Raw genomic sequence first — 201,901 nt, 5'->3', positions numbered from 1 at the left:
AGATACACAGAATAAACAGCCTGGGCGTTTCAATAAGAATTTATTGAACAGTTGTTATTCTAGTGTAGAATAGATGAGTTGTAACAACCATTAGACAGTAGCAGAGATATATGATTAGCAGTACTACGAAAGTAAAAGGATGGTACAGTTCTACCATTTTGCAGTAATCATGAATACATACAAGTATATAAAATACAAGATAAAAGTGCGTACTCCTAGTATACCTCCCTATCTAGATGTACCTAAATGTACCTAGCATCTGTGTAGGCGTTATGCCAAGAATTCCTCTAGTATCTAGTCAACCCCATTACCAGAAAATGAGAGAATATGAGACCCCGGCCTGGTCTTGAGTTGAACACCACGCGAAGGATGTTAGACCACTGCGAGCTGGAGTGTCTGCATGCAGGAACCTCCGCGCCTCTGATGTGTCAGCCGAGAAGTAACGGTCTCCTCTGTCTTTCTAAAGCAAGATGTGATGTATATATACCTACAGGTCTCCCCAGGGGTCCTACCTTGCTGTGTTACTGTGTTGGCCTAAAGGATGACATCAGGCCTGAACTTTATACAGAGATATTATACATCAGATGCTTGTCCTGCTGTCAGTCCTGCTGTGCTTCCACGAAGCCTCAAGCATAATGCATGAGTTTCCAACTAGGGAAAAACCTGCGTTCTTAATGCAGTGTCGTATCTAGGTAAAAGGTCAGTCCCTATGAACCGTTATGTATGTATTGTAGGTAAGGATATAGGTGAAAGGTTGCAGTGTTACCTGCACCTATATAGGGTACCTATATGGAATATAACAATGTTGCTGGTGGCACTCATTGCCAAATTGAAGTAGTAGCATGCACCTGTTTGAGTTTCAACAAATGTTTAACTTTTTACACTCAGACCAGGAAGGTAAAGGTCCTTCCTGCCAGCCAGCAGCAGCCAATATACTGGTTAGAAACTTACTGTGCAATCTGACTGGAACAGGTGATTTGACATTCTGCAAGTGAAGAAATTTACAGCCGGTCACTTCTCAGACTCCTTTCATTCTGTAAATTCATCAAAGTGGATCACCTTTTCACAAAGGCAGTTATCCACAGTTCCTTTACGCCTGCGTTTTTCCATCTGAAATCTCATCTTTACCTAGTTGGCAATCCGAGAAGGACATTTGGAAACACAAAGTACCTCTCGCTAATTAATATTCACAGATTTTCCCCTTGCTTTGATCTAGAGACTAACAAAAATAGACAGTTAAGGCCTGACTTGAACAGTAAGAAAGCAGCTGGTCAGCGCAAAGTAGAAGGTAGCTATCAAATTTTAAACAAGTATTGGCAAAAACAAAAGGTCCAGGTTTAATGTGCTTATTAATTGCATCATTAACATATTAGAGCGAGACCCATGGAACACAGCCAACAGCATCAGAAAGACAGGGTAATAGCTGTAAAGTAGTCCTTCATGAATTTCAGTGGCAGCACCCCAGTGGAAGTGAAAGGATACACCTAACTAGCCAGTAGTGTTAGGTCCGAGGTGATAACTCCACTGGGCTGAAGAAAGATTTAATTGTCGGTCTCAAACTAATGGCCTCAAGAGAGTAGTAAAAGAATGCTAAACATTGAAAGGGATGGACCAAAGCCCAATATAGAAAAAAAATCAGAACTTTTATTAGAGTTTACAAGCGGTTATTAGATTGAATTTCTCCCTTGAATATAGTTCCTATAGTAGGATATCTTAAAGGAGATTGTGATGTTAAACAGTAGAATGAGGGCACTCATCTTCTTCAATTCTGACTCTTTTGATTGCTGATTCAGAGAGATAAGTAGCTTTTTCCTTTTCTGTCTGTTTGTGTCTGCTTTTTCTCGGTTCTGTTCATTAATATGGCTCAGTTTTTTTATACATTGTTATAGTTTTGTTGTATCTGATATTATCGCATCATCTTTATTTTGTTATGTGATATCCCCTTTGTAGCCTTAGAACGGGGCTTCATTCATGGGAACTTGTGACTTTTGTGCTGTTAGATTAGGAGATTATTTCACCCGCAGGCACTTTGTGTACCCCGAATGACACATTATACACATCATAAAGTAGCTCAACAATGTGTAACATGCAGATCAAAGAATTGTTTTTTATGTGGATAGCTAAGTGGGTTACTGTTTTTGTCACAGGGACCCTTTTGTTAATTACAGTTCATAAAATACAATCCTTAAATAGCACAGTGAGCTTTGAACGAAGATCAAAATAGCAGCATAGAAACTGCATGGCACAAGTTTACAGCCTTATTGTTTTTCTCTAATCTTTCATTATTCCAAGGTTGATAAATAGGGTTCCTTTGGATAGTAATGAGGCAGGGTATTTAAATTAGGCTTCAAGAAAAGGCAAATTATGTGGCATAATGCAGCAAATTTCGTAATCGTATTACTTCATTATTTTGACATTTTTAAATTTAACACTGTCTGGGCATAGATTGCACCTCATTAGTACCAGTTTAATATCCAAATATAGCAATAAGTAACAGAAAGGTGATCCGTCACCTTTTGCAAAGGGCCTTACACTATGCAGAAACGTGTTGCTGTGTTTTTAGTAACTTTTTAATTATTTGAGCTAAATTCTGCATAATATGCGGCAGATGATTGATTATGTGGTAAATGCATCAAATCTATAATTATGCAAAAAATGCAGTGGCTGGACAATTGAATAATTCCTGTGGGCCTGGTCCCAAGTAACATTTCCTATACATTGGCTTACACACTTATACAAGCCCTAAGTCCCATGCTTCTCCTTAAGGAGTACCGCAGGATTCTATTCTTAGCCCATTATTGTTCAAAATCTACGTCAGACCTCTGGCTACTATTGCTGAAGATGCTGGGTTGTCTAGTTTTTCATACGCTGAGGACACACGGCTAATCTTCTCCCTCTCCACCAACGAGACATCTAAGGCATCTTCTCTTCAAGTAAGGCTGCAAAACATAACAGATTGGATGCCTGCCAACTTGCTAAAACTTAACGGCGGAAAAACAGAAGTACACATTTTTGGGAAAATAAAGATCCCTGGGGCCCTTAGCACTGGCCTCCTCAAATGAGTGCTCTTCCCCAACCGGTGCCACTGGTCCAAAATCTAGGCATAATCATTGATGACCAGCTTTCTATGATTCAGCAAGCAGTCAAGGTCGACCCAACATGCTTCACCATCCTAAAAAGGCTTAAAAAAAATCCTTTGGATGTTGCCTGGTTTCACACAAAGAACAGTGGTCCAGGCTCTTATTACCTCCAGGCTGGACTATGACAACATCCTGTACTTAGGAGCCAATAAGGAGGTGATTCGAAAACTGCAGGTAGTGCAGAACTCAGCAGCCAGACTACTCTGCAAGCTGCCTAGAAGGGCTTCCATCTCAGGCTCGCTCTATGACCTTCATTGGTTTAGGGTGGAGAACCGCATTAAATTTAAGGCACTGAGTTATATTCATAAAATCAAATCAGGCACAGCACCACAGTATCTGAGTGTTTTAGTCCAACCCTACTGTCCACCGTCTCCTTCGATCTTCAACTCAGGCCAAATTCTCAGTCCCTAGGACCAGACTGTCATGCATGGGAGGCCAGTCCTTCTCTTGCTTGGGCCCTTCTCTGTGGAATTCACTCCCCACGTCACTCCAGAATGAAACCATCTATACGAACTTTCGTAAAGGCCTAAAAACGTGGTTATTCAATCAATAGTTTCTTCTCAAATCTGCTCGTGTCTGCTGGTGCCGGGAAACCCCTGGGTAGCTGTGCGCCTTATAAAATTAAATTAATAATAAGCCATTGTGTCTGTATATGTGTATTATATAACACACTTGATATAACACACTCCAACACTCTACTCTAACCCACATACTTGGAATAAGTAGCTGTGTAAAAGAAATTAACTACCCATGAGAGCGGGTCTATGTAGAGATGAGGGGAACCATTGGAGGGTGGTACTGATTACATCCTTGGAGAAGGAGGTCTTTGGAGGTGGGGTACAACAAATATTCTCACACCATCTGGTACGCGCACAAAAGCCAGTTCTGTCAGGGGCGTAGCTATCATTCCTACAGCCGGTGTAGTGCCCCAGGTCCAAGGTAAAAGCACTTCAGCAGCTGATTGTGGGACAGCGGGGGTAAAGGCTTAGTCTATGAATGAATGGATTCAATTTTTATTGTAATCAGAGTTTCTATAAAAATGTATTTCAACATTTCTAGGAAATGGAAAATAAAGAGCACAAGTAGAACTGCCTACATAACTTGATTGAACATAACAGTGCAGTAAGTGAAGTTGTTGTGCTGCCAGGCGTGAAAGGGAAAGAGTAGATTAGCACCCTATTTTCAAGGAACTGGTGCATTGAAATTGGGATTGAAAAGTCTGACATGCAAGTTACAAAATAAATCCTGACATAATATCACTTCACAGCAGACTTCACTGTGCTACCAGAAGGAGGGAACGGCTGCTGCTGCTTAAGGCAAGGATTCTCAACCAGCACCTCGCGGAACCTGCTTCGCGGGTCCCGCTTCGCTGTCCTCTGCCCATCCAAAGCTTGGCCCCTGCAGGGTGAGTGCGCGAGCGACAGGGCTGCGAGCGTGGGACCGGGACTCACTCTCCCAGGAGTCCCGGCAACCCAGAGGCCAAGTCACCTGGCCCGCTCTCCCTGACCGCCCCGCCCTGCATTTCTCCAGAAAAGGACTCCGCCTCTGCTGCTGTTTGGGACGCCATTTACAGACTTCACTGTGCTACCAGAAGGAGGGAACGGCTGCTGCTGCTTAAGGCAAGGATTCTCAACCAGCACCTCGCGGAACCCGCTTCGCGGGTCCCGCTTCGCTGTCCTCTGCCCATCCAAAGCTTGGCCCCTGCAGGGTGAGTGCGCGAGCGACAGGGCTGCGAGCGTGGGACCGGGACTCACTCTCCCAGGAGTCCCGGCAACCCAGAGGCCAAGTCACCTGGCCCGCTCTCCCTGACCGCCCCGCCCTGCATTTCTCCAGAAAAGGACTCCGCCTCTGCTGCTTTTTGGGACGCCATTTACAGACTTCACTGTGCTACCAGAAGGAGGGAACGGCTGCTGCTGCTTAAGGCAAGGATTCTCAACCAGCACCTCGCGGAACCCGCTTCGCGGGTCCCGCTTCGCTGTCCTCTGCCCATCCAAAGCTTGGCCCCTGCAGGGTGAGTGCGCGAGCGACAGGGCTGCGAGCGTGGGACCGGGACTCACTCTCCCAGGAGTCCCGGCAACCCAGAGGCCAAGTCACCTGGCCCGCTCTCCCTGACCGCCCCGCCCTGCATTTCTCCAGAAAAGGACTCCGCCTCTGCTGCTGTTTGGGACGCCATTTACAGACTTCACTGTGCTACCAGAAGGAGGGAACGGCTGCTGCTGCTTAAGGCAAGGATTCTCAACCAGCACCTCGCGGAACCCGCTTCGCGGGTCCCGCTTCGCTGTCCTCTGCCCATCCAAAGCTTGGCCCCTGCAGGGTGAGTGCGCGAGCGACAGGGCTGCGAGCGTGGGACCGGGACTCACTCTCCCAGGAGTCCCGGCAACCCAGAGGCCAAGTCACCTGGCCCGCTCTCCCTGACCGCCCCGCCCTGCAATACCATCATCTACATTGACGCCTATAAAAAGCGACGTACACCGCTGCGCGGGAGCGCGCGGGAGTGCCCAGGGCTAAGCCCGGGCAAAGGGCGGGCCCTCTGTGGCCCTCAGAGGCCGGGCTGGGCCACAGACTCTGGTCGAGTACTACTATCCCATCTCTGCCTAGATTCCCTGGGTACACGGGCTATGTCCACTCGTAAAACTAGAAGTATGGCTGTGGCTGGTGCCGGTGCCAAAAAACTGACCGGGAGCTTGGACGACTTTATTACCCGCACTCATGCCTTAATCGATGAGGGAATCATACTCATGGACAGGAGAGTTTCACAAGACCTGGCCATGGCCAAGCGCTCATCACTGGGCCTGATAGCACAGGCTCAGACACCCAGCACTGACTCTCGGCCACAAATTCAGGCCCTGGTACATAGCCATGGGGAAAACGGGGACATGGATGCCACAAATACTGTCCTGGACCTGGAGGCTTCACCCAATCTAAACCTCCTAATAGAGAGTGGAACACAACCTCTAGCGTCAAATACTTGTGATACTACTGCCGCTATTAATGAGAGGGGCAGGATCGAAGGGGCTGTCCCTAAGCAAAATTATAAGGGCAACAAACAAACTACCTCCAAACGAAAGAAGGCCCAGACTCCCCCCAACCCCCCTAACGGTGATAAGCTCCCAGACGCTCCATCCTGCTCAACAGGAGGGTTACTTTCAAATAAGATCAGTCTACCCTTGAATCTTCTTGATGACACTTTAATTGATCAAAGTCTGGAGGAAATTTTAGAGCTTAGTGTTGATGTTGGAAATCCACCCACAGCGCCTCCACAGGAGGAGATTGGTGTAATCACTAGTAACTCCGCGATTTTTAACATGCTTAAAATAATGTTAGAACCCATAGAGGCTAGACTACGTTGCCTGGAAACTGTCCTAAAAAATATACACAAGGACATAAGCGCACCCAGTTTTACTTTAAATCACAAAACCGCCCAGGCCACTAATCAGACTAAATCATCTAAACCCCAGGCGACCGTTAATAAAACCTTGGAATCCAATAAAGTGGCGAAGAATCGTTGTAATTCTTCAAATCAGACTGTCCCTAATACTAAGCCTCCTGCAGCAGAGAGAACTAAGAAAACCGATCCCGCCCAAACACCCTCCAATAATAACCCAACTCCCCAGGTTGCACCCAGGGATGGCCTATCCCAGCCTGTTAACCCTGAAGCACCTGATAAAGTGAAATGTAGGGCTCGGAAAAATATTCACCTTCCTCCTGATGCTTCTCCCTATGTGGTGATTCTCACTGGGGTCACTGAAATCCCTGCAACAGAACAAGAGTCGTATCAGGCCTTAAAAAATAAAGTATGCCATTGGTTAGCCAACAACTATCCCCTTCCGCCAAACATTCCTTGTAACATCCTGATGATAGAGAGAGCTCCATGGGTAGGAGATAATAGGAAAAATCTCCCAGGGGATTGTGTAGTGGTTACCTTCGAGAACACCGAAGTCGTAGACTTTATTTGTAGTAGTAGGGCTCCGAGATATCAGGCGAGCACGGTGACTGCTAGACCACTTTCATATTTCTATCCCCCACAAAATCAAGTCGACAATCGATGGAGCTGGTTTAAGGGACCTAACAGCCGTAAACCCAGACAGAAATCCAACTTTCCCTGGGAGTCGCAAACCCCTGGTCGAGAGGAGGGTTGGGACGGGGGATGGAATTTGGTTAGGAACAGAGGAGGCAGACCACCGCATGGTGGACCTTTTTTTGGCCCGCATTTCATTCAACCCTATCATTACCCCCAACAGCTGAATGGTCCTGTTAATCCCCTGTATTTCCCTATGGCGAATCGCTTTGAATGTCTCTCAAACACAGACTGGGTTGACTGACATATACAGGGCTCCCCAAATGGAAGGGGACCTCAGACCATCTTAACTTCTCCCTGTGAGGTAGTGACAACAATAGATCCGCCCATAGGTAATCTTCCTTTTACCCCTGATAAGAGTCTGGCGGAGTTTGAGAGCCAGAGTATACCTATTCCCCCCATCGATCCTATGGCGCCTTGTAAAATTCTCACCTGGAATGTGGCAGGTTTAAGTTCAAAGGCTCTAGACCCTATATGGCAAGGGTTTGTAAAACAATACGACATTATGGGATTTCAAGAAACATGGGATACCACAACAAACTTTGCACTGGATGGCTTTTGCAGTTTTTTCATTCCCGCAGTTTCGGGTGCAAGAGGAAGAGCAAAAGGCGGTCTATTAACACTGTGTTCCTTGGATCTGGTAGGAGTATTTAGACAAATAGAAACCGCATCCGCAAACACACTAGTCGTGGAGTGGACCCTACCTGATTCCCAAACTTTTTTATTGGTTAACTTTTACAACTCAAAGGAGTCCCCCTGTGTGAATGAACATTTGACTTTGTTATTAAATTTCTTGTCAGCCTATAGATATGATTGCACCCCTGCCCCAGAGATGATAATCCTGGGTGATTTTAACATCCACCCCTGCGAGGGAGATTGTCTTAATGATAGATACGGGGGCCTACCAACAGAAGCCATTCCCCATTTCGAGCACACCATGGAGGGTGAGTGCCTCGAGTCTCTCTTAGCGAATCTTAACTTATTTGAACTTGATCAAAGTAAGAATGATCCCAGAGCTCCAACTTTTGTGGGCAAAGACGCCAACACCATCATAGATTTTATTTTTGTATCTTCTGGGGTTTTGGCAAAGGCACGCGAGTACATGGTGGTCACCGCTAGCTTCAGTGATCACAATCCTGTTCTCTTGTTGCTGGACCTAGATTGCTTTCGGACCCGTATATCGACAGACGTGGTAGCCCCAAAGGATTTGAAGACTAAAGACCAGGGAAGGCGACTAAAATGGGAGCAAGTAGTTCCCGAACAATTCTTTCAGTTACTTGCCCAAGAGTCCGAAGCCAACATGGCAGTGTGTCTGGATCCAACTGCCCGGGGATCTGAGGTCGTGGCTGCCTATGAGGAGATTTGTGCAAGGATCTCCAAGAATTTGGAGTTAAGGTCTGTTGGGCAAAGGAACAAGAAAACTTATAAATGGTTCAACAAAGAATGTTCGCAGAAACACACTGCCCTGCTGAAAGCCCTAAAACAAAAACCTAGGGACAGGCTTTTAGTGGCTAACCTAAGGAAGGACTATAAAATCGCAGTCCTCAATCGTAAATCTCAAATTAAGGAGGAAGCGTGGGAAAACCTATTATCTTTGGATGTTTTGCGAGATAGCAAAAAGTTCTGGGCCACTGTTAACCAGCCTTTTTTTTCCGAAGATGGAAAAACTGACTTGGATTGTGTGATAGAAGATGGCAGATGGTTAGGCCACTTCGAAAATATTTATGAATCCACAGCATCTGGTTCACCTGATAGTGCCCATGACTCTCCCAACTTGGTAATGGAATTCAGCACTTTGGAGGTCGAAAGGGCGATTAAAGACACAAGTAAACACAAAGCCCCGGGCCCTGACGGGGTCCCTGCAGATCTCTATATCCAATACCCTCAATTTTGGTCCAAGATATTAACGAACGTTTTTAACGCTATACCCACAGGTGGGATCACTGAAATAATATCGAGGGACAAAATATCGACTTGCCAAAATATCGTGGACAAAATATCGACAGTCAAAATATCGAGTTTGTATCTACAAACAGGTAAGTACAAAAATATCGAGTACAAAATATCGTTAACAATAATATAGATGTAAAAAACAGTGTTAAATTAAATTAATATTAAATTTTTATTACTAAAATATACTTAAAACTACTTAAATTAAATTATAATATTTAAATAATAAATGAAAATAATAAAAATAATTTTTTACAATCTTATTTGTTGACCCTGAACCCTAAAAATACCCCTTTACCCAAAAACCCAAAACTGACCCTGAACCCTAAAAATACCCCTTTACCCAAAAACCCAAAACTGACCCTGAACCCTAAAAATACCCCTTTACCCAAAAACTGAAAACTGACCCTGAACCCTAAAAATGCCCCTTTACCCAAAAACTGAAAACTGACCCTAAACCCTAAAAATACCCCTTTACCCAAGAACTGAAAACTGACACTGAACCCTAAAAATAGCCCTTTACCCATGAACTGAAAACTGACCCTGAACCCTAAAAATACCCCTTTACCCATGAACTGAAAACTGACCCTGAACCCTAAAAATGCCCCTTTACCCAAAAACTGAAAACTGACCCTGAACCCCAAAAATACCCCTTTACCCTAAAACTGAAAACTGACCCTGAACCCTAAAAATGCTCCTTTACCCAAAATTTATCAATATTATTTAATTACCAATTAATTATTAATTAACAATAACAATAAAGTAAATATATTAGAACATTAGCTGTAATTATTTTAATAATTAATATTATTTTTTCCAAATTAATTACTTAAAAATAACACAAAATTATATATATTAAAAATTTACTCTAATTAATGTAATTAACTAATTACAATTAATAATTAACAATTAATTACTAATACAAAATATGTTCAAAATTATATTAATTAATTAACTAATTAATATTAATTAATTATCAATTAATTATTAATTAAAAATATTAACAAACATATATTAATTAATTAATTATTATTAAATTACTTCCCACCCTATTCCCCTATAAACCCACAACCCGCTACAGAATTACATTACGCAATTATTATAAAAACAAAATTCATTTAATAAAATATTTTATAACATTAATACACACTATTCACACATATTATTACATAAAAATACACTATAAAATATTATATATTATTAAAAATTCGATATTTTTGCTATCTATATTTTATACAGTCGATATTACTTCACTTACCTGAAAAACGATATTTTTGTAGTCGATATTATGTCCAGTCGATATTTTGTCCAGTCTATATTTAAAACTCGATATTATGTCCAGTCGATATTTTGGAGTCGATATTTTGTCTGTACACCCCACAGGTGGCTTCCCTTCCTCTTGGTTCACCTCCATCATCGTGCCTATATTCAAGAAGGGGAATAGGGGGGATCCGGCCTGCTACAGGCCAATCTCCTTGCTGGACTCTGCCGTCAAGATCTTGGGCAGAGTCATCTTGCAAAGGCTCGGGGGTTGGCTTGAGGAGAGCGGGATCCTGTCGGACCTACAATATGGCTTCAGGGCACACAGAGGGACTATGGACCAGTGTCTTAACCTTCACCTTATTATTAGTAAGTACACTGTGGTGAAGGGGGGGCTTCTTTACTTAGGTTTTATGGATCTATCATCCGCCTTTGATTTGGTCAACCGCTCAAAACTGTGGATTATTTTGCGTAATATGGGTTTGGACATAACTCTGGTCAATTTTTTACACGATCTTCATTTAAATTTGTATGCTTTTGTTAGGGTGAACAGGGATGGGAGGTGCACAGCGAAGTTTAAGTCCGGGAGAGGTGTCAGACAAGGTTGTATCCTGGCACCTCTCCTTTTCACACTGTACATCAACTCCCTGGGGAAATCATTGAACTCAGTCACCCCGGATATTCCACGTATGGGGGGGGTACCTATCCCGGTCCTCCTCTACGCGGACGACGCTGTCCTCTTAGCTCGGACTGGCACAGGCCTCCAAAAACTACTAGATCATTTTGGCCTCTTTATGGAAGCACTGGACCTTAAGATCAACACTGCCAAATCCCATGTCATGGTCACTGGTTCGCGAAAGAAACACACGAAGATCAGGTCCTTTAGCTGTAACAGCTCACCAATCTCCAGGGTCCCTTTCTTTTGCTACTTGGGCGTCACTTTTGACGAGAAAGGCACGTGGGGCGCACAAATGAGGCTATAACAGAACGGAGTTACCAGATCCACCACAGCCCTTCTGCATTTCGCCAAAAGATTGGGCTCAAGACCTATGGAAGCCATGACGCGTATCTACAAAGCTAAATGTCTGGCAATTGCTTCCTATGGAGCCGCCATATGGGGCTATGTTGCAAGCCCAGGTATTCAAATCGCAGAAAACAACTTCATACGTGCCTTGCTATCTCTCCCAAAATCATCCCCTATACATACAATTCACAATGAAATAGGCCTGGGTCACGTCACCGACCTCCTAAAAATGTCCCCAGTGTTATGCTGGGTCAAAACCTGGACAAATGAGGAAATCGGTCTAAATCATTGTATTCTGAAAGACTGTATGTCTCTGGACAAAGCCGATAACATCCCGTGGCTGGCGTATGTTAGAGCGGCATGCGCGAGGCTAGGACGTCCAGAAATGTACTCTCTGCCACATAATTTAAAAAAAGAGGATATAAAATGGGTCAAACTGCATTTCCAAAATTTGTTGGAGGGTGAAAGGGAAATGGTTGAACTTGGCAAACCGATGGTACGTTCACTCTTCCAACTTTCTTCAACTACAGCCATGGAACCTTATCTGAAATATGTTACCAAGCCCTATCACCGCTTTTTACTTATAAGGTTCAGGTTCAACCTAATACACCTTGTGCTTGGCTCGCAGTCAAAGTGGGGCTCACCAGAAAACTTACCCCCCTGTTCCTGTGATTGCTTTTCTACACAGGACACCCTTCACTTAGTTATGCTCTGCGAACATTACCTGGTGGCTCGGAAAAAATTCCTGGTCCCTATCCTGAAAGATCTGAACTTTGTCCAGGTTCGGCCAGCTTTACTATACTTACAGATGCTGAGCTCGGTACAGGTCACATATGGGGTTGCCTGCTTTCTGGTAGCAGCTGCCAGACAAAATAAATTAAGATCTGCTGCTACTATGAATCACCTAAATTGATATTTGCTGAAATGGACACTTACCACACCTATCTTTCTTTTTTAAACTTGGTAAATTTTTAACAAAAAATCTTTACTGTGTTCTTATGAAGGAGTTGCAATCTTTTTTCATACATGTTTAATTGTATTTTAACTTGGTATCATGTACGATGTTCTGCTTTTATGGTTTTAAATAACCGAATAAAGTTTCTTTGACTGACTGACTGACTGACATAATATCTTGGTTCACTTCCTAACCAACCTCTTCACTTCTTGGTTCCCTATTCTAAATCTGTTCCCTCTTCTTCCCTACCTAGCCACTCTCCTCCCACATGCTTTCTCTCGGTTCCCCCTACCTCACCTTTTACATGTCTCCTCTACCTTTTTTCTCTTTCCAACCTTCTCTTTGTCACCCTCCCCATCTTTCTGTATCCATTTTTTTTCTCTTTTCTCTGCTCCATATTCTTATGTTGTCGTATTTTCTCTTGTCTTAACCTGTTCTTTCTCTCCGCTGACAGGCCTTCACTTGCTTTACTCTTCTCTCACTGTTCACGCTCACTGTTCCAGGTGGTCTCTCCCTCTCAGCATATAGTCTTCTTTTTCTCATCATCATTTTTCTCTCTTTTTTCACTCTTTCTATTAGTGCTACTGCCTGTGAACTCTAAGTCTATGGTTGGTAACAGAGTGAAGCATCTGGCACGATCATTTACTGTACTGGGTTAGAATTGTGAAATCTGCCTCTTATGTCAAATTCTGCTTGGAGTGTATATGTTTACTAGTTATTTCATTTTTAACCCTGTCCAGCTATTTGTGAATATTTGCTCAACACTCCATTGTGTAATACATACTAAAAAACATAAACCAGCTGTATAGAATATTTGAACTTTGCTAGATGAGTGTAAATTGTTATGTTTTTTGTAGACTATGATTGTTGACTATTATGGTTGGAACACGTTTGAGCTTGGTGATGATCAACTATATGGAACATCAGAACCGTATGGGGTCTGTGCTCATTGTTCTGTCTAATGTATTCTGTGCATGTTTTTGGTGCTTCCTAAAGGAATTTTTTTTTTCAGATCTTTTTTTATTTTTCAAGCGCAAACACAGAAAATAAGTCTGATTGTACACAACGTTAAGCTCACAACCCTACATAGGGCTGGCCGCGTAAGTTGATATTTCACTGGTGACAGAAAGATCCACCACAAGGAGCAAATTTGAACGCAGCGTTTCGCCTACAACCCCTGAGGGGCTGGCCGCGTAATATGGTGCATAGGGTTATACCATCTAGGCATGGAATTGAGCAAGACCTCTGAGGAACTATAACTGTATCAGACAGGCAAGAGGCCCAAAGACAGCAGGCAGACGTAGACAGGTACGAGAACCTTAAGAGTGGAAGGAATAAGAAAAGAGATAAGACAGAATAGCAAGGATAAGAGTAGTGTGTGCGGGCGGGGGGAGAGCGTATGTCGACACATAGGCAGGCAAAGTCTAGTTTCTGGGGAGTGGCATAATCAAGCAAGCAAGGAAGCTACGGGAGCAATCTACCAGGGTCCGGCGGAACAATAGCATCCTCAAAGAGGAGCAGCGCCCTAAGTTTGGTAGGCATGTGGCGCGCACGCTCGACTGCACAAAGATATTTAATCAGAGGTTGCCAGACAGCCTTGAAACGGGTATCCCGTGCTTGTAGCCGCACTGTGAAGAGTTCCATAGCTATGACATGCCATAAACGCACAAACCAAGCAGCGACTGGAGGGGCCTCAGTTTTTTTCCAGTATAACGCTATAAGCTGTTTAGCCGCCCCTAGCATTTGAAGCACCTGAATCCAGTCACTATGGGTGAGTGCCTTCAGGCTAGCAGGATTGATGCTCAATAGGATCGTGCTCATGGTCTCAGGCAGAGGGAACCCTAATACCCCTTTGATGTGGCTAAGGACCTCCTTCCAGAACTGGGTCAATGATGAACACGCCCACCAAATATGGATGAAATCCCCAGATGCAGTCAGACACCTCCAACACAATGGAGAAGACGCATGAAATATCTTATGCAAGCGCAGGGGCGTATAATACCATTGAGTCATAACTTTATACGCATTCTCCCACTGAGGGATACTGCGATAAATTTGGGGGATATCCTGCCACCATCGGCACCACTGCGAGGGCGTAATTTCCACGTTGGACGGCGACTGTCATTGCCGTTGGTACGTGTGGGAGGGTATTGCAGGTGGATGCTGCAGGATCTGATAGATCCGAGATATTAGCCCTTTGGATTCATCAAAAGAATGGACCAGCTGCTCAAAAGGGGTAAAGGCGCGAGTAGCCGCCAATTGCATCTCCCGCCCGGATACTCAATGCTGCAGCTGGGCGTATTGCAGTCCCGCCTCCAATGGGACGCAAAACTCCTCTCTACAATGGGCAAATGTCTTTAGTGTGCTCCCCTCATACAGATCACAGATCACCCTGCATCCTCCCTGCACTCATTTAGCAATGGCACGTGTGCGATGGGCCGGCGGGAACAGTGGATTCTCTTCCAGTGGATTATGTGGCAAAAGGAACGTCGTAAGACCTCTGCGCGCTGCCACATTATCCCATACATCCAGGACCTTTGTAGTGGGCACCGCTATATAAGCACTTCTGGAGAGCGCCGCCCGGTGGAGCCATATAAGATCCCAGATGGTTCGCCCAGTCACCACCCGGTCCATATGCAGCCATGCCTTCTCACTCAGTCGTCGTCCATTCCACCGCAAACCGAAGGTGAGAGGCCAAATAGTAATCTACAACGTTGGGACAGGCCAGCCCTCCCCTGTCTCGCAGTGACATAAGAAGCTTTTGGGAGAACCGTGGTCGACTCCCACCCCATATAAAGGCCGTGAGTTCACATTGGAGGCCTTGTATATGATACAGCGGAATAGGTGTGGGGAGGTATTGAAATAAATATAACATTTTAGGGAGGGTCGACATCTTGATGGCATTGTCTCTGCCCAACCAGGACACCGCCAAAGGTTTCCACCTCCGTAGCTCTTCTAAGACAGCCTTCCTGCACTCCTGATAGTTTACTTGAGTCCATGTATCGAGAGAGGGAGTCAACTGGAGACCGAGATAGCGAATGTGGTTGGAGGCCCACTGACATGGTGCAAGCTTCTCCAGGAGTGCTATCTCCTCCTTAAGAATGGTAAGATTGAGGGCCCAGGATTTGTCGTGATTGATTTTAAGGCCTGAGGCCCACTTGAAAAGCCACAACAGAGAGTGCAGTGCTGGGAGGGACACCTGGGGGCGCGTTAATGTAAGGATAAGATCATCCGCAAAGAGCGCCACCTTATTCTCACGACCTCTAAGGGGGATACCATGTATATCCATTGCCTGCTGGATCAGCTCCGCTAGAGGTTCCACCACAAAGGCAAACAACAAGGGTGAGAGGGGGCACCCCTGCCTAGTACCCCTATGGATGGAGAAGGGCGCAGTGAGCTGCCCATTTACTCTAATCCTGGCTTGCGGGCGAGATATGGTGCCATGATCCTAGGAACCATGTTCTGGCCTAGCCCTACCTTTTGCAGAACCACCCGGAGGAAGGCCCAGTCCACCCGGTCAAATGCCTTCTCCGCATCAAGCGATAGGTGATGCGCTTTCCCCACTAAGTGTGCAATTCTATGCATGTTATCTGCCCCCTGCCGATTGCGAATGAAACCAACTTGATCCGGCTCCACCAGACCCGGCATGTGGGGATTCAGGCATTTCGCAAGCAGTTTAGTATACATTTTAAGGTCAGTATTTAACAAGGCTATGGGTCGGTAGGATGCACAAAGCGCGGGGTCCTTTCCGGCTTAAGGAGGAGCGCTATCTCCGCCATACCCATGGCGGACGATGGGCCATCTGTGTCTGTGAAGAGTTGTACAGTCACAAAAGATGGGGCCGAAGTTGTTCTTGGAACATGCGATAAAAGGACAGGGGCAGGCCATCCGGACCAGGCGTCTTCCCAAGAGGGAGATCCCTTATGGCTGCTGTTAGCTCCTCCTCGGTGAGAGGACCCTCCAGGGTCTTTGCGTGATGGGGTGTATCGGCATCCAAGCACACCGATTCAGAACGTCCGTCACCAGATCCGGTGACGGTGCTTCCGCCGTGTAGAGTGCCACATAGTAAGCTCTGAACGGCTCGCATTTATCCCTCTCCGAGGTAACCCTCGTCCCATACGGCAGTTGGATAATAGCTGTATGGGCCTTGGCCGCCGGCGCCCTCCGACGTCTCACTAGCAGCCTGCCCACCTTACCCCCCCCTCAAAATACTGCTGCTTCTGTGCCAGCAAAGATTTTTCAGCCCTGTTAGTACGCAGGAGTCAAAGCTGTCCCCTGAGGTTAGCGAGTCACCGCCTAGAGGCCAGCGAGGAACGGTCCTAGTCCCATTTTTCGGCCTGGTTTATGTCCTTTGAGAGGCTATCTTCCAGAAGCCTAGCCTCACGCGCCTGCGCAATCGAGAGAGAGGTAATGTATCCGCGATTCGTGGCCTTGAAGGCGTCCCACACCACAGGGAAGGGCGTCTCCGGGAGAATTGTTACCAGGGAAGTAAGAGTCAATGGCAGCTGTATGCTTTCCACATCTGCTGAGTCCCGGAGAATACTCAGAGGCAGGCACCACTGCGTATCACAGGTGGGGCAAGCGGCCGGGTACTGCAGGAGCCACTCAACGTGGATGTGATCAGAGAGCGATATGTTAGACATGGAGGCTCCTAGCATGTCCCGCACTAGTGCATGAGACATAAATAAATAATCGATACAGGAGTACGAGCGGTGGACATGAGAATAGTACGAATAATCCCTCACCTCTGGGGAGTGATATCGCTACGTGTCCAACAGACCCAGGTCCGTTATCTGCGTGCGTAGTGCTGATGACATGTCCCCATCCCACTAAATGAGGCCTCGTACCAGGGAGGGATAGCCCTGCGGCACGTGATCCCGCAAGAGTGCCCGGAGGTATCCATCCTGCATCTGGTTGGGTGCATATACATTACACAGCGTAAAGAGGCGCCACCCAATCCCAACACTTACACTAATAAAGCGTCCGTCCTTGCTCCTAAAGGGTTTAGCTTCTCCCCGCCTGATGCCACTCCTGCACAAAATCGCCACTCCCGCCGTTTTGGTGTTCGCTGCAGCCGAAAATTGGATGGGGGTATTTAGGGTGCGCCATGAGCTGCAAATCAACTTGCAAAAGGTGAGTTTCTTGAAGAAATATGATGTCAGGACTATGCTGGAGAAGGTAGCACCACGTTTGCCTACGTTTATTGGGAGAGTTTAGGCCCTTGACATTAAGCTTTAAGACTTTCAAGGGGCTAGGTAGAGTCTTAGTCATGATTAAGTCCAAATTAGCCAATTCCGCTGCCCCCCACTCAGCCTCAAGAAGAACACCCAAGGGCAGAGAGGCCTATCCATCCCCGCCAACACAATGCACCGCAGCCGCAGGAACCCCCACCCGTCACACTCAAGGAATAAGAAGGAGTAAGTAAAGAAAGCTAGGAAGATGCGGAAATACGGAGAGAAAAGAGAAAAAAACAGAAGTGGCCAACAGGGCCATGTAATCCTATTCCAGGGTAGGGACATCCTACACCCAGGGTTCAGATAGTCCCCGAAATGTCACTCCCACAGGAACAGCCAGAGGAGGGCCGTACCCCTTAACCAACACATCCAGGACAGGAGCTCCGGCCCCCCCAACAGTGCAAACAGATGGCGTACACAATAACTGGGTTAATAATTCATCAGTCCCTCTCAACAGGGGGAAGAGACAGCCCCCATTACCTAAAGTAAACATAGTGTGGCTGCATAAGATTCAATCAAGGGGTCTTCTGTTGTTGTGTAGGCCCAGCTGTGTCTCCCTCTAGAGACCTGATATGTTCAATAATGTCCTGCTTGGCCTGCGACACTGCTTGTTCATCAATAGGCGGAGATCATCGGCAACGGCGCACAGTGGACCAAACCGGCTGAGAAGGAATCCTTGTTGTGGTTGGGGATCGAGTGGGGCTGGTCGGTGGCAAGGACGGGAGGCGAAGCAGCTGCGCCACCTCCCTGTAGGATCGTACCACCCTGCGCTTGGACTCCCAAAAAAGATGAGAGCAAATGGGTGCCCCCATTGATAAGGAATGTCCATACTTCGTAACTTGTCGGTGACTGGTTTAAAGGCTCACCTTCTTCACAGAGTATTGGGCACCAAATCCGGAAAGATCTGGATCCTATGGCCACCATATGTGAGGTCCTGCTTGGCATGTGCCGCCGTGAGGATGGCTTCCTTCTCCACAAAAAAGTGGACTCTGGTGAGGATGTCCGGTAGAACTCCCGGTCTCCCAGCAGGCCCTGACACCCGATGGGCCCGGTTCAGGGTTGGCGGTGAAGCGTCATCATCCCCCAGACCTCGTGGAGGAGCTGAGCCACATATGGCAGGATGTCCTTCCCCGCCTACTCCGAGAGGTACCCCCCGGATGCGGAGGTTATTCCGACGACTCCGATTTTCTAGGTCTTCCTGTTTGAGTTGCAGCTTAATATGCTGCTTTTCCAGGGTGGCCAAGCGCTGCCAGATCTGCTCCTGATCTTCCGTGTGGGCATCAACAGTCTTTTCAAAGCTATCTACGCGGTCACCCAGATCCGTCACTTCCTTTCTCAGCTCCTTGACGCAGGAGTGCACTTCTGTGCACTGAGAGTCAATTTCCATTTTTAACTCCGACATGAAAGATGTCATAAACGCTTGCATGAAATTTGTGAAAAAAATCCTAGGCAGTCTAACCAGTAGGCAAACAATTAATCTGACCCAATAGCAAAGGAACATTCAGGAAATAAATTTATAAAACAAGCATACTTTTAATTGACATAGTAAAAATCATATAGAGACCTGAACAAGTATCAGACTATATGATGAAATCATACAATAATCAAAACATATACAATTAATACATAAAATGTAAAAAAGATTTTAACAATTTAATAAAAAGACACTCTAAATCATAAGTGGTGCCTAGAGTGCAATGGCGAATAAGAACTCGACGCGCGAGAAATCCATTCTCTAATAAAACGTAAGTCACCAGAGCATAAAGTTGCACTGATAACATAGAGATTGTCGTTACCATAATACATATTGTATTATGGTAACGACAATCTCTATGTTATCAGTGCAACTTTCACTCTTTTGCTATATGTTGTTCTGCACATTAGAATTTTTGATAGTTGAGTACGACACAATCTAGTGAAAAGACATGTCCATCTTGTGACATGTAGGAAACAAATTAGTAAGTCTGAACCGAATAGCGTAAAGGATATTCTTGTTAGAGATGTACAATTTTATGCTCTGGTGACTTACGTTTTATTAGAGAATGGATTTCTGACTTGTATGTTTACAATATATAAGAATTGTACCTTATATATGCTTTTTATATGTACTTCCAGATAACCAACAGTGACTCCTGAGGAAGGCGTTTTCCGCCGAAATGCGCGTCGAGTTCTTATTCGCCATTGCACTCTAGGCACCACTTATGATTTAGGGTGTCTTTTTATTAAATTGTTAAAATCTTTTTTAAATTTTATGTATTAATTGTATATGTTTTGATTATTGTATGATTTCATCATATAGTCTGATACTTGTTCAGGTCTCTATATGATTTTTACTATGTCAATTAAAAGTATGCTTGTTTTATACATTTATTTCCTGAATGTTCCTTTGCTATTGGGTCAGATTAATTGTTTGCCTACTGATTAGACTGCCTAGGAATTTTTTCACAAATTTTATTTACCCTGCCCTAGGAGTCTGCTTGCATTACTACCCAGGGGGTCCTTGTTTTTCTCATTATATAAACGCTTCCGTGACCAGCGGCGAGTCCCCCCCCAGGCAAAGAGTCTAGCTCGATCGGAGCAGGTGCACTCGTCTTACCCCACATGGCAACCCTTAGTTGTCCTTAGGAATCGCCCCAGGGGCATCCTTGCTACCTTTAGAGCACGTCATCCTCAGGCGGGAAGATCCCCACAGCGTTTCAACTGTCCAAGGCAGCAAGGGGCCACAGCAGCGCTAACGAAGCCAGGCAGCGTATAAAAGGGCAGACGAGGCCAGGCTGCGGGTCCCCCTGGGGGGCACCATAGGGCCCCCCAGGGGGACCCGCAGCCTCTGCCACAGCCACCCCTCAGCAGCCCCCTTAGGCCCAGACAACCTATCTTACCCGGACCCACCGCCCTGGGCGAGCATGCTACCACTCGGATACTACTGGGGGGAGGCACAACTCGCGCAAAGTGGCCCAGTGGGCGATTAGCAGATCCCCAATCCAAGGACAACCGCCGTCCGTCCCCCAAGGATCTTAAGCAGCAGGAGTGCGCCATCACCAGATTTAGACACCCAGTGATCTCAGTGCACGTCCCAGAGAAGGGGGTATCCCCCGTCCAATCGTTCCCCTGGTCAGATAGGGCCAATCTGTCGTCAAAGTCAAGCCACTGCATTCCCCCTCCGTGCCCCACCAGCCACTCCTATCCACCAAGGGTAGACCCCCTCTTCCCTGCCCCAACCAGTCATGCATGTGCTGAAGACCTGGCCCCTCCACCCCCATTGCAGCCCAACACTGGTTTTCTAGGAATTTGTTGTTTTTTACTTAGCAATGTCCAAATGCTTCTTGCATCTGAACAACTATATTGATGTATTTTCAGTAACATCTATCCTTCTATTGTAAGTGTATCAGGACAGCGCCTGGGTAGCTTAGAGTACAATAATAGGGCAATACAAAAATAGATACTGAAGGGAGTTCTTTAAGCACCTCAGTGTTTGGGAGAGTCTCATGAAGGAGCATGTGAATTAACAGTTTATAGGATACAGAGACTCTGGCTGGCGTGACAAGAATAAAATACGATCTGGATACTGCAACACATAGTGGATTTCATGAGGTGGGACATAATGGAATGAGAGAATACTCATGAATGTGTCATTACTTTTCAAATAGCCACTGTTGTGTAAGGAGTTAACTGCCTTCCCCATCTGAGGACGTCCAAACTTCAGTGGTGTATGAGTGTGCATCAAATGTCATTGATGAAAGCCCTCTCTAATACATTGTTATCTAAAGACATAGCCTAGTACACAGATGTCTTAAACATCTTTCATATCAACAGTACTAGCAGTGTCTGTGCTAATTTCCTCAGGCTTAATCCACCCTACCTTCCCATTCAAAAATGACTGCATAGTAGGAGTAATTTTATACAATTTGGAAATAAGGTGTCTGAATGTTTAAATTGGACATATGAGGCACATCAGAAATTCACCCCTCACTTTCTAGCTGGTGGTGGGTAATGTCTCAACGACGTATACAGATTCCAGTCTGCAGCACACTTCTGTGCATCATTAAGAATCAGATGTTTACAACTCACAGAAAGGAAACAGCCCAATCAGTATACTATTTCCCATAAACAGGTAAAATAAGGAGAGCTGATAAATGGCTAGCCACAGTATTATATAGCAATGTCAACTCCTATCTAATAGCTTTGTCCCACAAGAATACCATAACTCTCAGCATAACACTGCAGACAATTATAGCTCATGCAGGTTGGATAATAACTCCCATTTCCTGCTTAATGCTCTTACCCTCACACAAAAAGTGTCTGCTATGTATCCCACCCATCACTCAGTACTTTACAAGCCCCTGAATCCAGGTTTTGTAAAGCGTGGCAGATCACCCATTAGGGTCTTAAGGCGCTGCACTGTAGGCATAGGAAGAGTAAGTGATTTCCCCAAATACAGGATATTGACCCCGCCGACGAGACTCAAAGCTGGGTCCCACCGGTTCCGAAGTCGGCAACTCAGGTCGTTACTTCACAACTAGTCATCACCAGCTGAACAGACATGGAATACCTAAAGCGGTTTGACACATAAAGAAGGCCACTCGGAGGTCTGCGCTCTAGTCCAGCACTGCAGGTCCCAATTAGCTAGATTCTATGCGTGCTGCTTTACATCCCACAATGGCACTCAAATATGAGATGCTAGTAACAAAGTACATCTGAGCAGATCTTCCCGACCCCTTCTCTCACCAAACATGCCTGCTCAGGACCATGGATTGTAAACAAAATATCAGACTGGACAACCCAGTGCAGTAACCATATAAATTAAATATAATCCTGTGAAATACCTCAACAAGACCTGCACAGTTGCTCGAAGCAAAGACCGTGAAGTGCATGATTATCGTAACCTACTACAAAATTATTCTGATTTGTACTTATATTGGTTGTCTATTTATGTACTTATATACTATTGCACGACCTCCTCTGATGTGTCTGTGAAACTTACCTTTTTTATTGTGCTAAACTATGACTCTTTGTCCTGAATTTTTACACTCACCATCCTTAATTTGCACCCATGGCAGTTAGTTACCCTAGTACAAAAGGGCCTAGTTATGTTGCCACAGTTAATACCAACACTGCCACAATGTAAACATGCCAATGTTATTATTTGTATTAACAAGGTACACCTTTTTTACTCACTTTCAAGATCCTACATATGCTCCATCTTCACAGTGAGACCAGCTTTTGCAGAGTCGACTTTGCAGTTCTTACTCCGCCTGCCACAGTATCTTTGGATGTGGACTCTTCATGCATAATAGAGACCCCCAAGACCCCATCTTTGCATGTTGGTGTCCATTAAGATTATTCCTTCCCTGCCTTTGGTAGTACTTGGCTATTCTTGATGCTCAGCTCCCGCGTTCCTTTTTCATTCTGCGGTTTCCTCAAGTTTTCTGTACTCTCGCCTGCGCCCCTATTGGTTCTTCTCTTCGATCAGTGGCGAATGCTGCAGCCTTCTCTATTACTGGTCTTTCTGGATGTTGTGGCTAGCAACATGCAACTTCGGCATGTGATATTACACTCCTGCTTGCGTGTTGTCTGGTGGAGCTGTGTAGCAAAAGAAGTGGTGCGGATTTGAGGGGAACAGAACCAAGGGTGTTGGAATGGAAGTACAACGTACCCAGGGGTATAGAGCTCATAGTCAGATGGCGAATTCACAAGAGCAACCTACATAATTGCACTGGCCAGTGCCACAATTGAAAAGCATAATCCAACCAAACTACAGAAACTGAGTACCGTATCATGGGCATTGTTTCTAGCCCTGCCCTTTAATGTGAAAACTACTGCATTCTCGGTGTTGTATTAGTCTTGGTTTCCATCCACTGATGTAACTAGATTCACACACTTGAAAGTCATTATTTGTGGATTGAAACCCCAGGACTGACAGTAGTATCCGTGATGGCATAGAGTGAAGTGGACACCCTAATCCCAAGAGAGGACCCCAAGGGTCATGTGGCGGGTATCAAAAGAAAAGAGGCAGAATTCACCCCAAGAGTATTGTTTGATGAGCAGGATCCTGACCTGCCCACCGCGGGCTCCGTGTTAAAGATTGGTCCAATATGTTTATGTTTATGTTTATGCGATTTTTATAGCGCGCAACTACCCGGGGGTGTCTCGGCGCTCAGAATACAGAACCCTCACTGTAGCAGAAAATTATACTGGAAAAAAACACGTTTTTAGTTTCTTTCTGAAGCTGATGAGAGTGGGGGCGGTTTTGATATGAAGGGGTAATGAGTTCCAAAGTTTGGCTGTGGAGATAGTGAAACATCTGTCACCCCAAGTGGCCCTTTATGTACGCGGGACTTTCAGCAGATGAGCTGAAAATGAGCGTAGTGTTCTTGAATGTTCAAGCGGGCAGAGTGCATTTTTAGGAAAATGTGGGCCTGAGTTGTTAATGGCTTTGTATGCAATGCACAGTGCCTTAAATTTTGTCCGGCTCCTGATTGGGAGCCTATTCAGCTGTCGAATGTAAGGGGAGATGGAAGTGAACTTAGGAATGCTCAGTAAGATTCTGGCTGAGGCATTCTGGACTAGCTGCAGTTTGTTGAGGACTTTTTCCTGGGCACTCAAAAGAAGGGCATTGCAATAATCTGTTTTTGAAAAAACCAAAGTGCTAATTAGGGTTTTACCGGCCGACGAGGGGAGGTATGGCATCAGTTTCTTTATTTTTCTCAGGATGTAGAAGGATGAGGAGACCACGGAGTTGACATGTTGATGGAAAGTCATTTTATTATCGAATATGACTCCAAGGTTACAAACCTTGGTGACAGGTTGAGGTGGGGCTCCCATCTCGGATGGCCACCATAGGGGGGACCAGATTGGTTCCAGTTTCCCGAATGTCATCACCTCTGTTTTGTCAGAGTTTAATTTAAGACAGTTTGATGACATCCAGGAACTGATTGCCCGCATTCCCTCTTGGAAATTTGCCGTAACTGATGTACCATTGTTGTATACAGATAACACCAGTTGAGTGTCATCAGGGTATGTTGTAAGGGCAATTCCGTAAGATTTTATTACCCTCGCTAAGTCCGACACATAAATGTTAAACAGTGTCGGACTTAGCGAGGAGCCCTGTGGAACTTCGCAGGGAAGGGTAAAGGTGTGAGAGGTGTACTGATCCATTTTTACTGTCTGTGGGCGGTCAGCCAGGAATGAGGCGAGAAGTTCTTTAGCCTTATTCTGGATTCCTATTGATGAGACACGGTCGATCAAGGTGACATGATCGACCGTGTCGAAAGCTGCAGAGAGATCTAGCAGTATTAATACTGCCGCTCCTCCCTTGTCCAATGTCATCCTTATTTCGTCTGCAGCTTTTAGTAACGCAGTCTCGGTCCTGTGACCCTGTCTGAACACAAATTGGGTGTCGTCCAGTAGGTTGTTATTGTCTATACATTTCGATAGCTGTATGTTCATTATTTTTTCGAAGATTTTTGCTGGAAACGGAAAACATGCAATGGGTCGATAGCTGGCGGGAGGAGGGGATCGAGAGTAGTTTTTTTTTTAAAAGGGGTTTGATGATAGCTTCCTTCCAAACTGGTGGATATATGCCCGTTGTGAACATAGCATTGCAGATGGTAGTGAGAGCGGGGGAAATAGCTTCTGGAATGAGATTAAGGATGGTGGGAGGAAAGGGGTCTAGAGGTGATCCTGATTTTGTGGCGGAGACAAGTCTTTGGATTTGTTCCTCCGAGGCAGTTTCGAAGGCTGAAAAACTGGGTGCATTACTAGGAGGTGGTGGGGAGGTATCTCTCCATCCAGACATGGGGTGAGAGTAGGAGAGGAGATCGATTTTACAAGACAGCCACCAAGAGAGTGCAAGTTTAATCATGGAAAGAGGCAGAAGTATCCTGGAAATATTATTCCTTTCTCTTCCATGCACAAGTGTGGCAGGTCTTTAGAATGAACTTAAGAGGGTGGAGTTAAGTTGATTTGTCATATCCTTACATTTATCCTTTCAACAAGTGTTGTTGATTCTCAGAAGGGAGTGAAAGTGGCTGATCATGGAAGTAGGTAGATCCATTCTGCCAACCTCCCTTTTCTCTTCTACAGAAATAATAATCACTGAGGAGTATCCTTTGGGTCTAAGGAGGATGACAGAGTAATGCATAACGAGAGAATACTTCAGGTTAGGGGCCCTGCCAACCTCAGGCTGGACTTAATAACATGAATGAGAATAAATCTACTGACACAATACTTTTTTACTTGTGAATGGCCACAAAACGTTGCTAGAAGTGGGATGTTCAGAAGCCATGTGATGGAAGCTGCATGGAAGACGTGGACTGGGAACAGCTGCACTCCGCATTTGTTCCAACAAGCCTGCAAGATATTTTGTCACAAGGACTCACACTGAATACTCCAAGGATTATAGGACTGGACAAGTGAATCCTCGTGAAATAGTTCTTAATTTCCCTAAACCTACATCAACCGTGTCCGGGTGACTATCTAACCACTGCAAATGAGAAGGCTCCTGTACATACCAGCTTACAGGTGGTCCTTTCTCAGCCTGTGCTAGTGGTAGAAATGCTCAGAGATCTTATAGCTGGTGTTACTAACGAAGAGTACAAATGTGAGAGTAGTAATTTTCAGTTTGGGGAAATCAAATTGTATAATGGATTTGGGAATGTATTTTCCCCCGAAGCAAGGTCGATGGGAAAAATACTTGTGATTTACAGACCAAGTAACTTCAGAGACTGAGAACCTAGTAATGAGGATACTATAAACATTTAAATAGGCGCTGCTCAAACAAGAACAAAATATGCCACAAAGTAAAAAAGTATGGAGATCATGAGGCTAGGTAAGGAATGGACCTCTCAATTCAAAGAAGACAGAAATCCTTGCGGTGTGAAATCGAAGCCTATGGACAAGATGCAACAACCCTAGTAGATAGCCGTTTTAATCAAACAGCAGTGAGCCGTGCCTTATATCTGTCGCTCAAGAAAGAAGAACAGGAGGTAGTGAGAATAATAACTGTTCATGGAAGCACTTGGCACTATTGAACTCAAACCCTTTTAGAACGATGCTACAACCTAGGCCAACAGTTTAGAGTAGGGGTTCTCTGTATGTTCCTGAAACAGCTGGTGTTGTCACCTGTCCTTTCTGATGGTGGAAAGAAAGCCCATTTATCTCAGTAGCAGTTACAGCAGCGAACACAAATCATCAATAAGAGAAAGGGACTGAGGAATTGAAAGAGTAAAAGAAGCTAACATTGCTGTAAAAACGGAGTGCGGATGAAGGTGACCTCTGGCGTTTAGATGCAAAGAGAGATAACTTAAGAAAATCTAAATCGTTTGATAGGTAACCACAATAAAATTTACTAAAACGTTTTGTTGGCTCAAGATATAGACTCATACAGCTACATTCCTCCAATGCCCTCCAACTATCAACTCTGGAACTAAGGCTGAGTTGCCATGGCATCTTGGCAAATTATTGTAGTTCATTGAAGAGCTTAACGAGGTACACTGGACCAGCCTGTGCCATGGAGGTTTAAAATTGCAGCTCATTACAACGTCCAACAGTTAACACGTAAAGAAAAACATCACACGAAAAAGTAAGCAAAGATAGAGCACATTTGTTAATTGTGAGTTCAGCTTCTCCTAGAAATAGAAATCCACGTGATATGAAAGAAGATGGTAACGAGGCATTAGCTATTTTCAATGCGGGGCCTACATTGGCTGTGCACAATGTAAATGTGAATAATACACAATAATTAAAGTAGCAAATTTACATGTTAATGTCAATATAATTGCAAAACATGTAACATGGAAAGAAATCTACACGAATTGCTGTAGAATGGCAAATGTTTGAGCCAAGATGCTACTGCGATGCTCTGTACCTTCTGTTCTTTCAATTCAGCTGTGAGGGGTTTGTTCTGCGAGATGATTTAGTGGAGTGTGGTTACTTATCAGGCCATGCTTGGTATTCTCCGAGTTTTTATAATGGTGGTTATAGAGAGTGAGCTTCAGTGCTAATGCTTCATGAGAACCAGTACAAGGTTATATTAGAGAAAGGTGTTCTCTATATTCTGATCCACTCGTAAGCCAGGCACTGCTCTTTTCTTCTTTTCTGGCCACTTCTCTTCCGCCTCTGGCGAATAAGTAGTATTTAGCGCGGGGACACACTGTTTTTTGTGCAGCCAGGCGCTTTAAAAATGGTTTTATTATTATTATTATTATTATTACTGCTTCTTGGAGGTCCATTTTGTGCGTATCTAGGCCAAAAGTGCGCTGCTGTCTACAAGGCTACTGGGCCGCTGATAACAAATACCTATATAACATCAAGGTTGCTTCTTCATGTTCCTCTGCTCATGGAGGTGTTGCACTAAGGGGATTCTGCATAAGACAGCATTGTTTAATTGATCATTTGGAACAGCCAGAGGAATAAGGGAGGGAGTCTTGTTCTGAGACGAGAGGGCATATCTGGACTCAGTTTCCAATTTTTTATTGTGTTTGCTACCGTTATCTTTTTCTGGGCAGGAGCATGAAAAATGCAAGCCCTGCATCTAAGGCAAAGCTATGGGACCTTATTAAAGGCACACACACGTGATAAACTCTGTGCTTTGATTGATTGTGACATGAATTTAGGTTGATGCTTCTGGGGTAAATAGTCGGCACCGGGGCAAAATGGGAGGGACTGCTCCCTTACTGGAACAGGTACTGTTTTATCATTTGAGAAATAAATTCTTCTGCATGCAATGTTAGTAGCTGCTACCAAGGTTATGTTCTTTTGAGAGCTGTAATGAAAGCAACACGCCATAACGCCAGATTACCTCAGTGAAAAGTGAACTAGACTGTTTAAATGGGAGATTAACTACCTGAAAATTGATCAGTATTAACTACTCAAATAAAGATGAAAGAGGAAATTAAAAATCCAAGGACTACATCTACCACAATGTTAGGAAAATATATTTAAGGCACATACACCAAGTTATGAGCTATGTGACCGAGTGTGGCTGCTTTCTCTGTTTTGACCAGCAGTGCCTTTTTAGGCCAAGCCTAGAGGCAGTGCGCATGCACTGCTCTGTGAGGCGTGCTGTAATCCATCTGTGGAGTTTGAACACATCCACAACATGCCCACCGCTTTTCATTGGTTGCTTGATCAGCCTTTATAAATTCCATAGTTTTCGTTCGTGAACAGAGTACATTTGTACTGCCTTGTGGCTGTTTTGTTCCCGCCCTGCGGACTGCCCCTGCTACATGGATCCTTTTGATATGGACCATATGTTTTGGCACACACAGTACTTTTTCTGTTGCCTCGGCTTGTTTTGTAACTTTACAGTTCGTGTTTCTTTTTGCTCCCGCACCCCTTCCATTGTCCGTGTTCACTTTGTCCCTGCCCCCCCCATGCAGTAGTTTGCGTGGTCTTTCTTCCCGCCCCCTTCCCTTGTCCATATTTCCTTTGTTCCCGCCCCCACCCCCTCCTGTTGTCCTTGTTGTCTTTCTTCCTGGCCCTCCTGTTGTCTGTGTTGTCTTTGTTCCCGCCCTGATGGAGCGAGGTTGGAAACAACATTTTTGTATACCCCTCGTAAAGTGACTTCTCGATAACAGTAACTTGAATTAATTGTGTGGTTTTGAAATTAACCAACATAGAATAGATATTTGCATGTGTTGCAAACCATAATCTACTAATTAAGTGAAGTTGTCTTGTTATTCTGTGCGCATTTGTCATAATCTAATCGAAATTTGCATGAATAAGCTTTTTGTCTGTCTAATTGTGGCATAAATGATGGAGAATGGTGAGTAAACCATGCTTATGTGTTGCTTAATTCGCTAGGTAATAACTAATTGGGTTACCTTAGAATGGGGGGGGGAGGTAAACAGAAGGGCTATATTTCGAAAATTAACGTTTATTTGTGTTTGTTTCTATAATAGTTCCGATTGTGGCCTATGCGGCCTACTTAAAATGGTGGCTGTCTGCGACTCCGAGTTTGCGATGATGTACGCATGCGTGACTGAACTCGAGAAGAGCGCAAGCAGCCTGTGCCTGTGCAGAATGGGTCAAGGACAGTCTGGCCTGGCTAGCCGAAAGGGTGCCAACAAATTTGAAGGTCAGCATCAAGAGCATGAGAAAATCATCTCAACTATCCACTTAAAGGACACAAGCGGAAGAAAACTGCTAAGGACAATAGCGTTTTTATAACGATGACTTTGCGGAAAGATGAACAATAAGGTGATGAGGTTATGCGCATCCACCCCTCGACTTGACCAAACCGGACAGTCTAAAGATGAACAATAAGGTGATGAGGTTATGCGCAGCCACCCCTCCACTTGACCAATCCATTGGACAGTCTAAGACCCCAAAAGTTACAAGTTTTAGATAGATAAGTTAGTGAAAAAAGGCATAAAAGAGGACGTTTGGAAGTATGAAAAAAGCTTGCGTTTTGATTTTATCCTTGCACCCGACATGCTGCCGCACTGCTAATCCTTTTCTATGGCGCAAGGACTTTGAAATTTTTCTGAGCTTTAACTTTTGAATGGGTGCGGAGTACTTATGGGAGGTGAACTTCGAGAGAGAATAGAGAGGTGGTCTTTGGGAACTATTCTGTTCTTATGCTGATGTCCGTGTCTGAAATCTTGGTAATATAAACTTATGCTTATTTTCTGAACTATAGTGCTAATAAATATAAATATTTGAATTTAACCTCTTTTCTTTTCTGGGCTATTGATGTTTAAATGACTATTAAATTAGAGTTAATAAAAGAGAGGTCATGCTAGGAGATTTAGTCTCTAAAATAAAAATTAAATAAATGGAGAATTAAGCTGGTCTTGTTGTCCTTTAGTTAACTTTTACTAGGAGATCCATTGACAAATAAATTAAATTAAATGTTTCTTGAAATTAAACCATGAGAATATCAATAAACTGCAGATGTATATAATGTACAAAGTTTAGTATTAATTTAGACACTCTGCTATAATCCAGCAGCTCTCCTTTAGTCTTCACCGAATCCTCAGAGCAGGGTAAATGTGTGCATGAATGACTTGCAGTGTTATGGGCCCCACTGATGAGTAATGTATGAAAAGCTCTCTGAGATAAGGTGTTGGTTTTACAGAGAATTTCTAGAGTTGCGCTGCATCAGCCCCCTTCCCTTATCCGTACTGTCTCTCTACCCTCCCCCTCCGCCAAACTTTCTGTTGCCTTTCTTCCCGCCCCCTCCGGTTGTCCGTGTTGCCTTTCTCCACGTCCCCTCCCATTGGCCATGCTGCCTTTCTTCCCACCCCCCTTCTCCTGCCATACATTCTATTGCCTTTCTTTCCGGCCTCCTCCCGTGCTCACCCGTGACCCGCACAGCAGTAACTGCTTGGGAAAGAGGTGTGGCTTCTGCACCGGACACGTGAGGGGTGGGTTGTGCTTTTACCAAGAGGTTGTTGCATAGGGCTACTAGTTTATATAGACCAGGGGTGCTTCATTTCGACAATTTGCTATTAAACCACATTACTTCGAAGTCAGTGCATCTCCCACAGTCTTACTCCCAGTTACAATCCACATGGGGTTATTTTCTCTAAAGGAGCTCAGTCCTGTAGGTGAACTTCACAATTATTGTGCCGCACATGCCTTCGGCTTCTGTGTAGGAAACAGATTCCACTCTACATAGGAAAAAGGGTGGGGTGGTTAACTCGGTTCTTGTGTCTGTAAGCGTCATACGCACTATCCTTTTTTTTTTTTTTTAATTTTTGAAAACCTTTATTAGTGCATCCAGTAAAGTACAAATACGGGCCCACAACCCTGAGGCCGGCCACGAAAACTGATTAAGCACAAGTGCATGCAGTACGGTGACGCGATAGCACAGCAATATCAAAAGCAAGTATTCAGCAGTTACACTGGAGATCACAAGCTATCGCGCCTAAGGAGCAATGAAGGTTAATTTTAAAATGTTTTCCTTTTTCCGAATTCTAGCAACCATTAAAGTCCAGACTGTTCCGTAAATGAAAATAAAAAATATATAAACTAAAGAGCAGGGTTCACGCAGGTATGACATATCAATAGCGACCGAGGCACACATCGCCCAGCATCTCAATCTCCAGGTCCCCCCAGGCGGCATGACGGTCCATTAAGTGTGCAGCAGGAATATCAGAACCAAGATCCTAACAAAGTCTACCGTCACCCGCCCACCAGCAACACCTACACAGACCCAAGATAGAAAGAAAGAGGAAATAAAATAAAGAAGAAAAAACAAGGCACCATAGAAACAGAAAAGAAATAAAATCCCATCCCCCAACCCCCACCCTACACGCATGCAAAGGCTACGGCCTACCCCCCCCTAGCAGTGTGTCTGTCGCCCAATAAACCCGAAATATAGAATAAGAAGTGAGAGAAGAAAAAGAGAGAAACCGTTTCACATAAGAGATAGGGAGCAAGAAAAGAGCAATCTAATCTAAAACTCCCATGAAACCCACCCCGGAGGAGGGCCATCCCCAAACACCAAACAACCATAAGAACCAACAGGAGTGTAAGCGGCCACCACCTCCCCGACTCCAAAATCGACCATATCCAACGTCCGACTACCCCGCCAGTCCATTACAGTCCCAAAAATGTAAATACCGGTAGAGAAGGCACGAGAAGGGTAGACTCAACCCTGGCCCCTGCGGTCCATTGAATCAGCAAATTGTAGTAACGGCGCAGTCCCATAGTGCAGGGAAAGCAACCGGCATGACCCCCTCGAGAGAGGGCGACGTCCATGAAATGCCATCCGAAGCAGGACAGTGAAATCCACCAGGGTACAGTCCGGGCAGGCATACAACAACGGTCCGCCAAGAGTTGACAAAGCACTAGCAGGTAAAACGCCCAAGGGAAACGAAGCCACCTCGTCAGGAGTTCCCGCTGGCGTTGATAGATCTGGCGCTGGATGGTGAACCCCGAGTGTCCGCAAAAGTACAGAATGCACGGCGTCCTCCATAGCTTCAGCAGGCAGTTCAGCGGCGATGCTAAGCTCCATCACCTATGATCCTTCATTGAGACCCCGGAGGGGCTGCAAATGGCCACCTACCATCAGACTCGGCGTTATGCTACGCTCACAGCCGCCCGCCCGGTCAGCAGAGGAGAGTAAGGGGACAACAGCGTCCAGGCCGCGCTCCAGGGTGCGGACGTTGTAGCACCAAGCAGCTCGTAGATCAGACAGAGCTTCCAGGACATCGCCGACACTCAGGGGCATTTCCAGGCAGGATGAAATGCCAGTCCCCTGCCCACGATAGTAACAGGCGTGTGGCAACCCTCGATACCAGCCTTCGGTAGCCTTTGTTTGGCGCCGTGTAGAGAGCAGCTTTCAGACAGGCAGGGCAGGGGCACAGGGGTCAGGGCAGCAAACTCCGTTGCAGCGCCTCGCACGGGGACACCACAGTGACGGTCCAGCCAGGCGCCATGCGTGATCGACAATCACTCAGACCAGATGGCTCCCTCCATTACATTGAGAAGCGAGAAGACGGACAGAAGCTTCCAAGGAGAGAGATACAATTGTTACACCGACGGGTGTTAAACAGGAGAACAGAGAGACCGCAAAAAGAAACTGTTGCGCCGTCACTGAAATCTCGGCAGTCTGCCGCGTCTCCTGGGCGGTTTCGGTTTCTCCCGTAATGGCCGGCGTTGTTGTTCCCCAGCCAGACTCAGCCGAGAACAAAGGACTGGACCCATGCAGCATTTAACGGCAGGACTGCAAGACCTTCTGTCACTCCCGGTGCAGGATGGACGGAGGGGAGCACATCCTCGGACTCAGCCTCGCCTCCCCTACCCGATATCGCACAGCAGACACAATTTAGGAGACAGGAGAAGAAGCGGTACGGGTGGGAAGCGGACGGGTCGGCGGAGGCGAAGGCTCAGGCGGCCATCGCTGTTGCTGGCTAGGCTCCTCCCCGCACTATCCTTTTTGTGTCTCTCACATATTTTAGTTTGTCTGCTTGTGAGCATGGCCTGCTCTGTTGTGACCTAATGAGGTGTACTCATTTGTAAGCTTTTCTCACACAGTACCCTATGCCACCTCACGGAGACAGTTGTTGTTCGCAGCATTTTGTTTTTTGTAGGCATGAAGCAAGCCAACTCTGAGACGAGAATCCAGTTCCCCAGTTCCAAAGTAGGGAGCTCTGGATGTTATGCCACATGTTTGTGTTTCCCTCTCTCAATACTCTGAGATCCCAGAACACACACCAAATATCAGACCCTGGATAAGCCACTCTCTGTTGTCATGGCACCCTGTGGGCTCAGAGTATGGTGAGTCATGGTGGAGCTAACATCATGCACAACTGTCCGCAGTTTATTTATTTGTTTGCGGTTTTTACACCAACAATGTTCGTACCAACAATGACGTTTTGCGCATCTTTGCACATGACTTCATGTTGTTGTTTTCTATTGAGCCATCATCCAGCAGTCCAAAAGGGAGTGTTTCCCCTTAATGGAGGGGCTGAATGAATCTGTTCATTTGGGGCAGGGGTGCAGCTATTGTGGATGTTTACACTTACTGTGAATACACTAGCATTGTTGAGGTCAGGCGGCAACCTCAGAAATCTCACACTGTGCCCAGATAGTTGAGCACATTTCACCCACTCTATAGTCTGAATTTCATTCTAGTTCTCTTATTTAATCCGGGGACTTTGTGTCATCAAGGAGGCAGTACTCCACTTCATAGCTTTTGTTTTACACCCTAATGTATTCTGGAATTTGTAGTCCAGCTGCAGTTCCCTTACTACTGTTGAACTTGGGCACCAGAAAAAACCTATTACTGGAGCATTGCATCACTAGTGACATGGAGACATAAGGCCCTCCATATTAACCCCTTTGTCAGGGGTAGTAAGCGCTGTATACATGTAAACATCTTCTAACAGACAAAATTTGGTTAAAGTTAATAAATGTCATAATAAACACATTGAAAAGATACTTCAAAGAACTGGTGCCTAAAATTTCACAGAGGTTTAGCGAAACCTTTTTTTTTCCTAGTTGCATTTTTTTAATGAACATTTTATTTTGAAAGCACAGAATCCTCAGTCTTGCTTTCAAGCTTCTGCATTTATTTGAATCTAATCAGAGAGCATCCTTGAAGCATTATTTTCGTAGCTTCATATTGTTCAACTTTGCAAACGTGTTTACACATTCTTATACTGGAACCACCGTCAGTAGTGCAGTCTGAACATACAACATTTCCTTAGATTACTCACCCTAATAATAAAGGCTGTGTATTAATGAACCCTAAATACAAGTTTGAACAGCATTAACATATGGACACAAATATTGCCTTAACTACAGACAATGCCCTTTCCTGGTCTAGAATGTGATACTGTACCACACTCCATCATGTATTCTTGAATCAGACTGCCTGACCCGGTGTGTAGTAATTATATAGCTCTTCAATCCCAGGTGAGACCTATTAGCTATGCCAATGCTTGTTTGTAATGCACTTATCTCGTCTTTGAAGCACAAGCTGTGCTAGGATGGCATCAGTCAGTGTTTTGTCTGTAGTTGCAAGGAAGCAGATGTTTAGTACTCTGGTGGTGCACAGGTGAGGCAGGAACAGGCTTTCATTGCCTCAGTGCCTCTCTCGTTTCCAAAGTATACAGATGTGTGTTCCCTGCACACTGTGCCACAGGAATCAAGCTATGCCTAGCTGATGATCTCCAAAAGAAGCAAAACCAGTCCTGGGTGCATGTGTTCTGGTTCAGGAAGGACCTGGCTTGCAGTTCAGGCTGGGATGTTTCCATTGGAGCAGGCAGGGTCAAAACTGAGGTGGCATAAATAACGGGGAAACATCCTTTTTCACGCAACCATTACAACACGTTATGGTTACATCATGGTTTAAACAATGCAAGTCATTTCGTCTACTTGCACTGGAGGGAGCTCTAGACTAAGGAATAGTGTGAATTACTATTCCAACACCTTCTCTACTGTACGTAGACTGGAGTTGAAAAAGTAATTCACACTGTTCCTAAGTCCAGCGCCCTCCAACGCAAGTCGATGTAACGACTTGCGTTGTCAAAACAGCGATGTAAAATACTGCGTTGTGTTGGTATGCGTGGTATCATCATACATTCTAAATAACGATGAACAGAGATGCGGCCTGAGTGAAAAGCAAGGTTCCCTTGCTGACTTCAGCCCTACTATGGAGGGGGGTACCACAGAAAGAAACAACACATTTGAGAGTAGGCTAAGCAATTCCACGAATTCCCTTGCCCCCTGGAGGTTTCAAAGGACTTTGCCCGGTGGAAATGCCCCATGGCTCACAACTCTAAAAAAAAAAAAAAAAAAGGGAAGCTGATATAAAGGATATTGAGAAAAACACTCAATGAGCCTAGTAAAGAAATCCATAGGCAAGCCATAGGCAAGCTATGAAAAAATACCAATACGCCACAAGACAGGCAAGATGTTCATATTTTAGCACTAAGAAAACGCCCCAAACTAGTCCAAGGAATTAATTAAGGTGGTGAATAGCCTTATGAAGCCACCCATGTGCTTTTTGGGTCCTCCACCATCTGAAGCACGCTGTAATATGTTTGCCTATTTCTTTCTCGACAAAGTAAATACAATCCTCGGCTCTCTTCTAAAAAATCTCCCACACATGGGTTCCCCGACATTGGTCAAATTGACTGCGTTTCTTGCCATAACTAAAGAAGATACTGAAGAAACCTTAAAGGCCATAAAATCAGGCTTGCCTCGTGATCCTGCACACCCAGACATATTGACAAAAGGGAGCGATCCAGTATACCATTTTTAATGGACATTTTCAATCATTCCTTTGATAGTTGAAAGGTTCCCCCTGCGTGGCAACACGCAATTGAGAAATCCTTACTGAAAAAGCCCACGGCAGACCCATTACATGCCAAAAATTATAGACAAATCTCCTTACTTTCGGTAGCGAGCAAAGCCTTAGACAAATATGTGAACAATTACCTCTATCTGGAGGCACAAGCCATTCTCCATCCTACCCAAACAGGCTTCAGACCGGGCAGCAGTACTGAAACAGCCCTGCTAGCAGCCACAGAAGAACTTAGGTGAATCCTGGATCACGGTGGCTCAGCATCTATGATAATGCTATACTTGAGAGTGGCCTTTGATACCTTCTCCCATCCTGTAATAATTCAGACGATAGATAAGGCTGGAATCACGAGGGCTGTACTAAAATGGCTAGTAGCCTTCCTGCAAAATTGGAGCACTCAGGTCTGCAAAGAAGCTCTGTTGCTGCCAATCATTCCTTAAAATGTGGTGTCAAACAAGGCTCTTCTATTAGCCCCACATTACTGAATATATATGTGCTTCCCAAAGCAGAGTTTGTGGGGGTCCATGGCCTTGCACTAGTATCCTATGCAGATGACATCCAGATCATCACATCTCATACAACAGAAATAGGGTAAACTTCCAACCACCTGAACCCCTCTCGAATACAGGTAACAGACTGCGCCAACACCCTCGCCCGCTCAAGAAACCCTCCAACAGACACACCAACAAGAAAGCCAGTTGGTTCACCATGGACCTACAGGCATCCAAGCAAACCTGCCGAAAACTAGAGAAGAAATGGCACCACGAACAGAAACCGGACAGCCACGCAGCCCACAAGAACGCCATCCGCAGACACCATCCACTCATCAGATCCGCCAAAAGGCCCTCCTTCAAAGACCCCATAGACAACAACGCACACGACAGCAAAGAACTCTTTAACATCATGAAGGAGCTCTCCAAACCCAGCTCCCACACAAACGACATCCCACCTTCGCAAGACCTGTGCGACGCCCTCGCCACCTTCTTCCACCGCAAGATCGCAGACATCCACGACAGCTTCAACACCCTGACCGCCCGACAGTCCCTGAGACCTCCAACCTCACGGACACCATGCTCACCAATCCCCTGCTCACCTGGACCCACATAAACGACTACAACACCATCAAAATCATGAACACCATTCACTCCGGCTCTCCGTCAGACCCATGCCCACACAAGATCTTCAACAGAGCCAGCTCCACCATCGCACCCCATCTCCGCAAGGTCATCAACATCTCCTTCAAGACCACAACCTTCCCAGAAAGCTGGAAGCACGCCAAGATCAACGCCTTACTCAAAAAACACAAGGCAGATCCCAAGGACCTCAAGAACTTCCGACCCATCTCCCTGCTCCCGTTCCCAGCGAAGGTCATTGAGAAGACCGTCAACAGACAACTGACCCGCTACCTTGAGGAGAACAGCATCCTGGATCCGTCCGGGTTCCGCAGCAACCACAGCACCAAAACTGCCTTATTGCTGCCACTGATGACATCAGGATCCTACTGGACAATGGCAAAACCGCGGCCCTCATCCTCCTGGACCCGTCAGCCGTCTTCGCCACCGCACCCTAAGCACACGCCTCCACAGTGCTGGGATCTGAGACAAAGCACTGGGCTGGACCACCTCCTTCCTCTCTGGCAGAACCCAGAGCGTCCGCCTCCCCCCTTTCCGTTCTGAAGCCACCAAGATCATCTGCGGCGTACCACTAGGATCATCCCTCAGCCTGACATTGTTCAACATCTACATGGCACCACTCACTCATGTCGCCCGACTGCACAACCTCAACATCATCTCATACGCCAACGACACCCAGCTGATCCTCTCCCTCACCAAGGACCCCCTCACCGCCAAAACCAACCTCCACGAAGGAATGAAAGCTGTTGCCGAGTGGATGAAGATCAGCTGCCTGAAGCTGTACTCAGACAAGACGGAAGTCCTCATCCTCAGCTCCACTCCCTCGCGTGGTATGCCTCCAGGTGGCCGACCGCACTGGGAGCAGCACCAACACCCACCGACCACGCACGCAACCTAGGGTTCATCCTCGACTCAACACTCTCAATGACCAAGCAAGTCAACGCTGTCTCATCCTCCTGCTACAACACCCTCCGCATGCTCCGCAAGATCTACAGGTGGATCCCCACTGAAACAAGAAGAACGGTCACCCAGGCCCTCGTAAGCAGCAGACTGGACTACTGTACTGCACTCTACGCAGGAGCCTCGGCCAAACTCCTGAAACGACTACAACGCATGCAGAATGCCACCGAACGCTTGATCCACGATATCCCTCGCTGCAGCCACCTCACACCCCTCCTAAAAGACCTGCATTGGCTTCCCGCCAACCAGACGATCACCTTCAAGCTCCCCACCCACGCACACAAAGCACTTCACAACACCGGACCGACATACCTCAACAGACGACTCACCTTCTACACCCCGAACCGCCAGCTCCGTTCTACCGACCTTGCCCTCGCCACCATCCCCCGCATCCAAAGAGCAACCACCGGTGGCAGATCGTTCTCCCACCTCGCCGCCAAAACCTGGAACACCCTCCCCATCCTCCTACGGCAGACCCAGGACCTACTCACCTTCAGGAAGCTACTTAAGATCTGGCTATTCGAGCAGTAGCAGCACCCCTCCCCCCCAGCGCCTTGAGACCCTCAAGGGTGAGTAGTACGCTATACAAATGTTATGATTGATTGATTGATGCCCGAAGTAACCTAAAATTGAAAAGCGAAAAGACGGAAGTATTAGTCGTCAGAAACAATCCTTCACGTGGCTGGATCTTCTGTGGCCTGACTACCTTGGGGAGAATCTCTCACCCGCTCCAGCAGTTAGAAGTCTGGGTTTCTGGGTTGACAAACTCTCCATAGAAACCCAAGCCAGAAAACTTGCTGAGAGATGCTTATACATTTTTAGGAAAATTGCTACGCTGGCTACCGTTCTCCTCGAGAGTGGTTGAGCATGGACTGGTTGATTCCTGCCTAGATTATGGAAATTCCCTTTAACTCAGAAATCCCAAGTATGTAATAAAAAGACTATAATTTGCCCAGAACGCAGCAGCCGGGATCTTTCTAAATATCCCTAAGCACCAGATGACAGATCAGGCTTTAGCAGCCTTGCACTGGCTGCCGGTGCAGAAAAGAATCCACCTCAAGGCAATGTGCTTTGTTGATCGTGCTATGCACAGAGAAGGTCCACAGCTCATACACCAAATACTCAACCCTTACATTCCCAGGAGGTCTTTGCGGTCCTGGAATCTAAGGTTGCTGACAGTCCCTATGGTAAACAAGGCTAGGAGCAGGGGTCACTCCTTTTCCTACCTAGCTCCCAAACTTTGGAACAACCTCCCTCCTGTCCTTAGAATGAACCAGTCTGAATCCAGCTTTAGAAAACACCTAAAAACTCATCTACTGTGTTCATGTATCACCTACCTTCAAGTGCATTTGAGCTATCTAGAAGATGTGTTATTTTTAGCACTGGGAGGCCTGTTGGTTAGCGGTGCACTATACAAATACGTTTAAACAACAAGAGAGTGAGAGGGTAAAGAACCACTCTTATAGCCCAGTAAAGTACATTTGAACAACAAAAGAGTGATCAGAAGTGTGCATTATCAATTTTCTTGCAGTAGTGATTCTTCAAAGGGTTAAGCACACTAAATTATACCAGAAGGGGAGGCGGAGAAGAGTTAGCAAGGGAGGATATACCAGGTTAGTAAAAAGAACCCTCACTCACCGACTTGGTCGGTGACATGCTTCATCATGGGGTTCCCACCGGGTAAACCGAATGTCTGCCCGGTGTGCTTCAACGCCTGATTTTACAGCGGAGCTGGTTTCTCGTGATTTTGAGAGGTGCAAAAAAGGGAAGTGAGTGTGTGAAATTAAAAGAAAACAGCCAGTGTCTCGTAAAAACTTTATTCGGAGACTAGACTGCTCTCATTAAAATGGTGTCGCGGAGGTCAAATGGTTGGAAGTCTGAACCATTAGTGTCCTTGAAAAATGGTCGACATGTTTCTGCTCAAAAAATGGCTTTGGTCAGCCGAGCTTTCATCAGGACCAGTGTGCACCCCTGGCGGTATACACTCACTAAGGTGTATCCTAACCTCGGGGTGTGTAAAATCAGTGTTCCAAAACTCACGGTTACAATGGACCGTCCTGGAATCTCCCAGCGTCCAACAACCCATGTCAAAGCGTAAATTCCCGTTTCCGTGGGCTCACGGCGGGGATATATTTCTTCACGCCAAGCGAAGAGTAGATACTTGGCGACTCCCCTCGTTTAAACCCGTCTCCGGCTGCATCCGTGTCCCGAATGTTTCACACAATCATTTCCTTTTTTTGCACCTCTCAAAATCACGAGAAACCAGCTCCGCTGTAACATCCCCCTCGCTAACTCTTCTCCGCCTCCCCTTCTGGTATAATTTAGTGTGCTTAACCCTTTGAAGAATCACTGCTGCAAGAAAATTGATAATGCACACTTCTGATAACTCTTTTGTTGTTTAAATGCACTATACAAATACACAGAATAGAAAAGAAATTACCAGTGGCTTGGATTAATTTAAGCATCATTTTTTTGTAGACCTCGAAATGTCACCTTTAGTGGGACAGCTATGTTAGGACGTGGGTCCCGTGCACACTGTGCCACTGGAAACAAGCTATACCAGGCTGATGAGCTCAGAGCAAAATTGGTCCAGGGTTACTTGTGTTCCATTTCAGGGAGGGCCTGGCAGTTAGGGCTGGGTTGTTCCGAGCAGGAACAAAACTGATTTGTATATGGCTGGGTCCAATCTGAATGGCATGATGTGCAGAATAACGATGGGCTGGGATGCGGCCTGAGTAATTACCAGTGGCTGAGATTAATTCAAGCATTTCAACCATCACTTTTTTGTTTACTTCAATCTCTCATATTTCAGGAACTGAGCAGGGACTTGGGTGAAGGAGCTCAGTCAAAGATGTAGATGTCACTACAGGCTGAAGCAGACAGGAACAATAATATCACCTGTAACACTTCTAATGGTCTAGCTTCTTTTTGTATTTTCCTTCATTTTGGTTGACTGAGTACACCGAGGCTTCCTCACCAGCTCTGTGACCACATTTCTGTGGGTGAGGGAGAGGACACGCTGCACATAAGAGTTGTGTTTTAGCCATATGGCAACTCCATAGAGGCATCTGATGCTGTTGACAAGCATCTCACGTACGGGGTCGTTGTTGCTCTCAGTGTCTGGCTCACCTCATCTTTGTTGAGTTTGTCATAAGACCAATGTAACACAAAACACAGACACCAGTACTGCAGGTGGAAGGGTCTATCTAAGATTTGTAACTTGCTTTTATTGGTCCTCTTTTAAAACCAAATACAAAACACTGAAAATATCATTAGAAGCTCCCTAAATTCATCAACATAATTGTTATATCAGGTTTGTGCAATTATTCTTCTACAGCATAATATAACATGTTGGTTATTAGTCTTCATGATGGTCCTTGCCTGTCTCTTTCTATTTATCTTTGCCATTTTCCTGATGTTCCTGATCCTCCACCACGCCTCCCCATTCTCCCTGTCCTCCTCTTCCTCAGAAAAGTACTCACCTGCTCAATCCACATTCTACTACAGGTAACCTCTTAATCTTTCTAGTTCTTTGCCACCAAAAACCTCCCCTTTATCCGGCTTTTCCTTGTCCTCTTTCAAATCTCCCTCTGCATACTGAAGTCAGCCATATACAACCTCCAAGACCTGGACACCTTGAGCAGCCATCAGGATGTACCTCTTGCAGCACTGAACACTGTGAACATGGCCCATTCATACACACATGTGAAGGGCGGGAGGGAAATCCAAGTGCGTTGCTAAATGCAGTGTTAGAAATCTATTCAACTTGTAGAGAAGCTAATAGGGAGAAATGTGAATACCTACCATACTATTAAGGAGGAGTGTAAACACCCACTCTGAAAAGGTACCGACCTTTCAGGGAAGATGCCTTAAGGTACAATTAGACTGAATGCAGTACTGGTCGGTCAGTCCATACCTCCAACCAGTCACTTACAGCCAGGTTCATGAAGCAAAATTGCGATCGCAATAGCTTTGAATTAGCAATTGCGATCGCAATTACCAGAAAAGCAATTCATCATGCCAAAAACACAGAATCTGCGAATTCGCAAAAATAAAATTGCAAAATCGCAAAATAAATTGCAGAATCTAGGAGGAACCCCCACAGCGAATCGGAAATAGCGAGAATCCAAGGATTCTGCGATTTAAATTGCGATTTCACAAAATATTCTCAAACGCCATTCATGAAAACTCGCAAATAGCGAAAAAGCTGAAAATCGCTATTTGCGAGGCGCAATTTAAGGAGAACCAAAAGCAGGTGGTAACCATGAAGAAAAAAAAAAAAAACAACTAACGAGCCACAGGTGCAGTGCTGAACAAACACACTTAAGGAAACACAGTAGTAGCATGAGGACTCGCACAATGCCAGGACTCTACATGGTGGTCAGGCGGCGTAGACTCCAGGCTGCAGCACGGAACAGACGCAGGATCCAGGAGCGAATTTTGCGGCTGCGGGTCACCCTGCTGGGCCAAACTGCGGAACAAATTTACTCCAAGTACCGCCTGAATGGGCCAATGATCATGAAGCTGATCTGGGACCTAGACCCCCTGATGCAGCACCCAACAAGGAGGACCAATGCCGTGCCCACCCATGTCCAGGTCCTGTGCAGCCTGCACCTACTGGCCTCCGGAAGCTTCCAGGGGATAGTCGCAGTTGCAGGGGGGATATCCCAGAGCACCATGTCCCGCTGCCTAAGGAGTTTCCTGGAGGCTATGCTGACCCGGCTACACCACTACATCTCATTCCCCACCACCCAACAGGACTTGAATGAGACCAAGCTACATTTCTACAACGTTGCGCATTTCCCACATGTAATCGGATGCATTGACTGTACCCACATCCACATCTGCCCACCAGCACAAACGGAATACATGTACCGCAACCGCAAGTCCTTCCACTCCCTCAATATCCAGATGGTGTGCAACGCTAAGACTTACATCACGGACATAGTGGCACAATACCCAGGGAGCACACATGACTCCTTCATATTCCGGCACAGCGGCATTCACACACGACTGGCCAGGGGAGACTTTGGCGAAGGACACCTACTAGGTAAGTACACATGCCCCCATATAGTACACTGTGATCATGTAGCTGCGCAGAACAGGCACTCACCCTCTGCTCCTTTCATTTAGGTGACAGCGCCTACGGTCTCCGTGACTACCTCCTCACCCCATACCTCAACCCTGCTACACCACAACAACGGCGATATAATGCTGCACACATACGCACAAGAAATTGCATTGAGAGGACATTTGGCCTTTTGAAGAGCAGATTCCGCATACTTTACAAGACTGGTGGGGCCATCAAATAAGAGCCTGAGGTCTGCTGCCGCATCGTGTCCGTGTGTGCAATACTCCACAACATTGCTACCAAGCTCAGGATACCTGTCGCGATCTCTGGCAGTGAGTCGGAAGGGGACAACCGCCCACCTGCACATATGCGTCATGCACGCGGGGAGAATCCTGCAGAAGGACACAGGCGCCGCAACCACATCACAATTAACTGTTTCTAGTGCACACATTCCCCTCACACAACACTGCACTCATGCATAACAAATGTAATAATGACATGAGTCGTATTTACGTTAAACCATAAATTCTTATTGTTCAATCACAATAATGTGGCTTTTTTGTCCATGAGTGCACATGGGAACAGTATTGCGTCATACGTCCCCATGCAGGGGTAGAGGGCTTGCTTGCAGATACTGCATGGCCCTGCAGGCAGAGTGAAAAGTGTCAGTGGCGCCTCCGTCCAGAGGCACCCATTCGCCTCTCGCTGTCCTCAATTGCAGTGTTGGCCCTTGATGCTGCAGTGGGCCTGCTGCTGCGGCGGCGTTCAGGCGCCGGCAGCAAGGACATGCTGCTGTGGCTTGACGTGCCCTCGCTGACATCATCGCCACCCCCTGGTTCACCATGGCCACTTGGCTGCATTCTGAGCACTGCTGCTGTCAGCTGATCCAGTGACCTGGCAACGTCCTGGCAACACTGGACCATTTGCACCTGCATTGCGAATGACCGGCGGGCAAGTTGAGATGTTGCATTGTCAATAATATGATTAGACCTGGTGTAGGCGGTCAGGCGGGTCAGTCAAGTCAGTCAAAACACGCTTTATTCGATTTTTGTTAAAATCATAAAAGGCAATACATACAGCACAGTATAAAAATCACATTTCAATTTACATACAGAATTTAATTCATAGTCAATTTATGTTAAAATGTAATTTACTTGAAACCCTCAAGGCCAACATTTAAAATAAGACATTCCCTGGGGCTTGTTTCTTTCTTAATCTAAATGCAGCCGTTAGGTAAGATGCCACGCAAAAGATGATATGCGCGTTGCCCAACATTTGAAGGAAAATTAATGCTGGCCTAACCTGAAGAAAGCCTGCATTCTTCAGAATAGGTATTAGATATTTTACCCTAGCGGCGGCATAAAACCCACAAAAAAACATAAAATGTAGGGTATCTTGGGTAGAAAAATTGTCGCATTTGCAAGGTAAAGCACCCTTGGGTTTTGCCCAAGTAGGAAAACAACCAAGTGTATAGGGGATCAGATTCATCCTAAATTTAATAAGCAAGGCTCTGTGAAGGGGATTAGTGACAATTTTTAAATAGGGTTCCAGAGAGGGAGTGGTACTTAGAATCAGGTAAGCTCTTACTGACGGTTTCATTACTTCCCTCTCTTCTCTCTCTAACCGTACCCTTTCAAGGAAATGTTGTTTAATCCACCCAATATCCTATTTTCTAATACTTGATGGGTCTGAATAGATCTCCGGTCTCTCAAGCGCTGCAAATGAGGTTTTAAGGTATCTCAACCAGGGTATTCTCAAGGCGCGGTCCCTTGATACCACGTCCAGCAGAATACCATGGTTCAGCGTCAGCTCAGAGTTCAGCCATGTTTTAATCCAAAAGAGTAGGGGTGCCAACTTCAATCTGTCAGTAATATATGGTAGGCCCAGTTCCTCATGAATGGATAACATGGGAGTAGAATTTGGGACAGATAGAAATTGACGAATGAGCCCGTTTTCGACTCTCTGGATGCGATCCTGGTTGACGTCACGTAACCCCACAGAGCAGACCCATACGTAGCAATGGGAACACACTTACTATTGTAAACTTTAACCAGGGCTTCCATTGGTTTGGCCCCCAGTCTTTTCGAAAAGCCCATCAGAGCAGCTGTTGAGCGAGCCAGAGAGACACTCTTTGCCTTTATCTGGGGGGCCCAAGAGCCCCTCTCATCGAAAAGGACCCCCAAGTAAGGGAAGACAGGAACCCTCGAAACCACATCCCCCCCACAAGTGAAAGTTAACCGTATGGTCTTGCTTCTCTGGCGACCTATGATCATAGTGTGCGATTTTGTTGCATTTACTTTCAGGTCAAGGCTCTCCATAAATGAACCAAAACGGTCCAATAGGATTTGTAAACTATTGCCAGTACGCGCAATTAGTACTGCGTCGTCCGCGTATAAGAGGGCTGGTACCTGGGCTCCTCCTACACGCGGAACATCTGCCGCCCCTAGTTCAAGGTGTTTCCCTAAACCATTGATATAAATGGTAAAGAGAAGGGGGGGCCAAGATGCACCCCTGTCGCACCCGTTTCTCTGACCTGAAGCTATCAGTGCATCTCCCCTCCCTAGTGACCCTTACTTTAGTAAACAGATCCTGGTGTAGGCTGGCCATAAAACCTACCAATGGAGCCTCTATCCCCATCTCTTCTAGCAGGGACCATAACTTGGACCTGTTAACCAGGTCGAAGGCCGAAGAGAGGTCCATAAAGGCCAGATAAACTGACCCCTCTCCGACCACCGTGTATTTAGAGACAAGAAGGAGGAGGTTGGACCATTGATCCAGGGTACCTCGCTTTTCCCGGAAGCCGTACTGTATATTATCGAGCCCCCCACAAGCCTCCAGATTAGTCCTTAATTTACCCAATAACACTCTGCCCAGGATTTTAATCGCAGAGTCAAGGAGGGAGATGGGTCTATAGCACCCTGGATCCTCCCGGTTGCCTTTCTTAAAAATAGGGACTATGATAGCAGTGGCCCATGAATTTGGGAAGATATTATCATTTGCGGCTCTAAATACTCTGGTTAGGACTTGAGACCAAGTTTTCGGGGAATATCTAAAAAAGTCAACTGGTACGCCATCCGGGTCAGTAACTGGCAGTGGCGCCGGCGGGTGATGTCCTGCTGGGAGACCAGGATCTGGTTGTTCTCTCGCACAGCTGCGGTCAGCTGTCCAACATGCTGCGCGGTATTGGTGAGCTGCAGATGTATGGCAGCCAGGTGACGCGCCTGCGTAAGATGTACCGCAAGCATGCGGCGTTTAATGGCCAGGCCAGGATCCCATGCATGGACAGCCCTGCCCGCGCGTGTGGTGGTGTCACGCAGCTGGTGCGTCAGTCCGCGGGACTGCGACCTGACTGCGGCTGTGCGCCTCGTCTGCCTCCTGGCTGCTGGTGGTGTGGCATGTACCACTGCTGTGGGTGTCGGTTGGGGTGGCTGCTGGGCACCTGTGGCTGCCAGAGTGGCCCTGAACACATGGGGGGGTTGTGGTGGTACTGCTGCAGGAGGCTGAGATGGTCCTGATTCAGGTTGGCCCTCACCCTCGGTGTCCTCCAGGTACTCATCTATATGTAGGGCCTCACTGTCGGTGCTGGGCTCCTCTGCTGCACCTGTGATGTAAATGGGTGCATGATTAATGATATGTAGCGTGCACATGAGATGTTGCTACATGCATGTAGGCCTGCTTTCCCTGACTGGCTTTTGGAATTACTTTGAATTGACAGGTCTGCCTGTGTTGGGCTAACTCGGATTGTTTATTACACTACAACTCCCACAATGCAATAGGGCATTTCAGGTGTGCATGGCCTGCATTACTGGGGTTGACAAATTGCTAGCTCAGGGGTACTGGGCATTGTTAGGGGACGGGCTCGCAGTCGCATGGCACTTACCTTGGGATTGTTGGGTGGGTCGGGACGAGTCCAGCTGGATGACCCCCACGCAGGCTTCAGGAGTCAGAGTGTCCTCCACGAGGTTCTCCAGTGGGGTGTTGGGTGTGGCAGTGGGGTCTCCTCCAACGGTGGCAAGTTGCTCACCCAGCCTCTCCGCAACTCTCTCTTTGGCACTCCCTCTGAGGTCGTACCACCTCTTTTTCAATTCTTCTATTGACCGCTGGGTCACCCCGACAGAATTCACCTTTGCGCGGATGCGCAGCCAGATGCGGCGCTTGTCAGCCTCTGGCACCCTCCTGGAGTCCTTGCCAAACAGGCGTGCACGGTCCTTACAGACCCCCTCAATTAGATACTCAAGTTCTTGTTCAGAGAACTTAATCTTCCATCTTCCTCCCTGGGGCACTGCTCCCTGCTGCTTCCTGTGACCCTGCTGCATCCTGTGACATTTTGGAGGTTGTGGATGTCGTGCTGTGGTGCTGCAAGTTCACTGTTGTGGGGCTCTTCCCAGTCCTGCTTCCAGTTTCAGGCTCTGTGGTCTGAATGAGGGAGGGAACAGCCTACTTCCTGGTTGTGATGTCATCATTGGGCTCGAAATGCGACTTCCCGTTTTTGCGATCTCGCAGTTAGCGAGATCGCAAATAGCGATTTCGGTAATAGCGAAATCGCAATTTCAATCAACAAATCGGCCAAATCTGCGATTATTATGCGATTGAAGCCAAATCGCAATCGGCAATTGCTATTGATTGGGAATCACATTTTTTCCGCGCATTTCTTCATGAATGCCATTCTGCGATTTCTAAATTGCGATTCGGTAAAAATCGCAATTTGGAATTCGCAGAATGTTGCTTTGATGAATCTGGCTGAAAGTTTCAGTGTTTTAGAGCCTTCCGAATTATTAATCAAAGGGAAAGCTGTCACAAAAAGACACTGGCAGGACCCACCCCATTTTAACTATAGGTGAAAGGCACACCTGCAGTCACTGTTGTTTCATAATGACATTGTTGGCAGTGCTTCTAAAAGCTTGTGCAAAGTATTTGTTTGAATGTCACCAGGGATGCAAGTGAACGAATGTAATTATGCTTATTTTTTTTAAGCTTCGTTGTATTGGCATTTATAGTGAATACACAGAAACAAGTCACAATATCATGGTCTGCTACTTCCCCCATAATATTACCTCTATGCGTTCCCGCTCCTAGGCAGAGGCCAATGTACCGTGTTTAACGGTGTTCTCATTCACTTGCAGTGGGACTGGGATCAGAAAAAATATATGTATTGCAAAATATCTATTGCAGGGGGGAGCATGTTAACGAGCTCAGGCCTCTTGTGGCTATGAACGCAGTACTTGAGTAGTCAAGAGGCCTCCGCCCAGGCACATATAACATATCACATATCAAAATTCTAGCTTGCCATGCGTTTGGCTGAATGGGGCATATCATATCCATTTATTCATGGGGACCATAATTACTAACAAAAGACACTACAACTATGACCCACACCCAGAAAGTAAAGGAAGAGGGAAAACAGCGAGAAAAGGAAATAGGGGGGAGGGAGAGGGGGTTGGGACATGCGTGGGAGGCAACAAATGTGGGGGTGCTCTACTATCGCCTGACTCTGAAGGCTCAAATGGGGTGAAGGGTCGGGTGGCTGCCCATGCCAGGGAAGACGATTGACCCAGTGTCGAAGTTGAATGCATTGGAATTTGGCCCCCTCTAATAGTTGAAAGTCCCTTTTACATTATTCAAAAGTTTTAAAAGCATTCCACAGAAAAAGGTCCTGAATCGTCCGGCATCCACCCTCAGTCCAGTCTGCGAAGTAGGGGGGAGTGAAGGGAAGGCGGGAAGTGAGAATTGCGAGCAATAGGGGTGTGGGGGGATGGGAAGGTTGTTAGACCTCTGCGTGTTGCTACCTTGTCCCAGATTTCAAGCACTGTCCTAGTAGGGACCGCCATATAGGCGATGCGGTGCCGGCATTCCGGGGGAGCCATGCAAGGTCCCAAATGGGACGACAGGTCACCGCCCTGTCTATATGAAACCAGACTTTTCCGCTCTCCCATGCCATCCACTCCAAGATAAAGCGGAAATGTGATGCCCAATAGTATTCTAACAGGTTGGAGCAAGCCAGTCCTCCCCTGTCTGGTGGCAGCGTAAGAACTTTGTTGGAGAAACGCAGCTTATTTGCACCCCATATAAAGGTAGTGAGTTCACGCTGGAGACCCTGGATCTGGTGCTCCGGTATAGGCGTGGGTAACGTTTGGAAGAGATAGAGTATCTTAGGGAGGATCAACATTTTGACAGTGGGGAGGCGACCCAGCCATGATAAGGGGAGGGATTTTTATGATCGCAGGTCAGCTATGACTGAAGCTTTAAACTCCTGCCAGTTGGCTTGGGACCATGTGGCGAGATTGGGAGTCAAATTGAGCCCCAGATACCGGATAGAGTGTTCAGCCTACTGATAAGGGAGAAGGGATGTGAGTATGGCGACCTCTTCCGGAGGAATCGTGAGGTTAAAGTCCCATGATTTCTCATGGTTGATTTTAAGCCCTGACACCCATTCAAAGGAGCAAATTAACTTGTGTAGGGCTGGTAGGAGGTTTGCGGTTTTGTTAGGGTAAGAAGAAGGTCATTAGGGAGTTATTGCTAGATTGCTAGATTGCAAGTAGTCCAGAACACAGCGGCCCGTCTTGTACTAAATCAGCCACCCCGTACACCATCGAAGCCTCTTTTGAACACCTTACATTGGCTACCCATTAAACAAAGGGTGAAGTACAAGATTGGATGTACTATATATAAGAGCCTCCAGAACAGAGGGCCTGAGTATCCAAACAGCAGATTCTCCCTCTATAAACCTGTACGGTCCCTGAGATCTAGTGACCAAGCCTTACTACAGGTCCCAAGAGCTAGAAAGACCAGGCAAGGTGGAAGGGCGCTTTCCATAGCCGGACCAAGGTTGTGGAATAGCTTCCCTCTCTCTCTGAGACTATGCCAGGACTATCTCCCGTTCAGAAAACTGTTAAAAACCTTCCTATTTTCCAACTAGTGATATCTGTGTACTTACTGCCACAAGCTGTAAAGGTGTTCAAGGCGCGGAGATACTCCTTTGGGAGGTGATCCTAGCGCGGTATAAACCCGTAAATAAATAAATAAATAAATTAGCGAACAAGGCTATTATGTGGTCCTGACCCCCAAGTGTGATCCCGTGTGAATGTCACGGGCCTTGCGAATCATGATGGCCAGAGGTTCCACTACGATGGCAAATAAAAGGGGGGACAGCGGGCAACCCTGCTGTGTGCTCCTGTGGATAGAAATGTGTTGTGTGAGCTGGCCATTGACCCGCACCGGAGCCAGCGGGGAGAGATAGGGGGTCATAATTCTGGCGCCCATCTGCGGGCCTAGTCCTATTTTCTGTAGGGCCGCCCCAAAGGAAGACCCAATCCACTTGATCAAACGATTTTACAGCGTCAAGAGATAACAAACAAGAGGGTATCTTCCAATGATGTGCCTTTCCAAATAAGTGGGCAATCCGCCGTACGTTGTCTGCCCCCTGACGTTGATGGATAAAGCAAACCTGATCAGGCTCTATGACCCTGAGAGGTGTATGGCAAGGCGCTTAGCTAATATTTTAGTGTAGAGTTTGAGGTCTGTGTTTACGAGTGCTATGCGGCGAAAGGAGGGGCAAAGCATATGGTCCTTGCCTGGTTTGGGGATTAAGGCAATTTTAGCAATGGCCATATCCGTGGAGGGCCCAACCGTGTCAGAGAAAGAGTTAAAGAGACAGCGCATATGAGGCTTAAGTTGTGGAAGGAAGTCGCAGTAGAATGAGACTGGTAACCCGTCAGGCCCGGGGGTTTTACCGAGAGGGAGGTCCTTCAGTGCGCCGGCCAACTCCACCTGGGTGATAGTTGCTAATCGGGGACCACTCACAAACCTCCAAGAGAGCAAGTACCCAAGAAAGATCCGGCGACTCCCTGGTATAGAGAGATGAGTAGTAAGACTGAAAAGCCTGTTGTTTGGCAAATTCAGTGGTGGCCCAGGTACCGTCTCCTAGTTTCAGTTTAGCGATGTGCGCCTTAGATGCCCGTGTTCGGAGGCGGCGCGCCAAAATCTTACACACCTTATCGCCCCCATCGTAGTATCGTTGTCGTAAAGCTAAGAGAGAGTGTTCCGCCTTGTTAGTCCTGTGCCCCCGGAGCTGACCTCGGAGCATAGCTAGGTACCTTTTGTGGAGCAACATGGGGCGTTTCTGGTCCAGTCCCTCAAGCTCCTTTATGTCCTGAGAGAGTTTGTCTTCAAGCTTCCCGAGCCCTAGCGATAGCGATTGAGGCGATATTACCACGGATCGTGGCCTTAAAAGCATCCCAGACTACAGGAAGCGGGGTTTCTGGGAGTAGTTATTCTAAAAATAGGAAGTGATAGCTTCCCGGAGTTCAGGAACATCTACCGGGTCCCTAAGGATATGGGGTAGAAAGCGCCACCGAGAGGAACGGTGTGGGCGAGATGAATGATCCTACATAAGGAGTTCCACATGAGAGTGGTTGGAGACAGAGATATCTGACATAGATGCCGAAAGGGTATCCTTAATAAGGGAGATTGATACGAAAAGATAATCTATGCGCAAGTAGGAGCGATGAACATGGGAGTAATATGAGTAATCTCGGATATCCAGGGAGTGATAACGCCACACATCTATTAGACCAAGAGCCTTGAGTTTCTGCTTAAAGGCTGAGGACATAGCCCCCGTCCCGTGAAACGTGCCCTCTCTGCGGTCAAGCCCCACCTCCCATACCAGATTGAAGTCGCCCATCAGAATGAGACTAAAATCATTGTGTTTTAAGTGTTCCCGCAATAAACCCCATAGATAAGAGTCCTGGGCCTGATTCGGTGCATAAATATTGCATAGGGTGAGGGTTCGCTGTCCACTCTTGACCACCATCTTAAGGAACCTACCATCCTTGCTACAAATTACCTTGGGGTCCCCCTGGTAGATGCCTGCTCGACATAAGATTGCCACTCCAGCTGTTTTTGTTATCGCCGATGCCCAGTGCTGGAGAGGATATCGTGGATGGGCCATTCAAGAGATGTCCTCCCTCAAAAGGCGAGTTTCTTGTAAAAATATGACGTTGGGGTTGTGCAAGAGTAGGTATCGGCAGATCTGCCAGCGCTTGTTAGGCGAGTTAAGGCCCTTCACATTGAGTGAAAGAAGTTTCAATCAAGAAATGGACGTCATTGAGGCAGTGTAACATGTGTGTGCACCTGCATGAGAAGTAGAGTAGAGGCTGGATGCAGTGCGACGTTCTCCCCCCCCCAGCACAGTTCCAAATAACACTAGTAAAGCCAAGGCAATGGTGATTGCTGTCAAGTTCAGCACATTTTCGGAAGTAGAAGGGTTGGTCTGCCCAGTTAGATTCCCCACCAGACTCAGGACCACCCCCCCACCGGGTATAGGAAATGACAGAGGGGAGGAAGAGAATTGGGAGAGAAAAGACGTAGTGATAAAGGAGAGAAGTAAGAAAAAAGAGCTATAGCATTCAAAAAAGAACAACGGCCAACATGGCCAACAAGTCTATTCCAGTTCAGGGAGTAGCCAGGCACATAGGCACAAGCCATCCCGGAGATCTCACTCTCCGAGGAATAGAAGTGGAGGCGGGTCGTAAAAGATCAGCGTCGCCTTCAAGGAACTCAGTCCGGTGCCGCCGTCGGTATGCAGTTTAGGCATGATGCGGTCATATCAACAAGATTATGTTGAGGGAGTGGGGTGTCCGCTCTCCCCCTGTAAGGGGTCAGTTCTAATTATGCTTTTTTTAAATGAAAAACACAAAGATACAGTACATACATACATACAAACAATCCACTACCAAGACACCACAGCCCAGTAATATATTCTGGACAATAAAATAGCCCTAAACTGTTCTAAATCCCTTATGAAATTGATTTAGGAAGACAATGTATGCAATATCCAAAGATGAACAGCTGCTTGAGAACGTATATTTCAAACCTCTCAGATAGAAGACACCAGTGCTGTTGTGGGGTGGGGTGGGGGCCGATGGGGCGGGGTGTTGCTCTAGTCTGATCCACCAGCTAATAATGAGGCCGATCTCGACCGGCCGATTGAAATGTGTGGACTTTGTCCTGGGTCAATTTGTCGAAAAGCAGCCACCTGCAGTGGGTGAAGGCCTCTTATTTCAGTTCTAGCTGGGTTCACCACAGCCAGGTCAAGTTTCCCAGGTCCATGCATGACTAGCTACTACAGTCCAGGTTTTTTGTTTGAATTCTATGACTTGTAGACTTGTTTATTTTTTTCAACGGCGGTTTATCGATTTTCATGCATACAGCACACATGGCATAGTTCACAACCTAGCCCTTTTGTAATTTCTGTATGTAACATATTCAAGAGCCACACTTTTCCAAACTCAACAAACCTTCAACCAAAATATAACGTCAAACATTAGTTCCTGGATCTATATGTACAAAGTATGGATAGGATATAGCCCTCATAGTTGGCAATATTTACCAAATGATACTGCAGTACTATCCTCTGTTGCCATGAAAAGTAAGAAACAAAACAACCCATTATCATACATGTTGGTGAGGTAATCAGAAGGAAGAGAATAGGGAATACATCCACAAGTATAGTATATTCTCTGAACATTCCTTCCAATTATGATATTCACTCCTGTGTAACAGGGGGGTTATCTGACTTTGCCTCTAATGTAACCATTAATGTATTTACCGGTTCACCTTCTTGGCTGTGAATACACTTCAGTGTATCTGCTTCAGCTGTAGTTCATTTTTTAACATCCATCAACCATAATCAGTTATTTGGCGCATCAGTTGCTTTGCAGACCATAGGTATCCTACTTTTTTGCCAATACTAATATTAAGCCAACAAATCTACATATGTATTTGGTTTGTTTTGATCTTGGAATTTGGTCCAATAAACAGGTCAGCAGTATCTGCTTCTCTGTTATGTTCAAGACTACTGCTATCATTTCTTCAAGTAGTTTACAATAATAGGACATAACTATACCAGGAGGTAAAAGTCTGCATCAGTCACTCCACACAACACCAAGGTTGCTCCTTCATGCATTTGACCAATACGTTTGGCGGAAAATATGTCAGTATCTGAACTGAGTTTATTTGAATGATGAGTTCTGAAAAATAGTCTTTGTATATTGTAAACATTATGCCCATTGGTCATCTGAAATTATATGACCAGTCTGAGTCTCTCCATTAAGTTTCAAGCTTTGATTTTCCTGCAGGTATTGACAAATGATAGTGGTTTGCAATGTGGTAATGGCCTTTTTACTTTGTCCCATGTGTAAGCAGGAGATGTAATGCATCCAACTTTGGAAGCTCAGTCTCATTCATACCCTTTTTGATTTTGCATGGCATTCACAAAGCTAATAGGTTTTGCTTATGCGAGATCTATTGGCTTTGTCAATGCTTTCTTATACATGGTATGTTATGCAAATTTGTAGAGCGCATCATCACCCAAGAGGAGCTTACACAGCATAAGATAGACCCAGAGTCGATGAAGGATATACTTTATCATGCAAAGGCAGAATTTGCACCAACTCAAATGCAATATTGATAAAAACCAGTGGCCGTATTACAGAAAGGGCCCCAGGAGTGCAACAGGTGTTTGCGCCCGCTGTGCACGCCCCTGGGTCACTTTGGTATTCGAGAAGGGGCCCCACAGATGCTTGTGCAGCTCCTTCTGTAATACTGAAAGTGCTGGCGCGCATGCAGCACCAGTGTTTTCTCAAGAGGGCGTTCCCTCATTTGCATGGGGGTGTGGCCCCATGCAAAAGAGGGAATCCCTTTGCCTCTTTGCCTGCGCCGCATTGTCGAAATGGGCGCAGAGGCAAAGAAGCTGTCCCGGTGCTACCTGACAGTGCCCCACCTAAATGGTAGGGCACCGCCAGTGTGCCCCCTGATAGCAGTCCTCTGGAGGGGAAACCCCCTCAGACATCCCCTTGTAGGTGGGTGCAGTCACTCACTGCACCCGCCTTCAAGAGGATCTCTAATCCTCATCAAAAGTGAATGCGGGTTCCTCACTGCACATTGAAGCAGAAAGAAGCTGCTTCAGAGCCAATCCGTTTTTCACCTGAATGTGCTGCTGCATTTAAGTAATAGGGCGCACTTTCCCGGTTTGCACCCAACGCATGTTTTAAGGTGCATAGGTCGCCAACAGGGAAAGTGCGCCATATACATAATAGGGTCCCAAGTCCGTTAATAAATTATGAACAGACTCCCTTGGTGAAATAGTGTGGGGGCCTTATTGAAGCTCTACCACTAGGATACTTCAATAGGCCGCTGCCAAATATATGCATTGGTCGTGCCCCCTCACAAATTAAATTGTTTTCCCCCTTCACCATCCCAACTTTTAATTACTTTACTCCCTTAGATCACGTTGAATGGCTGAACTATCAGCCGTTGAGGGAGGTTAGTGCTGAAAATGTAACCTCACCATAAACTTTTCTAGAAATAAATAGAGCTAGCTATCATGCACCAATAGCTACCCCACCACTATCTTTTAACATCAAAACCTCAAGCGAATTTTGCGACCCTGATCAGGATGGTTTGTCTGATTTGACACATCCCATAGCTCCTGACCCTGTGAATTCTCCTTATGAGGGTACATCAGAGCTTCTGCCAGCATGTCCTGATGTACAACCAGCCCGGAACCCTAATGTGTTAACAGACACGCTGACAGCAGAAACCGGTGTTGTAGCTATGCTTAGAGAGCGATCATACGACTTTTTTGGAACATAGCAGGACTGTCAAGTAAGCTGGAAATTAAATATTGGGTAGAGTTTGCTAGTAAGTATAGCATGTCTGCTTACAGGAAACTTGGATGCGCCACACAGCTCAGATCAATGGTTTTTATTCTATTCTTACACCAGAAAGAGCCTCTGCAGGAGGTCATGATAAGGGAGGACTTTTAACTCTGATTTCAACAACATTAAATGGCAGAGTTAGGAAAATGCAGTTGTAGTCTCCGCATTTTCAGATTATTAACATTTCGTTTAGGAAAACTTGATCCTTGTGGTGATTAATTTCTATCATAATAATTTTAAAAACACAAATATCTCTATTGCACAGGAACTGGAAACTGCCTTAACGAAGCATATAGAGAAGATAAAAACGGACTTTGTAGTACTTTGGGGGGTGATTTTAATGGTAAATTATGCTCCCTGTTCAAACGTATGGCATGTCATCGTCTAGCGAGGGATATGGTGGGCGAGTATCATTTAGAACATAACTGTGGGAACATTTTTAATTCTTTGTTGTCGAAATTCTCATTATTTTTAACTTTAGATCTTATGGAGTAGTCAAATTTTGATGCAGTAACATATGTGGGAAGAGGCCAAGGCACTATGATTTTATTATTTTGTCTGACTATTTTAATTCACAATCAGTGATTTTTAACATACCTAAAATACATTTTAGTGATCATTACCCACTAACATTAAAACTAGCGGTCCCATCTGATTATATAATCACACCAGCTAGAATATTACCCTTGTCTTACACTAAAAACAAGGGGTTAACCCGGAAATGGTCCACTGTCAATACAGATTTTGTTCTGGAGGAGATTATAGGGAGCAACCTTGGGCAAGTCTTGTTAGTCTGGAGGAAAATTTAAACGCCCCAGCTATGATTAAATCGTATAAGGCAATATCTGAAACAATTAAGGCACTTTTTACTAAGAACCAGCCTAAAAAACAGAATATGAAAAGGTGGTTCAACAGCGAATGTTCTCAGTTACATAACAAATTAATTAAGATTATAAAAATTAAACCGCTTAATAAGGTCGAAGTAAGACACACGCGCACAGACTACAAGCACGTGCTGGAGAAACGTATGGAGATCAGGAAATAAGCATGGAGTCAATTACACGTGGCATCGCAGAGCAAAGATCCCAGGCTCTTCTGTCAAACTGTTAATGAAGAGTACTTTAGCGGCACAAAAAATGGCAATATTGATGTAACAATCATGCCTGAAATGTGGGTAAAACACTTTTCCAGTCTCTATGGTAATAGTACTGAGAAATATTGGGTGACGATTTCCAATATGTGGCATCTTCTTTGGAACCCCGACTATAGACGAGGTAAATAGGGTGCTTTCTCAGACTGTAAAGAATAAAGCTCCCGGGCCGGATGGAATGCCCGCGGATCGATTTTTAGCAACATCTCCCTATGGCTACCGCTGCTAACAAACATATTAAGTTGCTATGCAGCCCAGGGACCTCCGGATTCTTGGAAATCGGTCATAATAGTCCTTATATATAACAAGCATTTACAATGCAATGGTTTTGCCTTTGTTAAAGTTAGAGCTATTGGCATTGCTCTTGACATTATTTTTATTTATGTGCTTTTTTAAAAACATAAATAAATGGCATTGTCATTTACATTGCCAATAGCGTAATCGTTAAATAAATGGCCTTGTCATTTACAATGCCAATAGCTTAATCGCTCGCAAATGCATGACCTATTGCATTTTACACCCACACAGAGCCACACACGCAAAGCCACCCACACACACATAGAGTCACCCACACAATCTGCACTCTGAATCTGCATTCTGCACTCTGCATCTGCACTCTGAATCTGCACTCTGAATCTGCACTCTGCACTCTGAATCTGCAATCTGCACTCTGAATCTGCATTCTGCACTCTGAATCTGCATTCTGCACTCTGAATCTGCACTCTGACTCTGAATCTGCACTCTGAATTATTTGGTAATATTTGGACCACTTTGTGTGTGTTGCCCCCAGCTGTCCTAGAAAGAAAATCCCAGAAAAGCAACATTTTTGGCTAAACAGTATGGAGGCTGGAAGTAGGGTAGGGTATCTTTGCTGAACAGATTGCATTAGCAGATTCAAGGTGTACCTTCAAAGAAGAGTGTTATGAAACAGAGTCTGATACGGTCTACTTCAAAGGCATGCACATCCAAATGTTGCATAGAGTAGATATGTTTTACAACGTGCCAGCGTTTTTGTTGCACTTTCAAGAAGGTTTATACACATGGAAGTATTTACATTGCAAACAAAAATGCCATAAATCCATAAACAAGTTAAGGGGCAATCAGTGACTAGAACTCTGTCTTTATGAATGTTGATGCCTTCCAACAAAACACAATTTCCAAACAAAAAAAGCTAAAAACGAGTAATTAAAATGTTGTTGTTTCAGCAAAGTAAATTAGTTAAACAACACTTATTGGCTCTCAATTTCAAGGCCCGAGTCACAATACATTTGTAGTCTAATAAATAGAACTACTCCGGTCCCCTTCACCAAAACCTAATGGAAATGTCACCATCCACGAAATGCCACGGCCTTGATGACAGCCCTTCCCCCCAATGGCAAAGAATGAACACTGTGTGGAAGGCAACGGCTGAACGGGGCTAAACCGTAGCCCGCTCTCTCGGTGCATCGTTTCTGTGGGTGTCTTTGAAGAATGGATGGCAGGTCGTCCAGACAGACAGCTAACGTAGTTAATAGTCAGACTTCCTAGAAGCGCACGTGTCTGCAAGAATCCTGAATCTCAAATGGTCTCTGTGTTTAAATGTGTACCACCCAACGTCTGGTGCTATTTTTATGGTTAGTTTAGTGCAGGGCTCGATACAGATATAAACAAGTACAGGTCTACAGTACATTAACCTCCCCCCGCTGCGAGTGAACCCTTAATTAAATAAACAACAAGCATATTAATTATGGCAATACAATTGAGGAGCCTAGTGGAGTGTAAGCATGTATAAATATGTATATGTAGAACGGCTGTGTATAATAAACTGCATAGGCATGCTTGTGCTTGGTGTTCCGAGTGTGTGTACACGGGCATCTAAGATGTCCGAGCCTGGGTCTTTGTTTGCTATTGATGAGCCGAATTTACTTGTGGCTTCCGTTTGCCTCGCTCAAGATCATTTTAAATACATTTGGCTGCATACATATTCCAGTGGCTCATATCAGCTACTTGCCATTATTCACCATTCATATGCTGTGCCACGTGTACGGAGGGAATCTGCACATATAGTCAATTTGAGACTACTAACAAGGGCAAAGCAAGTGACAATGAATATCTGACGGATGCCCCACCTATAGATCCGACCATTAGCCACTCCCCTACCTCAATTTGATAAGTACCTACACTTATTTTTTTCCGCCCCTTTTAAAGCCCTGGTTACCATTGAATTAACGTGACTGCAAGTACCACGATGCAAATGAAACCCCTGCTGTGATGAGCGGGCTCGCGCACGGACCTGGGAACCCTGGAGCTCTGTCCGCGCAGCCTCGGGGAGTCTCCGGTGCTTGTCTGCAGCTGGGAGTTTGACGTAATGTGATCGTGTGTATTTGAGCTGGCCCTGCCGTGTGCAGCTGGATATCACACGGTTCTTATTTTCTTTAGTTCTCAGTTCTTCCATTGTTGGCTCATTCTCACATGCAATGACGTAGCATGGGCGCCAACGCGCCATAGGGGCTAATGCAAGCAAGGCGATTTGGTTTGGTATTAAATACAGCCACTAATGTGGATGAAGCGGGCCCCTCACGACCCTGGGTCCCTCACTGCCCTGTGCCCCGGTGCCGCCCCACTTGCTGCACGAAGGACAGCTTCGCCCCTGTCTGTATAGGCTTTGCATCCTCCATGCTCCAGCCAGTGAACCCTGCTCTGTTTGATGCTGCTGCGTGTCTCTCTTGTGGCTAATGTTCACCTCAGGTCAGTCGGTAATTGGCTTCGGCCTTCGGGGAGTTCTCGCTCTCGTGTTTGTGCTCGTTTTCCTGCTCAGCTCGATTACGTGTGTGTTTTGTTACTGTGCTTATTCGCCCATTTACCCTGACACTGCACACCGTTCCATCTGTACAAACCAAAGTAAGCCTAGACAAGCCATAATGCACCTGGGAAATAATGCCTTTACTTTGTGTAAGAGGAGTGTGAAAAGACGTTGAAGAAAGATGGAGGCAAACAGCAGTGACAGGCGGAGAAGACATTCCCGAGTGCAGGGGGAAACAAGCAGGAAGGCGGGTGCCGGCTCAATACCGGAACAGATTCGGGGGCGTTCCCGGCTTTTGGCTGACGTCGCGTGACGTAGCCAAAAGCCAAAAATTCTCGGGAATGCCCCCGAATCTGGTCCGGCATTGACGGACAGGCCCGTCTTCCAATGGCTAGCCTCCATTTATGGAGCTAGCCAATGAAAGACGGAGGCCGTTCCTGTCTCCCGTATACATCTCAAGATGTTTTCGCCTGCGCGAAAAAGATGCGCAGAGCGCATCTTTTCGCCAGGCAAAACCTAAAAAGGAGGACCAGTCAGACCCTAAATGCTACTGACCAATCTCTTTAGTTGATGGCTCCTGTAAGATCATGGGACGAGTCATATTGGAGAGATTGGAGACCTGGATAACAGATTATGGGAAGTTCTCGGATGTCCAATATGGTTTTAGGAAAGGCCTGGGCACAGTAGAACAATGCCTTAATCTGCACCTGGTCATTGGCAAATATACTATGGCTAAGTCAGGGACCTTATACCTTGGGTTTATGGACCTGACTTCTGCCTTTAACTGGGTGTAGAGGGGGAGACTCTAGGAGAAAATGTGGCTTATCTATTGTCCATTATCTAACTGCAATGCATCAGGGAGTTACAGGGAGAGTGCGATATGGAGCAGTAGGCGAGCTCACTTCACCAATAATGATGGATTGTGGGGTTAGTCAGGGATGCATACTCGCTCCCTTCCTGTTCTGTTTATAAAGAAATGAATTAGAAACCCATATCAGAACTAGAATTGTAGATGCACCCATAATAAGCCTAACGTCCTTACCAGCCTTGTTATATGCTGATGACTGTCTTAATGTCGAGAACTGGGGTGGGACTACAAAGGCTTTTAACCAGTTTTAATGAATTTATGAGTGACCTTGGGCTAAAAACTAATGTTGCAAAATCACGTCATGATAGTATGCAAATCCTCATCAAAAACAAAAATGTTTTATATAAAGAATGAAATATGTCAGGTGCCAACCTTTTCCTATTTAGGCATCCTTTTTAAGTAAAAGAATTCTTGTCTCATTTAATTGATGCAAGGATTGGAGGCTTCAACAAAAATCTGGAGGCTATTTTTAGATTTACAAAAAAACTAGGCTCTCGCCCTATAAAAGCCATTATAGATATCTATAAAGCACGAACATGTGCCGTCACTTTGTATGGTGCTGGAGTTTGGGGCTGCACCAACGCCTTAGGCCTTCAGAGAGCAGAGAACATGATGTTAAAACGTGTGTTGACACTACCTAAAAGCACTCATGTGCGATAGCGAATTAGGTGTAATACCATTATCGTTTCATATACAACTAGCACCTCTGATGCTTTGGCATAACATTTGGGTAAAAGAGGAACCAGCCCTGAATCGTGATATAATCTTATATTATCTGAAACTGGACTGTGCGAAAAAAATTCCCTGGCTCTCCTATATGCAAGAGCAACTGGTGAAGTTGGGACTGCAGGATTATTTCAACACACCTGGAAACATGTCAGCAACCCCAAAAGCTAAGCTGAAAAGAGATTTTCTCTCCTATTTGAAGCAAATAAGACATAGGCAAGAGATGGTTAAAAATAGGGTTGTAAAGCACTCCTTGCTAGCTAGCTCTCCAAGAATTGAATCCTATCTCTCCTTTTATTTTAATCAAGCCAAAGTGTTTTACTTGATCAGGTTTAGGATGGGCATTGCTCATCTTTTGGTGTCGTATCCACGTGATGCATGTTGCGATGCTAAATTTGAATTGTGTCCATGTGATTCAATTTCCCCACAGAGCACTTTGCATTTGATGTTTTTTTGTAAACTTTATCTTAACCCAAGACGTATTTTTTTAAAACCATTGTTAAGATTTTTAAATATAAGAAAGTGTCAGCCTGCATTATGTCATTTACTCCTTTTAAATGATGAATTCACTTGTTTAATGATTTATCAGTATATCTCCTCTGCAGTTCGGCTCCGTAACATTGTTAGAAAAAGATTTTTTACGTATTAATTATGTCGGTTAAAGTGTGGTACGCTAATTCTTATGAAATAATGTTTTTTAATGTGTTCTTTAATGGCTGTTATTTAGCCGAATAAAGATCTTTGACTGACAAATACTGGAGCACTTGAAACTGTAGGTAAAAACAACAAGGCACAGCAAGATGAGGTTCAGCAAGGCCCTGTGACAAATAAGGCTATTCCAAAAAACTTCTTCCAAGAATCCGAAATGGATAATAAAAACAGAGACTGTTCCTGTAAATCCATGATGCCTGTTTGCCCTAGCAAGTGCGGATGAAGAGGGCCTTTCTTGGCAATGTAAGGCCCCTTCTTATTGACCTAGTCGGTGTGGCAGTGAAAAACAACACCAAAAGTTCTGTCACTTCCATATGGCCCCTATGTAGACCTCTGTGCCTTTTCAGCAAAGATCCAATGGGATGGAGAGGGCACGTAGGTATGCTAACCAGCAGTAGCTGAACACTACAGCCTAGCGGCAAGCGCTGTCTCTGAGATATTGTTCTCTCAGAGAAGACTATTATGAAGCAAGGCCGATTCCTTGGACAGTGAGATGTCATTCCATGGACAACATGGTTCCAGGTTTTACTACTGTTGGACAGGCCACATGAAGGGCTCGCTCCCTCCCCGCATGACAGAGCCCGGACATCAGCTCTCCAGGTGCTACCCACAGAAGCAACCCACACCCCGTCCCCTACGGGACTCCTACTCCCGGACATCTCTGTATCCCGGGCCCGGGCCACCGTCAGCACCATTGCCCAGCCCGGCCGCCATCTTGGACACTGCACCACGAGGCCGCACGGCCTCAGCTCGACCCCAACCCTGGGCCTGGCCAGGCCCCGACATCCCGGCACCACCATCCACCCAGGAGGTGAACGGACCACTTGGCAGGTCAATGGGAGAGAGGAGTTTCGATGGCTCTCCCCCGCCAGGTGCCGATCGCCCCCAGCCTCCCCGGGCGCTGGCTCCACCCCCCTGCTGGGTGTCTGGACTCCCTCATCCCGGACCTCCCGACCTCCAAGTGCGAGGGTCCGGACATCAAAGGCCGCCAGACCTATAACTGGGGCAGCTCCAGAGCAGGAAGGCAGTTGTATCCTGGAGTTGAGAGACACCGTGAAGAACTCATCCTTGACGGACTGCTGGCGCTGCCGCAGCCCTGCCTTGTGAACTGTCGTCCTGCCTGCTGGCGCTGCCGCAGCCTTCTGCAACCCTCATTCTCGTCGGGACCTGCTGGCGCTGCCGCGGACCGTTGTAACTACCACCTTCGTCGGGACCTGCTGGCGCTGTCGCGGACCGTTGCTACCTACGATCATCACGGGACCAGCTGGCGCTGCCGCGGCCCGTCCCCCTAGAACGCCGAGCTCGAGGATTGTGAGCTACCCATCATCTCATCGCAACTACCAGATTGGTAATAAGACTGTCCCGCTATCCCCATTCCCATCCAAGAGACTAGAATCGAGGGGACCCCTGAGTCCAGACCTCCTTGTACCATTCTACCGTACCTCAAGATTGCTTATAAAGAACGTTAAATCTTATCCTTGTGTGGTGTCTATCTGTGGGGGGGGAAGTTACTTGTCTGTACGATCGCTGGAGACGGCTCTCCCCGGAGACCTCTCCCCTTGTCCTCGGCCGACCCTCCAGGTCCCGTCTAACAACTACTAAATGTACTACGGCTGTTAATGCAAATTACAAGGAAAGAGCTCTCACTGGAACCTCTCGGCTGCACTTTCCAAGACAGTGTAAAAGTCAGGAATGTCATCTTGGGTGAACTAGGCTGCATAGGCTGTGTTTTATCACCTTCTTTGTGTAGGAAGTAATCTTCCCACTTTTCATTGTGCCTGGCCCCATCATTATCTTGGCATTCTTTGAAAGTTCACCTGCCTCCTCCAAGTCTGACATGGGTCAAGAATGCATCTTGTTCTACGATGTTCCTAGGTGTCCCTGGGGCAGGGTGTGGTATTAGGGCTGCTGTGGGAGCTGGTGGACGCTGAAGAAGAGGCACCTCCAGTTGCAGCTGAGGAGGATGTGGCAGTGGAGGTGTTGGTACACAGAGAAGTGGTGATGGCATCAGCTGGCCAGGTAGTGGGCCATTTGGCAGCTAGGGTTGAGGTTGCTGAGGAAATAGTCTCTGGTATGTGTCCATCATTTATTGAGGAGGGGGCATAAATACCACAGATACATGCATCATAAGTGGCTCCTTGTAGGTGTGCTGTAGCCAGCAAGATTGGTAATAACCTCATGGTTGGTCTTCACCTGCAAAAGACCACAGCTCGCATTAATACTCCTGCTTGTAGTAATTTTTGCTGGCCTTCTTCTCTTATTCACTTACAAAGTGCACTTCTAACAGCAGAGGACAATAGACTGGCAGAAGCTTGCTCTTATTCACTGACCTCAGCCTCCATCTTCAGTATATGCACTGAAACCTTTATCAATGAATCTGGAATTGTTAAAGACAGAAAAAGAAAGTCTTTTGTCAAAGGAGACTTCTGCAGGAGGTGGGGTTTCTGCTGTAGTCACTGCCAATGATGGTGGTTGAACTTGAGGATGCTGTCGATGGGGAGGTGATGGTCACCACAGGTACTGTTGACAATGTAACTACTGTCAACATGATCCTCTTTTTCGTTGATGACAGAACATTGCCAATTGTCCTTGCTGGTGACATGCCTATTGAGGAAATGGTTATTGATGAGAGGATCCTCTTAGTTGCCAATGGAGCCTTCGTTGTCGTCAATGTCTGGCAAGACATCAACAACCATGTTGTTTCCTGTAATTTTTGTATGCCTTTTCAGAGGAAGACTATGTTTTTTCCTTGGAGGGTGTGGCTGCAGGTGCTTCAGAGGTAAATTTCAATTTGGAAAACTCCATATGCTTACTTTTTTGCGCCACCTTCATGGAAGTGCTTTGAGAGCACTTTTCACTGAACCTTCATCAGGTGAGGGGGCTCTCCTTTACAAGGTGGATATCTATTCTTTTACAATACATAGAGAGCTAACCTCCTTTTTCTGTCCTTACGCATCTTAGAAGGAAACGTCTTGTAAATGTTGCAGCAAAAAACTCTTAGAGTGGGGTCCAGATAAATACACGGATCAGGAGGATCTTCAGTGTAGATCTTTGTCCGCAATCTGAGCTGGGCTTGAAGAGAGATCTTTTCTCTTTCTCAATCATAGTGTCACTTTATGACAGACAACAGCCACCTGGGCCAGTAATGAAGAGAAAAGTCTCAGAAATCCCCTTAGAAAATTCACACTTTGATTAAACTAAAGTTAAGGCTGGCTCAAATCCAGAGAGGACAAAAAAAAGATGACATGTAACCAGAATAAGGTAAAACACAGTTTAGAGCAGAGCACCTCATAAGGACTCCCTCTAACATGATGTGATGTAGCTCTGAGTTTTGTTGGCCTCTAGGGTAAGTACAGAGCTCAGCACTTCCACCTCCTTGGCTGAAGTTTAGGTTGTTTCAAATGAGGTGGGTGTGCTACTAAATAAACACTATTCTTGGACCTAAAGCGATTTTACTACTGTTTACTGTTATATAAAGTTACTGCGGATTCACAGGTTCAATGACAGAATCTATGAAAAAGTCGATGCAGGAGAATAGCAAGTTCTGCTAGTGGTGCTATAAAATACTACTAACTAAATGTAATGCCTTTCTTAAAACCCGGGGTCGTGACCCACTTCTTTCCACAAGGAATGCTTATGTCCCAAAAGAAAGCCGGCGTCACATAGACCAGTGATAGCACATCAGAAAATTAACTTTATTGCATTGTAGCATTTGATTTCATGACACTTGTTTATGTTTCCCATGACCACATAAATATACAATTTCTTATCACCTAAAAATAAAGAAATAAATGAGTTAGAATGTTAAGCAGGTAGAACGGTTGCATATCATACCAATAACAGTGCTTCATGTACTGAAAGGCAGAGCCCTACATGTAAACAAAGATTCACATCTCAACAAATGTCCTCAAATTGTGAAGCTTTTCATAATACTACGTTCAATCAAATGTTCGCACTAAGCTTCACGATGGCCAGTATATATATATTGTGTGTTAAGTAAAACAGCAGCAAATGCACGCTGGTCCTTTTTTCCTGTTAACAAGCAATAACCTTAAACATGGAATTATTAATATAAATGGTCATTACAATAAAGCAACACATGTTTTCTTCACAGACCTTTTGAAGAGTGTGTTTAGTACCCATGATGAGACAAATCGTTCAAATCACATTTACACTTCCTACTGTGGTTATTGCCCAAAGAGCACCCAATCAGAACGAAGGAAAATAAGTTGACACTTAATTCCATTCCAACCCCACTCCCTTTCCTCTTATGATGCAGTAGGTAAGACCATATTAATCAAGTTTTTGAACATAATGGATTTGTTTAGTTGTGTCGACATTCTAAGAAAAATAATTACACGTGGTAAAAATACTCAACACATTGGACTTTAGTCATTGAGATTTAAATATTCAGGAAAACACAGTGGCAGGAGCTACATGTCTCCATTATTGACCGCCTGAAAAAGGTATTTGTAGTCCAACTGATGATGGCATGATGTTGGAAGTCCTGTTATCGATGACAAATCAGCTACTTCTTAAAAGCAGAACTAAAAACGGTAAATTTGATGGTACCTGTAATATGTCGTAAAACACAAGTTAAAACCTAGGGAGAGAAGAGAATGCCATGCAGAGTGAAACAGACCACGGCATAGTAAAGGGAGGAACAAAAGTAACAGGCAGCATAGAGCAGTAGGTTTACAATACAAAGACCCAAAGTGGAATTGAGAAAATGGTGTAATTCTTTGGAAAACTAAAGTCAAGGCATGATCCTGCACTAATGTCATCACAGAATTCTAATCTATCGAAACCCACCACAGGAGTTGGCAAAAAGGTTAGCTGCATGTGGTTATTTAGACTTCTGCGAGAAAGAATGTTGTGGGGTAAACATCACATCCTCCAAGATGTTTTTCAAAAGTACAAAAGGCATTATGCATAGTAGATTGTTTCCAAATGTTATCTGTGGTGACAAAAGGAAGACAATATAGAACCTTGAGGGTTAGTGAAATCTGATCATGGTGCTACATCATTCACATCTGAAAAGCAACCGAATTTTGCACCCCTGCAGGGGTATCCTTTAGTAAGAGGAAGATGGAAGGTGCAATTCAGGACTTCCCCGATATGCAGGCAGTTTGGCCCAACAGAAATATGTCTGCTTTTCATTTCCAGTTTCTTCTCCACTAATCAGACTGACTTGAAATGGTTATTTAACTAGACTCAAAGCAGGTTGATAAGTTTAAATCTTTTGTTACCAAAGCCTACCTTTACAGATTCATCCAATCACCATAGAATACAACATTTTAAAATCTGTGATTATCCTAAGAGGGGGATTTGTATCACAGAAATAAACCATTCTGAAGTTTCTTAGTATTAGAAAAGGCTCGTAGGTTGTAACATTAAATACTATATGATGACTACCCACTCTGCATCAGAAATCACCATAGGTGAAAGTGAGTCAGGATATGAGAGGACCTGCCAGGAGAAGCAAGTAACTACAATGAGATGCAAGGAATACGCAAAAATGACACCGACGCCAATGGTGAAAGGTTGTCACATCACCCAATAGAAAGAAGGTCTGACAGAAAGATTGCATCACCTTAAGGGCAATGCCATCAATGTTTGCTCTGTGGCTATCTCACATAAGCTGGAACCGGGAAAAACCATCAGTGAGATATTTTCAATATTTTACCCAAAGCCCGTGACTAAAATTATTTCTTGGCAAATTATTTCCCCGCACTGGAGGGTGTGGAGCACCTCGTCATAAACACGGCATATATCATGAAGGATAGTACTAACCATATGCACACCATGCATCAGAATCCTTCCCAGAACACGGACAAAAATAGATTAAGGCAAATAGTACATAAAATGAAACCCCTTTCTCTTTAATGCTACAGAGAAAATGAGGATATATGCATATTGTTTACCTTTTCATTTCTGTGCTTTAGTATCAGGGGAAAAAAAATTCTTTACATTTTCTACTGTGTAAACTTTGTCCAGGGTCGGATGGCCTGTAGGACAATAAGACAGTGCTGAGCTGCTCTTACAGGTCAATGTGTAGGCAATTTTTTTGGGCTGTTTGTGGGCCTGTTTAATGTCCAGGTGGTCGGGTTTTTATTGTGTTTCCATAATAATAAAACATACATTGTCTGTAGAAAGCTCAAATTCATGCAGTCTCATACCTCGCAAAACACTTATCCAACGTCCCCAATTTGCAACCATGGGCTATTTATTTAGTTTTATATTTCATTAATGGAGGAACTTTTATTTTGGTGCCCTGGCCTATTTTCTGTCCGAGCCTGACCCTGGCTTTGTGCTATTGCACAATATGTTTCTGCTACAAGTATGCCTGAAGACTTTGTAAAGGACGTAGCAATATGGAGTTCTCAATGGACTTCCACCACGCCTGTTCCTACACCTGTACATGCCAATGAGGAGCAGCCAGCCGATCTTGTGCTTCTTGGCGTTCTATACAGACTTAAGATGTGACCCTTTATTACGTCTAAATGTCCCTTATAAAAATTGTTAATGTTCAAGTTGACTAGTTGAGCTATAATAAATGTTCGTCTCAAGGGAAATTTGGCCCAAGGAAGCAACTACAGCTTAGAAGTCCAAGAATGACAATACTGCAGAAAAATGCACGTGCTTTATGTTGAATTTAAATTAGGTAGTGTGCTCTCTGGGCTAGTGTGTCAGTAAATTGAGTTTATCTTCCAGACCCAATTCTTCACCTTTTGAGTAACTATCTATCTGCAAAATCTCCTGTCCACGTTATCATTTTGGCCACAGTATCGGATTTTGAGGTATAAGAAATCATACATCGAAGGACACCATTGTTGAAGAATTAATGTCGCAGTGGTTTCTGCATTTGCAGATCAATTACTCTGCTACTGAGTCAATTAAATGTGGCTGTTTGAATTCGTCTGGGAAAAAATAATATCAGTTTATCTTTTTTTAATCGTTTGGGTTTTCAGTTTGTAACACGTATAATGTCCATCTGTACAGACTGTATTTAGAACGACATATTACTGCAACATTTTCTGTTATATTGCGAAAAAATATTTGATATATATATATATATATATATATATATATATATATATATATCGTTATTTATACTTGGATCCGAGATTTTTTTTAAATTGAAATCGTTGTAGTAATTGAATATACTTTATAGGCCTAGCCTGACACTAACCTAGATCAAGGTGACTACATTTTCTGTGACCTCTGTCCTGGCGGTGTCAAGGGTCAGAGAATTTACAAGCTCCATGAAGCAGAGAACTCATGGCGCTATCAGAGCAAGTGAGTGAACATGCCCCGAGGACTGGCACTTACACCCAGACACGACTGCCGAGTCTCATACCCTCATGCCAAACATTAAAAAGTTTTAAGGGAGGGTTCATAAACTCAAACATGGTTAGACGTTAGTTCCCCATACTGGGCTGCACTGGGAACAGGAAATGCTGTGAAGTTTCTAGCATAGTGACCAGTATGGCACATTTTGTCCCCGAGAAAGATATGACCCTGTACTTTAGCCACATAAGATGACCAAATACTTCGCAGAAATACACAAACATTTCTTGAATTACAACATTGTTTTTTTAAAAGCACCATTCAAGAAAACATTTACAATACCTCACAACAACTCCATGCACTATTTTAGCACAGGCAAGTTGAGCATTGTATTTCAGGAAAACAGGCAATCATGCGAATGTCATTACGGATGGAATGTTATAAAGGTAACAAGAAATACAACTTCACAAATAAATCCTGAATGTGTAAACTTACGTATTGCTGTAGCCCTAAATTGTGTCAGCCTAAAATGCCCCAATAAAATTTCTTTTGGAAAACATTGAACGTTCTTAAAAATCAAACTTTTTAAATCGTTTATACAATTTCCGTAATTATGACTCATTACATCAAGACAGAGGATAACCATTTCAGGACACTGACACATCTTAACTCTCTTGGAAGAAGTTACAGTACTTTGAACTAGTGCACCGGACTAGCAGTAGGGTTAATTTACAACTGCTGGAAAAGCCAAGCAAGGAGCGCCACCACTAACAGTACTACAAACATTATATTCCAAATCACATTCTTTTGAATGTTATCAGGTTTCTTCCTCCCATGCCCAAAGTGTTTAAACCATTCCACTACTTCTTGGAGGCTATAGGGCTGCGCTTGATAACCTAGTTCATTTTTGGCTTTTTCCATGCTGAAGTAATGGGTGACCCCAGTTTTGTACACCTCAGTGCGTGTAAGAATTGGTTGAAAGTTGTAAAAACGACTCACAAGAGAGTGAACCATTTCTGTTAAGAAAGCAAAGAAATAGACAAGAGACAGAGGTAAGCGCGAAGTGGGAAAGGTATAACCCAGGCCTTCCACTAAAGGTCGGAAAAACTCAAAGTTGTTCACAGGCCTAGAATCGGAAATGAAATATGGTTGACCAGCAGCTACATAGTCCTTTTCTTCTTTCAAAGCTTCAGAGGCCAAAATATGAGCTGAAATTAGATTATCAACATGAACAAATTCTACCAGGCTGCTCGGATCTCCATACACGAATTTGAAGAGCCCCTTCTCAAGGTAACTGACTATTCTTGGGAGATGCCTCTGTTCCCCAGGCCCGTAGATTCCGGCTGGTCTAAGAGCACATGTGCGTAACACGCCATCCTGTCCTTCTAGCATCTTGTTGTTGGCTTCAAGAACTTTCATCTCTGCTAAAGCCTTGGTCCGGGAGTAGTGGTCTGGATGGAGGTGCAGAGGTAGATAAGGTAGAGATTCATCCCCATTTTCTATAACTTGACCCCCAAACACAACATTGTAGGTGCTGGTGTAAACAAGCCTTGGGACGCCTCGTCGGATGCATGCTTGGATGACATTTGCTGTACCTTTCACATTCACATCCTCTATTAAAGATCTGTTGAGCTGCTCTTTTCCTGACATCCCATAGGAGGCAGAATGGAACACGCAGCTTACACCAGCCAGCACTTTCTCCACTTCAGCTAGACAGCGAACATCTCCTTCAACAAAGGTCATCCCCGCCGGGAAGTCATGGACTGGTTTCCGTACATCAAAGAGAATCACGTTAATGCCTTTTTTGTTCAGAGCAACACCTAACCTGCAAAACAATAGCTAAATATCAGTAAAAGGCATGAGGGAATAATTCCCCCAGTTTCAAACACTGACATCCATTCTCTGTGTTTATACAGAAGGGAAGGTGCACCAAAATAAAGTCAATTTACTCCAAATGTATCCAGAAAGCATCTTTATAGTCGTAGAAAATAAGAATTGAACATCAGCCAACGCGTTTCGTTCCACAGATGGAACTTCATCAGGGCTGAAAACACATAAATAAAAACAAAACGTAAATCACACCAAACACAAAAAAAGACACAAATAAAACAAATCTTAACATAATACATACATATTCAATACCAAACTGAACGACCCAAGACTAGATACTTCGACAACGCATATATAGGACACCATAAGGTACAAAACAATACTATATACATTTAAAAAGAGGTCTCATTGGTATAACAATTAAAACACATTTTTTTTATAAAAACCGCACATTTTTGGTCCCTCAATTATGACCAACATTAGGTCTTTTAAAAGTGAACTATACATATATACATATTATAATTTGATTAGGAGGCCAGTGGATCCCAGAAAAGATAGGGAAGAAAACAAAGAAACAAAAGAAAAAGAAGGAGGAGAAGAGGCAGGAATGGAGGGAGACACGTCGTGGAGAACCAGGTGAAAATAACAAGAAATTCAAAATTCCAGAAGTCTTAATAGACGTGGGTGTAATATGTAAATTGCACTGTGATTGGATAACCATCCAAAACCCAAAGAAGGAGGGAGGAGCTACGACAGCAAGCAAGATGGCCGCATAGTCTCCCGGCTCCGCTGACCTCCGTCTTTCGCTCGAAGATCCTGTCATCTATCCTGATATCCCGCCCCATATCCGTGTTTATGAACTAATCTGCAGTCCGATGGAGCAATCCTGAGACTTTTCCGACATTGTGGAGTGGAGTAATGTCAAGGTTTGATTTGAGGCCTAACCCAGTCTGGAAGCCGGGGTCTCGAGTGCTGGCCCAGCCGGGTCCTAGTTGAACAACAACGGACCGGTGAGGGCGGCAGGGTCCGGTCCATGGAACTTTCGACATCTTTTGGATTGCTTTGCTGCCGATCTGCTGCCTGGTCCCGTATCGGAGGTGAGGAGACGAGTGACACCCGAGGTGGTGTGGCGGGAGTCCCTGACCCGGAGGCCTAGCGTTTGCATCGCCGGTGCCTTTGGGTTGGAGACTTGGCACGCACGAACGCATGTTGACGATCTGTCCCTCACGGTTCATTCCTGCTCCAACTAATCTTTCCCCGGGGAGGGCGACTCTCCGAGGGGATCACTATGCCTGATGTTATGCGGAACCCGGCGGAGCTGGCTAAGTGCGGCCCGTCATTGCGGTCAGTGCTGGCAGCCCTCGAGGCACTTCAGGTGATTATGGAGGCCCAGGTCTGGAATCTGATGTCGGCAGCGGATGGAATTAGAAGATTGGGACCGGACCCTGACTCGTTGCCCGGGACCCGGCGGCCAGCTCAACTCCCGACAGACACCCCAGTGGTGCATTCAGACCCGGTGCATGGAGCTGTGCCTGCCCCTAGAGAAGTGGAACTGATCGAACATGCTGAGATCGGCGTTTCAACTATATGGTCGGAATCTTTGGTTTCGCAGCCGGCGGAACATTTAACTGCTGTTCCCACCCTGGAAACTTTTGGTCGGAACTGTGAACTGTGTTGGATTGTGTCGCACCCCCCTCCCAGCTGGTCCATCAAGATGGCGGATGGGACAGTGTCTGGCCTTGGAGTCGGGGAGGGGCATCGTTGGAACCGGCCGTCTACTTTGGGATTTGCCATCCTTTCTCCATCTAACAGACTATATTTCGGCAACTTCTGTGTATATTTTGACAATTTGACGATGGGGCCCTACTTATCGGAGGACATCAGCAAATTTGATCGACGGGGCCAAGGCTGAGACTGTTGTTTTGGGTTTCACACTATGGTTTCATCGGTAACAGGATTGCTTTACTAGGTCAACGGAGACCGGGCGGGGTTTATAGTTTCCTCCGGTGTACTTTTCTATTGTGTTCTGCTCGATTGTGTCAGCTTTGTGGGGGATTCTTTGTTAAGGCGGTGGGGAGAGACCGGGAATGCGTACGATAAAGCCCTCCTCCATTTCTATTTTTAGTGTAGGGGTTTAGTTCTTCTTTATTTCTCTTTGTTCTTCCTATATTTTGGGTTTCAGTTATTTGGGGCGACAGGCACGCTGCTAGGGGGGTAGGCCGTAGTCATCTGCAGGGGTGCAAGGTGCGAACTGTGATTGTATGCTTGTTTATCCTGAATTGTATGCCTTAGCCTCACTGTCTTAAATGAGATCGATTTAATTGTGGAAATCCTACTATTTTGCCCGCCCTCTATGCGACTTTGTGATATTGTATGGCACCTGATCCTTCTATTTTTATATTGTAAAATGGAGCCTTTAGAATCCTGTTATTCGTATGGTATGCTTTATAGCCAGTTTTAATTGAAGTTGTGTTACATTCGCTTCCCGGGCTTCCGAGTCTTGTCCTAACTGACTTGCTGTGATGAAACTGATTAGCGGCCGGCCATGGTGGTTGTAGGCCCATATTTGTAACTGGTTGAAGTATCAATAAAGGTTTTCCAAAAAAAAAAAAAAAAAACAAACCCAAAGAAATCAACAGATTCAGGCCATAAATCTCACCGCAAGATCTGCCCGCTTATTCGAACAAGGGATGTCCTAAACGGTATAGGTAGAAAACATCCTGAGATCTGGTAAAAAAAAAATAGTAAGCGGTTAGCCTCATTTGTAAATGGGGATGGGTGGTGCCTATCCAGTAATTAAGAACCAAAAAAAACACCAAAAGACCACAAAATCAAAGGAATCTTTAAACGTCGTCTTACCTCAATATGATTTAATTTGTGATACATGTGTGTAATTAGAACATATGTCCCCTTCCTACTAGGATACTGTTCGCTTTACATGTTACCATTACTGTAGGATGTTTAGATGAATTTGTTGAACTTACATTTGCATAAAAACTGCTATTTAGGTAAGACGGTGTTTTCTACCTATACCGTTTACGACATCCCTTATTTGAATACGCGGGCAGACTTTGCCTCTACTTAAATGTTTGAGGTGAGATTTATGGCCTGGATCTTGATTTCTTTAGGTTTTGGATGGTTATCCAATCACAGTACAATTTACATTTTACACCCAAGTGTATTAAGATTTTTGGAATTTAGAATTTCTTGTTATTTCCGATTTTCACCTTGTCCCTCCTGGACGTGTCCCCCTCCATTCCTGCCTCTTCTCCTTTTTCTTTTGTTTCTTTGTTTTGGGGGATCCACTGGCCTCCTAATCAAATTTTAATATGTATATATATGTATAGTGCACTTTTAAAAGACATAATGTTGGTCATAATTGAGGGACCAAAAATGTGCGGTTTATATATAAAAAAATATATATATTGTGTGTTAAGTGTGATACCAATTAGACATCTTTTTAAATGTATAAAGTATTGTTTTGTACCTTATGGTGTCCCATACATGCCTTGTCAAAGTCTTTAGTCTTGGGTCGTTCAGTTTATGTTATTGAATATGTATGTATTATGTTAATATTTATGTTTTGTATCTTTTTTGTGTTCGGTGTGACTTACGTTTTATTTTTATATATTTTTTCAGCCCTGATGAAGTTCCATCAGTGGAATGAAACGCATTGGCTGATGTCCAATTCTTATTTTGTACGTCAAAGATACTTTCTTGATACATTTGGAATAAATTGACTTTATTTTGGTGCACCTTCTCTTCTGTATAAAGATTACGTAGAACTGGGGCAAGCTGTGGAAGTGGTTGCACAAGCCTTTTATTGCTTACATATACATGGGATTTCATGTGCTGAACCTTGGTCAGCTGCATTTTGGAGTGTTTTTTGTTATCCATTCTCTGTGTGCCTGCAACTTCCTCATCCAGTGAGTCGTGTGATCACTCGCTCACTGTAGCTCAGACACAATGCATACAAAACTATGCTTTCCTAGCTAAACTGTTGTAATTTGGGACTTTTCTTGTTAATTCAATTAAAACAAACTTCCTAGAATGGAGTTATCCAATACTATCAATGTCATTAGCTATCCACAATAAAAATAAAAACCTGAGGTGTAACTGATTCTTAATCAGCAGAAACCTTTTTCTGAAAGGGTGAGGTGAAATGTATCATTTTGTAGAACTGAGAAGAGAGATGGGGGATCGTCTCCACTTAATAGGTTTTTCTGAGTAACAAGTTCTGTTAATATATAGAACAGATCTAGAGGAATACATGGGCTGAACAACTAACCATTGTGGGGCAGCTAGGTTAACCTCATAGGAGCGTCGAACGTTCAGCGCCCAGTGCTGAACGTTCGAAGAACGAATGCTGGCCAGTCGGCCAACGGTCGTGCGAGCACTGGCAAGGTAGTGCGCGCGACGACCGTTGGCCGACGGCAGCACTTAAGGGGTTAACATCCAAGCATTGTGTTTATTTTTATTTCTTGTTTAAGAGCTTCTTCATAAGTAGTGAATCAAAGTGCATACTACATTTTTATATTCTACATAGAGTAGCTTCAAAGAGGCATTCAAGTCTATGCCTTGATAAATTACATAGTGTGAATTTCAATTCCCAATACATAAAATAAACAATTGACATACCCAATACTCCCCTATGTGATCCTAGTGTAGATGCTAACAACTGAATTGCCAAATGCGCTGGGCAGTGCACACTAGATCACTGGGAGAATCAAACAGCCCTTGTACTGGGGAATGACTGACCGTCATTGGGTTTCCAGTTTATTCATTACTTTATCACACTGAGCTATACCTCAGGGTCCAAAATGTACAGGGTAGCATGCCACTCGTCCACTGAAATGGCTTCAGTCGGCTCCTTAGCCGTACAAAACACTATATAATAGCAAGTGGAAATCAGACGTGTTAAACTGGTTGAGACTTTCATTCTAGGATACTGATCCAGGCTTCCAACTTGGCACCTACTTATGTACCTTAAATCAATGTCAGTGTGACCGCTGAGAAATACAATAAATACTCAGATTCACTGTCACACAACAGGCTGTCTTCTAATTTTGAAACCTTTTAATGAAAACATTTTAAAATAACTGGAAACAGAGCTATACTAACCGATGACCAAAGTACCCGCCTCCTCCGGTAACCAGGACAGTTTCTTGAATATCTGAGGCATGTGCCATGTCCTGTTTTTTGGAATGTTTAAATCAACTACACCTGGAGGGAGGAAACATAAGATAGTACACTGTGAAGTGGTTTGTATAGCTTCCCCAACAGATCCTCTGTAGGGAATAATGTTCTGGCATAAACCATGACCACAATTATTACACAATAGGAGCCATTGTTAGGAGTCAAATATTTACATCTGAAGCTTGAAGGACCAACCGTTCACTGGTCAAACAAGCATTTGCAATGCAATAGGTCTCGCATTAGGAAAGTTTGAGCTAATGGTATTGTAAATGACACTTTTTTTATGTATTGGTTTTGAAAATAGCGAAAATAATAGCTTTGTCATTTACAATGCCAATAGTTATAACTTTCGCAAATGTGACACCTATAGCATTTGTAATGCAATATGTGTTGTATTTGCGTAACTTAGATGTATTGATATTACAAATAATAATAGCTTTTAATTTTTTAAAAATAATTTATACTTAAATAAAAGTTATTGTAATTCATAATAGCAATAACTTAAACTTTTGTAAATAACTTTTGTGAAGATTATCTTCATTGTATTTTATTGTGACGAAAATCTAAGAACAGAAGTGAAATATTAACAGTTAAAAGTACCTAGAAGTGGTCAACTTCATATTGTTGCCCAAAGAAATAAAAACAAAACCACCAGTTCACTTGTAGATATGAAGCACAAAAAGTGATATTCGCCAAAAATACATTGTATAATCAGCTCAACATGTACTGGCTTCTGTAGGTCCAGGAAGGCCACTCACACATGAGCATGCTATTACAGATATAGGCGAGTTTCTCCAGTTTTTAGTGTACAATGCATAATGTGCACATCAGGCGAGCAGAATGCCATGGGTAGGGTGACCAGATGTCCCGGATTTGCCAGAACAATGCAGGGCTTTCACCATCTGTCCTAGCAAATGTTACAAAATTTAGCACATATGTTTTTTAAAGAGGATCCATACAACAAAGAGAGGTGCAAGCTTCTATGTACTACAGTGCATGATTTACCACCATCCTTTTCAGAAAACAATGTAATAAACTCAGATGATGCTTTGAGTGAAAGTAGCATTTAATGTATTCCCCTCAATGCCTGGTCGTTTGTACAGTGTCTTGAGTCATTCTGTCCCCCATAGTTGTTGTGAAACTGTAGTCCTACTTCTATGTTTGTGAAATGTTTTGTTTTTCAAATTCTGATCACCCTAGCCATGGGTCAGTAGAGTAGGGAACTGCTGGACATCTTCAACTAGGCTATCCCCAAAGGGTACCCACAAACCGTGCGACGAACACAGAATCTCTATTCAACACACATGTTGTTAAAAACAACAGCTATACAGCTCTGGCTTCACAAATCAAGCCTCGTGATGCCTTGTAGTTGTTCTCTCCAAAGAGCATTTTACGGAAGGTTCACACATCATTTGCTTTGCATAAATTATCCCGAAACCCGACTGAAGCTGACGTATAAGTAAGGAAAAAATAGCAATCACGCGTCCCGTTCAAAACAAGCGCTCCAGGCAACTAATAAATGTAAGACATCCAAACGTGATCAAGCCCTTAACAACATCAGCTTTTCATTAAGCATTAGCCCGCCTGAGCAAAGACGCCTAGCCCGCGGCACCCGGGAAGCACGGTTGATGGCAGCACGCATACATTTGCTGTCTGATTACAGGGCTGTATTTTCAACAGCTTGAGGTTGTGGAATCTGCCCGTTGTTTTCATTTTCAGAACTTTTACACATGCAGGTGAGCGCGTAAGAATATTGGCAGCTAAAATAAGAGGGTTAATGGGGGGCAGAATGTAAACAAATCCTTGTCAAACAGCGATTTACACGAATTCACTGGTGAAGCGACATATGCATTTGAAGTTTAATAAATGGAAAAACTCACACAAAAACAAGCTGGTAGTGCAGGGTGTGTGCGCGAGTGTCTATGTGTGTGTTTGCGAACTTCAGGAAATCTGAGGCAGGGGATGTGCACGGCGCCGGCCTGGTTGTGCGCGCCCACAGAAACCAATCGCCGCGCATGCCCGACCCCTGTCTCAGATTCCCAGGAGACGGGCAACAGCAGTTGTCGAGCTAGATGCATGCTTCGCATGCGTACTCTAGCTCGACCTAAAAAGAGAGAAAGGGAGGAAACTTAGAAAGAAGTATATACAACAAGCAACAGTCAAAAGAGGCCTGGGGGGAATATGACAGGGCTCCTTAAACCTAAAACAGAATATTATTTTGAATACAACAATGCCAATATATAATATAGAATATAAAACCCTCACCAGAAAACAAAAAGTATGAATAAGTTCGTAGACTGGACCCAGAGTACTGGCCTTGGACGTTGTAGTCTCAATCCTCTTTTATTTTTCCTTTTATTCCTTCGTATTTTTCAAAAAAACAATATCATAAGAATTCTACAATGACTAAGACAGGGAAAGAACGTTAAGAACAATATAAAGGTCCATGTGTCCACACAGAGAGAAATAAAAGGAATAACAGATAGGTCCAGATACCCAAAACATTATTGGACAGAAACTTTTCCAAAAAGGGGGGGATACACGAATAATCTGTATTGCTTAGCCTAATGTGCTCACACCCTGTTCATCTATGAGCACTACAAACAAAAAAGGTCATAGCTATCCAACAGGAAGCCCATATCCTCACCTTTTCAACTGTATAGAGGCGTGGCGTGGTTAAACAGGGAGAGTAAATCAACTTTGCTCAAACCATCGTACCGTTGAAAAACAATCAGTCCGCCATAATATGGCAGAAAATGTAGCTTGTCGGTATAAAGAAACAAGAAACAATTACATATAAATATATAAACAAATAATATAGACCAATCAATCCTATATCTACTATGAGACAAATAATATACAAGTAATACCTAAGAATCCGTAGTCCCGCAGAGCAGAGGATAGTACAACTTCTACCCGGCCCTTGGAGGTCAATTGCAATGGTTAGAGCGCAATATCATTTCTCTTAGACAGAAAATTGTGCTACAGCAGGCCGCACCACCTAAAAATAAAAGGTCAGATCTAGTAACCCAGATTGTATACGGTCACCATCTCATAAATCACAAAAGAATCATTATAGAGATATAGACCAACCCCTGTGGGTTTGTTAATCTAATGAAGAAAGTGACATGTTAACTCCTTCTTATTGGAGAAGGTAGACCAAACATTTAGAACAACAGAGATCCCTTTTGATGAAGGTTATCACGTGGTTAGCAGGCAAAAGTATGTAGTATATTTAATCCACATACTTCATAAAGGTCCGTACTTTCGGTCCTGACGTCAGAAACCATAGGAGATCATGTTAAATCTCAGAGACAAGCAATCTATAAAGACAATAACCCAATGGTATATCATGTGTATTCATTGAATAATCAGTGCTTGATATGCTACAAAAAAACTATGCTTCATATCCGTACCATAATAGCTATACTCCAAACTCCCTGTCCACTGAAAATCACCCTTTACCACTTGGTAGAATTAGAAGGACAGGAACGGCACAACTGCGATTGTCAAGTTTCAAGAGTACCCACAACACCATTAAGCATATAAGGGGATGCATCGTAGATCAGCTAATGTTGTAATAACAAAACATTCGTGTAAACGGTTATGTATTAAGGCCTGAACAATTCATAAATTCTGTTGGAGAATAATAATAGAGACACAGTATTGCCAAGTAGAAGGACATGTCCACGTTCCATCGGCCGGTGCATGTTAACAACATGCCTACCCCACAGAGTATACATATACCAGGAAACCCAGGCAAGAAAAGTACATGATTCTTAATAAGAAATGAACCCCTCAACTCTCTGTCGCTTATCCTTCATGATAGAAAAAACAATGTGCATACACAGAACCAGTGCCCCCCTTCCCGTAGTTTCTGAAGTACTTAAATTACCCTAACTGAAGCCTGCAGGTGAAAAATTACACGGCCTTTGCCCCCATTACTTAACAAACTGTCAGTTCACCTACTGGTTTGACGCGCAGAGTCACAGCGTTAATATTCGATGTTCGCAATCCTGAAGTTAACAAACAGAATTTCCCTGCTGTTTTTTAAGCTCTGCAAACGGAAATATGTCTCTCGTAATACTATCACAAACAAGCCCCCAAAGCAGAACGCTTACAAGAAGGAAGAAGATGCAAGGCGCCGTGGTAAGCGCCATCTTTGAATATCATATAATAACGTGAATACCCTACATTTATTGTTTAAACGGTCCCTGACCATATATATTTATTCATAATATGTTTAAAAATAATAAACCCAGTTTATAAATCTATAAGGCTGGATATTTAGTACTCAGCCCAAAAACACTCGCGTCATCTACATACGACGTAAAGTTGTTAAACGAATTCGAGTAAATAATCAGCCAGCAGCCCCATATTACCACGATGTCTATATACGACATCTATGACAGTTATATTGTGCCTCACATTAGTTTATCAGACAAAGAACAACACAGGCGGCATATTTATAAAGAAATTAGTCCAATGAAACGTTCCTGCACAGATAGAGAGCCATTTCCACTATGCCTGGTTTATAATGTAAAAAGGCCATAATCTATTTACCTGAAAATCCTTAATTGGATATATTGCGATCAGCAACACTTCTTGCCAACTGTAGCCTCTATCTGTACGATGTCTGCTGACCCCCATATAGGTACAAGGTGACACTTAGTCATCGACGATCTGGCAGCTAAGGGAATAACGGAAAAAACAAAGAGGGTCCATCCACTGCAATGCAACAATGACGAAAAGGACACGCAGACAAAATAAAAAAACAGGGACGGGAACAGGATACTGAATCCCGCCCCTCCAGGACTCCCTGACCTGCCTCATGGTTGCCAAGGCAATATTTCTAAAAATATTGTTGTGCTACCGTAAGGCAGGTCATGGAGTCCGAGAGGCGAGATCCAGAGCAGACAAATCTGCTAAACAGGAGCTTTTTCCAATGGCAGGCCTCCGTTTCCAGAGGCCTGCCAATGGAAAAAAGGGGCGTGGCTTCACGCCATACTGAAATCTCCTGCTCACAATATCTCTTTGCCTGCAGCAGGGCAAGGCCCTGCAATGCAGGCTTCGACCTAAACATGAAGTGGCCCATAGCAAGAATATCATACTTCAAATGAAAAGGGTTGGGGTCCTTCAAATGAAAAGTGATGGAGGGGTAGGACACACAGTCAGGACCCAAAGTTGAGACTAAATTGAATGAAGGAGAATGAATCTAAGCACCTTCTCTCCCAAAAAATCTCTAAAGAACTTAAAATTCATTAGAAAGAAGGGATACGGTTAATGCTTGAATGAAATTTCTTGTACCAAAGCCCATTCAGGGCACAATTATGTGAACAACAGCCAACGTTATGTATTCACAATAAATAAGCGACCAATTGAAATAGATAACAATGATTTCGTCCTGTACATAATTCAAGTAAATTTCATGAATGATTGTGTATCTAATGAACTACATCTTGTGACACACAGTCAGGACCCAAAGTTGAGACTAAATTGAATGAAGGAGAATGAATCTATGCACCTTCTCTCCCAAAAAATCTCTAAAGAACTTAAAATTCATTAGAAAGAAGGGATACGGTTAATGCTTGAATGAAATTTCTTGTACCAAAGCCCATTCAGGGCACAATTATGTGAACAACAGCCAACGTTATGTATTCACAATAAATAAGCGGCCAATTGAAATAGATAACAGTGATTCCGTCATGTACATAATTCAAGTAAATTTCATGAATGATTGTGTATCTAATGAACTACATCTTGTGACAATGAGGCTATTATAAGAATTAACAGTTGCACTTGCATAAATGTTGAACATCTTAAGATGGCCGCCATGAAAATTAACATTTTTGTTTTGCGGTCGAGCCCTTTGTTAAGTTCAATGCCTGATACAAACAATAAGTGTGGCAGGGTATGCTCACTTTGCCACTGGATTCAAGCAAGCCGGGGCTAAAGACGGCTGGAATGCCAGAAACCGGTCCTCGGAAGCTTGTTTCCGGTCCAGGGAAGACATGGCTTGGCAGTTCGGGCTGGACTGTTCCCATGAGGCACAGGGTCAGACTGAATTGCATATAGCCATGTCTGAACTGGGGTGGCAGAGTGGGCTAAAGAACGGTGATGGATTAAACCCAGATCTTTTGACTGGGTGTGAGTGTTTGATTGATTCAGATGCTCCGTCCATCACCACCCCCTTTTGTACAGATACAAACAATGAACTGCCCCATGCTCTTTTAATTTAAAATGGATGGAATAATATAGTCACTAAAGAAAGAATAATTACCAGCTCCTGACGTGCGCTTCACTTTTTGTGGTCGTGATTGAACCACCGACATGGAAACACTCACACATACACAATCCTGAAGTACTCCACAGGCCAGGTGAACTTTTGGTGACCTGAAAGGGGTAAGGCAAACAGACTGAGATCAGTCTTTAACAAAAAGAAGTGATCCAGTCCAGTGCCAGGCCTTGCAGGCCCGTGGCCTTATAAGTATCCACCAAAAGATTGTGGTTGATCATGTCAAAAGCCGTTGAGAAATCCAGAAGAAACAGAGCCTGTGTGGAACTTCAGAGAGAATGACTGATTCAGTAGAGAGAGCCGGAGGGAAGCCTGCCTAACAGGGGTCTAAAAAAATTGGACTCCTCCCAAAAAAGAACAAAGACATTGTGGCACATGTGCTTCGAGTACCTTTGCTATAGAAAGTTGAAGATCTAATTAAAAGATAAAACATCCACGTGGAATCTTCTACTTGGGAACACTAGTTAAACATAAGCTGTTACCAGTGTGGATGAAAGGACACCCTGATTAAAAATTACTCAAAGATCGATGAAACACCAGACTCATTATTCGAGATTTACGTAGCAAAAAAGCAATAATGATGACAAAGTAGCCAAATACAATTAATGATCATTTATTAAAGATACATGAATGTGTTGTGTTTGTCCATGAGAAATGGAGCACAGATATATAGATTTCTAAAATGGCTTACCCAAAATTGTAAAATTCAGTGAAAGATTACGTAAATAAATTAGCAATAACCATTTACATTAGAGGGGTCTTCATAGGAGTGAGTGTCTAGATGTTATCACTATTCAATATGAAGAGTAAACTCACTAGAAATCTTTAAGATGATCACAGATATACACCACTAATAATTGAATATAGAAACGAGATGCCAAGAAGTTGAAGGGATTGGAGTTAGCTTTATCACCTTCACCACTACACCAATGACAAGCAGGAAAAATCTTCTCTTGGTGTAAAGGAGACAATGAGAGGCACCATACAAATCCAAAAATAGTGGGACATGAGCATAACCACATGACACCAGGCAGCGACCAGTAGCAGGTTGGAGTAAAACCTTTCCTAAAGGTTATTGAAATTGTCAGCCTCTAGTTTACATAAAGTGATTGCTATGCAAGCTCCCTTCTCCTAATACTTGGATTTTGGGCTTGAGAAGCAGTGCCTAACTATCATGTTGCTGACTGCCAACTTCTGCAACTAATTCATTAATTCTCTAGGCCAGTGAATCTGTGAATCACTTGATAAGTTACCAACCTTTTTTCCAGATCAGTGCATGAAGGTAGAACATTAAAACCGTCACAAGCACTCAAGACCTTATTTCAATGTTAAAGTCCCAAGTTGTGACTGGATTCAGCCATTGACATCCATTTGCACATAATCAGGGAGCGTTTTATGGATCCTAAAATGAGTAACCCTTGCAAACATGTACATGCTTTTATACTGGAACCACTATCAGTAAGGCAAGCTGAGCTCACTGCTTACTATATTTGCGTGGAGCATGTGTCCAAACAGTAAAAGCTTTGTATTAATTAATTATATATACAATTTAAAACATATGCAAGTGGACACATCTTGGCTTAGTCACAGACAATCCTCCTTGAAAGGTCCATTCTGTGGTACTGTAAACTGGCATCCAAAAGCTCTGTGCTGAATGGGATTGGGTCTACTTACCAACTGGACAAAATACAAATGAAACCTTGTTGTCTTTGACCCCAAAGAATATGTCCTAGCTGTTGGGCAATCAAGAATTGTATGTCCCTGCTAAGTGCTATTAATCTTCCAACACTTCGCTACGACTACTGTGCCAGGTATTGTAAGACAATAACACATTGTCTCTTTCCATATATTAATGTACTGTATTTCTACAAATGAAAGTCAAATCTTCTGATTCCTTACCAATGAATGAGTAATTTGATGAGTGAATTGTTAACTTGATGTTAAGCCAGAATATGCACTTGAATTTCAATTTCAAAGATGATGTCATGGTAATAAACCAATTGCATCCAAGATTCCCCCTTGATTATGAAACACTTGGGGCTGATTAAGAGTTCGGCTGTCTGCCGAGGTAGAGGTGCGGTGCAGTCTATGACCGCCGTACCAGTATTCCGACCACCATTTTACAAGTACAGAGGTTGGGCGGTTTTCGGCCCGCCAAGCATATTACGTGTTTTCCTCACCACCAGGATTTCTTGGCGGTGTTCACACCATGAATGAAATTCTGTCAGTGAGGAAACAAATGAAGCACTACAGGGTCCCCTATTGCCTCTGGGCTCTTGGGAGCATGCAGGCAAGCACACGGTGTGCCCCACTGTTTTCATAAATCATCTTTTCTGCATGGCATTAACTTAACAGTCCATGCCGTGCAGGAAAGTGCTTCGGCGTTCCCACTGAGGTGCCTTTTTCAAAGGTGCTGCCGTGGGAACACTAAAGGACCACCCGCCAGACCAGGAGAAAACTCCCAATCTGGCAGGTGGGTGGCGATTGAGTTTTGCGGTACAGGGCGATGGCGTGCAGCCCCGCCAAACTCGTAATCATGTCCTTGGTATTTAACTGCAGTGGATTCTTTTAATTATTGCATTATTGTGATATTGCAATATTTAGACAAAGCTTATTTTAGGATTTTGGTATCTTGCTATTGATGACATTAGACAAGGGGAGTGCTAAATTATTTTTTTCTTCTGTGAAGCCCAAAAGTGGTAATTTGCCATACATATGAAGGAAGGGCTAAAACTTGTTCTCAAACCGAGCCCTACCTATTTTGGCAAACAGCTAACACCGTCAGACAAGTGTATTCTTCTATAGAGGGGAAGATGATGGTTATGTGCTGCAGTTAAATAAAAGTGAAACAATCAACCAAACTTTGTGCTGGTTTTCAAACGATTCCTTCGTGAATTGGTTGGCTTTGCTTACTTTAACAAAATGAATCTACATAAACGAAAACATGCTGCTATACAGTTTATTGCTGTTTTTCATAATTGTACAATATCTTGATGCAAGACCCCCTTCCCACAACATTCTGGCTTCTCTGATACGGTTTGCCCAGCTGCAACATCCTGTGTTACCGACTTCCCACAGCTGCCGGGGCATGGCCGTCGGTTCCAGGTCCGCATCCTTGGCTAACCCACAGAATCTCTCCCACTCTCCCACTGCGAACAAGATAAAGCATCTGCAATGTCATTATTGAGACCCAGGACGTGCACCGCGCGAAAGGCAATGTCATGGCGCAGGCAACCCAACATAAACACCCGCAACAGTTTCAACACCTGCTCATCTCTCGCCGACTGGCGATTCACCACCTGCACCACTGCCATGTTGTCCACATTGAACGTCACCCGCCTGTAGGCCAACACCTCCGCCACAGCTCAATCGCCACCACCAGCGGGAACAGTTCCAAGAACCCAATGCTCCTGCCACCCCCGCCCACTCCGGGGGCCACTTCTCCGTGCACCACTACCCCTGCCAGTACAGACCAAACCCGTCGCTCCCCGCCGCATCCGAAAAGATCTGCATTTCCCAGACCATGTCGTCCCCCCTCTGCATCGGAACGCCATTGAAATGCTCCAGAAAAAACTGCCACATCCGCAGATCCTCGCGAACACCCGCGGACAATCGCACATGGTGATGCGGCGGCCTCTTCCCCGCCAACGCTCTCCCCAACCTCCTGCAGAACGTTCGCCCCACTCGCACCACTCTGCAAGCAAAATTCAGGAGCCCCAGCAGCACCTGAATCTCCAAAACCGCCACCTTGTGCTTCGTCAACATGGTCGCCAGCAGACCCAACATCTGCTGCTTTTTGTCCACTGGTAATCGTGCCTCCATGGCCCCCGAATCCAGCTCAATGCCCAGGAAAGACAGCACTGTGCCTGGTCCCACTGTCTTCTCCGGTGCCAACTGGACACCCAAGTAGTCCATAAGCTCCTGAAACCTGTCCACTGCCACCTGTTAGTCAGTGGAGCCTGGTGCCCTGACCAGAAAAAAGTCATCCAAGTAGTGAGTAACCCCCTGGTGACCCGTCCGTTCCGTGAAAAACCACTGCAGGAACGTACTAAAACACTCAAAAAGTGTGCATGACATTGAGCAGCCCATCGGCAATGCCTTGTCCACATACCAGCGGCCGTGAAACAGGACTCCCAGCAGGCCCCAGTCGTCTGGGTGAACCGGAAGCAGCCGCAACGCCGATTTGATGTCACATTTTGCCATCTGTGCCGTGGCGCCCTACGCCACCACCGAAGCCATGGCCGCGTCGACGGACGGGTATGGCACTGCCGCCTCGTGTTCGTCAATGTAGTCGTTGACCGAACCCCCTGCCGGCCCCGACAAGTGCTGAATGAGGCGAAACTGCCCCGCCTCCTTTTTAGGCACCACCCCGATTGGAGACTCAATCAAATCCTCCAACGGACTGTTGTCAAAGGGCCCCGCCATACGGCCCGCGCTGACTTCTTTCTCCAACTTCTCTTGCACCACCTCCGGGTGCTCCCTGGCGGACCTCAAGTTGTCTGCCCATCGCCTCCTCCACGGTCCATCGTAACCTAACCGAAAACCGACCCGTAAACGCTCGGCGGCACCCCCGTCCGGGTAATCCTGCAGGGCTGCGCACAACCGGTCCACCTTAATTGGAGTACGAGCCCTTGGGCCCAGACCCCTTTGCTCCTCTAGCACTGCCAGGCTGCTGCCCGACCCCCAAACGTGCTCCCCCGGCGTGCCCCTGCATGGACCCCTGCTACTGTCCCGACGCTCCCCAGCACCGAAGCACGGGGTGTCCGAACTTCCCGCAGCCAGAGTACTTGTGTTTAAACCAACAGTGTTCCCTAGCGCACGCCCCTCTGTTGTAATCCCAGCACGGCCCCGCCGCTCCTGTCTGAGATTTTTTCCCCTGCCCCCACCCCTCCACGAGTGGGTCGGCCTTGAAAGAGCTGATAAATTATGGGCAGCCCGCTGGCCGTAACAATGGTTTTCCCCGATCCAGCCAAGCCCATTGTGTGCTGCCAAAAGGTTACAGTCCAGCTCGCCCCACTTTGCCTCCAGGTCCCATGCCATCCGAGACCAGAACTCCTCATCGTACTGGGCCCAAGCATATCCACCTCCCGTGATTTAGGCCTTCAGAATCACGTCCATGTACTTAAACAAAGACACCGACCGCTCCGAAAATTTCTCACAATATACACTGGCGAATATAAAAAATGCCGCCGTCCAGTTTTCTATTGTGAGGGTCACTTTGGGCCGCTTCAGGAGCTCGTACTCTTCCTCTTTAAACCCCTCCTTCGCCGTACTTTGCGATGCAACAGTTTAAGTAACTCCACGTACTCCCCCTTCCAAATCCGCTCCCTGGTCGCCAGCATCAGATGCACACCCAAAGGTTTCGTAACTCCCATGTAAGGGAGCCTCTTAATCTTCAACTGCTTACTCTCTGGCTTCGCTGCCCCGTCCGCAGCCACCACCCCGCTCGCCCATCCAGACCCACCTGCCGCCCGCCATCCCCTGCGCCAGTCCTGGTAGCTGCGCTACCAGCCACCGCGCTGCTCCCATTCCCCGGCACCAACTTCCCTCCATCCTCCGGTACACCCACAACCTCAGGGCCCACACCCTTGTCCACCACATATTTCTCCTTCCTCAAGCAACCCCCCTCGTCCCCCTCATCCCCCCCAACCCCCATAGACACCATGCGCGCCCCGCGGTTACCTGGTGTTAATGATGACGCCCGTCGCTCCTCCACTCTCCGATGCCGCATAGGCTGTCCGGGCCGTTCACGCGCATGGGCCCCGTGACACAGGGAAAACACCAACATCATTAGCGGACCCCCTTCCGCCTTCGCCATCTCTCAACTTCCCTTCATCCAAACTCTCATCATCCCTGATCACCTGCACCCTTCCTTGCACATAACCTCTCCCAGCCGGCGGAGCTGACTGCACCCTACTATGCCAGCTCCACCGCTCCCTTGCCCTGTCCACATCAATAACAACTTGCGCCGTGTTGCTCCTCTTCCTGCTTTGTCCCCCAAGCCGTGGTGGCCCTGTGGGTGGTGGGGTCAGCGAGCCCGTATTGGGCCTTCGTGTGCTCCCCGACGACACCGGGCCCGCCGTGCGAGGCCCGACCCTCTTTTCTCCTCGGCGCTGAGGGGCCGTCCCAAACCCTGCCAAGTCCGGAGCCCCTCACCGGTCCTCCTCCTGAAAAAGAAAAGGTAGGTCCAGTGTGCTGGGTCCCTCAAACTGCGCTGCGCCAGTCACCCCACTACCCCCACTCAGCCCCCTACTTCCCCAAACCCCCCGCTCCTGCCCCCCTCCTCCACCTCCAACTCCCCCCGCTCTCCCCTGACTCCAACAATAAAGGAGACATATACCCCTCCCCCACTTGTGTCTCCTCTACCTCCTCAACTCCATCCCCAGCCCCCCCTCCTCCTGCCCCTCCCCAACTCCCCCCCCATACCCATCATCCCTCCCATCCAACTATTCCCACCCCATGACGCTACCTTTGCCCCTTTCCCCGCCTCCCTTTGGGCCCCCGCCTCCTCCGGGCCCCTCCCGACACCTTAGCTCTCCCAGGAGGGGAGGGGCTCTCCCTCCTCCGCCTCCTGCTGCCTCCACTGCCGTCCCCCTGCTGCCTCTCCCACTCCCCCTGCTCGCCGCGGCTTTCAACCACTCCCCCCGCCCCCCCAGGGAACCAACGCCGCCTCCACCGGCCAGCCCCCACTGCCAGGGCGGCCGGCCTGCTCCGCTCCACTCGCCGGGCCGCACACTCGCGCTCACCGATCGGGCCTCCCAGCCTCTCAGAGGAGGCCCGAGCAGCGCGCTGTTCCTCGACGCTGCCCGCCCGGCTCCCCTGCTCAGCCCCGCCCTTCTGAGCCGGGCGGGCCTTCCTCATTTTCGAGCGCGGCTGGGAGCAGCGAGCAGTGCTCCCAGCCCGCTCCACCGCTGCCTGCCGCAAACCGCCCCGGGAGCCGTCCCGCCCAGAACCCCGGTAAGCCGACGGCGGGGGCCACCAGCAGAGCCCCCCGCCGCCCACTCACGCCGCCCTGACCTCCCGCCAACTCCACAACATCCACCACACGCAGGGCCGCGCCCCCCCTACCACGGGGCCCTGTGACCTTACCTGGCTGCGCGCCGCCTTGCGAGGCGACGAGCACGCCAACACGGCCGCCGTGACCCCGGCGATCGCGCGCCTCGCCGAGCGCGCCTGGGGGCCCACCAGGAGGTCCATCCGCCATGCTTCACTCAGCAGGCGGATGGCATCAAGGACTCTGACATCTTCACCCGCCATCGCGCCTAGTAAAACCAGCAACTACCTCCCAGCAAACCCAGACAATAAAACGGACACCTGTCCTGTGCTCCCAGCCACCAGGTCACCAAAACCTAAAATGGTGGCTGGGCTAGCGCGGAGGACCCAGATCAAGAGTTTGGGCTACGTTGTTCAAAATTGGGCTGCCTTTGGGCTATTCCCAAGGCAGCCCAAAGCAGCAAAATGGCTGCCTTTGCTTGCCCCCCCCTCCCAAATCTGCCCGGGGGGGGCAGAGCTCGCTTTGCTCGGCTGCCCCCCAAACACCCCTTGCCGTATCTGGATTGCTTCTGTTTGGAACTCGTACTTGACTATATGCCAAAGCGGAATACGGCCGTGAGGCAGCTGCGTATTACCGTTTTTGTGGGCATTCCCTGTTACACTGGATCCCTGATCTGAGCATTACATAGCGGAACGCAGTGGTGTCCAACCAAGCTTTACTGTGTCTGAGATATATCATCAGGAAAATATTATTTTTAATTTAGACTTTGGATTTATTAGTACATTAAAGTTGGGCAAAGATATGTCCTTGGAACTTCAAGATAATTAAGGGCAGCGTTGTGTGGGGTTTCTCTTTGGTATCTCTTGAACTTCCGTAATCATCCACGGGGACTTCATTTATCTGCGCTGCCACTGATTACAATGGTATGTATGAGAGATGCCTGCCAGATGACTGCTCGGATGTCATGCATTAACCAAAGGTGTACTAATGGTTGAGAGTTCTTTGTTTTAGGTACAGTACATGGCCTGTGTGATGTTTATTAAGGATCAGAGAGAGGCTGTATACTAAGCAAGGTATAGCAAGAATCTAGTGAGACTATATGAGAGTAGTAGGTTACTTACACTGTTTATAGCTTTGCTCTTTTGTTGTTACAGGTTCTTTAACCCCCGCTGTACCTTCCCTCGCCTGATCACTCAAACACTCTGTGATTATATGAGGGTGTTGGTGATATCAGGAGGTGGACCCTTTCTTGCTGCAACTGGATTCCGCAGAGCGTAACCAGACATTACCAGCAAAGTAAATGCAAGTAAATCAATTTATCCACAGTCTGAGATGGCCAGCAACATCCTAAAGCCACCAGTTGAAAAGAAAAGGATCACAGAATGAGGGAATAATGGATGCCGGGTTATAAAGAAAACACCAGCCACTGGGTTCGAAGTCTTTTCAACTGCCTACAGATGGCACAAATCATCAAACTAGACATTTATGGTGTTCAATAAATGATCAGTTATATGAAGTTTGTTTCAGTGACTTCACTGGCTTTGATAACAGACTTTAATAATAGGGCATAGGGATGCAAAGGGGGTTGAATCCTAAGTGGTGTGCTTCTTGTATAAGACTGCATTGTGAGGGTTTCACTACAATCTCTATCTTTGTTTTCGCTTATCATTTTGTAAGTATGCCAATATTATCCATGAACATTTCTCCTACTTTTTATTTGCATATCTCCCCTTAGGAAGATATTCTTTTTCTTCTGTCATGTCTCCACAGGGAGGTTGAGGGTCAGAGTGCATCCACAAGGCTTTAAAGTTAGTCGCAATCTACTAGTTAGGAATGAAGACTGGATCAGGCTTAAGACTCAAATACTCTGACAAATTAGAACTGTAGAATGCATCACTTCAGTATGATGTGTCCTTTATCAGGTACCACTTACACGCTACATCTGGCAATTAGCATTACAAATTCAGCCATACATGGCTTAGGGATGAATTGCTAAACTTTTAGCTTGTTAAATATCACTTAATGTTCAACAACTGCTCTATGTCCCTCACCATCAGCATGGCCTAATAGGACAGCAATTCTCCAGGGGAAAAATATTACACTATGTTCAGGTATCCTCAGACACACGCACTCTATAAACCGCTAACCAGCCCTTTAGGAAAGCCCTCAAATTCTGGATCTTTACTATGGAATAAGTCTGCACATTCTCCTCCAGACTTGTGTTTTGGTGTACCAGCACAAATGACCACAGAAAACCAGATTTAGAAGGTCTGAGAGCAAGTCACATTTTGATGTACAGAGATTCAAGACATGAGCCACCAGGAGGAGCAGACAGATCTGTGATTTTCATCCACTAACAGGTTAATGGCAGACAAATAGCAGGCTGAATCATGCAGTGGAAGACAGACCCACAGCAGTATCATTGCCCTACACAGTAGGGTGCAGTGCCTCAGTTCAAATCTAAATGGTCTACACATAGTGGCCAATTCGGATTGGTTGAAAGGTGGTCAGTGAGAATTGCTATAACAACCTGCTGTTTATTCCAACCAAACTGGATGTCCATTACACAACCACTCAATAATTATCTTTTCTAATATTTAGACCGTACTGATTGGGCACTTGGGTCCATATTGCTGAACTTGCTTTGCAAGTTTGCCAAGAACAGTGGGCCAGATGTACAGAGCATTTTTTTGGTCGTAAACGGCTCAATTTGCAGATTTTGCCCATTTGTGACCGGAAATATGCTCTTTCAAATGTACAAAATGTGATTCAATAACTTGTTAGCGAATCGCATTTTGCATTTATAATTCAGTATTTGGAAGGGAGTATTTAGAGCATCACTTACAAATACCGAATCAGTACGGTATGCATTACTCTTTAGCGACTGAATTCTGGTCGCAAAACAGTAATACTTTACCACCAGTAAAAAACTGGTGGTAACCCTTTCACAAAGAGGAAGGGACCCTATCCCCTTTGGGAATTTGAATAATATTTTTAAGAGCAGACAGTAGTCCCACGGACCACTGCCTACTCTTAAATAATGTAACTGCAAGGTTTATTTTTTTTCTTTTTAAACAAATCCTGTTTTCCTTTAAGGAAAGCGGGCCAAATAAAAAAATAAAAAAATTGCTTTAATAAAAAGCGATCATAGACATGGTGGTCTGCCGACCTCAGCAGGCCACTATCACTGTAATGGTTGTGATTTGTAATGGGTCACAAACTGAAATCTATCTACCTTAATATTTAGGAGGTAAGTGATTTGTGACCCACGATGAACCCCTTAATGACACTTAATGAGTTTCATACATTAGGAATACCCATTTCCTAATTGCGATTCAGAGATAATCTCAATTAGGAAATCGGTACACTTAATGTTTACACATTTAACCCAGGGTCCCTTTGAAGCTCTTGAAATTCTGTCGGTCTGGAACCTTGGGAAGCCAGCTGTCAGTGACCAGATACTGATCGCTTTTGTGTGTGTTAGTGAAGGGAATCAGTCAAGCGATGAAAAGCAAGGACAATAAAAGCTTGAAGATGTCATTGAGGTGCCTACACAATTTTAGGCACTCAACAGAGTCAGACTTGCATTGCTCATAACACAATTTGAATGTTATTATACAATAAGCTTTTTCTGAAAGGATGGTAAGGCTATGGAGCAGTGAATTACATATCTGAATGGTGCCCCCCATGTCAAGTGAGATACCAGAAGATAATAATGCCCTAGTAAGAAACTGATCTGTGATTAAATTAATAGCAGGTTGGCAATCAGTCAAATTTCAAGGCTGTTGGTATGGGGCAGAATTAGTAACATGTCATTATTGAATCTGAACGAGCATTACATTCTAGCTGTGCCTCCAACAGTGGAGGTAAAACTCCCTGCCACATAAGTGACACCCCTGGTATCAGTTACTGAAATGATGATAAATTGGCATGAAAAGCAGAATCTTTCTCAATTACACTAATACATGCGAGTGCTTAGTGAAAATGGCAAGCTCGAGTTTGGTGGCCGAATGTATTTGCTAAAAATGAAAATCTAGCATTTTTGGTGTTTTTTTTTCTCCTGCCAATTACATTGTTTTTTCTGTGGTAATTAAGCATGTTTATCCAAACTGAACATTTTCTGATTCATGGTGGAATGTTGCATTTCTTTTTTTTTTTATAAACTTTATTTTTGTAGGCGAGGAGAATAAAGCGGCACAAATTATACAATGTACAGACCAGTTGACACGTACAAATCAGACAGGCCAGATCCAAAAAAAGGAGGTACCCAGCTAGGAGTGGCCCACATCCCGGAGGCAGGGCGGCATTTCGTTAAACCTGTGAGACTATGACAGGAATATGTTCTTGTGCTCCCAGAATCCCGTGAACAATCTCAATATCGTCGCCAATTTACTTTTTATGAAGCTGCACCAACACAAACAACAGCATAACAATAACAAGAAACCCCCCCCATGAATGGCATTTGTGGCATTGATGCAATCTCATAAGGAGATGTAGGCAAGGGTCCACTTCAAAGCGATCCTCATAGTAGAATGTGGTCAATGGTAATCACAATGACAGAGAAGTGTACGCAACAAGGAATGTCGGCATGGCCCATGGAACAGCTACACTACCTCATGACAGTCCACCCCGGACCCCTCCCCACCCTCATCAGATTCCGAGGAAGCGGGGGAAAACAGCTCCGCACTAGTAGCGTCAGAGTCATCCTGCTCCATCCCCTCGATACACATGGTCCTCCAAGCGAGTAAGTCATCCTGGAGTTTGCCATCCCTGCGTGTGCTCTGCATATGTGTCTCCTCCGCTAAGGCCCATTCCCTAGCGTCCCGCAACCAACTAGTGATTTCAGGCGCCCCCCGTCCCATCCAGGTAATGGCCACCGCCTCCTCGCCAGAACCAATAGGAGTTGGAGCAATTTGTAGGACAGTCCCCTCTTCCTGGGCTTGGGTACCAGGGCAAGTAGACAGTGAAGCGGTTCCAGTTTGATGGTAAGGTGTGTAATCCGGGCAATATGTGCCACCACCGCCACCCAAAAGTCATGCACCAAGGGGCATTCCCAGGCTAGGTGAAGGAATCCCGCCCGTGCTGCACTACACCTCGGGCAATTATGGCTTCTATCCGAGGAGATGCGGTGGAGGGAGGCAGGTGTCATATATGTGCGATGGAGAAAATTAAAATGTATCAATTTGAAACGCGCATTGCAGGACACTTTACGAGTCAACAGCCCTATTCGCTTCCTCTGGGCCGGGTCTAATGCTATCCCCAGGTCCGCCTCCCAAGCCCTCCAAGCAGGCATCAATGGGGGAGTCGAGTCCCTGCGCATCGCTGAGTAAAGAAGGGAGATTAGTCTCCTACCCCTGCCACAGGACAAGATGATGTCCAGGGTGTTAGTGAGTTCGGGCGCCTCTGGGAATTGGGGCCATGTCGTCCTGGCCACATCCCGGAGACATCCATAATGCAGGTACTGGCCCTCACGCAGTCCAAAGGAGTCCGCTGCTCTTTCAAAGGACACAAACGAGTCGTCCGGATAAAGATCCGCAAGAGTTTCGCAACCGCCCAGGCGCCACTCCCGGAAAGACATACTCGTCTCCATCGTGAGTATAGGGGCCAGGATCCAAAGGGGGAGCTCCCTATGGAATGGCGCACGCCGCAACACTCGCTCAACGAACTGCTGCCAGATATGAGCCGTATGCCTGACGACATAGGACAGTGCTTCATCGGCGCCCCGGCCCTGCATCAGAGCTTCCTGTAGCACCCTTTCCGAGGCCACTCCCGCCAATAATGCCAACTCCCAGTTCTCGGTGTCAGCAAACCATCTGGCCGCTGGGAGAAGTTGTGCAGCATAATAGTATAAATCAAACCTTGGGGCCTCAAGGCCTCCCGCATCCCAACACTGCGTCACCGTGCGCAACGCAACTCTGCTGCGACCACCCGCCCAGAGAAGAGACGTAAGGAGCGAATTCAGTGTACGGAACACCCGGGAGGGCAACGGGCACAGGGTATTCTGCAATACGTAGAGGACTCTAGGGAGCATCACCATCTTGGCAACAGCTAGACGGCCCATAAGGGAGAGAGGAAGCGTATTCCAGAATACAACGGACTTGCGGAGGGCAACAAGAATCTTGTCAATGTTATGAGTTAAGAGAGCCTCATCAGAAGCGGCCACCTGAATACCCAGGTACCGGAACGCCAGAGATTCACACCGGAGGCCCGCACAGTAAGAATCCGCCGTCGGGGCGAGATCCTCAGAAGTCAGTGGGAACACCAGGGACTTATTAACATTCATGCGCAGGCCTGAGGCCGCACCAAAGCGGTCCAAGAGGCGCAACAGAGCGGGGAGGGCTTCCACCGGGGAGGTCAGGTAAAAAAGCGCATCGTCGGCGTAAAGGGAGATGACATTAGTGGTGTCCCCCACCACAATACCCCATTCATGCAACTCCTTGCGGGCGGATATGGCCAGGGGCTCAATCGCGAGAGCAAATAGAAGGGGGGACAATGGGCAACCTTGTCGGGTGCCCCTCCCCAACGTCCACTCATCAGAGCGGGCTGAACCCAGTCGCACTCTGGCTCGAGGCGTTCTATAGAGGACCCGTATCCATTCCCGAAAGCTGGGACCAAATCCCATTTTGACGAGTACATGCATCAGGTAACCCCAATGCACTGTATCAAAGGCTTTAGCCAGGTCAACGGAGACCAGCACATGGGGAGTGTCCCGCCCCCGGACCTCGTGCAAAATGTGGTTCAAGCGGCGCAGGTTCATCGCCGTATTACGACCAGGGACAAAGCCACATTGGTCCGGGTGGACGAGCTGAGCTACGTGTGGGGCAAGGCGATTGGCCAACAGCTTGGTCAGATTTTTCGCGTCCGAGTTAATCAAAGTGATAGGACGATACGAAGCCGGGTCCGTGCTGTCACCACCCGGTTTCAGGATCATACAAACTTCACCCTGATTCAAGGTGGGCGGGAGGTCACCCGTGCGTAAGGCTTCATTGTAAACCTGTAAAAGGAGGGGGGCCAGGATGTGCCCGAATGTATGATAAAACTCTGCAGGGAATCCATCCCCGCCAGGGGTTTTGGCTCGTGGGAGGGCGGCTATCGCCGCAGAAATCTCACCTAACGCCAGTTTGACATCGAGGTCTTTCGCCGCTGCCTCAGGGAGGGTCGGCAAGTCGAGGTTTTCGAGGTATAGGTGGTAAGCCTCCTCAGATAGAGACCGATCAGCCTCATACACAGTCCGCAGGTGATCCCGTAGAACTGTGAGTACAGCAGCCTCCGAGTAGACCATCTCGCCATCGGGCGCCCGCAGGGCCACTATTCGCTCAGCTGTAAATTCCCGGCGAAGTATCCAGGCCAACAAACGGCCAGATTTATCCCCCTCTCGATGCAGTCTCTGTCTATATTGGCCCAGCGTAAATCTATCGAGCCGCGTGAGTATATCATGGATCGACCCAAGGGCTAGGCCCTCCACGCGTTGATCCGATGAGTCCGGATCAGGGCGGGCCTGGACGCGCAGGAGCTCAGCCTCCGCAGTTTGCAAGTCTGAAAGCAGTTGTTTCCTGACCCCGTACGTCAGGCCCATGCACGCACCGCGGACAACCGCTTTCAACGCCTCCCATTTAGTGGAATAAGACAGGTCACTTCCCGCCCAGTTAAGGTCCAGATAATCGGACAGGGACGTTGCCACATGGTCCCGGGCTACCTGGTCTTGGAGCAGATCAGTCGGGAGTCTTTACGAGCGGGGACGTTCCGCCCGGTCAGGCCAATGCGCCACACACGTGACCGGAGCATGGTCCGATAGGTATCGGGCCTGGTGTGTGACCGTCAACGTGAGGGAGGAGGGGAGATTGGCCGCCAACACCCTATCTAGCCTACTGTGAGTGCCATGGGTCGGGGAATAACAGGTGTAAAGCTTCTGTGTGGGGTGACACGCGCGCCAGACATCAATCGCCCCAATATTATGCATCACGTCTCGCAAACACGCCGTCATACGGGGCTTAGTTCCCGCCCGAGGCGGATTACGATCCAGTTCATGGTGTAGGACACAGTTAAAGTCCCCGCACCAAAGGAGGGGCGCGTCAAGGCTAGGGGCCACCAGATCCTGCATCCGGGAGAAAAATGCCGGGTCATCCACGTTCGGCGCGTACGTATTAAAGACCAGGAGGACCTTATCGTCCAGTCTGAGCTTCGCCAATATGTACCTGCCTTCCACATCCGCATCAATATATTGGACAGTGCATGGGACCCCAGGGGCCACCCAGATTAGGACCCCCCTAGCGTATGTAGAGTAGGAGGAGTGAAAAAGCTGGCCTCTCCATTTCTTGGCCAGTCGCTGCGCACCATCATCATCTAAGTGGGTTTCCTGTAAACAAGCAACTGAAATCCCATGTCGTTTCAGGAAGGTGAGGACCCTGTGTCTCTTAGTGCACGTACCTAGGCCACGCACATTCCACGTCAAGAATTTAAACCCCATGACCACCATTCGTGCCCAGCCGGGCAGTAGCATACACACAGCCTAAGCTGCCGCCAGGAGACCCTTGCCACAGGGAACTTCAAAAATGCATCACATAAAGCAGACGCCCCGGAAAGTAGGGGCAACATGCGCCAAATGCCAGTGCCATCATTGTCATATCCAAAATCCCACCCTCCAACAATCCCAACATACGAAATTCTGACTGGAACCCCCTTAGTCCCCCCACCCACGAGCAAAAGGATAGCAACAACCAAAAACGCCACCCCGCCCTTCCCCCGCCAGTGCCAGGACGTGCACAGCCACCCCATTCAACACTCTCCACTCACACTCACACACAACAGAACAACCCAACCCACCCTCCCTCCCAGCTCCCCAAAAGACCCAATGAATCCGATCAGTGGACCCGGACAGCTCTCCCCCCCTAAGTCAGCAACGCGGGAGGAGCAGCCCGTACACACAGCTGCCAGCACTCGGTGCACACCCAATCCAGACTCCAAGTGCGTGGTATTGAGCAGTAAACAATTACTCGCAACATTCATGCTGCACGAGCAGAGGACTGAAGAGCTGGCGGGCCATAGGGACCCACACAATAACAGTAACAGCACAGCAGAGTCAGTGCAGACAGGGCAAGGATCATTCCAAGTCTAGGGTCTACAAGGCAGTCTCCGGGACCACTGGGGCCGCAGAGTCCACGTTCACCGGCGTCTCCTGCAATGTGTCCGGCACCAATATGTCACCAAGTGCAGCCTCACTGTGCAAACGTTCCCCAGATCCCCCAGGCGAGTTTTCCATCAAGATGGCCCCGTCCGGACCCACCGTAGGCCTAGTCTCAGGAGGACCACGGGATCCAGAGCGCCGATTCCTCCTGCCACGCCGTCGTCTCTGCGGCCTGGTCCCCCACACATCTCGCGATCCCCCTCTCTCACCCGGGGGTAGATCATCTCCTCTGATCTCGAGCCACTCCCATACCTCAGATGGCGTCTCAATGAAGTGTGCCCGGCCCTGGGAGAGCACCTTGAGCTTAGCGGGGTATAAAAGCATATACTGCAGCTGCATGTCGCGCAACTTCTGTTTGACCCCCAAGTAGGACTTCCTTTGCTCCTGTACCTGCTGGGTGTAGTCGGGGTAAATTGAGATTCGACTGTTTTCAATCATGTGGGGCCCCAATTCTCTCGCCGCCTTGAGGATGCAGTCTCGGTCTTTACAGTTGAGGATTTTTGCAATGAGGGCTCTAGGGGCTTCTCCAGGACGCGGAGGGGGCACCAGGGCCCTGTGGGCCCGCTCCACAATAAAGACATTGGATAATCCACTCGGACAGAGACTCTCACGTATCCAGTTCTCCAGGAATCGTTCAGGGTTTCCTGCCTCCAGCCGCTCCGGCACCCCCAGGACTCGTATGTTACTTCGGCGCGCCCTACCTTCTGCATCCTCGGCCCGTCTCTCCAATGCTCGGGTAGTAGAGGCAAGTTGAGAGAGTGACTTCTGTAGTGACGCTACCTCCCCCTGCAGTTGAGTGATGTTGCCCTCTGCGTCCGAGACTTTATCCGCCACCTTGCGAAGGTCAGTCCTCAACAGGTTCACATCCACGGACACCGTCTCAATCTGGCGTTCCAGGGCAGTGTGTGAGCCCTGGATAGCCTGAAGAAGTTCCGCTCTAGACGGCTCCGGCGGCTCCCCGTCCCCATCACCCGCGCCCGTTTGGCGCGTAATCCTCTGCGGCGGCAGACGAGGGGTAGTGTACTGCGTGATGGTGTTGGGTTGGGTAGCCTTAGGGCCACGGCCAGTCCGGCCCGTCATAGCCGCTGCGCCAAGGATCGGCGCTCCCAATGGGGCCCCCACTGAAGCCACCCAAGCAGGGCGGAGTATGTGCCACCAGAGCGCTGAAGGAACCGGGCAAGCGGTATATGGGTCCACAGGATCAGGACCACAGTGGGCAGTGCAGGTCACAGAGTGGGCGCCACCAGAGCGCAGCGGCTCGGGCCCACTTCCTCCACAGAGCAGGGCAGAGCGGGGCACAAATGCACTCCTCTATCTGTTGCCACCGAGCCCAAGGGCCCGCCCAAGACCAGCCCCAAAATGGCGGAGCGCCGGGGGAGGGACGGTGTTCTTCCACGGACCCAGCAATACCCCTCCGTGAACTCCCCCGACGTCCCACAAGTGCCGGATATATCAATCTGCTGCGGGGCACAGGATACTGCTCAGCGGGAGGGGGCACAGGAGTGGCAGAGTCACTGTAGGGAAATCCCAGCAAACACAGAGCAGGTCAGGGCCCCCACACGCACCCTCGCACCACAAGGGGGGGGCCAGGGCAGATGGGATCCACAGCCCCCACTTCCAGTCGAAGGCGCTCCGCCGTCGGGCCGTGTAGCGCTATGAATCAGAGAGGGGGGGCGCCCTACACACTCCAGCCCAGCGAGGCCGCGCAAGATGGACGGCCCCTTCGTCTTTTCCCCCTCCTCACCGCACCTCAGCAGAGCCTCAGTGCTCCGGCGCCGCAGTCTTCCGATCCCGGAACGGGGATCCTGAGCAGGGGGCCGGCGGGCATCCGATGGGGCATCAAGGCTGGGGTCACCACTTGCGTCCTCCGCCGCCCGGTCCGGTGAGTAGGCCAAAGCCGCGGCGCCGCGTGAGAGAGCACGCCGGCGCCGTCGACAGGAGCAGCCAGGCCACAGGTCTCGGCGGATTGCCGACCACGGGTCCGTTTCCCCAGGCACAGGAGCTCGGCGGGACTTCCACCGCCTCTCCGACACGCTTTCTCGGGGTCGAGAGGGTCCGGGCAGGAGAATTGAAAGTATTACTGCGGTCTTCGGGACGGAGCTGGTGGAGCTCACGTCCTGTCGGCCATGCTGCTTGGCCACGCCCCCGGAATGTTGCATTTCTGAAGTATATTTAAAGCGGATATTTGAGGGATACTTCATGCAGAGCTCAAGAGAATTTATGCAGATTTTGGGACTTTTCTACCAGAAGCCACTTACTTCTGAAACAGTTATTGGCTCACTTAAGTAGAGGCGTTTTATTACCTAAATTGATGCTAAATCGGATATTAACACGAGTGCTCTCTTAGGCCTTAGCATAGAATATTGATAGACTCTGTCCGCTCTCTGGCCCTGTAAGCTAGGTTATAGTGAGCAGTAGATTTGGCATGAACATTGATTCACCAAAATGGCAAGGACAGCGGAAGTAACATCACATAACTTTGACCTTATTTACATCAAAGGAAGTGAAATCATATGACCTTTGACCCTGATGATTCTTTCCAGGAAGTTATGTTGCTTGACCTTAACCTGGATGATATTCATTTAATTGATAAAACTCAAGTTACATCATTGATATAAAAATACAACACAAACGCCTCTCATGGATACACCTCTCTTAGGGTGCTGCCATCATCTTTGAAAGTGATGGGGTGTAATACAATACTTGCCCTAAATTGTACTGAGCAAAGCAAATAAACCAGAGCTCTTTCTGAATGGGCCACCAGGGTAAGGGATACTCTCCACATTAAACTTTTGAAAATAACTGGGTTAAATAGCAATTGGCAACGAAAGGGCGCTCGTTAAATATATGATTCTTCATGATGTATCAAGCAAATGAAACCTGCCGTTCCACAGGAGTAGACCACCTTTTTTTTCCTTCTTCAAAATGTGCTATGGGAGCCCCCATATGCCAAAAATAACCTCCATGGTGCCAAGGTCAGCATTTTGCTGTGGCTGCCCACTTATGCCAACAATTACATATAATATACCACTCCTAAAATATTGCTATTCACGTTATGCATGCACCATGGGTGACCCTTATGTCAAACTTTACCCTTTGTATGATAGAGCTAGCATTTTGTCATGGTTGTCCCCCTCATATATGCCACAACTGTCATCCTTTATAACAAGAATCGCATCCAACGTCCTAGAATTTAGTCATGGGTCTCCCAGACCAATAATTACTGCCAGTGTGCCTGTGCCGGCCTTTTGCCATGGATGTCCTATTCCCGGTCGAGGTCTGTAAATAATTGCCTTCAGCATGCCAACACCAGTATTTTGCCATATCACTACATTCTCATTCATGCCTGTTTACATTAACTAACTCGCACTCATTCTCACCTGCTCCCCCTCTTAATCATTCCCACCACCTTGCACTCATCAATTCTCACTCTCTTGAGCAATCTTGCACTCACTCACACATTGTACCTCATTCTTTTTTTTTTTTACTTTTTTTTTTAAAAACCTTTATTGTGCAGATAGGAGCATACAAATACGGGCCTACAACCAGTCAGGCCGGCCACGACACATTAAGAGAAGCACATAAATCAATAAGGAGGATTCCCGGTAGCACCCAGCATTGTGCAAGCAAGTAGTTCAGTCTGAGAAAAGCTGAGCACGACCGCTGAAAACAGGATTAAAGAAGGTTAATTTTATAATAGGGAGTACAGCAGGAGCAGTCGCAGTTTCAATCATCTGAGTTCCCATAGCGGGCTACGAATCAGGCATCAAGACATAAAGGCATCGATAAAGACGGTTATCAGCAACAGTTCACATCAATCAGGATATAGACGCCATATTTCAAATCAGTGCCCACCGTGGCCCGTCGCTTGTCCACCGACCACCTAGTCATCGTATTGATACATAACGGAGGAACCAGAGCAGCAACAGTGGTTACAATCATCCTCTATACTAACCTAAATAATAAGAAAAAAGGGGAGGTGGGGGGAATATATTATAAAGAAGAAAAGAAAGAACGCCGCGCTGCTGCACGTGCCCCACAGCGATAAAGGCACGCAAAGTGACTGAGGATCACACTATCAGGGTTAGGGCGTGCAAGTCATAATATATGTGCAATCAATACCGTAGAAAGAAGAACAACTCGCCCGCCATCCCCACCTGCAAACACACCATGGAAGACACGCACAGACACGGCGCCCCGGTAAAGGGATACAAAAGAGCCATAGTACTAAGGGGAAAAGGAACAGATAAAAGGCCCCAACCCACCCACCCCGCCCTGCACCCCTGCAGAAGGCTACGGCCTAACCCCCAGCAGCGTGCCTGTCGCCCTAAATAGGAAACCCGAAATATAGAAAAAGTCAGAGAGAGGGAAAGGAACAAAAGAGGCAAAAAGGAAAAAGAACCAGGGGGGGGGAGGAGACCATCAATCAAGTCGTTCGGCCCCTGCCCCCGCCTTCCCACACATTTATGCAACATCAAAACGAGATCGACACAGTCTCAGGTATCATAAACCCTCAAAGGAATCATCCGTATTATCGTGATTGGGGGCATTCCTCATCTCCATCCGTTAACCAGTAGTCCTCCGGGTCCAGTCCGGCTCACCCCTGTCCTTTCCTAGTCATCGCCACCATACGTGATAGAATAGTGGGCAGCAAACATTTCAAGGTGGAGAGGCCACTCGATCGGAATAAAACGGGACAAGGGTGTAAACCAGAGGACCCTGGCAACCAGCAGCAAAGCAAGAACTTTTCGCGGCAATCCAGAATTTCCATTAGTGACAACTGTAGCAGCAAACAGTGTGGGTGCAGTCTCGCCGCACAGGAAAGTAAAGGCTCCCCCGCAAGGTAACGACGGGACCTCACTGAAGCAGATCGAATCGGCAATCCACATCGCTCCCCGAACATTCGAGCAGGAACTGGCCCCAGCGTGGAGCCCACACCCGCGCCCGCCGCATTCAGAGCTACCTGGAGATTCGGGGCCGCAGGCGTACAGTCTTGTCGATGCACGGCAGCAGCACTCCCCGCAGCAACTGAGGGGGACAATGCAGCGCACACTCGAAGTCGAGCCGCGTTCATGAGGGACGGCCCGACAGAAATGGCGGCAGAACCGTCTATCTTGCACAGGGGCGACGGGGGCCATGGCCGCATGTAAAGACTGTAGGGTGTCAAGGACATCGCCAAGCGTGAGCTCACGCTCACAGGACCAGGCCCCCGTGCACTTCAGCGACACAAGTTCGCCGCCCTGAGTAAATCCGTGACCCAGGGCGTCGGCCGCCATCTTGCGGGTCCAGCCGCGTCTCCACACGCCTCAACTTCTGGAGCGGGCTCCCAAGCAAGGCCACCGCTGGAGTACACTCGAGCCCCAGAACTGGCAACCTGGGTGCAGAAAGGTGAGCCACCAAAAGGGGGGTCCGCCAGCGCCACCGCCCCGTGGGCGCCACACGCCGACTCCTGGCGCAGGGCTTCAAGATGGCCGGACCGGGCAACAAAGGGGGTATCTTCCTGCGCGGTCTTCCCCAACCACGGCGTGCCGCGCCCTACCACGGGCCCCCCGGCCGCTGGACCGGCCCCGGTCAGTCTTCACCGGCACATCCGCACAACGACCTCTCCCAGCCGACCCCTCACCTCCACCAGGGGCCGCCGCCAACACCGTCACTCCGGCCAGCCCACGCAGGCAAGTCCCGGTCTCCACGCCGCGAAGGCCCCGGATCAAGCAGGAGCACAGCTTCGGATCCGGAGCTCGCAGGAGCCCCCGGGTCAGAAGGTGAGTACGAGCGTTGCTTCACCTTTCCATTTCTTCCTGAGTGTGTCCATTGTACCTCATTCTTAAACTGATTTTTCACACCTCACACTGACTTACTCTCACTCTTACTTTCACTTCATAATTCTCACTCACCGACTTACTTACTGACATTTAATCACATTCATTGCCACTCCTATCAGGACTGTCACTTTCACACACATGCTCACACAATCAAATGAACACACTCTCACCCGCGAGCATGCACACTACATTCAACTATACTTTAAACTTACCTGATGCTCCAGTTTTTATTTTCACTATTAATGAATAATATACAATTATTCACTGTTATGCTAATTAAAAACAAGCTGAAAGTAGGAAGACAAAGCCGCCCCTGTCTTTTTTTGTGCTGCAAAGGCAGTGGCTAGGGACGGGTCTCCGGGAATAGGCCTGGGGACGCAATTGCAGCTCCTAGATGACGTACATGAGATTTGCTGTTCAATCCTGTAGGATTTGTCCAACTCAGCTGTTTGTGGTCCGCGATTGAAAATTTTGTTAACTTTCGATTTTTGCTCTATTTCCTTCCAAGGTGACTCAGTCAAATTACAGGTCTTAGAATCTACTTGGAAAGGGCACGAAGGACAAAAGAAGCAAATAAATCTCTCATATATATTTTCTAAAAAGAAAAAAAGAAAGGTGGACAATTTGGACTTTTAGAAATTATCTATAAATATTGTGCTACGAAATACATAAACTGGCCCAGTTTATTCTTCAAATGTTTCTCAAGAATGAGAACTACCCGGGGGCGTGGCTTGTAGCCGAAGGGAATGGTCGCATCTCGAAGCGGCTCCTCGGCCCTCGCTGTCACTTCAGCCCCTATCCTGTGCTAGTGCCTTCATTCTGCCCCAGATTGGAGGACATAGGATCGCTAACCGTTTAGGCTCCCCTGCTTGGCCCCTGCTGCCCTCCGGGCCCTCTGAGCACAGTTGCTCAATCCTAACGATCGGCTCTCCCTCGGCCCACGATGGTGGCCGCAAACACCGGACATTCTGCTGTGGGCGCCGGAGCCGTTCCAGACGCCTAGTGGCCTTCGGTCCCTCTGTGCGGTCCGGTCGAGTCTTGTGGGGGCGATCCCCTGTCGATACCACCTGGTCACACCTTGCTGGCCCCCTAAGTAAACGAACAGTGTAGCCGACAACAGGCCCTCCCTGCCGCCCGCGACTACAATCGAGTGAGTCCCCGGCTTTGGGCCTGCGGCCGGGGACCGTCCTACAGCTGCCGGCGGCACAAGATCATCCCCTGCTCTACAACGCATCATAGGGACGCAGTGTCCCACCTGACGTCCCACCTCTTCCTACCTGATCGCGTGGCTGGAGCTGCTGGGAGGGTTTTCACGCCTCTCGTGGGCCACGCTTGGTGAGTGACCCCGCATCGCTTTGGGCCCTGTTCTGAGGCGCGGTGAGCAGTGCTCGCCCTTCCTCCTCAGTGGCGGGGTGATTGAGTTCTGTGCCAGCCCTGACTTCTGGAGACTGCTGGAGCTCGGGGGGCTTCCACTGCGAGGTGTTCGGCCCTCCCTGGGTCGTTGGTGCTGCCCAGAGGGTACATTCTGGTGCAGGCTGCGCACCACTTTGAGCCATACACTGGATTCGATAGTGGCTACATTCTACCTCCAAGCCGGCTTCAGACTTGCCTCTGCAACATCTGCTGTGGTACCCGAGCGTTCCGCGGGAGGGGATGGCTCTGGAGAGCCCTTCCACCACTCCGCATTCAGCCTGACCAGAGAGGCTGGACCCCCCCCACCCCACCCCCACCATAGGGCTGGGAGTCAAAAGATAAAGCCTGCATAACTGTGAGTAGAGCGCCTGCTCCCCCCTTCATTTCCGCAAACTATCGCTTGTACTCGCCTCCCCAGGCCCTGCAGACTCAAGTTTCCCGAGGCGTATATTCCAGGAGGTGCGAGGGCTACACTCCACTCTGCAACTGATGAGGGACCCCCCCCCCACAACTTGTGCACCCCTCGACTCTGCGACATACTGTACAGTCTAAACTTCAGGATGGCCTCCAGCAAGGGAAATAGACCCCCAACCAGAGACAGATCAACAAACTATTATGGGGCTCTAAAGGAGAGCCTAAGGACACTGCCCCTGATACTGTATCTAAAACGGCGACTCCTGCTCCACCGACGATGCCCCCCACCCTAGACGACGTTATGGAGGCGATCGCTGGGGTCTGGTCCTCATTGGAGACCCGTATAGACTCAGTGAACATAGAAGTGGCACTGCTGCGCGCGAATCTTCGTAAAATGGACACTACAGTAAAAGATATAGAAATCAAAACCTCAGCGCTTGTTGAAGATACCTCCACTCTACAGCAACAAGTGACTCAACTCCAAAAGCAACAGCAGCAAATGGAGGTGCTCCTTGACGATTATGAAGGGCGCGCAAGACGCAATAACCTCAACATCCTAGGTGTCCCGGAGCACCTTGAGGAGCCGGCGGCTGATCTCTTTGTGGAGAAATTGGTCTTGCAGCATCTCCAACCAAAACAACTGTCCAATTACTTCTCCATAAAAAGGGCACACAGGGTTCCCGGGGACAGACCGATGCCGGGCGCTCCCGTTGCCCGTGTGTTTAATTTCCGTGACCGAGAGGTCATCCTTCAGACGGCGCGAGTGGGGCCACCACTGCGAATTGACAACGCACACAGATCATGATTTTCCCAGATTTCATGGTGAAGGTGCAGGCTCGTCGACGCAGTTTCCTAGAGGTGAAGAGGGCGCTCCGTGCTCAGTCCATCAAATACTCTATGCTGTTTCCCGCGAAACTACGCATTGAATCGGAGGGCAAAACTTGGTTCTTCGAATCCCCTGCTGAGGTGTGAGATTGGCTTGAGGGGTGGCGTCAGTCTGTAGCCTCTCAAAATCGTCGCAGGAAATCAGCAGATCGCTCTGGCCCAGAAGTGCTACCTGAAAGCCAGGACCTGTTCACGGACACTACTCAGGGTGATCAGTGAAGCTTTCGTTCCTCTGGCCTTATTCCATAGGTCATCCCACGAGCAGTCTCATATGCTTAAGACCTGTCAATGCAATTGGAGCATTCTTGCCCTAGACCGTCTAAGTTTGGGATGCCTGTTATTCATTCCTACTCATCATGCAATTTCTCTGCTGGTTTTTGTGTTAAGATCCGCTCCTTCATTGCTCTAATATGACACTGTATTGCTATTGCGACTGTCCACGTTGGCTGGAGCTGCACTGGACTACTTCATCTTGACTCCATAGGCGTGACCTCCTCGATGACTCGTACCTCCAGCTGTTACTCCAGGTCGCCGCCCGGAACACAACCCTTGACTGTCGTGACCTTTCTCTCCTGATTGGACTCAGTTTACGGACTGCTGCTCATCCTGATCTCTGTATATCCTTTTTCCTGGTCCTGATAATATTGAGTGTTCTGCTCCTTTTGATGCTTTTCTATGTAATATGATTGATGTTACTGTTGTAAATTGTTATAGGATACACTAGGCTAATTAACCTAATATTTCTGCAACGGGGGCGACTCTTGGCTCTCCGTGCGGTCTGTTGATGCTTGGGAGGGTGACGAACACTCTGCCTAATTGGAGAGAGTAGTATTACAGAGCTCGATTACCCTTGTTGTAATTGGCCCGGCCGCATTAGCGATTAGCTGAACCTACACGTTGTCCTCCTTAACTTGGCTATATATGAAAACGCCATTTTGAATGTTGCAGCGGCCATCTTAGATCATGAGCGGCCTCGTGGCTGGCGGCCCTTTAGTCCGTTGTCCGTTCCGCTGACCACTTCTATCTGCCCAGCAACAGGCTATTTTTAGTACTGGTCAAGCCGCACATGCGCAGTTCCCACTGACCCGTAAACCTTCTGGAATGTGCACCAAACTGACCAGCAGAGTTGTGCCCCTCCAATGAGCTGGCAGTATTCCGAAACATGACCATATATGTCCTTAAAATGTGTCTTAACTCGTGCCGCCTATCTTTTATTGCCCCAAAACTGTATATAAACGGGGTCACACCGGTGTTCGGTGTGATACCTCTTGCATTACCGAAGGGTGCTGTTTGAGTGTACCACCACCCCATGGGGTCTTAATAAATTTGTTCTTTGCCTTTTACAGTTTCCGTGCCAACAGTTCTTGAGTGTAAGTGGGTTATCTCTAGAGTGTGTAGGCCTTGGGAACCCCGAATTACTTCAATTGGCGACCACGAAGGGATTCATCGGCGACTCGGATGCCCGAAGGAAAGGTCGTGACGAAGGCTTGGAAACTCGCCATGGACGCGCGCTGCCACGAGTGACCCGAGTCTTGGCTGCCACGGTGTTTTTTCCTTTCCTTCCGATCTGACCTTCCAGGTGGCGCCGGTCTCCGACTGAGTTTCCGAAGTGTCTGCATCGCTGAGAAAGTGCCGTTTGGCTGATTTGGCTTACAAGACCTTGGCAGTTGGAATCTGGACATTTGGGAATTTGGGTAAGCTTTGTGATCGGTAAGGTAGTCTTCGGACGCTTACTGAGGTCCTATGATTTGTGTTCGGTAAGGTAGTTTTCGGATGCTTACTGAAATTCTGTGATTTGTGATCGGTAAGGCAGTCCTTGGACGCTTGCCGAAGTCCTACGATCTACGTCTTTGATTTGAGTTAGCTAACATTGTGAATTTGTGATCTTTGAACTTATATGTGTAGTGCACTTCACATAGGCAGGCATGTAGAGATGTTTCTCTAACTTTGTTTTTTTCCCCTGAGCTGCACACTTGTGTGAAGAACTGTAAGTGCCATTTTGTGTGATGTCACGTTTTCGTGATACTTTTTGAACATGCCTGTTTTCAGCACACTCCGAGGAATGTGTTGTCTTGGAGAAGGTACCTCAATTAGATTAGCAGAAGCACAGCCGGCTCCCCCAGAGGGAACACCAAATAGGGACATGTATATAAAATTTGGCCTTCCCCCTATTATGTACAGTAAATTATGGCATAAGTACACCAAGGCCGATCCTGAGTTGCAATGGCCTCTACACGGGTCGTTTGATTTAAGTAAAATACAATTTGTAGAGCAATGTTTGTTTCAACGTAGGTCTAGACAAAATATGTTTGATTGTGTACGAATGTGGGAGAAAGCGGCGCGTGAGCGAATGAAGCGTGAAGTTGCCTTGGCGGACAAAGAGCAGCGTAAGGCTGCTCGGGATAAGGCTTTACAGCTTGAGGAAAAGGAGGCTCAGGAGAAGAAAGAAAGGGAGGAACGGGAACGTAAATTGCAAACGACTGGTCAATTTCCTATTCGCCGACCACTTTATCCTGTCCTTAATAATGAAATTGATGATTTTTCTTTGTTAGAACGGTCACCGCCTCCGTATGTTTCGCCGACGGCTCCGGATGAGGATTCAGGGGACGACGGACGGGATAAGTCGGACAAGAAGGGTATATCCGCTCTCAGGTTCACTGCGGAGAGGTCCGCTCACCTACGCAGTTGGGCTCGTAAAGTGAATAAGCGTAGTATTACTCAGGAGCAATTGTTAACAGAAAAGAAAGGGTGGTCGGATCTTGAATTGATGTACTTTTTGTCTAGTCTGGCGGATGAAGTTGTAGGCGCATATCGTGACCTTTCTGATACGTTTGAGCCCAAAGCATTGTCAGTGTATCGTGAAAATTTGACTAAAGGTGATTTTGATCTTTCAGATGTTGATGACCTGTTTGCGCAATTGATCAAGCTGCGGGATGAGACAATCCAATTGAGGGAGGAACGGAAAAAGAGCCAAAAGGAGGCCGAATTGGAGACAAATGGGCAGGCCAAAGAGTGTTCTCTCCGTGGGTCAGATAAGAGTTTTGCATTGCATGTTATGCCTATGCGTGAAGCCGCACCTTTGTATGTTCCACCAAAAGGGGAAGGTACGGATGATGATAAATTGTCGAAGGATGCAAAAGGGTATTTTGTGTATAATTGGGTATATACGCCGTGGAATAGAGCAGATGTTATGGCATTGAAAAATTCTCTACCTGATCTTCGGAAGAACCCGGCGGCATTTTATGAGGGGGTGGAGGGGGCTATATCATCTTGTGTGATGACTCTTGTGGATATAGATTTGTTTTTTGGGCTAATATTACCACCTGATATGTGGAGGCAGATTCGTAAAAATAATGACAAAACGATATTGGGGGGAACATGGAAGGAAATAAATGCTGCAGATTTAGATAGAGAACCAGCCTGTAAGCCTTGCCAGTTAATTCTAGATCTGCCGGCAGCTATCTTGAATAAATTAAAAACGCTTGTTCCCTCCAAAAAGATTGATTGGACTATGCTAACATCGTGCAAGCAGAAACCCGATGAAACGGTTTCAGATTTCTTTACACGCTTCGAGGAAGCATTTCATGATTACAGTGGTCAATCTTTGACAGACGATACGGGCCGGCATTTGTTTGTAGATAAGTATGTAGCTAATCTCCTACCAGAGATTGCAAAACGATTGAAGTCGAGTGAAAGTTCCTGGGCCACGGCGACCCCTGCGTCCTTGTTAACTATGGCTCAGTATTATGAGCGACAGGAAGTGGAAGCTAAAGAAAGTGTAGAGAAAAAGGCGAAGAAATTGAAAACGAAGGTGATGTTGGCGCAAGTTCGGGGAACACAGGGTAGAGGGAATGATAGAGGTAGACGAGGTGGAGGAAACGCATCGTATGGTCGTACGGATATTGCGGAGGATCAGTGTGCTTATTGTAAGGAGTTTGGGCATTGGGCCGAAGATTGTCCGGTACTTCGTGAACAGCGTAGTCAGCGTGGTCGAGGAAGTGGAAGGTCGAGAGGAGGTTATACTGGAGCGAGGGGTGGCGGAGGTGATCGTAGACAGGTTGAGGAGAGGGGCCGTGGCCAGGATGAACGAAATACGTTTGATAGACGGAACCAATATCAGATTTCGGAAGGAGAGAATGTGGAACATCAGGATTATGTGCATGCATAGGATTGCGTAAGATGGGGTAAGGAATCAGTTGAAGTGCCGGTAGATCAGCAAGGTCCATATGTAACAGCGGGCATTCTGGGTTCTACTGATCAGTTTCTAGTCGACACAGGAGCTACTCGTAGCGCTTTGTCGAAAAACTTGGTTCCGAGGGCTCCCCTGTCCGGCAAAATGATTACGTGTGTAGGGTTTGATGGCACACCCTCCCCCAGCCCATTGTCCAAGCCCCTTGCACTATGCATAGACAAATACTTTAGTTTTGGCCAATTTTTGTTATCACCCCATACCCCAGATAATATCCTGGGCATTGATTTGCTTAAATATTTTCGAGCGACAATACGTTGCGCTCCAGAGGGAGTGCGGGTTATCCTGAATGACAATTACCCTGACCCTGACAGATTTTATGCTATTTTAGACAGTCCAGCTTTGGCCTCTCTACCGCATACGTTGTGGGCGACCTCAGATACGGATGTGGGAGAGATGCGTATTCCACCAATACACATTACTGTTAAGGAGGGGGCCCCTCTACCACGAGTGCCACAGTATAAGATTTCGAGAGAAGGTGAAATTGCATTAATACATATTGTTCAGGATTTGATTTCTGCAGGGGTTGTGGAGGAGGTCCCTTATAATGTTTGTAACAGTCCTATTCTTCCGATTCTTAAGAGAGACACTGATGGCAAAGTCTATCGATTTATTATCGATTTGCGAGAGATCAACAAAATTGTCATTCCCCAATACCCGGTGGTGTCTGATATTACGACCTTGCTTACCTTGGTTCCACCGACAGCCACCACCTTTAGTGTTATTGACTTAAAGAATGCGTTCTTTTCCATTCCTGTTCATCCTGATAGCAGATATCTGTTTGGTTTTACGCTCAATAATAAATCGTATAGATTTTGTCGTGTTCCCCAAGGATATACTGAAAGTCCTAGCATCTACAGCCAGGCTTTGAAAAGGCAGCTAGATTCGTTTAAATTGCAGTCTGGCGTTGCGCTCATCCAGTACGTGGATGACCTTCTGCTTGCCGCTGACTCTTATGCACAATGTGAACAGAGCACACTTGCGTTGCTTTCCTTTTTGGCACAAAACAATCACAAGGTTTCTAAGAAAAAGCTTCAATACTGTAGACCCCAGGTGACCTACCTCGGTCATCTGTTGTCTAAGGAGGGGCGTGCATTAACATCTGATCGAATTCAAGCAATTTTAGACACACCAGTCCCCCGCACGCAGAGAGATGTACGTGCCTTTATAGGGTTGACGTCCTTTTGTAGGCAATGGATCATGGGTTTTTCGCATATCATAAAACCTTTGCTAGCATTACTGTCCAAAGCCACACCAATGCCTCTTGAGTGGACAGATGAATGTCAGAAGGCTTTTGAACAGTTGAGGCAGGCCCTTTGTTCCGCACCCGTGTTAGGTACACCAGACTATACGAAACTTTTCACATTGTACGTGCATGAGAATGATGGGTGCGCGTTGTCAGTGTTAGTGCAATTACACGGGGATAAGCAGAGACCATGTGCATACTTCTCTGCCATTTTGGACCCTGTAGCGCGAGGGTTGCCCGGGTGTTTTCGAGCGGTAGCAGCAACTGCAGTAGCCATACGACAGAGTGAGGGAATAGTGTTATCACACAAATTGTTGGTGTTAGTTCCTCACGCAGTAGATGCCCTGTTAAACCAAACCAAGACCCAATATCTCACGAGTGCACGGCTAACAGGATACGAGCTGACACTCTTGGCGCCACATATTACATTGAAAAGATGCGCTACTTTGAACCCTGCCACTTTATTGCCCTATCCGGCCGAGGAGGGTCAGGAAGAAAAACATCATGACTGTGTTTTCCTGACCGAGGAACAGACAAAGGGTCGTGTTGACTTACAGGATGTGCCACTTCCAGATGTGGATGGGGAACTGTGGGTTGATGGATCGTGTTTGAGGCTGCCAGACGGCACGACTTCCGCAGCATATGCGATCACGACACTTAAGACAGTGGTAGAAACAGCTAGGATACCACAAAAGTCGGCTCAGGCAGCAGAGCTGATAGCTTTAACAAGAGCCTGCGAATTAAGTGCTGGATTATGTGTGAACATATACACGGACAGCCGGTATGCCTTTGGAGTGGCCCATGACTTCGGGCTACTTTGGAGGGAACGTGGGTTTCTGACTTCACACGGAGAGCACATTATGCATGGAGAGCTAGTGCGTGATCTCCTAAATGCATTGCTTGGCCCTAAGAAAGTAGCAATAGTGAAGTGCAGTGCCCATAAAAAGATTACGGATAAAGTGGGTCAAGGGAATGCCTTTGCAGACAGCATAGCCAGACAAACGGCTATGTCCCGAACTAGCTCCCCCATGTATGTGGTACAATCACAGGCTGAGCGATGGAATGAGGCTAGAGCAGAAATATTGGATATTCAAAAATCAGCTACTGAATCTGAACTTGCGGCTTGGGCAGCAGACGGGGTACTAGATGATGAGGGTTGTTGGAGAAGTAAAGACATGGAGAAGTGGAAATTGCCTGCGGCTTACTTACAGGCGATGGTCCAGATGACACATGGACTGGCTCATGTCGGGGCTCTGGCAATCACTCGGCTTTTAACACGAGTTTGGGAACATCCCGAGATTGCTAATACTGCAACGAGAGTAGTGCAGACCTGCCTGGTGTGTTTGCAACACAATCCTGGAAAGGGGACCCATACTCCGAAAGGAGGTTTCGCTCCACCTTCGGCACCATTTGAAGTGCTTCAAATGGACTACATCCAACTCGAGCGCTGCAATAACCTGAAGTACGTCCTAGTGGTGGTGTGTGCTTTTAGCAAATGGGTTGAGGCCTACCCCACGAAAGACAATACGGCTTTGACGACAGCTAAGGTGTTGCTTAAGGAATTCTTTCCTCGCTTTGGAGTTTGCAAATTTTTGCGGAGCGATAATGGGCCCCATTTTGTTGGAAAGATTGTGGAATATGTACTGAAGGGGTTAGGGATTCAGCAGAAGTTCCACGCTGTATTCCACCCTCAGTCAGCAGGTTTGGTCGAGCGGTACAATGCTACGTTGAAGCTCAAGCTGGCCAAAATTGTAGCGTCTACATCGTTGAAGTGGCCAGATGCTTTGCCGCTGGCACTGCTTTCTCTTAGATCAGTACCCCACTCACGAACCGGCCTTACGCCTTATGAGGTGGTGTTTGGCCGCCCTATGAATATCTGGGGGGTGCCCAAGCCGCGATTAATACATGATGTACCTTGTGTTATGATGAATGATTATCTGGCACGATTAACAAATGATTTGTTCTCTATTCACCAACAGGTTCGAGAAGCGCTCCCTGATAACTCTATTGGAGAGGGCCACGATCTTCGTCCTGGGGACTATGTTATGATACGCTCGTTTGAGAGAGCAAGCAGTCTGGAGCCCAGGTGGAAGGGCCCCGAGCAGGTCCTCCTTGCGACCCGCACCGCAGTACGAGTGACCAACAGAAAGCGGTGGGTGCATTCGACACATTGTCGCCGTGTCTCCCCGGACCTGGTGACTCCTGCTGTGTTGACTGATTATAAGGAGATCTTGGAAAAAGAAAAGAGCCCAGCTGTGACGTCGCCCGAAGTTGAGGGAGCCTTCCCGGACCAATCTGCTACCGGAAGAGAGCGTTACAACCTGCGCCCACGATAAGAAGATTTTTTTTTTTTTTTTTTTTAATGACTGGTTGGTTACCGCTCCAGGTTTGTGAAACGGAAACCGGGAATTCCAAGGGGGGGGGGATCAGTTCTGCCAGAGTAGCGACACCCGTCTTGGCCCGGAGAAGAAAACAACGGCTACCTCGGAGTTCAGCACCGTATTTTTCCTTTTTTAGGTATACACGTACGTGTATCTGAGACTTTGGTGAACAATTTGTGAACAATTTGTGCTATTTGAGACTTTCCACTAACATTCTTGAACTATGGCATCAACGGCATCCCGTGATAAGAAAATATTAGGTGCCTTTTTCTTTGTTTTGACCATTGTGGTGATAGCTGTTATAGCCTGGGTAGTTGAGCTTGTGGTGCCTGTACGTGAACATTTGCTGCCAACTACCCCGGCTCCGTCTGAACATTTTCATTTTACACTGCCCTTTCATGAAGAGCGACATCGCCAAACGTACTTAAATAACAGCTTCATTCAGATTCTTCACCACACACATAACATGACCAATACTTCAAATTGCTGGGTATGTGGGATGTTGCCAGGGCACCAGAAGAGAGGGGGCACTCCACTTATTCCACTTCCGTTTTCGCATAATGGGTCATGCAACGCTTGGTACACCCTCCTCTTTACTATGAGATGGCCAACCAAAGGGGGGGTGCTTTTCCGTTTGAATAAAGTATGTTTCCACGACAAAGATGGGTTTCCCCGGGCTGAGGGCACTCGTTTCGAATGGGAAGAGTACAGGCCTGATAATGTGTCTGCCCCACGTGTATACAGCAACCAGAGGAACATCAATGTCTCTAGTGCCCATGTTATAAATGTCATTGCTACAAAAGCCGATTTATGTATCAGGAACAAGGGTTCGATTGCAGTGGGGAAAAGCGAATGTAATACTACTCTCACGTTTGATAGCCCGAATGGTATTTCATTTGTTGCATCACGAAATACATATTTTATCTGTGGAACGAAGGGCTACCATCAGCTTCCATTGGGGTGGTTGGGCACGTGCTATGTATCGTTTGTGTTACCTCCCGTATTCATTGCCCCTCCGATGTATCACAATGATTATACTTTGTACCATGATTTCGTTCTGAATAGGGTTAAACGAACTGTTGTCCTGGAGGACATTGACCAAACGGACACTGCATTACAACAATATGTGGACTTTAATCTGGGACTATTCTCCTTTGTGGGGGCTGCACTGAACAGCCGGAAAATCAGACGACTGACACGTGTTGTCGAGGCTGTTGCAAATGACACTGCCATTGCCCTGGGGAATATTACCGAGGAACTACAAATTTCCAGGATTGTCACCCTCCAAAATAGAATGGTATTGGATGTTGTTTTGGCTGATCGTGGGGGGGCCTGTAGAATTATCGGAAGCAGCTGTTGTGTATACATTCCGGACAATTCCCCATCTGTGTATGATGCCATCTCCAAACTTCATAAAATTGCAGCTGAGATTCACCCGGACAATGGAACTTGGACACTTTCGGGATGGTTCTGGTCCATGCTTGCAACTTGGGGCTGGAAATTGTTGACGATTCTCTGTATACTTGTAGGAACCATGTTTTTTATATGCCTATGTATTCAATGTGGCTCAGCTTTATGTTCAATGTGTTTATCAGCTTGTATACCATCAAGACGAGCTCTTGCCCATGACAAAATGATGCTTCACAAGGAGGTAACACAAATAATGTTAATAGACATCGAGGACGAACATCCTGACTATGTTCACTATGAGGTAGATTCAGCTAACCGCTAAAAGGGTCGTCTGTTGTAATTGGCCCGGCCGCATTAGCGATTAGCTGAACCTACACGTTGTCCTCCTTAACTTGGCTATATATGAAAACGCCATTTTGAATGTTGCAGCGGCCATCTTAGATCATGAGCGACCTCGTGGGTGGCGTGCCCTTTAGTCCGTTGTCCGTTCCGCTGACCACTTCTATCTGCCCAGCAACAGGCTATTTTTAGTACTGGTCAAGCCGCACATGCGCAGTTCCCACTGACCCGTAAACCTTCTGGAATGTGCACCAAACTGACCAGCAGAGTTGTGCCCCTCCAATGAGCTGGCAGTATTCCGAAACATGACCATATATGTCCTTAAAATGTGTCTTAACTCGTGCCGCCTATCTTTTATTGCCCCAAAACTGTATATAAACGGGGTCACACCGGTGTTCGGTGTGATACCTCTTGCATTACCGAAGGGTGCTGTTTGAGTGTACCACCACCCCATGGGGTCTTAATAAATTTGTTCTTTGCCTTTTACAGTTTCCGTGCCAACAGTTCTTGAGTGTAAGTGGGTTATCTCTGGAGTGTGTAGGCCTTGGGAACCCCGAATTACTTCACCCTGGTCCAGATGGTATTGCCTAATATGCACCTACATCTGTTATTGCTTCTAGACACTATCCAGTGCCTGAACTGATACTGATTGGACCTCCTGCTTTGGGCCGGCCAGGGGCCCACTGGGTGAAGCCCATCCCTTGATTCCACATATCCTTTTCCAGATCCGGCCACTGTGGACTATCCAGATTGATTTGTTAATTTTTGTACTATGTGAATGTTATTACTGATGCAAGTTGCTTTTAACCGCAGTAGGCATTACACTCCTGTCAAATTCAAGCGAGGGCACCTACGGCTCTCCACACACCCCATCAATGTTCGGGAGGGCGACAGGCACTCTGCCTAGTTGGGGAGTGGATAGTTTCAAGTCCGCGGGCAGGGGGGTAGAGGGTAGGGGGGCGGGACAGGGGAGGGGAGGGATGTGGGTAGTTGGGAAGTTTGCTAAGATGTTGATATTGTTCTTGTATTTGTTTTTGTTTACACACTGCAGAGGTTTTTTAGAAATGGAGCTTTCTACACAGTGCTACGTGCCCTCACAAACCATCCCGTACTTAACATTAGGATCCACCAGGTCTCTCCTGGACTCCACCATCGACCAATTCAAGTCCGCTATCAGCACTGCGACACACCCTGTGCCTCAAAGGCCTATAATCCGTAAATATCTTCCATTCTTTAAACCGCCATGACACCCCCTCTGACTAAGTCTCTCTCCATCATGACATGGAATGGTAATAGCCTAGGTAGTAGAATAAAAAGAGGGATAGTTATGCAATATCTCAAACGACATGCTCCGGACCTGGTTCTCCTCCAGCAAACACACTTTATGGTAACACGTGTCAAGCACTACACCTGGGTGGTTACAAATGCTCATGCACGCAGGATTTACCTCCGGTTCCAGAGGGACCGGTATCCTTGTTCGCAAAAATGTTGCACTAACATGTATTAAGACATGGGCTGACCCACTTAGTCGTTTCGCTATGCTAGAGGCCGTCTGGGAGGGAAAACCGTTAAATGTTATCTCAGTCTATATTACCCCAAGCTTAGGCAAGGACGCATTGCTGACCTTGCAGCTATTAATACTGGATCTCCCACACGGACCCCTGCTTATTGGGGTTGACTTCAATATGACAATGAACGATGCCCAAGATCAACACCCCCAACGTACGTCACACAGACAGGGCTCTGATCTTTTAGATTTCACACAGGCGATGGGACTCGACCAGAGATCCCGCGGCCCCATAATTATAACCCCTTGGCTCATAAAAATCCCGACATAAAAGACTGCCTATTAGGACACACAGAGTATTACTTCACGGAAAATGTCGGATCTGTGAAGTCGGCCATAACCATTTGGGAGGCCGATAAGGCTGTACTCAAAGGGAAGGCATTAGCTCTTAAAACTGGCTATATACGCAAACAGAATGAACACCTAATCCAGACCGAGGTGGACCTCGTCCACCTGGAATCAACCCACAACGCGAACCCCTCGGACGAGACGGCAACTCGCCTTCGAACGAAACAGCTAGAATATAAAGCGCTAGCCTTAGAGAAAGCGCAGGCTAAACTGTTGAAGACTCGCCACCGAGTGTATGAACTGGGGGATAGAGCAGGTAAAATGCTGGCATGGCTCGAAAAACGAGAGCAAGGCTCTAGATGGATCCCAGAGTTGGCCGGACCTGGCAATTCTCTTATCACAGACCCCGGAGAAATAGCGGAGGTCTTTGCTGCCCATCTGGAGGGAGTATACACAGCCAAGGCACACTAAAATGCCGGGGAGTCTAGACTGCTCTTGAATGCAATGAGAATACTCACTCTTTCCGAGGCTGACGCTCAGGAATTAGAAGCAGACCTCACACCAGAAGAGATTGGCAATGCATTGTTTGCCATACAGTCAGGTAAAGCTATGGGCCCCAATTGTGTCCCTATAGAATTTCTGAAGGGCATGGCGGAGGAGATTCTCCCACACCTGAAGGCAATGTTCGAGGAGAGTCGGGATGCCGGATGCCTACCACTAGACCAACGGTTAGCTTCAATAGTTGTTATTCACAAACCTAATAAACCGGCTACTGATTGCGGCTCCTACAGGCCGATTTCCCTCATTAACTCATAGGTGAAACTTCTGGCGAAACTCCTCGCTACCAGACTCATGACAGTCCTCCCTGCCTTAATTCACGAGGATCAATCTGGATTCCTTCCAGGCCGCAACACGGCTCTTAATCTCCGTAGGGTCCATAACGTTATGAGTAGAATACCCTATCTTCAAGAAGACGCAGCTATCCTCTCCCTCGACGCCACACTAGCCCTCGACTCCATAGAATGGTCGTACCTTTTCGAAGTCCTACTTCGTTATGGTTTTGGTCCCAAATTCATTCAGTGGATCCGACTGCTCTATACTGATCTCTGGGGTCAGGTTTATATTAATGGTCATACATCCAGAAGATTTCCTCTACATAGGGGTACTAGGCAGGGATGTCCTCTGTCCCCACTATTGTTCGGGCTCACCCTGGAGCCTCTGGCCCATTGGGTTAGAACTGACACCTCTATCCGAGGCCTCCGGTGGAATGATGATACAATTGACAAGATCTCACTATACGCAGACGACATTCTCATCTACGTCTCTTCCCCTAAATCCTCTATCAATAGTCTACAGCATGTCATCACTAATATTGCCAAATATTCGGGCTTCTCCATCACTTGGTCCAAATCAGTCCTATACGGGCTGCACGGCCCACTCCCTCCTCTTCCGAGGGGGTACTCGATCGATGTGGCCCAGGACGGATTCAAGTACCTTGGCATCTTTGTCACCCCAGACCCCAAAATCTTTTATGACCGTAACTTCAAGGGCCCGCTACAAAGACTCCATAACGACATATCACACTAGAGATCGCTCCCTCTGTCTCTCCCGGGCAGAGCAGTCCTTTTTAAAATGCAAATGCTTGCACTCCCTCGATTTTTGTATGCCATGCAGAATTGCGCATTTCCCATTGCCGACTCCTATTTTAACACACTTGAAGGAGACCTCCGCCTCCTCCTCTGGAACGGCGGTTCTCCCCGCATTGTTCTTCCCTCGCTCACGCAGGGGTGGTACGATGGCGGTATAGCCTTGCCCAATATCCAACTCTACTATTGGGCTTCTCAATTGACAGCCACTAACTCTTGGTTATGTGGTCCACCGACAAATCCTGCTTTCCACCTCGAACGATGTCAGACGGGCCGAGAGGGCTACCTTGGGCCCTTGTATGGTAAATTTTCCCGCACCCGCTATATAGGCCCGATGTCACAGACACTGACAATTTGGCATCGAGCAAATGGGCGGCTCGGCTGGTCTGACACTCACATTATCCACTCCGCTCTGGACCTCACATATGCTAGGCTCCCTCTGTCACTATCAGGGCTTTGACAAATGGGACATGATTGGCATCTCTACCCTGGGAGACATGCTTCACAAGGGCAAACTATTGACATTCGCAGAGCTCCAGAAGAAATGAGTTAGCCCAATCTGAGGCCTTCCGCTACCTCCAAATCAAGCATGCCATACTCGCCAATGTCCCTGATCTCTCTTCTATTCCACAATCCTCGCCTCTTGAGGATAGACTCTTATCAGAACCCCTTCAAGCCAAGGAGATATCCTTTACCTACCGCAAGCTTTGCAATAACATGCCCAACACCTTCCAACTTCTAAGAGACAAATGGCAAGGCGACATTGGTACCATGGAAGATGCAGAATGGCAAGCGGCACTGATGTCCCCTCACGAATCAGCTATCAATCACAGATTTAGGCTTATACAGTTAAAGATATTACACAGAACATACATGTCTGCTCCCCTCCTAGCCAAAATTGGTAGGCGCGCGACAGATGTCTCCGTAACTGCGGGCAGGTTGGTACCTTCTACCACACTATCTGGGAATGCCCGATGATTCAAGACCTATGGGAGCGAGCTGTTCGCAGGATGTCTGATGCACTGAGAAAACATGTTCCTCTATCTCCCAAAAGCGGACTCCTTAATGTATGGGACCCCACAGATCTCACTGCACTGGAACGACAATGGGCGGCTCTGGGATTTCTCTTACTAAAACGTGAAATAGCAATCCAATGGGGCTCGCCAACTAAACCGCTCTTGATCAAATGGGTCGCTGCAATGGATGTATGTATGTTATCTGAAAAAACTGTATACAAGGTCAAGGGATGTCCTAGAAATGGGGACATTGGAATGTTTATAGAGGCAAACTTTGTACTTCCCCTACAACTGAAATGGCGATGACCAGGACTGGTCCTCCCTGCACTCGCACTTGTGATGCACCGCTGTAATGTATGCCTTCTATGTCAATTTTGTACTTCATGACTGTCAACTGATTACTTACTCTGCTTTTGTTCAATAAAATATTTTAAATAAAAAAAAAAAAAAGAACTACCCCACATCATCTTAAAGGAACTAAGTAGTGTTCAGTCCACGTTGAGGTAGGTATTTATGACAGACCATGTGTCAAAGTTAACGATTTGCTACTGAACAAAAGAGAACTAAAAAAAAAGATGGGTCTTCCATATATTGTATTTTATGTAAACTTTCTAAGGAAGTTACTTTTTTATGCACCGATTCTAAACAAATTTAACTGCTCATAAAAAGCTCTGGCCACTGGATGTTTCCTGTATTCCCATTTACCAAACAAACGACCGTCAGTCTCTTTGGTTTAGCTACCTAATTTTTATTTCACATAACAGATTTATCCCAAACAAGAACAGTGTTTGGACTTTGAATCACAAACCAGTTGAACTGTTGGGTACGTTTGTAAGGTTTTAAAGCATATATTTATTGTACATTGAAAAATAATTATGAATATTGCACATAATGAATGTGAGAAAACAGTGTTAAATCTTGAGGGCCCTGACCAAATGATTTTACTTACAAAGCATGGGATTTGATCTGAAAACCTTTGAAGAAAACCGATTTAAAGGATGTAAACATGGTAACAAAAGAATTGTAATCAATAAAATGAATGCAAAATGTAGATTAAAAACCCATTCTAAAACGTGTTCAAAGTAGACCGTATCAGAATACAGACAACAAAATTAATCTGCTGGAAAAGAATATTTCGCAGCATTTTTCTTTTATCAGTTTTTCATTTTGCAGGATACAGACACGATTTTCTTAGATTATCAATATTGAGGAAATGTTGCATCTACTTTATTTGCCCAAGCCATTAATCCACCTATGATGTCTTTTGCGATCAACAAATCCAGCTCATTTCCAGAGAATTCCTCCAGAATTTTAACTGCTTTCTGCGAGTCATTCCCTAATTTGCAAATAACATACACTGGAAAAGGTTCTGCTCCATTGGCCAACTCTTTTTGTTGTTCCATTGCTTGCCTTAGAAGATGGACATATTGATTATTTTTTTCTTCCAACTTTCTCAAGGGAATGTGGACTGAATGAGGGAGGTGACAGATGTCCACCTCAGTTTGTGGCCGAACGTCCAAAAGTAAGTGAGCGACCTGGTTGTCCATTATCTTCTTGTATTCTTGTGGTGATATTCTCTCTTGTGGGGACAGCAAACACAAAGATCTGCACTTATCGGATGCCGATGACCCACAAAACGCCTCATAATCTTGTAGACCTTGCACAGATGGATTCTCTCCACAGACAGCACAGTCACTTTTTTTAGGACGCATCTTGATATTACGAAATCGCCCATCGACAGCATCAAACATCATCAAAGCCTGGCTGAAGGAGGAGCCCATTCCCGAAAGCATCTTTAATATTTCCAGAGCCTGCATCAGGCCCAGAATTCCAGGGACGACCCCAAAGACTCCACCATCTGCACAATTAGTCACTGTCTCAGCTGGTGGTGGTTTGGGAAAAATGCATCGGTAGCAAGGACCACCGTTATAGTTGTACACTGTGAGCTGTCCCTCGAGTCTGAGAGCACTGGCGGAGACTAGTGGCTTGCCCATTAGAACACACGCGTCATTGATGAGATACCTGGTGGGCACATTATCTGAACAATCAGCGATAATGTCATACTGTTTAACAAGCTCTAGTGCAGTCTGGGAATTTAAAGTCATATGGTAAGGAATGTATTCTACAGAGGAATTCAATAGTTTTAGTGCTGATGCAGCAGACACAGATTTAGATATGCCTTGCTTGTTCTCGGAATGCAAAATCTGCCTGTGTAGATTGCTCAATTCAACAACATCATGATCCACAAGTCCTAGTCGGCCAATGCCTGAAGCAGCCAGGTACTGGGCAAGAGGGCACCCAAGACCTCCACAGCCAACCACTAGAACAGAAGAGTTTGCAAGGCTGAGCTGTCCTTTAACACCAATCTCTGGAAGAACGAGCTGTCTACTATACCGCCATATATCCTCATTCGTTAGGCTGGACTTTGCTTTTAAAGATGGAAGTTCTGTCAGTGGATGACATACAAATGGTAGATATGAACTGCAGGTTGACTCCTCTTGCAACTGCACAAGTCTCTTTCTAAGTGCATTCACCTCTTCCTCTTTCGCCAAGAGCTCTTCCCTTAGCTTGACTATGTCGGCCAAGTTCATTGCAGTTACACAAGATTCCTTCCCCACAGGCAGCATATGGCAAAATCAAAGTCCTCAAACACTTCCTGCAGTACAAGCGAAATAAAAAGTTAAGTTCTTGTTGCACATGCACCTTATTGTGTGCATTCTCCCTTTCCTAGTTGACATCTATAGCCACACTGTTTCTACTGTATTGGGAAGTCACTAGCATGCAGATTTATGGTTAGTATGCACAAATACACTGCAAATCCTAGTGAACAAAATAACATTTTTAACACACCTGTTGTGCTGCCATAAAGATTGTGTGTGTGTGTGTGTTTTGGGAGGGGGGGGGGAGGTCGGTCAACTGTTAATAACAGGAGGGGATCTAAAATAGCATTTGCAAGAATAACAAGTTACTTACCTTTGGTAACGCCTTATCTGGTAGACCAGATTCCTTGCCTTAGAATTATCCCCAGAAGTCTAACTTGAACCGTAATTGCTATGCATCGTTCGCCTCCACGTGGTGTTGTCCGTTCTGGAAGTGATGCCTATATAGGCACCACCCCAGCGCACGGACATCAGTTTCTTTTTGTGACATTCCACGCCAGGAGCGAGGAGCCAGGAAGAATAATGACCAATGGTGTATGAAACTAGGGCCCTGATGAGGAAAAGGCCCTGAACTTAAGAATCAGTTTGCAGAGAGGGGAGGAATGTGCAGCTAGATAGTCTCTCTAAAATATAAAGCGTTACCGAAGGTAAGTAACTTGTTCATCTGATAGTAAGTTCTAGCCGCAGATTCCTTACCTTGGAATAGATATCCGACATCATACTCTAGTCAAAAGGACCAGTTTGTCTGCGTAAAGAGAGATGTACGGAGGCGGAGATGTCAGCGCCTGCAGTTCACTGACCCTCGGCTGATGTAATTGTCACCAGAAATGCGTCTTGATGGTGAGGAGCCTAAGAGGGCAGTTATGAAGTGCCTCAAAGGGAGCGCACATTAGAAAGCAAGAACCAAATTGAGGTCCCATTGAAGCATAATGAAGGGAACTGGAGAAAACCTGAAAACATGTGCTAAATACCTTTAAAGAACGTATTTACAATAGGGGACTTGAAAAGGGCGGGGTGATCTGACAGCTGCAGAAATGTGGAAATAGCAAATAAATAACCCTTCAATGTGCCCAATGCAGAGCCCTCCTGGGACAGAGTAAGGCACAAAAGAATTTGGGAAAAGGGTGCAGTTAAGGGGTCAACGTGTTGCATAAGTTACTACTTGTGTCACGATACATCTGTAAGAGACATTAGTTAGTGATAGATTCCTTACCTTAGAATATCCCCAGGAGTCAGACTGGATCCGGAAAGTTTTTCGTCAGCAGTACCCCTGCGCGTCGGTAGGTGGCGTTGTGCGGCTCCACGTCCGTCGCTGGCGTCGTAAGCGCCGAGATGACGTCGCAGAGACTACTTCGGCGCCACCGATGCGAGCTGACGTCAGTTCTGTACAAGATTATCCGCGCCAGGAACGCAGAGCCATGCAAGAAACTGACCATTGGTGCCATGAAACTAGGGCACTGAAAGGGTATGACCTTAACCCTAGAAATCAGGTCGCAGAACGGGGAGGATGGGTGGGGCGGTAAGGAATCTATCACTAACTAATGTCTCTTACAGATATATTGTTACACAAGTAGTAACTTGTGCATCTGAAAGAGACACATTAGTGATAGATTCCTTACCTTAGAATAGATACCCCAGCAATACCAAACCTGTGGAGGGTCTGCGAATAAGATTACACCAGAAAGTCACAGAGAACAGAACAGCCAAAGAAGACGTCTCTCCGGACTTGACTGTCAAGGCAGTAATGCTTGGTAAACGTGTGCAGCAAGGCCCACATAGCTGCCTGACAAATGTCCTGCAAGGGAACGCTGTGTCCCAATGTAGTAGTGGCTGCCGTTACCCTAGTAGCTTCTCTTCCTCTTTTGAAGGATGCAGAGGCGGAAACAAGGTGGGCAAAGTGATGGTTTGCTCGAATTGGTAGGGCATGACAACCTTTGGCAGGAAAGAAAGACGGGTCCATAAAACCACCTTGTCTGGATTAACAGAAAGGAAAGAAGGTTTAGAAGAAAGAGCCTGGAACTCACTCACTCTTCAGGCAGAGGTGATAGCTACCAGGAAAGCAGTATTAAGAGTGAGAAGACGTAAAGGACAGTTATGAAGGGGTTCAAAGGAGCGCACATCAGATACGTCAAAACAAGGTTTAAGTCCCATTGAGGCATTATGAAAGGCACGGGAGGAAACCTGTGTATAATGCCTTTGAGGAAGCGGTTAACAACCGGGGACTTAAAAAGAGCAGGCTGATCTGGAAGCAGTAGAAAGGCTGAGATGGCCGAAAGATAACCTTCGATAGTGCCCAGAGCAGAGCTCTGCTGGGTGTAAAGAAAGATGGACAGAAGGACCTCAGAAAGAGGGGCAGAAAGGGGATCCACAACCTTTGCTGTGCACCATGCCACAAACTTGTTCCACCTGCAGGCGTATACCGTCTTAGTGGAGGGACGTCTGGCTGCCAGAATGACATCACATACTTCGGGAGGAAGAGCGAAAGCTGCCAATTGTCGCCGCTCAATCTCCACTCATAGAGGTGGAGGCTGAACAGGTTCGGGTGGATGATAGTCTCCTGCTGCTGCGTCAGAAGATCCTCCCGAAGAGGCAGTCGGATCGGGGGATCGATCGCCATGCTGAGTAGCTTGTGATACCAGTATCTTCGTGCCCAATCCGGAGCCACAAGGATTACTTGGGCCCGGTCGCGCCGAATCTTGTTCAGCACTCTGAGTAGAAGTGGAATATGCGGAAAGGCGTACAACAGACCGCAGCTCCACTCGCGACGGAAAGCGTCTCCGAGCGAGTGCCACTTTGGAAATTCCAACGCGCAGAACTGATGACATTGCGCGTGCTCATCGGTGGCAAATAGATCTAACCAAGGCTCTCCTCACTGTAGAAAGAGACCTTGTGCCACGTCTGAGTTAGTGATCCATCATGCACGGCGGCTGAGTTCGTCCACCCTGGCATTCAGAGAACCTGTCAGGTGTTGAGCCACCAAGGTCATGCCTTGATGTTCCAGCCATGTCCAGAGGCACGGACAGAGGGTCCACGATCCCACCCGCCCTGTTTGTTGCAATACCACATGGCGGTGGTGTTGTCCATGAACACCTGCACCATACTTCCCCGGACAGAGGGAAGGAATGATTTCAGTGCAAGTCGGATCGCCCGAAGCTCCAAAAGGTTAATATGGAGCCAGGACTCCGCTGGGGACCAGAGGCCCGTGATCTCGGCCTCGCCCAAGTGGCCACTCCATCCCAGGAGGGATGGATCAGTCACCACTGTGTGCTCCGGTTGGGGAAGGGAGAGGGATCTGCCACTGACCCAATCGCGGTTCGTGAGCCACCACTGCAATTGTCGAGCAGTGCCCTCCGAGATCTGGACATGATCGGACAGGTTGCCCTGATGCTGTGCCCACTGGAACTTCAGATCCCACTGCAGAGCCCGCATATGCCATCTGACATGTTGCACCAGCAGGATACAGTAGGCCATCAGGCCCAGGAGCCGGAGGGTCATCCTGAAAAACCCGGGATAGAGGCTGAAAGATCGGATTCATAGCCTGAATATCATGGACTCGCTGCTTGGGAGGATAGACCCGAAACTGCGTTGAATCCAGAACCGCTCCGATGAAGGGGAGCTTCTGAGAGGGACTCAGGTGCGACTTCGGCACGTTGATGGAGAAACCCAGCAAATGCTGGAGGTCGGCCGTAGTCCGGAGGTGGGAGACGACTGCCTGAGGCGAGCCCACCTTCAACAACCAGTCGTCGACGTAGGGGAAGACACATACCCCTGACCTGCGCAGATAAGCTGCCACCACCGCCAACACTTTCGTGAACACCCGAGGGGCGCTGGTAAGGCCGAACGGGAGCACAGCAAATTGAAAATGCTCCTGGCCGGCCTGTGAACCGCAGGTAACGCCGGTGGGCCGGCATGACTGGGATGGGAAAATCTGCATCCTGCAAGTCCAACACTACCATCCAGTCTCCAGGGTCGAGGGAAGCCAAGACCTTAGCCAGAGTCATAATTTTGAACTCTCCTTCCGGAGGAAGCGATTGACGTTCCTGAGGTCCAAGATGGGGCGCAGGCCCCCTTTCTCCTTCTTGGGGACCAGAAAGTAGTGGGAATAACAACAACGTCCTACTTATGGCCCAGGAAGGCACTTGATGGCCCCCTTGACTAAGAGCGCTGTGACTTCCTGTTGGAGAAGCGCAAAGTGATCCCCCAACATGCGGTGGAACTGAGGTGGCATTGCTGGGGGGGCAGACTCGAAGTGGAGGGAGTAGCCCCTTCGGACAATTTGCAGCACCCACCTGTCTGAAGTGACAGAGCGCCAGTGGGGGAGGTGATGTTGAATCCTGCCGCCCACCGGCGTGGGTTGCGCCCCAAACCTTTGACTAGGAAGGCTTTGAGGCGGATGCTGCAGGAGCAGAGGTGGACTGACCCGCATGCTGGCCCGCTGTGCCGCCATGGCGGCCACCACACCCGCACGGAGGTTGGTTCTGCGTCGGCTTCTGGCCGAACGAACATGTAGGAGTGCCCCTTCCGTGGCCACGAAAGGAACTAAAAGTAGACGTGGCCGGGCGTGTGGTGGAGAGACCCAAGGACTTGGCCATAGCCCAAGAGTCCTTGAAACGCTCCAGTGCACTGTCTGCCTTATTGCCTAACAGGCGAGTACCATCAAAAGGTATGTCCATGAGGGAACTCTGGACATCCCCCGAAAACCCTGTGGACCGCAGCCAGGCATGGCGTTGTAAGGCCACAGTCGTGGACATCGCTCTCCATAAAGAGTCCGCGTGTCCAGTCCACACCGAATGACGAACTTCGTGGCAACCTTCCCCTCCGCAACAGCTTGGGAAAGTACAGCCCGTACCTCCTCCGGGGCAGAGTTTGCGCCACAGTTGCCCACACAGCGTGAAAGTAACGGCCCAAGAGGCATGCAGTGTTGACTGACCGCAGCCCCAGGCTGGCAAAGGAAAACAACTTTTTACCAAACTTCTCCAGCTTTTTTGATTCCTTATCTGGCGGGGCAGTAGGGAATGCACTTTGAGAAGTGGAGGCCTGAATAACCAGGCTCTCTGGGGTCGGATGACTTGTTAAAAAGGCAGGGTCACCCGGTGCCGGGCGATGACGCCTGGCCACGTTTTTATCCACAGGAACTCCCGTGGCTGGCCTACACCAGGTGCCCATCAAAACATCCATCAAGGCCTCATTGAACGGAAGCAGAGGTTCCATAGAACTTGCCGCCAGCTAAAGCACTTCAGTAAGGAGGTTCGTCTTGAGGGTAACAGTAGGCAGATCAAGGTCAAGAGCCTCAGCTGCTCTACGGAGCACCACAGTGTATGTGGTGCCTTCCTCCATGACAGCGGGAGGAGACACAAACCCAGGCTCAGATGAGAGATCAAGTCCAAATGCATCCTCAGAGTCCTCCGCCCACTCATGTTCGGACTCACACTGCTGTGCAAGAGGGTCCTTCGACCCCTCCCAGTCATCCCCCTTCTCCAACCCCGAGGCACAGGCTGCAGCAGTGAGGGAGGCACAGGGGAAAACAAATTCTCCAATGGCGCCGGGGACCTAATGTCCTAATTAGGGTCTCAAGCCGGAGGAAAATTGCCCGGAAACTCAGGAAAGGGTGGGGCGGACGGAACGCATTGCGGCGCCGGGAACGGAGCCGCAGGGGGCGCCGGGGCCAGAGGCGGAGGTTCTTGCAGCACCGGGGCCAGAGGCGGAGGACCTTGCGGTGCCGGAGCCGCTGGTGGCGCCGGCAGCGGAGCCAGTGGCAAGCAAGGGCCCTCAATAGGGACAGCCGGGCCGGAAGGCGCGCTGGCGGGAGCCATAGGCCTGAAAAGGCGGTCCATGGAGGCAAGAAACTCTTGTACCTGGGCCGGAGTCGCAGACTGACTCGGGTAGGGCGGGTAGGCAGCGGGACTCTCTGGCTCCAATGGAGCCGTGGGGGAAGGACCCCTGGCCTCCTCTTCAGGAGACCGACGGGGGGAGGTCGGAGAGAGTACACGCTTCTTCAACTTTTTCTGGTGACATCTCTTACCCGATTCCGAGGGTGAAGGCTTGGGCCCCGAGTAGCTATAATGATGGCTCCGCGGTCGGTCCCTTGAGCGACCCCTGGACCTCGAATGGCACGGACACAGCTGCAGGGCCTCCAGCAGCTTTCGGGACTGCTCCCGCAAAGCCTTTGGAGCCATGGCCAGACAGTCGGAACATGACCTGGAGTTATGGTCGCGCTCCAGACAGTAGGGACAGACGCCATGGGGGTCGGCCACTGACATCGTACGGCGGCAGGCCAACAGGATTTAAACCCAGGCAAACCCTACGTGGCACCGGGAGTCAAAATCTCAAAAAGAAGTAGAGACAAAAGTCTCAAAAAGTTAGTAAACAAGCATTAGGAATGCATTAGGGCTCGGGTTTGTTTGAGTTTGAGATAATGGCATTGTAAATGGTAATGTGCACTGACAGCTGCTGATGATTGTGCCAATTGAAAGAGTGGCTGGTGCACTGTCAGCTGTTGGTGTTTGTGTGTGTTTAGTGAAAGTTGCACTGACATTGTTTGTTGTGTGCATCGGTGTTTAGCGGTACTGATGGTCGTGTTTGTTTTTGGTGAAAGCGTACATTGATGGTTGTTGGTGTTTGTGCCTGGTGAAAGCATTCATTGACGGCTGGGGGTGTGTTGTTGTGTGTCTTGTTTTCTGTGTAGTGGTGAGTGTGTGGTGGTGAGTCTGTGGGGGTGAGCCTGGGGAGTGAGTGTGGTGGTGAGTGTGTTGTGGTGAGTGGTGACGAGTGTGTGGTGTTGAGAGAGTGAGGTGTGTGGTTTGTGTGTGTGTTATGTGTGTGTGGTGTATGTGTGTGTGGTGTTTTCTGCACACTCACACACTGCCCCTACACATTCACACACTGCTCACCCGCACACTCCCAATGTCACCCTGCATAGTCACACACTGTTTATCCTGCACACTCATTCTGCACACTCACACAATGTGCACCCTTACACACTGTCTCTGCAGTCACTCTGCACTCACTGTCACTCTGCACTCACTGTCACTCTGCACTCACTGTCACTCTGCACTCACTGTCACTCTGCACTCACTGTCACTCTGCACTCACTGTCACTCTGCACTCACTGTAACTCTGCACTCACTGTAACTCTGCACTCACTGTCACTCTGCCTCTGCACTCACTGTCACTCTGCACTCACTGTCACTCTGCACTCACGGTCACTCTGCACTCACTGTCACTCACTGTCACTCTGCACTCACTGTCACTCTGCACTCACTGTCACTCTGCACTCACTGTCACTCTGCACTCACTGTCACTCTGCACTCACTGTCACTCTGCACTCACTGTCACTCTGCACTCACAGTCACTCACTGTCACTCTGCACTCACTCACTCTGCGCTCACTGTCACTCTGCGCTCACTGTCACTCTGCGCTCACTGTCACTCTGCGCTCACTGTCACTCTGCGCTCACTGTCACTCTGCGCTCACTGTCACTCTGCGCTCACTGTCACTCTGCGCTCACTGTCACTCACTGTCACTCACTGTCACTCACTGTCACTCTGCACTCACTGTCACTCTGCACTCACTGTCACTCACTGTCACTCTGCACTCACTGTCACTCTGCACTCACTGTCACTCTGCACTCACTGTCACTCACTGTCACTCTGCACTCACTCACTCTGCGCTCACTGTCACTCTGCGCTCACTGTCACTCACTGTCACTCACTGTCACTCACTGTCACTCACTGTCACTCACTGTCACTCTGCACTCACTGTCACTCGTCACTCTGCACTCACTGTCACTCACTGTCACTCTGCACTCACTGTCACTTTGCACTCACTGTCACTCTGCAGTCACTGTCACTCTGCACTCACTGTCACTCTGCACTCTCTGCACTCACTGTCTCTCTGCACTCTCTGCACTCACTGTCACTCTGCACTCTCTGCACTCACTGTCACTCTGCACTCACTGTCACTCACTGTCACTCTACACTCACTGTCACTCACTCTGCACTCACTGTCACTCACTGTCACTCACTGTCACTGTCACTCTGCACTCACTGTCACTCTGCACTCACTGTCACTCACTGTCACTCACTGTCACTCTGCACTCACTGTCACTCTGCACTCACTGTCACTCACTGTCACTCTGCACTCACTGTCACTCTGCACTCAGTCACTCTGCACTCACTGTCACTCTGCACTCTCTGCACTCACTGCACTCACTGTCACTCTGCACTCACTGTCACTCTGCACTCACTGTCACTCTGCACTCACTGTCACACTGCACTCACTGTCACTCACTGTCACTCTGAACTCACTGTCACTCTGCACTCACTGTCACTCTGCACTCACTGTCACTCTGCACTCACTGTCACTCTGCACTCACTGCACTCACTGTCACTCTGCACTCACTGTCACTCTGCACTCACTGCACTCACTGTCACTCTGCACTCACTGTCATTCTGCACTCACTGTCACTCACTGTCACTCTGCAATCACTGTCACTCTGCACTCACTGTCACTCTGCACTCACTGTCACTCACTGTCACTCTGCACTCACTGTCACTCTGCACTCACTGTCACTCTGCACTCACTAACTCTGTGCTCACTGTCACTCTGCGCTCACTGTCACTCTGCGCTCACTGTCACTCACTGTCACTCACTGTCACTCCGCACTCAATGTCACTCGTCACTCTGCACTCACTGTCACTCACTGTCACTCTGCACTCACTGTCACTCACTGTCACTCACTGTCACTCTGCACTCTCTGCACTCTCTGCACTCTCTGCACTCACTGTCACTCTGCACTCTCTGCACTCTCTGCACTCACTGTCACTCTGCACTCACTGTCACTCTGCACTCACTGTCACTCACTGTCACTCTGCACTCACTCACTCTGCGCTCACTGTCACTCTGCACTCTGCACTCACTCTGCACTCACTGTCACTCTCTGCACTCACTGTCACTCTGCACTTTCTGCACTCTCTGCACTCACTGTCACTCTGCACTCTCTGCACTCACTGTCACTCTGCTCTCACTGTCACTCTGCATGCAGTGTTACTCACTGTCATTCTGCACTCACTGCACTCTGCACTCTGCACTCTGCACTCTCTGCACTCACTGTCACTCTGCACTCACTGTCACTCTGCACTCACTGTCACTCTGCACTCACTGTCACTCACTGTCAATCTGCACTCACTGTCACTCTGCACTCACTGTCACTCTGCACTCACTGTCACTCTGCACTCACTGTCACTCACTGTCACTCTGCACTCACTGTCACTCTGCACTCACTGTCACTCTGCACTCACTGTCACTCTGCACTCACTGTCACTCTGCACTCACTGTCACTCTGCACTCATTGTCACTCACTGTCACTCTGCACTCACTCACTCTGCGCTCACTGTCACTCTGCGCTCACTGTCACTCTGCGCTCACTGTCACTCTGCGCTCACTGTCACTCTGCGCTCACTGTCACTCTGCGCTCACTGTCACTCTGCGCTCACTGTCACTCACTGTCACTCACTGTCACTCACTGTCACTCTGCACTCACTGTCACTCTGCACTCACTGTCACTCTGCGCTCACTGTCACTCTGCACACACTGTCACTCTGCACTCACTGTCACTCACTGTCACTCTGCACTCACTGTCACTCTGCGCTCACTGTCACTCTGCACTCACTGTCACTCACTGTCACTCTGCACTCACTGTCACTCTGCACGCACTGTCACTCACTGTCACTCTGCACTCACTGTCACTCTGCACTCGCTGTCACTCTGCACTCGCTGTCACTCTGCACTCGCTGTCACTCTGCACTCGCTGTCACTCTGCACTCACTGTCACTCTGCACTCGCTGTCACTCACTGTCACTCTGCACTCACTGCACTCACTGTCACTCTGCACTCACTGTCACTCTGCACTCACTGTCACTCTGCACTCACTGTCACTCTGCACTCACTGTCACTCTGCACTCACTGTCACTCACTGTCACTCTGCACTCACTGTCACTCTGCACTCACTGTCACTCACTGTCACTTTGCACTCACTGTCACTCCATTCTGCAGTCCGATTCACCACTGCTGCATTTTTTCAGGCAACAAAATCCCGGGGATCATGTTAAGCGCTGACTGGAGTGAAATAAAAATCTCAATCATCTCGATCATGGTCTGTGAAAGACAATGTGCATATTGAAGAGTTGACTTAGTACTCCACTGTTACAGCTTTAGTCTTGAGGTATTCATGGAGAGCTTCTTCACCTAAAGAAGACATCACAGGAGTCAAGGTTGGAATTGAAACAATAATATATTTTTGTAGTTAGTGCAATAATTTCAATTATCTGTTCTGCCTGGTGGAATGAAAGGTGGATGATGTGACCGACTGACCGTATGCAATAATCAGCTTAGACCTAACATAATGAATCATCACAACATTTTAATTCCCAAAACCCAACCTTTCACGACCAAGAGTTTCTATTTTCTGGAAACCCCCTAAACAGTATTTCACAGACTTCGATACAATTCGAACATGGCCCCTTTTGTGCTGTGTATGGTTGCCTCTTACATGAAAAGTGTATTTTGAAAGGTTTTACTTCTAGTATTGCAAACTTCAATAAAGGACATTTCTGAAAGAGTTGATGTGATGAGCCCGCCAGCCCTCCAGGTTGACGGAGGCTATACCCTCCATTGAAAGACAGATGCCCATACTATGACATACAAGGTACAATGGTTGTACTTTTAGCAAAACTCAAATGCCAGCTAGCTGCCCTGGCCAGTCTTCATTATCAATTTCCTTTGCAGAAAGAAACCCTTAAAGTCATTTTTTTCTTCAAAACAAAAAAAAGTCAACAACCCTGACCAGCAGGAAGTTTTTTTTCTTTCTGCACACGGATGCTGTTTGTTTTTCCTGCCCAAGTCCACAATGCCTCTGCCTTACACAATGAGGACTTTCTGAAATAAGCAGGTCCTCAAAATCATGAAAGATGGCGTTCTTATGGCTGACTGGCCACTGCAGTCAATCAGCAGTTCTGAAGTTTTTTGTTATTTTTTAAAAAGCTCAAGTATTAAGATATAAAGGAGCTTTTCCCCAAATAATACCCAAAATCATTTTAGCATTTATATAAGTGGCTTTTTTTGTTGCTAGCAATGTATAAAAATAAAAAAAAATTATGTTTATTTTCACCAGACTGCAATCACTCGCCTTAAGCTCCTCAGTAGCATGCTACACACGGTGTAGAGCTTTTCAGGGGTAGTAAACACTACACACAAAACCAATTACAATACAATGCATTCATCACTTCTGTTATCTGTTTGGTGACCAATGTGTGACCTGTTACTAAACCTAGAGAAGCTCCTTTCCAGGACAAGATACCGAACTAACCTTTCCCCGCTCTACCTTAAATGCATGCTTCACTCGCTCTCACTACACTTGGGGGTTTGGGCACATTTGGACAGTTCTGCTGCAGATGCTTCTGAGCCCTGAATCCTTCTCTTCATGGCCCTGTGTGTGAGTAGCACAAGGCGGGGTCAGCTGCACTCATAATGCCTTTCAGCCTTCCCCTCCGCACCGTCTCCATGAAAGCATTAACGGACAGAGCTCAGTGTACAAGCAGCAGGTCAGTGCACCGGTCATTCAGCTTATACGAGAGATCTTCATGAGGGAATCATAACTTGCTGTCACCTGAATGTCTTGAGAAGGTTTGCAGTCATCTACCTCTTCTCTGTTCGTTCTGTGGTTGTTTGCAGTGCAAAGACTGCCACGTGGCTGCAGCGATCCCTGCTTCAGGCCTTGTATCAGATATGGGTGCTTTGTTTTTGCACTTCAATCGCACCTCCCCGAAGCTGCCTGTGAACGCACATCATAAAAAAAAAAGCCTCGGCCTCGCGCGGCGCGCCACTGCAGGCATATGTTTTCAATTATCTCGGCCTTGACTACGAGATAATTGAAGATATATGGCCGTCTGCTGCTCGTGCACGAACAGAATATGCCAGGAAGTGAACCAACTCTACATCAAATGGCCTATTGCGTGCTGTCTTCTAAAAAGACAGGCATGCGAGGCCCAATTGCCATCCAGATGGCAAAAAAAGAATGGAATGTGTGGCATTTTACAAGCTTTTCTGCTCCTTACAAGAGGGAATCGGACTCCTCCCACTGCCTGCGGCAGTGGCGGAGGCCTCGCCCTAAAAAGTGACTAGGGTACGTGATCTAACCGGATCTGGCTTGCTGGCGCGGAAAAAGAAAGAACGGACGTCAGCGCGCATAGGTGGCGCCTAAGTAGTCTCCGTGATGTCATCTCGGCGCTTAGATGCCAGCGACGGACACGGAGCCGCACGACGCCACCTACCGAAGCGCAAGGGTACTGCTGACGAAAAACTTTCCAGATCCAGTCTGACGCCTGGGGATATTCTAAGGTAAGGAATCTATCACTCGCGTGTCTCTCTCAGATTGTCTGTCCACCTTGCCACAAACTTGCTCCAATAGCCGGTGTATGCCATCTTGGTGGATGGACGTCGAGCTGTCACAATAACATTAAAGACTTCAGGCGGAATGTCAAAAGCGGTCAACTGTCGCCGCTCAATCGCCAAGCACAAAAGCAGAACATTGACAGTTTTGGGTGGAGAACACTCACCTGCTTCCTACCGAAGGGGAAGCCTGATCGGAGGACCGATGGACAAGCTCAACAGCTCGGGATACCAGACAGTCGGAGCCCAGTCCAGAGCCACAAGTAGGACTTGGGCCCTGTCGTTCCTGATGTTCTTGAGAACTCTGGGCAGGAGAGGTATTGGCAAAAAAGCGTACTGGAAGCCAGAAATTCACTCAAGATGAAAAGCATCTCAGAGCGAGAGCCACCTTGGAGACTCCATTGTTCCAAACTGATGACATTGCGTATTCTTGGAGGTGGCATCCACATCTAACTAAGACTCTCCCCACTACTGAAAGAGACCTTGCACCACCTGCCGTGAGCGATGCCATTCGTGATCCACTAGGCATCTTCAGCTAAGTTTGTCTGTTCAGAGAGACCCCCGGTGTTGAACCACCAGGGAAATGCCCCGACATTCTAGCCATGTCCAGAGACACAGGGCCTCTTGACAGAGTTCATGGCCCCACCCCGGCCTGTTTGTTGCAGTACCACATGGCTGTGATGTTGTCCGTGAACACCTGTAATATCCTTCCCTTTCTGGAGGGTAGAAAGGCTTTCAATGCCAAACAGATCGCTCGGAGCTCCAAGAGGTTGATGTGGAGTCTGGATTCCGCCGGAGACCAGAGCCCTGGGGTCCGCCTCTGATCCAATTGTGGTTCATCAGCCACCACTGCAGATCTTTTGCAGTGTCCTCCAAGATCTGGACCATGTCGGAGAGATTCCCCTGAAGTGTGCCACAGGAACTTCAGATCCCACTGCGGAGTCTGAATATGCCAGCAGGCATAAACCACAAGCAGGATGCAGGAGGACATGGGGCCCAGCAACTTCAGAACCGGTCGCGCCAAAATCCAGGATGGAGGCTGAAACATCGTTATCATATCCTGAATATCTTGGCCTTGCCGTTCAGGAGGATAGGTCCGAAAATGCACCCTATATCCACAACAGCTCCTATGAAGGGGAGCATTTGAGAAGGGATCAGGTGTGACTTTGGTACACTGATAGTGAATGCCAGCGAATGCAGGAGGTCTGCCGTAGTCTGGAGTAGGGAGATGACTGCCTTGCACGAGCCTGCCTTTCACAGCCAGTTGTCGAGATTGGGGAAGACTGGCACCACTGATCTCCTCAGATGAGGTGCAACCACAGCCATCACCTTGGTGAACACCCTGGGAGGGGCGGGGGGCAGGTAAGGCCAAAAGGGAGCACAGCAAATTGAAAGTGCATGTGGCCCACAGTGAATCACATGTAACTTCAGGATAGGAATGTGGAAGTATGCAAACTACAAGTCCAGCGCTACCATCCAGCCTTCCGGGTCCAGTGAAGACCGAATTCTAGCAAACATGAGCTTTCTGAATTTCTCCTTTTTCTGGAAGAAATTGAGAGGACGCTAGTCTAGGATAGACGAAGGCCTCTGTCGTTTTTGGGCACCAGAAAGTAGCAGAAATAACTACCATGATTCAATTTCTGATGCCAGGACCAGCTCTATGGCTCACTTGGACAAGAGAGCCTGCACTTCCTAGCGAGTAATGAGATGGGGTCTCGATCAGCCGATTGTATGTATGTGCCATGGGTGGAGGGGTAGTCACAAAGGGGAGGGAATAGTCCATTTGGATAATCTGGAGAACCCAGTGGTCTGATGCTATGAACCTCCAGTGGTGCAGGTGATGACGTATCCTTCCCCCCCACTGGGTGCCCATGATGGTCGAATGGCAGACTAAAGGGGTTAAGAGGCTGCGGCTGCCAGGGGAGTGGTGCACTGTTGTGACCTCTGGCTCCCTAATCCAGGAGTTCCATGGGTGCTGCATCCTCGGCCATGCAAGGATTTAAGTCTGCTGGCCTTGGTTGCTAGACATTTGGAGATGTGGCTGGAAGACCCTTCCATGGCCACAAAAGGAGCGGAAGGCAGACAGTGGTTGACTAAGGGCCATGGAAAGGCCCAAAAACCTTACCGTATGATTACTGTCCTTGATGTGCTCCAGCGATAAATCCACCTCATCTCTGAAGAGACTGGCGGGGCATGTCTCAGAGTGAGGCCTAGACCTCCCCAGAAAAGCCAGTCGTCATCATCCAGGCCAGGCTTCGTAAGGCCACAAACTATGAAATGGCTCTGCCTAGCAGGTCAGTTGTGTCAAGCAGCAAGGAGCTTGGGGGAACCACTACTGCAAGGCCTTTGGGTGCATGGCCTGACTATCAATGCATGTGTTGGCGTCATGCTCAAGGCACCAAAAGACGAGGTGCGGACGCGTCACTGACAATTGCCAGTGAGTGACAGGCGCCACAGGGCCTTGAAACCAACCTCCCTTGTGGACATCCCTGCCGCACCAGGAAACAAAGTCTATAAAATCTTGAATAAAAGTGCCAAAAAGAGTGTCAGTCAAAAGGTCACTTGGGGGGGGGTGGGGGGAGCGGGGGGGCGAGGGGGGGTGGTTGGGAAGGGGGGGGGGATAGCTCTTCTGTGCAGACTGGCATGGAATGAAAAGTCTGAAGTCAGTGCACTGGGGTGGTGCCTCTGTAGGAACCACAAATGTTACTTCTGGAGCGGACGACACCACGAAGAGCCGAACAAAGTCACCTACCGGTGCGCAGGGGGTACTGCTCATGAAAAATTTAAAGATTCAATCTGAGGCCTGGGGATAATTCTAAGGCAAGGAAGCTGCAGCTAGAAGTCTATCAGATAAATTATGTTGTCCTTATATCCTTTAGCACGGCTGTCTTGTATGGGCATAACGTATAAAATGGATATTGCAATGAATTTAAACAATGGGCCCTGCAATGAATTTAAACAAAGGGTCCTCCTGCATTGTAGGTTGGTCAGGTGAGCAAAATAAATGTGTGCCAAAAAAAACCCACAACAATAAACTGCTTAAATACTAATTGAAATACTTGCAATATTTTTAGAAACCGAGGATTTCAATTGCATTTTGATGGGGCTTAGCATATACCTCCAACTCAATATATTTCCTCCGCTTGAAAATAAATAGATAAAATGCAAACTATGAGATTACAATTTTATTTTGATGCACTGTTCATTTCTTTGAAGATGTTCATTTTTACTTGGACATCAAATATTTGTTCAGCTCTATAATTTTGCTGGATTAGGCAATCAGCCAGAGACGTTTCTAGCAGTCTGGAACAAACTTTGCCTGGGGGTTTGGGATGGAAGGAGGGAGAGGGGGAGTTTTCCTCCCCCAAGACATTTTTACAAATTGGAATATACTGAGACAATTTTCAGCACTGTTTCAGTGATAAATGGATCAAATATACAGTTCCTACAGGCATTTATAAAGGAACACTCAAAGCCTTTAATAGAATTTCTGTTTTGTACAACAAGTCTGACCTCTGAGGGGGATAGGTGCCAGTCAATACAGCTTGGAATCTCCCCCTTACAATGGAAAACACACAACACCCACATCTGACAAGTTTTAAAAATAGAATATCAGGCACTGGAAAATCTACTCAAACACCCCATCAGGAGTAACAAGCGCTATATATATGCAAACCTTTGTCCCTCTTCTATCCCTCTGCTACCCTTTCAATCCAAATAAATGAATAACACATCCACCACTCAAATGACTTTCATATTTCACTATACTAATTCAACACTAATCCTTTAATTGGGTCCGGAGTAACGTGCTACTCGCCAGAAAAGTGCTTTAACACCCCATCAGGGGTAACAAGTACTAAATAACTGCAAACCCTTTTCCTTCTTCTATCCCTCCGCTATCCTTCTCAAGCCAAATAACTGACTAATATCCACCACTCAAATGAATTTCATATTTCAATATACTAATTCACCACTAATCCTTATGGGTTCCGGAGTAGCGCCTACTCGCCAAAAAAGCACTTCAATGCCTTGTCAGGGGTAGTAAGCACTATATAAATGCAATTACAATACAATACAATACTTGCCCATTTACTATGACGACTCAGATTTTCTCAGGGTGTACTATTTTATCCTGTCACATTTAATGTAAATTCAAAGAAAGAGGTCAGATGTCAACTTATATCTTTTTTTACAAACTGCTGCTTATTTTATCGAAGAGATTGGTGTTTACTTTTCTTTCTTTGATTGCAAAGTTAAAGGATTTTGTATAGTAAATTGCCCAACAAGCAATAAAAGGCTGTAGGTTGTCAGGTTTTTTAAAAATCACACATCATTTAAACGCCTGTAAAAGAACAGTATAACTATTTAAAAATATAGCAGTAATTAGGCAAGCACATTTTTTGTATTTCAGGAGTGTAATAGAAACAAAGATTTTAATAGGATCAAAACAAATCAGAACACTTTACTTGGTGATGTGCAGATGATAAATATTTGCAGAAACTCGATTTTTAAAAATGATGGTCTGTACAATATATAGCATTATCAATAAAATTGCATATCAATTGCATACCTGCCAACTTGAACAATGTCACTGTGAGAAGGGGCGGGGCCTCGTGCCCAGAAGTACCGACGAGGCACTTCTGAGCTCCACCCTGACCCCCCAAACTCCCCGCCACATAAAAGAGCTTGCGGAGGATGGTGCCGATGTCCTGGAGTGCTTTTCTCACCCCTTAATCGACGTCAGCAGTACAAAGCCCTGGAAAATGAGCTGGAAAACCACTAGTTACAGTGGTTTTCAGCTTGTTTTCCCTGCCACAGTGAGATATTGGTTCCTCACCGGAAGACTGTGTGATGGGAGCCGATATTGCGGGTCACCAAGTGGCACAGTGTGAGTTGGCAGGTATGGAGTTTGAAATTTTGTGTATATTTCAGTGGGACATATGCAGACTGTAAATTATAGGGCACTAGCACTTCATGCTTTAAGGATATATTTATTAAAAATTACAGCTTTTAAACATGAGCTGAGAAACATTTCTGCCCCTGACTGGACGACAATGCTGTTGTGATCTAAGAGGCAAATTAGGAGTCATGTGTACACAATATGGGGGCTCGATTCCGATTACACATGGAGCAAAAGTTTCGTCTATTAAACTAAACAAAAGAGTTTTCATACAGCAGACCTGCTGAGCTTACATATTTCAAGGTGCTCACATATGTGATAAAGAAGGAAATGGTGGCTCAGTAAAATAAAATATTTGCCTAGGATCACACAGTTTGTGACCTGTTTATGGGTCCAGAGCATTACAGTTAGGTCGAGTAGATTATTCAAGTCACTAGACCTAAAGCGCTGGTAAAAAAAATATGATTTTAGAGGCCTAAATAGGCCAAATTCTACTTTCATTTGTATGCAGCAGTCTCTACAGATTTTGTATACCAGCTTGTGGACATCAAATCAGTATTGTTAAAAATAAATGCAAGATGACAGTTTAATAGGATAGTATTCCCAACCACCAGTTACATTCACAAGTTCACATTCATTTTTGAGGCAAGAGGAGATTAAGTGATGTTGCAAAAATCACAGGATGTGGAGTCCAAGCAGGTAGTCAAACATAGTTCCCAAGTCCCAAAGTCTGCAGCTCCGGACCTAATTCCACATCCTCTCCTTAGTAATGATAGTGACCTGAAGGTTAATCGAGTGACCTGAAGGTTAATCGAGAGATTGGATATGAATTATGGGCTACTCTGCCAGATGTACTTCTTCCAAAACCTAATAGGAGGCTCTGCAGTGTGTGGAGCTGCTAAAGGTAGCATTCGACTGCAGGGCCTGCGGACACACCACTTACTGAGCTGTCCCAAAATAAAACAGAATGTTACAGCATCTGTGATTGGCCACAGCATAATTCAAACAGTTTTCAAAGAAAGAAAAAAAAGACACATTTCAGTCTCACTTGCTCGTCTGCTGCAAACGAGAAGATGAAAACTGATTTTTAGAAATTAGACTAAATGCTGGATAGATTTCTTAATGTCCATGCCATTGCTAAACCTATAACTGCAAAGTGTTGTTGAACAACTTGGTTAAATTTCTTTCAAGTGTACCATTTGCAACTTAGTGGCCAATTCCGACGTCGTTCAGAAAGGCTCCGAATGGGATTCAGTATTGCATAATCAGATTCGGAACCCTTGTTTCCGAATGAATAGTACACATTTCCCAACAACCGATTACGATGCCCGGAAACTGTTTGGGCAGTCCGAAAGGCATTCGGACAGCCAGAGACTTTCGGAGCCGAATCGTACAGCTCTATGGACATGGTTTCCGAATGAGCATTTACGATGACCGATTCAGACAGCCGTTCCGATGTGGTCTGCCGATTCGGAAGGCCCCCCCTCCACCCGGGGCCTTCCGAATCGGTCCCGTAGGGATAGCCATGGGACACCTCTTCACACAACCATGCACAGTGTGCCAGGCACCATGGTGTCTGTCACAAGGTACAAGGTTTTGCCCAACCACCCCTTTTTTCAATGGGAGCCTATGTTCTCGTTCGGAACACAGGCTCTTATTGACGTCAATGGGTCCGACCGAATGATATTGGGAAGCATCGTAATTGGTTGTTCGGAGTCAAAGGACTCAATTCGTTCAGAAATGATTCCGAGACCAAATTGTTCGGAACAGTTTCCGAACGACAGAATCGGCCCTGTAGTGAGATTTCGATTGTAGGCATGTGAGCACTTCAAATGCACAGATTAGATCGAAATCCAGGGCTTTCTGTGCAGTTTTTTACAGTGTGAACTGGATCCAAAAGGTATTGAAGCACTTCACATTATTAGTTACATTATACGAGGTCAAATTCTTTCTTTTTGGGCACGCAAGCATTTTGCCCAAAATCACAGGATGTTAAACCACTGCCGAAACTCGAACATAGTTCCTCATTTGCAAAATCGTGCAGCTCCTCTGGCTGTATCTCCCCCGCTAGTGGGAATAAAGTATGTGACACATGAACCGCTTCTGGGCGCAGAACCCTAGATACATCTACATTGTTGTTCACTGATTAAAAAAAGCTTGTGTATTCACTTTTTAATTTTTATTTCACAGGGGTCTTCTTGCTTTACTTGCATGATTACTTGTGTGTCTATACTTGCAGTTAGCTGCTAGGCACTGAACTGAATCAACAGTGGCAGATTGAGACAGGTGATGGGGCAGATCACATACATGAAGTTTGTCCGTATTGAAAACAGGTACATGACACAGTTAATGTTGGCAGGAAAAGCATTAACGGTGTCATGATCCTGTTTTCAATACAGAAAAACTTCACTCAAATCAATAACCCTTTGCCATTGTTACCGTTTGTTTTCGTTTACACTGTATATTCTCAATATAGGTTTGTCTAGTGTAACGTTTTGAGCACAATTTGTTTGTCTATGTATATATATTTTGTTACTATTGTACAAATTTATCAATAATAGGCTGTGTTGCTTTGAAAATTTTCTTTTGTGGATACCTCGTTTTCTTTTTTCTGTTTAAATTTGTTGTTTATTAAATATCTTTCTTCACTGAACCATTGAGGTTTTCACATTGTTTAATGGCCCCAGAGTTCTGGGTAATAGGGCTGCCCCTGTCGGGTGTCATCTTATTTTTATATCAGGGTGCCTCTGCAGTTACTTTGTGAGCTTTTGCTTATTTCAGACAAATTTGGGGTGGTTTCGGGCTGCAATTGAACTGAAGGAAATCACTGTTGTTTCCAATGGCAGTGCTGGTGGGAACCCCGCAAGAGGACATTCTGTATTGAAGTCTCGTGGTGGGAGTTCGGTAGGTTTCATTCCTGGCAATTATGGTTGCTGATTCAACAAGCATTTGCAATGCAATAGGTCTCGCAGTTACGCAAGTTTAAGCTATTGGCATTGTAAATGACAATGCCTTTTGTTTATGTCTTTTTAAAACAAAAATAAAAAGGCATTAAAAGGCATTGTTATATGCAATGTCAATAGCTCAAGCTTGCGTAACTGCAAGATCAATGATGCTGCCATAACTCCTTAAATAAAAAACATATCTCAAAAAGGCATCCCCGGCCCACTACCCCATAAAGTGGTTCAAAGCCCGACCCTAACGCTACTCTGGTCAATTCACAAGAAAAACTTTGACTGATAGATCTACTTCTATGCTGTGCATGGATTTATACATTTTAGGAAAGTCATAAAAAGTCCTAGGAGTATGCCTGGTAATGTCTTTTATTATTGTTAAAGTCTTGGGAGTGCCCATCAGGCAAAATTAGGGCTCTGTGGAAGGCGGAATCCCTGTCCCTCACGTGCTGTGGGGGCCTAAATTAGACCTGCTCAGCCTGCAGCAAAAGCCACCACAGGCCACGCACAAGTTACACGTCTGGCAGAGTTCTGATTTCAGTGACCTTGTTATACACGTCTACACTCAATTAATGAACGCAGCGTTAAGGGCCCCTCTCAGACCACCACCCACCACCTAAACACAGACTTAGGTACAAAAACTATAGACAGCCATACTCCACAAGGTGCAGGCAGTTATTGGACTGATGTTCACGAGACCAGCAAAGCACAGATCAGGACTCCCCTCACACAACAGCGCATGCCACACGGACACACGCAATCACCAAATCACTGTGAAAATACTCAAAGGCCTGGGTTATCCGGAGCCCTGGCAGGGGTTTCTAGGGGGACATGATGCTGGCCTTTGTGAGGTGTGAGTGACCCGTCAGACCTGACCCCCGGCCTCAGTTCTGCCGCTCCCCTCTCTCGGGCGCCTTGACACGGACGCCCTGCTCCTGTGGCGCTCGAGTCCCAGGTGCGCGAGGGGATGCGGGCAGGGCAGTGCTAGTGAGTCCAGGGACAGGCTGGGATGGCTTCTCTGTCCCCCTTTCTCTCCAGCTCACTGACAAGTGACATGCCACGCGGCGATAATGGACATAACCCGGCAAATTTTTGCCGAAGAATTCGTCCGGGCCGTATCCATTCTTGGATAGTGCCCTGGTGGCGTCAAATATAGAGGGGCAGTTGCCCCGCTCGGGGGAGGTGGCAGGGGCGGCTATCAGTGGGTATTTCAATTATGCATCCCCTGGCATGCGGCCAAGGCCCGGGGGTCGCCGTTTACAGCCACCTTGACGCAGAGCCACATAAGAAGGGCCCAAACTGAGGCAGCCGCTGACTGTCCCTGGATTGGCACAGGCAGACGTGCAGCATTTCACAAGTACTTGCGTACTTTCTCCAAAGTACTCCAAATGTGCATCGCTGCCTGCCTCTTGCTCCACTTTCTGCTCCATATTTCATTGTGTTTGTTTCACAGCGCTGCCGGGGATTCTGGCTGAGAGCGCAAAACTGAAAGCGGGGTGGGAGCGCACGAGATGCCGTAAGCGTGCACATCGGCTGTCCCGGCGTAAGCTGAAGATCGCCAGAGAAGACACGCCGTCTATCCGCGCTGAGGCTCCGAGTTTTAATCGGAGCCTGAACTGTGGTGGTGCCTGGCACGCACCAAAACACGCTCCTGCGGCGGCACGGCCAGCATGACGGCAGCCGCCTGGGCTGAGAGGTACTCTGAGCACCCAATGAGCTCTGAGAAGGCTTAACAATAAGGAATGCGGGGGTAGCTGTAATACAACAGCCCGTGTTTAAAGCTGCCCTGAATTTCTACTGTCCTTGTCGAGTAAGGTAGCCCACACCTTGCTGTTGCATGCATATGTGAAAGGAAGTCAGTCGTACGTGTGCCCATTTCCAGTCCGGGGAGTTGTGCACATCCCCTGTCCTGCAAGTTTATCTAACGCCGTTGTACGCGTTCACGGGCGCGTTCACAATTGCAGTCCGTCCTGTGCGTGCACATGTCCTGTCTCCCTTCCAAAGCAAGTTTGTAACAATAGATCTCGCTAGCAACCGCGTTTTTGCGCTGCGTCGCTAGGCGAGACCTAAAAAAGGCCCAGATGCAGTATGATATGTGCAGCTTATGGGCAGGATAGCAGTCTCCAAGATGGTGCTCCTACCGCATGGTCTTTATAAGATACAGAACTCCCTTTGCCCCTGCCCTTCTGGGTTTTAAGGTAGCTGGATTCTCTGCTTACTTCACTGTTATGAACGGGCAAGCGCAGTAGGACAGCCATGGCTATGGGGTTCTATGTTTTTGCAGCAGTAATGCAGCATGTGGCCCGATGTGGCTGGTGACATATACCTGGACGAGTCCTTTATCTCCTACAAGGATGCACACATGGCATTTGGAATGGGGCCTGTACAGTTTTTACAAGATGTAGGCCTGCCTGAGTTTGCTCGACACACCTGGGAGACCTTCCCAGCAGTCTCTTCGGTATCAGGCACCCTGGGTAGGTCATGTTGTCCTGCGGAATGGGGAGACACTTGGTATTGCTGCTCTACAAGGCCATGGGGGCGGATATGGCCAACGGGCTCTTGCGGTCTCCTGAGGCCTGGGATTCGGACTTTCGGAACAGGGGATGAGGTCTGGGCGAGAGTGTGTGCTCTGATTTTCTAGTAATGTGCAGTTTAAGCTCATTAATTTTAACTTTTTCCATAGCACTTACATGATGCCGTTTTGAGTAAGCCGTACATATCCAGATTGAGCTTCTACCTGCTCCTGCTGTAGTTTTGAAGGGAAAGACTTTGTACACCTGGGTTGGGGATGCCCACTGGGGCATGCTTATTGGACACTAGTATGCTTATTGAACACTAGTTGTGGAGACTTGAACGCACCACGGCACTACAGTGTGCCCCAACGCCCCAGTTTTGCCTTCTGCGAAGCTTAGCGAGACCCAAGGGGAAGAAAATGGCTTATACGTTTCTGCAATCAGCGCTGGTGTTGGCCAGAAGGTGCATTGCGATTGTGTGGAAGGGGTCACCGGCAGCGGCTCACTGGGAGAAGGATGTGGTGGAGTAGTCACTGGCGGAGGAGTTACATATGAAGAGTAGTAGAACTGACGAAAAGCTCCAGGATGACGTGGAAGTATGGGTGTCATTGTGTGGCCGATTTATGGCTCCACAGGGCGACCTCAGTGAAGAGGGTGTAGATTCTGACAAATAAACCTGTGGTAGGTCTCACCCGATGTAATCCAGTTTCTTGCTTGTCTTGACGGTGTTCCTCCCTGGTACTCCAATGTCACTGTGTGCTCTTTACTTATCTAACCTCCGCAGTATTTCCTATGTGAAGTACTGTGACCTGATTGATGTGAATCGTAATGACTGACAATGTAAAATGGTACTTCTATACAATTTTTTTCTGCACCCAAGTTTAATCGCACTGCATATGTGATGCTTGTACATTATCTTCTTGAAAATAAAAGATTAAAAAGAAAAGGTTACACGGTGTGACAATTTTAGCAGCTATGTTATAAGTATTTATTTAGCGTTAGTCCACAGTGGTTCTTGCTCTAAATAAATACTTGTATCTGGTGACTTATTAAAAAAATATAATTAAATTGTATGTCACTCTAGAAATTAAAGCATCTGAACCAAAATGTGTATAGTTTTACCTTTTTGTGGTTACATGCATCATTACAAATACATAGATGTCTTTCGTTCATGCAGGTTTTTAAACGTCTGCTTGACTGATCGAGGCAGATACATTTATGCGATGTTGGAGGCTTTCAGCGCAGGTTACTATTCATGGTAAATGATTTAGCAGCTTGAACCATAATCCAGTGGCAGATTAATTGACCTATGCAGAAGACCAACCTGTGCTGTTATGGCTTTATTTTAAATAAACAGCAATTTTCTTTAGCCAGTACTACTTACCTTCACTAATTCTCAAGCAAATAAATACCACGACCCTAAAAAAAAAAAAAAATCTATTATGTACTAAAGGGAGAGACAAAACTCCAACACCTCCACATCAGCTGTCATTTTGCGGTTCAGAAAATAGTATATAAAATACTCTAAATGCGAACTTGAGCATAGGAACTCAAAACAAATAGGACTACCAAAGTATATACAATTGCAGTGCCAAATCTCATTGGTGAAATCTTTTAAAGTCAATGCGGGTTCCAACACCTGCCTATTTTAAAAACAAGAAAGTGTTCCCAAGCCTCAGTTGAGTTTAAATAAAGATAAAAGCTGGGTGGTAGTCCAGACATGCTGCAGAAAATATACGTTTAGACAAATACACACAACACAACATGACATTAAAGTTGCTGTAAGCCACTATCACATTAACAAGCTTAGAGAGAGTAGAAAAGTGGAAAGTTAAAAAGAATACGCACATTTAATCTTTATGTGAATAGTGACAAGAAAAATTGCAGATTTTCTAGAAAACGACCCAAATTCTGAAAATGTAAATATGGAGGTGTTGTGATGAGCTAGTGCGCACCCTTATTGATGGGTCTACCAACGAACAATCAGGGCAAACGCTGCCTGCAGCATAAGGGTCCACTTCCAAAGTGATTCAGCACTTGGGTGGAAGGGTATGTTGGTAAAATGACATCAAAGGAGCTCTACCACCCTCTTTCTCAGTCTGTGTGCGATTTCCACAGCAAATCGGAGGACATTCTGACATGTTGATTCAAAGCGTAGCAGACAGTAAGGAATACTAAAATTTACCTTAGGACAAGAATGTGAATACTTGCTGCGTGGTGCGGTCAAGCAGGTTTTGATGTGGCTTCTTTGAAGGCAGCCTAGATACAATACAAGCAATTAGTTAGTTGATAAACATGTAAATACTTAACTGTACTTGTAACTAGCTATTAAAACACAGTTTCAATTTGAAAAGTGGGGCATATACATATGAAATTCATAGGACCCATGATCCCGGTTCATGAGCAACCTACCTCTTGTCTACGAAATCATAAACATTCTTCCATTATTCTTACAAACTGATCAGTCTCCCTAGTGCGTTGATTCAGGAAAGGAGCATCAAACTACTCAAAGATCAAAAAAAAAAGACACCGAAATCTAAAAAATGGAAACTGTTAAAGGGAAAAATAAGGGCAAAAAGCTAAAGCAAACACTAATTTTATTTGACCATATACTACAGGAAAAAATCTAAGTGGGCTAGGTGGGTTTGATACTCAATAGTATAAATTGTTTACCTCAAGAGTACTCATTTCAACACCATCAAAAAGGTAAAGACAGAGTGGCCTTGTCGAGATTTAAACCTATAACATTACACAGATATGTGCTGCACGCGTTCCGTCTCAGTAATACCAACACTAAACTAAAGTGCTTACAAACTGCAAGTCTGTGGTATAGAGCACTAAGAAACAACAAGCATTTACAATACAACGGTCTCGCCTTTGCAAAAGTTAGAGCTATTGGCAGTGTAAATGACAAAATTATTATTTATGTGTTGGTTTTGAAAACAGATAAATAAATGGCATTGTCATTTACAATGCCAATAGCTTAATCTCTTGCAAATGCGAGACCTATTGCATTTGCACCCCCACACCCACACACAGCGCCACACACACACACACAGAGCGCCACACACACACAGGGCGCTACACACACACAGCAACACACACACACGCACAGCAACACACACACACACACACAGCAACACACACACACACACACACAGAGCACCGGGTGGGAGGGTGAGGGGATGTGAGGATGAGAGGGTGAGTGAGAGGGTGAGTGAGGGGGTGAGAGGGTGAGTGAGGGGGTGAGAGGGTGAGTGAGGGGGTGAGTGAGGGGGTGAGAGGGTGAGTGAGGGGGTGAGTGAGGGTGAGGGTGGGTGGGTGAGGGTGTGTGAGGGGGTGTGTGAGCTGAGGGTGTGTGTGAGGCTGAGAGGGGTGTGAGGCTGAGGGGGGTGTGAAGCTGAGGGGGGTGTGAGGCTGAGGGGGGGGTGTGAGGCTGAGGGGGGGTGTGAGGCTGAGGGGGGGTGAGGGTGAGTGAGGATGTGTGAGGGTGAGAGGGTGTGTGAGGGTGAGAGTGTGTGTGAGGGTGAGTGTGGGTGGGTAAGGGGGTGTGAGGGTGAGATGGGGTGTGAGGGTGAGAGGGGGTGAGGGGGGGTGAGGGTGAGTGAGGATGTGTGAGGGTGAGAGGGTGTGTGAGGGTGAGAGTGTGTGTGAGGATGTGTGAGGGTGAGAGGGTGTGTGAGTGTGTGTGTGAGGGTGAGTGAGTGAGGGTGAGTGAGGGATGGGGTGTGAGGTTGGGTGAAGGGGTGTGAGGGTGGGTGAAGGGGTGTGAGGGTGGATGAGGGGGTGCGTGAGAGGGGCAAACTTAAGGGGTGGGATAGCCACAATTTGGGCAAGCCAATGGCTGTCAGGTAAGCAAAACCTAAACATGATTTGTACATTTTGCGACATGATGAAACGTGAATTTGCATGACCCCTTTTTTTTTTTTAACTGTCTCCAATACCTGTGGCTTTTAAGCTAATTGTTAACAGAAATTGTGCTGAAAAAGCCTGTTATACCAGAGTATTTCAGTGTTGTCTTGAGGAGGATGATAACCCCGGGCTCTTGAAGGGAGGGTATCAGAGTCGTGTTAACGCACCATGAATGAAAGTTTTGAAATATTTCATAAGTGCCCCTTCTTAACCTATTCAGAAAAGGGGGTGGTGATGGACAGAGTATCTGAATTAAGCAGAACACTCCTACCCAGTCAACAGATCAGGGCTTGATCCATCACCATTAGCTCACTGCACCATCCCAGCTCAGAACCTGGCTACATGCAAATTAGTCTGTCCCTGGCCCAGTGCATCATGGGAACAGGGCAGACCAAACTACCAAGCCAATTCTTTTACTGGAAAGGAAACAAGCTTCCGGGGACCGGTTTCTGGCATTACAGCCGTCTTCGGCCCGGCTTGCTTGAATCCTGATGGTGCAGTGAGCAAGGGACTCATGTCTGAGCATACCCTTCCACGCTTATGGTGGACAAAACGATTCAGAAAAGGGGGTGGTGATGGACAGAGTATCTGAATTAAGCAGAACACTCCTACACAGTCAACAGATCAGGGCTTGATCCATCACCGTTTTTTAGCTCACTGCACCATCCCAGCTCAGAACCTGGCTACATGCAAATTAGTCTGTCCCTGGCCCAGTGCATCATGGGAACAGGGCAGACCAAACTACCAAGCCAATTCTTTTACTGGAAAGGAAACAAGCTTCCGGGGACCGGTTTCTGGCAAACTTAAGGGGTGGGTGGGATAGCCACAATTTGGGCAAGCCAATGGCTGTCAGGTAAGCGAAACCTAAACATGATTTGTACATTTTGCGACATGATGAAACGTGAATTTGCATGACCCTTTTTTTTTCTTAACTGTCTCCAATACCTGTGGCTTTTAAGCTAATTGTTAACAGAAATTGTGCTGAAAAAGCCGGTTATACCAGAGTATTTCAGTGTTGTCTTGAGGAGGACGATAACCCCGGGCTCTTGAAGGGAGGGTATCAGAGTCGTGTTAACGCAATATGAATGAAAGTTTTGAAATATTTCATAAGTGCCCCTTCTTAACCTATGGCATTTTAGCAGGTTTTTGGGGTGACAAGCGTGCCTCAAACTGCGTGCTTAAGTCTCTTGGTGAATTTGAGGCTGGCAGCTATTCCACACCATGTTCAAGGTTCAGAAACTCTGCTCTGTTTTGGCTCACCATTCTCCATGGGACAGTGGTCGAGCGTGGCAAGAGCCCGCATTGAGCCTTGCCTGGGTTGCATATTTCTATTTTAAAGCATGGGAATATCTCCTTCCTTATTATCGTTGTGAGGGCACTATTCTTGTAGAAGTAGGAATCCACAAGCTGCCCGATCAAGAACTTGAACGTAACCCATGCTTTGCGAGGAACCTGTTTTACCGTTGCGCTGCACAATTGGATAAACATGTTTCTTAAAATTGCAGGTCTAAGAAGCCGTCTTGCCAGGTGCACACAGTGTCGCCAAGGAGTCCCTGGCTGCGGCCTACTACCCCGGATCTCTAGGGAGTATGTGGTTTGCGGCTGGTGGCGGGTTTACACGTGTTGGGAGGCAGCCAGGTGTTTACCTTCCTGCGGCTGCTCTCTCCCTCCTCATGTCTTGTGGTGACGTCTGTGGGGGGAAGGAGGGGGGCTGCTAGGGCAGTCTCCCCGAGGGGGTCGTGCCTGTAGAGGGAGGCACGGCCCGCCATCATGCAGCAGAAACAAATAACCAGGCAAGATCTTGGGACGGCTTCATCTCGGCAACGATTCGGGAAAGATGGAAAGGCACCAGACCACATCTTACAGCCTTTGTGTAAACTGGCTATTTAAACTGCTCTTATTTTTGACGCATCGTTTAGAATTCTGAGGCTGTGCTCTAAGAGCAGGCGTAAGTTGAGTGAGAAAGGCACTAAATAGGACCGGGGGTGGGAGGGCGGAGAAAACACAACTGGGAGACAATAAGAAAGAACAAGAGGGTGTAAGAGGGATAAGTAGAGGAAAATGGGGATAAAGACCGAGAGAAGGAGCGGGCCAAAGACGGAGTAAAATTGAGCGAGACAGACAATGTGAGAGAGAAGAGGGGGCGGGAGGGGGTTTACAATCGACAGAGGGACGCTCAGCTGCAGCTCTGCTGCCATTCAGCTCCAGTGGGCGTGAAGTGCCTGCGCCTGTGAGCGGGACTCTCCACGCCCTCGGGACAGCCCCCACCCAGCGGGAGACGGCAACCTGCCGCAATTGCCAAGATAAAATTTTTTTCCTCTCAACACTAATAAAAAACGACACAGCGGTGTTATGCTCTAGACCTCACTGCATGTGCCATAACTCTTCAGTACACGTATGTACAAAAAGCAAGCCACGTGTCCCCGCAGACGAACACTATCATTTTCCACTTCACATTTTCAACCGCGCGCAAGAGCTGAAAAATGCCGCATGATTACGGTCAGCTTTGATGTTTTGCAGCCTGAGCGCAACAATTAGAACAAGCATTTACAAGTGGGGTCGGAGACACGGACAGCGGGAGGGGGGGCGGGAACGGGCACACGGACAGCGGGAGGGGGGTAGGAACGGGCACACGGACAGCGGGAGGGGAGGGGAGCACTCACCTGGACTTCTTACGGCGGAGTCGGCCTGGAGGAATGACAAAAAAAAAACTCTGAAGAAAAAAAAAATAAACCACCGCCGCAATGACGATCACAAAGTGGCGGAGAGCGAAAAAAAAACAGCGGAACGCCCACAAATCTGCTCCTGCGAAGATTGACACATATCTCTTCCAATGGCTAGCCTCCATTTATGGAGCTAGCCAATGTAAGAGAGAGGCGGGACAAAGCCCTGTACTGTCTAACATAAGATTTCGCCTGCGCGAACACTGCTGCGCAGTGGACGCCAGGTGAAACCTAACAATAGCAGTCAGTGAAGTCAGAGGAAAAGAACTGCAAGGGTAATCCTCCAATCGCAAAAGTGAGGCCAGCAGTAGCATAATAAAAAATCCCCAGAGTGCATGCTGCCATCCAAACGACTAAACCAGGCAGGCTTATTGCTGTACCTACTGAAAGCAGCAGCTGTTAAAACAGAGTTTGGGCTGTATGAGGAAAACCGAGCTCGAGTTTTGTGTTGTTGGCAGTGGGCTGTAGCCTGCTCTTAGTTGGTGAAGGTGCAGTTTGTCCCCTGGCGAGGGTTACCTTGCAGGATGACAGCACAGCTGATGTTTAAGAGCCAGACTGCCAGCACCATTCTGGAAACATGACAACAGCGTTAATGTTTAGAGAAAAATCAAAAAGGTTGAACCCATTCAATGTCTGGACCAAAGGCAATTTCTTTGGCTCATCGTTTCCTTGCGGCACATGCTCGGAGCTGTGAAAGACCAGTCTGCTGTCAGTATTAGCCCTTTTTTTTTGCACACGAGCTAGGATAAGCTGTGACAAATACATGCGTATTTTCCAAGTTCAGGGGATAAATATGTGTGACATATTCTAGCTCTCTATTTGCCATATTTGAGAAAAAAATAGCGCACCCTTCATAAAACTTTGGGGTGAGTTTAATTAGGTCTTATGTTGTACATCTTGGCAATTTTACTTTATTCACTGACATATGCAGCAACATCTGTATAATACATGCTTATTATCAATGGGGCGGATGAATCAGCAGGTTTGCAACTTTAGGGAATGACTGCCACTGTTAATTGCAGATGTTCCTCCCCAACAAAGACAACAATCCCAGCCACCAAAACCCATTAATGGAGAACACTTTATCCTCTCAAACACAGGCAACGGTTCCATCTTAGGGTAAAGGGATATAGACCCTCTGCAGTATATGCTTCTAGAGCTTGCTTCCCAGATAGACATATATGCACAAAACACTGCCTAGAGTGAAATCATGTGAGGAAATGGAGGAGAATGGGAAAAAACACAGTTTATTTCTGTACAATACCTCCTAAACCTAGACAATCGGAGCAAAGCTACATTAGTTTCACCTTACTGTTAAATACCTACGGAATACTAAAATGTGTGGTGGCTGAAATACAAACTATACAAATCTAAAATAGTTAAAAACTAGTGATACTTTGAAACCCAAGAGTGATACTTCATTGGGAAACGCACACATAAACACTTTAGGTAACAGAAACATGTCCCACAAATTAGGCTATAACTGTTACTTCAAACTCCAATACATTTTAGAGGCTGTATTAGGCAGGGGTGCTTTGAGGGACAGGCAAATGAGGTGTTGTCCCACCAACTCAGCCTTCCACAAGCCCCGTTGCTTGCGGTGGCCAGACTGTAGAGTCCGTTGTATTGTATAGCTGCTGACTTCTAGAGGCTCTTCATGTTCGTCTGGCTGAGTTATCAATAAATTAAAATTAAAACTTACTACGTGTAGCCTGGACTCACTACACAGACGTCTGTCATTGCCCAGCGCTCTCTGTTCTGCATTTGAATGGAGCTTGCAGAGTGAATCTATTATTTCTGTCAGTTCTGTAAGTTGGAAGGAAGGTTAGGTGACACCACGTGCTAGATTTTGCAGAAAGTGAATATCGGTTTTCTTTAGAAAAGTTGAATTTGTCTTATACGGGTTTTCTGTGCCCAGTACAGAGGTTGCGTTGCCATTACATAGTTCACAATGCAAGTAGTGCTTAACCTGGAAGATAACTTGCAGTCATAGGCCTATGCGTAAAGACGTCTACAACATAAAGGATGCACCGATGCCTGTTGGTGGGTTAAACCAATGCTAGCTCTCTCAGAAGCCTAAGCCTGGAAGACCTCTGTGACTTTAGAAAAGTAAGTGCAACAATGCAACTGTCAATAAAGTTCAGGACGCCTATACAATGGACTCATAAGACCTGTGTATCCATGAGGAGAGCCATGCGGTCAAATGCCATCTTCCAGGCGCCCATATAATCACGGGCAAATACTGCTGGCAGCCACAGCAGGTCTGTGGTGGTATCAAGAGATGGTCTAAATGAGGGCCTTTGTGTTAACCCCTACCTAACACAAGAATCCCCTGCAGGTAAGTAGGAACTAGTAACCAGCACTATAGAATGTACCTCATGCCTGCCTTAAAACCACTCTGTAAAATGCAATTAAGTCTGAATGGAACATGTCCTCTGTATTTTTTATACGTTACTAACGTTTGATTAACACATGTCTGTCATTGGTATGGCCCCCTGGAGTGTTTTTTAAAGACTGGAACCTTTTCCGTATTTGTTCTGGAATTTTTCAGACAGATTCAAGGAAGACTGAGGTCCTTATGTAACATCAGAAGGGGCTGATCGGTTCGAGGTATTGTTTATTTAAGGTTAGAATTTAATATGTGGTATATGATGTGTTTGATCCTACATAGCCTTTATGTGGTATACTTTGTGCATATATATGCGTGCCAGTGATAAAAGATTTTATCATGAACAGGAAAGGCTGAGCATTGTTTCCTGAAGTGTCAGTGCTGTTAGGTGTATTAGCACATAACTAGCTCGATAACTGCAATTATGGACAGCCTCAAACTATTACTGAAACCAAGCTGAATGTATTCCTGTAGCTCCAGAATTCCATATACTCAACATTTGAGAAATAAGAAAGAAATCAAATGCAACTGCTAAATATTTTGCCATTCTCGCCTTTATGTTATGTATGTGAGCTGACAGCTCAGTTTGTCTTCTGTATCCGTACAATTTCAATTTCTATCTTGTATTAAGTATCAATGTTCCGCACAGGAGGCAACAAAATGTGTCTTTGCCCAAGGCCCCATACATTCTTAAGATTAAGATGCCTCTCTTACAGAAAAACTGAGTGCCTTTGTCCTGAGGGGTCTTAAAACAAGCTCCGGCAAGCCATGTTTCCCAAGCTTTGCTACCTCCCTTAAAGCAGTGGGAGCAGAACCCTGGAGAACACACTGTCTCTCATAATGAAAAGTAGTTGCGAGGCTCAGGGTGGCCCTAGAGCTGATAAACTGCTAGGCGCAGCGCTACATATGTCAACAAATTTACATGCTGTAGAGCAATCCCATTTTAAGGCTGTTTACCACATTCAGATGACATGTATGAAGGGAAACAGTCTTCATTTCCTTTTTTTTGTGTTAATACCAATTTTCTCAGGGCTGCCTCCAGCCGAAAGAGTCACCTTTGCACAACCATCAGATCACAGAAATTCAGTGAACTACAGAAGGCTGAGCATGTAATAGTATCACGTATTAGCAGCTAGACGAGTCACACGATAAGGCGGTAACACATGTAAGCGAAACCAATCAGCCAACCAAACCAGACTAGCCTGCATCGCTATGGGTTGACTATTATGAGTCTTGTAAGCACTAGTAATGCGTTGGGGAATTTGAAAGTTGGTATTAAGCTCACAAATATGTTGAGGGTTAGACCTTTTGTTTTAAGAAATCGGGGACGTTTGCCAGATTGTGATTCGTTATTTTAGAATTACTGATAAAAGTAGTAAAAGACCTTATACCAGATGGGTGGGTAGACATTAATATGTAATGTAACACAAAGATAAAACTAATACAATATATGATGATAGTTGATTGTATGCACATTATTATAGAAGGATTGGGCTAGGGAGGGAAAGATGCATGAATTTACAGAAAGGGGTAATGGGTTTCGGGGTTCCACCGCTGAATCTTGAATTCACGTCTGAACTGATTTAGTGCTTGTTTAGCAATGAAAGTAGAACATCAGCTGGGGTCCAATTTGCATCTCGTTCACTGAAGGGTGCGTGCGTCAGTGCATGTGAGAGAATGTCCCAATTACTTACAAGTAACCTTTATTAGTCTTAGTACTACTTTTCCTCGTAACAGACATTACACTAGAAGGGTGACTCGACACTGGACAGAAAAATGTAGGAGAATTATAGTAAGCCCTTCCCACCCTCCTGGGTGCTGTACAATGAATGGCTTATCCGGAAACCTCCTGTAAAATCCAAGCAAAAATCAATGGATCGGAGGGTGGAATTGTAATGCTGAGGACGAACAGGACTGAAAGTAATGAAGATTGTCAGTAAGTAAATGGTGCATTACCTCTACATTCATCGTTTCAGTCATTACATAATGAGACATACCAAATTATAAGACCTTGTTAAACACAAAAATCCCACAAAGTATGCATACCCAATGATTTAATGCACACTGAATCTATAAAATAACAATGCATAAGTCAAGTAGCTTAATCAAGAACTGAACTTAACACTCCCAAACTGAATTTTTGAAATTCCTAGTACTCCAGGATATTACTTAGTCTGTCATGTTTCACAAAAGTAGAGTCTGAAGACCATGTAGCTGCTCGACCAGTTTGTAAAAGGGAAACTTCCTGGAACTCTGCAGAAAGGGCAGCCACTCCCCTGGTAGATTTTCCCTGAACCAAGTCACAGCATAATAGTAGTGTAGTGGGGTTGATGCCTTGCATTCACAGAGTGTTAAGTTAGCATGCGCTTATTAGAAGGGTAAACGCCATTTTAACTTTTGCTGTCTTTTGCACAAGGCACACACTTTAGCTATTGTTTAGAGTTAGGCTGAGTGTTTTGCATCACATGAGAATAACTTGTTTTTCTACATTGCAGGACTTGCTTCGTAAGCTTAGTCTGAACAGTGAGTGCCGAGGCCTTCAAGGTTATTTCAACACTGTGGCTGTTCAAACTGATCAGCGCACGTTCTAGTCATAAAATATATGCAGCTGTGGCCAACTCAGATACTGGCGCCTTTAATAATGCACTGTATAGGCATGAGTGAACACACTTGGAGAACATTCGTATGCCAAGAGCTTGTGCAGAACTCGATGTGATTCACTCCTGCTAATCTTAGAGGTATGGGGTCGCCTATGCAAGCCTAAGAGACTTTCTTTAGTTATAAAATAACCTACTAGCAAGGGAGGGTGAAATATAGGTATATATTTAACCTGTTTCCATTTAGCATTGTAACATGCTTTCTACCTTTGTATTTTATGCAATCGTAACTATGCTGACAATCTTATTTCTTATCATATCTGTTTGTATTAGCTAAGATGCTGTACCTGAGATCACAGCGTTAAAATAAATATTTTACACTTTCACGTGTCTCCCTTTACTCCCTATTTTGGACTGGTATGAGAGTATAACGAAAGAGTGCTCATGTTTCCGGGACACTCTTTTTGAGTAGCCGTGCGCTCTACAAAAGCCATTATAACATAACATGTTTCCCACCTTACCTGAGGTAACCTAAGTCGCATGTTCTGGGTTGTCTAATCATTGGTTACTTTGCTATAGGACGAAGAGCTGATGGGACACTGATGCTAGTCTGGTAGGGGATTTTGGGTACTAAGTGAGTTTTTGGCACACCCTAATTCACTGAGGTCCTGAGTCTCTGTGCACAGTTCTGTGTCTGAGCAGAATCCCTGCAACAGTAGCCTTCAACTACCTACTTAACGCAGTTGCATTCCTGCCTTGACCTGCTAGCCCAGAAGTCACAAAAAGTGGATCTGTGTTCCTGAAAGCTTGAGACTTGTACAGAAACGGAGCGAGCATGTTTTGTGATTTGTGATTTGTGGTGGTATTTGTAAAGCGCAACGGTCGCTCCGGAAGGAGCATCTTGGCGCTGATTTCCAGGTAGAGAGATCAGGTTGCTTCCAAAATGTAGAGAAGTTAGATGGCTGCCATGGTGTAATCGTCGGGAAGATTAAAAATCCAAGTCTTCAGTTCTTTCCTGAAGTGTTTTTCTTGGTTTAAGGACCTCATAAATTTGGGCAATCTGTTCCAAGCTTTTGTAGCAAGATGAGTTAGGGTTTTACCGCCTTTGGTTTTCAAAGAGAACCTAGTTGGCAAGATTAGATTGTCATTGGAGGAACGCAGAGACCTGCTGGGGTGGTAGTGAGGGAAGCGCTTAATGAGATATTTTGGGACGGTGTGATTAAAAGCCCGAAATGCTACAATCAGAATCTTGAAGTATATTCTTTTGTGCAGTGGGAGCCAATGTAAAGATTTTAGGGCGGCGGAAATTGAGGATTTTCTGGGTAGTTTCAGGACTAACCTGGCAGCCGAGTGAAGTACACTTTGGAGCTTCTTAAGTGTAGCCTTCCTGGCTCCGGCAAGAAGGCCGTTGCAGTAATCCAAGCGGGAAAGAACTAGGGCCACTGCAACGGTTTTCCTGGAATCTATTGGTAAGAAGTCAAAAAACTTTTTTAGAGATTTGATGTTTAACATGCAAAGACTGAAGAGACTTCTCCTCCTCCAAGGAAGGAGAGTTAAAGAAAGTAGGGAGAATCACATCTCTTGAGAGTTGTGATAGACAAAGAAAAAAAAGAAAATAAGACTTGACTTTTGGTAGTAAACAAGGATCGGTCGGGGAGGAGAATGCAACTAGCCTCACCATAGGTCTCGGGATAGAGAAACTCCTAAAGACTCTATTAATCAGAGTATCAACTTTATCCTGTGTTCTAAAGGCTTTGATAGAGAACAAGTGAGTTTTTAAGAGTAGATAACGAAAAATTACTTTGATAGCCATCTACCAAAAAGGACAGAAAGAAGCCAATAGATCATGCTGGGAACACCAATGTCTAGAGTAGTTCTGTATGGTCTTGATCAAGACTTCCCTGAGACCCTTACTTAAAAGGTCCACCTTCTCAACCTCCAGCCCGAGAGAACGAGATGATATTTAAGGAGGGCAAGGAGTCTTGAAGGGAGATGGGGTTGATGGGAGAAGCAGAGGAGGACAAGTCGCCTGTCGCTTTAAAAGAGGTAACCAGGATCGTCTCGGACAATGAGGGACTATCAATATCACTTCAGCCTTCTCCCATTGAAGATTTGCCAAAGTTCTTGTGAAATGGGGGGAAAACAGAGCAAATTCCAGGGCCAATATACCAGCAGAGCGTCTGCTCAGCATGCTACCTCCTCCTGAAACCTCAAGCTGAACCTTAGGACCTTTCATTTGCTCCCTGAAGTGAACAGGTCCAGAAACCGAGGTCCAAATCTCCTGCATATCAGGTGGAAGATTCTGGTAGACAAAGACAGATTCATTGACGAGGGAAACTATCTGCTCAGTTAATCTGTCAGAGTGTTGTGTATTCCTTTGATACAAGATGTTGCCAGATTCAGAAGACTGGACTCTGTCCAAAGACCAATCTATGTCGCCACTTCATTGAAAACCCTGGATCTAGGGCAAACCCTGATGGTTTATGAAGGCAAAGGGATTGTCCGATCTCACCAAAACATCCTTCTGCCTGATGAGATCCTTGAAGTGTAAAAGCGCTCTGTAGATCATCATGAGCTCCCTCCAGGTCGACGACTTCCTCTCATACGACCATGACTGATTGAAACAGGTGGCTCCCCAACTAATCTTGCTGGCATCTGTGATAAATACGAGGGGTTGCTCTGGATGCATACGAATGCCTCAGAAAGATAGTGTATATATAATCACCACTCCACCCCCTGCTTGACCTTATCGGATAGAGGACCCAAGCGGTCTAAAGAGGAAGCCTTCGGAGAGTAAAAATTGTTCAGGTGCCATAGGAAAGGACAACGGAGTAGACATGCCCAAGGAACTGTGAACACACAGGTGGCCATACGACCCTTGACATTCATACAAAACCGTGCTGAAACCTCTGAACAGGACTGGAGAGCCCTGGTCAAAATTTGTATATGTACGAGGCTGTCATGGGGTAGTAAAATTTTGACCAAATCCATCCTGTAAAATGGCTCCTATGAACCTGATCTCCTGAGAGGGCATCTTCTGACACCTGAGTAAGTTGAGGAGAAGGCTCAATCTGTTGAACACTCCCTTTGGGCGCATTCAAAATGTCCAAGTTCTCCATAATGGAAGGAGCATGAAGAAGCCAGTCATTGAGGCAAGGGTAAGCTTAATAGGGGTGCGCATCATCCCCGACGGATCCAGAGCAGTCAAGAATTCTGGAAACCTCTTCTGACAATGCTGAAAACCAATTTGTCTGGCGTTATTGAATTCTACTTGCAGAGGAACTCCCTAGTCCATCAGGGAGCCTGAAACCTGGCATTGTAAGAAATTCTGTGTTTTGGAGCATGTGTCCGATTTGTTTGCTGAAATAACAAAACCAATAGCCCTGGAGTCTGAAAGAAGAATCAGAAGCTTGTCTCCTTTGAGGTTGCCTAAAAGATTTCTATCGTGAACAGACCTAAAAAAACTTGCAGGTCTAGTGACTTGAAAAATCTACTTGACCGAACTCTAATGTACTAGAGATATAATCGGATCCTAGCATATATTTTACAGAGCCGCCTTTTTCTTCATTATCACATACGAGAGCATCTTCAAATATGCCGGTTCAGCATTTCTGTAGTACAAAAAACTATTTTGTCTGAGTTAATACACCTTTGCTCTATGTACAACAAGAATCAAGCCCACATATAAACCCTGATCTGCCACTTAGTTCACTAATAGCATTGTCATTAGGGCGGGAGCAAGAATGTTTCCCAGTTCATGCTCAATTTTAATAAGTGTACTGTCTAAAGTATGATTTGGTACCACACTGTCATTTACAAACAGCACATTTTCCATTGAAATGGTCAAACTGTCTCACTAGCATGCAGCTATATAGATAAAAACTATAGCTTGTATAAACAATCTGCGGAAATTGGGTTTCAGCAAAACATTATCATTTTCACATTATCCAGTAAAGTGTTCTGGTCTGTTTTTATCCTATTAAAAACTTCTCATCACACAGAATAATTATAAAGTGCTTTCATAACTTCTAAAATAAAATTTGAAACGTATGTACAGTTCATTTACAAGATATTTAAATGTGCTGTGTAAGAAAACAAACCTGCCATCCTACAGCCTTTCATTTCATTCTCTTTGTACAGTTCACTTTACAAAACCCTCTAACTTTACTGCTTATTTTATCCTGAGGTTGTGTTTACTTTTCTTTCTCTGACTGCAAATTGTAAAATGTGTAAATTGATACTTGTATAGCGTACTACTCACCCGCAAGGGTCTCAAGGCGCTTGTACGAATACCGCTGTGGAACCCATCCTGGCTTTCCCTGTGAGGCGTCCACTCTTGGGCACCCCCAAGGTGGAGGCCAGGCATCCTTAGCGTTGTGGGGGCCGTTGTGGAGATTAAGCAAGCTATTGCCCAGAGTTGCAGAGTGGGACTCCATGATTGGAATAGGCACCGAGGCGAGAATTATCAGGTCCGTGGAATTTTGAGCCCAAGACCCGCCGAGGCGGGGAATTGAACCCTGGTCCCGGGCTAGATCTCTGCACCAGGGTCTGCCGCTCTAACCATTGAGCCACACTTCTCCAAATTGTAAGACATAGGCTGACATTTGACCTCTGTTTCTGAACGCAGAGCAAATGTGACAAGATAAAAACATGACCTAAAGTCATTTTTATTGCTCACTCACTTTCTGAGAGCACAAAACACCTGTTCTTTATCAGCTCATGGCCAGGAGGCCCTAAAAAAGCTCTCCCTGATATAAATCGGAGGCACCATAGCTAGTGGGAGAGTAGATTTCTTGAGGCCTGGAGAAGACCTGTAAGACTTACACACCTATATCTTAAAAGATGAGGAATGTTTCCTCTCCGTCAAGAGACAATGATGTTTCTCCTCCAAACAGTTTCTGGCCCTCAAATGGCATTTTAAGGGCAGTTGCCTTCAGGGTTGCATCAGAGTTCCAGTATTTCAAATACAAATTCTGCCTGGTTGATATAGATGCTCCATTAGCAAGGGTAGAGGATCTGACCACATCAAAAGAGATGCCTAAAAAAAACGAATCTGATGCTTCAATTCCTCTTGAATGGCTTGAAATACAAACCTAAAGTCTGTAAGCAAAGATTGAGTTGTGTATACCCCATAAACCTCAGCTCTGAAAACCAGTAAAAAAACGTACTTTGATGCTCCACCTTCTTCTCCGCAAAGTCTTTAAGAGTGTTCTCTTTCGCCAAGGAGGAACGTCTCAAACTGGCCACCACTGAATTCACTTGAATAGAATAGGGGCAGAATAGTTTCCAGGTCTTCTAGGGGATAATGCTTAGTCATCAACCTTGGCAACAAGATCTTTTCAGGATCCTTCATTCCAAAATATATTGACGAATAAGAAGTCCCCGATTAGGAGGTTTGCAAAATTGCGGCAACATATTGTCCCGAGAAGAGGATAGTCTCCACACAGCAGGATAACCCATATTCTCTGATAAAGGATCTCTTGCTACAACTCCTTTGAGACACATTTTCTCTTGAGATCTGGGTAAGGCAGGGATTCTCTGCGGTCAGAGAAAACATCTGATACTGAAAGAGTGTCCACCAGAAGCTTTGAAGGGAGCCCTTTGCTGCTTCCCTCAGCGGAATCATCCTTGAAGGCCTTTAAAGTCTCTAGGGCTATGCATCAAATACTCTCCTTCTCATCCTTCTCTCCACCCTTCCTATGCCTTATGGGGCGGGAGAAGATGCTCCTTCCAAACTGTAGGACAAAGGGGACCTGGTGAGAGAGGTATGATACCTCTTGGATGTGTGCTTCCCCGTCGCACACAGAAAGATAGGTAAACTGCCAAGATTCCAGGAAAATATACGAAGTGCCAGCAACAAAGGCAAATGCTCCCAAATAACAAGGAATCAATAAATCAACCACAAAACACCTTACCTCTGTCAGGCGTGCTTTTATACTGCCCCCTGAGAAATTTCCTAGAGCAGGAAAGGAATCGAAAGGACGCACATAGTCAGAACTCTGCTGCTCTGTGCATGCACACTTCCCGCCATCAGCCGCATAACACTGCCGGCATTGCTCCACTCTCTGCTCATGCCAACCAGGAAAAGGATACAGCCTGGAATGGGGTGGGGGGATGAAAACACAACCAAACAAAACTTCTCAAACTCAGCTCCACTGAAACCCAACACTGGGAGAATGAGTAAAGATAGAGGACATGCACTGCTGCCCAGTGAGGTAAGTCCTCCACACTAACCCACGCTACAGAGGGAGTGAGGATCACAAGTCCTGCAGGAAAGCCGCACTTTACCTGAAAATACCTCCAATCCTAAGTTCCTTCTCCCAGAGGACAGAAAAAACAAACAGGAGAATTCTAGGTAAGCTATTCCTTGTACAGCACCTAGAAGGGTGTGAAGGGCTTACTAGAACTCTCCTGTGCCAATTGTGTGCAATCACCGTCATAGTGTAATGACTGGACAGAGGACAGGAGACATAGAGATAATTGGTGTGACTGAAGAGGAGAAAATGGGTATGACTGAAAGGAAAGTTTCAAGTCAGAGAAAGAAGAGATTAAGGGCTAGATGTGCAAAGCATTACCGAATTGGTAACCAGTCGCACATTAGTTACCAACCGTGAAAATTGTGTTTTCGAAAGTACCAAAAGTATTTGTCGCTCCATTTTTCAGATCTAACAAGGTATTGAATCTGTATTTTAGCAACCTGAGCTTGTGAGTCACAGTTACAGATTTTAAAACACTGATTTGCAAATAGTATGTATCAAACATTCGCAAATACCGACTAGTGTCATGACACTATATATACACACACCACTATCCTGCCTAGTATAGTTCCCATTGAGGGCAGCAATATAATTTATGGCTTAATCCCACAGTTTGAATGAAGGGTCACTTACCTCTGCCTAAAACCTCCATGGTGCAGAAGAGAAGGACTCATGTCACAACTACAAGCACGAGGAACCATCACGGGAGAGCTGTGGTGTATCCACCACCTTCATACTTCGGTAGCAAACTTGGATTCATGAACTATTTAAGCATACTTCTAGCAAGCACCTGCTACCTTTCACGTCCTGAAGGCCACAGCGCTCCAGCATCCAGAGGGTGCATGGTAATGGGTGTGTTCCCCGTATCCGGAAACAGTTCTTCCTCACTAGTCATGCGAGAAAATTGCCGCTTGTGGAGGCTTAACTGCTTGGTCTCTTGTGACTTATCGGCAACGCGCTCGAGTCTGCTGATGGTTCCTGAGACCCCGTCGGGTGTAATGGACGCCGCTCTGCACGGACGACACATCGCGTAGGAGGTGCGGTCCTCTTTATCTCCATAAAAGACTACAGCTAAGTGTACTGGCAGTATGAATGCCATCTGACTAATCTTTTTGTATTTCGTGACATTGATTGTGCAGAACGCTGATCTACCTTTGTGGTTTGTTATTGGCGTTTCATGTTGCCTCATGGATTTCAGAGGCTAGAGAAACTAAGGCACTTTCAAGGAAAGCAATGACCTGTATCGCTGCTACTTCATACTACGAAAATGGAGTGATGATTATGTACTCCTTCAAGGCTTTTGCGTTACCGGTAACCGGTCTCTACTGTACATGTGAATGATTCTTTACATATGAGTGTTTGTTCGCTTACACGGAGTGAGCTGCCAGGGGAACAATTTAGTTAATCAATCCTCTCACTCTGTTCGTTGCAGCTATCACGCGTGGTGGTGGCTTCTAGGAACAGAACACTGAAGAGACAGCAAGGGAGGTTCCTTCCAGTTACGGAGGCTACCAGTCTGTTCATTATTTTATCCACTCCCCCATTCCCTTGGGTGCACGTTTTGGGGAGCAGTGCTATTTGAACTCCAACCGTAACCCCAAGGAGAGTGGTCGGACTAACTTCACGCCATCATGCTCGCCAGCAGGTCATACCAGGTTAGTGTTCCATTTGTCTCTACTAACTGTTCTGCCTCTAGACGCAAAAAGTAGATTTTGCACGTGCAAATTACCACCAACTCTGATCAGGTAGTAGCCAGGTGCAACACATAAAAAGGCCCAAAATGCATCAGGGTGTTCCAGAATGGCAGCACTGTACGTGATTGCGAGGAAGATGTGGATTCTCAGTGCCCTTCAGAGAAGGAGGAGACAGGAACGGATAAAATGAAGTGGAAATATTTGATAAATATAGGCTGAGTAGTCCAGTTAATTTAGACCTAATTGCAGCAATAAGGCCTCAGCTTGAGAGAAACTCTCAGAAGCAATTCCATACCCACCCATGTGCAGGTACTATGCTCACTCTATTTTTAGCCTCTGCGAGTTACCAAGGTGTCATTGCTACTGTTGGTGGGTTATCACAGAGTGCCCTTCTATATATGTTTTTAAAGTCTTTCCTTTATGCAATGGTACAGAGAATACATCATCATATTTTCACCAGCACAGCAGTTGCAGTTAGCCAAATCAAATGTTTACCACACGGCCCAATTTCTAAATGTAATTGGATGTATTGATGGCCCTCGTGCTTCCATATGTCTTTCAATGAGTAAATATTTAGGGGGGAAAAACAGCCATTCATTTAATATACAAGTGGTGTGTGATGCACAGTATACAATAACAGATCTCGTATTAAAGTAACATGGAAGTACACATGACTCTTTATGTTCAGGCAATGAGTCATTTACTCACGTCTTTTCAGAGGAGAGTTGAAAGATGGCTATCTACTTGGAAAATACTGCCTATTTATAGGACATAAATGTCCTAAATACATAAATGTTATAAATTGAAACCATATTTCCAAAATGTTTTGCAGGTGAAAGCGCATATGCCATGAAATTATGGACATTATCTACATCCATCCAACCAAAGTGAGGTACGCTACAATGCAGCACACACACAGACCCAGTTTCTCACAGAGAGGACATCTGGTCTATGGAAGAATAGATTTTGCTATCTCCATAAAAGTGGGGGTGCCCTACAAAATTCTCCAGAGACAAGTTGCAAGATAATCGCTACTTGTGCAATTCTCCACTATGTTGCAATGCGGAAAGGAGTGCTAGAAATCATGTCCAATTGAACATCTGATGCTAATGAACCCCAAAGCCATCAGAACAGGCAACACAGGAATTTACTTTGGCAGCAGAAAGAAAAGTCAGACATACGGCCATTGCAAACAATTACTTTCAAGGTATGTAATTGATGTTGTGTGTTACATTTTGAGAAAAGCCACGCACAAAAGTACAGTGCAATACAAATGTGCCTTTCTTTTTCAGGTTGTAAAGGGAGTTGAAAAATCCATTTCACTTCCCAGAATGTTCAAATGAAAAGTAAAACATCAATACACACGTTAATGAAATAGCAAAAATGACAAAACAATATGTGGTGCAAATGTACGAGTTATTACTGTTTGTGTCGACTATGAACTGAACTCTGCTGCACAGGTGTAGTGGAACCATCAGTACTAACACCACCACCTCTTGATCTACTGTGAAGCACATTCATTGCCTCATTCACAGACAGACTGCTAATACAGGATACGTCCTCATTTTCGCATGCCCAGATGATCCACTTCATGCTATTTGAATGGTCTATAAGCTCTCTACTGCAGTGATAACTTGCACAAGGCCCATTGCAGCACTATAGTGACCCATTTCGACCTACAGTACGGCAAGCAAGTGTTGAAGTAGTCTGTGCAAGTCTATTGTTGACCGACTCAACACAGACATAAGGGAGAATAAATTATGTTGACTATGTCTGTGCGTTACATTGTCCTGTTGCATTTGGCCTTCACAAAAATGAGCTCCAGAGGGAAGTAATGCAGGTTGCCCTCCATTCACAACTTTTTTATCACAAACAACCTGCTCTATATCTCAGGATAAAGACCGTGGGCATTCCCCACACCTCTTATTGGTGATAATACTTCAGGTACTAGCTAAACAATGCTGTACACTTGGGTTGCTCCTATTCTTATTAAAAACTATTTGTGTAACTATCTTCCACAAACAATATCCTATGTGTATTTCTCACACAATGTCTCTATCCCACCACCAAAAAGGGTGTGAAAGGTGAGGAGGCACCTCACAGAAACACCCTCCAGGGAGCTTCTGATAGGTTCACATCAGTGTGCTCCACTTATCATCATCGGCAGCCTCCACACCATATAAATTATATAATATATGTAAAAAAATTGTGCACAACTTAATTGAAAAAAAATCTTTGTGAAAAACCTGACCCCCTTATGTAAGAGCGTTGGAAAATAATTTTTCTAGCTCCTACACTGTAAAAACGAGCTAAACAACCACTGGCACTATTTCCATTTTTATTCTCTGCTGTGTGTATGCTCACGTTAAAAACAAGACCTACTGTTGTGCTTAGTCATTGCTGTAAAAGAAGCCAACATGATTCATTGCCTGTTGATAATTCTCTGCAATTTCTTCAGGGCTAGTGGTCAGTCCTAGCCACACTGTCCATTACAGTATAATTCCTGTTGAAAATTGACACAAACAACACCAGACAAAACACTGAGTCACACACATACACACCAAAAACTTTTCTTGATGTTACTGCTCAATGAGACAGGGCCTCCAAAATATTTACCAGGTGGTCGCCCACTTATGGCATACCAGCAGCCACCTGCTAAGGATAAAGTGTACTCGTCCACAGTACCCAGATTTCTCAGTCACGTTGCTCTCCGTCAACCTACAACTAAAATACATTCAATATGTGTATATCCCTTTCAAGCCCATTTCCACTCGTTAATTTCTAAGGGTATAGACCGCTTTTGAACAACACATCTTTGGCGTTTAGACAGGGACGCGGTATGCCTCATTCCAGCACGCCCCCTACCTTAAACCTTTCTGAACTCCACTCACTAAAAAGACGTCACATGTCTCTCACCTTCATTACTCCCTCGACACCGATCGTTACCCAGGTGTTAGTCAATGCTCAAAGCATCAGACCAACTCCTCTGAGTCCTTCGTATTGCCGCCAATTAATGTTCAAACACCCCCCGGCTTACCGGATAGAACGCTGCGTTCGGCTCCCTTGCTCTCGCTCGTTCCCCATTTGTTTTCTCCAAGTATTTGAACGCCCGGGTATGGGCGTCTTGACACGCCCTGCTACTTCCGAGCGCTGATGACAAAGCGTTCACTTTCAGCGCCATCTTGGAGTGGCGATTTGTAACGTTTTGATCTCTCTTTGGCAGTTACAATCTTATCTATAGGTTCAGCAATACAGTTTGGAACATAAAAGCCTTTAGAATGGGCTACCTAATTTCAAAAGGGATGAAAATTCAATATTAAAATAAAAATTATATATTTTCTATTTACAACAACGGTGATTCAGTCTTAACATGCCAGGTATTGCAGGTATATCTTTTATTCAGGGCAAACTAAAAACATCCAAACAGGGATTGATATTCGATCCATTATATCCAGAGACTTCCCTAACTTCAGTGCATCCTAATTTCAGACCAATTACTGTGTGATAGTTGTCAGGTCTTAATGCTATGCCAATTTTGGCATAGCGTATGTTTCTCCAAGAAATTCTTTAGGTTGACTCCACCCTTGCGGATGCATAGCTAATTCAGTGCTGCTGATAATGTTATGTTATAAGTGGGTTCTTGCATCTAGGTATGTACTAGGACCTTGTTCCACTCAATAACATTGTTAAGCCCTGTCGATCAGCCCGCTCTTGATAGATCCATCAGACATCTTTTGTGGCCAGTATGTTTTCAATACCGAGTGTGTCTCCCCACACCTTTTCTAACACTATCCACTTGATGTACCTGTAATTATGTTTCAATTCACGATAGAGCCCCACCAAATGGGTAGTCAATTTGCCTGCTTTGATGGTACTCAGGTGCTCCTGAATTCTAATCATGAGGGTTGTCAAACCAAAATAGTGCAACCCGCACGGGCAAGTCAATCGATATAGAACATTTGTGGTATAATTGGTGAATTTGTTAAGATACCATATTCTCCCATTCACCAATTCAACACTCTTCACTGTTCCTGTAAGCTCAACCACCAAACACCTCCCACAGGGATGGTGGCCGGCGGGCAGTCCTGATGTTTTGTTCTCCTGTCTAGGCAGAGTATGCACCAATTGATCTCTAGATCTCTAAAACGCAATCCTCGGGGATGGCATAACAAAATCCTTCATCCTCAATAAAGGCCAATGTTTCCTAATGATCTGTCGTTTCCTGGTAGATAATGGATCAAATGTTGTTACCACTGGGAGGCATTCCCCTTTCTCCTTAGCATTCCTCTCAAGCAAGGCTGCTATAGGTGTGTTTAATGCCCTTTTCCTGGCTTTATTCACTATTTTTTAGGGTATGCCCGATTCTCAAGCTTGCCTGCCAATTCCGCTGCCTGCTCAACAAATTTCTCAGTGGAGCTACAATTCCTTTGGTCGTGAAAAAACTGCCCCACTGGTAAATTATCCCGCAGGGCACGGGATGGAATGATTTGTAGTTTAATAGAGAATTTTTATCAGTCGGTTTGTGGTGTACATTCTCGTGCGTGCGCAATCGCCTTACCTGAATCCCCGCGTTCGCCGACAAGTTTTCCTGATCTGGTCGCGTTCTCCACGAGATGTTGGATTGGGGTAGCCAGTTGCGCTATCTCTAGATTTCGCGCCCGCATTAAAGTAATTCATTGCGCGATCACGTCTTTCTTCTCGCGATCATGCACCGCGAGAGTATGAGATGATTGAAATCTCGAATACGTCATTCTCCACCGCGAGTGAGAGCGTGAGGACGCGGGCACGTCATATCGAACGAGACAAGGAGCGAGAGACCCCGAACACATCATATCCAACGCGACAGGGAGCGAAAGAACGCAATCACGTCATTTTGGACGCGCCATAGACATCCTGCGGAAGTAATGTGAAGTTCGAGAACTCGAACATGTAAAAATTTCAATTTGGAGAAGAATAATCAGCTCTAGCAGCATGAAACCTTCTGCAAATGATGATTTGGATGGAAAAAACTCCTCAGATTGACATTTGGCTGTCCTTTTTTGTGCAAGGAGTCCTTTTCTAAAAAAAGGTGGGGAGAGGGAGGCAGTGCCACAGAATCTCCAACTTCCTGTACCTGTCCAGCAGGCTCCTCCCAGTGCTTTGTCCATCTCCTGCTCATTCTGCCTTTGGATTTTGAGCTGGAAAAATCACTCTTTTTGTCTGCTGCATCATTGCAATTGGATTTGAGGATTTTTGAATTGGATATTTTACAAGTAAGTGGTTGTTGTGTCTGTTTGATTGGGGCCATTGCAATTGTTGCAACTACAATTTAATTTTGGTAACTATCATTTCTTTTTTTTTTAAATGTTGTGGGTAGTAGTAGTCAGTAGTAGGCCCGAGCTAGTCGTGGTCTCATGGGTGTGTGCATGATGAAGCAACTGTTCCTTTGGTGTTTTTTGAATGTATTTCATTTTCAAGCATCATTTAGGGCCTGGATGGCATTGGATTGAGTTGGGGAATGTGTTTTTTTTGGGGTGGGCTTTCTGTTGCTGGTCCTGGGCTTGTGGCTGGTGGCCATTTAGAAGCCTAGGCCTGCAAGCTTGTCGGGCCTTGTCTGCCAACAGGCCTGCTTTCATCCAGTAGGCTCAGAGCAGGTTGCCACAGCTTTATCAATCAAGTGTTTCTCTGTGATCTGTTGAATTTAGACATTCATTTAGGGCATGGATGGCATTGGATTAAGTTGGCAAGTGTGTTTTTTGGTGGTGGGCTTTCTGATGTTGTTGGGCCTGGCCATATGGCTGGAGGCCATTTTGAAGCCTAGGCATGCACGCTTGTCTGGCCTTGTATGCCAACAGGCCTGCTTTCATCCAGTAGGCTCAGAGCAGGTATCCAAAGCTTTATTAATCAAGTGTTTCTGTGTGGTCTGTTGAATTTAGACATCATTTAGGGCATGGATGGCATTGGATTGAGTTGGCAAGTGTGTTTTTTTGGGGTGGGTTTTCTGACTGATGTTGTTGGGCCTGGCCATGTGGCTGATGGCCATTTTGAAGCCTAGGCCTGCTAGCTTGTCTGGCCTTGTCAGTAAACAGGCCTACTTTCATCCAGTAGGCTCAGAGCAGGTAGCCACAGCTTTATTAATCAAGTGTTTATGTGTGGTCTGTTGAATTTAGACATCATTTAGGGCATGGATGGCATTGGATTGAGTTGGCAAGTGTGTTTTTTTGGAGTGGGCGTCTTAAAGACATGCCTTTGTTGTGTGTGTCTGGTGTGTGTTGGTATGCAATTCACCCTGCAGACCTTTTTGGGGCCTGTGAATGTTCATATTTGCATTTTGTTGCATTAAAAAGGCAGAGCAGTATGCTTTAGCATGCATCCTTTGCCTGGCTTTTATAGGCCTTTTGTCAGCTCCTGGTGTTTCCCAGGCCCCCTGCCTGTTGCTTGTGATTTTTTGAGTGTCCATGTGGCAGGTGGCCTTTCTTTGTGTTGGGAGTTATTAGTGTCCTGCTTTTGCCATATAGGCCTGCAAGGTTTTCCTATTGGCTTACTGCTTCCATCTATCTACCCCCTTTGCCAGCAGCAGCTCCATGAATGATGTGATGCTCTAATAATTTAATGGCAAATAGGGTCCACCCCACTTCCATTACATTTTTAATTTGGTGGTTCTTTTTCTCTTTCCTATCCTTCCTGAGAGTGTAGTGTATGTATACACAGTAGTACAACATAGCCCTTGTTGACAAAGTCGCAGAAATGGCTAGACTATATCTTTTGTACAGTAGTAAGTAACTGAACCACAACAACAAATGCAACATTTCACTGATGTTCTTCTCCTGGCTTATTTGCTTTTAGGTGCACAAAAAGCCGGAGGAGGTGTCATCATCAACACCCGTTGTACTGACAGAAGTCCTGCTGCGCATCACGTCCACGTGTGAACACAACTTGTTGTGCATCTGCGTCCTGCCTGACATCTGAAGAAGATAGCCCCAAAGAAAGGTACCAGGTCCAGTACCAAGAAAGTTGCTGGTGAGAAGAAGGAACAGAAAAAGGAAGTGCCATTAACCACGACTGGTGTGCCGGCCAATGTTTTTTTTGGGAGCAAAAACGTTACGCCTGCAGCAGCGTTGTCCAGGAACCAAGCTGGGAGTAGCACCTCCGCACCAGCGGTCCAACCCCACCAACCTAGGCCCAAGCCCTTGAGTGTCGCAGAGGTAGCCAGTCTACTAACGAGCAGCGATGTTGAAATGTCATCATCGCAAAATAGTACACAATCAACGCAGGCAACTCAGCAGATAAGTGTGCAGCAAAAACAACAGCAGCCGCAACAACAACAGCTGCAGCCACAACAACAGCTGCAGCCGCAACAACAACAGCTGCAGCCGCAACAACAGCCCACAATAGTAGTTGTTGCTCCTGATGTAGGGGCATTTTAGGAAATCGAGCTTCCTGCAGACAAAGTGGAGCAACCCATTGTTTCTGAAGATCTATTGTCTTCCAGACCACCAGCAAGGAAAAGGAGGCTCAGTCCATCATCATTTTCTTGAAGCCCCGCTTCTGATGACCGTGATGCCACTTGGCAGCCACCAGCTCAGTCTGAAAGTGATGCACACCACAAGACAATGCTTCTGAAAAGGAAGGTTCCTGAAAAACTTAGTTATGGAGGTAGATGTAGAAGAGGGGGATGATGTTGATGAAGAGGACGAGCCAGTCATCACGCACATCACTCCCGCCCCAAAGGGGATGGAGATCAACATTCTCACCCTATCCAAAAAGGCTGCTACTGAGCGGGATGTAGCACGGATACCACCAACGCAGGTTACACCACCACGACCTCCAGCTGCCATATTTTCCAAGGCCCGGTAGGGACCTACATCCAGCTCAACCATCTCAGTAGGTAGTAGTAGTAAAAGTCACAGTGTCGCTGCACAGAGTCACATTCCAAGCAAACCCTCCAGTTCATCTGGTAATGAAAGTGGCACATCCAGCAGTGCCAGAAAGTTCTCCTCCCCAGGTTGGGACTTCTTTTCTGTTAGCACCAAGGAGGAGAACGTTGCAATATGCTCAATTTGTCGCACATGTGTTTGGAGAGGTAAGCTTGGTACAAACTATGGTACCGGAGGCCAAGCAAGTCATCTCAGAATACACCACACTATTGTGTGGGAGACTCACCTACTTCAGTTAAAACAGTAGAAAAACTCAACCCATTGAAGTTGGTCAGGAAGAATCAGGGGACGATATTATTGCTGTGGAAGATGAAGGAGAGGGACGCATGTCTAGCCCTGTCCCCAGTAGTGTAGTGGTACCGCCCACATTCTCCTCAGTAACATCTGAGTGGCACCGCAGTAAAAGCCATACTCAGAGTCAGGCTGAGATATCAAGGCGTCCGAGTACCGCAATGAAACAAGCTGGGTCGTTGACCCTAAGTGGGTTAATGAAAACAACAGTACCACAAAGGAAAGTAATCTAGCCTACCATTGAGAGCATGCTTAGGTTGGAGGGGCAGTTCCAACGCAACCACCCAACAGCACGGTTGTACAATGCAAAGCTCGCTAAAATGTTAGCGCTAGACCTTCTCCATCTGCCCTAAATGGAAGGTTCCTAGCCGTTCCTATTTCGAAAGAATTGCTGTTCCGCCACTACATCATGATGTGCTGGAATTGGTTGGACACGCTTTGCAGCAGAGTGCTGTTCACAATATCCACCTGACAACAGTCATGTGAACCAGTTGCCAAGCCACAGATTACATGTGCATCACTGCACACTGGGTCTCTTTTGTGGGGGTTAGAGATAGGCTATCTGAACGAGGTGCTGTTGACACAGCGGAGATTTTTAAAGCTACTCGGAAACATGCAACTGTAGCCATGTTCGCCATGGAGCAATCTCATACCGCTGTAAACATTTTGCAAGAGTTTCGCAGCAAGGTTTTTGAATGGCTGCGCCCAAGAGGGATTAGTATTGGTTTTGTTGCCCCAGATATTGGCAGTAATGTACTTAAGGCCAGGGATCTTGGTTCCTATTTCAGGGTTCCGTGTTTGGCGCACTGCATAAACATTATAGTTCAAGACTTTCTGAAAAAAGAACCCATAGTCAGCAACTTACTGACCATCTGCCGAAGAATATGCACTCATTTCAGCCATTCTTTTAAAGCTCAGAAGCAGCTGAGGATCATTCAACGTGAATATAGGATGCCAGTCAAAGCACTCATCCAGGAGGTGGCAACACGTTGGAACTCAACGTATTACTTGCTTGATCGTCTGTTTGAGCAGTACAGGCCACTCAATGAATATGTCATGCAAAGAGGGGATGCCACTGTGAAAGGCCTGACCCTTCAGATGGAGCAATGGGGCCTAGTTAAATGCCTGACTGAGATGCTTCGTTCTTGTAAGGTCTTCACACGTGAAGTCAGCAAGGTGGACTGTCCAACGGGTCAAGCTATCCCATTATTGCAAATGTTAGAGCATAAGCTGAAGAAGGTGTCCGAATCATACAAAGGCGTAGAGGACAAAAAGGAAGCCTATGACTTGGTGGAGAGCTTAGCCCGTCGCTTAGCTGAAAATACAAGGATTAAAAATAAAATTTTGTCACAAGAACATTACATTTCTGCCACAATTCTGGATCCACGGGCAAAATTGGGACTGAAGACATGCTTTCCTTTTTCAGAGATTGATGTTGCCCGCTACAAAAGTTGGATAGCTGAGGCAGCGAGTAAGTTGGAAAATGAACAGCTGTGCATTAAAATCCCGCAAGTTCAACCCACAAGAAGTACTGCAGAACGGCATACAGCATCAAGTGCAACTTCGGATGCTGAGGGCAGTGCGTTTGGATCACAACACTTACCATCACTATCGACAACAGCAACAATAACTGGATCATTAGGCCCAGTAGAATCGTTGGACGATTGGTATTTACAGTTAGGGATTAATAAGCGCAGTGCTGATGCACAGAGAAAAGAGCCCGAAAGGTTAGCAGCAGCCCCCCTGAACATTGAGCGGATGGTCCAGGCCTATCTGGACGTCCCAACAGAGGTGTACATTGATCAAAACCCATTGCAGTATTGGTATAGGAAAAGGGCTGAATGGCCACTGCTCAGCAGGCTGACGATAAGCTATCTGGCTTGCCCTGTCGCAAGTGTCTCTTCCGAACATGTTTTCAGTGCTGCCGGTTCCATTGTAACAGTGAAAAGGACCAGTCTCTCGCCCAAAATCGTGGAGAGGTTAACCATGATCAAAATGAATCAGCACTTCATACCACCGAATTACACAATACATGAAGCAAGCGAGGAAGATGAGGACAGCGGCTCAGGTGACGGAAGTAGTGTCACATCAGGATTACCTACTACTGGCTGAACCCCCAGAGTTTGAGGACGAGCTATACTTCCCTGACCATTAGGCTTGCACTTACTGTCTTCTTCCCTTTTTTTTCCCTTTATTTGTGTGTCTGTCGTTCCAGTTACAAACTTTGAATCACAACAAATCCATTACCACCGCCTTCTACTCTTCTTATTTCATTATACAAGTTTCAGGTGTTTGCATTTGACAGTACAGTCCACCGAATCCAGCTCCTCTGCTCCATCATACTGAATCTCCCGCCTAAATCCATTGCCGTCATGATGATTGGATGATGGAAAAAAGAAGAAAAAATAAAAACTTTCCTATTCCTGCCAAAAGAAGTGGAACATGATGACTACTATAGCTATCCTCCTTTCAGAGCCGAGAGAGACTGCCCATGAACTGAAAATGAGATGGAACAGGTAATGATTGATGCCATGCATTAGACGCAGAGTCACAGACGGAGTGATTTTGTTGTTGTTAGTTGTGCATAAAGTTATATCATTGTGCACTAATCATCTTTTTACAGTACACACTAAACCTAACTCAAGGTGAATTTCCCCCTGCTTGCAAATAAGAAATTTGTACTTCTACTGCAGCTTGATACATTACTTTTGATTGAATACAGGAAAGGGACTCAATCTGCGCACTGAGTATGACAACAGCACCGTCCATGATGATGATGATGGTGAAAAAGACGGCCCGTCAACTTACGATGAGAAGGAACAGGTAATGAAAATGAATGGCATGCATTGGACACTTGACTGAGTGATTGGTGTTTTTGTTGTTTGCTTGTTGTGCACGAAGTGAAGTCAAAGTATGCTAGTAGTCTTACTGTACATACTAAAGAGTGACTCAAGTCAATAATAGTTCTACTCTTAACAAAATGTTACTTCTAATGCAGGCCGACCTTCACAGTCAGTCAGTACAAGTATCGGAGATGATTGATGGAATAATAACAAGTCAGGAGGTCGTTTCATGAGTGGCATAAAAGCCTAAAGGTAAACACGTCAACAACAACCACAGCAGACCCAAATGTCTGTGTAGAAGTGGAGTCGAGTGTAGCGGTGGGATGACTGAGGTGCTTTTAATTAACTAACTTAAATTGTAAAATGCTATGCTTGGAATGGATATGTGCTTTGCCTTTGTCCAACTCTTTAAAAAAAAAAAAAGTACTCTAAACGGAGGATGTACTAAGCAACGTGCCGTCAGGCCTGTCACTGTGGGCCTGCTCTGTCCTGTTGTTGTTGGAGGTCATTGCTGGAAACGGACTAGAGTAGAGATGATGCATACATGCCGCCTCGGAAAGTGTTCTTGTTGCACTACACCATAACTTATGCATTTGTTTCTCAATATACCCTGTGTGTTTCCATCTACAATTACAGGCCGGGCCTTGCCCTATACTTGGGAAAACATTACAATGCACACTTACCTTACCAATAAATCTACATTTTTTTCCAGGCGGGCAGTGGCGACTGGCGACAGCCAAGATTGATGTACGAGAGGACCAAGAGGAATGCCGAGATGCAAATCCAGTCCACATTTTTGACCAGGATAACACAGTAAGAGTATCAACTTTTTTCTTCTTTTAAATAATTTGATTCATTTTTATGTCTAAACTCTTTACAACAGTGTGTTCTTGTTGTTATTATCATGAGGTTTGCTCTCTATTTATGGTTCACCCCTAACAATATTTAAAAATTCTATTTGCTATCTGTAAAAGTATTAAGCCCGGACCAGCAGAACAAGAAGTGTATGTAATCCGGGTCTCCTTATCAATCATCATCATGCATGCATTTCCTTTTTCTCCCTTAACATATGGATATGGTAGTCTTCAAATATTAACGTTTGTTTGTCCATGCGTACTGTTTTTCACTGTCAACCCTTTCCCCAAACCCCCTTCCCATCCATTCAACAAACCCTAACCCTCTTTCCCCGGGCTGTGTGACTTATTGAGGTGTGACTAAATTAAATGTACGCCAATAATTAATCACACGCTTGCTGGGGCGGATGTGGCGAAAGCAGCAGTACTTCAATTTCAAGGCAGAGCGATGATCTTCTGCTTCCCCACCCATGAGCAGTATATTTTAGATGTGATTTTTAACAAAGGAGGAACATATACCTCAGCATTAATTGCCGGCATTGATTGGATTTGTTGTCATGATCATCCTCATACACAGCACTAACTGTTACGCTGTAGGCCTAGTCAAGTGACTGGACATAACTATAGTTTGTAACTCTGTCTAGTAGGCTATCCCCACCACCATTATGTTTTGCTGTAAAATATTTTAGCATATTATTGTTGCTCTGTAAGTTCTGTACTGTGCTTCATTCTACTACTCCTCCAACAGTCTCTCAAAGGCGACTGAGTGTCTAATTTTCTTTTTTTGCAAATGCTGCTGCCCGGCCAGTGTCTACTACTTCTACGATACCACCACCACAATCATGGCATGTTACAAAAAGGAAACCATCTTCACCATGCAGCCATCGCTGAGCCTAAGTTAAACATCAGCAAAGGTAAGAGAGGTTTGGGGAGGCATAATTAATAATGGACATGTTTTCAATGAATTCACACACCCCTTTGAGTCCAGATAAAGAATGCATAGACTAGAAAAGAGAGACTGAAAGTACTGGTAGGACAACTGAATCAGTGAGGGGTGTCTCATCTATCTGTTTGTGTCTTACACAGTCAGCCAATTATTTAAATCAAACACTGGCTATGGGCGGACCTGCACCAGCAAGGAAACAGTGTGATGTAAAACAGTAACCCCACCTACAAAACATTAACACCATTGTATGTATAGTATAAATATAGATTTAATGAACCCTAACAAAAATAAACTATGTAAAAACCACAAAAGCTGACCCACCCCCCTCCCTAACCCCAACCAATGTGCGTAAGAAACTTAAGTCCAAATGTCCAAATCCCCAACGCCCAATTCCCACCCACCCAAACAAGAATTAAAAAAGGGGCAGAAGACAGGGACTTTAAGATGAGTGGCGGGATTGGAGGAAGACAGGCATTTGCTCCTCTAAACGGGCGACACAGCACTTGAGAGCGCAGCAGCTGGAACAGTGGGGGGGCACCAGAGATGGTATTGCGGCGGCGGGCAGCCACCAGACGGTGGCGCCGTACCACTGGAGGGCTGTGGCTGGGGCCCGGGGCACTGGCGGAGGCTCCAAGTGCTGCAGCAGTCTCCTCCTCGTCTGCCAAGACCACCAGCCCCCGATATTCGCGCTGGATTGCCTCCAGCTTCCGGAGCCGTGCCTTGGCGGCCAACTCCTTCCTATCAACTTTGGAAGGAGTAGCTGTATATCAAAAAGAAAAAACAAGACAATTGTAAAATATACTCTTAGAAAAACAGTAAGACAAGTTAATTATACACATAGTGGCATGGTAGCACTATAAAGCACAGTACGTAACATTTATTAAATCTTGCCCGTCCTTCCTTCCACCTGTCTTACACTTTTTAGTTGAACACCAGGTGATCTGATCTGACTTTTAGTCTTCTCCATAACATTTTCAAAGCGGAGTTGAAATCACAGATAGAGGAGGCCATTGGTTACTCAATACTCCTGCCCCTGTGCCAATTAAACTGTGTCTTCACTCTTCAGACGTTCACAACAACTCTTACTTACTCAGGACATCGGATGGCGGGCGAACAAAGTCCGCCCGCCATCCTCGTGCTAAATAGGGACTGCCCGCCATAAGGGTGGGGGTCCCGTGGGGACAATTAGGATGCGACCGCCACAGTGGCGGGCGCATCCCGTATTTTTAACATTGTGGTGGGCGGTGCCGAAAGCACCACCCGCTGCAATGCTAAAAATACATATAGTGCTTTTCCAAGCACAACGTGACAGGCCCCGCGCGGAGCCTGCCACATTGTGCTTGGAAAGGCAGGGGGGTACCATAGCATATGTACACTCCATGGGGGCCCGCAACGGGCACCCTAAGCATACTCTGCATGCCCGCCACGGAAAGTCATTCCAAAATGCAGATTATATGGCTGGCGGTGTGTTCAGACACCGCCACCATATTGAAACCTTTTCCGCCCGGTCGACATGTCGACTGTGCGGAAAATTGGCGGGCGGTTTCTATCCGCCGCGAACCCCCCGGCCTTTGTAATATGACTGGGGTCTTTTCTGCAGGGATGGCGGGAGGTTTGCCCCTGCGGGGTCGGCGGTGACTACTGCTGGCCCGGCGTGGGCAATCCGTCCGCCATCCTAATGGGGCCATAAGTCTCAACAGTACAGTATACATACTGTACGCCCTTGCAGTGAGTGTAATATCAACAATAGTTAAGGATTATGAATCTAACTTACCACCGGCCGCCACTGGTGCTGGCACTCCCCCTACCGCTCCATCGGTATCATCGGCAACTGCCGTATCCTCTCCCTCCGTGTCGCCTTGGCTGGCCCCGGCAATGGTGGTCGTGGTCGGTAGTGCGCCTAAAAAACATTACACATTTTTTAGGCATCATATACACTTCCCCGTATTGGTCAGTAGCAAGATTGAAAAATTAGTTAATAGTATATAACATACATCACTAGTACAAATCAGGTAGTATTAGATTAGACACTAGTATTATATATGGTCCCTAGGGTCATTCTAGCCTTTGCATAGTTAGCCCGAGCCATGCAACCATTTTACCTTTGTCTTATATTTTTGCACATTCGGCGTTACCTTGCAGCTTGTTGCAGAAGACACCTTTGAGTCCACATGACCTCACACTGCTACTGTCTAAGCGCTGCGTACAAGCGGTCAACCAAAACATTAACAAGCCGCTTTTTTATGAAGTTCTGGTGTACTGTTAGTCCATATTGCTTATCCATAAATGCTACACTTTTTGGCACGGCTGAGAAATGCTTGCAATATACTAACGCGCACCATTTAATTTTTCGCATTACAGACGGAAGATTCCCTTCTACGAACCAGAGCTTTGCAGAGCTTATGATGCAACAACTACCAGTACTAGGTTCTTCTAAGGTGAGGGGTCCCTTCACTCAGAAATCTTCATTTATAAATTTATATAAACTAAATTTCTACCTAGGGGATGGTGGTGCTTCCACCACTGTTCAGTTATCATGATTTAATTCCCAACTGTAAGTAAGTGTAACATTGTTTATAGTTTTCATTTTACTGGTTTACCTGTTGGTGCTGCATTATAATAGAACAACGTACAGAGCTTGTCAAACATTTTGATCTTACATAGACTTGGTGGTATTTGGTGTGGACTTACACGAGTGAGCAAATTAAAGGAAGGGTGTGCAATGCATGTGCATTGCTTCCACGACAGAGGTTGGGTGGGTTATGTTATGGGTCGTCTACCTGTTGGGTTTCTTGGGGGGGGGGGAGATTCGGATTCGGAGAGCTAATAGTTATGACAAGACACTACTATAACTAGTCGGGCAGGGGATTGTGCGGGGGTCTGAACTTCTGATTGAGGTGTGTGAGGAAGGTCCAACCTACCATCATCAACATCATATTTTCTTGTGCAAAGGTCTATATGTGCAAAATCCCTACAACAGTAGTATTATGTCCTATCATATCAAAATAGTAATAAATCTGGTTGGGCATTTGTTGGTGTGAATTGTCAAAGCCTCAAGATTAACAAAGACTCAAGACCAATAAGACTAGAAGTAGTACAAGAGGACGACCCAAAGGACTGGACTCAATGGCTAGAGCTACTGGTGAATCAGAGTTTTATTTACAACCTTTAAAATAAAGAGATGCCAACTGGGCAAGCTTAGCTACTACAGTACAGACAGACCAATAGTAGTAGTAGTAGTAGTACAGAGAGTCATCAGAGCAGAGGCAGGGATAACAAGATTTTCGAAACAGTACAGATCGAAGGATAGTTGTTGGTAAAAATAGCATTAGGTAACTGAAACAATAGTTTGGGAAAAATATGGTGCAGTAAAAGTTCTGGAATAAGGATTATTATTAAAAACAGGAAGACTTACTAGGGCCAGCAGAGGAGCCCTCATTGGTGTCCTCCTGGTGTTTTTCTCCTGCCGACAGTGTCCCACTCCCCGCCGGCCTGCCCCTGGGTGCTGAACAGGAAAGATATAATAAAGAGACAAACATTGATGGGTGGTGTCAAACAAATAAACATTTTTAAAGAACGGTCAAAAAACACTTATGTAAACAACAATTGCAATAACTAAATTGACCGATCTCATCTGGTCAACAAGTAGTATCGGGGGATTCGCGGATCGACTACTTACTATTTATCAACACTAATTCAGTCTTCCATTCTGACTCCAGAATACTAACTAAGCATTAGTACGACGTACCACCCGAACTAGCCCACCTATTCCGGGCATTCCAATTGTACATTAAGTATGCATTTCCACTTCTTTTAGTCCTCAACAATGTGCATATGGTCAAATGGAGGACACATGACTACATTTTTTGTCTACACCAAATTTTGGGTTGATTTATTGATGCTGATGTTCTGCTACTGCTAAGCCTATTGCCACCACTCATTGAACAAAGTAGAAAAGGTTCTAATAAAGACTGGGGTACTAGCAGCACATGACGTAACTGAGGGGGCATCAAGCTTACCACAAAAAAATTACAAACTCATACAAAGTAACTAAACCTAAGTATCAATCCGCTCCAATCTCTTAGTGACAGGACAAAGTAAGGAGTGGACTAGAGTCACTATAGCATTACGTAACTTAATTTCTCTAAAATAAACTTACATAATCATGCTAATCGAGTGCAAACGCAAAGTTGCAAACAAGTAAAATTAGTAGTAGCGCAGAGGAGCACCTGCGTCATAACAATCACAGAAGACTTTTAAACCTAATTAACCTGAATGTAAGCAGCATTATTCTAGCTGGTTGGAAAAAAAAAAAGATATTCGCAATATATAACACAGAGCAGAAGAACAGACACAAAGTAGTAATAATTAAATAGTTACTCACCAAGACCCGGGATCTCCACTCCTAGCAGGTCCAGCAGGTCCTGCTCACGGTCCAGGATGTCGGACCACTGGTGTGTCAACAGCGTCTGGGTGCGCCGGACCCCAGAGCAGCGCAACACTGCCCGGCGCACCTTCCCCCAGCGCTGTCGACGTTCCTGGAGCCCGTACCCGGTCCCAGGCCTGCCACCTGCTGCCAGGGTTGAGGGGAGGTGGCGCTGCACAAAGAAGATGAGTGCAGCCAACTCCACCTACCCAAATAAGGCCCGTGCCTGCACCACTTGTGGGCGCCCCCTTCCGCAAGGAAGGTGGTCGCAGCTCTGGCTGCGGCGAGCCATACCCTTCGCCATGGTTCTGGGGAGAGAGAGACTGGGCGGGAAAGAAAAAGGTAATAAAATTTTAAAAGTAAGTAAAGGAAATAGCAGGCAATAGAAAAAGAGTGAAAAAGTAGCTAAAAAACACACAAAAAGTAGACAAAAACCAAAAATATAGAAGCAGGAAAATAGTTAGAGAGATAATAAATAAAAAAAGATTTTTAAAAAGTGGCTTGAAACAAAGGATTGTAAAGATACAGGGTAGATTGAAAATCAGGCCCCAGAACCATGCAATAGAGTGAAAAACAAGATGGCCGCGCCCATTGTGACCACGTGCGCAGGTTCGCGCAATATTATCTCCCCGAGCACGCAAAAAGCGCCTCGCGTTCCCGAACAGGAAATACGTACCGCGAACGGGCGAGAGCATGCATTGCGTGACCCGGAACAGGAAGTAAGCATCGCGGGCGGGACAAGTGAAAACAAGATGGCCGCGCTCATGAGCAACCGCATGGGTAAGTTGGCGAGCCGCGATCACGCAAAAAATACAGCGAATGGGCAGGAAAAAAACGTCTGTGTCTTCGCAATATTTCGGCGTGTTTGCGGAGATTTTTGACATTTTCGCAATTGTTTGCGAAAGTGAATTTTGCAAATTCCGCCCACCCCTAGTTCAGATCCAGGTAGGTGGCTGTGTCCCTACTGATGTTCCAGGTGAATTTCAGGCATTCATCAAGTCCATTCAGCCGCGTTAAGAATTCCTGAAGGACTCCCTCAGAGTCCGTCCAGATGCACAGCACATCATCTATAAATCTCTTCCAGAGACAGATGTTATTCTGGAAAGGATTAGATGGATGATTACTATAGTTGGCTTCAAACTGGCCGACATAAACGCAGGCCAGACTGGGGGCAAAAGTTGCCCCCATCGAAGTGCCAGACACTTGTAGGTATATCTGCTCCATGTACATAAAAAAGTTTCTGGTCAGAGTTATTTCAACGCATTGAAGTACAAACGATTGAGGGGTGTCATAATACCACTCACATGCCGCCAGTGTCCGCGCTGTTGCCTGCTTCCTGGGGTATGCTTGTGTACAACGACTCAATGCCAATTGTAATCGAGAATGGAATTTATTAGTACGTTTGGAGCCTAAGATTTTTCTTGAGGATAAGAGGTTCCGGGTCAATTGGAGCTACATTGCGAATAAGTGTACCCGGGACTGGTTTATCCTCATTATCAATACGGCCAAACGTCTGAGTGAGGAACTCCTGAAGGAGACATTGGAGTTAGAGGAGGCAATCAAGGTGGACACCACCATTGTGGATGCTAGGGAACAACTCGCCAGAATCCAAAGTGACTTAGGGGAGTACAAAACTTATATGGTGGATCAAAAAATCAAAGGGCTCAAACGTAATTTGGAAGCGATATACGCACGAGTGGGCCTTCCCATATACAGAGGACAAGTATTATCAGTCCAATTCTGAACAGGCATACCAACCGCAAGGTCAGAGGGGTGGAAGACGAGAAGGTAGGATTACACCCAGAACTGGACCTTCGTTAATACGAGCAGAGAAGACGACGAGAGCAGTGCCCAACCCTCTACATCCAACCAGGGCTGAGTAAGATTCAATCCTCAAGATAGATCAGACGAGGATCTGGGTGCATTATTTCATTCTTTTTTAGGACAGCACCAGACAGGTCGAGGGGGAGGTGGGGTTCAGAGGGGGCGAGGCAGGACCCGACAGAATCTGAATCAGACATGGCAAACTTACTACCCGACAATTACACGCAGCTGAGTCTTTCCTACCACTGTGATTTTGGATAGAGTCACCCAGGAGACTGACTTAGTGGTGAATCTATCGGAGTATGTGCTGACTAATGACGAACTGAGGGTTCTTAACAAGGGCCTTGGGTTTGTGCCCACACCTGTGCATGATAGTTTTAAATGCAGGAGTGAATTCTTCGAAGTGATGAGGAGAATCAAATTAAAAAAGTTTTTTGCAGATAAGGAGTGTGATCAGCCCACCGACCTTCAACTTTTTGTCCCTCGAATAGTTCAATGGGCCCTGAAGTACAGGTATTTGAAGAAAAGGTACCATGGGACATTGACAACTTGGAGCAGGTTGAGAAAAGACAGGGGTTTAGCAATATGAGTAAGGCTGAATGGTCAGCAGTTAAATCCTTACAGAATACTAAATCATTGACCATGAAACCGGCTGACAAAGGCGGGGCGGTGGTCGTGATGAAAACCAGTGATTATAAGGCGGAGATATTGAGGCTTCTCGGGCCCGCAAGAACTATAGACCCCTTGCATGTGATCCTACAGGAGAGTTACAAGAGTTAATCATCAGACTTGTAACAGAGACCAAAGAAAAGAAATGGGTCACATCGAAAGAAGCAGACTTTTTGACAAATTTGAAACCACGGGTACAGGCATTTTATATACTGCCAAAGATACTCAAAGCGCAACGTCCTCCACCGGGCCGACCGATAGTGTCGGGCATTCAGTCCGTGATGGAGCCCTTGTCGCGATTCTCAGATTTTTTTCTGAGGAAATGTGTACTTACCCAACCATCTTATTTGCAGGATACGACGGATGTTTTGAACATACTGGATCCTCTAAACTATGACCAAGAACATCAATTCTTGATTACAATTGACTGAGTCGTTGTACACAAGCATACCCCAGGAAGCCACGCTGGTGGCAGTAGCGCGGGTACTGGCGGCATGGGAGTGGTTTTACGACACCCCTCAATCATTTGTACTTCAATGCATTGAAAAAACCCTGAGCAGAAACTTTTTTATGTACAAGGAGCAGATGTACCTACAAGTGTCTAGCACTTCGATGGGGGCAACTTTTGCCCCCAGTCTGGCCAGCATTTATGTAGGCCAGTTTGAAGCCAACTATATTAATTATCCAGCTAATCCCTTCCAGAATAACATCTGTCTCTGGAAGAGATTTATAGGTGATGTGCTGTGCGGGTCGGGCTCTGAGGGAGTCCTTCAGGAATTCTTAACGTGGCTGAATGGACTTGATGAATGCCTGAAATTCACCTGACACATCAGTAGGGACACAGCCACCTACCTGGATCTGGACATCTGTGCTAGGGACAATCGATTGTGTACGAATGTACACTAGAAAATGACTGATAAAAATTCTCTATTACACTACAAATCATTCCATACCCGTGCCCTGCGGGATAATTTACCAGTGGGGCAGTTTTTGCGCTACTGAAGGAATTGTAGCTCCACTGAGAAATTTGTTGAGCAGGCAGCAGAATTGGCAGGCAAGCTTGAGAAATCGGGCATACCCTAAAAAGAATTGTGAATAAAGCCAGGAAAGGGGCATTAAACACACCTAGAGCGGGCTTGCTTGAGAGGAATGCTAAGGAGAAAGGGGAATGCCTTCCAGTGGTAACAACATTGGATCCATTATCTACCAGGATACGACAGATCATTAGGAAACATTGGCCTTTATTGAATACGAAGGATTTTGTTACGCCATCCCCGATGTTTGCGTTTAAAAGATTTAGAAATCTAAGGGATCAATTTAGGAGATCAAAACATCAGGACTGCCCGCCGGCCACCATCCATGTGGAGGGTGTGTGAGCTTACAGGAACAGCAAAGTGTTGAATTGGTGAATGGCAGAATATGGTATCTTAACAAATTCACCAATTGTAACACCACAAATGTTATATATTGATTGACTTGCCCATTCGGGTTGCACTATATTGCTTTGACAACCCGCAAGATTAAAATTCAGGAGCAACTGAGTACCATCAAAGCAGACAAATTGACCACCCGTTTGGTGGGGCACTATCGTGAATTGAAACATCATTACAGGTACATCAAGTGGATAGTGTTAGAAAAGGTGTGGGGAGACACACTCAGTATTGAGAACATACTGGCCACAAAAGGGGTCTGATGGATCTATCAAGAGCTGGCTGACCGACATGGCCTTAACGATGTTATTGAGTGGAACAAGGTCATAGTACATACCTAGAGGCAAGAACCCACATATAACATTATCAGCAGCACAGAATTAGCTATGCATCCGCAAGGGTGGAGTCAATCTTAAAAAGTTCTTGGAGAAACATACGCTATACCAAAATTGACATAGCATGAAGATCTGACAACTATCACACAGTAATTGGTCTGAAATTAGGATGCACTGAAGTCTTTGGATATAATGCATCGAATATCAATCCCCATTTGGATGTTTTTAGTTTGCCCAGCATAAAAGATATGCCTGCAATACCTGGCATGCTAAGACTGAATCACCGTTGTTGTAAATCGAAAATATATAATTTTAATATTGCATTTTTGTCCCTGTTGGAATTTGGTTGCCCATTCTAAAGGATGTCATGTTCCAAACTGTATTGCTGAACCTATAGATAAGATTGTAACTGCCAAAGAGAGATCAAAACGTTACAAATCGCCACTCCAAGATGGCGCTGAAAGTGAACGCTTTGTCATAAGCGCTCATCGGACGTAGCAGGGCGTGTCAAGAAGCCCGCACCAAGGCGTTCAAATACGTGGAGAAAACACATGGGGAACGAGCGGGGAGCAAGAGAGCCGAACGCAGCGTTCTATCAGGTAAGCCGGGATGGTGTCTGAACATTAATTAGAGGCAATACGAAGGACTCAGAGGAGTTGGTCTGATGCTTTAAGCCTTGACTAACACCTGGGTAACGATCGAAGCGAGAGACATGCGACGTCTTACTAGTGGGGGAGTTCAGAAATGGTTATGGTAGGGGGCGCACTGGAATGAGGCAAACCGCGTCCCTGTCTCAACGCCAAAGATGTGTTGTTCAAAAGCGGTCTATACCCTAAGAAATTAACGAGTGGAAATGGGCTTGAAAGGGATATACACATATTGGATGCATTTTACTTGTAGGTTGCCGGAGAACAACCGTGACTGAGAAATCTGAGTTCTGTGGATGAGTACACTTTATCCTTAGAAGGTGGCTGCTGGTATGCCAAAAGTGGGCGACCACCCAGTAAATATTTTGGAGGCCCTTCCTCAATGAGCAGTAACATCAAGAAAAAATGTTGGTGTGTAGAGCTACGTGTATGTGTGTAACTCGGTGTTTGTCTGATGTTGTTTGTGTCTATATTCCACAAGGATTATACTGTAATTGGCAGTGTGGCGAGGACTGACCCCTAGCCCTGAAGAAATTGCCGAGGAAGTATCAACAGGCAATGAAACATGTTGGCTTCTTATACAGCAATGGTCACGTCTGCTCCGGCCCCTCAGGATCAGGGTGATGCTTAATGGGGTCCACCTCCTGACTTCCCCACACTCTGACTAATAAATCAAACAGAGCATAAAGGTAATCAAGCGAGGGAAAGGTAAGGGTGGGGTCTGCGGTGGGAAGGGATTGCCTGAAACAACAAAAAACATAACATGAATACAGTACGATATTCCTGTCTACTCTCTGTATGGTCTCGCTAGAATCCTGACTATACCTGTCTAGGCTTCTCCCTAGGAGTTGCTCCCAATTGCTCTCATAAGAAACCTCTCCTATTGATTGGAACAACACCGCCTGAAAGAAACAAGATTCAGTCATCTACAAATCCACTGAATCAACTGGAGATAATCAGCATTCAAACCCAATGTCCATCATACTCACATTAGTCTCCCACGCTTCCCAAAAACAAAAATAGGCACCAAAAAACAAAGTCCTAATCCATAGGTTTAGTAAACATACGCAGGATCCAATCACAGTTTTGTAGATAATGAATATGAGAATTCTTTTCCACTTCGCAATCCAAAGAATTGTCCAGAACTCCCAAATTCAAAAATCCCAAACAATATTATAAAGATTAGTTCACATACTCCCATGGCGGAGAGAGTCAAGACAAAACTGTGTGTGTGCATCAAAACGGTACCTCCTGGATGGGTAAATGGGACCCGATGCTCCTTCCTGAAGATAGGGCCAGAACAGGAGAAGCCCTCTGCAGCCGCGAGAGAACTTAGCCAACAAATATTCCAGATCCGGGAAACTATCCGCCGCAGCCGCGAGCAGGAGGATCTGGAAGCGTTTGTAATGCTCAGCCGAGCGGATGAAACACCAATGCCCGCCGCAGCCGCGAGCGAAAGACCAGGAAACGTTCTCGCTCAGCCGAGCGGAACGATATAAGCAGCCCGCCGCAGCCACGAGCGGGCTCAAGGAATACAAAAGGTCGCGTTCCCCTGCGGAACATGAAGAATCAAGAGGGAGGCCCCACTTCCTAACAGCGCTGCTGTTAGGCAAGGCTCCGGCAATCCAGAATCACGTACAACGCGGTCGCGTTGTCACATGCTTTTATTTCGTTCAGACCTTCCTTCCCAAACGGCCTTCTGGGAACTGTAGTCCAAGGCATTACGGTTTCTGTAGGCGCCTTAGACAGAGTCAATCCCTGACAGTACGCCCTCCTCCCAAGCGCCTCCTAGCACCAGGCTTCCCGGGATAGCGGGCATGAAACAGACGCACCTCCCGCGGAGAATGAACCGCCGCACAAGGTTCCCAGGAATCGTACTCCGCCGAATACCCCTTCCAGGACACAAGGTACCACAGACGGCCCCGATGGACCTTGGAATCCAGGATACGACGTACCTCGTATTCGAGCTGACCATCATTCATCACAGGGGGGCGGAGCCCGGCGTCGGCGTTCCTGGCAGGATTCAGCAAACCACAGTGGAACACAGGATGGATCCTCAAAGACGCTGGAAGTTTCAATTTGTAAGCCACAGGATTGATCCTCCGAAGAACAGTATAAGGACCAATGAATCGAGGATGAAAGCTACTGCGGCACCGGAATCGAATGTTCTTCGTAGAGAGCCACGCCATATCCCCAACCTGGTACTCCAGACCAGCTTGTCGACGCCTGTCCGCCCAATGCTTGTATGTACCTTTGGCCCGAACAAGAGTAGCCTGGATGCGTTTATGGATGGTTAAGAGGGAACGCACCTGGGACTGGACAGTGGGCTGGTTTTGCACGTCGCTAGGTAGAGATAGCGGCAATGTACGAGCATGAAAACCTGTGTTAGCCCGAAAGGGGGGTTCCCTAATCGAGCTATGCCAAGCATTGTTGTATGAAAGTTCGGCCAGCCAAAGCAAAGATACCCAAGAATCGGAGGCCTCCTTGGAATAACACCTCAAATATGTCTTCAGAGTCGGATTAAGGCGCTCCGTCTGCCCATCGGTCTGAGGGTGGAAGCTGGTAGAAAGAGCGGCTTCGATCTGCAAGGCCTTACACCACGATCTCCAGAACCGGGCAATGAACTGTGGACCTCTGTCCGAAATGGTAACCCTGGGCAGTCCCATGTGCTCACTACGTTTTGCATGAGTAGCTGGGTAGTTTGACTCGCTGTGGGTAGGTTTTTGCAGGGTATGAAATGGCCCATTTTCGTCAGGCTGTCTACCACCACCAATCTGGCATTGAATCCCTGATCCAGTGGTAACCCAAGGACCAAGTCAAGACTGATGGTGTGCCAAGGTTGGGAGGGAGTGGGTACAGGCATCAACAGTTCTTTGCTCTTATTATGTTCTCCCTTTGCTTGAGCACAGATTTCGCATTCTCCCACCCAAGCACTCACATCCTTGGTCATTCCTTCCCACCAGAACTGGCGTTTGATCAAATGTAAGGTTTTCCTAGAGCCAAGATGTCCCGCCGCCACCGCATCATGACACCAATTAAATGCTTTCAGCCTCAAAGCATGACTAGGGAGGTAGAGTTTGTCATCGTACATAGACATATCATGTTTTAGAGACCGGTGTTGGTTTTGTCTAGCCCATTGTTGCCATTGATCCAATGTTCTGTGCCTTTTAACCTGATCAAGGAAATCTTCCACTGTAACAACACATATAACCTTGTCAGGACTCACTATCGCATTTGTGGTTTCCTGGCGTGTTAAGGCATCTACTCCCTTCCTGGACAAGGAATCCGCTTTTCTGTTATCAGTCCCTGGCCTAAAGGTGATTAGAAAGTCATATTATGCGAAGAATAGCATCCATCGCATCTACCTTTGGGACAGGTGTCGGGCGGTTCTCATGAACTGAAGGTTCCTATGGTCCGAATACACAGTGATAGTGTGAAGGGCACCCCACAGATAGTGTCTCCACTCCTGGAAAGCACGTTTTATGGCCAGCAGTTCCTTTTCGGCCACGGTGCAATTGATTTCAACGGAGTTTAGCTTTTTAGAAAGGAAAGTCACGGGATGCAGCTGACGTGTGAACCGATCCCTCTGAGACAATACTGCTCCAATGGCTTCATCCGAAGCGTCCGCTTCTACCACAAACGGGACGTCTGTCTGTGGGTGTCGCAAGATGGGTGCCGAACAGAAGGCCTGTTTCATTTGAGAAAAAGCCTCTGAGGCTTCGGCAGTCCATATAAACGGGATTCCTTTCCTCAATAGTCTGGTTATGGGTGCGGCCAATAACGAAAAATGGGAAATGAACCTCCGGTAATAATTGGAGAAACCCAAAAAACATTGGACTTCCCTAACGTTCTTGGGTACTGGCCAATCCTGTACCGCTTCAATCTTTCTCCCAGCCTTACCAAACCCTTTTGGAGTCAAAATCACGCCTTGGAATTCCACCTCATCTACATTAAACTCATATTTACTGAGTTTGCAGAACAAACTGTTTTCCTGTAATCTCTTAAGTATCAGTAGTATATGCCCTTCATGTTGTTCTTTTGAAGACGAATGCACCAAAATTTCGATGATGTAGACGATAACAAACAGATCGATGTATTCTTTCAAAACATAATTGAGGAAATACTGGAATGCCGCCGGGGCATTGCAAAGCCTGAACGGCATTACCAGGTACTCGAACAACCCGTACCGCGTTTTGAATGCCGTCTTCCACTCATCCCTTTCGTGGATGCGAACCAGGTGATAGGCCCCTCTGAGATCTAAACAGGTGTGTATTTGGGCCTCTTTCACCTGATCCAGCAACACCGGGATGAGTGGAAGAAGATACCGGTTTTTAATGGTATTTTTATTCAGCATGCGGTAGTCAACGCATGTCCTCAGTTCACCATTAGCTTTCGCCGTGAAAAAAAGAGGAGATGCCGCTGGAGATAGAGATGGACGAATGAAACCTATGGAACAATAGTGGTCAAGGTATTCACGCAGGTGTTTAGTTTCGGGGTCCGACAGGGCATACACTCTGTAAGATGGAATAGATGCTCCTTCCACCAGATCTATACAACAGTCATAGTCGCGATGTGGTGGTAGAGATTCGGCCTTCACTTCACTGAAAACATCAGCTTAAGTCTCATATTCTTTGGGTACAGTCATGTCCTTCTCCGCGGCCATAGCTATCTGGTACACCTGGGACAAAGCCAGAGCCTGAGAGAAGGCGTTTCTTAAACACCCTTCCATACAATGAGATGACTGGAAGCTAATAGTTTTCTTCCTCCAATCCAAGGTGGATTGTGTTGCCATAGCCAAGGCATACCCAGTATCACCTCGTATTGAGGAGCCTCTATGATATTCAGCATGATTTCCTCCACATGGTTCAGAGGATAACCTGGCAGAATCAAACATAAGACCTCAGTGTGTTCCGTGATAGGCCCCGATTTCAGTGGCGTGCCATCCACCGCTAATACCTTCTCTGGTGTCTCACTGGGTACCCTAATCAGGCCTAATCTTTGAACCAAACCATCATCAATAAAGTTGCCTGTGGCCCCTGAATCGATCATAGTTAGAACAGTATGTGTCTGTTCCCCTACCTTCAGAACCATGGTTAGTACTATGTGAGATTCTGTTTTTCTAGTTTCAGTGACTGCGAGAGACGTCACTTTCCATTACTTATCTAGGACCTCTACCTCCGGGACCCCCGCCAACTCGGCCTCTTCATTATTAAGGTTTACTCGGGTGGTGCCGGCCAATTGTTTACCCAGAACAAAAGGACAACTCCTCTTGGGTTTGACCGTACAGTCTCGAACATAGTGACCCTTCTTCCCGCAGTACATGGAGAGACCCTGAGCCCTGCGGCTTTCTCTCTCCACTTTAGTCAACAGGGGTCGAACAGCACCCACGTCCATGGGTTCATGGACAGATTCTTTAGTGGGAGGCAGTGAGTGGGTTTCGGGAGTAGCTTCCATCATCCATCTGTCCTAAGACGGAAGTTAAGAGTTTGGGAGTATGGTTAGAGAAAGATCTCACCTTCAGAACGCAGGCAAGGAAAACGGCTGGCATTTGTTACGGCCTATTGAGATCATGCAGGAAGGTGCTCCCCCTACTCCCTTTCCATTCCCGGTTACTGCTGATCCAAGGCCTAATTGTGTCCAGGTTGGACTACAGCAACGCCATTTACTTAGGAGCCCCGGAAACCACTCTTCAAATACTACAGAAAACCCAGAATGCCGCTGCCCGGATGCTTACGAACACCCCAGCCAGAACCTCGGCAAAACCTTCACTGAAAAAACTGCACTGGCTTCCGATCAGGGAAAGAGTGATATTCAAGGCCCTATGCCTGGCTCACAAAGTACTCCACAACGCAGGCCCACCAATCCTCAACAACTGTATCACACCCTACAGACCTACTAGAGCGCTTCGATCGGACCATGAAAACCTTATTGTGGTTCCCAGGGTGAAAAAGGCCCGTGCAGGAGGCCGCCGCTTCTCGGTCCACACAGCGAAGCAATGGAACGCGCTCCACCTGAAACTAAGATCTGAACCAAACCTCCTGCGTTTCAGGAAATCTCTCAAAACCTTCCTTTTTCCTTAAATCACTCTCACCCCCCGCACTTTCATCCATCAGGACCACGAGGTTTAGCGCTGGGATACTCTTGGGTGACTACGCGCTCTATAAAAACCTAAAAATAAATAATAATAAATCTGTCCCCTCTTCTCCGATCACCCCCTCTCTCTGCCATTCTATGGTCTAAACGTAGAGATCAGTTGGTGGGTTGGGGATCTATCAGGGCCAAGACATCCTTTATGTCATCCCTCAATCCTTGATAGTAGAGAGCCATCCTTTTCTCTTCTGGCCATGCGGTTTCGACAACCAGTCGATTGAAAGCCGTCATATATGTTATGAGATCCTTCCTACCTGGACGTAAATCCAGTAGCTCTCTATCGGCACCGAGCGTGGTTGCCCTTCAATCAAATACCCTCTCAAATTCTTTCCGAAATGCGGCCCAATCGGAGAGTAACGGATCATCATTCCTAACTAAAGGAACTGCCCAGTTGGCCGCGTCCCCTGTCAGGTAAGATATTGCAAAAGCCACCCGAGGCAGGTTGGGGGGAAGGATGCTGGTCGACAAGAAAAATGAAGGGTAATCTGCGTCAAAAAGGTCTGGATTTTTTGGGGATCCCCCGCATATCTCTCAGGGCTGGCCAAGGGAATTGGTGGAGGTACCGTCACCTGTATCTGGTGAGGAGAAGTGGAGGCATAGAAAGGAATTCTCGCCTGCCTATCCAAATTCTCCTTTAATGCTGCGGTTTCTGCCCGGGAAGTAGCTAGTTCCTGCTGCACTAAAACCAAAGCCTGTAATACATCGTCCAAGGACGCCATTACCAATAATAACCATGATCAGGAGGAGTAATTCTTGGGTACGTGATTCTGTCACGTCTGCTCTGGCTCCTCAGGATCAGGGTGATGCTTAATGGGGTCCAACTCCTGACTTCCCCACACTCTGACTAATAAATCAAACAGAGCATAAAGGTAATCAAGCGAGGGAAAGGTAAGGGTGGGGTCTGCGGTGGAAAGGGATTACCTGAAACAACAAACAACATAACATGAATACAGTACGATATTCCTGTCTCTCTGTATGGTCTCGCTAGAATCCTGACTATACCTGGATAGGCTTCTCCCTAGAAGTTGCTCCCAATTGCTCTCATAAGATACCTCTCCTATTGATTGGAACAACACTGCCTGAAAGAAACAAGATTCAGTCATCTACAACTCCAAGGAATCAATTGGAGATAATCAGCATTCAAACCCAATGTCCATCATACTCACATTCGTCTCCCACGCTTCCCAAAAACAAAAATAGGCACCAAAAAACAAATTCCAAATCCATAGGTTTAGTAAACATACGCAGGATCCAATCACAGTTCTGTAGATAATGAATATGAGAATTCTTTTCCACTTAGCAATCCAAAGAATTGTCCAGAACTCCCAAATTCAACAATCCCAAACAATATTATAAAGATTAGTTCACATACTCCCATGGGGAGAGAGTCAAGACAAAATAGTGTGTGTGCATCAAAACGGTACCTCCTGGATGGGTAAAAGGGATGATTTGGCCAGAACAGGAGAAGCCCTCTGCAGCAGCGAGAGAACTTAGCCAACAAATGTTCCAGATCCGGGAAACTATCCGCCGCAACCGCGAGCGGGAGGATCTGGAAGCGTTTGTAATGCTCAGCCGAGCGGATGAAACACCAATGCCCGCCGCAGCCGCAAGCGAAAGACCAGGAAACGTTCTCGCTCAGCCGAGCGGAACGATATAAGCAGCCCGCCGCAGCCGCAGCCGCGAGCGGGCTCAAGGAATACAAAAGGTCGCGTTCTCCTCTGGAACGTGAAGAATTAAGAGGGAGGCTCCACTTCCTAACGGCGCGGCTGTTACGCAAGGCTCCGGCAATCCAGAATCACGTACAACGCGGTCGCGTTGTCACGTGCTTTTATTTCGTTCAGACCTTCCTTCCCAAAAGGCCTTCTGGGAACTGTAGTCCAAGGCATTACGGTTTCTGTAGGCGCCTTAGACAGAGTCAATCCCTGACAGTAATGATGAAGCACGACAGTAGGTCTTATTTTTAATGTGAGCAAACACACAGCAGAGAATAAAAATGGAAATAGTGCCAGTGGTTGTTTAGCTCGTTTTTATAGTGTAGGAGCTAGAAAATTTGTTTTCCAATGCTCTTACATAAAGGGGTCAGGTTGTTCACAAAGATTTGTTTCGATTAAGTTGCGCACAATTTTTTCACATACGTTTATAATTATTATAAATGTTGTGGAGGTTGTCGATGATAAGTGCAGGACACTTATGAGAACCTATCAGTAGCTCCCTGGAGGGTGTTTCCATGAGGTGCCTCCTCACTCTCACACACTTTTTGATGGTGGGATAGAGACATCATGTGAAGTGAGAAATACACTGTTGATGGAAGATAGTTACACAAAGATTTTTAATAAGGATAGGAGCACCCCAAGGGTACAGCATTGTTTATGTTTAGCTAATACATAAAGTATTATCAGCAATAAAAGGTGTGGGGAATGCCCACGGTCTTTATCTTGAGATATAGAGCAGGTCTGTTGCATTTGGCCACATAGCCTCTGTCAGAGTGTCCACTTTTGCCTCTAGAGACTTGTGGGAACATTCAATGGTTGTTGCTACATTTTGGAAGTCAATTATGAGGCTTCTTTTTATTCAGATAATTTTTTGGTTATACTGCGCATCTATTTAAGTTAAATAAGTGCTGTACCTTCAACATAGAGGATTCAAGACCACCAAACACCTCTATGGTATCGCCTATTATCTTGTGTAGACCCTGAACTGGGATTAGGCTGCCTAATGACACTCCGATGTCGGACACAGGTACCCCTGTGCAGTTGTTTATGCCTCACTGCAGGTTCCTCCGTGACACTTGGACTACCTGCATCATCTAGTTCTACAATGGGCAGTGTGCGACTGTTATGTTCAGGGCTGCCATTTTGCTTCTGGGTTGAGGTTTGTGGTATATTGGACTCATTGCCTTCTTTCATGCACATCTGTGTATCTGCTTGACCCTCTCAGTCTGACTCATGTTGTGTTTGTGCTGGAACATTTGTATAGAGATGCAATGTGTTAATATGTGTGAGCAAGAGCTTACAGAACGTATGCCCTGAGCAGAAGCCTCTAAGAGACCTGAGGGTGCCCAATAGCGTCAGAGAAACAAAGGTGAGCAGGAGCCTTGCTTACCTGAGGGTGACCAGGAGCCTGAGGATGAGCAGAGGGATGAGTAAAAGCAGGAATGTCAGGGACATGAGAATGAGCATTGTTTTTGGGACTTGAAGGTAACCTGGAATTTGGGTAGCTAGACTAATCAATACACATAAAACTCCAGCTCGCCCCACATTACTTTGTAGGAAATAGAAGATAACAGGAGCCTCAGGTCCTTAGGGTGAGCAGAACACCTGGTGATTTGACCCAAGGGTAAACCTATGAATCAGAGCATCTCAGGTGAACATATTTCTCAGGATCCTGAGAGTAAGATAGTGTCTGGATTAGAGTGAAGAGGGAAATCAGGTGAGCTGAATTTCATAGGAATCTGAGAGTGAGAAGGAGCCCTTCAAGACCTCATTGTAAGCAGGAGCATAAGAGGCCGGAGAATGGAAGTTAGTTTAAGGGTCCGGTTGGTGTGTGAGAAGCTTTAAAACGTACTGATGATGAGCAAGAGCTTCAAGGTCTTAGGATGAGTAGGCCCCTTGTTCCTGGTCGGTAAACACAAGCATACAGACACAATGATGTACATGGTCCTCTGACTCAGGGCCTGATGGCTGATGGGGAACGCAGGGGCTAAGGAACCGAAGGTGACTACCATATTCAGGGATGTGAGGTTTAGAAACGTATAGGCTTGAAGATAAGGTGTGGAGACCTGTGAGTGAGTTGCAGTGGAATGGTGCTGTTCCTAGGTTGCTACTTTCCCTACAAGCTTAAAAAGCTTAATGTATTACTGATTTCTCCTAAAATTACTCCCCTGATACTAATTAAGCAATGTTTCATGAAAGGTCATTATTCATAAATGTGGGGCACTTTTTTGTTGGGTGCCTGGGCCGAATTTTGATCCAAAGCGGACCTTGCCAGTTTCCCACTGCCTGGTGGGAAGGAACGTTCCTAGTTGTTGTGTGTAAATATGGTGGTCATCTTTAAGAGTTGTAGCAGTAAAGACAGCATCCATCCTAATCGGAGGGAGGGAGTAATTGCGCTAAAAAGGTCACAATTTACATAAAATTTCTTAATACAGGAATACGTTAGTCATTCAACATGCATCATACTTTGAAATTTTCATTGTCTTCTGAATTGTCCATTTTATATCATATACTTCAAGAAAGTCATAGTTTTTCCACCCATACTGCGTCTTTGTAAGCGCTACGGAGGGAGCAGCAGCCTCGGTGAAAGAGGATGTAGGAGGAGCACAGTGACGTTTCTGAAATGTACAAGCTAATAGAACCAGAAGAATGTGTTAAGGAACGTCACTCTCTGTTGTGTGTAAATGTGGTGGCAGGTTCTAACCTGATATGAGGGAGGGAGGAATTGTGCTGTTAATCTGAGCCCTACTCGCTTTAGTAAAGATTTTCAATTTACGCAAATTTCTTAATACAAGGGAGGTGATATTCATTCAACACACATCATATTTTACAATTATCATTGTCTTCTGATTTTCCATTTTATATCATATACTACAAAAAGGAGTCAGTTTTTTCACCTGTATGTCATCCTCATATGCTCTACAGAGGGAGCCTCAGGGAAAACACCGAGCAGCAACAATGGGAAAAGCAGCGATGGGGGGGGGGGGGGGGGGGGGGGTCTGTGGATGGGGCATGCAGTGCATTATTGTTTGTGACAAGATCATAAGATTTACAGCCCTGTTTACAGCACAGAGTGATTGGGAAAAAAAACGAGCGCTTGTGCAAAGGTTTTCAAACGAAAGAAAATAGTACTTCCAAAAACATTTGCTTAAATGGGAGATGGGGCTGGCTAGTAGCAATTGATCCATAGTCTTGGGGAGGGCTTAGCACAGGAAGAGGTATGACGCATCCATGGCATGGACAAATGGGGAGAAAGAATAGGAGAGCGACGATTGAGCCAGAAAATGAAAAGCTTATGGGCAGGCTGAAGCACACAAAGTATATACAACAGGTCTCTTCGAGACAGCGCATGGGCTGTCTACAGCAGAGACCTAAAAACAGCATCGTACATGGAGAACAGTACTAACTACAACACAGGAAGCCACAGGTACACACTACTGAGCAGATGTGCGCAAGTGCATCAATTCAGTGCATGTGTATCAAGTCTGTGCATGTGCATCCCCGAGTTTAACAGCATTCCTTATCCTCCAAGGATGAACACAAATGCAGTATTATACTCAAGTACATCACAGTATAAATAAGCACATCAACGCACAAAAGACCCATGAAGAAAAGCATCATTGTGCACAAAGATATCCATGGGGAAAACATCACTGTGTGTGCACAAGGACAGCAGTGTGTGGGGACTCAGAAATCTTCAGCACTGTCTATCTACAAGGAACCACAGCAAAAATAGTACTGTGCACAAAGACTGGACTGCACACAAGCAGTGCTTTAAATGGGCTGGTACTGATTACCGGGATTTTTTTATTTTGAGAAGGAGAGTACCTTTGCTTCTCAAAGGAAACGTAATACTTTTAATTGGAGAGTACTGGCACTTCCCAGAAACAAGCAGGTACTCTTATACAGAGAACCTGCACTTCTAATGTTCCATTACAGGAACTGCAAACAAGGAGTTCTTAGGGAATAACAGTTCTTGTACCAGGACACCACAGCACACCGGAAGTTCTTGGGGGAAATCTGCACTAAGCACAAAGAGGCCCTAACAGGTCAAACCCGTGCACCGGGCGCCCTTTGGAATGACTCAGCAATGTTGTGCACTCGGTAGCTCACCCACTTATGCTGAGATGGGAAGGACTTCTCCGGGAGACAAACGCACTCCAGCCCCCTTTTCCACTGGCTGCTCTGTTTGGAAATCTGGATGCCCTACTGTAGGGCTGTTATCTAACTGGGTGTTTCTGCTGGAGTTACGTAGCATACAGGCTTCAAAACTTAATTCGCTTCTTCACTCAGACCCGACGCACCGCCCCCGCAGCACGTCACTTCCCTTTTCCCTCCCCTCACCTGAAGCGAGCGAGCTCGGGTCCTAGTGCCTGTTGCCTGTTCTTAGACTTAGTACTAAGCAGCACACAAGCAATGAGCGCGAGGACAGCACCTCATACACTTTCAGCACTGTGCAAAAGAAAGCTTAGAAGGGAAGCAGCACAAATCACAGGCTTCTTTCCGTACACTAGGAAACTCTGGCGGGAAGAAGCATAGTGCACGAGGACCTAGAGCAAAAGCATAGGGACCCATGCGCAGATGCAGGTCTGTGCACGAGGTCAGGTTTAAGCACAATGAAAGCCTGTGCCAAAGGGGTCCCGAGGACATCAATAAGCGAAAGAGCATCCCAAAGGACAAGCAGTGCTGTAACCGAGAAGCCCTACAAGCACTGTGTAAAACGGAAGCCCTGTACACCCCTAGCATAAGAATATTTAGAAAATAATCCTGGATGTACATAACAGACGTGTACTGTGCATAGTGGCAGCACTATGCAGAATGGCAGTCTC

General features: G+C 46.4%; 2 protein-coding genes across 5 annotated transcripts; both read right to left on the bottom strand.

The window, feature by feature from the left end:
* Positions 1-66,194: 66,194 nt before the first annotated feature.
* On the bottom strand, positions 66,195-201,244 carry LOC147748011 (short-chain dehydrogenase/reductase family 42E member 1-like). 2 transcript variants are annotated; one of them, XM_086957814.1, is made up of 4 exons: positions 201,186-201,244; positions 149,643-149,716; positions 76,760-76,861; positions 66,195-71,633 (listed from the first exon to the last, which is right to left on the bottom strand). In XM_086957814.1, exons 3-4 carry the CDS (start codon positions 76,825-76,827, stop codon positions 70,538-70,540), a joined length of 1,164 nt encoding a protein of 387 aa, XP_086813940.1. In that variant the 5' UTR covers positions 76,828-76,861; positions 149,643-149,716; positions 201,186-201,244; the 3' UTR covers positions 66,195-70,537. The 2 variants fall into 2 exon arrangements, with proteins under 2 accessions (XP_086813940.1, XP_086813950.1); XM_086957824.1 differs by lacking the exons at positions 149,643-149,716; positions 201,186-201,244 and adding an exon at positions 83,115-83,227.
* Positions 122,716-201,247, bottom strand: MOCS3 (molybdenum cofactor synthesis 3). Of its 3 annotated transcripts, XM_086957781.1 has the most exons (4): positions 201,186-201,247; positions 149,643-149,716; positions 148,842-148,876; positions 122,716-124,639 (listed from the first exon to the last, which is right to left on the bottom strand). In XM_086957781.1, the coding sequence occupies exon 4, from the start codon at positions 124,608-124,610 to the stop codon at positions 123,183-123,185; it is 1,428 nt and encodes a 475-aa protein (XP_086813907.1). In that variant the 5' UTR covers positions 124,611-124,639; positions 148,842-148,876; positions 149,643-149,716; positions 201,186-201,247; the 3' UTR covers positions 122,716-123,182. The 3 variants fall into 3 exon arrangements, with proteins under 3 accessions (XP_086813907.1, XP_086813918.1, XP_086813928.1); XM_086957792.1 differs by lacking the exon at positions 148,842-148,876; XM_086957802.1 differs by lacking the exon at positions 148,842-148,876 and having other exon boundaries at positions 201,190-201,229.
* Between the last annotated feature and the right edge of the window lie 654 nt (positions 201,248-201,901).

The sequence above is a fragment of the Lissotriton vulgaris genome, chromosome 1_1, assembly GCF_964263255.1.
Source record: "Lissotriton vulgaris chromosome 1_1, aLisVul1.2, whole genome shotgun sequence".
NCBI classification, from domain to species: domain Eukaryota; kingdom Metazoa; phylum Chordata; class Amphibia; order Caudata; family Salamandridae; genus Lissotriton; species Lissotriton vulgaris.
The sequence above is the reverse complement of the archived record's forward strand: the minus strand, read 5'-3'. Positions and strand labels throughout refer to the sequence as shown.

Excerpts from the sequence above, each read along its gene's own strand:
- LOC147748011 (XM_086957814.1), bottom strand. The coding sequence starts at position 76,827 with ATGGCACATGCCTCAGATATTCAAGAAACTGTCCTGGTTACCGGAGGA. Across the intron at positions 71,634-76,759 it reads GGCGGGTACTTTGGTCATCG|GTTAGGTGTTGCTCTGAACA; the intron begins GTTAGTATAGCT and ends ATTGTTTTGCAG.
- MOCS3 (XM_086957781.1), bottom strand. The coding sequence starts at position 124,610 with ATGCTGCCTGTGGGGAAGGAATCTTGTGTAACTGCAATGAACTTGGCC.